General features: G+C 36.0%; 1 protein-coding gene across 4 annotated transcripts; it reads right to left on the reverse strand.

Moving 5' to 3' along the window:
• Positions 1 to 1400: 1400 nt before the first annotated feature.
• On the reverse strand, positions 1401 to 239825 carry LOC150100639 (uncharacterized). Of its 4 annotated transcripts, none has more exons than XM_090401516.1 (15): positions 239698 to 239825; positions 225838 to 225959; positions 203524 to 203751; positions 188988 to 189212; positions 153491 to 153679; positions 140876 to 140917; positions 119199 to 119406; positions 116318 to 116415; positions 90682 to 90826; positions 83418 to 83457; positions 77500 to 77706; positions 55718 to 55846; positions 31259 to 31376; positions 12840 to 12904; positions 1401 to 1751 (listed from the first exon to the last, which is right to left on the reverse strand). In XM_090401516.1, the coding sequence occupies exons 2-15, from the start codon at positions 225911 to 225913 to the stop codon at positions 1623 to 1625; spliced, it is 1899 nt and encodes a 632-aa protein (XP_090257642.1). In that variant the 5' UTR covers positions 225914 to 225959; positions 239698 to 239825; the 3' UTR covers positions 1401 to 1622. The 4 variants fall into 4 exon arrangements, with proteins under 4 accessions (XP_090257642.1, XP_090257641.1, XP_090257643.1 ...); XM_090401515.1 differs by having other exon boundaries at positions 239466 to 239819; XM_090401517.1 differs by having other exon boundaries at positions 140876 to 140914; positions 239367 to 239819.
• Positions 239826 to 288358: the final 48533 nt, after the last annotated feature.

Consider the following 288358-nt stretch of genomic DNA (forward strand, 5'->3'; position numbering starts at 1 on the left):
ACAACTAAATGATACATGATGCTACAGCTGCACTGTGAAGACATGCCAGTAGGAATGTGTGCATGTAGATAGCATAGGAATGGAATGATCTGGGTTGCAAGGCAAGTAGTAGAGTCCTGAGGAGATATATGGGATAAGCAGCGATAAAGATCAGCAGGCATGGGCAGGTATGGAGAAGTCAGCTAAAAGTTGGCAAGGGTAGGACTAATTATACACCCAAAAATCAATTGTTATTCTTATTTGCAAATGACTGGAGTACAATAGAGAAATGAAACTGTTGTGCTCATTGAGTTTGTGTGTCTGCAAATTATTGGAATGTGTGAAACATGGTTAGACAAGGATGATATCTTGAGAGGAATAGAAATCTAGAGTTACAATGCATTTTTTAGGATAAAAGGGCAAGAAGGAAGGAGGAGAAGTGCTGTTGATTATAGCAAGGGAATTATGTTTATGTAAGGTGGTAATGCCAGGAGAAAAAGTGGTAATGGTGTTGAGGCAGTATGATAATAAGGTAGAGGTTGATAGAATAACATTTTCTGGGTGTTGCTATATCTGGGTATAGGCTGGGAAAAGTGGAAGGTTGAGATAAAGAAATGTACAAGCAAACTGGCCTAGTGAACATGGGTGATCATTATGTCTTGTCTTAAACTTTCACAAACCATTAAGGTTCTTAGCTGTGGACTTCAAAACAGTGACCATCTCGAGGATAAGGTGGTTGGCCCTATGCCTTCTAGTGGGTCCTATGTCTGTAGCTGTAGATGCATGTATTCATGGGGCCAATTTGCCTTTTCTGGGAGATGAAAAACCCAAGTTTCCAGTTGAAAAAAACTCCCTATCTCCGTATGAGACCAGCTAACTCATATTAGCCAAAAGAAACCAGATAAAGGGTCGTCACGCTTGGATGGGAATCGAACCCAGGTCTTTCCAACCAAAGGGCTTCATCTATACTGACTGAGCTACGGAGGCTCAGGTGATCATTATGGATGATTTTAATCATGTTAATATAGATTAGAATGAAGAAATAATAATGCTGATGAGATTAGTAGACTGAAGTTTAGAGGGCATATTGCTAGTTGCAAAGGCTGCACATCATAGTGCTGCTATGATAAGAAGCACTCTAACATGTAGGGATAAGAAAGTGGTTGTGCCACTGTACAAGTACTAATCAGACCACACATAGACTATTGTGCTTAAATCTGGTCACCTGGTTTTCAATGTGATGTGGAGACAATGGAGAGGGTCCAGATGCAGTTGAATGAACCTCCCACGATGAGTCTGTCGGTTCCATGGAGGGTGTAATAATAATAATCATAATAATGAAGAGATTATGCATTAGAGACAACCACAAAATCACGCAGGCACAGAAGAATGTAAATCATGATCATGCTAAAGCCAGAGAATAAGTATTTCAGGAGTAAATTTTTATTGGTAAAACATTTTGAGATACAAAATATTTTATTTCACAACTTAAAGTTGTTAAGACGTCAAAAATCGAATCGGATGCTAATATTCAAGGCAATAACAAAATTCCATTCCATGAAAATTAAAACAAGCACAATTCTTTGAAGGCACATTATTCACTTCGATATTCCACAAAAACTGTATATCAAAATTTCATATTGCTATATTATACTCCGATGTTTTTGAAGTTGCTTGATGGCCTCTAACAATTTCTGCCGACTGCTTGTACTTTTAATTCCAATTTCTTGAAGATCTTCATCAGTCATATTTTTAAAGACATCTACATCAATCTTGAAAATAAAATAAAATACACAAAACTGAACAAAAAAATACAGTCAATCAACATAATTATATTTAGCAGCCAAATTATGAGGTACTTTTACAATAAGTGCACAAATTTATTTATACAAATGTACATTTATTACTTGTCCCTCCATTACTTCTACTGATGAGTTAAATGTAAATGAAAACAATTGTAAATTTCAATTCTTTGTTTCCTGAAATAAACTACTGTATTTTTTGATAGATAACACGCACCCCCAACATTTTCATCATGCCTTTTGATGTATAGATAACGCGCATGCGCCAAAAAATCCTACACAGCGCAGTTCAAGATAAGTGGTAGAAGTAGCAAAGGAAAAAGGGAATCATGAAGCTGGTAGATTGTTGAGTGTTGGAGAAAGTAGTGTTTGTGAATGGCGAAAGGCTGAAACAGTCCTGAAATGTTTACATATGAGGAAACGTGCTATGAGGTTTAGAAGGTGCTTGTGGCCAACCACAGAAAAAAAATTGTTTGATTGGGTTGTTAGTGAAAGAGCTAAGGGTATCAGAATATCTACTGTCCGTGCACTGCAGGAATCTAAAAGAATTGCACAAAACGATACTATAAAGGATTTCAAGGCCTACCCTTGAAATCCTTTATAGTATTGAAATCTTGGGTTTTTGAATTTATGAAGAGAAACAATTTAAGAAATGGTTTCATTAAAGCACAAAGGAATGCAGTGGTATCCGGTAACGATGATTATGCATGGATGATGTATCTTCCAAAATGGAAGCTGAAGAAATACCAAACAAAATTTTTAACGCAATTGATTCTTTCAATATTGAGTCTGATGAAGAATTTTTTGGATTTGAATAGTGTAATGTTCAATAAATATTAAGCAATACTTCTACCTTAGTTTTGTTATTACATTTAATTTACCTTTCATACCTTTCTAATGTATATCGCGTGTATTCATTTTTAACGAATTTAGACTTTTTTGTATAGATAACACGCACATTATCTATCGAAAAATATGGTAATGAAATTACCATATATGTATACATATTTGTTCATTTATTTCTTAATTTTTTTCTTTTAAAAATACAAGAAGAAAACAACTCCCATTTTATAATTAGCCTCCATAGCTCAGTTGGTGGTGATGATGATGATGATGGTGTTCAGTTTGAAAGACCTGAATTCAAATTTCATGAATTTAGAAGATTCTGAATTCATTTTGGAAAATTATGGAGACAACTACCTTGTTTGAGTAAAACTTTAGTTTAACATAAACCAAAATCAACACTCGACGTTTCGACTTTCATATCAAGGTCATCTTCTGGAGCATATACACTATATACAGAGAAACAAGCTGTACTACAATCTACATGGTTTGCTAAAGTTACTGACCAACCGTTACAACAATTATTGGCCAGACCTCTGGTGAAAAAAAAAAAAAAAAAAAAAAAAAAAAAACTCTTGACTACATCAATGCTAGATTCCTATTATTATCTATTGGTTACAAAATTACATTGGGCTGGAGAGCAACATGTTTATATATATACTAGGGGGGCTATGCCCTCCTGGTGCCTATGCCCCCCCACATGTTCTGGACTGGTAGGCCGGTTCTCCTTGAATGAATTCTGATGACTTGAATTTTGAAGCCTTGACACTCAGGGTAGCCCCTGAGTGTCAAGTCTTCAAAAAGGGGGGCTCTTCCCCCATGGCGACACCCCCCCCCCCGAGTTCCGGACTGGTAGGCCAGTTCTCCTTGAATTCTGATGACTCGACACTCAGGGTAGCCCCTGAGTTTCAAAACGTTTGAAAAAAACTTGACATACAAATGTGACCATGACATACAAACATGACATAACAAGGCTTATTATTTTATATATATAGGTTAGATGTTAATAACATGATTATACGTATAAATTTCAACCAATTGGTATGGAATAGCCTTGTTATGTCACGTTTGTATGTCACGTTCTTGGAATTCCAGATTCTTGGAATTTTCATGCCACCTTATTGTTGATATTAGGGTGGTTAATCAGAGTTTTGCAGGCTTCTTTAAATTTTCTTTCATAGCAGGTTTTTGTATGGCGTAAAGAGCGGGTACTTTTCCAATCAATTTGGTGTAAGGTGTTGAGAGCGTGACCTGAGAGGCCTGCTTCACCAAAATTGTTATATTTAATGTCTTTTGTATTTTATTTTCTTATAGGGATTGTACGTCCAGTTTCACCAATATAAGGTAAGTCACAGATGCAGTAGATGCAATAAACTCCAGGATGTGCCAATGGGAGGAGATCCTGAATTCAGATCTGAAGTAGATTCTGAATTCAGATCTTACAAATTAAGGGGTATTATCATCATTATGAAAATTGCATCATATAGAGTACACACACACACATACGAGGATCATCTGAAAAGTTCTCGACCTCGAACATAGATAGCAACACTATCAGCAAGATTTTTTTTTTCTAAGTTGGTACATCTGTCATAAGCATCCATGTGAAATTGCAAGTCATTCTATCAAGTAGTTTATTTTATACAGCTGTCTGAAGCAAAAGTGTTGTCTGTATCCCGTGAAATGGATAAAAGAAATTCAATCGAAGTTCATAAAGGTTTATGGGCACTCTTTTCCCTCATTTTTTGACAATTAAGAAATGGGCTGCCAAGTTTAAACATGGCCGAACCAGCCTTGCAGATGATCCACATGAAGGACGTCCAAAAAGTGTAACACCACCAGAAATCACTGATCGAGTGCACGATATGGTATTGGATGACTGGTGAGTCGAAGTGCGTGAAATTGCTGAGACTATAGGCATTTCAAAAGAACATGTAGGATATATTTTGCATGAAATTGCTCAAGTGCATGATATGGTATTGGATGGCTGGCGAGTCGAAGTGCGTGAAATTGCTGAGACTATAGGCATTTCAAAAGAACATGTATGATATATTTTGCATGAAATTGCTCAAGTGCATGATATGGTATTGGATGGCTGGCGAGTCGAAGTGCGTGAAATTGCTGAGACTATAGGCATTTCAAAAGAACATGTAGGATATATTTTGCATGAAATTGCAAATGAAAAAGCTTTGCACAAGATGGCTGCCCGCTTGCTCACAGCAGATCAAAAACGCACTCGCATGAAAATCTCTGAACAGTGCTTGGAGCATTTTAACAAGAATAAAACTGATTTTGTGTGTCGATTTATTACTAAGGATGAGACTTGGATTCACCATTACACACTAGAATCCAAACAGTAGTCAAAACAGTGAACAGAAGCCGGTTATTCAGTGCCAAAGAAGACAAAGTCGGTTCCATCAACAGGAAAGTTCATGGCATCGGTGTTTTGGGATGTTAAAGGCATTTTTTTTATTAATTATCTTGAAAAGGGTAAAACAATAACCAGGGAATATTATTCCAATCTTTTAACCAGACTAGAAAAAAATTCCTGAGAAAAGACCTGATTTGCAGAAAAAAAAAATCATTTTTCATCAGGACAATGCACCTGCCCACAAAGGTGTTTTGGCAATGGGAAAATTAAGGGATCTTCACTATGAATTGTTGGAACATCCACCCTATTCCCCAGATTTGGCTCCTTCCGACTTCTATCTCTTCCTCGCTGGTTAGCGTTTATCTTCAAATCAAGCGGTGATTGCAGCTGTAGAGGGATATTTTGCATATCTTACTGAAACCCACTACAGGGACAGGATAATGGCGCTGGAGCATCACTTAAATAAATGTACTAGTCTCAAGAGAGAGAGATTATGTCGAAAAATAAAATAAGTTTGAAATTATGACTGTTTCATTGTTTTTTCATTGTTAGGCCGAGAATGTTTCAGACTACCCTCATATATATATGGCTGTATAGATGGGTTAGCCAGTCTGGCATGAAGGCTTTTGTAGGACTTTTCTCATGCAAAATATCACAGAGAACATTGATAACACCTATACTAGATTGGACTGAAAAAAAAAGAAATAAAGATCAGGATTGCAAAGGGAAGAACAAATCTGAAGGCCATGGATAACATCTGGAAAAGTAAAGTGATCAGCCTGCAAACAAAACTAAGAGTATTGGAAACATGCATCTTCAGCGGTGTACTGTACGGATCTGAAACGTAGGTAATAAATAAGGAATCAACAAAAGAATTTTGGCATTTGAAAGAACTTGTTACAGGAAGATTCTAAGAATAGGATAGGTACAGAAAATCACCAATGAAGAGCTCTATCAGAAGATTCAACCAAAACAGAATCTAATGCAGAAGATTATAAAACGGAAGCTGCAATTATTTGGACACATCTGTAGAATGAGTGAGGACCGGAAGATAAAGACATTTATGTTTGGTATTTTGGATGGTTTAAACAGAAGAGGTAGACCATACAGAGAATGGATAGATGATATAAAAGACTGGTGTGGAACGGGTGTACAAAAACTGTGACACTGTGCACTGGACAAAGAAAGGTGGAAGAAGATAATGAACCAGGCATCAGACATCAACGGGTAGTGAGCCCATGTTTCGTGATGATGATACTAGATGCCACATGTTCCATGCTACAAATTGTCAAAAGCAGCTAGCAAAGTCTCTTTGTGATATAAAAACTACCCATTTCAAAACCTTGATTGAAAATCTAACTTTAAATAATATGGATATATTGGTAAGTTTTGACATTACCTCACTGTTTACCAATAATCCCTTGAATGACACCTTAACACTCTTTAAAAAAAGAGTTTTCAAGCTCCTTCTGATATCTTATGTTTCTTTTCCTTTGCCACCAATTACAGTTATTTTTCTTGGAGGAACAAAATTTATAAACATATAGAGGGAACTGTATGGATTCTCCCTCTCACCTCCACTTGTCAATTTTTAAATGGAAAATGGAAAACTATATAACTGTTTTAGTGAGTTTTAATACAATTTTTGCACTTCAGTTTCTAGTTATTGTATCTATTCAGCATGACAGCAAAACATACCAGTGCTCTTTAAAATAAAATAATCCTAATGAGATTATTTCTAGTATCTTCTTACTAGACATTTAATAGAGACATGTTTTAGACATAGTATAATATCTTCACAACTTCACACATGTAAAAGCAAACTATATAGAATTTATTGCTCCTATATATTTTGCTCAATATATCATGAGCTCCATTCAAGGAGAAGGCAGAAGAATTGGCTACATTTAAATTATGAACACAAGAATGAGTCATACAATAGGTTTCCACGTATCTCAGTCGCAGCTGTACAAGTAGGAGGAAAAACTATTACAGTTCTAGAGATGTAAGTATCGTTGTGTTAAAAAAAAAAAATAAAAATTACAAATAATTAATAGCAATAACTTACCAAAACTTAGAAATAGGCATACAATCTATTCGAATTGGGTTAGGATAGTGGTGTAAGGCTACACACAATTCAAAAAATAGCCGGTCAAATTTGAACCTGTAGTATAGCATCTTTATTTGGTTCCAATGAATTCTGTGTCTAGTGCTGATTGCATGAGAAGCAAGGCCTGAAGCTTCCAATTCCAGAAATCTTATATAATCTTCATGTTTTTTTGGATTCTAATCATAGCAGAATGGTCAGTCTGTCCAAAGCAGCAAAATAACAAGGTATCTGATAAACCAGCAAAGGATAGAGGTGATAATATATCTTTGATAGGAGGTAAGAAAGAAGACAACTCCCAGACTGGTTTGATGATGATATACAGATTATATCTGCAAAAGTCCTTGCTATTTGTTCAGAAGTTCCTTTAAGTAGGGTATGGATCTTTTTAACATCAGACTTCAATCTGGGAGAAGGACAATAATTATAAATTATTTTCTGTATGTATTGAGGTTTCACTGAATCCATTAAGTAATAGAGTGAGTTTTATTTTATTTAATTCTTCTAATAGAAGAGACTCAGAAGAACAAATTGTGCATGCTTGGTGCACAAGGCTTTTGATGATACCTATTTCTGTGAAGGATATGAAGATGTTTGATATATCTGCCTGTAAACTGAAAATTCAATATTACCAGCAGCATTGCAACATATTAGAGTATCCAAAAAGGGAAGAACTATTGGTTCTTCCCTTTTTGGATACTCTTTTGGATTGGAAAAACAGTTCTATGCCTTACATCGAGAATGACTACAGATACAGAACTTTAAAAGAAGCAGCTGTGGTATTACGCACAGGCAATAATTTAAATAGAAATCAGGGCATTGTTCTTAAAGACATATGGAAAAATCTCATCATCTCTCTCTCAGTTCAACAGAATTACAATATGCAAACAACTATAAAACACGTGGTCATGTACCGGTATCTGACTGAAGCTTTCGAACACATGCACGCCTTCCAACAGAATAATCAAATGTAACGGCCTAACAGTTACTAAAGTGTATGTTTTTTGAAATGTAACTCAATGCATTTGTTTTCACACCAGTTCAGCCTTGAAAATGCTAGACAGTGGCTAGTGAAACTTGTTGGCTCTTTGTATATATATTTTATCATTTATCTTCTGGTCTTTTAATAAAAAAAGTTGTTTATTAGATGAAGCTATTGTTCTCCTAAAAGTCCTGATGGTGCCGTCTAGTGGGCTAAGTAGGTGTTCTTGGCTGTTGGGCTGAAGTACCTTCAGCCCAACAGCCAAGAAAGTATTTGTTAAAGTATTATTTAATTTATATCCTTAACTCCATTGTTCAATTCCTTAAGTGTTTTAATAATGCATAACCAACGTATAAGCCTGTCTACGAGAATATACATAGGTATCTATCAAAAAAGCATATTTTCCCTAACAATTATTTTGGAGAAATTTATCAAGTGCACCCGGATGTCTACCTTTCTAGACTGCAACTGAACAAAATCAGCACAGTAGCTAATTCAGATGTGTGTTGGGAAGGATATGCAGTAGGGTGAGAATAACATAGAGATCAGCATTTGTGGCATTAGTTGTGTCAGCTTGGTTGGATTTTAGGTTAGTGAGAGGTTATTTATGCACAGAAGGAATGTAAGTCAGAATAGTCTTCTCCAGAACAGTCCTCAATTGGTAGGGAAGAACTGCCTTCATTACCTTCTTGCAGAAAGTAGCATCGTAATTCAGCAATAAATTTCATGGTTAGTCACTCATGTTCAGGTGTGTCATCCTCATTACTTTCCTTGTCTTCTGGGATCTTTAGGTTTTTTGTTGCAATTTGTTCAACAATTGCAGCCTCACAATCTTCATTTTCATTGTAACATTGAAGGCTATTGTCAATGCATAAAAACTCTTCGTAGTTTCTGACATGTTGCAGTTCCAAAATGATCTCATTTTCATTATAATGAAAATGAAATCAGATATGATTGATAATTATCAGTCATATCTGAGTGTCAACACCTCATTAACAACTACATCTTGTGAAGATATCACCAAATCCAAAACATTAAAGCCTCTAATCGCTTCAGTCACATGCTGAATAAGATATTTATCTCTCAGAAATTCAACAAACTCACTCTCCTTGTTCCCATACACTATCTCTTCCTTCCATTCTATATTTGTGTAATTAAAGTCTCCCATCAGGATCACCTTCTTTTATCATGCCCAACCAATTTGCAACATTTCACAATCAGTATTCTCTACATTCCCTGGCCTATAACAGTACCCTGTCAGATATACTAGCCTATCAAATTCAACTTCACACCACACAGATTCAAAATCTGTGTGTGGACTGACTTCCACACTTCATGGACCCAATTCCTCTGCATTATGAACAGCATTCCACCCCCCCCTTCTCTTTTCACATTCCTATCCTTTTGGAAAGCTACATATCCTTCCATTTCTATTCCTGATATCACATCCTCCTCAGACAACCAAGTTTCATTTATCCAATTATCTTTGGGCATACTGACTCAATCATAACATTCCCTGTGTCTTTGAGGCCATTCTACCAGCACCGACATTCTCTATTCTAGCTGCTATACCACACCCCTCTCTCTTCAGTCTCACCACTCCCATTTTCCTGATTCTGACTCTGATTTCCATTCATACCTGTGTTACGTCCTTACTTCTCCTTTTATTTCTTTTCTATATCTTATGCTGATAGTCTTTATCTTTAATTTCATCTAATATATTACTTTATTCTTACTTATTTATCTCTATTCGTCTAAGTCACTTGATATAACGCTCTTTCTCCCCTTTTCTCTACTATATACCCTTAAATAAAATATTTACTTATCAATATTTGCACAGCTATCTTAATTTTTTCACATGCAAATAAAATGTTTATTTCCTACCAAGTATTCTTTCCATTAGTTCTTTGCAGTCTCATTGGCCTCTTTATATCTTATGTTTTATCTAATCACACAACAATCTAATAGAGTTCACCCAATAAGTATTAACAAAATTTATTTTTTTCGCTGCGCCAGCTAATACCTTGGATAGACGGGATTCTTACCCAGGGCGACCCTCTCAGAGTGATACATGAAAATTAGATCGAATTTAATCCTGTCCCTCCATTTTTTTTATTCCTTTCTCACAGTCGTGGCTCGCTTTATGAGTTTATATACAAGGGTTTAACTCGCTTAGTTCGTTAGTATTTTATGAGCGGTTGTTTTGAATTCATAAGACAAAAGCAGATCAGGCAGGTACTTGAATGAAACATTTTAATAAGCTTGAGGAATTATGCAAATATACATTATAGACATATTATTAGGAATGCTCTCAAGGTAAATCAAGGGCTCAAATTTCAATACACTAGACATAACAAACTTGCATTGACCACTATTACAAGCATCTTTAGCATAAATCCATAAGCTAATATCAAACCATCCTAATACACGTGGTCATAAATTAACACAATAACACACTTCATACATTAAGTTTAGCTCATTCAGAGATATTCTCGGCCTTGTAGAGCAAACAAATCTCAACACAATCTTGGCCCGTACTAAGTCATAGGCTATTCTTACAGTTCCTTAATTTTAGTCCATTACAAAACACTTTCTTAGGGATCACACTCTTCTATAGCTGGAAATAGGAATTCAAAAGTCTACCTTACCGTCTCTGATCTAAATTTCTTTGACCTTCTTCCTGCCTTGTGTGGTCATCAAGGCCTTCTGTTTTTGTTTCTTATGAGGATATCTCCAGTCGGACTGTACGAGTGGAATCTCAGCGAGAAAGATTGGAGGTGGCATGGTAACGTCGCCTTGACCGGACGGCATCCATTTGGTTCCCTCTGTTGCACAACAACGCACAGCTATCCTAGTCCAAGGATATAGCTTGGCCCATTCCTAACACTGCGACAGATGAACCAAATGCCTTCCGCTACTAGCCAGGAACTTCTACGACGGCGAACTCGATCACTGTCCGCAAGATCTGGAACCAGGAATCCAAGAAAAAAAACCTGGAATGGTGCTTGCATGGCCTTTTTGTTTAATTTTCTCCTCTCGGTATTTCTCGATCTTCGCGATGCGCACCAATGTGGTCACGTGTGTTTACGTCAATCTCCTTAGCTCCCTCTATTTAGTCACAGGTGTACCTGATTTCTCTTCCTGGAAGGCGCTTTGGTTTTTCTTTCCAGCACTTCTTTCCCTCCCTTCTTATGCATAATACAGGACGGCAAAAGTGATCCTTGAACCCTGACTCACAGGCATAGCTATTTTAGTACAAGAGACGGGGTTCTTAAGTGGATTTGCCAGCTTACATTGATCTCTACATCTGGCCCTCATTTAATACAGATTATTTTTAACAGCTCTTTATACAATTTTATACTATTCCTAAATTTTTAATTGATTTGCATTTACAAACAGCTTACATTTTATTCTATTGCCAACATTCCACATTCCCTGCCTAAGTTGTATTAAAGTTGTGACCTGAATATTTTATGTTAAAACATTTCCTAGCTTATTCAGGACACAACAACTGTCTCATTCTCACCTTGTGCTGTTGTAACCACATCTTCAACCTTGTATCCATCTTCCTCCTGTCGTACAATCCATTTAGTTGTGCTATCCTGCTTCAGAAGTAGAGTCTGATCATTTACTACATTAACGTCTTGACTCTGTATCTTCTCATAAAACAATAGCCTTTCTAAATGCCCAACATCAAACCCATTCAAATGCAATCCATCAACTTTAAACCATTCAAACTTTCCTTCAAATTCACTCCATAGATTTACAAACTGAACCCCCTTTGCCTCACACAACTCAGACATCTTACTATTCATTATTTCTGTTCTCCTTCTCGATTCACTATTTCCATATTTGGGCAACACACTAATGACTTTTCCAACAACACTGACACAACAGCTTCCTGAAGCCTCTATCAACATTCTTTTTTCCCCAACCGTAATTTCTGCTCATGACTACCACTAATTTTGATGCCCACACTTTCCTTTTCTGCATGCATCAGTTATTTGTTTCATTGTTTCACCAGGAAAGCATGTTTTGGGCACTTTATTAATCATCACACCTCTAATGATTGAGTCCCAATACAATGATATACGACTATCCTTTGACTCTTTCTTCGTAATACTAACTTCCTTCTTCTCATCAGCCAATCTCTTCTTTATATCCTCTTCCAGATGTTTCATTTTACTTTTCATTTTCACTAATTTCTGCCTAAGGTCATCTACTATGGTACCGACTGTTGCTCGCATTTCTAATCGCTCTAATCTACCAAGACACTTTTCACTTATGTTAATGCTTTCCTTCTTTTTGTTTACCCCAACAGTCCACAAATCTTTCACATTTTTAAGTGCATAAATATAGCAAAATCTATGGCAGAACTCAATCTTCGTACCGAAGATTTCCATGCTGCCGACATGCGCTTCTTTATAGACACCATTTTCAGAAGCAGTAAGAACAAACAAAAAGCAAAACACAATATAAACAACAAAAATTCCAACAAACACTACTGAAGGAAACTTATATCCAGACTGAACAAAATGTAGCACAATTTGCAATAAAAAGCCACACAGTACACTAATTAAAAAACACTTTCTTGGCACAGCTCAAATCGACTGCTACGTTTACTCGTGACACTAGCACAACTAAGGAAGTGGTGCTAGTGTCACAAGTGATCATAGATTAAATATAACTGGATTAAAAACTAGAGATATAACTAGATTAAATATTATTTGATACTTTCTTCATAGAAATGCTTACCTCATGATCTTCAAATTTTGCTATGTATTTTTCTAGAGACATATTTTCAAGCAACAGTCGAAGATCTTAAAGAAATAAAAAAATACATTATTTTATATTTTCACATGATACTGTATTAATTTATAAAATAGCATATATTACATCAATTATATGTTAGTAATTACTACAACAGTCCTAACTGGCATGACAATACCTCTGGGAGTCAAGCTACATCATTAAATATTTTTGTTTAATTTTTTTTTAAATCAAAATTTTAGGTCATGGTTTCAGTAAAGAGTGAAACCATGACCTAATAACAATCCTAATACTGTTATTATGAAAGGCAATAATTATTAACATTTTGGGTCATACAACTAAAATGAAAAATTTATTTATGACTAAACAAACGCGCATAATAACCACAGTAATAAATTTTAATAAGTAAATATTTCATCCTAAGTATCTTAGGACATCGTCAGTACAGTTAATTCAAACAATACTAGGAATAACATACAGTTAGGGCGCATGATTACAATGGAATTCCAATATGTGTGCAGTAGCGTGTTATAGAATTAAATTAAAATATATCTGGAGGGGAAAAAAATATTACATTAAAATAAGATAACACATATAAAAAAATTACTTGACACAATTTTGTATGACAATTTCTCATACTTTAGGAATAGCAAGAATGTCATTACGGTTTAGATTTGGTCTGTGAAGTAGGGCTTCAGCACTTTCTTTATATAAACGTTCATGTTTATATAAAGATCTATGTAGAAGTTTAGTCTTTTCCCAATGGATCCTATGGTTTTCAATTCCTTGTTGTGCGAGGCCAGATTTCTGGGGTTTGATAAGACGGATATGGTCTTGATATGCTGAAATGCGTTTATGAACAGATCTACCTGGCTGTCCATAGCAAGACAATTTACAGGAGCATGGAACCTCGTACATGCCAGGTAGCATCAGAGGTGAGACTTTGTCTTTAGGAGACGGTAACAAGGTATGGATCTGGTTGACTGGTTTGTAGGTAGTAGCAAGTTTGTATTTCTTCATAATTTTTAAAAGATGTTTGGAGATGCCTTTGATAAGGTATGGGAATCCTATGGGCTTGTTCTTGTCTATGTTGATGTATGGGGAAGTGACTGATGATTTTTTGAGTTGTTTTAAGATTATATCCATTTAGTATGGCTGTATTTTTGATTATTTTCAATTCTTGGTTTAGAGATTCCTCAGAGGAGCAGAATCTGTGTGCTCTGGTTACAAATGATTTAATGATGACAAATTTTTGAGATGGATGATGAGCAGAAGAATTGTGAATGTAGCAACCTGAAAATGTCGGCTTGCAATAGAACCATCTTCTTTTCTTTGGATGTGTAAATCCAGAAAGGAGATACCCTATGGAGATTCTTTTTCGTAAATTTGATGCGAGGATGAAGAAGGTTTATTTTATCTAGAAACAGGTGTAGTTCTTGTTTGGAATGACCCCAGACAGCAAAGACGTCATCGACATATCGCAGCCAAATTTTTGGTTTGAGTTTAAACGTGAAAGTTTTTCTTCAAGGTATTCTAGAAACAGGTTTGCTAAGTTGGGTGATAAGGGAGACTCCAGTCAAAGGCATCTCCTAACATCTTTCAAAAATTATGAAGAAACACAAACTTGCTACTACCTACAAACCAGCCAACCAGATCTATAACTTGTTACCTTCTCCTAAAGACACACTCTCACCTCTGATGTTCCTGGCATGTACGAGGTTCCATGCTCCTGTAAATTGTCTTACTATGGACAGACAGGTAGATCTGTTCATAAACGCATTTCAGAATATCAAGACCATATCCGTCTTATCAAACCCCAGAAATCTGGCCTCGCACAACACGGAGTTGAAAACCATAGGATCCATTGGGAAAAGACTAAACTTCTACATAGATCTTTATATAAACATGAACGTTTATATAAAGAAAGTGCAGAAGCCCTACTTCATGGACCAAATCTAAACCATAATTACATTCTTGCTATTCCTAAAGTATGGGAAATTGTCATACAAAATTGTGTAAAATAATTTTTTATATGTGTTATCTTATTTTAATGTAATCTCCCCCCCCCCCTCCAGATATATTTTAATTTAATTCTATAACATGCTACTGCACGCATATTGGAATTCCACTGTAATTATGCACCCTAACTGTATGTAATTCCTAGTATTCTCGTTGACAAGCTTATACGTTGGTTATGCATTACTAAATCACTTAAGGAATTGACAACGTAGATACGAATATAAATTAAATTACATTTTAAGAAATATTTCCGATATTTCGGCAACGTCACGTTGCCATCTTCAAAAGGAACTTACAAAAAAAAGGCACGTGCACGTAGGCACTACAACACAGTAACTGAGAATGAAGTGATGAAGCTATTGTTCTCCTAAAAGTCCTGATGGTGCCTTCTAGCAGGCTAAGTAGGTGTTCTTGGCCGTTGGGCTGAAGGTCTGCTGATGTAAGCCTCCCAAATTTGGGACAGTCTCAATTCTCCAAACCTCAACCAAATTTGTTGAGGTTTGGAGAATTTCTTAGGGCTGAGGCTGATTCCATAAATAGCCTTTCGAATTTGTATTTGCTACGGTGCATTGCTGTAGCTTTCTTCCACCGTATTCTGTGGCGTGTATCCAGAGCATGGTCTGCAAGACCAGAATGGCTACACTTGTGAAAACGGATGTAGCCCTTGTGTTCAGAAATTCTGATATTTGCTGTCCTGCATGTTTGGCCAAAGTAAGACAGTTTACAACTGTAAGGGACTTGGTATACACCAGGTAGGTCTAGGGGAAGTGGTTGGTCTTTAGTGGAGTGGATAAGGAATGCCAATTTTCTGTATGGTCTGTAACAGGAGGTCAGGTCATGTTTTTTTAAGATTTTGGTAATTTTTCCTGAGATGCCTCGGATGTAGGGAATGGTGATGGATTTAGAGTAATCCTTGTTGTGGGGGGGGTGGAGAGGTTGTGGTCTGTAGGTTTCAATATTTTTTGGATTTTTTTTGGGGGGGGGGGTAGCCATTGGCTGAGAAAATGTTGAGGATGTGATTTAGTTCAGTGTTTAGGGCCATGTCGTTAGAACAGATTAGTTTAGCCCTGTTGTATAGTGTTTTCACCACTCCATATTGTTGTGTGTGTGTGGGGGGGGATTGTTGGTGAATATACCTACCTGTATGGGTGGGTTTTCTATAAACTGAGAAAACCAAGGTTCCATCAGGCTGGCGAATGACTAGTGTGTCTAGGAAAGGGAGGTTGTTGTTTTCCTCTTTTTCCAGGGTGAACTCGATTCTGGGGTGTTGGTTGTTTAAGTGTGTTAAAAAGGAGAGGAGTGTATCAGAGCCATGTGGCCAAATAGCAAACACATCATCAATGTAGCAAAGCCATATGGTTGGTTTTTGTGGGGCAGAGGCTAAGGCTTTTTCTTCAAAGATAATCAACCTTTCTTCAGTCACCCTGAAGCCTGAAGCACTCAACGCGCTATCACGTGGCCACAACTTTGCCATTGCTCCCAGAAAAATACCTAGTGAGGTTATTATGATTAAGATCAAACGCAGAATCCGCCACCTTCCAAATCAAATTGCCAAAAGTATAAGACTGGATGTAGCTTCTGTCCTCTCCAAAGCAAGACCACCAAAAACCAACATATCCAACAAGGAATACAAACCTCTGCAGGAAATGAGGAATAATAAAGAAATAGTTATCACCAAAGCAGATAAGGGAAATGCAACTATAGTACTTAACCAAAAGGACTACACAGGTAAGCTTAATGCTCTTCTATTAGATCGGGCTACTTACCTCCCTTTGAATACAATCCCACCAACTCAAAAATCAGAAAACTTCACAGGCTCCTTAAGAAAGACACTTCCTGGCCTGTAGAAGTTACCAACAGATTAAAGCCGTTTAACTGTATAACCCCCCCTCCCGTATTTATGGACTCCCAAAAATACATAAAGAAAATGTGCCATTACGTCCCATAGTGGATGGCATTGATTCCCCCACATACAAAATTAGCTAAACATTTGGCCAAAGCGCTCACACACTATACTGGCAACACACCATCACACATAAAAAACTCAGCCCACTTCAAAGCCAGTATAGAAAACCTTACTCTCCAACATACTGACATAATGGTCAGCTTTGACGTCTCCTCCTTATTCACAAATGTCCCACTCAAGGAAACTTTAGAGCTAATCCAAGCTAAATTTTCTCCCGATATCTCAGCCCTATTTCAGTTCACAATGAACTCGGGCTATTTCGTTTGGCAGGGAAAATTCTACAAACAAATAGAGGGGACAGCCATGGGTTCACCACTCTCCCCCACCCTTGGCCAATTTCTTTATGGAGACCTTTGAAGAAAAACCAACCATATGGTTTCGCTACGTTGATGATGTGTTCGCTATTTGGCCACATGGCTCTGATACACTCCTCTCCTTCTTAACACACTTAAACAACCAATACCCCAGAATCAAGTTCACCCTGGAGAAAGAGAAAACAACAGCCACCCTTTCCTAGACACAGTAGTCACTCACCAGCCTGATGGAACCTTCGGTTCTCAATTTATAGAAAACCCACCCATACAGGCAGGTATATTCACCAACAATCCCCCCCCCCACAACAATATGGAGTGGTGAAAACACTATACAACAGGGCTAAACTAATCTGTTCTAGCGACATGGCCCTAAACACTGAACTAAATCACATCCTCAACACTTTCTCAGCCAATGGCTACCCCCCCCCCCCAAATCCAAAAAATATTGAAACCTACAAACCACAATTCCCCCCCCCCCACACACACAACAAGGATTACTCTAAATCCATCACCATTCCCTACATCCGAGGCATCTCAGAAAAAATTACCAAAATCTTAAAAAACATTACCTGACCTCCTGTTACAGACCATACAGAAAATTGGCATTCCTTATCCACTCCACTAAAGACCAACCACTTCCCCTAGACCTACCTGGTGTATACCAAGTCCCTTACAGCTGTAAACTGTCTTACTTTGGCCAAACATGCAGGACAGCGAATATCAGAATTTCTGAACACAAGGACTACATCCGTTTTCACAAGTACAGCCATTCTGGTCTTGCAGACCATGCTCTGGATACACACCACAGAATACGGTGGAAGAAAGCTACAGTAATACACCGTAGCAAATAAAAATTCGAAAGACTATTTATGGAATCAGCCTCAGCCCTAAGAAACTCTCCAAACCTCAATAAATTTGGTTGTATGAGACTACCCCAAACTTGGGAGGCTTACATCAGCAGTTCTTGGCCGTTGGGCTAGAGGGCACCATCAGGACTTTTAGGAGAACAATAGCTTCATCACTTCATTCTCAGTTACTGTGTCGTAGTGTCTATATGCACGTGCCTTTTTTTGTAAGTTCCGTTTGAAGATGGCAACGTGATGTTGCCAAAATATCGGAAATATTTATTAAAGTGTAATTTAATTTATATTCGTATCTGCGTTGTCAATTTCTTAAGTGATTTAGTATTCCTAGTATTGTTTGAATCAACTCTACTGACGATGTCCTAAGATACTTAGGATGAAATATTTACTTATTAAAACTTATTACTGTGGTTATTACGTGTTTGTTCATTTAGGCATGAATTGTCCACAGGTTTCATTGTACAATAAAGAAAAATTTATTCATTAGACAGCAACCCAAAAAAATCAGATTATTAAAGAACAGTTATATCTGGTCATTGACTGGCTGCCAGATGTTAAAAAAAAAATGCAAACTATATATATCACTCACTCCCACTGATTTACAAACATCCAATACTGATAAAAATTCATAAAAACTGATCCCCTTTCCCCAGGTCAATAACTGCTGATACTGATTCCTCACATATAAATTAACATACATTGTGCTGTGAAGAATTTCAATATGATAGAGTAGCTCCAGGCTTGCTAGTGCTTTACAGCTGGCTTCTAAGGAACTTGTAAATGGTGACAATAATGTTCTTTAAAGTGAACTGAAAGTTTGTACACAAACAATCCAAAAAGAACTTCGTATTGTATTGTTTTAGAAATATCAGAACTGCAATTCTTCTACCTACCAAAGAAGAGTTTACAGTTTGAGTATACTTTTGAAACATCATTACAGAGAAACATAGAAGAAGAAACTGTTTTTTTGTATTTTATTCGAAGAAAACCAGATCACATATACTTTCATTATCAAGAGTGAATTCCTTTTTCATTGAAGTGATATTCTAATCATAGAACAGTTAAAGCAAGATGTTAATTTTCTTTTTTCTATCAGAAACAACAATTCACTTTTTCTTTTTTTATTTTATTTTAACATATAGTGAAATTTCTTTCTTTGTGGTATAAAGACATGTACTGATTTTAATTCATCAATTCCATAAATCTAAAAGTGTGAATTTTCATTACACACTTATTATAGCTTATTACAAGCTTTTGATATGGTGAAGTTGTAGATTACATCAATCCTATGCCATAGCCAGTCTTATAAAAACTGTAGTTTATTACCAAACTATGTAACAACTTTATCACCATATACTATGTAATTATGTAAATCTAACAACTGGGCTACTTGTATATAGAGGCTAATTCCACATCAACTGCCTTAGTATTCCCATAATGTTAAGCACATGCCCTTTCAGATGTGTATAATGTATTATGCGAAGGGCCACTATGCGAAGAGTTTTTACCAAGAAGATATAAACTTTGAAGAGCATTTTAACTCATAATATTACTTACAATAATGTGTAAATATAAACTGAAATGCATTGGCTTTCTTTCTTTCTTGCTATAAGCAAAAATTCATACATAAGAAAGAAAGATTATGAAGAACAATCTTTTCCATTAATAACAACTCTGTATGTGCTAGAATCTAGTAAAAAGTTTTTTCACTTGATTAAAATTTAAATAAAAATTGCCAAGAAATTATATTCTTATTTAATCCTTTATCCAAGTGTAAGCACAAATAGAGTTTGCACATGAAGTATCCTCACAACTGGGCTACTTCTAAATAAAGGCTAATGATTTCACATTAATTGTTTTAGTAATCCCGTAATATAAAGCACCCCACCCCCACAATTTTGAGGAAAGACCACTAACCACACTTGTTTCGAATTTTATTGAGGTCCTATGCATGGAAGTCAAACACAGAAGACTGGATAAAGGATTAAACAAGAATATAATTTCTCTGTAAGTGTTAATATCCACATGTATATGTGGATAGGCTTATGTGTTTATCAGACGTTGTAATCGATTTCATGGTATGATATGAACACAGATGGATAAGAAAATAACTATTTATTAACTTAGAAGCTAATATTTCGCTGGTATTATATCCAGCATCTTCAGAGCACACAACACAAAGTTTGTTACAAAAGCAAGACAACTACAATCCGGTGTAACAGTGGGGCTAGTATAAGTAATTGTGTTGTGTGCTCTGAAGATGCTGGATATAATACCAGCGAAATATTAGCTTCTAAATTAATAAATAGTTATTTTCTTATCCATCTGTGTTCATATCATACCGTGAAATCGATTACAACATGTCTGACGAACACATAAGCCTATTCACGCGTATAAATATTCTTCACGAAGATAATATCGTACGTAAGGCACGACAATACGGTAAGTGGAAAGTAAAATTGGCGCGGAAACTGAACAGGTTAGCCTTCTTAAAAAGGTGCTGAGATACCAATTTGATACCAAACTGTATAAAAATTAGGAACAAGTTTCACTCGGCCAAAGCCCAACGTATTTAGAAAAGAGCGAGTTTAGCACTATTACGAGAGCAGGTATATGCTACTCGCCAAGAAATTTCAAAATTAAATTCCTCCATCAGTGTATACTACGTGATATATTATCTTACATTTTGAACCCGGAGCTATGGGATATCTTGGATAAAATCTCTGACTCGATAGCCAATAAAGAATTTGCTAAAGTTAAAAACCGACACCGGAAAAAATTTGAAATCCTCCAGCAACGCAATGTTACGCAGCGGCCACAATTTCATCAAGATTGCGTTGTTATGAACCTATCATCGACAACTTTATCCAAAGAGGCCACGAGTGCATTAAGTCTTGGACACAATTTTGCCACTCCTAAAGATGTGCCTAAAACCAAAATAATGGCTTCCATTGAACGTGGGATTTACCACTTGCCTCCAGCTATAGCCAATAATATTAGGTTAGACGTGGCCAATATCCTTATCCATTCTAAGCCTCCCAAAAATAATATCCCACATAAAGAAATAATAGCTCTAAAAGAACTACGCAATAATAACCACATTACAATAACCAAGTCAGACAAAGGAAACGGCACTGTAGTAATGGATACAACAGAATATGAAAGCAAAATGCATGCACTGCTCCAAGACCAGTCTACATATCAAATCATAGATCGAGATCACACCAACTCACAAAAGAATAAGGTGTGCAAGTTAATGAACAAAGTCACTTCCTGGCCAAAAGAAATTCTCAAAAAACCCAAACCCTTGCACGTTAAAACACCCAGAATATATGGTGCTCCTAAAATACACAAACAAGGTACATCTTTGCGTCCTATTGTAGATAGTAAAAACAGTCCTACATATAAACTAGCTAAACATTTAGCCAAATTACTAACCACTTACACAAACAATTCTCCCTCTTTTGTTAAAAATTCTACCCACCTAAAAAGTATTTTAGAAAATCACACCTTAAATAGTTCAGACCTAATGGTGAGTTTTGATATCACCTCATTATTCACTAATGTACCACTGATTGAAACACTTACCTTACTAAATTCACAATTTCCCCCAGATATATTTCAGCTATTTAAATTCACAGTACAGGCAGGTTATTTTACATGGAAAGGGAAAATATACAAACAATTAGATGGGACAGCTATGGGTTCCCCCCCTTAGCCAACTTCTACATAGAACATCTGGAAAAATTACCTATCAACACAGCCACTCTCAAACCTAGTCTCTGGCTACGCTATTTGGCCACATGGCCCAGACACATTGAATACATTTTTAGTGTATCTAAATAGCCAGCACCCTAAAATCCACTTTACAATGGAACTAGAAGCCAATGACTGCCTGCCCTTCCTGGACACACTGATCACACGTCTTCCAGAAGGTTCCTTATCATTTTCAGTTTATAGAAAACCCACACATACAGGGAGATACTTACACAAACAATCACACCATCACCCTTCTCAACAATATGGTATCTTAAGAACACTAACCCATAGAGCTAGAGCAATCTGTTCCAATGACATTACTCTCACTGCTGAACTTTCTCACCGACGTCATACCTTCTTAACCAATGGTTATAATCCCCATAAGATAGATAACATACTAAATGCTACCCAGAAATCCCCTCTATCTACCACAGAAGACTACAGCAAAACTATCACCATCCCATACATTAAAGGCACATCTGAAAAGATATCTAGGGTGCTTAACAAATACCAACTATTCACAGTATTCAAACCTTAAGTAAAATTAGCAACTCTCATCCGTTCACCTAAGGACAAATGCACTCCATTATCACATCCAGGAGTCTATGAAGTGTCCTTCTTGCCATCAAGCCTACTACAGACAGACAGGAAGAACTGTGGACATCCGCCTCAGTGAACACAAAAAATATATCCGACACTTTAACTATGGCAAGTCGGGTCTGGCAGACCATGCTTTGGATACCCTTGCACACAGGATCAATTGGAAAGAAACAAAAGTAATGCACAGAAGCTTCTACAAGTCAGAGAGGTTGTTCCTGGAATCAACAGAAGCCTTAAAACATACTCCAAACCTTAACAAGTATGGCTGTATAAATCTACCAAAGATTTGGGAGACAGTCATCCTAAGATCAAATTAATATTTATTACTTTTATTTCTCTGGCACGGGCAAGCAGGTTTTTCCTCCCGGAAACTCGAGTTTTTCGTCCTGTAAACTCAAGAAAATCGACCGTAGAACCCACATTATTTCAGACATTAAATATATTGTGTTAGGGTTAGAGACCACGAGATGGCGGCACATTTGAGCCGTCTCTCTTCACTGCGTACCGCTTAATTAGTGATAGCCTTGGGCCATCTGTCTCTGATTGGGTACCAGTGGAGATTGAATTGCCCACTCAGTCTCCAAAAGTTAGATAGGGCTAAATGGCCTCGCCTACTCCCGTATATACGGGAATAAAAAGGCGTTAGCTGATTTTTTTTTTTTTTTTTACTTTTATTTTATTTTATTTATTTTTTATTTTATTTTATTTTTTAAACTTTAAAAACTTTTAAAACTTTTAAAGACTATCATTTGGACTACTATTTCAAAACTTTTTATTTTATTTTATTTTTAACCTAGATGGCGCCATATTAGGACTTTAGTCTTGTGTTGCACGCTGCAGTTACTTATACTAGCCCCACTGTTACACCGGATTGCGGTTGTCTTGCTTTTGTAACAAACTTTATGTTCTGTACTCTGAAGATGCTGGATATAATACCAGCGAAATATTAGCTTCTAAGTTAATAAACAGTTATTTTCTTATCCATCTGTGTTCATATCATATCATGAAATCGATTACAACAAGTTAATATCTAATTTATATCATTAAACTAAATATAGAATGAATTTTATAATTTTCTTCATATTTATTATTTTACTAATTTGTTTAGGTTCTGCATTAAGACATCAGGATAAAATATAAAGCATCATATTGTTAAATATAATGCAAGTTGTGTCAAGAGTGAAAAAATGAAGTGACAAATATCACGGATTAAGGCAGGATTGTGGAAGTGTTATGAAGAATATAACAGAAGTAGTGAATGATAGTGCACAAAATATGAATGAGCATTTGAAGGAAATGGTCGAAAGTAATAACGTGGATGATGAAATGCCAGCACGGAAAGAAATTGCATGTTTATGCAGACTCCTTCACAGGACAAAATATAAGCTCGAGTAACTGGAGAAACAACTGGCATGTGGTACAGAAGGACAGAGAACAGAAGAGTGAATGAGAAAAGCATAAAAGTGTGAGAAATTGGGAGTAAAGAGATAGTACTGAATGGGGAATCCATGATAAGAGGTATATATTTAATAAGAAAGTGACAAAAGTTCAGGGATTTTCAGAAACTTTAGTTTCCAAAAATCACTGCATATATCTTGCACCACGATTTTTTAGCTTTAATTTTTTTGGGGAAAAAAGTGTGAGTTATATTCAAGTAAATACAGTAATTTTTTTAGCTTTCAAATTCTTAAGTATTTATCATTGGTTAAAGACTGTATTTATAAAACACACAAAAGAGAGCAATATCAAAGATACAAAATACACAAAAGAGAGCAATATCCAGATACAATATCAAATTTCATTTGATATTGTATCTAGATCAAATGAAATTGATAAGGGTGTGTCGTCTGACATCTCTAGAGAACCAATGGGAAGATGATGAAAAATCTTCATAAGTATGACATGAATTACTTGAAATGTGGATTTTCATGGACGGGAAATGAAGAGGGACTTATTCCAAATTTTGTTCTATTAAAAATAAATCATATTTTTTGAAATTATTTAAATTAAGGGGATATTAAATCCCACATTGTTTTAAAACCGAATAAGAAACTCAAAGATTGGAATCAGAGAGTTTCATGCTGAATATAGTATAATAAACTATAAAAGTATCGGCGACCGCCAGCGTGAGCTAATGCAAGTAGTCCAAGTACGTAGTACAAACTCAGGCAACTCGCAGCAAAAGTGGTGAAGTTCTGATCGCTATTCTTGGTATTTTCCATAATGTAAAACACATTTCCTAAGAAATGAATGCTGTTATTACATTATGGTAGGAGATCACTAACCAGACCGGTTTCAGCCTTTATTGAGGCTTCATCAGTGAGTAGCTAGACTAAATTAATACCAAACGGGTATAGAGAAAAGAACTTATATACTCTGCTATATGAGTTGTCAAAAAGGTGCACCCATTAAGTTACTTAAATATAAAGAGCCAATAGGCTTCATTTCGGCGATATAAACATTATTTAAATTAAGTTAAATAATGTTTATATCGCCAAAATGAAGCCTATTGGCTCTTTATATTTAAGTATCATATTTTTTGTTTACATGAACACATAATTTCAAATAAAATAGACATTTACAATGAAATATATTTTATTTATTTATGAAAATTTAAGAAGTGGTATGCGGATATCTGAAGTTTGAGAAACACTGCCCTAGAGGATATATATCAGAACTAAATGATGATTATAACTGAATTAACAAAGCTAGTACGGTAAAGAGTCAGCAGAATAAACTTATGAGACAAGAGAAAGAAATTTTAGACAAACATCAAACTACACATACTAGCCACTGAATTAGAAAGTTTGATTTAATACTATGTTGGACATCCTTTAGCTGAAATTACAGCAAATGTGTGGTATGGCATGGATTCCACATGGATTCCATCAAATCTGAGCCTGTTAGATTATTCACCAGAAGTCTAACAGGCTCAGATTTGATGGAAGAGGACTTTGCTCCCAAATATGTTTTTCTAACATGTCCCATATATTCTCAGTGGGGTTCAGATCTGGACTTTGTGGTGCCCAAGAAAGTCGCTGTCATGCTTTCTAAACCACAGCTGAACAATTCTTGTGCAATGAACAGTAGCACTGTCATCCATGAAACAACCATCACCTGCTGGATGAAAAGTCAACATTACAGGATGGACTTGATTGGCAACAATGTTCAGATATTCCTTGGAAGGCACCTGACCTTCCAACAATATCAGGGAACCCATTTTGTACCAACAGAACATGCCTCCAAACCATGCAACATCTCCAGAACCTTGAGTTGTGTTTACAAGGCAAGCTGGGTTCACTGCTTCATGGGATTCCTGCCAAACTCTCTGCCTACCATCAGTACAGAACAAGGTGTACTGTGACTCCTCGGACCACATGACTTTTTTCCAGTCTTCCATTGTCCCATCTTTGTGTTCTTGACAACATGTACATGAACTTTCAGGTTCGCACAAATCTGTGGTTTTCATATAGGCATGTGACTGCCAATTCCAATCCTTTTCAATTCCCTGTGCATAGTTTGGTGAGATATAGGCCTGGAACAGCATTTATTAAATGCTTCGGTCAATGCACAGAGGAAGTTATGTTTGTCCCTACAAGCCTTTTCAGAGGATGACAATCTCATTCTTCACAGACTTTCTTAGGAACAGAGTTATGCCTCTCACACAAGCATAATGGATTATTTTTCTACTGATTAAACATCCAGGATATCTCAACTTTTGTGAAACCAGTCAGCTCTGCTGTTTTCAAAATTGTGGCTCCAACAAGATAAGTGGTGACAATAAGCCCTTTATTGAACTCTGAAAGATCGTTTGTTTTTCCCATTGTGATTAACACTTTTGGCGATTATTGACCAACAGCATTCTTAAATAATTGCCTGGAACACACAGTGACACATGTCACCATATATTTTACATATACATTACATAGTGATGTTTATGTACATCTGTATAAAGGTTTCTAATTCAGTAGCTGGTATGTATAGCAATATATAAAGATAATATTCAAACCTTAACTGATGAATCTGAAACTTGGGGTAAAAGAAAACTGATCAAAGATTTTATCACTGATTTAAGAATTATGAGAAAAATGACAAATGATGAACACAGATAGCAAGACACTCCTTCTCATTTGTACAAACAGTAATATACAGAAATTTCAAATCCACCTAATATTGGAATAGCACAATACTGCTCACACCTTTGGGATGGTGTAGAAAAATCCCACAAATGCATAAAATTCGATGGGGTGAAATTTTGTTAAAATTTTCCAACAACGATTTTGCAGAAGTCACAAATCATGTGAAAGGAATAAAATTGTACATTACTGATCTCAACAGTTAAATACTGATTGTAAACTTGTAAAGGTAACTGACTAAAAGAATGAATAGAATTGTTCATAAGTTACAAAGTATTGTAAATGTTCAAATTGTACATTACATTGATTCAATATTAAATTCTGATGCAAAATTGTAAGAGTAACAGAATGTTAATGTATTTCTGCCTCAAGTTAAGAGGATTAGACAAGGTTATGTTGGCGACTTGAAAGTGAACAAAGGTATTGAAGGTCATTCAGATGTGGATATTTTGCTGGAAAATCTGAAGATCAAGACAACGGTGATGCCAATATATTTACAGAAGATTCGGGATCTCCAACCCTAAAACAAGGAAGTTCGGAATCGTATAAAAGAGGCCTTGAGAACCTCAAAAAAGGAGAGTGCTGAGTTGTTCTTCTTGCTGCAGTTCAGTGGCCCACTCGGTCTTCCGAGATTTCGTTGGAAATTTAAGAGAATCAGGAGAGGCAGATTATTCTTCAGAGATGTATTTTTGGTAACGGAACGTGCCACGTGTGACCAGATACACGCCACCTACAGAAGACCTAGAACCGACAGTGAGCTATGCTACAATTCCCGGAAAAGGACTACAGCAGTACAATTGCCAGGAGCCATTTAGCAAAGACTAGTATATAGGACAGAGGAGAGCAGTCAACAGAACTGCCACAAAATCTTCAAAGCTGGTAGGACTGTATATGTTTCGGCGAATTTGTGAGTAGATTCTAATGTATTAATGCTGAGGTAATGATTAAGAATTGCATGTCCACTGGACGTAACCCTGTTAAAATAATTGTATAGTTGCTACAAGAGATAATTGAAGCTGAGAGTTAGCTAGTATATATTAAGAAGAATGTTAGCCAAAGATGTAAATTGAAACAGCCAGAAATTGCCTAGATTTGTAAAGCAAGTTATTTAAGCATTGTGAATAGCAGGTCTAATTTGTAAGGTTACGATTTGAACTTAAAATAGGCATCAGAGAGAGATTGTTCGATTGTATGTTAGATTGTATAGTTGCTTAAGGTAAAATAAACATGTTTTGTTTGCTTAAAATTATCGCCTGATCTTTGACCAATGCACTGTCTCATAAAAACAACCGAACCTGTGTGCTTAAAATTTATAGAAATTGCCATGACTGACTAATTAGGAATTCTTTTAGAAAGTGATCTATTCTATAAGTGTTATAACTAATTTTCTTGTGCTATAAAATTAATTTGGGATGGTGCAGTTGACAAACAATATAAATTTTTCCTGAGTTACATAGCGTGGAAGATAGTTAACTGCATCCGTGAATTAGCTATTTCAGAGGCCCTTTCACTAACAGTGCCAACACTTGTAAGAAGTATAAAGGATTGTAAGTGGGAACAAAGTTAATCAGGTTAGATTAAAATAAGGTAAAGAGTACTTAACAGTTTGAAGTTAAAGTAGACATAGGAAGGATAAAGACAAAAGAGTTAGAATAATACAAAGGCAAAGCCTACAACAGATATATAGACATTAGAGAAAATAATTAAATAATAACGTAACCCAAAATATTACAAAGGCACAACTGAAATTATTTTACAATGCTATCCAGAAACAGTATTATTATTATTAGCATCTGACATCTATGGAGTCCAAAGACTCATTGCAAGTGGTCTATCCTCTCTCATGCAAAATAATCATTGAACAGTGCCTTAAATCTATTTACAGTTTCCATACTCACCATACTTTCAGGCAATGCATTCCAATCACCAATCACTCTCTATGCAACTTGCTCACATCCTCCTTATAGAGCTTCCAAGAATGGCCTCTAGTTCCATCTTTGCCTTTCTTTACTATGAAAAATCTCCTCCACATTAATTTGGTAATAATCCCTGCCTAACACTGACTTAGTAAAACATTTCTAATTCCTCTCTAATGCATTCCCTTGTAAACCAGGTGATCAAATCTGTGCACAGTAGCCCATATGTGGCTTGATCAAAGCCTGACACAAGGGAACTATAACCACTTTGCTTCTGTATGTCAATGTCCTCCTCCTCATTATTACCATAATCCATTGTGATGTTCTTACAATTTTAGCAATATGATCCCTAAACTTCACATCTCTGTCCACCATCGCTCCCAGATCCTCATCTCGTTCACATCCTTCAAAAATTTCCTATTAATTGTATAATTCTCATCCCAACCCTGCCTACCAAATTTCAAGACCTTGCACTTTGTAACATTAAACTGACAGCCCACTCACATAGCCTAATGAGATCCTCCTGCAAGGCAACATCTGTTCTACTTCTCATAGTTCTTCAGTAAACAGCTGCACATCTCCAGTTAAGATGGTCACAATGCCATACAAGTTAAACAATAATGGTCCCAAAACAGTTCCCTATGGCATTTCAGTAGTGACCTTCCTCTTTTGGGATACCACTTCTTCATATACAATCTGCTGATACCTATCTAACAGCCAATCAGCTATCTAGCTCACTAGTATGTTATATAATGCTATTTGTTTCAATTTAGCTACTAGCTTGTCATGTGGCAGTCTATCAAAGTCCTTTCAAAAATTCAAGTACACCACTCTATATTCATCTTCTTAATCAACTAAATTTGTCACTTTGTTTTAATATGTAAGCATATTGCTAAAACATAATTTCATAATTATGATTTCATCATAAAGAATACTGGCTATTATCATGACACATTTCTGAATCCTAGTCTTCACCAAGTTCTCCAACACCTTAACAACAACTCCAGATAAACAGATTGGCTATAATTTGTAATCTCAGTGTTAACCCCTCCCCTCGTTGTATAGTGATACAATTTTTCTTACCTTCCATTCCTTTGGGACTTGCCTTGCTGCAAACTCACATGTACCAAAGGTGCCATTAATCCATAAAGTATTTCTTGAAGATGCATGGCAATTTATTGTAAAATCCTACTGCTGCTTCACTATACCCTCTACACTCCATCTTTACAGATGTTGCCTTTACAAGAATGAAATATCTGATAAACTGCTCATTGAATACTTCAACTATATCTGCTACATTGGTGACTAATCTGCCAGTGTCATCAACTAGCATTACCTTCCCATAGTAATTTTTTCTTCTACTTACCACATATTGAAAGAACTCTAGGATTAAAAACTTACTAGGATTTTTCTTAGCTTAATTTCTTCTTATACTATACTCATGTGCCCTCCATTAAATATTGCTTAAGATTGCTGTTGTCCCTTAACCTGGCATTAGTAAGGCGGGGCATCACAGACCCCAAACATATAGAAAGAAATAATGTGACACCGCCACCTTACTAACGGTGGGTTAAGAACTTGAGAAATTCATTCTCCTTATTCTGTGATGCTATCTCTACATTCAAATCAATATTGCCATAATTGAAATTACCAATAATGATCACTCTTTGCTTGCTCACTGAGCCAAGTTGTCCCTTAACCTGGCATTAGTAAGGCGGGGTGTCACAGACCCCAAACATATAGAAAGAAATAATGACACCGCCACCTTACTAACGGTGGGTTAAGAACTTGAGAAATTCATTCTCCTTATTCTGTGATGCTATCTCTTCATTCAAATCAATATTGCCATAATTGAAATTACCAATAATGATCACTCTTTGCTTGCTCACTGAGCCAAGTTGTCTATACACTTCTTTGTCTCCACCCTCCACATTCCCTAGCCTTTTTTGATCAATAACAATTAGCAACACTCCACCAAATATCTCATTCTAACATCCTCTGCTTTGCATCACGTTGCTTCAAAACCATTGCCACTTTTTTCCCTTTGTATCTCAACCTTATATGGACATAATTTCCCTGCTATCATCATCAACAACCCCCCCCCCCCCCAGCCTCACTTCTTGCCTTTCCTATCTTCATGAAAAACACCACATCCCTCCATGGCTATTCCTGTCAAGACTTCATTCTCATACAACCATGTTTTACCTATTCCAACTACTTTCAGTCAATAATCTCAAGGAATGCAGCACTATACTACAAACAGCATAGCTAACTGATGATTCCTTCCTCTCTCTCACAGATTTTCTCTAATCTCTCTCTATCAGACATGCTGGTTCTGTCTTCTCTATATGCATTTTCATGGGTAATGATTTGTGAACTAGCCAACATCATTTCTTCACTTTTTTGTAAGAACACAGGTGCTTTCAGTCAATATCCATTTACCGTCCGGCATCAAATCTGTTGAACCAACTTCTCATTCTCTCTCTCTCATTCAATCTACTTCTACTACAACAAGCTGTTCAAGAAAAATATCAAAAGATTCCTATTTTCATCTCTCCCCAGTGCTTAAATATAGTATAGATTAAGCAACCTTTTGTGAGTCGATATTTAAAAAACTGTAATATTAATAACATAAAAGTTATTTCACTTCAAATATGCTGACTGTTGTTAGAAAACAAAGTAAATTTTTAAAAACTGTCCTATTTTACTCCTGATCACGTTATATAGATTTTCAATCTGAAGAAAAGAATTACAGATAAGTGATTAACAATTATATACAAAACAGATTTCTTAATGCAAACATCATTTTAAAAGAAGAGAATAAAAATTACTTGAATTTTTGGCAGAGTATGCTGTTGAGTACACATGGCTAGCATTCAGATTTACACTATTACTGTTGTATTTCCATAGTAATTTGGTAGGACGAATGGAAACAACAGGAGAATTTTTCTGAAAACGAATAAAAATTCTAACACTCAATATTTATTATTATTTGATTAATAAATTATATACAAATTTTCTATTCTCTACTTACTTGATTTTTATCATATATAGTTATATACTTGACAGGTCATTAGTGATGGGAATGGAAGATAGAATACAGATACATATACCTTTAAAAGTTAACTATGATTTAACATAAAAGACTTCAAGAAATCCATGTAAACAAATCTGAACGCACATTACCTGAGTTTCTTTGAGATGAAGAAGTGATGGAAAGGATCCAGTGGTGAGCAATCAAAATATGGTGACAGGTCTGTGGATTATTTTTTTTAATTTATTTATTTTAATATCAATCTCACATACAAGAGGTTGAAAAACATATGCCACATCAGTGCCATGTGCAGACAAAATGACATACTGACTGTGGGTCACAAAATATAGTCAAAGACAGCAAAAGAGAAAAATATGTTTCTATCCCTCTTATACAAATGACTTATAAAGGAAACATAATAAATAATAATTTGATAACAATGATGTATAGAAAATGTTTCAATATATGACAAGAGAGCAAAGAACATAAGTGCACCCATAGAAATTGCATCAGCATGTGGTTAGTGAGGGTGTGAGGACTAGATTTTCTGCCTGGAGAGGGATGGATGAGTGGAATGAATTACCAGAGGCAGTCATGATTATTTTACCAGTGAATAAGTTTAAGGATAGATTAATTAAACACATGAATGGTTTAGTATGTGTAAAATGAAATTTACTGATATTTTGTTGCTTGTTATAAAGGCATCTTGGGAGAGAGCTAAACAATATTTAAAAGGTGACAGGCAACAACCATGTGTTCACAACTCAAGTCTTCTCAATCACAGGCAGTCACATATGCAAGAGAACAGCATGCAAAAAACAATTCAAATTGGGATGATAAAGCAACTGATGATAAAATTTTATCATCAGTTTAAATTTAAACTGACTTTTGTGAAGCAACTACACATTGTTCATGGAAGTTCTATGACTAGTGTTGATAGCGTTACACAAGGTGTGATTTATTAGATTACATTTTATTTATTAAATTAGATTCTAAATATTTAATCTAGTCTGTCTATGGTTTTTAATTCTGACCTGAGCTAATCAGCCAATTGTCCTAAATAAGATGAATGAGAGAGAGAGAGAGAGAGAGAGAGAGAGAGAGAGAGAGTAAGGACAGGGAAACAATCTATCCTTGGTTAGGCAGCAAGGATGACAGTTTTTGAAATGTTTTGTAGGTAGCTTGTAGATCATTTGTGAGAACTCATGCTGTCTACTCTGATGTCCATTTAAGATAGGTCATGACAACTCTTTTTAAAATCTGTGGTAGTTTTTATGTTTTTTAGCTCAACCAACAGGTTCAAATATGTAAAGCAGATGGAATGAACTTAGTTTATTGCTTCAGTGTTTTGATAACACCTATCTTCTGTGATGGATGATGATATGAGGTCAATTAGATATACCAGTCAATAAATATAGACTTCCAATGGACTAAAAACTGAAAGCACCAATAGAAATATATGTTATTAATATGTCCAAAAAAAAAAAGAAAAAGAAAAGAAAACAATTTTTAATTCTTGTTAAATGGTGAACTTGATGCAGTTATACATGGAAGTCTTGGCTTCCAAGTGCAAACAGATGGAAAAAATACCATCTATAAACTGAAGTCAAATATGGGACTATGGGAATAGGTAGAGTTGATGTTACATGTGTATCATGAAGTATATAGATGTACTAAGTCCCCCCCCCCTCAATTTTTTTTCAAATGGTTCGCTGACAATGGGGGAGGGCCCTTGTTTAACCAGACGATGCCACAGATGGCATGAAATTTTGTCATGTTGTACCATCATTTTACATCATGGTTTAAGCCAATAATAACACTATTTAGTGAGCTAAATCCTAAATTGCCAGCCCATCCATGTTCATTCAGTATCCAGGTTAAAGGCTATGTGGAGGTCTCCTCCCAGTTATACAGTTTTGACCCTTAAGCACTCCAGGCATTTTCATTGAGTCCAAAAACTCATCCCGTTCTAACATTACTTCCAATGTTCACATATGCCTCTCACACCTCTCCTTAAACTCATTCACTGACAAATCACAGCTACTTCTAGCAACCCATTCAACACTCTCCAAGCAAAAAATCTAATCCTCACACAAGTGCTACAACACATTCACACAATATCCCCAGACAGCCCTTTGTTCTTTCCATTACAGTTATGCATTTCTTTCTGTATCTACTCTATATATATCTTCTCTGTTCATCTCAGATTAGCTTTTTCCTTTTTAAACCACAAACTTTCAGTCTATCTTAATGGGTAACAGTGTTTTCTTTCTTAATTTCTTTTTGTTTTTGTTAAAAAAAAAAAAACAGTTCCCAGTAATCATTCTTTTTAATTTCTTACCTGTGGAAGGGGGGAAAATAAACTAATAATGCTTTTCTATTCTCTTATTTTATGGTTTAAGACAATTTTTTATGATTAATGAAAATGTAAAATGATTTATTTTACATGTTCATTGGGGATATGAACAAATTGTCTTGTATTGAACCTTAAGGCAGGACATGAAAATTTAACATGTTCTTCTTGTTTGTGTATCCAATATATATTGGTTGATTAGTACTGGAATGAAAATTACCCTACATAGCAAAAAACATCCAACCCCTACAAACACCATACTGTATACTATATTTAGTGTAATTAAAAACAACTGGAATGAAAATGACCCTATATAGTGAAAAACATCTTTCCCAGACAGACGCCATAATGCATAGTCATAAACCAAACAGAGCAATGTTTTACTGTAGTACTAAATACATCCTGGTGTGAGACACAACTCACATGAGATAAAGCCAGGCATGAATGTGTTAATATATAAACATGGAAATAAGTTAAAAGTCTAAAATAAGTTAAAAATTTTATATAGAAAATATCTTAACAATAGACGAGTGAAAAATGAAGATTTCATTACATAACTATGTTTATTTGAATAGTTGGTAAATGTGTAAAAATTAGAGAATATTTATAAACTTCTACATGTACCACATCAGTATGTCACATGTATCTATTAATAAAGATACCAGTGTGTACCATCTCCCACCCCAAAAAATGCAGTGATTAACATTCCACAGACTAATTACTATTTTGATCTAGCTCTGGATCCTCTCAACTCCATATACCCAAGAAACCCAGGCACAATAAATCCAGATGCAGTCATATCAAAGCTTTACAAAGAGGAATTAACTTCCAAGTGTTCCTTTCAACTATTTTGTCCACTTTTGCACTCTATCCTTCTATCCTCCAGAATCCCTAAATCTGCAGCCTCATGAATTTCTTGTAGTCTATTTCATCTATGTAATAAATATATATAGAAAAACCAAGCTATATATATATATATATATATATATATATAGCTTGGTTTTACATCTCAAAGTGCAAAACTTCACAATTTGATACAATGAACTGGCAACCATTTTCCATTGCCCAAACTACTAGTCTGTTTAAATCCTCCTGCAAGATCGTTACATTACTTTTATTAACTATTGCCCTTTAAAGTTTAGCATCATTAGCAAACAAATGAATATTCTCTCTCTAATCATTCCAATATCATTAATATACAACTTGTCTATTAACAGTAGCAGCTCAAGTACAGAGTCCTATAGCACACTGGCCTTGCCTTCTCTTTGGTACGTTTCCACCATATACTACTCTGTAGTGTTTGTCCATCAGCTACCCTCTTGTATATAACACCTGCTTCAAGTCCAAGTCCCATTTGTCCTTACATAATAAGGTTCTACATTAAATGATTTTCAAAGTCTAGCAATATCACAGTGTGACCATTTCAATTATCCACTTCCACTGCCACTTTACTGTAAAAAGTAAGTATGTTACTATGTTACTTCCCTTCCCAAAAGCCATGCTGTCCTCCATAGAGTATCATATTCCTATCCAACCATTCCTGAATTCTGTTCCTTGATCAATTTTTCAAATACCTTAACTTCCACTTCTGGGATACTAATTAATTTATTACTACCTCCACCTTGGAGTGTCCTTTATGTAATGGGATTATCTTTCCCTGTTTGGAAAGATAATTTAGTCCCCATTTACACTGAGATTTCTTAATATGTTAAACATCTCCCGTTCATCTACCACTATTTTTGTATCCCTTTCATATTAGTCGCTGCATTATCTCCATCCAGATGCTATGCACTTGCAAAGTGATCATTCAATAATTCAACTATCGTTTCTACTTCTGTTATTTTTCTGCCGCCACCACCAGTGTTTGTTATACTTATCCTTTTATAATCATTCTTTCTTTTAGCCACCCAATAAAAGAAGTCTGAGATTTTCTTTGGCCTGCCTAGCCAATTTCTTCCCATAATCTGATTTTGCCTTCTCACCATGCTGGTAATCCTTCTTGCTACTGATCATGAGTCTGCTAATCACCTTTCTCCTTATATATCCTCCACAACATTTTTACTTTTTTTTGCAGCTCCTGCTTAATAAGACACTACTCATCCATTAACACCCATTTGATTTATCAGATTGCACACTAGAGTTAGGTGTGCAATCTGATACTGCTTTCCTCAAATACCCATTGACAATTTCCCATGCATTACTAACATCTTTCTCTTGCAGTTTCTTAACCCAGCGTTAGTAAAGTGGGGTGTCACAGACCCCAAAGATACAGAAAGAAATAACTGTGACACTGCCACCTTACTAATGCCGGGTTAAACCACAGCACTGCTCTCCAAGCTGCCTTCTTTGTTAATGTTCATTTTGTCCTTTTAATTTTAATTTTTCACATCAGATTGGCAAAATGAATTGTTTATTTTGACTAAAAATAACATTCTCAGAAGGATAAGTAAATAATATGTATTTATCCATTTTAAACCAGATGTCAGCAGATGTCAATAATACAAGTATTACTGCTGACATCTGGTTTAATATGATCAGCAAAGATTATAAGCAGCAGAGAACATATGTCTGCTGAGGACATATTACTAAGGTAGCTCATAGATTACTTGGCTGCTGAAGAACACACTGACAAGTAGAGATAAGGAATTTGTTATTCCTTTTTAAAAGGCCTTGATACATCCATATCTGGACTAATGTGCTCAGGTCTGGTTTCCTGAATTTCTTTGGGAAGGAAGTGGTAGAGAGGATTCAAAAGCAAGCAACCAAGATGGTGAGTGGTCTGTAAAATATTCCCTATGAATATAGACTGAGGGTGTGTGAGCTGTAGAAGTTGGTTGATAGGTGAAAAAGAGGGAATATGATAGAAACATTTAAGTTACTTAAACAGTTATATAGGATTGATACAAAGGAAATGTTTCAGCACTTGGCTAAAGGGGGTAGAATAAGAGGTCATCCCTGAAAGTTGAGTAAAAGTGTGGTTAGTAGGGACACGAGGACTAGATTTTTTGCTTGAAGAGTTGTCAATGAATGAATGGAATGGGTTACCAGAGTTGTCAGTGGTCTGCCTATTAATGGGTTCAAGGAGAGGTATGGAAGATTGTTGGATTGTTTCGGTCTCCTGTGATGAGTCTTCAGACTCCAAGGTGCTCATACAATAACAATAGTATCAAACTATTTTTCCCTATACACTCTTCTATTCCAACTGCTTATTTGCCACTTAAGTATAAGATATGTATGACTCTGTATAAGGTTCCATTTAAACCATAAAAGTTTAGTATTCTGAACAGTCTTTTCCCTTGACACCTTAACATATGTCTTTTTCTGATCACCCGAACTTATAAACACTGAGATCATTGTTATACTGACATTATTTTTCAACTATATTTTTTAAAGTAAAAAGCTTGTTATGACAACCTATGTCTGGTCTAAACCGAATTTACTCTTCCTAGTTTGTTCTTAGATTGTTTTCAAGTATTCTCTTATAAAACTTGCCTGGGACACAATAAGGAAATTCCTGTAAATTTTTGCAGTCACTTTTATTTCCTTTTTTATAAATTGGTTTAATACAGGTTATACTTAAATTCATCTGGAATCCCAGCCATCTTCTGAATTATTACAGTATATCCACTGTATTTATAATTCTCTATTTAGTAAGTGTGCCAAGTTACATATCACCTACAACAATACCTTTCTACATTTCTCGTTTCCAATGGCTTTTTCTTTCTTCATTACTGAAATATATATACTAATGATTGCATTCCTGAAATGCAAACAAAAAAAAAAAACAGTTTTAACATGTGCAAAGAAAATTAGAATTTATTTACGACACCAATATATTTCACTCATTGTAACAAATCTTGTGTGCTCTGGATACTAAAGATTTCAGATGCCATATTTTTCAGATGGATGATGATGAGCTCATATATTATGGATATAATGGATGAAAAAGTTGTTTTTGGTAGACAGAAGTGAAAATGGATCCATCTTGTTTACACTGGATGTGTACATCAAGAAAGGAAATACCTTTTGATGATTCTTTTTCTAGTATGAACTTGATATGAGGACGCAGGGTCTTGATTTTTTGTAGAAATGAGAAGAGTTCTGGTTGTGTGTCACTCCAAAATGAAAAGATGTCATCAACGTAGTGTAGACAAATTGTTAGTTTGGGGTCAAGAGTGAAAATTCTATCTTCTAGGTGTTCAAGAAAAAAGTTGGCTAAAAGTTGCAATTTTTCCCAAATGTATTCTTTGTTCTTCTGAAGAATCTCTAAAACAAGAATTGGAAATTATCAAAGAAACAGCCTTACTAAATGGATATAATCGAATAACAACCCAAAAAATAATTAACCACTCTCCTAAAAATCAACAATTTGTAGGAGTGGTTAATTAAATAATTAACCACTCTCCTACAAATCAACCCAGCAAGAAGAAGCCCACAGGACTCCTATACTATATATTAAAGGCATCTCTGAACGTTTGGCAAAAATTATTAAAAAATATCAACTCATCACTACTTATAAACCCATCAACCAAATTCATAACTTGCTACCTTCTCCAAAAGATAAACTATCACCAATGATGCTACCTGGGGAATACAAAGTACCATGTTCGTGTAACTTGTCTTATTATGGACAAACAGGAACATCTATAAATAAAAGTATCTCTGAACATCAAGACCACATCTGTCTTATCAAACCTCACAAATCTGGCCTTGAACAACATGGAATTGAAAATACTAACCACAGGATCCAATGGCAAAATGCTAAGTTACTACACAGATCCGTATATAAACATGAACATTTATATAAAGAAAGTGCTGAAGCCTTACTTCATAGACCTAATCTTAATTGGAACAACTTATCTTAATTGTTCTTAATCCGAATTTAATCGGAATCGTCTCAGTATTCCAAAAGTTTGGACAATTGTTATCCTCAATTACTTTAAGTAATTTATCTGTTATATTTTAAATTAATTAAATTTAGTTTTCAGCCGAGTAGTTTTAAATTAATAGGATTATGCTGATGACACCTTTTATTTCCATTCTGCTTTGTTCATTTATGTTCTAAAATCTTTTTTAAGTGCTAAGTTGAATAGTGTAAGTGAGCAAGTATCGCACTGCAAAGTTCAGATTTTATTTCAAAACTTGATGAATATCTTCTTTACCCAAGTTAGTTGGTTGACTTAGTTGACAGATAGAGGCGAGGGACATGACAGCAATTTATAAGTTACTAAAGATATTCTATAAGACTGACACAAAAGAAATTTTTCAATATATGAAGAGTAAGGAGAGAACAAGGGGTCACCCTTGGAAGTTATGTAAGAGTGTGGCTAGTAAAGATGTGCAGACATGGTACTTGGTAGGTTTTTTGCTCGGAGAATGGTGAATGAGTGGAATGAAGTAGTTTTGAGTGCCTTGATAGTGAATGAATTTAAGGAAAGTATGACAGGTATTGTGTGAATGATGGTTAGCATGGGTATCCCGCAATGACCCTTTTGATTCCATGGAGATACCCTTATAATGATAATACTCCTGTAGGAAATTTATCTTGCAGAGGGTGTGGTGATTACATCATTGTCACATTTCAGTGTTTCAACATATACCATTATATGCCTGCTAATAGTCCACCAAATACTAGATGCAATTCTTTATCAAATTCATAATTTTTTTTGGCAATTGCTGGAGCATGAGAATATAACCAGATGACAACTTTCCCTTGCAGAAGCAACACTGATAGTCTTCTGATAGTCTCCGGAAAGTTTCCATAACAAGACCCACCACATCGTCCAAGCAACAATTATAACCAAGGATGAAGGTGCAGAGTCAAGCTATCCATGATGAAGCTTTGTTCAATTGACCGGAGTGACAATGTAAAAGAGCACTGTAAGTGAGCATGTTTTGTTGATGTTTAAGACAAGTATGATCGGAATTAGCATGTGTAACGAAAGTGTTTATGGGAAAGTGTTAGTGAAAAGTTAGACGTTGTTAAAAAACGTTTAATTTTCTTGACCATAAAAGCTCTGGAATGACTTCTAATGGGACTATATTGATCAAGTACATATAATAAACAACTATGTTATACCAACTAAAGCTGTTGGCATCTTCAGGGTGCATTTTAGTGCCTTACATCAGTTATGTACTCTGAAGATGCCAACAGCCTTAGTTGGTGAAACTAGTTGGTATAACATAGTTGTTTACTATATATACTTGATCAATATAGTCCCATTAGAAGTCATTGCAGAGTTAGACATTGTGTTATGGTTATGTGTGGGTGAAATGATTGTATAATCGTATATAAGATTGAAGTGTTTAGTTTAAGTTGTAATTCAGGGACAGCTGCCCATTTATTGTAGATAGTTTAGTGATGTGATGAGACTAAGTGAATGTTATATGTAAAATAGTCAATTGTGTATTATACATATTAAGTATAGATAGGCTAAGAGAAATATTTTCTCCTTTTGAATATGTGTATTGTAGCCTCTTATCAGTTAAAATAAAATGTTATGTTTGATAAATAACCTTGCCTGATCAACTGCCAATGCACTATCTCTAAAAAAATTTAGTGAATCTGTGTGCCAATTAGATAGGGAACTGCCACAATTAGCTGCATGAATATATGTATTTTACATATGATTTTTGCCTGTGTTCCTTCCCTAATTTCTCAGACTATTTAAAACTTAATTAGAATGGTGCAGTCGTAATATCAAATAAATTTTTTCTGATTGAGAAGTGTGAGAAATTAGGTGACCTGTTTTTCGTAGATACGCCAAAGGCTTAAGGTCTGTTTACTTGCAGTAGGAACAGAGGATAAGATTAAGAAGGATTAACTGAGAGATATTTGCTACGTACAATAAGGTTATATTAAAGGTAAAGTAAAACCGAGTTAAGTAAGGCCTAAAGAGCTGGACTAGTAACACATATAAAGTTAAGAAGGAGTAGTCGAGTATGAAAAATAATTAATAACAAAATTAATAATAAAAACAAAATTTGCACAAGGAGAAATAGAAACACACACACACATGGATATAATAAAAATATTAACTGGCTCTTCATTGAGAGTCTAGCTATGGGAAAGTGCCCAAGGAGCGTAAGATGTCACTGCATAAGGGTGGTGGTAGAAATGAGGTGTATCATGCTATAGACTACTTTGTATTTCTTCTTTATTTGTTCAGATTCTGGAGAAATAGTGAGAGATCATGTAGAGCACTGAGAAGATGAGAGTAATATTATCTATGAGGGTCAAAATAGATTTGGAAATATATACACGTTTGCACAAGAATAATGTTTAATGAATAATATTTCAGTCTGAATATTACAGACTATCTTCAGTGGCTACATAGGAATAGTTTTAAAAAAACAAAGTGGAATATGAACAATTGATCATTCACACATAGAACAAGCCGCGTGATGTCATATCGCTAAGTATTAGAAGAGTAAACATTTTTAAAGTCATAATTAAAGATATTAATTCAGAAATTAATATAATAATGTTAAATAACATTAGACTAATACAGGAAATTTACAAAAAAAAAAAAAATTAATGTGTTATCCTGATTAAATTTTCCCAAATTTTTGATATAGATATACAGTCATTACGATTCAAGTTAGGACATTGAAGTAAGGCCTCCACACTTTCTTTAAATAAATGTTCAGATTTGCAGCGACATCTGTCCTTTGGTCTTGGACCAAAGGATGTTGTGGCTTGTTTCTAATCCATGCTGAGCTAATCCAGATTTCTCAGGTTTGTTGTGTTGAACTGATGACTGATGCTCTTGAATTCTTTTTTCTATAGAACGTCCAGTTTGTCCAAAGTAGGAAAGATTACAATTACAAGGAGCTTGATACACACCAGGTAGAGACAAGGTTGAGTGTTTATCTTTAGATGAAGGAAAATGGGTGGATAATTTGTTAATAGGTGTATAAGTGGCTGTTAAATCATATTTCTTCAGAATTCTTGAAATTGGTTCAGAAATCCAGGAAATGTAAGGAATTGGAACTTGACGTATTGAATCTTTGCTGTTCTGTGTTGGATTGTAAGAATCGAAAATATGTTGTGTACTCTTTTCGGAGAAGCCATTTAGTTTCATGTGATATTTGATAGTCGAAAGTTTTTTCTGTAATAAATGAGAAGTTGAACAGTTAGTTTTGGCTCGTTGGATTAAACATTTTATGATTCCTGTTTTTTGACAAGGATGATGAGCAGATTCTTTGAGAATATAATGACCTGTGAAAGTTGGTTTTCTGTAAACTGTTGTAAGAATACCAGAAGGTGAACGGATGAGGACGTCTAAAAAAGATAACTTGTTGTCTTTTTAAATCTCCACGGTAAACTTTATACGAGGATGTAAGGAATTGATACTGCTTAAAAAGGAAGGTAAGGAGTCTCTGTTGTTAGGCCATACAGCAAGGATGTCATCTATATATCTAACCCAAAAGGATGGGTGAGGGAATATAGATGAGAACAGGACTTCTAGATGTTCTAAATAAAAGTTGGCAAGAGCAGGAGAGAGTGGACTTCCCATGGCTGTTCCTTCCACTTGGTTGTAAAATTTGTTTTGACATAAGAAATATCCAGAGTGCATTACGAAATCAAATAATTTTATAATATCTTGTGGGAAGATGTCAGCAAATAATTCTAAAGTCTCTTTGAGAGGTACATTCGTATATAAAGATTCTATATCAAAGATAACTATAAGATCTGTAGGTTGTAAAGTGATGTTTTTCAATTTATTTAAGAAATCAGAAGAGTTTTTCAAAAAAGAGCACAAGTTGCCAATGTATGATTTCAATAATTTAGATAGATATTTGGCTATGCGATAAGTAAGAGAATCAATACAATCCACTATAGGGTGAAGAGGAATATCTGTCTTGTGTATTTTTGGTAGACCATAAAACCTGGGAGGCCTTGCAAAATGAGTTTTTTGTCTTTCAATAGTGTCTACATCCAAACTTATGACCTCATCTAGCAGGGAATTTAATTTCTTCAGTTGTCTGTTGGTTGGATCGTAATTGAGTTCTTGGTATGTTGAGCGATCGCGAAGTAAAAGGGAAAGTTTTCTTCTATAGTTTGAAGTGTCTATAATTACTGTCGCTTTCCCCTTGTCAGTTTTCCCCCCTGGTCGTTATATTCTCAAAGAATCTGCTCACCATCCTTGTCAAAAAAACAGGAATCATAAAATGTTTAATCCAATGAGCCAAAACTAACTGTTCAACTTCTCATTTATTACAGAAAGAACTTTCAACTATCAAATATCACATGAAACTAAATGGCTTCTCCGAAAAGAGTACACAACATATTTTCGATTCTTACAATCCAACACAGAACAGCAAAGATTCAATACGTCAAGTTCCAATTCCTTACATTTCCGGGATTTCAGAACCAATTTCAAGAATTCTGAAGAAATATGATTTAACAGCCACTTATACACCTATTAACAAATTATCCACCCATTTTCCTTCATCTAAAGATAAACAAGCTAGAAACCTTGTTTCTACCTGGTGTGTATCAAGTTCCATGTAATTGTAATCTTTCCTACTTTGAACAAACTGGACGTTCTATAGAAAAAAGAATTCAAGAGCTTCAGTCATCAATTCAACACAACAAACCTGAGAAATCTGGATTAGCTCAGCATGGATTAGAAACAAGCTACAACATCCTTTGATCCAAGACTTTCCTCCTACACAGATGTCACTACAAATCTGAACGTTTATTTAAAGAAAGTGTGGAGGCCTTACTTCAACGTCCTAACTTGAATCGTAATGACTGTATATCTATATCAAAAATTTGGGAAAGTTTAATCAGGATAACACATTAATTTTTTTTTTTTTTTTTTTTTTGTAAATTTCCTGTATTAGTCTAATGTTATTTAAGATTATTGTATGAATTTCTGAATTAATATCTTTAATTATGACTTTAAAAATGTTTACTCTTCTAATACTTAGCGATATGACATCACGCGGCTCGTTCTATGTGCGAATGATCAATTGTTCGTATTACACTTTGTTTTTTTTTAAAACTATTCCTATGTAGCCACTGAAGATGGTCTGTAATATTCAGACCGAAATATTTGGCAAATTAAACATTATTCTTGTGCAAACATGTATATATTTCTAATCATTATGTTCCAAGTATAGTTAAAAAATCAACATAGATTTGTTAAGGGGTACTCTTGCTTCAGTAATTTGTTTGCCTTTTATAATAAAGTTTCAAGAGCTGTTGATGAGTATACTGCCTTTTTTTTTTTTTTTTTTTTACAAATACATATTTGACAGAGATTAGGTTTTAGATAACCTAGTATTTAAGTTACAAAAATATATTTTAGAAAAAATATATTTTTTTAGATGTCCATGCAGTTAACTTAGTAGCTACGTGCTTCACAGGCATTTATGCCTGGGAAAGGAGTGTCCTGAGTTCAATTCCCGTCGCCGACATGAGGAGCTTAAAGATCTTTCTCAGACATAGCCAAGTTACCATGGTATATTCCGGTAAATGGACCACATTTTTTAATAAGCTATATAAAACACAATGAATTAATAGAAGACCCGACAAGTTTCATAAGTTGTTTGACTTACATCTTCAGGGGTAAAAGGTAACTGAAAGTTAAAACAACAAAAAAGAGATTAACAGTTCATACTATACAGTTATAGCCATCTGACTATTCATAAAAATCAGAATGCAGATTCAAAGCAGTGCTGGGTTTAAACAATGCTGGATGATGCCATGTTCTGTTGTTCACGTTCATAATGTCCGAGGTCTGACTAAGGTATATTTTTTTATCCACTTACAATAACCAAGTTAACCAGTCTTGGGTGTGGACAGCAGGGTTTTTCCTCCTGCAAGTAGGCAAACTGGACCCCGTGAACATATGCAGCTACAGCCATAGAATATACGGGAAGCATAGGACTAGTCACCTTATCCTTGGGACCGGTACAACTTAGAAGGGCTGAAGATTGCTCTGTAACAGGCCAGTAGGCCTAACACGTAGAAGGGAGGAGAAGAAGAAGAAGACGACAATATATTTTAGATAAGCTGATATTTAAGTTACAAAAATATAGGTTTAGATATTAAGTTAGTGAACTGTAATAGAGACTAGCTCTCTGATAAATGCCACAGAGCTGTGTATGAGGGAGTGGTGTTAAGAAAGCAGAAAGTCATGGGTGGTGTATCACAGGGCTCAGTACTGGGACCTCTTCTGTTTAACTTTATATCAATAATATTGTTGGTGGAATGCGGAGGTTATTCAGTTGTTTGCAGATGATGTGAAGCCGAGAAGTTATTAATAATAGTGCCAGTATGGTGATCCTTCAGAAGGATATAAATAAGCTGAACAGATGAGCAAAAGAATGGGAATTTCAGTTTAATGCAAATAAATATGTCTTGAAATTTGGGATCCAATGATGGGGAGGCTACATACTCTCTAGTTGAGGAAGTGCAGAAGGCAAGGTTCCTGTGATGATGATTGATAAAAGTATAAGGGATATTGCAAAGGTGATCCAGAGGATGGATTGCTGCAATATTAAGAAAGACAATGACCAGTAGAGATAGAAGAGTAGTAACTCCATTACATAAAGTCTAGATAAGACCAATCTGAATTACACTATTCAAATCACATCACCAGTATTTGAAGTAATAAATTAACCTTGGAGATGGGTGTGGAGGTGGATAACAAAAATTAGAGCAAAACTGTACAACGTTAGTTATGCGTACGGATTTAGGGCAAGTGAATTGCAGAGTCTGATGGATAGAAGATAAAAGAGGGGGGTATGAGTGCAACATTTAAACTGGAGAAGTAGTTACAGGATTGACACCGAGGAAATCTCTCATATATAATAGAACAATAGGAATGAGGGCCATTTCTGAAAGTTACAAATGGAAGTGGTGAGGAAGAAGATGAGAAGTGACTTTTGCATGGAGAGTGGACAGGATGGGGAGAGCATAAATAGTGAACGAGTTTAAGGACTGGAATTATGATAGACTGTGTTGTCTGAAATGGGCCTCCCATGATTAGTTTGGCAACTCCATGGAGGTTCTAAGCAATAATAATAATCTTTCACATCTTGTGTCCTCTGATGTTAACAATGATGCAAATTGGACTGCCACAGTGGTTGCTTCTCTTCCTTTTCAAAGTCTGATTACAGTTTCTGTTTTCTGATCAAATTAGAAATATACATCTAACTGGGAGTTTGTGAAAGTTTTCATTACAAATTTCATTCTACATTCACACTTCTGAAAATAAAAAATATACATCAAGACAGTTAAAAAAATTATGCTAATCGTTGTTCATGAGATAAAAAATGGATTTGCAGAATGATGTAAATTCTGTCGAGTATATTTCTTCACTGGATGAAATATTTAAACATTCTGATTAGATCAATCTAAATCAAAAATATTTATATATAAAAATTATTATACTTTTTAACATTAAAATTAATTTATAACACTAAAAAATGTCTTTTGCATCTGTACCATAAGATTCCTTCTCTATGTATATGTTACTATCATATTGAGCCCAGATTACCAGATCTGCAAAAAATAGCTTAGATTTTCTTGGACATGTTTAAACAACGATAACATCTTTAGCAAATGTTATGGTAATTATTTGTATTATATGTATTTGTATTTATATGGCATTATTATTTGTATTAGAATATGTTCTCAGAATTTTAATCAGCTGTCTGTTGTCATACCTAGGTCCTTTACCACTCAAACACCCTGTTGTACATTCTTACCAATACAATGCACATTCTGCAATGTCTTCATTCCAAAATGTAAATATCTTTCTCTTGATAGCATTTAACTGGTCTCATTCTTTATAATTATTAATATATAAAGGCATCTCCATTCTGATTACCATGCTTACATGGTAATCAGAATACATTACGAAAAATTATGGATACCACTAAAACTTTAGTTTAATATAAACCAAAATATATACACTCGACATTTCGACCTTCACATTAAGGTCATCTTCTGGAGTATATGTATATATTCAAAGAAACAAGCTGCACTACAATCTACATGACATGCTAAAGTTACTAATCAACCGTTAAAACTATTTACCTGACATCTGGTGTTAAAAAAAAACTCACTACATCAAAGCTAAAGTCATTTTATTATTATTATCTATTAGGTTAGTTCCGAAGTTAATTAAGCTGGAGAGTAACATGTTCATGCATAAAATAATAGATAAATAAATAAATAGAAAATAAAATTACTTATATAAGTATACATATAAATTGCTTAGAGTCCTAAAGTCAGGGTTTGCTGGAAATTAAGTGGGCTGAATGTGTGCCATCCAAATTCTTGGGATTTTTTAAGCCCCCATTATTATTAAGATTAGAGTGGTTAATCAAAATTTCACAGGCTTCTTTAAATTTCCATTCATACCAAGTTTTTGTATGATGCCAAGAACAAGTACTTTTCCAATCATTTCAATGTAGGGTGTTAAGAGCGTGATATGAGAGGCCTGCTTCACCAAAATTATTATATTTAGTGTTTTGCTTGTGTCAGTTCTCTTTTTACGGATAGGGATTGTACATCCAGTTTCACCAATATAAGGTAAGTTACAGGTGCAACAGATGCAATAAATTCCAGGGTGTGCCAATGGGGGGGGGGGGGGGAGGATCCTTAGATGTGTTTAATATGTTTTTTAATTTTAAAGGTGGTTTAAAAATGGCATTAAGATTATAATGATGTAGGATTCTATTGATTTTTTTGATAACCCTTTAATGTATGGGAGTGTTATGGTTTTACTGTAATCTAGATTAGTTTTTGATGAAGTTTTATGAAGAATTTTATTAAGTGTATTTTTGCTATATCTGTTATTTATAAATGTATTGCTCATAATTTTTAATTCTTGTTTAAGAGCTTGTTCATTAGTGCAACTTGTTATAGCTCTGTTTTTGAGGGTGTTGATGACTCCAAATTTCTGTGAAGGGTGGTGATATGAGTTAGCATGTATATATTGGCCGGTGTGTGTGTGTGTGTGTGTGTGTGTGTGTGTGTGTGTGTGTGTGTGTGTGTGTGTGTGTGTGTGTGTGTGTGTAGCCTTACGGTAAACAGTGAAGGACAGACTGCCTGAGGGAAGATGTGCGACTAGTGTATCCAGGAACGGGAGCGAGTTTTGATTTTCAATTTCAATAGTAAATTGTATGTGCTCATATTGTTTGTTCAGGTGGCTAAGGAATGTGTTTAACGTTTGACTGTTGTGTGGCCAGATAACAAAAACATCGTCAACATATCTAAGCCAAACTGTAGGTTTTAGGGTAAAGGAATCAAGAGCACATAGTTCAAAAACTTCCATATAAAAATTAGCAATTGGGTGGATAGTGGTGAGCACATGGCCGTATCTTTGTTTTGTAGGTAAAATTTATTTTGCAACACGAAGTAACTGGAATGTAGTACATGGACAAAGAGAGCCATAATATTGGGCAGAAATTTGTTCTGTAGAAGAATTGTGTCATTGATTGGGACATTTGTGAAAAGGGCAGAAAAGACAGAACTGACTATCGGCCGAAGTGGAATGTTATGTTTGTGTACCTTGGGAACACCATATATTCTGAGAGAACGGGCATAATGTGGTATTAATTTTTTAACAGTGTCTGATGACCAAGAGGTGACAGACTTAAGTAATTTCACAGTTTTTTTCTTTATCCTGTTAGTCGGATTATAGTTCACAAGCTGATAGGTGCTGTTATCGGAGACTAGTTGATTCATCTGATGAATATAAGTTGATCTGTCAAGGATGACCTTGGCATTACCTTTGTCCGATTTCGTTATAATTATATCTTGATTAGCTTTTAATGACTTGATTGCTGCTAGTTCTGTTTTTGTCAAATTGCTACATATGGTTTCCTTTTTATTCAAAACCTTGCTGGTTTCTAAATGAATTTTATCAGCTACATTATTTGGAAGCGATTTCATGCCTCTTTCTATGTGGTATACAACATCCAGTTTATTAACAGTTCTAGGTGCTACTGCGAAGTTTAGGCCTTTATCAAGTAATGCAAGTTGACTGTTATTTAAGGTGTGGCTAGATAGGTTGATCACATGAACACTGCTTGCATGTGATTGGTCACTCCTCGTCTCACTTGTTTGTTGTTCACTGTTCGAGTTGTTTGTCGGGGAAGTGAGATCCTGATTGGTTAGATATGTATGACTGACATTCAAATTTTGCGGTTGTTTTAAAATATGAAATTTGGCCCTAAGTTTTTCTTTATTACTTTCCAGAATATATCAGTAACTTTAACATGCTATGTAGATTGTGGTGCAACTTGTTTCTTTGTAATATACAGATACTCCAGAAGATGACCTTAATGTGAAGGTCGAAACGTCGAGTATATATATTTTGGTTTATATTAAACTAAAGTTTTACTCTAACATGGTAGATGTATCCATAATTTTTCATAATGTATTCTGATCACCATGTAAGCATGAAAGAAAGGATTCTCATAATCCATGGAGATGTCACTCACAAGCATTGCAATCATTATGGTAAGCTAAAGATATGTGTTTCTCTTTTGATCAATCAGCTGACTTTTTTGAAGAGATGCAGAGACAGTAATCTTATTCCTAACTGCATCAAGCCGAAAAAGAAATTTACTTCCAGTAAAGCACTTTGCATCTATGCAGGTACAGAGAAAGCAATTCTTAGAGAACAAATTCAAGCAGCTCACAAAAATCTAGCAATGACCAAAAAACAAGTTTTAAATTTACAATCTGAACTCTCTAGTTATATGAATCCAGATATTTTAAATGTGTTTGAAAGAATCACTGATAATTCAGCTAAATATATTCTGGAAAGTAATAATGAAAAACGTAGGGCCAAATTTCATATTTTAAAACAATGGCAAAATTTGAATGTCGATCATTCAAATGTAACTAATCAGGATCTCACTTCCCCGACAAACAACTCCAATAGTGAACAACAAACAAGTGAGACGAGGGGCGACCAACCACATGCAAGCAATGTTTATGTGATCAACTCATCTAGCCATACCTTAAATAATGGTTCAACTTCCATTACTTGATAAAGGCCTAAATTTCGCAGTAGAACCTAGAACTGTTAATAAACTGGATGTTATATACCACATAGAAAGAGGCATTAAACCACTTCCAAATAATATAGCTGATAAAACTCGTTTAGAAACCAGCAATGTTTTGAATAAAAAGAAAACCATATGTAACAATATGACAAAAACAAAATTAGCAGCAATCAAATTGTTAAAAGCTATATCAAGATATAATTATAACGAAATCGGACAAAGGTAATGCCACAGTCATCCTTGACATATCAACTTATTGATCAGATGAATCAACTAGTCTCTGATAACAGAGACTAGTTGATTCATCTGATCAATAAAACACCTATCAGCTTGTGAACTATAATCCAACCAACAGGATAAAGAAAAAAACTGTGAAATTACTAAGTCTGTCACCTCTTGGTCGTCAGACACTGTTAAAAAATTAATACCCCATTATGCCCGTTCTCCCAGAATATATGGTGTTCCCAAGGTACACAAACATAATGTTCCACTTCGGCCAATAGTTGCGGGTACAGACAGCCCTAATTATCACCTAGCCAAGAAATTAGTTTCAACACTCAAGGAGTTGGTAGGTCATTCCTCCTCCTAAATAAAGAACACACAACACTTCATAAACAAAATTAAAAACATAACACTCAGCAAAGATGATTTATTAGTCAGTTTTGATGTTTCTTCCCTTTTCACAAATGTCCCAATCAATGACACAATTCTTCTACAGAACAAATTTCCACCTGATATTATGGCTCTTTTTGTCCACATACTGTGTTCTGGTTACTTCATGTGGCAAAATAAATCTTACCTACAAAAAAGAAGCTCATCACTATCCCCCCCCCCCTCCCCAATTGCTAATTTTTATATGGAAGCTTTTCAGCTATCTGCTCTTGATTCCTTTACCCTAAAACCTACAGTTTGGCTTAGATATGTTGACGATGTTTTTGTTATCTGGCCACACGGCAGCCAAATGTTAAACACATTCTTTAACCACCTGAACAAACAATATGAGCGCATATAATTTACTACTGAAATTGAAAATCAAAATTCGCTCCCATTCCTGGATACGCTAGTCACATGTCTTCCTTCAGGCAGTCTATCCTTCACTGTTTACTGTGAAGCTACACACACACACCAGCCAATATATACATGCTAACTCATATCACCACCCTTCGCAGAAATTTGGAGTCATCAACACCCTCAAAAACAGAGCTATAACAAGTTGCACTAATGAACAAGCTCTTAAACAAGAATTAAAAATTATGAGCAATACATTTATAAATAACAGATGTAGCAAAAATATAATTAATAAAATTCTTCATAAAACTTCATCAAAAAGTAATATAGATTACAGTAAAACCATAACATCCTATACATTAAAGGGTTATCAGAAAAAATCAATAGAATCCTACATCATTATAATCTTAATGCCACTTTTAAACCACCTTTAAAATTAAAAAACATATTGAACACATCTAAGGATCCCCCCCCCCCATTGGCACATCCTGGAGTTTATTGCATCTATTGCACCTGTAACTTACCTTATATTGGCGAAACTGGACATACAATCCCTATCCATAAAAAAGAACACAAGCAACACACTAAATATAATAATTTTGGTGAAGCAGGCCTCTCATATCACGCTCTTAACACCCTACATTGAATTGATTGGAAAAGTACTTGTTCTTGGCATCATACAAAAACTTGGTATGAACGGAAATTTAAAGAAGCCTGTGAAATTTTGATTAACCACTCTAATCTTAATAATAATGGGGGCTTAAAAACCCCAAGAATTTGGATGGCACACATTCAGCCCACTTAGTTTCCAGCAGATCCTGACTTCAGGACTCTAAGCAAATTTTCATCTTTATTGGCCACTATCCATGTTACTCCCCAGCTTAATTAACTTTGTAACCTAATAGATAATAATAATAATATGACTGTAGCTTTGATGTAGTGAGTTTTTTTTTTTTTTTTTAACACCAGATGTCAGGTAAATAGTTTTAATGGTTGATCAGTAATGTGAAGGTCGAAACGTCGAGTGTATATATTTTGGTTTATATTAAACTAAAATTTTACTCTAATACGGTAGTTGTATCCATAATTTTTCGTAATGCATCTCCAGGGAGTTGTGGACTCATCAAGTGAGGATGACCCTTGGCAGGTCATACAATGCCTAAATATTTATCAGCCCTCTCCTTAAAAGCATTTATTCAATTTGCACTTAGCATGCCCACTAAGAGCTTATTGTATTCACTCACCATATGAAGAATCAGGCATAACGTGATTCCTAACCACACTCTTAGTTACCTTCCAGGAATGACCCTGAGTTCCTTCCATCTGCCATGATACAATTTCCCCACACTGTAAGATCTCACCTCTCCTCCTATTTCCTTTGCAGATCACATTCCTTCAACCTGTATTCATATGCAAAATTACAGAGGCTATTTATCATCTTGGTTACCCACTACTAGCTGTTTTTAATTTTCTCATCTCTGTGGAACCTAGGCAATCTCTAAGTACAGTAGTCCAGTTACAGTTAAATCAAAAGCTTATAAAGGGGAAGAATAACTTCCTTACTCCTATAAGTTAATGTTCTCTTCAACACTGTGATATTTTTGTTGCAATGACTAACCCCTTTAGTACTGTATGTATGACCTTCCAAACTAATTTACTGTTCTCACATTGTTTTAAAACCGAATAAGAAACTCAAAGATCGGAATCAGAGAGTTTCATGCTGAATATAGTAAACTATAAAAGTATCGGCGATTACTAGCGTGAGCTAATGCAAGTAGTCCTAATACGTAGTACAAACTTGGGCAATATGCAGCAAAGGTGGTAAGTTCTGATCACTATTCTTGGTATTTTCCATAATGTAAAAACACATTTCCCAGGAAATGTATGCTGTTATTACATTATGGTGGGGGGGGTCACTACCCAGACCGGTTTCAGCCTTTATTGAGTCTTCATCAGTGAGAAGCTAGACCAAAATTAATACCAAAGGGTATAGTGAAAAGAACTTATATATTCTGCTATATGAGTTGTCGAAAAGGTGCAACCCATTAAGTTACTTAAATATAAAGAGCCAACAGGCTTCATTTCGGCAATATAAATTTGGTATTAATTTTGGTCTAGCTACTCACTAATGAAGCCTCAATAAAGGCTGAAACCGGTCTGGGTAGTGACCTCCCACCATAATGTAATAACAGCATACATTTCCTAGGAAATGCGTTTTTACATTATGGAAAATACCAAGAATAGCGATCAGAACTTTACCACCCTTGCCACGTGTTGCCCGAGTTTGTACTACGTACTAGGACTACTTGCATTAGCTCACGCTAGTAATCGGCAATACTTTTATAGTTTACTATATTCAGCATGAAACTCTCTGATTCCAATCTTTGAGTTTCTTATTCAGTTTTAAAACAATGTGGGATTTAATATCCCCTTAATTTAAATAATGTTTATATCGCCGAAATGAAGCCTGTTGGCTCTTTACATTTAAGTAATTTACTGTTCATTATTAACTACATGAATATTATATTGGGGAACAAATTTCTATTAATATAATAATCAGTATGCAGTGTCCTCAATCCAAAATGTATAACCATGCATTTAACAACAATTCACTAACATTTACCTTCAGAATCAGTCAGTTCAATTCATCCTGCAAGGATTTTGTAGTCAGATATGTCCCTTATCACCTGACTGCTGCATCATATAGCTGAATGTTTCTCTCCCAGATGATCCCCATATCATTAAAATAGAAGTCAAAAACAGCAGTGGTCAACACAGGCCCTGTGGTATCACACCAGTCACCTTCCTTTTCTTAGACTCAGCATCCCTCTCCAATATCTCTGAGTTATCCCTCCTATATGTGTTAAAGGCCTATCATTTTGCATACCTATCTCCATGAGTTTGTTAGTTATCATAATCAATTATCCTATAGGCTGCGCCATTGTTATTTATCATGTATTTTTATATACTTCCCTCTTTATGTATATTATTATTCTCTCTATATACTTATGAGATGAAATATTATATAAATTTCTTTTACTAACAATTATTTTTATTTTTGACTCCGAGTGTCCCTATATGTTATTATATTTGCACAAAGAGTTCACTCCAATTGGTGCAATGACTTTAACTCACTCTTTCAGAATCCAACTAATCATTGACTCAATACCAAGTACAAAATAAACACATTTAATAAAACTAAAACAATATATATATATACACTTCTAGTAATAATACATAACTATAACTACAGATTATATGGATCCAAGGCCTTATTTAAATATAAACTTACTCTTAAAGCTAAACACTTTTTCTTTCACAATCACAAAAAAATGTTCATAGTCTTTTTCTCTTTCTGTTAAGGCTCTTTTCCAGAAGTTATACAGCTCTGTACTTCATTTTCAGGATCCTTTTCATCAATCAATATAACACACATAAAGTCTTCTTGACTATATCCTGTTTTCTTTTAGTAGCAATACTCATCAGATCAGGCACCCTTAATACCTAAAAATCTTCTTAATCAATATATTTTCTAAACTTTTACTTTCAGGCATCCTTAATACCTATAGAACTTCCTTATCAATATTTTCTCTAAGAAAAACATTCACTTTAGAATGTAAGCAACAAGTTCTCCTTTCATTCACAATACTAAATTGACAGTCTTAACTTATTCCACCTTAAAAACTTACAGTTTCAAGATTTCCTTTTATTCATTACTTATTTCTAATTGAAACCTATATTTCCACTATTCCCTTTTCGGAATACACTATAAAATATCTTCCGACTGCCACACACAAAAAAATATCAAGTTCCTTCTAACTTGAATATTTACCGGCCAATTTATATAAAACTTATAGTTTCAAGACTTCCCTTTTATTTATTACTTATTCCTGCTTGAAACCTATTATTTTCACTATTCCCTTTTCGGAATACATTATGAAATTTCCTTCTGACTGCCGCACAAAAAAAATCAAGTTCCTTCCAACTTGAATATTCCTCGGCCAGTGTTCTAAAAAACTTCCGAACGCTCTCTTGTTTACAACTGTAACTTGGATACGCAACGCTTTCCTTGTCAGCTGTCAATCACACATCAAGTTCTCTCCAGGAGCATGCACACTCTACAAAAGTCAGAAACTACGCACTGCAATAAAATGGCTGACTCGCTGCATCCATTAGCATTAAGAGAAAGTCTTTCACAAAACACAAAATTCAACATTTTAAAATACAACAAACTTTCTTATAAGTAACACAAATAATCAGTTTAGTAAGTACTTCAATATTTTTACTTCTTTTCATGTTACTTCTAATATAACATTTTCATAACGAGCACATCACAAGTGCAGACACTGCGTGTATGAAAACAAAAACTAACAAGCATAATTAATACGTAAAAATATTCAGAATTTTTAATATGATTATTTTTACAAGTTTATATGATAATTTCATGTGTGGAATCCTGTGAAATTCCTTGACAAAATTCAGCAGCATCATTAGTAAAAAGATAAATTTCTCTTATATCACAGATATAAAAGAAAATTTTCAATTACAAGGGGGGGGGGATATTCCTGGAAGTTGATCATTAAGTGTGCTGAGCAAGGGAGTGTAATGTGTTCTATACTCAGTCTGTTATCACACAGATATGGCAAGTGAGGGTAACATGTTATTAACAGAAGTAATGCATGTATGGATGATAGATTTTAAGAAAAAGTATGACAAGCAAGTCCACACTGTGAGCCATGATAAGTCTTGCCACTCACTGAAGGTAACAAACAAAGTTTCTTACTGCTATCTCAAATAAAAATAGAAAATATAAAGAAAAGCTCAGCATTTTGAAACATCAAGTTAAAAACCTACCTTATCTTCATTATCAATTTTGTTACTCTGAACAACAGCTACCTCTTTTTCCAAATCACATATAGAATTAGGTAATAAAGGGGGAATTAGAACATCTAAGGTTTGCTTTCTTAAAGATGCAGCCTGGCACTAAAGAAAAACAACAAAATTAAGTTTAAAAAGAAAGAGTGACATCTAGTATTACATTAGAATTTATTTGAAATAAAATCTTGTTTAATTCACCAAATCCACATACAGAAGGGTGAAATGTACCATGTAGGGATCTGGGTCAAGTTTTTCCCCCTTTGAAAGATTAGGTGTTTTTTTTTTTTGGTGAATGTAGAAATCTATACAGGAGAAATGTGTGAAATACTGCAGCCTCTGACCCAAAAAAATTTATATGAATTTGCAAATGTTCAGGAAAAAAGTTATCACAGCAAGGTAAGACCAGTAAATTCACCTGAAAATAATTGAAAATACATACTATTAGCATAATATGCATCAATAAGGAGAAAAAAAAAATAGTAGAGTTAGAAGAGAAATACCATGTTAGCATACTAATGCAAATAAGACTAATAAAACAAGAACAAGAGTTACCCTTCAAAATATTAATTATAAAATGATTTGTTCAGATGTCAGAGATCAGAAAAGGGAGAAAGTAGCTATAATGAGAAGTGAAAAGAAAAATATGCATAGTGAGATGAAAGGTTTAATGAATAAGAATGAAAGAGTGTCAAAGTATGAAGGAAAGCAGGAAAATAGAAGTTACAAATGACTCAAGAATAGTGGAGATTCCATTATTAAAGTGTGGCAATGAGAGATTCCATAAGGTGTGTTTTCCAGGAGGGAGAATTAACAGAATAATTGATGCATTGGTTATAAGAAGTAGATAAGCAAGTGAGTTGGCAGCGGTGGTTGTTGAAACAAATGATTTGGTTGGAAATAAGAGAATGTGAGGATGGATATCAGAAGGTTGATGAGGAAAGTGAAAGATAATAGTGTTGTTGGAAAGGTAGTCAGCGAGTTATCATGGTATGATAGTGATGAGTTGAAAGGGAGCAGATTGTTTGTAAATATGTGGAATGCATTTGTATAAAAGTGATAGGTTGCATTTAAATGTATTTGGTGTGAGTCAGTTAAAGAGACTTGGTATATGGATGAGTGATGTGAGCAAGAGAGCATAAGAGATGAAGCAAAAGATCAGGAGAGAAGAATTGGTAAGAATGAAGTGGTTGTAAATGAGAATTGTAGTAGCATGAGAGATAATGATGAGAAAACAAGAATGCAAGATGGGCAAGGAAATGGGGTGAGTCAGAGTGGGCAAGTAAACTATGAGGAGAATGGATGTTGGAAGTATTAGTGAAGGTGGTTGTATGAGGGTGGTTGGCATAGGGATGGGATGGCCTGGGATGTAACAGGTCAGAGAGTAGTAGGGATATGATGACAGATTGAGGGAATGCAATTTGCAATGCCTTGTGAACAGAAGATGGAAAAGGTATATAACTGAAACATATAAGTTGGTGAGGGGTTGATATCAAAGTAATGTAGAGAAAAAGTTTCACAGAGTAGATGGAGACGAGTAGAATAAGGAAATCAGGGTAAGAAGGAAATGAGGAGTAGGGTCTCTGCATGGAGAAGTTGACAAGCAGAATGCAATGCCTGAGGTGGGGTTGTGAAAGCTGAGAATGCTTGAAGGCACTCAAAGATCATTTTGTATGATCACTGAGAATATTATCACAATGAGTCTTAACTCCATGGAGGTCAGATGCTAATAACAGAAAATTAAGAACTTCACAGTGGACAGAAGAAGTTAAAGAAAGATGACCAAATTTATAAAACAGAAAAATGGAACACCTCAGCAAATTGATGTAAATCAACTGTCATACTAGTTAAAACAATCCTCTTGTACTTGTTTCATGTCAACTAGTCATAAAGCTGTTTAGCTTGATGAAAATTAACATGGGCTACTTAGATATTTATCACTGTCTTCTTAGTCACATTAATACTGTCAAATTACACAAATCTTTATTGAGAAGATGGTCCAGACATACACTACTTAATATCTTTGTCATATTTTTTAGATGACTGAATTTCTTCCAAAAGCTTTGGCTGTTATTACTTTATGAAATTGTAAAAGACCATACAAGAAATGTCTATAAAATGTGTTTTTGTTATTAATATTGCCTGCACAGTCTCAATGGACAAGTGGTTCTTCCTTTCTTCAGTCCAAAATGTGTTAATTAAAGAAAACGCCCTCTCTAATGATTCATTTCTGCCTGGTATTCCTAACACAAAACTCACAATGTGTATTATGTTCTCAAAAGTAATGTCTTTATTTTACATCATTTGAATTGTCTCAGTCCACCTCTCGCTAGTTGTCACACTACATTTATCTCAGATGTTTCTCCTGTGAGATTTTAGAATTCCAATAATTTCATTTGTATTCTTTTTGTAGGTATAAAATATCTTACCAAAACTGAGACCAACTTCAGGCTTGAGTAATTTGATGAATCCACCACTTTGCATTTCATGAAGTGAAATGCAAAAGGAGCTAGTACATTCACAACTATACTTTTATATTAATATTAATTATATTAATATAATATGACAGGGGTCATAGCAGAAGCATTCACGTCGCGATCCCTGTCGGCTTGTTTACAAGCCGCAAATTCTGCTACCAGCGATCTACAGTATAGCATAGTGCAATACAGTCTTCTATAGTTTTCTACAGTTTTATAGTGCGACTAGCATCTTCTTTATCAGAGACAATGACTAAAACTCAACAGCCCTTATGGGAACCAACCCTGACAATCATCTCACACAATACAGAGGACCTCTCCTCTGTAAAAGAAGATCTTATTGCAAAAATGTGTAAAGAACAAAAATGTGATATTTTATGTCTGCAGGAGACACACAAAGGACCTCAACAAGTCAGACCTAAAACTGCTGAAATGAAGCTCATAAAATACCACATGAAATACCACATATGGTATTTTATGAGCTCAGAAATACCACATGAAAAGTATGGAAGTGCTATCTTCACTCGGCAGGAGCTCCAGGTTACAGGATGCCTAATCACAAACCAAAATAACATAGAAATCCTTGAAATAGATCTGGATAACATCAGTGTTTTCTCAGTATATAAACCACCTAGTATAATCTTTGCTTTTGAAATGTCCCAGTACTTGACACAAAGGAAATCTGCTATTATTATAGGTGACTTTAACAGTCATAGCACACAGGAGTTATAGTGAAACAAATGAGGATGGAGAGTTAGTTGAACAGTGAAAGTAATCAAATGAATCTTATATACGATCCTAAACAGCCATCAATCGTTTAACAGTGGAAGATGGAAAAAGTTATAACTCAGACCTTGGATTTGTTAGTAATAGAATAGCAAATCTGTGCACTAAGCAGGTACTTGCACCAATCCCAAGTTCACAACATAGACCAATAATGCTGTAAGTTTTCCAACCAGTCTGACTTAAGGAGATCCCACTTAGAAGATGCTTTAATTTTAAAACAGCTAATTGGGAACAGTTCTCAAGAGAGTTAGACATAAACCTGACCAACATTTCATCCAGACCAGAAAATTATGGAAAGTTCATCAAAGTTATTAGACGATCTGTTTCCAAGAGGTAGAGCATGCTACATTCCAGGTTTTACAGAGCACAACGTGGAAATATATGAAAGATATTGTGACCTATATGATAAAGATCCATTTTCATCAGAAACAATTGATGCAGGAGAGGAACTTATAGCAGCACTGTCTGAAAAAAGAAGTTAACAATGGGCAGAGAAAATTAAAAGCTTAGATATGAAGCACAGTAGCAGGAAAGCCTGGCGCTTACTCAAAAACTTATCTGGTGACCCAACAACAGCAGCAACCGAAGTTAATACAAATACAAACCAAATTGCAACTCAGCCATCTCTCAATGTTAAACCAAGTACCAAAGGAAAAATACCGAAAGATTATATTAAAAAAGTAAGGGATTCAGAAAATAATCTCTTTGAAGCACCATTTACTAAAAAGGAACTAGAAAATGCCCTAAAAGCCTTAAAACTAGGAAAAGCTGGCAGTATAGATGATATTAGAAACAAGATACTAAGAAATCTGGGAGAAAAGGCAACAGAGTGATTATTAGAATGTTTCAACTTTTGTTGAAAATTTGCTAAAATACCCAGCATATGGAGGCAAATGAAAGTCATACCTATCCCGAAACCCGGTAAACCTGCTGAGGATCCAAAGAGCTATAGGCCTATAGCTATCCTATGCACAACACTGAAACTGTATGAGAGGTTAATCTTGAACAGACTAAGTCCAGAAATAGAGAAAGTGCTGATAAAAAAACAGGCAGGATTTAGACCAGGAAGATCATGCACTGGACAAGTATTAAACTTAACAGAGTTTATTGAGGACAGCTTTGAAAGGAGGGTTAGCAACAGGAGCTGTATTTATAGATTTGACAGCAGCATATGACACACTAAATCTTATAGTCAAAATTTACAGCATGACAAACAGCTATCGGTTAGTGGAGATATTTAGCTGTTCACCAGGAGATTGTTTGTTGATTTTCAAGGAAAAAAGAGCAGATGGCATATCCAGAAAAATGGTCTACTTCAGGGAAGTGTGCTATCTTCCCTCCTCTTCAATATATATACTAATGACCAACCTATAAACCCACAGTCAAGAACCTTCTTATATGCAGATGACCAGACAATAGCTTATCAAGCAAAATCCTTTGATGACATTGAGAAGCAGCTCACACAAGAGCTAGAAACCCTTATAGTTTACTATAAGGAAAACCAACTGAAACCAAATCCCGGTAAAACTCAAAGGTGTCTTTTCAATCTCAATGATAAGTAGGCGAGGAGAGAGTTGAATATAGAATGGAATGGTGTGAAACTGGTCAATTATCCAAATCCAACTTACAGGTGTTGCACTAGATAGGACCCTAAATTATAAGTGACACATAGAGAAGACAGGAACTAAAACTCAAACATGTAATAATATTCTGCACCGATTAACATCATCTCAGTGGAGTACAAATCCACAAGTACTGCACACCTTTGCACTGACACTAGCAAGTTAAACTAAGACTCCAACAATTTCTCCTATTGTGAATATCAATGCTCAAATAATACATGTTTAATGCTTTCCCACTCATCAAAAGTCAAACTTAGTCTTTTGCCATTCAATTTAAGCTCTGCTAAAGCTTTTATTAAAATGTGACATTTCTGTTTGCTGTATTCTACAACAATTTTCTTTTTTTGGGATTTAGGTATTTCATTAAAGCCTTGCATAATTAATGCCATTCTAATATCATCCAAAGCACAAACATCTTGAATGCAAACACATTAAGGGCAATTGTTCAGACCAAATTTGCAGGCAAAGAGTCACTGTTGATACTGGAAATATAAGCAGTAATTTTAGCTTTTAGTGTTTTAGGTGAATATGTATTGGTAGAATCTGAACATGAGTTATCTTCTAATGATAAACAGAATATATTAATAAATAAATAAAATTAATTATTAAAGAAAAACTAAATTAATTAATTTCCTTTTTAAATAAATTAATTTTATGTGTTCTGAGATGTGTATGAAGGCCACTTGTTGATCCTCAAGCAATTTTAATAATTTCTGAACACGGCTTACATTTTCCTTTCCTACATAACAATAGCAGAGAAATAGTTCACAATAGCAGAGAAATAGTTCAGAGTAAAGAGTTCACCAGTTGCTATTCTATAAACTTTAAATATAATCCTATTCATTCTGGATTTGGAATAATATTAATCTCTGGAATATATACATTAATACAATAACTAAATATAAGTAAATTGATAAAAATAAATTATGTGTACTTTTATTACTTACTGTCAAATGTTAATATTATTTGGTGTATTAGAATAATCAATTATTCTAATACAATCATAAAGAAATTCTTCATTCTGAGAGGATACTTATAAGTATCCTTTCAGAATGATACAGATTTGGAGTATTACTTATGATAAGTATCACTTATCATAAGTAATACTCCATCACCCTATTCACCCTTCCTATTCTGCCAAAATATGCTATTTCTCTCCTTGTCAGGACATCTGTTTCTGTCAACCACAGTTCACCAATTCCAACAATCAATGCCACCAATTCATTCACTTTCTTCCTGATACACCTGGCATTTACATAGAGAAGAATCTGCATTATCACCGTTCCTATACTATTATTCTTTCCAGACTCCATTTGATCTGCAATACACCCTACATTCTCCCATCTCTGTCATTGTCCTCCCTAGCAACTCTAGTTTCCTTGCATTAAAGCTCTCACTTGGCCAGAGAGCAACAATCTCTCGAGACCGAATGCATACTTGCTTAGTTTTCTTCCATTTTCAAATGCATCCATATAGTTAAAGCCTCTCTTTTGATTCATTCTCAGTATCATGTCATTCATTACTGCTGTTCTTCTCCCTCTGCATTACCATATCTAGGTAATATGCTCTCTATCTTCCTTCTCACACTCTTCTACCACATAACCTGTAACATTAACCTCAGACCTTTTGTCACTCAATTCGCACTACCTCTCAAGTCATTTGAACTCACTATCACTATCATATGAGATGATAGTGATGAAGAGTACAAAAATATAACAAAAAAAAAATACAAAGAATATTTTTAAAATATTCATTTTACTTAATTGCCATAGTCACACTCTTTATCATTCCTCATTGTGCATTCTATGAATCAAATAAACTCCATACATAATAAGTCTCACTGAACTATTCATTCCTTACTCACCAGCATCCTCCTCGCTCTCCTAGTTCTCTCATTTACCTGCCTTCCTCTCATCTCTCCATCCCTTGAGCCTGCATTTTTACTTCCTATCTTTCTCTGGTTCTTCCCTTCTATCATTCCTTTAACTCTCTCTCTCTCTCTCTCCCCTACTCTTGTTTGTCTCACATCAATTAGCCTTCCAAGTATCCTAATTTTTCCTTTTACACTTCTCAATTCATTTTTCATACCTTCTATTTATCTCAGTTCCTCCCTCCCTCCCTCCCTCCCTCCCTCCCTCTCTCTCCCGCCCTCTCTCTCTCTCTCTCTCTCTCTCTCTCTCTCTCCGAGCATCTTATTTTCACTTGATATTCGCCTACCCAATCAACAACACCCTCAATTCTTAACATTATATCCATCTACACATCATACTTGCCTTCCTCACACTTGATTATACTACTTGTTTTTCTCTGCAGATGCTGATCCATTTCTGATGCCTCTACTGAAACCAGAATACTCATATCAATATCATCCAGCTCTTTTCTCTATTTACATTTTATGCAGATATGACTTTCCCTCTCCCATCTCTTACATGCCATATTTTTAACTGCTGGAATGCAAACATGCTGCAAGCACAGCATGCTAAAAATCTGGTAGGATACTATGCAGAAGGTAGTCCATAAATGGTGGTGGACTTGGCAATAATGTACAGAAGTTGCCATTATTGAAAGGCAGTACAATGTGCACAGACATGATAAAATTAAAAAATACATTGAAAACCTTGAAATATAAACTCTCCATGCTCAATAATGACCAATCTAGCAAGACTCACTCTTAAAAAAAAATCTAATAATTTATACTGAAACTCTTTGCCTTCAATCTCCCCCTAGCAGACCACTGTAGTTGTAACTAAAAGCATCGTATGAATGACCAATCTAGCAAGAGTCACTCTTGCTAGATTGGTCATTGATATGATGGTAGTCCATATCTCAGTTCCTTTGAATTCTTTGAATTTTATCTAAACAAAAAGAGCTAGGTCCTAAATTTGGTACTGCCTATCCTTATCATAACTGAAACCTCCATAAAGGTTGGGCTTTCTTCTCCCTCTACCCCTCCCCCATACATTTCAAACTTGAGGATTCAAACCAAACTATAATTTTTCTAACCGAAAAAGAACTAAGATTTCTAATTCTGATAAACTATCTACTCTTATCTTCTAAATAAAGGTGTAGTAACCTCCATTTCCATCCCCATCCCCTCAATCAGGGAACCCAATTTTGTGGATTTTATCTAAAAAATAAAATAAAAAAACTACATTCACCAGATTTGGTATACAGCTTCTAATATAGCTTTCACCATTAAATCAGTTCTGTTGTCTTTCCCCAAGACAAGGGTGCAAAACAAGCTCTTCCAGACTTTATCTGAGCAGAAAACAGTTGTACTAACTAATAATCTGATACATATTTCCTCTTATTCTAACCAAAAAGCATTATAATCCTATCCTACCTTATACATCTAGGAACCCAAACTAAAGTTTTGCAACATTCATAACAAGAAGAGCAATGATTGATGATAGCTGATGAGCTGCAGCCAAGGAGAACAGAAGTTGAATTGCAGGATACATAAAAGAGCACATCTCAGGTCATTTGGTGTGAGATTGTGGCTAGCAGAACAAAATATACAATTGGGTGCTGCTATAGACCAGGTGATGGAAAAGATGGTGGAGATAGTATGCACAAGCAAATAGAAGAAATTCGTGGAAGGAGGGTAATTATTATGGGAGATTTCAACTATGGTTGCATTGATTGGAGTGAAAAGAGGACACACAGGAGGAAGGAATTGGATTTTATGCAGTTATTAAGGGATAACTATCTGTGACAGCACGTAATGGAAAATACTAAGGGTTAGAGAGTGCTTGACCTAGTAATTGCATCTGAGGATTTGGCTGTAACAAATATGACCATGTTGCCACCAATTGGTGAGAGTGATCATAGGGTCTTGACTTGGGAGGTGGCTAAAGGTGTGGAATTTGCAATTAAGACAGGGTACATGTGGAATTATCGGGCTGGTAAGTATGACAAGCTTAGGAGTTTGATTGGTTCAGTGCCATGGCATGTACAACTGCAAGGGCTAGAAGTTGATAGTGCATGGGAGGCAGTTAAGAAGTGTTTGCATGAAGCAATGGCTGACTGTATACCTAGAGTCCGAATAATAAATCAAGTAGGGGTTAAATGGATGAATAACACCATTAAGCTTGAGCTGCAAAAAAAGAAACAACTATGGAGGGAATTTAAGGACAAAGGTGACCGGCAGGCACATGAACGGTATAAAGCGCAGGCCAGAAGGGCAACGAGTGTGGTAAGAAAAGCAAAAAAGGATTACGAAAGAACATTGGCCATGCAGGCTAAAGAGAATCCTAAACAGTTTTTTCTATATGTTGCAAGTAAAAGAAAAAATGTATATGGCAGAATGATTTTAAAGAATGCCGCTGGTAGGGAGGTAACTGAATCAGTTGATATAGTTGAGTTACCGAGTAAGCACTTTGCAAGAATATATCATCCAGGTGGTGACATCGCAGAAATGAATGAAGCAATAGATTATACGGGAATTGTGCTGAATGAAGTGGAGGTGAGTAGTCTATTGCATAACCTCAATTACACCAGCTCATGTCGTATGTGAAGTGGCTAAAGAATTGTCGGTACCCTTGATCATTTTGTTTAATTTGAGTCTCAGGTCTGGGTTAGTCCCGAGGGCATGGAAAGAGGGGAAAATAGTTCCACTGCATAAAGGAGGTTCCAAGACCACTGTTGTAAATTACTGACTGACTAGCATATCGGGAATCGTTGTCAAGGTCTTGGAGAAATTAGTCAAGAAAAGAATACAGGATTGGATAGATGAAAATGGGATATTGTATGGGGGACAACATGGTTTTGTGAAGGTTAGATCATACCTCAGTAACTTGTTCACGTTTTATAACACAGTGACGGCTGAACTGGATAAAGGTAATGGGTTTACAGTCATTCTACTGGACCTTGCCAAGGCCTTTGACAGGATACCACATTGAACTCTAATCAGTAAACTGGAGCAGATGGGGATGGATATAGGGTTGGTGAGATGGATAGGAGGGTGGTTGATGGAGAGATACAGAGAGTGGTTTATTCAGGAGTTGAGTCCAAAAGACGGCTTGTGACTAGTGGTGTGCTGCAGGGTTCTATTCTTGGACCACTACTTTTCAATTTGTTCATCAATGATATAGGAAAGTATCTGAGAGGAAGTGTTCACTTGTTTGCTGATGATGCAAAATTGGGTAGAGCAATTGTGAGTGCACAGGATGTCAAAATTTTACAGGATGATTTGGATAGTTTGGAAGACTGGGCTGAGGAAAATGGATGTCAATTTAATGTGGCAAAGTGTAAGGTTATGCATTTTGGGGTGAAAAGAATAGCAGCAGTATATCATATTGGTGGAACCGTACTCCAGGAGACTGATGAGGCCAGGGATTTGGGAGTGTTAGTGGATAGGGAATTGAAGTTTAGGGGACACATTGCAAAAGTGGCTAAATCAGCTCATCAAATCACTTGGCTTCTGAAAAATACTTTAACAAGCAGAGACAAACAAATTATTGTTCCTCTGTATCAAGCCTTGATAAGGTCCCATCTAGACTATGGTGCCCAGATATGGGTGCCAGGGTTTCTTCTTGATGGGGAGGAGGTGGAGAGGATCCAGAGATGAGTGACCAAGATGATAGCAGGCCTGTGGAATGAACCTTATGAGAACAGGTTGAAGATTTGTGGGTTGCAAAAATTGGCCGATAGGCAGATAAGGGGTGATATGATTGAGACACTCAAATTACTGAAGGGTTTCTATAAGATTAATCCAGATGATATTTTTGAGAATAGGACTGGTGGTGGGAGGACTAGGGGCCATACATGGAAGCTGGGCAAGAATGTGGTTAGCAGGGGTGTTAGAGCTAGGTTTTTTACTTGGAGAATGGTGAATGAGTGGAATAAGCTGCCAGAGTCTGTTGTGGGTGCTACGACCATGAATGAGTTCAAGGCGAGGTATGATGGATACTGTGTGAATGTGGAATAGTTTTCTTGACATGATGTTAGGGCCTCCGTTGATGAATCTGTCAACTCCTTGGAGTTGCACGGAATAATAATAATAATAATAACAATAATAATAATTATATACTACCCTTATCATAAGGAGTGGCGTTTCTTCTGCCCACACACACCTGATCTGGGAATCCAAACCAAACACTTGGCAGACTTTATTTATATAGCAACAGCTAAGATTACAAAATTTGGTATATGGCTTCCTCTTAGTGTAACTTAAAGGAAAGGAAGATTTTAAATTCCCCCTCCCAACTCTAAGAGCCCAAACAAAATGCTTGTAAACAAAAACAGCTACATTTATCAAATATGATAAATTATAATAATCTCATATCATAATCATAAAAGGTTATGATTCTCTTCTCCTCCCTTGCAGGACATGGAACTAAAACTAGTCTTGCAGAAACTGAAGTCACAAATAAAAGAGCTCTGATTTCAATATAGTGTACTCTTATGAAGAGGACTGGCAACACTTCTACCTACCTGAATACACACACACACACCTGACTTGGGAATCAAAACAAACCAAAAACTTGCAGACTGTATATACATTTGGTATGTAACTTCCTCATACTGTAACTTAAAACCCAGGAAGATTTTTATCATCCCCACCTTTGCCAACCTCAAAAAAAGCACTTCAATTTGTTGTATAGTCTATTCTAATTCTAACTGAAACTGCCATAAAGGTTCTGTTCTTCCTTCCAGGCATTTGCAGATTCTGCAAGCAGAAACTGCCACAATCACCAAATTTGGTCACATCTCCTGCACACACACTTAGAGTCTGAAACTAAAGGCTTGCAAATTTTATCTAAAAAAAAATATTTGCACTTGACAAATTTAGTATGCAGATAGATTCCTTTTATAGTAACTTAAGCAGTGTAAAGTTTCATTGCCCACTTGACCCAAACTAAACTCTTGCAGATTTTATCTCAAATATAAAGAGTCATTCATATGAATATCAAGATGTGAGCAGAATTCATTATAAAATATTAATACCAGAAACACTTAGGTTTAATATTTTTATTGTAAAATTTTCGGCTGTTTCATAGCCATTGTCAATACAGTTATAGGAAAACTCAAAAAACAACAAGTTAATTGAAAGCATGCGATATTATGTGCAATATCAGCTGCAGGAGAATAGCTCCATCTGCATTAATAGATATTTAAAATAAATTACAATAAATTCAAAGCAGGCAAAATAGCCGTAAAAATAACAATAAATTCATTTAGTTAATTATTTTTAAATTATAAACAATATTTAATTACAATTATGGAACACATGAATGGGGAGTATTGGTTAATATAACTTCCCAAAATTGAAAATTTTTAGGCAATCATTTTTGTTCAGATTCGGGTTGTGAATGTGTGCTTCAGTTTTCTTTGTAGAGTCTTTCTAGAAGGAAGTAACTTTTGTGTAACACTATGATTTGTTCCACTGAATTTTGTGTTTTGTAGATGAAGTGTGGTTTGCTACACCAGATTTGTTGGGCTCGTTAAGATAAATGCATTCTTGATGTTCCTGAACATACCAAATTTGGTATACAGTTTCCTCTTAATGTAACTCAGTAGTGCACCCAGGGAGGGGGGCCAAGGGGCCCTGGCCCCCCAAAAGAAAAAGTTAAAATACACTAAAACATTTTCCAAAGTACTTTTCCTAATTAAAATTCATTTTTTTTATTTATGTTGTGGCATGTCTTCTATTTCTATACTACTTATGAATTAGCGGTCACATAAGGTGAGAGTACCCTACAGCAGTGTTTCTCAACCTGTGGTCCGCGACGATGGGACATGTGGTCCACAGGCAGACTTAAATTAACCAAATAAATCTATATATTTTAATTATCCAAACAAAACAAATTAAAATTGAATAAGTAAAAATTATTGAAATAAAATGGGTACTTAAAATGAAGGGTTTCCTCCTTCAACCAAGGCTCGGACAAAGTGTGTTGTGAGTTAACCCCAGTATTTATATATTTTTCGGCAATCGCGCGACGGTAAGATAAAAGCAAGCTGCCAGTTGAGTTGAAATGCTAACTCTCTTCAACCGAATTCCATATGTGAAACTGCCATAACAACATTCGCTATATATATATATATTTCTAAGTTTTAACACGTTTACAAATTTTAACACCTTCGGTTGAACTTTATTGCTGCTTTGGGGTAGGCGAACTCACACACATCTAATTAAAAACAATAGTTATTAATTAGATATGTGTTTGCTGGTGCAACATCGGGTTTTGCTTGAGTCATAAATAGCATAGTTTTTATCCAGTTGTCTCTAATTGCACTATTTGTTGAGAAATATATTACACAGACTGCTGGTACCTTATTCACTGACATAATAAAAGTACTTGTTTTTCTTGCCTCTGCAATATAGTGGCTACTAGGGAGAGCGTGTTGTTTACTGCGGGAGCAAATTACTATTCCCCCGCTCTGAACGTGTTTCAGCTTTTTTTCATTTGCAAAGTATATGCAAAACTTTTTAATTTCTTTTTTTGAAAAGTAAAATCAGGGATACGAGTTATATGTGAGGACGAGTTATATTCGAGTAAGTACGGAATTTTAATTATGGATAAGTACATTGTTACCTTCTTTAAATGGAAAAATAACGTGGATGACAGTGATAATACAAAACGAGTTTGTAATGACAGTTTGTGTGTAGTTTCTGAAGAGAAAGAAGTCTGTAACTAATCCACAGAAACACAGAATTCCCATCATTTGCAATGCAATAATATTAATACGCTGCATGAAAGGAAAGATTTGCTGACTTGCTGGACACTCGACCAGTGGATCTCATTCAAAGGTAAATACAATCGGTTATTTTGTAGGAACATTTTTCTGTTTTGTGACTTTTCTCCCTTTACGGTAATTATACCTACATTATTGTGTTATTATTCAACAATTATTTACAGTTTAGAATGTGTGTATAAATCAATATCAACAGTAGCCTGATTACGAACGCATGATGAAAGGGATGGGAAGGTTTGGAGCTTCCCCAGATAGTATTCAAAAGGTAAATACAATTGGTTATTTTGTATAGGGCCCCGAAACTTATTAGTGAATTTAACCACTGGGAAAGCGTTTGTGTCCATCTCAAAACTCTGAAACAGAATTTGGAAACATATTTTCCGAATAACTTTTATAAGAAATTTCTGTGGGTTCACGATTCATTTCAGGCTTGTAGTCACGAGAACGACCTTTCATTATCGAAAAAAGAACAGCTAATTGAGCTTTCAAGTGACAGTGGGCTTAAAATGCAATTCCGTGATCGTGGTTTGTTTGGCTCGATTCTGGATCTTGCCTTCACTGAGAAGTGAATTTCCCAAATTATCTGAATAAGCATCGAAAATCGTCATGCAGTTTTCTACAACCTATCTTTGCGAGAAGGGATTTTCATTGCTCCTTCAAATAAAAACAAAACACAGAATTCGTCTTAGTGTGTGTGTGTGCCGATCTTCGACTGAAGTTGACCAATATTGATCCAGATATTCAGCAACTCTGCAAGGCGGAGAAGCTCATCCATCTCATTAAAAGTAAATAGTAAATAATTATATCATATTATTTATTTGTTTAATAAAAATTAAAACTTTGTTTGATGATGATACACTTTTACTCGTTTACTTCCAAGTTAATTATGTTTCCATATATATTCAAAACATGCTTTTAGATTTATTATGTTATAAATGGCACAGTTTTTCCCAAATGTTGGTAATCCCCACATACGCTTTTAAAAAAATTACATAACTTAGTGGTCCATAGAATTATTTTAAGCATTTTACTTGTCTTTGGGCTTAGAGAGGGTGAGAAACGCTGTCCTATAGCTGTCCGAGCCGGGCCAGAGAGGATCACGGGTATCATGTATTGGCGAATCATTGCAGATGCTTGGTCATAGGTCATGTGCGATACATTCGTATTCAGTTCTATTTTGCATTGAGATTGTTGAAAAGCATGTCTTGAATTTGAAACTTCTTTTCATCTCTGAAGAGAAGTAACCTTACCGTACGTAAATTCTTCAATAACATTGAAGTTAAGTTAAAGTTAAAATTTTAAAGTTAAATTTGTAAAAGATTTCATTTTGTTTTTTGGATTTTGTGCTTCAAATTATGGCTGAAAAATGTCAGCAGAGTATTTTATTGAACTATTTCAAAAAAAATCAAAAAAGGATGATTCAAATGTTAGTAATGCAATTAATCGGAAACGATTAGAGCCGATTATAAAAACAGTAATTTTATGTGGTTGGCAAAATATACCCTTGAGAGGACATCGTGATTATGGAGAATTTTCATTTGAATAGGAGCCAATCACCAATGAAGGCAATTTTCAAGCTTTGTTAAGAACGAGAATCGATGTGGGCGACAAAAATTTGGCTGAACATTTTAAACATTCTGCCAAAAATGCTATCTACATTAGCTGGAACATACAAAATCAAATTATAAATGCATGTAATGAAATCATTTTGAACCATTTGGTCGAAAAAATTAATTCGGCGAAATGTTTTTCAATTCTTGCCGATGAAACTTGTGACATTTCTACCACTGAACATTTTTCCTTGTGTGCCAGGTATATAGACGAAGAAAATGACAACAAAGTTTGTAAACAATTTTTAAAATTTGTTCCTGTAACAAGCACTACAGCAAAAAACTTATCCAACAAAATATTAGAAAGCTTAAATAATTATGGCATCGATTTGTCATATTTACGTGGGCAAGGTTACGACGGTGCCGCACATCAATGAGCGGAAAGTTTAATGGTGACCAATCTCACATATCAGCTATATATCCACAAGCTTTATATGTTCATTGTGCATCACATAGTTTGAATTTGGCAATTGGAAATGCTGTATCTGTGACTGAAATAAGAAATTGCATTGCCATAATTGAAAAGGTACACAATTTCTTCAATACCCCTAAGAGACAGGATGTCCTTGTTGACAACACTGATAAATATACACCGGATACTAAGAGACAGAAACTACGCCAAGTTTGCCCGACTAGTTGGGTGGAACACCACGAAGCCATCATGACCATGGTGGAATTATATGATGCAGTGATTAATAGTCTTGAAACAATCATTTCTTGGGAAGAGAGAGACTCATCCTCTAATGCAAAACTTTTGAATAATTCATTGTGTGAATTTGGTTTCATAATATCTTTATTTAGCTTGCAAAAAATATTTGTGTGCACCTTACCATTGTCTAAAATAATGCAAACATCTGACAGTGACCTCTTAATTGCCCTAAATTTTGTTGATGATGTTGTGGCTCAATTAAATACCATTCGTAAAACACAGAGTCTTCATTTAAAGATATTTACGATGAAGCATGTACAAAAGCCAATAATTTTAATATTGACATTAAAAAGCCAAGGACTACATCAAAACAAACATTAAGGTCCAATGTTCCAGACGACTCGGTAGAAGAGTATTTCAGAAGAGCTATTTTCATTCCATTTATTGATCAAATATTGACTCAACTTCAGGATCGTTTCACTCGGCACTGCAACATTTTGAAAAATTTTTTTCTCTTCTACCAAATGGAAAAGATGCTCCAACAGCAAGTGCAATGGAAGATTTTCGTCAGTTGTGTGAATTTTATGCCGGTGATTTCCCTTATACAAATCCATCAATTTTGAATGCCGAATTCAAGTTGTGGTATAAAAAATTTGAAAAACCATTTGCAATAGCTCCATGGAAAAATGCCGTTGATGCAGTTTCAAAGTGTGACAAAATGATATATCCTAATATCTATAACTTATTAAAAATATTTGCAATGCTTCCGGTAACAACATGCGTCAATGAAAGGTCATTTTCTAACTTACGCCTTTTAAAAACCAATTTAAGATCTACCATGACACAATCACGATTGAACGGACTGGCTTTGCTGAATATACACAGAGAGATTAATGTAACCACTACGGAAATAATTCAAGAGCTTTGTAAAAAGAAAAGAAAACTGGATTTTATTCTTTAAATAAATTTTTATAATCACCTAATGAATTTTATTTAATGAATGACATTTAACGAATTTTAGTTGATTGGATAAAAATATTTTTAATGCAAATTCATTGCATTAAAAATATTTTTATCCGTTCAACTCCCCCCCCCCCCCAAGATAAAATCCTGGGTGCAAATCGTCTACTCAACTTGCCCCCCCCCCCCCCCCCCCAAGGTTAAATCCTGAGTGCGCCACTGATGTAACTTAAAGCACTATAAGGTTTTTAGTTCCCTCACCTCATACCCTAATGTCCAACTGTTCATTTCTAAGCTTTTTCAATTACCATATGTATTACTATGACCGCGTCCTGATGCTGTATGATGTTTTTGCACCATAAAAAATCAATCAATTTATTATTAATATTATTATAATCATCACCAAACCTCCAAGGAAGAAAAAGACTCATCATGGAAGTTCCACTCGAAGCCCATCAAACCGTACTTTAAACTCATTTCATGTATCCACATACATCACACTGTAAAGCAATGCATTCTACTCACCAACTACTCTCCATGCAAAGAACCTTCTCTTTACGCTCTTGCTTATACCCTCCTTATACAGTTTCCACGGATGGACCATTGTTCTACTACTCATTCTGTGAAAAATTTCTTCCCCATTAACATATTTAACAACCCCTTATCAACTTAAATGTCTCAACTGTATCCTCCCCCTATTTATGAGGTTTTGCAAATTGCATTCCCTTTATTTGTGTTCATATTCCAAAGACCAGTTACCATGTTCATCAGTCTCTCTCTCTCTTTTTTTTTTTAAGTGGTCACCATGAAAGAGTGTATTTGTAAACCAATAGTACATTCATTCCATAAGCAAGCTAAAGAATTTTTTCTATTTTTTAATTTATTCTGGAAATCATGATCTGAGCCCTAACAGAACTTTTTTCTAAGCCGCTTCAAGCCTCCAATAAGTAAGGCAGTAGTCTGATAACAAGCAATGAAATTCATTTCCCAAAAACATCCATGCCCAGAGTGGGATTCAAACCTGCAGCCTGTTCACTGGAGACCAGATACGTTAACCACTCAGCCAAGCAGGCTGAACTCTGGACCATTTCTAATATATCCTCATTACATGAAAATCAGGGAACTAAATCTGTGCAAAATAATTCATATGAGGCTTGATCAAGGCCTTATAAAATGGAACCATAACCTATTTATTTCTGCATGTTAATGTCCTCCAAAACATTGCCATAATCTAATGTGATGACTTTACAAGTTGTGCAGTATGACCTGTGATCTTGATGATCCTAACTTCGTGATCTTGTCCACCATCACTCCCATGTCTCTTGTCCCCTCAACATGCTTCAAACTTTTCTGAACTTTGCATCCCATTGTTGCCTACCAAATTCAGAATCTTACACTTTGCAACACTGAATTGACAGTTCTACTTACTTGTCCACTGATACAATCTATTCAAATCCTCCTGTAAGGCCACATCTGCTTGATTCTCATTACTCTCCCCAGTTTTGCATCACCTGCAAACAGTTGCACATCTTCAGTAAAACCTGTCCCAATATCATTATACAACTTGAATAACTGTCCTACAGACCCCTGCAGCACACCACTAGTAACTTTCCTCTTTTGAGATACTGCATCCCCATATACAACTTTCTGATACCTATCTGACAGCCAGTCACTGATCCAACTCACTAGTTTGTTATCCAATCCCATCCATTTCAACTTATTTAACAGCTTGTCATATTCCAGTTTATCAAAAGCTTTTGCAAAATCTAAGTATATCACTGTAAACAACATCTCCATTGTCCAATATGCTCTTCACCTTGTTATAGTACATAAATTGGTGTAGTACATGATCTTCCTTTAACAAACCCATGTTGACAATCCCAGAGAATACTGCTGTTATCAACCCATTTCTATATCCTCATTCTCACTAATCTCTCCAATACCTTAACCACAGCCAGCTCCAGATATACAGATTGGCCTATAATTTGTAGCCATAGCCTTATCACCACTTTTATGCCATGGAACAATTTTACATTCTTTCCACTTCTTTGCGACATATAGAACCCAAGAAATTCATTTTCCTTACTCCCAAATGTCTCTTTATTCCAATGTATATTACTATAATTAAAATCGCCCATAATGATTATCCTTCACTAATCCAACTTATTCACAAATCCATGTTGCTAATACAATGCTTCATTACAACCCTCCACATTCCCTGGCCTAAAGAAGAATTCAACTAAATATCTGCTGCAGTTAACTTCCACCTAACAACATGCTGCCTCAAAACTGTTGCAACTATTTCTCACTTGTATGTCTACCTTATATGGAGATAATTACTCTACTATCATCAGCAGTACACCTTGTCTCTTCTTGTCCTTTCTATCCATGCCAAAAACATTATACCCTTCCATTTCTATTCCTGTCAAGATATCACCCTCAATCCAACAATGTTTCACTTATTCCTGCAACTTTTGGGCAAATAAACCAACCAGTGAAACAATTTCATCTCCCTTATTTCTGATGTTCCTAGCATGTGGAAATAAACACAGCAGCTCACTTTTATGTCTGTGACCAGTCCTACTCATGCCACTTGTTAGTTGCAATTTTCTCACCTTACCTACCCATGCTCAATCACCTTTATCACCATTTGCACCATATATCTTCTCAGATTCAACTATACCAATCAAACCCAGAGCATTCCATTCCTATGCTGATCATTGCCATACACACATTTACCACTACTTCCAACATCTACTCTTCCTATGCCATGTTTTCCTGTCCACCATAAACATTCCCCCTCCATTTCTCTCTCTCTCTATCTTGCATTCATATCTCTTCATCTCCCACACTACAATTATTTCCATTAGCAAGCACTTCAGTTTCATCCATTCCACTCTCCTGATCTTTCAATTCACCTCTTACTTCCTCTAATCTCTTGCTCGCATTGCACTTCCTTCCAGCAACAGTCTCTCCAGTTGACTTACACAAAAGCCATTCAAATGCAATCCATCACTTTTGTACAAATCCATTCTTCTCTCAAATACATGCGATACATCTATGTATATTCCTTTCTTTTCACACAGCCCTACCAGCAGCATACCATTCATGATTCTTGCTTTCCATTTGAATTTAACAGCTGACCTTGTCATTTTCAAACCCTGCCAATACACTCACAACCTTTCCTAGTACACTGTTATCTTTTACTCCTGTTATTCATGCTTACATTTTCTTAATGTCCAACCAAATCATTTGTTCCCACAACCCCAATTAACTCTTTTGATCATTCCTGCCCTTTTCCTAGAAAGTAGACTTTGTGGACACTCTCATTAACCATACCTCTAAGAATGGAATCTCCATACACTGCTTTTCTCGAGTCACCTCTGCTTCCTTCGTTCTCTTGTTTTGCATTCTTTCATTTCTCATTCTGAAAGTCATTCTCCAAATTTTGCATTTTCTATGCCTGAATGTATCGCAATTTCACTCTCTGTAATTCTTGCAGTCTTGTTCCTTCTCGTTCTGCCATTCCTGTTTTTTTTTCTTTTTCCTATTCCTGCTCACCTCCATTTCCTCATTCCTACTTCCTTTCACTTCCCTAAGAGTCACTTTTATTTTTTTCATTCATATGTTCTTTCACTCCTACAGTCTCGCTTGCTTTTGTTCCATTATTCACACAGTCTTTTGCACCCACATTTATGGTAGCTTTCATTCCTTCAATCTGTTTCAAATTTGCTGACAACTCATAGTCCAACAAAATATCACACTTTCTACAAATCCATCTCCTGTTCAGTCTCTCTAGAAACACTTTTACATTTTGTCTCATTTTCTACATTTTTTTTTCATTTAATAAAACATTGTTTTTAGAAGAACAAGGGGAAAGGAACAACTTATTGGAAATACGAATTTGCATATTCAAATTGTCAATGAATCCATTCATTGAACTTGCAATTATTTTATATACTAGTGCTGAATATTAGAGTTTACATCAATATGGTCTCAATTCTTAATTCCCTCCAGTAGTTTTTTTTAAAATCATTTTGGGGGACAAAAAAAACAACTTCAAATTCCTGTAACAGACCTTTCTCATACAGTTCAGTTTCAAATAATGAGCCTGATACTTCATCAGATTTGGAAAATCAGATTTTGCATGAAGCTTCACAATTCTTTATTTGACCTCTAGTGATTTAGAGAAACAATGTAAGCCTTGCTATATTTTAGGATTTGCCAGACTTCTCTCAGATTTCTTGAAAATAAATTTATAAAACTAAAAGAATAAAATGAACAGATGTGAGATTATCAAAAATTCTTAGAAAATATTCTCCTTATCCATTATTTTAAAATAGTTCAGAGTATTTTTAAGGTGCTGAGCATTGATGCAAATTGTTAAAGTAGTTTTTACCAATGAAATAAAAGCATAAGTCATTAATAAATTTCTTGAGTTCAATATGCAATTTGTATTCCAATGTTGTTATTTAAGTCATTAAATTACCCCAGATTGCTTTCTCAGCTGATAGCTGGAAGACAAATTTTGATGATGCAATCAAAAGAGCATTGATGCAAATTGTTAAAGTAGTCCTTACCGATGAAATAAAAGCATAAGTCATTAATAAATTTCTTGAGTTCAATATGCAATTTGTATTCCAATGTTGTTATTTAAGTCATTAAATTAGCCCAGATTGCTTTCTCAGCTGATAGCTGGAAGACAAATTTTGTGGTCTTTTTTGAACACTGATAACATGCAACATTTTGGGAACATGTGAACAAATAAAAAGCTAAATCTTGTCATGCACTATTGTTTGAAACAAAATTTGTTACTGCTCAAACCTCATGTCCTTCCATTGCATGTTGTCTCAGTTAATTATATCTTAGCAACTGTACAAATTTCATTTCCATGTTAAAAAAAAAATCAGATCATTCTTATTAATTAATAAAGACAAAGTCTGATAACTATTTATACCTGATGAGGTGACCGTAGAGAGGATAAACTGACCCTTGCTGCTTTTTGAGAATGATTTATTTCTGTTTCATTGGATAGAAGTGTGTCATCTGTTGAAGGGGACAGAACTAATGGAGAAGGAGATTTTGTAAATAATTTGGAAGTACCTCTAGAATGGTTTACTGTCATAAGTTGTTGAATACGCTGAGCCATTCCACTAATCCATGTCTATAAATATAAAAATAAAACACAGTATGATGAAGCTAAGAGTGATAAATGCTACAATGATGATTTCATGAATTTTTAACATTCAACTACATTTATTTATTTATTTTGTATCCAAACACAAGTGGTACAGTAGTAAGTAAGTGGTACAACATGATTTACAACAAATTAGGATACATTACAATGGGATCAGCTTAGATTTGGTAGGTGAATTATACAGGGAAATAATAATTAAATATGAAAAAAAAAAGGAAACTATACATAACTTATATACAATAAATATGGTTGGATGTTCCTCCAATATCTTGCACAATCAACTGCTCTTTCTGTGCAGGATATAAGGTCCTCTTTTGTGCATGGTGATGGAAGAAAGGGGCAAGAAAGAAGGTGTTCCATGAACTGGGTTGTCTCATACTCACAATTGTCTGGGCCAGTGAGGTAGTCCCCATTTGATGAGGTTTTGTATGTAGCATCCTGTCATTCACAGTCTGTTGAGGCTTTTCCAAGTATTCCAGTCCAAGTGGGCACCTCGTGGAAGATGTTCGGCTATTGGAATACTAGTATTATTTTCAGGATATAGTGCAAGCCATTGTTGAAGTCATGTCTCTTGGGAGGTTTTTAGGTGGTTCAACAGTTGCCAGGAAGCTATTCAACTATATCATTAATATATAACTAATTCCATTAAATACATTAATAAACAGCATCCATTAGCACAGAGGTGAATGATTGGCAAGTCAGTGTGAGTAGTCATAGATGGAAATAACATCTACTAGAAGAATTTAGGTGAGCCTACAAAGGCAAATGATCTGTAAAATAACTGACACAGGATTACAAAAAAAAAAAAACTGAAAAATTTAATATTACACTCCCCCCCTTAAAAAAAAAAAGAAAAAAAAAGGAATATACTGTTTTTGTTGCCAGTGCAATAGTTTCATTAGCAATTTGCAGATGGCATATTACTTGTCATGTATAATGCACTTATGCTGTTATTGGTTATTGTACTAAGCAATAAATTAGATAATTTGAAATACAAATCAACAGTGAAGTGCTGTTCCCTAATCGTATATTCCAGATCACAAATATTCTTTTAGATGCAGGTTGGGACTCTGTTGGCCAATGCAAGATAAAATCTCCTCACAGTATGATTCCTTTTTATACAACTGCTGCTTTGGAACATGTAAAATTAACATAGGAAGGTCTAGAATATTGATCTAGGAGCTAGCAGTCAGATAATTAACTACAAATCATTATACTTGCCTCCATCCAAACTTCATTAATGGGACAAACACCCTCAAGTAAAACTGTTTCTTCAGACTTACTTTTCATCCAAACATGTTCAACATACTTGAAGAGCTTATAGTGTGAATCATTGCTATAGGATTAATTTCTATTATTCCACAGTTCAAGTTCTGTATACTCTATTTGTGCCAACAGACACATTTTGAAAACTTTTGTTCTTTATTTTTGAAAAAAAAAGGGAAAAAAAAAAAGAGGTAGATACTGTTTGTGGAATTAAAACCTTTCTCTACATTTGTTATATCTTTAAAACTTAATTTATTCTAGAAAACAAAGAAATATATTTTCATTATGTTTTATAGTGATATTTAAGTTATAACACTCCTAAAATTTCTAAATATTAAATTTTGTGTAATACTGAGAAATGAGAAAGTCATTGATATAAAGAAAAGGAAATGTGGACCAAAGAACATAGCCCTGGGATACTCAAGAACTAATGGTTAAATCTGAAGAGAGAAAATCCATTCCACATGACATAAGTGACACCATAGAGGAAACTAGTGATCCAATTGCAAAAGGTAAACCATAAGATGGCAGTCTGATAAGGAGGTATCTATGATTCCATGATGAGGGGGGGGGGGGCTGGCTAAGAGATCTACTACACAAGAATGGTGGAATCCTTATCGGTGAGATTCCATATAATGAAGACACTGGCTGTCAATGACCTTCATTATTTTCAAGAGGGTGGTGAGGGCAATATGACAATATTTTGATAATTGACTTTTATTTCTCTGTCTTATAAGAGCCTCCATGGTTCAGCTGATGCTGATGATGTCCTTTGCTAGGAAAGACTTTGGTTAAAATCCCATCTATGAAAAGGACCTTTAGAAGAACTTTTGAAATGAAGGTGAGTTAGCCAGTCTCACACAGATGCAGCAGGGTTTTCCTCCCTGAAACTTGGGTTTATTTTATCCCCCCCCCAAAAAAGCAGCAAAATTGGCCAGAAGAATACACCCAATTAACAGCCATAATACACCCATCTCATAGCCTAGGCTACTTCAGCCATAACTTCAAACAACCAACCAACCAACCAACACTGTTTTAGAGATCTGCTGGATTCTATGCAGATGGATGATACCGTATACATATGAAAGCTATAGGTGATACAGTATGGATGTTAACTCTGGAGCACAAATGTTTTGCACTGCTGGGAAATGAAGGGATATATATATATATTCAAAGATTAGCATGCTACATCTATGACTGCCATGGATGCAGTACTGTTAAGGAAACTCGGCATTATTGGAAACTAGACAATGGGATGTGCAAAAAATCTGGATCATTTAAAGTGATCAAGGGTAGTAAGTGGGTTGGGATGATTGGAGTTATTATTAAGAGAGACCTCCAGAGAGTCAGGGACTCATCAAGAGAGGACACATACTACACACACTGGCTATCATACTTGTTCTTGAATTCATTCACAATGCTTGCACATACAACATCCAATGGCAATCCATTCCAATCACACACTGCTCTATGAGAGAAAAATCTAGATCTTGCTCCCTTCTTAGCGGTAATCATTCTCAGCTTCCAAGGATGCCTCTTGTCCTTTCTGCACCCTCCATAAAATAAAAAATTCCATCAACTGAAATCCTGTATGACCATTTCAAACATTCATAAGTCTCAATTATATCATCCCTCTTTCTCCTGTTTACTAGTCTTCGCAGTCTGCAAATTCTCAATCTGTCTTCATAATTAGTATTCCACAATCCTGATATCATTTTTAACACTCTCCTTTGCACTCTCTCCACTGTATCAGAATCACAATGGAAACCAGGAGACCAGACCTGTATACCATAATCCAAATGCGGTCTTATCAAGGCCTTGTAAAGAGGCAAAATGATATCCTTATCTTTACATTCAAAGTTCATTTCAGCACTGCAATTATCTTTTGAGTTGTATTTCTAATCTTTGCTACATGGCCCCTGAATTTAAACTTCCTATCAATTAACACTCCAAAATCTCTAAGCCTAATCAGTTTCTTCTAGCTTAATCCCATATAATATGACATTGGATATCTAATCAAACCAATGTGCATGACTTTACATTTACTGATATTCATTTTCCCATGCCCACAATTCTAGCCTATTCAAATCATTCTGCAAGTAATGCATATCAGTTACATTCCTGATTACCTTACCTATGTTGCCAGTAAAATCCTTCCCAGTGTCATTAATGTACATGTTGAATAACAGTAGATGAAGGACTGATCCTTGTGGTACACCACTAGTTACCTTCTATTTTGTAGACTCACATCCCCCGTATACCACTTTTTGATATCTCTTCAGTCAGCCATCCTCTTATGCAAATAAGAGAATGGCTGATATATAATCCAAACCCATATTCTCCAATTTATGCAGCAGTCTTCCATGCTGTATTCTGTCAAAAGCCTTAGAAAAATCCAAAAGTATCAAGGTATATCCATTCTCCTAGGTAAACCCATGCTGTTCATTGCAGAATACAGATTCTCTGTCAACCCATTTCTGAATGCAAGCCCTAACCAACTTTTCCAAAATTTTCATCACCACTCCTGAGATACTGATTGGTTAATAGTTGGATACATTGATCTTTGCACTACATTTGTGTAATGGGATTACCAATCATTATTTTCACTCCTGTGGAATCTTCCCTGTTCTGAGACTCAAATTATATAGCCTGGTCAAAGGAATAGCCAGTTCAGCTGAACACTTTTTTAGAATCAGTGCTGATATTCCATCAGCCCTTATGCTGAATTTTTATTCAGTTTGTGCAACAGCTCTAATACCTCCTCCTCATATACCTGAATTTTATCATCCAGTAAAGAGGTAGCAGTGAAGTCAATGTTGCATATACCAGGTTGATAACTTTTAGCAAAATGGGCACTCATTAGTTGAACAACCTCTTCTGCATCTGTCACCCTCATATCATCTTTATTCAGTACAGTTATTGTTTTACTTGCAGCATATCAACATAATTCTTTGAGGTTATATTCAGCTTGCAGAGCCAGCTTCTTTTTATACTCAGACTTAGCTTTCTGTAGAACAGTTGTGACTCTTCTGGTCTCCTTATGCACAGGGTATTCCTTCCACATCATCCTTTTTTTACTAATCTCTTGCTTGATAAGATTACACATCCACTTGACTCCTACTCTACTTATTCTTTGAACTCTCAGGACACATTCTGATATTGCATCATTTAAGTAATTTTTAAATGCTTCCCATCCAGCTATTGATACCATTGTGCTGAACTCAGTATACTCTTCAGTTGGTCATAATTTCCTGCTTTGCAGTTCAGCATGTAACCTTTCCTGAATGGTCATAACCACTTCTCAAGTTAGTAACACCCCCTGACACTGTAATCAAATCTAACACTCTTTGACCTCGAGTTCCCTCTGTCACATGCTGCTTGAGAAACTGTCTCACAACAGCTCAATAAATTCAGTTTCATTCTTCTCGTGAGATTTTCGTAGCAGATTTTGCTGCTACCCAATCAATGTTTGGATAATTATGATTACTCCTTATGCACCCATCATCTTTATTTGGTGATGCATTTCTTCATCACTACCAACTGATCCACCAGGTCTGTAACAACACCCCACTATATATTTGATCTTGTTAGATTCCACCTCACACCAGATGGCTTCAAACTCACTATTACTAGTATTACAATCATAGGTCTCAACACTAACTGTATATCATTAGCAGCATGTCCTTCCTCTCCTATCTTGTCTATCCTTCATAAAAATACTGTACCCTTTACACTCGATATCAGTTAACATGTCTGATTCTGATAGCCAGGTCTCATTAATGCCTCCAATCTGAGGTCCCAACATATTTACCAAGGCAACAAACTCTAACCATGATTTTAACACCACAGGCCAAAGCAATTTTTTGATTATTTCTACCATAAAAATTATGGTAGAAATAATCAAGGCTCTAAAATGTGCTATGAACTACATGTTTCTTGAATAGAAATGATAATCCAAGTCCCAGTGAACATTTACTGGCAATAATAAGACTAAAAAGCACTGGCATCCCACTGAATGCCAATACTTTCTTGAGTATTTATTCTTAAAAAATGGATGCCAGATGCTTTTTTTTTTCCTCCTCCAAAATTCACCAAAGAGCTTAATTTTTAAACAAATGAGGTTACTGTTCATGTGCTATGAAAGAATTCAATTACAGAAACTGAATGGATAGAGAAAACAGTAAGTGAAATTAATGAGGAGGATTAATGGATTATTTAGGGGATACCTATTACAGATAATGTGATGGATACTATAACATATTCCCTGCCCTATATTTTATTAGAATGATAAAATTACTGCAAAGATAGGCACATGTGGAGGTAAGGAGGGAAAAAAAGTTACATATAGTGTGAAGACAGTATAAAAGAAATGGTTTAATAAAATAAGAAATAGAAAACATGAGTATACCAACCTTGAAACCACTACCATGGATAGTGTCCTTTAATGGTGACCTAAAGGGATGAAAAAAATACAGCATCTACATCATTCAATAACATCTGCTGTTCACAACATTAATATTATAAAAGTAAAAATTTGCTGACTATTTACTTTTATAAGCTTATAAAATGATTATTAACTGAAAGTCAGCTTTTTTTTTTTTTTTTGCCATAAACGATTAAGGCAAGCTAGCTGCCAAAGCAATAATAAATCAGATATGCATGTATATATACACACGCATGTAAATACATATATCATTATCATTTTCTTATATCTAACCACCAGATTGTGCAGGATACCACCATGATAGCCCACGACAACAGTTCACTGCTTATGGATTATGAGATATCATTGAATGTGAGCAGTAGCGAGCAAAAGATCATGGATGTAGCTAGAGGAGTAAGCAGAGTTGACGGTAGGTTGAGTGCTTAAATGGTAATGGTAAGATAGCAGGTGAAAGTGATGGTTAGTTAGTAATGTTGAGTGGTAAGGCAATGTACATAGATGGTGGCAAGTTAGTGGCAGCGAGCAGTAAGAGAGCAAGTATAGCTGGCAGTGAGTTAGAGGCAGTAAGTGGATGTGCAAGGTAGTAAAAATGTGATTGGCATAAATGGCAGTGAGAAAGCAATTGAAGAACTGAAAGCAGAGTTGATCAAGATAAGGAAAGAGATTAAACATATGAGGAATGAACTGAGGAGAATTATGGATTTGCATGAAAATGTGAGGAAGAATGGGATGAAAGATTTGAAAGAAATATCGAACGAATTGAGAGTAGCGATGTACGGGGATTCGATGATTAGAGGCGTGGTGAGTGAAAAGGGGCACAAGGTTTGTTTTCTGGGCATTAGAAAACAAACAAGGTGATTGAAGCACTGGATAAGAGAAGCATGTGAGCAAAAGAGTTGGTAGTGGTAGTTGACATAAATGATTTGACTGGTAACAAGGAGAATGTAAAGATTGGTCAGGAGACTGTTAAGGAGAGTGAAAGATAACAGTGTGGTGGGTAAGGTAGTCAGTGTGTTGCCCAGGTATGATAATAATGAGTTGAGAAGACAAGCAAAGATTATGAATGGTGTGCTAGCAGAGTTGTGTGAGGAGAAAGGAGTTCATTTTATGGATGTGTGGGATGAATTGAAGGGATGGATAGAGCTGTATAAAAGAGATGGGCTACATTTAAATGGATTTGGTGTGTCAGTTGGATAAACTGTTGCTGCAAGAGAAAGTTATGAATGAAATGAATGGAAGACTTGAGAAAGAAGTGTTGTGGAAGAGAGGGAGAGTAATTTAGGAAAGTGAGTGGCATGAGCAAAGAGAATGAGAGAGAGAAGGAACACAAGATGGATAGGGAAACAAGGGTGGACAGTGAGACACTGTGAGAAGTGTAGATGATAGTTTCAAGAGTAGATGTGTGAGTGCACAAGAAAGAATTAAGATGGTCGAGGATGTGAGGATGACATTTAGGTGTAATATCAGTGACTGCATAAAAGAATGGATGGGGGTAGCGTGGAGGAGTGACATCTGAGAAGTGGAGTCAGTGGAATGTTATAGAAACAGAAATTGAACTAGTGTGTATGTTTGCAAATGCTAGAGGTATTCAAAAGAAAGGGAACAAATTTGTAGCATTGATGAAGTTCATTTGCCCAAAGATTTTTGGAATAAGTGAGATATGATTGATTGAGGATGATATTCTGACAGGAATAAGGTGTAGCTATAGATCTGGTAGTGTGGAAGGCAGTGAGAAGGAAATGTTTAGGCAAATTGGTCTGGATAATAAGAAAAGGATAATCACTATGGATGATTTCAATTAAAGTAATATATACTAGAATGAAGAGAGAGAGAGAGACAGCATCTGGAGCTAAAGAGAATGAAGAGAATTTACCTTAAGCAGTATGTAACAAAGGGCACATGTGGATTAAAGCTCTTGGATTTGATTATCTTCTCATCAGAAGATATTGTTGTAAATGAAGTGTTGCATCTCCCTTCAGTTGGAGAAAGTGATCACTTGGGTGGTGGCTAGGCATATCAGGACTTTTGTGAGCAATAGTTATATGTGGAACTATAAGGCAAATGATTACAGCAAACTCAGGAGGAAGCTTACTATGTCATGGAATGAGGAATTGAATGAGAAGGAAATCAATGCTACTTAGCATTTACTCAAGAACTATCTCGCAGAGGCAATGGCTGAGCATAGTGCAAAGGTCAGAAGATCAAATAATGGATGACTGAGGAGGTGAAGCATGAAATCTCGAAGAAAAAGGCATTGTGGAGGCAGTACAAGATGAGTGGCAATCATCACTTACATGAGGAGTATAAAGAGTAAGCAAGGGTGACAGGCTTGGTAAGGATAGCAAAAGTGTAGTATGAGCAGCAGTTAGCAAATAACGCTAAAAGAAATTCAGGGGAATTTCTCGATTTGTGACCAGTAGAAGGAAGAATGATTATGGGAGGATTTTTTTTTTACATTGCTCCCACCCAGGAAAGGCTATTTGGAAACTTATAGTATGTTCTGTACTGTGGTTAGGCTAAGGATATTATTTTCTATTTTTATCAATTTTTTTGTATATTTAATTGCATTTTTAATTCATTTTTTACATAGTCTTGAAATCCTGCTGTAGAGACCAAACATGGAACTTTTTTCAAGAAACTTCAGACCTCCAGTAAGTGGGGCAGTGGCTTCACACTGGGCAATGAAATTCATCTCCCACCTACAGACAATCACAAACATCCATGGCCATGGAAGGATTAGAACCTGCAGCTTGTTGGTTGGAGAGCAGGAATGCTAACTTGACCAACCAGGTCGGCCAAAATTATGTTGGTCAGTGATAAAATGATAAACACTGAGAAGGATACAGTAAAGGTGCTAAATGGGCAGTTCATTAAAGTATTCCATCCTTGTGATTGTAACATAATGCGGAACTTGAGAGCAGAAGAGATGGGGAAGAACCACTAATGATGAGTGAGTATGAGGTATATGAGGAATTGAGCAAACTTGATGGCAACAAGGCCATGGGACTTGACAGTATATCACTGTGTCATGAGGGAAAGGGAATGTTTCAGAGAGTTACAAACAGTTTTAACTTATTTTTAAAATTAGTCTTAGATATGCCCAAGTTTCAAAGGAGTGGAAAGAAGTCAAAATTGTTTTTAGCAAAACAATTTTGACTTCTTCTAAGTCTTATCACTCCATAAAGGGAGTGATAAGACTTTGAATTATAGGACAATCTGCTTGTCTGGAGCTGTGATCAAGGAGGTGGAGAAGCTAGTGAGGACAAGTATTCAGAACTGGGTTGACAGCAGTAGAATTCTCTTTAATGGACAGCATAAGTTTGTTAAAGGAAGATTGTGTTTAAAAATCCACTTACTTATTATAACAAGGTGACAAAGAGATTGGACAAGGGGGATGCATATACAGTAGTATATTTAGATTTTGCAAAGGCTTTCGATAAGCTGCCACACAACAAGCTAGTAGTTAAAATTGGAAGAGATGGGATTGGATGGTAGATTAGCATGCTTGGTTGGAAATTGGCTGTCCGATAGGTATCAGCAGGTTGTGTATGGGTGAGTGATATCCCAGAAGAAGAAAGTCACTAGCAGTGTGCCCCAGGGGATCTGTTTAGGGCAATTATTGTTTAATTTGTATGTAAATGACATTGGAAGGGACTTAAAATAGTGATATACAGTTGTTTACAGATAATGCAAAGTAGGGAAGAGTTATGAGAAGTAAAGCATATGTAGCCTTCAAGAAGACTTGAATAGACTGTCTGAATAAGTAAGTGTCAGTTTAATGTTGCAAAGTGTAAGGTTCAAAAATTTGGAAAGCAAAGATGGGATGCAGAGTATAGGATTGGTGGGGATATCTTAGAGGACATGAAAGATCTGGGATGATGGTAGATAGGAACTTGAAATTTCATTGATATTTTGCTGAAATTGTGAGGACAACACAGCAGATTATGTGAATGATGAGGAGAACACTGACGTATAGAAGTAAGGATGTTATGATTCCACTGTACAAGGCTTTGATCAGACTGCATATGGATTACTGTGCACAGATTTGGTTGCATGGTTTTCAAAAGGATGATGAATTGTTGGAGAGGATTCAGAGACAATTCACTAAGTTGGTTTCTTGTCTTTGGAATGTGGAGTATGAGGAAGGACAGATTGAGAGAATACAAATTGCAGCCTAGTGGATAGAAGGAAGTGGGGAGACATGATCATATAAGTTGGTAAGGTTTAATTACCAGATTAATGTGAATGAGATTTTTCATAGAATGTCTGGAGACAACAGGGAGAAAGAGAGGCCATCCCTGGAAATTGTATGAGGAGGATGTGAGATGTCGATTTTTTGCATGGAAAGTGGTGGGTGATTGGAATGCATTGCCTGAAAGTATAGCAAGTGCAGAGAGAATGAATGCATTTAATTCAAGGTATGATGAGCTGTGCATGTGAGAGTGGACCTCCTGCAATGAGTCTCTTGACTCTATGTAGGTCTGATAATAATAATAATTTCCTGTCAGCTACTTCTAAACTGATCTATTCTTAACAAGAATGTAATATTGTCAGTTCTTTTCTTCATAAATTTCCGTCTTCTAAGGTACTCCTAACTGCATTTCTTCCCTGAGATTTCATTCTTTTTCTGAATTTTTGATCCTGCCATTTTTTGCTTCAAACACCTCTTTTGCTATTCCATCATTTTCCATTCTCTTTGTCACCAAACCTCAAAACATTCTTCACTATTAATAATGATTAGTTATTTTTGCTGCTCGAATAAGAAACTGATATTTGTGTTATCCAAACCTTGATCAATGTTGTGTTTCTAACCAAACTTCAGCTCCATAGATTCAAATGTTAAAACTGCTTTGAACTCTTTGACTTTCTCTCTCTGTTTCATATAACTTTTATTTGCTTATTCTATTAGTTTCATCCCCCATTATGTGCAATCCACCTGTAAAAGGTTGCAAACCTACTGTATATTTCATATTGTGGGTTCTCCTGCTCTAGAGATCAAGCATGGTAATTTTTCAAGCCACTTTAGGTCTCCAATAACCAGGGTGGAAGTGCTCACATATCCTAGGCAATGAAAAATCATTTATCACCTAAGGACTTACACAAACATCATATTCCAATGGAATTTGAACCTCTTGGTTGGAGAGCAGAAACATTATCCAATCAGCAAACCAAGGCAGCAATCATTCCCACTGCAGGATCGTAAAAGATACTATTATAGCCAAACACAATTCAATTCCGTTTTCACTATTACTAGGTTCCGACAACAACTTTCTTCTGAAATGGTTCATTACCTATCAGTTCCCAGTATAATCAGCTCTTACATTCATATATTCCAAATCACTGCTATTTGCCTCAATTTATCTAGATCTTGATCTTCCTCTGGGTTTTCTTTCCTGCCATTTTTGCTTCAAATATCCATTTCACCAATCTTTTTTTCTTCTACATTGTTTAATGCTCATACTGCCTTAGATCAGCTCTGCTTTCACATTCTTGAAGGTTAATAATAAACATTCTTAAAAGGCATAATAATTGCACATTTTACAATAGTAATAAAAAGATATTTAATTTAGTTTAAGGATCCAGAAGATTGCAGTAAATCTACTGCAATCTTCTGTAGATTTACTTAAGAATATAATATTCCCTGAATAAAGTAAAGAATTTAATATTTTCAACTTTGAGATCAAGATTCAAATCACTTTACTTGATAATGTGATCCATATAGATCAGTGTTTTTAAACTTATGAGATTGTGGGAACCAACATAAAAATATTTCTTTTTTGTTTGGATAAGAAACTAGGATAAGAAGAATGGAAAACAATATTCCAACAAAGCTGAATTACTAAAAACAAAAATTCATCTTGGTTGAATTATCATTTTCAGTAATGAATCAGACAACATGTGGATCAGAGTGGCTGTGAAATATTATTATTATGTGAGTGTTGCTCCATGGGAGATAAAATCAACACTAAAGTTTGGTTTAAACTGCCTAGAGGAGACCAAATACCCACAGTATACTTAGAAGGGCCAATTGATAGTGAGTCAGATATTAGAGTTTTTTTTTTCTTCCCAGGAGGTATGTGAACAACTTGTGTGAGATCACTGATGACAGCAAATGCCTCAGCATCTCTGCCAGATCAATTCAGTTGAAAAGCCAATTAGAGTTGTTAACATTAAAATCCTTAAGGAAGATGACTTCACTATTAGCAAAGTGAACTGAGAGAAATCAAAATGTACAGAATGGTTGGTGGCATTAGGACAGCAAAAGTGATAGTAAATGAATTTGACAGAGCAAAGTCAAAAGATTTTTAATCAAGGAAGATCAAAAAGAGGAGATCTAAGTTGGAAAATCCTCCCTGAAATATTATTATTCAAGACCTCCATGTGTCACAACATGGAAAATCCATTTTAAACAACACAAAGTATATTATAAATTCATTCACTGTTTGTACCCTCACCACCCTATCAGGCAAATGTATACCATGGTCTCACCACTTTCTCCATGCAAAAATGCCACTTTTCATTCTCTTGCTCAACACTTCCCTTTTCAACATCCGGGATGGTCTATTGTCCTTGCTTCTTCCCCTTGTTCTATCATACAAAGGATCACCCCAGTATCAATCCTGTAACTACCGCTCAAGAGTTTAAATCTCAGTTACATCACCTCTTCATCTTCTATCCATTCAAACTGCAGTTCACATGCTCTCAGTCTATTCTCATAACATCAAACAAGACTGATATTTTTTGTTATCTGCCTATGCACATCTCCAAAGAGATAAATTAAACATTAATTTTTCTCCTACAAATTCTGGTGACAAGATCTGAGTACTTTAATCCAGATGTGGTCTGATCAGGGCTTTATACAATGGAATCACCACTCTTCTATTATAGTATTAATGCTGTGGCACCATACTTGTGACCAAATTCAATATTCTTGAACCTCGTGTTCCCTCTACTATATGTTGCCTACATGTTTGTGGTTTATTACACTTCAGTCTACACCTCACTGTTGGCAAAGAGGTGTAGACTGGTTTAAGATAATTATAACATGGGAGGAAAACTCAAGTAAAATACTTTATTATTAGCATAGAATTTTTGCCAAGGATCATAGGCATTGTCAGTACAAGATCACAAAATGGAAATTGAACATTAAAGACAAGTCAAAAAAGCTCCAGCAAAGTAGCTAATGTAAGATAACTAAAGAGATCAGTAATTTTTCTAAAACATATGCTTACTTTTCATGATGGCTGGAGAACTTCCGTAGTACTTTCAGTGTTTGATTTATTACAGATGAAGATGAAACAGATTTTTGTTCACAAAATTCTGCTAAGCATTCTATTTTTCCAGCAAGAAGCATCCTTAATTCACTGTCTGAACTTTCTACATTAACAGCAACAGAACAACAATTAATTTAAAAAGTTTATTTAAAAAAAGAACCTAAATACTTAGTATTTAGTTCTCAGCCTAACAATGAAAAAACAAATTTATAATTTCAAAATTATTTTTAGTTTTCAACATAATCTCCCTTAAGAGTAATACATTTATTCTAGCGATGCTCCAGCACCATTAGCCAGTCCCTGTAGTGGTTCTTAGTAAGATCTGTAAAATACACCTCTACAGCTGTAATCACCTCTTGATTCGAAGAAAAACACTGACCAGCGAGGAAGAATTTTAGTTGTGGAAGAGATAGACGTCAGAGGGAGCCAAATCTGGGGAACAGGGTGGATGTTCCAACAATTCATAGTGTGCAGATCCCTTAATTTTCCCATTTGCCAAAACACCTTTGCGGGCAGGTGCATTGTCCTGATGAAAGATGTTTTTGTCTTCTGCAAACCGGATCTTTTCTCATGAATTTTTTCATCTAGTCTGGTTAACGGATCGGAATAATATTCCCCAGTTACTATTTTACCCTTTTCAAGATAATTAATAAATAAAATGCCTTTAGCATCCCAAAACACTGATGCCATGACTTTTCCTGCTGATTGAACTGACTTTTGTCTTCTTTAGCACTGAACAATTGGCTTCTGTCCACTGTTTTGACTGCTGTTTGCATTCTGGTATGTAATGGTGAATCCAAGTCTCATCCTTAGTAATAAATAGATGCACAAAATCAGTTTTATTCTTGTAAAAATGCTCCAAGCACTGTTCAGAGATTTTCATGCAAGTGCGTTTTTGTTCTGCTGTGAGCAAGAACGGCACCCATCTTGCACAAAGCCTTTTCATATGCAATTCTTCATGCAAAATAGATCCTACACATTCTTTTGAAATGCCTATAGTCTCAGCAATTTCACGCACTTTGACTCGCCGGTCATCCAATACCATATTGTGCACTTGATCAATGATTTCTGGTGTTGCTACACTTTTTGGACGGCCTTCACGTGTATCATCTTCAAGGCTGGTACAGCGATGTTTAAATTCGGCAGCCCATTTCTTAATTGTCGAAAACGAAGGAGAAGAGTGCCCATAAACTTTTATGAACTTCGAATGAATTTCTTTTGGCATTAAACCTTCTTTTACAAAGAATTTTATAACTGCACAATACTTAATTTTATCCATTTCAAGGGATACCGACAACACTTTTGCTTCAGACAGCTGTATAAAAAAACTACTTGATAGAATGACTTGCAATTTCACATTGATGCTTATGACAGATGTACCAACTTAGAAAAAATCTTGCTGATAGTGTTGCCATCTATGGTTGAGGCCGAGAACTTTTCAGACCACCCTTGTATTTGCAAACATTCCATGCCAAAAGACTCACAGGAGGAGTGCTGTAAATGCCATAATATTTATCATATAATTTGGCACTGGAAAGGGAGCTAGAAAATCAGATTTAGATTTAAAAGATATATTTCGGTGATTACACCACATTTTTTTTATTATTCGGTTATATAAAATACTGAAATAATATTTCCCAACAAGTTTCGTAAATTGTAGGATTTACATCTTCAGGGGGTAAATAGTATAACTTAAAGTTTAAACAAGAGAATTAATAAATACAAATCTTAACCGTCTAGCTATTCATAAACTCAATAACAGAATGCAGATATAAAACGTTATTGACGTTGAACAATACTGGATGATGTCACGTGTTCTTGTTCTCGTTCATACAGTCCAAGCTCAGACTGAGGTAGATTTTTTATTAGAGCTGACCACACTTGATGGAGAATTAAACCTTAATTTTTATTGCATTGGGTTGGGTATGAACGAGAACAAGAACACGTGACATCGTCCAGTATTGTTCAACGTCAATAACGTTTTATATCTGCATTCTGTTATTTGAGTTCATGAATAGCCAGACGGTTAAGATTTGTATTTATTAATTCTCTTGTTTAAACTTTAAGTTATGCTATTTACTCCCTGAAGATGCAAATCCTATGATTTACGAAACTTGTCGGGAACTATTATTTCAGTATTTTATATAACTGAATAATAAAAAAATGTGGTATAATCACCGAAATATATCTTTTGAACCAATTAGCCACAGAAGTCTATGCCTGCAGATTTAGATTTATTAATGATTTTTTTTTTTGCAGCTGTTGCAGGCTTCAGTATATGCTGAGTGAAATGCCAAGGTTTTGATTTCAAGGTTTTGTTGTGGAACCATGGCTTGATAACAGAGAAAGGCTCAATAACAGAGATAAGAATTATTTCTGTTATTTGGCCTGTGTGGATCAGCATAATTTAAATTACACTTTAAAATCACTAGCCCTCACTGTTGACAGTATCAATGCAACAGATTCACAATAGTAAATCTGTAGGGAAGAAAGAAATGTTCAATACAAAACAAGTATAATAAATTTAGTTTAATCCTTTATCCTGCCTGAAGATACTTTTGGGTGCAAACTTTGTTTGCTCACACTTGGATAAAGGCTTAAACTAAATTTATTATATTCTAACCAAGTGAAAAATAAACTTTCAACATCTTCCTCTAAATCCAGAGTAATTTATTAAAAAGGTGGCACACCAATTGGCAACTCCTATAGGTAGAGATGACCTTGCTAATGCTTCTGACTGGTATCTCCACTTCGGCCTGGCTCCAACTGAAGAGACCTCAATAAAGGTCGAAACTAGTCTGGGTAGTGGCCCTTCCCTTAATGCATAACATTAGACATATCTGCAAGGAGATGTGTTTTGCATTATGGGAGATACTGAGTTGGTATCTTGCTCCACCTTTGCAAGGAGTCGTCCTGGTGTTGTACCACCTTACCCCAGTCCTGAAGATACTTTCAGGTGCAAACTTTGTTTGCTCACACTTGGATAAAGGATTAAACTAAATTTATTAATATTCTAACCAAGTGAAAAATAAACTTTCAACATTACAAAACAAGATTTGTTATAATAAATTTGGGGGAGAAAGTGTTTTCTTCTGGATTAGCTCTCATGGATAAATACAAAGAAATACCCTTAAAAACATTGAGGATAACTATGATATTTGTAAGGAGGATTATTTCTTAATATCTAAATAAAACATTAAATGACTCAGCGAGAGAAGTGCGAAATAAAACTGTCTGCAATTATATAAAGAAAAGAACTTTGTGGTGGTCTCAAGAAGTTAAAAAGACAGCCCAGGAAAACAAGAACACATTGAAGGTTCCTGTCATGTAAGTCAGCAAGTGCCCTGAGAGAATATGGAGAAAAATGCTAGAAAAGCTGTGTATAAAAAAGAGATAAGAAATAAGTAGCAACAGAAGTGGTGGAAAATATTCACGGGAAATAAAGTCATATGCATTTCAGTACTGGAATAGAAAAGCTATCTTCTTATTATTATTATGGTGCCATCTTCTATTGAAGGTCAGCAGCCATCTTAGCAAACAAACTACGTTCTTGCGTTGATCAGAGCAGTTGTACGTTGCTTTTTCCTTTTCACATCTTGATATTGTCAAACCAAGATATTATTTTTCTTCCTCTAGCTCCTTTGCCATCATTTCTTCCTACCAAAATGGTTTGTAGAAGCTGATTTGCCATTTCTCACAATGTGGTCAAGATATGATGCTTTTTTTCGGTTTCTTGATTGTTTGTATGAGATCTTTGGCTTTGCCAATGGATTTTAAGACATCTTCATTGGTTATTTTTTTCTATCCATGATATCTTTAGCATTTATCTATATAGCCACATCTCAAAGGCTTCAATTTTCTTGATGGTTGCCACCTTCAATGTCCATGTCTCAACTCCATAGAGCAAAACGGACCAGACATAACATTTCAGCATTCTGCAGCTGACTTCTATGTTTAGATCTTTATTGCAGAATAATGTTCTCATTTTCACGAAAGACTGCCATGCAACTTCAATCGTTGTTGAAGTTGCACGGCAGTGCAACTTCAACAATCCTGAAATAGATATTGTTTTTATATCTATTTCAGGATCCCACCTTTCATTAAGTCAGCAACCAAGATATTTATACCTTGACACTTGATCGATAGTTTTCCCATTGAGTGTCAGTTTCATTAATGATGTTGATGAGGTTGGATGCTTGCTGATGACCACGTATTTCATCTTGTTGATGTTTATATTTATTCCCATTCTTTGGCTTTCTATGTATACTTTGTCAATGAGTTTTTGGAGATCTGTGATGTTATCTGTAATTAGCATGGTGTCATCTGCATATCGTAGGTTGTTAACAATCTTTCCATTTATTGTGATTCCCTCTGGACATTCTTCTAATGCCTTTTAAAAGATTACCTATGAGTACATGTTGAACAAGAGTGGTGAGGGCACACATCCTCGTCTCACTCCTCTTTTGATGTTAATATCACTAGCGGTAATGCTGTCTAATTGTATGGTAGCTGATTGATTCCAATACAGATTTCTTATTAGTCTTATGTCTTTTTCGTTTAGCCCTATTTGTTGAAGGACTTCTATTCAGTTGGTGTGTCTGACTTTGTCGAAAGCTTTTTCAAAATCTATGAAACACATAAAGACAGTTTTCTGTTTTTCTATGCATTTTTGTATCAATATTTGGGCACAGAAACGGGCCTTCTAGTACCAAAACCATTCAGAAAGCCAAACTGCGTTTCACTCAGAGTTTCTTCACTTTTTCTATAGGTGTGATTCTGAATTACTTTCAAAAATATTTTTAATGCTTGGCTCATTAGACTAATAAGTCGGAAGTCACTACAAGACTTCATTTTGGGCTTCTTTGGGATAGTGATAAATGTAGATTTGAGCCAATCTTGTGGAAAGTTGCCACTTTCATATATTTTATTGAACAGTTTTTCAAGAAGTTCGATGTTATCTTGTTCTATTAATTTTAAAAATCTGTTTGCACACCATCTGGTTCACTGGCTTTTCCTGTTTTACCTGATCTTATAGCATTCTCTATTTCACATTTCAGAATTGCTGGTCCTTGAATGTTATCTTTTATATTTATGGGCTTCTGTCTAGTATCCCTGAAGAGTTCTGTTATATATTTTATCCAAATCTGTGCTTTATTCTCTTCCTCTAGAACTATCTTTCCATTTTCGTCTCTTAGAGACACTATTTGCTTTTTCCTCAGTTTTCTGGAAATTTTGTTGATTTTCTTATACAGATTGAAATTTCTTCTGAAGCAGTTCAATCTTGGTACATAAATTTTTCATCCAATTTTCCTTTGCTTATTATTTTCTTGATGATGTTATGTGTTTCTATATTTGGCTATTAGGTCTTTGTTTTTGTACATTCTTCATGTACATATCAATAATAGAAAGAATCTCATTTGTCATCCATTCCTAGTTTTACATTATTCACATAACCTACTTCTTTGATACCTGTTATTATGATGGCATTCTTTAAGCTTATGTTAAAGATACCAAGCAATTTTAAACCTGGTTTTACTCCATTTTTCCCAAGTAAGCAAACAGACAAAATGTCAAGTTTGTGCCTGCAATTTATGCAAGACTAGTTGATCCTACAGGTAGTGCAAGACCAGGGCAACTCGTGGTAAAGGTGGAGCAAAACCAGGTAAAAAAATGGAGTAAAACCAGGTTTAAAATTGCTTGGTATCTTTAACATAACTATACCCAAGTTAAAAATACTTTCTACATTCTTTAAGCTTTTCCAAAGAGATTCCACCAATCACTTTCTTCTATGTTAATCTATTGTAATCACAGGTTAAGTTGTGTCTTGGCTCTTTTATTTATCTTCGGGTCTTTAGTTTTTCTACATCAATTTTTTTTCCTTCTTTTGTGATTTTTTGGTTGATTTTAATCTAAGACATATTTCTGCAACTATGGGATTGTGGTCTGATGAGATATCTGCTCCAGGATAAGTCTTTGCACTCTTTGTACTACTGTGGAAGCTTTTATTTATCAGTATGTAGTTAATTTGATTTCTGACAATGTTATGACAGTTATCTTGAGGCGATTTCCAAGTGTACAGTCTTTCTGGATGGAATTTAAACCAGGTGTTTGTAACTGTTAGATCTTCTTCCTGAGAGAACTGGACAAGGTGGTCTCCTCGTTTATTTCTGGTGCCTAAGCCATGTTTTCCAACAATTTCTCCCCCCCCCCCACCTCTCTGCCCACCTTAGCGTTAAAGTCACCCACCACTATGTTTATCTCATGTTTCTTTGTTAGGTTTTTAATCTCTTTTAAGTGTTCATAAAACTCTTCAACTTCTTCAATTTTTTCAGCTGTGGGTGCATAAGCTTGAATGATATTTATATTAACAGGATTTCCCTTAAGTTGTAATAGCATTATCCTTTCAGAATATGGGATCCAATTTATTACTGATTTATTGATTTCTTCATCTACTATTGCAGCTACACCTTTTAAAAAAAGCTATCAGTACATGTAAAAAGATAACAGAAACAGAAGAAAAGCAGAAGCAAATAATATTCTATCAGAAATGCCCAAATATGCAAGTATAAATATTTTACAGTGGTTACACTGCATAATTCAACAGACCATATGAGAAAGTCAAATTCTAGAAAGATTTATGCAAGATTCCTATACTACATAAATCTTGCATAAATCTCTAGATTTATGCTCAAAAGAGAACAAGAAAAATTGTAGAAGATAAAATTAGGGAAGAACAAGCTGATCAGGAAAAGTAGGGGTTGTCAAGAAAAGTTTTTAATTATAGACAAAAGTTTGCACAGCTGTGTAAATAAATATTTTTATTTATTATTCATTTATTTAAGGTTATATTTTATTTATTTAAGTGACATGTGATATTTATTTAAGTGACATGTGATAACATGTCAAAGAAAACCTGTTCAATGTTATGGTAAGGTATACATGGGAAATAATGATGTAAGTTGGCAGAAAACAACAACAACAACAAAAACTGAACATTGGCGATCTGGATATTATCAAAGTAACAGGAAGTAATATGTGATCTGCCTTGTGAGAAATTATACAGGACTGTGCTTTGGTATCATTGCAGTTCACAAAGCTATCCTCATCCCACTGATGAATAGCAAGGAAGTTAATTTAGAACAAGGATTATGGAAAATCTTGAGGTGATTTTCCATAATCTTAACGATTAGGAACTATAAGGTTTGTCAAATGAGATAGAGGAATGGAGTTACTGTCATTGGCAAAGTTATGAATGAGATGTCAAGTTAGTAAGAGATCATTTCTCCTTCACTGTATATGAAGGAGAAAGAGAGTGGATGATCTAGAAAGTCATGGTAGATGGTTTCCTCTCCTCAACCATGTGCAACCTAATTTCAAATTTAGTAAGATAGTAGTGTTTTGAGCAGGCCTCCATGCCAAACCTGATCAAATGTCCTAGAAATACCAAAAACAACTGAGTTTCTCCAAACTTTTCCATGGTTTGTATGAAAAGGTGAATGTCAAAAAGATCAGCAGAAGATTGGGAATGGCAGAATCCATATTGCTGGTCACTAATTAGATGGGAGGGGAGGCTTCAGATGGTGAAATTGGCTGTTGATGAATACTGCCTCCCCCCATGATTTTTGAAATACCTGAAGTAAGAGTAAGTGAAGAGTAGTTTGTTGGCTGATTTTTATCACTTTTTTTTTTTTTGGCTGAATGCAGACTTGTATCTATGATGTAGATTAGGTGCCAGTGGAATAGGAATGATTGAAGAAACACTGTACTGACAATAGTCTTGGAATACACATTTTTAGCACAATAGGAGTGTACCATCAGAACCAGATGATTATTGTTGTCCAGGTTATTCAAGATTCTTCTGTTTTTCTCCTGATGAAAGAACAGCGGTGACATGGAGTGAAAAGTTTTTGATAAAGTGTGGGAGGAGGGTGGGTTGCTTTGCCTTGAGCATCTATGCAAGAATTGGAAAAGCCTGATTTACTGGCATCATCTAGTAAGTCAGGCTTTACAAAAGGTACATACCAAAAAACCATCCTAACATACATCGCACAAAAAATACACATAACTTTCCTCAAAAAATGTCTAAATCACAACATCACACCAAAATTCGTGGCAGTATGCGGCAACAGCACGATTCACGGAAACAAAAAAATTTGCTACCGGGTATCCCGTGCTCTCATAAAACAAGCCATAAACAACAGATTTAAAAAGAAGCAACAAGCATATTCATACATTTACAAAACAAAAAACAGATTGAAAACGCTACTGACCCCAAATGAATGGGCAGTCTTTCGGGATAATACCCAATCTCACATCAATGACTACACTATTAATAGAAGCTCAACATGCAAAGAAATGGTACGCATCAACAAACACCCAATACAACAATCGCACTGCTTCCAACCCCTTCAGATATTACCACCTTAAAACCCACACAAAACAATTCCATCATCAATCTATTGCATCACAACCTCACAACTGATGAAATCACCATCCTGAGCAAAGGACTAAACTTTGGCATATCTTCAAAATACACACAAAACAGACATCATTATCGAAATCCAAGCAAAATTAGAGAATGACCCTAACAAAGAAACAATATTCCACAAAATTAATTTATAAATTAATTTATAACAACATCATAAATAGTAAAATAATAATAAAACCAAACATCACCCCCAACTTACAAAAAGCCCTATTATCCCTAAAAAGGAACTCGAACATCATGATCAATAAAGCTGACAAAGGGGATACAGTAGTCATACAAACCAAACTGATTACCACAACAAAATAACAGCTATCTTAAACGACCAACACACCTACCAAGAAATCCAAATTAACCCCACCCCTGACCTCATTAAACAAATCAACAATACCCTACACACCCTAAAAAATGAAAACAAAATAGACAAAACCACAATGAAAAAAACACAACTCCCCGCACCACACGCACCCCTTGTATGTTCAGACAAATAAAAACCCACAAAGACGGGTACCCAATGAGGCCAATAGTCTTCTACAAAAACACCACCACAGCACTTTTATCAAAATTCATAGCGAAACTTCTCAAACCATTAATTACAATGTCTAACTTCATGATAAAAAACACGGACGACATTTTCAAAAAAATAAAAAACATAACCCTATTCCAGGAAGACATCCTCACTTCATTGGATGCGGCCTCTTTATACACCAACGTGGATGTCCCCAGAACTTTAGACATCGTACACACACACTACTCACAGAAGACCACACCCTACACTCTCGTACTAAACTAACGCTAATGACATTATAAACTTAATCAAACTAATAATCTCGGCAAACTTCTTCAAGTTCAACAACAACATGTATATTCAAATCTTCGGACTCCCTATGGGCCAAAACATCAGCGGACAACTAGCGGAATTATTCCTAGCACACTCCTACTCACCCCCCCTCGGCATCACCTTTTATGGCAGATACATGGACGATATTCTGTGCATTGGAAATCCTACACATATCATCACCTTAAAAACATCCCTAAACAGTTACAGCAACAGACTAAAATTCACCATAGAAACCGAACAGAACAAATCCATCAATTTCTTAAACTTGACATTAATCAGAACATACAACAAAATAGCCACGAAAATATACCACAACCCCTCGCATATTGGAAACTACCTCCATTTCCACTAATACCATCCATATTCCATTAAAAAATCGGTCATCTTATCACAATTCATAAATGCATACAAATTTTCAACCAATCATAGTAATCTAAACACAGAAATAAAAAAACTAACACAGATCTTCAAAAATCGCAACTATCCTACACAAGTAATAAATTATGCAAACAGGACGGCCAAAACCCACCAAAACAACCCAAGTACCAAAACAAATTTCCCAACACAAAAATTATCAAACTACCATACACCCAAAACACATATATACCATACACCCAAAAGCCTATAAATACATCTTCAAACATACTGACTACAAACTGGTATTCACCATAAACCAAAAATTGGCAAATCTCCTAAAGCTCACTAAATCTCACACACAAAAAGAAAGATTTGAACACCACAATGTGGTCTATAAATTTCCCTGCCAAAAAGACTGTGATATCACCTATGCAGGTTCCACCATTAGGTCTTTATGGGCAAGACTACAAGAACACTTCCACGATTGTAACATCCCTATTCCAGAACATTTAAACAATAAAAAAAGTCACAGGGAAAACAGAAATAGCTGTTCACACCCTTGAACAAAAGCATGCCTTGCAGATCTACAAGGCCATCATAGTAGACAGACAAGACAATGAAACAATGTTTAGAATATCGGAAACAATAGTCATAAAATGTGATGCGAACTCTATCAACATCCACAGGCTCTACATAATCTCCGAGGTTTGGAAGCTTCACAACGTAAAATTGAAGTCACAACCTCAACCAATACTTCAAAAGCAGAAACACCTAACCGACCTGACATAGCATCCACTTCCTCCATGTGGTGTTCAGACAACGACCAAGCATAGTTGAAATGGACCGCACCCCGTCAACCCCCTTTCCCATAACCCCCCTCAAAAAATCAGTTGCTGTTTTCAACCCCTTTCATCCTTTCCCATCCTATATAAAAAAAACACTCTCCCCATCCCTAATAATATAATATATATGTATATATATATATATATATATTATACAAAAAACCCGGGTTTTCCATTTTCTATTTTAATTCTCTCACATTGCCTACCCCCCCCCCCCACTGCCTTCCAAAACGCCCTAACTGCAGTAGTTTGCACATCACAGAAAGAAGAAAAGCCACAACACCCAGAAAAAGGTATGTGTAAATTTCTCTTCCTTTATGCTACATATATTTATTGGTAAATATACATCTACAATGCCCTAAGAATCTGTGAGTAAAAAGCCAATGACATTTAAACAGGGGCACTCCTAAACAGAAGCAGGCAAAATAGCCGTAAATATAATAGTTTGTTAAGAGGAGTAACATTGGAGTTTTCCCAGAAATAATATCCATAATTTCTTAACTGATATGTTTTCAGTATGTTTTCAGTATTTTATTGTCTTAATTATTTTTTGTAACTTGGAATACTTTTTTTTTTTCAGCACTTCTTTATATTGATCATATGACTTGGAATCACAGTGGTATCTTAAATTATATTATTCGAAAACTGACAGTCTCCTTACACATTAAACACACTGCTTTTCATTATATTCAATGATGAAATAGTTTTTAGTCCTTCTTCTTCAATTGTCATCCCTTAGAAGGTCATTGGCAACCATGTCAAGGGAATCTTTTTCTTTCTTTTGCTGCTCTGGAACATTTATGGTAATTCAGTCTGGTCTTTAATGTCTTCAAACTACATTCTCCTGGATCTACCTCTCCCTCTTTTTCCATCCAGTTTCCCTTCTAATATTAATTTCTGAATACCTTCTTGTCTAGTTAGATGTCCAAAATATTTAAGTTTATGTTCTTTAATTTTCATTAATGTTCTTTTCATTTTTGCTTTCTTTAAAACATCTTTGTTTTTCATTTTCTCTGTCCATGATATTTTCAACATTCTTCTGATGGTCCACATTTCGAAAGCTTCTGATTTTTTCTCTGCTTCTTTATTTAGAGTCCAAGTTTCACTGTTGTAGAGAAGGGTTGACCAGATATAGCATTTTATTAATCTTTTTCTTGTGTCTACGTTAATGTCTCTGGATGTTAGAACATGTTTCATATCAATAAAGGCTTTTCTTGCTATCTCTGTTCATCTTTTTATTTCTTTAAAAGAATTTCCTCCATCTGTAAACATTTGTCCCAAATATATAAAAGACTGAACGTGTTCAATTTTCCTTTGATTAACAGTTATATTTAGTTTCTTATTTATTAGTTCTTTTAATATAATCATACATTTTGGGTTTTTTTAAGTTAATAATTAATCTCATGTCTAAGCTTCTGTTGTAAATTTCTGTGACTAAGTTTTTAAGATCATCTTCAGATTCATTTATAAGGACCATGTCATCTGCATACCTGAAGTTGATGAAGTTCTTACCCCCTACTTTTACATCCTTCAATTCTACAATATCTTTAAAAACTTGCTCACTATATATATATATATTATACAGTAAGGGTGATAAGACACATCCTTGTCTTACTCCTTTTTTGATTTCAAAGTTGTCAGAATATGCAATTTTTGTATCTTATTGAGCCCATTTAATTCCAGTATATATTTGTAATTATATGTAGATCTTTTCTTTTTAACCCTTTATTCTGTAGGATATGTATTAATTTCTTGTGATCTATTCAATGAAATGCTTTGGTGTAATCAATAAAACAAAGATATATGCTTTTCTGGTTATTGAGGCTTCTTTTACATAATGTTTTCAAAATGAAAATTCCTTCTCTTGTACCTTTCTCTTTTTGAAAACCTGACTGAGTGTCTTCTATTTCTATTGACAAAGTGCCTTTTATTTTTTCTAGGATTATTCTCAGTAGTAATTATGTAACATGACTTGTTAAACTTATTAGTCTATATTTTGAACATTCAAAAGTTCTTGAAATTTTGAAATTAGTGACAAAGATGGATTTCCTTAGATCATCAGAGATGTATCCTGTATCATAGATATTATTAAAAATAACCTTTAGGTCATTAATTGTTTTCATTTGACTTAGAGCGTATTCTATTTCTTCATATGTAATTGGTTCACCATCAAGTGGCATACCCAGAGGGAGGGGGGGACCAAGGGGGCCCTGCCACCCCAAAGAAAAAGGAAAAATAACACTAGAAAATTTTCCAAAAATTTTTTCCTAATTAAAATTCTTTTTTTTTATTTATGTTGTGTCGTGTCTATTTCTATACTACTTATGAATTAGAGATCATTGCAGATGCTCAGTCATAGGTCGTATGTGATACACAGTGTGTATTCTCAAATTGTCTAATCAACTCCCCCCCCCCCCACCAAGATTAAATCCTGAGTGCACTACTGTCACCATCCATATATTGTATATCTGGCGCATCTGTGTAATCAGAGTCAAACAGTTTCCATATTCTTTCCATCTTCTTATGATATCTTGTGTCTTTTTCTTATGCAGTTCTTTACTATTGTGTTTGTTGTCCAATTCCTCTAGTTCTTTACATTTTTCATTTAGCCAGTTGTCTTAGCCTCCCTGCATTCATTTTTTTATAATTTACTGAGTATTCTATACTGTTGTGTATTTTTCTTTTTTCAGCTTTCATTCATAAGTTCTAATATTGATTCTATCATCCAGGGTTTTTTCTTATTGCATTTAATTTTTGGAATAATCTCATTGGCTGTCTCATATATTGCACTTATAAAATTTGACTATCTGTTTTCAATTTTCCCTGTGTTGATAAGTATATTGTCTTCTGTTTTATAACCTACATGATCTAATTTTTTCCTAATTTCTGAGTTAAACACCATTATGTTGTCAGGTATATTCAGAGCTATCAAGTCAAGTCTTTCATTATGACTGTTTTTAGAAATGTTTTTTTTAGTTTAATCTTTAGAGTAAACTAAAATCTAAACTAAACTAGATTAAACTAAATTGATATGAAGATAACTGCATTTAGCATACATATGACTACAGACTACATGTACATATTGCATAGAATACACCTTGATGCTTGCATGCATGTACATGCAGTGGCACAAAATAGACAAAACACAGATAAAAGAAACAGAATTCACAATGCCAACATGGCCTGAACCTATATCAGCACTTGGGTATGTTTTAATGTTAGTTATATTATTTTTGTATCTATTATTTATCATTATAAAATCTATCTGATTTCTTATAGAGTTATCTGAGTTTGTCCAAGTATATAGTCTGCACTTTGGATGTTGAAAGAAAGTATTCATTATGCATAGGTTGTTAGTTTTTACTCCACTTTTGATTAAAAACATGACACTCCAAATCAACTTTCCTCTTTTGGAGCATTTTTAAGGATGATTTTTTTAAATCAATATAAATTAATAATAATTCAATACCACAAACAAGTTATATCAAAATAGCAGAATGTCACAATGTGAAAAGACTGATATGAACGTAACTGTATTTAGCATACATATGACTACAGACTACATGTACATATTGCATACAGTACACCTTGATGCTTGCATGCCTGTATGTACAGTGGCACAAAATAGACAAAAGACAGATAAAAGAAACAGAATTCACAATGCCAACACATGCCTTCATAATTTCAATGCTAACATTTCACCTAAACAAGTGTCAGTCTTTTAAATTTGTTTATTTCCACTCATTTTAGTATGAAGTGTACATGGTTTTGAAATAATTAACAAATTTAAAATGCCATTTTAGTTCACTTTTAGGGCATAGGTTGGAAACTTCTCCCCCTAGATTTAAATAATAATTAGCTAAAGGTGGAGATAGAGTGCTCCCCCATGGCTGTACCCTCAATCTGTTTATAGATCTTATTTTTTCAGCTGAAACATCACACTTGTATTACAAATTCAAATATCTTTTTTTGATATCTACTGTGCATCCAATTCCACTAATGTATAGCAGGTTACACATCCATTTAATTTGGTATACACTTTGACATGAGAGGGAGAAAGAGTTCCTAGAAAGTGCAGAATAAATGTTTTAGTTTTATAGGAAGTTTAAAGGTAGTTTTGATGTACTTCCTTAAATTTCTATTTTTTTGGACAGATCATTAATAAAAGAGACATATAGCTTTGCTGAAAGGATAACACATGAAATTGTTTTTTTTTCATGTGTTATCCTTTTGTTCAGTATGCTGTAAATTTTTTTTATTATATTTATTTTTCACGATGGCGGATATAATCATTGTAGTTATTCTGGAGATCATTTTCACTGGTGCAAATCATATTTTTCAGGGTATTTATTACCCTTAGCTTTTGTGATGAGTGGTGACAGGAGTTCATATGTACAAATTAATAGGTAAAAACTAACTTTAAACTTCCTATAAAACTAAAACATTTATTTAACACATCAAAGGACCCTCCTTTCTCCCCCCCCCACAACATCCAGGAGTATACCAATCCTTTCTTTTAGTGAATGAAGGAGTATACCAAATTAAATGGATGTGTAACCTTCCACATATTAAGCTAGAGACTTGAGAGTACTAGTGGATAGGGAGTCAAAGTTTAGGGGGCACATAGCAAAAAGTCGCTAAAGCAGCTCATTAGATTACTTGGTTACTGAAGAATACTTTGATGAGCAGAGACAAACAGGTTATTGTTGCTCTTTATTGAGCCTCGATAAGACCCCATCTTGACTACTGCATGCAGATCTGGACACCAAGGTTTCTTGGTGGAGGAAATTTTTCAGAACAGGTCTGGTGGTGGGAGAACTAGGGGCCATCCATGGAAACTGAGTAAAAGTGTAGCTAGCAAGGGTGTTAAAACCAGGTTTCTTGCTTGGAGGGTAGTGAATGAGTGGAAGAATCTGTTGTGGGTGCCATGACTATGAATGAGTTCAAAGAAAAGTATGATGGATACTGTGCAAATGTTGGATAGTTCTTGACATGATGTTTAGGGCCTCCCTCGATGAGTCTAAGGACTCCTTGGAGTTGCCCATAATAATAATAATAATAATTATAATATTTGGTGATCTACCAAATACCTTTGGCAAAGTCAAAAAACACTACAGTAGTTACATTTCCCTTAACATATTTAATTAGAAAACATAATTACATTAGGAAAAATAAGATTAGGATTAAACTAAATTTATTATAATTAGATTAATCAAACAAGACTACTCCTTAGGAAATCCACGCTAGTCTTCAAAGAGAAATCTCCACTGACCTGAGTCAATATCATAGTCCTAATGATCTAATCCATAGCCCTAATCCATAGCCTTATTAACATCCAGTTCTATTTGAATGCCTTCAACTTGTTCCTTTCTTGCAATGCTATTTCACCAGTTTGAAATACACTAGCAAAATGATGACTGAATAATGTATATAACTATTTGGGAACATTGATCAAGTGTAAACGGATAAGTATTTTTAATACCGACTAGTTTCACCAAACTTAAGCTGTTGGCATCGTCAGGGTACAACCATGAGGTTAAAAAAAACATATGTTTTAATTTCAGTGCTTGTACCCTGACGATGCCAACAGTTTAAGTTTGGTGAAACTAGTCGGTATTAAAAATACTTATCCCGTTACACTTGATCAATGTTCCCAAATAGTTATTTATGTTAGTTCTGTGATCAAGAAAATACACACTCATTATGATGACTGAATACTTTTGCAATGCCCTTTCACTAGTCATTTATCAAGTATATAGTGTGTCAAGTAGAGGAAGTTATGATTATAGAAGATGATGCAATGCCCAAAATGTTTAAATTCCTTGAGTTTGCTTTTCAAGTCTAAGAGAACTTGTATCCTTATAAGGAGCATTCCAAAGAAAAGGCTAGCAAAACAAGTTTTTTTTTTTCTGCCAGAAGACAACAGAATTCTTAAATTAGATTCTTTCTATACCGATTTTACTTAAGAATTCAAATTAATTTAACATACTTGTAATTTTGGTTAATATTTAACTAATGACTTGCTGTACAACAACAAAGGACAAAGAAAAAATGTCTGAATGAATTGTAACAATAGGTTGTTAAGACAATATCCCAAATGGGATTAAGAATAAGTCGAGAATGTTATGGGGTATCCCACCTTAACGCAGCGACCTAAAAGGTGGGAGAAGACCTCTATGAATACCCAGGGGAATAAAAAAGTAGCAAGACCAAAGGTAGATTGAGCAGCATAAAAGGGGGAGACGAACACAGGAAGTCTTTTTAGTGAAGGTCAATCGTCAGGAAGAGGGTTCATTTTGGAGAAGGTGAGTCGAGTTAGCTAGAAGACCGCTTAGGAGGAGAGGTCGTTTTGAGAGTCATCGCTGGATAAGTTCATTTTCACCCAGTTTCTGTTCCGGCTCCTGGTTCGAGTATGTCCTGCCGATTCTAGGTTAAGGGACCCTGTTCCAGCCAACAGATGCCCAAAGATGCTAACTGGGTCGTTTATGCAGTGTAGAAAGTAAGTTCCAGATTGCTAGCCGCCAAGGTTCCTGATGATCTCTGCCTGTGGAAGTGCTCTCGTCAATATCGGAAAACGGTGCCTGTGTATGTAATCAATATCAGAAGAAAAAAGATGATAACGATCTCAAGGGTCTACTGATGTGGACTAGAAGACTAAATAGCAAGTAAGGTCTATTATATGTGATTTAACTAGAGGCAGAAATTGTAGCAAGGATTGCTATAGCTGTTTTTTTTAGGACTGAAGGCAATTGGCTAACCAATGAGAAATATCTTGCTTAGTTGTGTGAAATAAGATAGCGTTGTTACAAGGTGAAAGTTAATGTGCGTAATGTTATTTATTGTCTAAGCTTGCCTGTGGTATAGTATGTGTAGGTCTGTTATGTTGTATGACTTAAGTGTAAGCACAAATATCACCTTAGCCTGTTCACTTAAAAGAGAATTGTTGAACTAGATTGAATAATTTATGATCTAAGTTAATATTGCTGAGAAGTATAGAGTCAGGAAAAGGATTGTGTGCTTAGTGTTAATTTTATTGTACTCTAATTAGCATGAATAAGTTGTTTTGTTTGTCAAATAACTTGCCTGATTCCTATATACCAATGCACTTCTCATAAAAAGACCGAACTTGTGTGACCTAGGGAGACAAATAGCCACAACTGAAGAACAGAGTATTGCTTTGCTTGATATAGTGATAAGAGTAAGAGATATTTCCGTGCCTTGCTGAGTATTTTTTTATGGAAGGATATTTAAGTCTTATCTGCAATTTCTGATGACGCAGTAGTAATACATAAATAAATTTTTCAGAAATCAATATAGAAAAACGCTTACTGTTTAGACGAAGGAATTGACTCCAGCCAGAGGCAATTCCTGTTTTAGAATTTTGTGCACGTGATTAAGCATAGTTACGACATTGAGAATAAGGGGGATCTAATTGAAAGAAAGGATTAACTATAGTAGACTAAATCAAGCAATGGATTAAGAACGATGGGGTCACGACTGTTAAGTATAATAAGTTAAGTGAGTTAACATAGTCTTCCTTAACTTCTATTTTTGTTGGTTGGAGTTCTTCAGCTATCATTAATAATATCCCTCCTCCTGCCCTATTTCCTCTATGTTCTCTGAAAATACAATATCTGTTATATTCTATTATTACTATTACTATTACTATTATTACGGGCAACTCCAGGGAGTCATTAGACTCATCGAGGGAGGCCCCAAATCATATTCATCACAACTATTCGACATTCATACAGTATCTATCATACCTCGCCTTAAACTCATTCACTGTCACAGCATCCACCACAGACTCAGGGAGCGCATTCCACTCATTCACTACTCTAAAAGTAAAGAACCCAGCTCTAACACCTTTACTAACCACACTTTTGCCCAGTTTCCATGGATGTCCCCTAGTCCTCCCACAACCAGCCCTGTTCTCAAAAATATCTTCTGAATTAATTTTATAGAAACCCTTCAGTATTTTGAATGTCTCAATCATATCTCCCCTCCTCCGCCTATCAACCAATTTTTGCAACCCACAAATCCTCAACCTGTTCTCATACGGTTCATTCCACAGACCTGCTATCATCTTGGTCACTCGCCTCTGGATCCTCTCCACCTCCTCCCCATCAAGAAGAAACTTAGGTGACCAAATCTGAGCACAGTAGTCGAGATGGGATCTTATCAAGGCTCGATACAGAGGAACAATAACCTGTTTGTCTCTGCTTGTCAACGTATTCTTCAGCAACCAAGTGATTTGATGAGCTGATTTGGCCACTTTTGCAATGTGTCCCCTAAATTTCAATTTCTAATCCACCAACACTCCTAAATCTCGTGCCTCATCAATTTCCTGGAGCACGGTTCCACAAATGCAGTAAACTGCTGCCAATCTTTTCACCCCAAAATGCATAACCTTACATTTTGCCACATTAAATTGACATCCATTCTCCTTAGCCCAGACCTCCAATCTATCCAAATCATCCTGCAAAATTTTGACGTCATCTGCATTCACTATTGCCCTACCCAACTTCGCATCATCCGCAAACAAATGAACTGTTCCTCTCAGATCCTTTCCTATATCATTTATGAACAAATTAAACAGCAGTGGTCCAAGAACAGATCATTGTGGCACACCACTAGTCACAGGCCGTCTTGTGGACTCTACTCCTGAGTAAACCACTCTCTGATATCTCTCCGTCAACCACCCTCCTATCCATCTCACCAACCCTATGTCCATTCCCATATGCTGCAATTTACTGATTAGAATTCCATGTGGTATCCTGTCAAAGGCCTTAGCAAGGTCCAGTAGAATCACTGTAAACCCATTACCCTTATCCAGTTCAGCCATCACTGTGTTATAATACGTGAGCAAGTTACTGAGGCATGACCTACCCTTCACAAAACCATGCTGTCCCCGATACAGTATCCCATTTTCTTCTATCCAATCTTGTATTTTCCTCTTGACTATTTTCTCTAAGACCTTGATAATGATTACTGTTATGCTGATTGGCCGGTAATTTTCAACAGCAGCCTTGGAACCACCTTTGTGCAGTGGAACTATTTTTCCCTCTTTCCACCCCCTTGGGAGTGACCCAGTCCTGAGGCTCAAATTAAACAAAATGGTCAAGGGCACTGACAATTCTTTGGCCGCTTCACGTACGACACGAGCTGGTATACCATCCAATCCCACAGATGTATTGACATTGAGGTTCTGTAATAGACTAGTTACCTCTACTTCATTCATCACAATTCCAGTATAAGCTGTTGGTTCTTCCATTCCTGCAAAGTCACCACCTGGATGATATACTCTTGCAAAGTGCTCGCTCAGTAATTCCACAATATCGACTGATTCGGTTACCTCCCTACCCTCAGCATTTTTTAAGATCATTCTACCATGAGCATTTTTCCTTTTACTTGCAACATATTGAAAAAACTGTTTGGGATTCTCTTTAGCCTGCGTGGCCAATTTCCTTTCGTAATCTGCTTTTGCTTTTCTTACCACCCTTGTTACCATCCTGGCCTGAGCTTTATACTGTTCCTGCGCCTGATGGTCACCCTTCTCCTTAAATTCCCTCCACAATTGTTTCTTTTTTTGCAGCTCAAGCTTAATAGTGTTATTCATCCATTTAACCCCTACTTGATTTATTATTCGGACTCTTGGTATACAGTCAACCATTGCCTCCTGCAAACAGTTCTTAACCACTTCCCATGCACTATCAACATCCAGCCCTTGCAGTTTTACATGCCATGGCATTGAGCCAAGCACACACCTAAGCTTATCATACTTACCAGCCCGGTAATTCCACATGTACCCTGTCTTAATTGTAAATTCGACTCCTTTAGCCACCTCCCAAGTCATGACCTTATGGTCACTCTCACCAATTGGTGGCAACATGGTCATGTTCGTTACAGCCACATTCTCAGTTGCAATTACTAGGTCCAGCACTCTCTGCCCCCTGGTATTTTCCAATACATGTTGCCGTAGATAGTTGTCCCTTAATAACCGCATAAAATCCAATTCCTTCCTCCCATGTGCCCTCTCCTCTTTCCAGTCAATGTTACCATAATTGAAATCACCCATAATAATTACCCTCCTTCCACTCATTTCTTCTATTTGCTTATGCATACCATCCCCACCATCCACTCCATCACCCAGTCTATAGCAGCACCCAATTGTATATTTTGTTCTGTTAGATTCTATCTCACACCAAACAGCCTCAAATGTGCTTTTTTCCCCATCCTGCAGTTCAACTTCTATACTCCTTGGCTGAAGCTCATCAGCTATCATCAATAACACTCCTCCCCCCTTTTTATTCACCCTGTCACTCCTGAACATGCTATACCCGTCGCATTCAATCCCACTAGCTTTATCATCTTCTGTCAGCTATGTTTCACTAATACCGACAACCTGTGGCCTGGAAGTGCCAACCATAGCCAAAAACTCTTCCTTCTTGTTCCTAATACTCCTGGCATTAGTGTACATGAATCGCAGAAACCCATTTGTCCCATCCCTACTTTGATGCCTTATACTAACTATTCCATTCTGATTTGTTGTCCGTCGTACTTGCTCGGGCATAATATACTCATTCATACACTTAACTGCCCCCCTAAAGTCTGCATATCTACTCCCCCCCCCTCTTAATAAATCTAGTTTCCCTGAGTCTGTACATCCACTTCCACATCATTCATCAACACTCTTTCAAGTCTCCGTACACCAACTCCATTCAAATGTAACCCATCCATCTTATATAAGTCCTTTCGCCCATCGAACTCATTCCACACATCCACAAATTCCACACCACTCTCCATGCATAACCCACGCATAAAGTCATTGGCAATTATGGCCCTCCTTCTAAACACTTCGCTGTCATACCGCAGTAAGATACTCACCATCCTAACTCTCTCACTCTTCTCTTTTGCTACCTGAAACAACTCCCTCACATCCTCTATCATTTCCATTTTGCCCTCTTTCAAATCATTCATTCCTGCCACAATTATCATCTCTTTCACCCTCTGTTTTTGCAGTCGAATAGATTCGCTGACGTCCTTTATGTTCGCACCCGGCTGGTATGACTTCGTTAAACTCTCATGTAGCTACATCGTTCTCTGACAAAGAGGTCTTGCTAATGCCAATAATTTTTGGCCAAGTTGAGCTGACCAATGCCAAAAATTCCTCTCCTTTATTTCTGATACTTTGGGTATTTGTGTATACATGCACTTTAAGATCCCCTTGGGCTCACAGTTACATAATGTAATTACCTGCCCATTCAGATTCAAAAACTGAGAAACCACACCTAACTCTTCACAATCATTTCTGCACTCATCATACTTATCTATCCCGGGGGTGGCTATTTCCTCACAGTCATTCCTATTTTCACACTCATTTGTTGCAGAGTGACTAGACAGATGCTTGATTGGTTCCTCTCCAATATCTCTAGTTTCCCTGGTTTTACATTTCCAAACACTCACTGTACAACACTTTCTCCAAGCATCTGACTCCAAATCAAGTGCATATACAGGCATCAGGTCAGATCAGGCACATACAGGTCCTTCAGTTCAAATTCACTCCACACATCTATAAACTGCAAACCATTCCTCCTACAATCTTCTCATTTACAATCATTGCCTTTCTTCTCAAATCTGTCTCCTATCATATCAAGGTGGCAAACTCACAATTTTTACTTCCTTACTCTTCATTTTTGCTTGTTCCAACAACTTTTTCATATGCTCTCTCATATTTCTCACCTTTCAAATCAGTTGTGCCTGCCAAAATAATTAACTCGTTCACCTCTTTCTTCTGCAAACTTACAGCTTCACTAACATCCTTTACCTTCGCACCTGAGAAAAAGTGCTTTTGTTTTCACAATTGAAACACACTCGCTCATTAAGTATACCTCTTATCATCGAATCCCAATACAATTATTATTATTATTATTATTATTTTGGGCAACTCCAAGGAGTCAACAGACTCATCGAAGGAGGCCCTGACATCATGTCAAGAACAACTATTCAACATTCACACAGTATCTATCATACCTCACCTTGAACTCATTCACGGTCATAGCACCCACAACAGACTCTGGCAGCTTATTCCACTCATTCACCACTCTCCAAGTAAAAAACCTAGCTCTAACACCCTTGCTAACCACATTCTTGCCCAGCTTCCATGTATGGCCCCTAGTCCTCCCACCACCAGTCCTATTCTCAAAAATATCTTTTGAATTAATCTTATAGAAACCTTTCAGTAATTTGAATGTCTCAATCATATCACCCCTTTTCTGCCTATCAACCAATTTTTGCAACCCACAAATCTTCAACCTGTTCTCATAAGGTTCATTCCATAGACCTGCTATCATCTTGGTCACTCATCTCTGGATCCTCTCCAACAATACTTTCCCTTTTCTCCCAGTTTCTTGCACTTTTATGCTTTTCCCATTCCCTGGGAGTGTAACCTAACCTAACCAACCTATTCCATAGGTTTCGGTTCTGAATTCCTATATGGTAAAAAGTGTAGGTCTATGCATGAGCATAAAATCAGGAGGAAAATAAAACAAAAAAAAGTTATGTAGTCCCATACACTTATTTAAAGTTATAAAACTAGCCATAACTTGCCATGACAAAGTTTCCATTTTCTTTTAATGCCTTATAGAGACTTGCTGCTTTAGCTTGAATTATCATCATATTCATTAATTAGCATTAGTACTGATGACTCATTCATTCCTTTATCATGAGTTATTTTAGTATACAATACTCCTTCTTCATGACACTTTATAATTTCAAGTTTTTGTTCTTGTGTTTACCATTTATGTTTATCAGGTTCACAAGCTTAATTACATTTTTCCACTTATCAGTGCATATAAAAGGGTATTCAGAGGTAATAAAAAAAAATTGTAGAATTACCAAGTTTGCTGCACTAAAAAGTATGCATCAATACATCTGTCACTACAATATTCTAAATTACTATGGTCCTGTTTTAGTTAATGTTGGTAATGCAGTACAATACCATACCATACTACTCTTAGAATTATTTTAAATTATTAAAAATTATAAACCATGCTATAGTGAAACATGTGCTGTTCAAAAACTGTGCTATGCAAGGTATTGCTGTATTAGTATGATCTCTAATCATGTTGTTCAAATACTTTGAGAACATGCCCTCCTTTTGGTCCATGCCATATTTTGGTCTACCTTCCACTGTGTTTAATTGAGCAGCCAGTTTTCTGTATGGTCTATTACTGTATAACACAGTGGATGACTTTTTCTTCACTCCATCAATGCATAAGTGCCCATGGACTCTGTCCTATCACATATCCTCTTTCTCCAATCCATAAATGACCTTATTCTCACTCACCAATAAATCTATATACAGTTTTGCTGATGATAATACATTCTATTCTTCCTACTCATGTGATAAACATTGCAGCGCACAAACATCTCAAGCTCCAACATTCTATACAACCAGTATCTTAAGCACAGACCTTCACGTTTTTCTCTAATGAGACAAGAATAATCTATTCACTTTCAATGCAACCAAAACATAGTCCTGTCTTCTTTTCTCACAAGGAGGAGCTGAATTCACTTTCCCTTACCTTATCCTTTTCCAAATACAGAAATCATCAGACTAAATAAGATCTTTCACCTTGGACTGATGTTACCTCTAGCCTTTCCTGGCATAAACACATCACATCACATATCACATCAATACCATTCTCACTCCTAAAATCTTGACTTTTTTTCCACTAAAGATCTGACCTTTCTCCCATCCAACTAATAACTCTCTTCCTCCCAATTCATCAAAAGCAAGTTGAGGCCACCGTGAACAATAGATTTCCTGCCGAATCTATCTACAGCCAAGTTATTTAAATTTCTGTAAGAGTTCAGACCAAACTCTCCGTGTATTCATGGTTGTGATGATACACAAAAACATTCCTTAAAATTTTTTATGTTGTCTAGAAGAGGAAAGGGATTTGGCTAATCAATGAACTCTCTCTCATTGACTCACTTTAACTACTACTTCACAGATGGTCTGTTTCAGCTAATGTCTTTTCTACAGGTGCTTCCATGGATATACTGTTTCACTAAATTGGTATCCTCCATTCCTCTGCTTTCCACTAAGCCTGTTAAAACTTACAGGCCTTATTTTTGCAGTCCAACTGCAACAAACTCATTGAACAAAATCCACTGTTTGTTCACATAGTAAAATATGGATAAAACTGACCATCTGCATAAAACATTACTGGAAACATGTTACCAAGACACAGGGAAAACATCTATATTCTGATTAGGATAGATTATTGTTGCAAGAGTTCTATGAATCTATGCAGATTGACTTATCATGTGGTACCTTAAATCAGAACCAAGGGATCAAAGTACATGACATTCAGAAGGCCCTAATGAAACATTTCAAGCTAACAGATTTAAGCTAAAAAGCTCAATCATGAGGATCCTGTGAGTATTTTAACATATGAGAAAAAAAGGTCCATAATAATGGAGATTTAATTAAACCACATCTCACAAAAATCATAAATTACTCTAAGAATTAAACACTAACCAATTACTCTAAAAATTAAACACTAACCATGCAAGTATATGAGGTAAAAAAAAAAGGCAGAAAACAAGAAAAAGCTCAAGATCTATATCAATTGATGTGATTGCCTTAAGGGAGACAACAGAGGAAATTATGAAATTAGATACCACAAGAAACTGCATAATTTGGATGGTAATTAAAGAAATCTTGATTTAAGAATTTAAATTATGTTTAAATATGGTAATGAAATCTTTTGTGGATTTCCATAATATTTTGCACTTCCCAGAGGATGCATTAAAGGAAATGATAATGAATTAGTCAATAAAAATATCAGACTCACAGTTTAATCTGATTAATGCTTGAACATCAAAATTTTGTTGTAGAATAAAATCATTAAAAATATTTGAAATTAAAATTAAAATACATTTGAAATTATCAATTAAAATTCATCTGTTTTATCTGAAGATCATATTTCATGGCTGTCAAACTTTTAAAACCTTATTATAATGAATTCACAGAAATTCTGAATCTATAATATTACATACCCAATAAATAAGCTAAGTCCAATGCTGTGCATCCATTATGAGCTCGAGTGTTAACATTTGCTCCTGCCTCAACAAGGTAATGCGCTATAGATGTTTTCCTAATTAATGAAAAAAAAAAAGGCAAATGGCAGTTTGAATTAATAAAAAAAACAAAAATTTAGAAGATTTGTCATCTTCTAAATTATCTGTAGATTAGGTTTGGTATCTATAATTATGACAATGTTATCTGCATATTTTATGAGTGATATGTGGGTCACTTATCATTATTCTTTTCTTTTCTTCTACTGCATTATCAATAAGATTTCCTATAAAGTTAAACAGTATGGGTAAAAGTGGGCAACCTATCAGTGTTCTCTTCACATTGAATAGTTGAGTATTGATGTTACTATACTGCACCATTGTTTTGGTGTTCTGATAATATACAGGTAGTGTGTGAAGTACTTCATAATCTACATTTTTATTATATAGGATTTCTAGTTTTCTTCTTCTTCAGAGTCTTTCACTAAGTCTCAAAGGTTGTTTAATTTTTGTTTTCAAACTCTTTTACAATATAATATCCTATTTACATTATATAACTGTAGTATTCTGAACAGTTTTTTCTCTAGGCCCAGCAAAAAAAGAATTTTTTTTCTGACATTTCAAGTTCCTTAGTACTGAATGAGAGTTCTTGCTCTTAAGGTTTCTGCCTAGTCTCTGAAGAGAACCAAACAGTTTGAAACAGCTGTCAGGCCAGTGAAACCTTATCAAAAATGGACTAATAAAAGGCAAATATATAGATGCTTGGGCAGCGTTTATGTCTTTTAAGTAGTCCACACTAAGGTAACTTGGAGATGATGAGGAATGTATTCCTACAAGCTCTCTGGTCAACTTACAAAACTTTCCCAGTTTCTACATTCGGCTTTGAAATAATGTTGGATTCAATATCCACTTTGCTTATGTAATTTTGCATTGCCAAACTGAAGCCTTTTGGCTCTTTATTTTAGTAATTAACATATCTGTTTAAAAGTTTTGAAAGTAAAGATGGTGAAAACTTAACAAAAGACTTGATCAGAGCTGATTCTTTTGTCAGGTTTTCACCATCTTTATCTTATTATTATTATTTTTGGCATCTCCATGGAGTCTGGAGACTCATCGCAGGAGACCCAAATCAACCATCATACAAATTCTATCACATCTTTCCTTGAATTCATTCACCGTCAGGGGAACTCACAACCAATTCTGGCAATCCATTCCACTCACTCACCACTTTCCACACAAAAAATCTGGTCCACACACCCTTACTACTAACCATACTCTTATGCAACTTCCACAGATGGCCCCTAGTCCTCTGACTATTTGTCATATATTGAAAATTTTCACTTGCATCAATTTTATACAATCTCTTTAATATCTTAAAAGTTTCTATCATGTCCCCTCTTTTTTGCCTATCAACTAAACTTTATAACTCACAAACCTTAAACCTAACTTCATAGGGAGTATTCCACAGACCTGTCACCAACTTGGTCACTCATCTGAATCTTTTCGACCACCTTCTGGTCCCCAAGAAACCCAGGTGACCAAATCAGTGCACAGTAGTCAAAATGTGGGTAAATCATAGCCTTATAAAGAGGGATAATAACTTCCTTATCTTTACTTGTCATATGTTTTTCAACATCCAAGTAATTCGTTGAGCTATTTTACCAACTTTTGCAATATGTCCTCTGAACTTTAACTCTTTGTCCACCATTATCCCCTAGTCTAAGCCTCGTCAATTTCCTGCAAACCAATACCATCAATATGATACAACCTTTTCAACCTGAAGTGCATAACCTTATATTTTGCAAAATTAAATTGACAATCATTATCCTTTGTGAACAATGCAATTTATTTAAATCATCCTGCAAGATATCTACATCACCTTTATCAATTATTGCTTCCCCAAATTTTGCATCATCAGCAAACAACTAAATATCCCCTCTTAAATTTTTTCCTATGTCAATGATAAGTTTTAAAAGAGGTATACCGTGAGTAGATAATCTTTGTACGTGAGTTTTTTCCGTTATTAATTTTGTATCGATATGTCAATGATATACAAATTAAAAAGTAGTGGCCCCAGCACCGAACCCTGAGGTACTTCACTAGTCACCATCATTCTCCTAGACTCCACCATATACTAATCTCTGGTGTCTGTCCATCCCCCCCCCCTCATTCATACTACTAGCCTCATATCCATTCCCATCCTCTCCAGTTTTTGTAATAGTTTTCCATGTGGTATTCTGTCAAATGTCTTGGCAAAGTCAAGCAGTATCATGGTGTAGCCATTACCTTTATCCAATTCTGCTGTGACTATTATAAAATATGAATAAGTCATTAAGACAGGATCTACACTTTACAAAGCCATGCTGCCCACTATAGAGTATCGCATCCCCATCCACCCACTGTTGAATTTTACCTTTCACCAACTTTTCCAATACTTTAACAACCACACCTGATATATTATTTGGTCTGTAGTTTGCTCCCTCTTAGATTGAACAACCTCATCAGAGGCAGTGCCAATTCCCTTGCACATTTACATAGTACATGAGCTGATATGCTGCCATCCAGTCCCAATCTTGAAGACTTTTACACAGGTATGTTAATTAATATCCTTCAATTAAAACCATATTAAATTTAACTTTTAATCCTAGTCATCACAAAAGGATCTGCTCTATTGTCATAAATAAACAGAATATCTTTTTCTTTTCCACTGTAAACATTTTAGGAGCATCATGATTTTTTAGAAAATTTAGAGTATTAAGATTTTATATATTTTTCATATATACAGTATGTATATTTGTGGAGAGAAAACAGTGAAAAGTTCATTCAGGTAAAAAAAGCAATTTCATTAAAAAAAAAGTTTTACCTATGAAAAACAGCTTGCATTAATGCAGTCCAACCATTAATAAAATCCTGGGTATCAACTACTGCACCATTATCAACTAAGAGCTGAACAATATCCAAGTGTCCAAGCATAGCAGCATACATGAGTGGTGTGGCTCCATCATTTGGAGCTTGCCAATTACAACACGAGGGATCATTTTGTAGAAGTTTCTTGACGTGACTTGAATTTCCTACATGTATATGAATGCAATATACAAGATCTATGAAATATTTTTGTACCATCACCGTAAAGTTATAACTGTATAAAAATGATTTCATATAAATTCAAGCTCTGATTTTTATAAAAACTAATAAAATGAATAATTAATAACACAAATTATATAGTAATTAATATATCATTTTAAAATTAAATTATTATAATTTACTATATATTAATTACTATATTAACTCTGCCTTGTGGGAGGGAATCTTCCTCTGTGCTGGTCCCAAGCCTGGATTAAGGAGGAGGGTTGGTCAAGGGCTAATCACCATTTCCCATAAAAATTCTCCGATTATGGAAACTGAAAGCCCAAGAAAACCATTATACCAGGTGTCAAGTGTGTTGGCCTGCAGGATTCTTGATGACTACTATTAAAGTTGCCAAGGGCCTACAGGAACCTTTGAAACAGATGAGGTCACCACTTTCACCTAAACAGAAAATGTTAATTGCAGCATGTAATGTTAGAACATACTAGAAAGACACAAGAAGTTATACAGGAAATGGGAAAAAATGGTATGGAAAGGATATTTTAAGAATAAGTGAGCCGAGATGGACAAGCTTGGAAGAGTGAGAACTGTAGATAGATAAATATTGTACTCAAAATCAGATGAAAGTCGTGAAAGAGGTGTGACACTTATATTTAGTGCAGAGCCAAGTAAAATATTGATAAATTGGAAATGACTATAAGTGATCTGACAATAAAACTAGATTATAATCAATATGTTTTAAAATAACCATAATACAAGTTTATGCACACAAATAAGAAGGATCTTGAAGAAAAGGAGAATTTATGTGATAAGTTCCAGAGATGTATAGAACATATACTAAAGCATGACATGAATTCTAAAGTTGGCTAGAGAAATAATGAAGATGAAAGAGCAGGTAATGAAGCATGTAGTTAAAGAAATGAGAATGGTGACCTACTGGTGGCACTTTGTGAAATGAATAATTTCATGATAGGAGGAAGTTTATTTAAACATAAAGACATACATAAAATGACCTGGATGTCACCAGAATGGTAAAACTAAAATCCAAATCGAACATAGTGCAATCGAGAATAATTTTAGGAGTTCACTCTTAGATTAAAGTGAGGTAAGGAACTGATGTAGGATCTGATCATTACTTAGTAACAGCCAAAATTAAATTAAAACTACATGGGATTTTTAAAAAAAAAATAGAAATCAAAACTGAAGGATAATATATGACATGTCTAAATTAAAAATGAATAAAAGTAAGAAAAAATTTTCTATTATGATAAAAAATCAATTTCATATTTTGGAAAAGGAGAAGCTAGAAAATGAGAAAGTAGAAAGTCCAGAAGACGATTGAAAAGCTATGGAAAAATTATTAAATAGTAATAATGCAGGTTGTAAGATACTGTTTGGATGTTAAAAAAAGGAAAAAGAACAAGAATTGGTTATCGGACAAGACCTGAAAACCCACAGAAGACAGAAAGTTAAAAATGATGGCTGAAAATGCTGAATTCCAGAGAGCTATAGAAATTAATTTCAGCAATTATTGAGAGAAAAACAAGTTAGTTAAAAGAGAGAATAACAAGAATTATGTGGACAGTTTGGCAGAAAAAGCACAAAGGGCTGCAACACTGTCTTTTATAGCAAGTAAATGCTATAAGAAATAAAGATGGTTTCTACTAACTGAAGAGGATAAGACTGTTAGAAGATAGAAAGAACATTTTAATGAGATTTAAAATGTAGAAAACAATACAACTCACATAATTAGAAGTTCAATAATTGATGTAAGCATAGATTTAAATACATCAGAATCTATATCTAAAAATGGAATAATGAATATAATAGGGAAAATGAAAATTGGAAAAGCTTTGGGAAATGATCGGACAGCAATAGAGATGCTTATGACAACTAACTAAACTGTAACTGATCTTTAACAATGTGCTAGAGATTGAAAATATATCTAAACAGTGGAAAGAAGCAATGATAATTAGAATCCCAAAGAAAGAATATCTCATATCTAGTGATATCTCCTTTCTTAGGGATAAAATATTGATAAATAGGATTAAAAATGAAGGAGAGAAAATATTGAAGCATGAAAAAGCTAATTGGTGAAAAATTGTTCACTTGGTTACACTATAAATTAAAGATGCCAAAAAATTATATTATTGGTTTCCTTTATCCAAGTGTAAGGAAACAAAGTTTGCATGTGAAATCACTTCAGGACTGGGCTACTTATATATAGAGGCTAATGACTTCATATCAATTGCTTGGTACCCCATAATGCAATGCACATATCCTTACAGACATGTATAATGCTATGTAAGGATATAATTAAAGGATATAAGTAAGTAATTACTATACAGCAATCCCTCGATTAATGAGCCTAATGTGTTCTTTAAAACAGGCGCATTAATCGAAAACAAACTAATCGAATATAATAATCTATAGGAAAAAGTATAATTCATTCCTCAAGTTTCTTTTTTGACCCTTGATTTTTTTTTTATAAAAGAATTAGGGTATGTCTCAGGGCCTAGTTAAAGGAAAACCATGAAGCTGAAAGACAATAAAACATATTCAGAATATAAATTTATTATTCTACTTCTTAACAAAGAATTCAGCTAACGTAGTTTGGCGGGCATTCTGCTTCTTTTTTTCATATAACTGATGGTATGGCCTTATTGCCTTTTTCTTCTGAATTTTACTGCTTCTCTCTTCATCAGAGTCAGCCTCTAAGCATTGCTGTTTAAAAACTTCAGTTGCATGAAAAATATTTTCACTTTGTTTCTGTCAAATCTCTTTGGGCTTGTCAGTGATTAAATTTTGTTCATATTCCTCAGGATCTTCCTGCTGTGCATCTAAATTTAGCAGGTCAGGATCACTCAATTTCTCAGAATGAGATTTAATTATCTTAGATTCATTTGAAAAGCCTCTAAAATCATTTGCACAGTGTACAAGAATGTGCTTCCAAACGGCTCGCATATTGCTAGCAGTAATTTCATTCGAATTTGCGACTTTATAACTGGGCTGAGATTTCTCTGATTTGGTCAGAAAAAAAAAAAAAAGATCAGTTGCATCGACATTAAATATTTGTTGGTCACAATAGCCCCCTTCTTATACAATTTTCTTCAAAATCTCTGGATAATTTGCGACCACCTCCATATCTGCACTTGCAGCTTCACCTGTGATTAGAACATTATGTAGGCTATTTCCACCTAGCACTAACAAGGAATTCTTCTTTTCCATCATTAATAGCCCTTCAAGGTTATAAAGAGACAATGCTTTTGATTTAATAAGCTCAGTGCTTAGCGGGATCAGTGTTTTGGTTACAATCTTTGATCTGTGTAGAAGTCTCTAATTCAATCATTATAATACTTTGATTTCGACTGCATACATGATGAACTTAAAGCAGCCTTAACTTTCTCTTTGTATTCAGCAGCTTTGCTTAAAATTGCTTGTATAATTGATTCACCCATTTTTGTGTTCTTGTCCTATCTTTGCTCTGGACTTGCTTTGTTCATTTTTCTTTATTATTTTGACTTTTTCTTCCAATGAGATTACTTTTTGAATAATTTTCACACTTCCACTTATTTGCTCACTAATTCTTTTACTCATGATGAAAGGTTGGGAAAATACTTTAAAATAAAAAAAGTAAGGAAAACAGTTGCAGAGGAGGCACTAGATATGATCAGCAAAATGCTATGTAATTAGCAGATGACATAAATTTTTGCAGTAAATTTGGAACAGTATACATAGTATGCATAGTGTACATGGAAATAGTGTAGCATGCCATTAAAAAATAACTTTGTAAAATGTTTTAAATCGGTAACTAAATTATTTCATCCTGATTTTTTAAAATAGTTAGCCATAAAAAATGTATAGATAGAAAATTTTAAAAATCTGTAACATTTATTTTTAAGATGTACATAGGCGCACTATTCGAATTTCGGTATCGAAAAAAAAAAATGACGCACTGATCGGGAGCACATTAATTGAGGGATTCCTGTATTATATAGTTCTGTGTATTGGCCTTGAAAGAAGAATAGATATTTATTATCCTTTCTTACAATAATTTTTGATGCCAAAATAAGCCTTTATTGTTTCAAAGGCAAGCAAAACTGTTTGTAATTGGAAATTAAAAAGTTATTATTATTATTATTCTTGACACCTCCAAGGAGTCCGAAGACTCATCATGGGAGGGCACCTACAACTGTCTCAACTACTACACCGAACCTCTATTACGAATCATCTCCATCAACGCCATCTACCGCCCACCTCCACCACTACCACAACTAGTATTTTTTGTCTGTAAATTGTGTGTGTTCTGAAGAGCCGATTTGTCTGTATGTGGGATGAAAAATCCGAGTTTCTGGGAGAAAAAACCCTGCTACCTCTGTATGAGATCGGCTAACTCACCTTCAATTGAAATGGTCGAGATAAAGATTCCTCCCGTCGCGATGAGAATCGAACTTAGGCTATTCCAATCGAAGGGCGCAATGTACCGTCGTTCTTCCAATTGTGCTACGGAGGCTGAGGGAATGTGGACTGCAGAGTTTGGTACATAGAAGAAAGAGAGATGATATGATTGAGACTTTTAAACTGTTGAGAAGTAGTTACATAGTCGACACTGGGAAGTTTCAAAAGCTTTAGCACAGAAAGTGCTTTGGTGTTATACAACTTAAAAGATGTGCCTGAGAGAGAGAGTGTGTGTGTGTGTCTGTGTTACAGCAATTATTTATTTATAAAAAAATGCAACTCTGAAAAAACATGATATGCCATGGTAAGAGCACAGCAAGTAAAAACAGCTATTCAGGCTGGTAATAAAACTCTTCATCAAAAGCAATAATAAAATGTGAATAGTGAAATGACTTGGGCAGACTTCACTGTATTTTAAGTAGTGTAAAATACCAAGACAAGACAACTCCAATCTAGAGAATATGAGAATTCTCATAGAGAGAATAGATGCAACTTTCATATATAGAGAATATTACCTTCTGTAATGCCAAACATTGTATTATTTTAATCCCACAATTGCTTTTAACACTTTTTTTAAGTTGCAAAGACAACTTGTTACTCAACTCTGAAACAATAAGGGATACCATCCTTTCTTTCAGTATTAATTAATTCCTACCACACCAGGGACCACTGTTTGGATATATGCCACTCCTAGGCAAGCACTATTTTGCTGCTCCTAAATTCAAGAAAATACGTAAAATTGAAAACAAAAAATGGTGTTTTCATGACTGAGATATAATTTTGCCTGGTTCCGCAACCCTCCAAACTTACTGCTCATTACTTCATTTCTCTTTTGTGTAGATAGGTACTATGAGTGCTTTACTCCAATCATCTGGAATTTAATCATCTGTCCAAGCCTTCTGAATTATGCAGTGTAGCTGCTGTAAAACTTTTATACCTCCATATTTGAGCATTTCTTGTCAAATATTATCTACTCCAGATGCCTCTCCACATTTCTGGTTTTGATGTCTTTTTTTTTTTTTTTCAAGTATTGATATGTATTCCTGATTGCATTGACTGTTGTTTACCACTGTATTGTCACTGCTTGCTTCATTTAGCAATCCTTTGAAGTAATTACTCCAATTACATCAAGGATATCTTTATCGCCAATTTTCAATCCACTCTTACTGTCACTACTCTGATTCTTTTTACAGTAATCTTTCTTAAGATTTCTCATTACTTTTTTTAGCTAATTTTACATAGTACTTCACTTTCTTACATCTGTCTCTGTATTCTAAGAGCACAAGCTAACTTACCAGCCAGAAACTGTCAATATGCTTTCTTCTTTTCCTTCACTGCCTTTTTAAACTTCTGAGTCTGTCATGAAGTTCTGATTTTCCTATACTTGCAGACAATCTCACCACATACCTCTCTCGCTGAATCAATGTTTTCTTCAAGGTTTGCTACTAAATCTCCCAGATATGGTTATTGTTTTCAAATTCTTTCATTTTTTTTTCTTGAATAATGTTTCTGTATTTTAGATCTAAAATAGAGAAATCACATCTAAAAGCTGCTCAACTCTGATTCATTTTAAAACTTTCTTACACATTCTTCATTTCAATGAAGAATGCGTAAGAAAGTTTGTGAAATTCAAATTTATTTTGCTCAAAACTAAATGGTGATCACATCCAATTTCAAATCCTCTGTATAATCTCATGTCCTGAATCAGTGGGAAAACATTGCCCCTTATTTCTTGCATCTTTTTCTCATGTGAATTTGTGCACATTTTTATGTTAGAACATGGTGTCAGTAATAACTAGTCCACGTCATGAACAGAAATCCAGCATTACCATTTTATTACTTTTGCTCTTTTCTCCAAATTTTCCCAAAACATTCTGTATGTCTGGTAACCATTTCTTACTCTGCTGTTTAGATCTCTTGCTGTGTAAGTTTCCTTCTCTAATACCTCAAAAAAAATTCCTCCACTTCTTCCTTAGCAGAAACCTTCAGTGGGATCATAGGCACAAATAAGTCTCATTGTCCAGTTCCCAATTCTGATATTTGCCCACATCACTCTACTTGATATTGTCTGCCATTCAAGATTATCTTCATATTTAGTGGTGAATACCATAGCAACTACTACTTCTTTTTTTCTGATTGGTATTGCCTAAATATAACATTTTTTATTTGTTCACTTAGAAAGATCTCACCTGTTTTTGTCTTTTTTGTTCCAGTCATACCTATTATGTTGACCTGGTACTTATCCAATTCTTCTACTAGTTCCATTTCTTTTCCATTGATGTTGACAGTACCAATCTTGCACTCTGTTGTTGAGTTGGGATGTGTTACAAGATTTGTTTAAAAGGTGGCAAAGCATAAAGTTATGTACTTTAGAATGAAAAGACAAGCCACATATTACACTGCAGAAAATAGGTGAAGCTAGGGATTTGGAAGGGGAGATTGTGGACATATTGCAAAAATAGGTAAAATAACAGAGGATCACCTTGGTGTCGATGAACACACCAACCAGAAGAGATAAGGAGGTCATGATTTCTTTATAAGTTGTGTAAGAGCATGGTTAACAAAGATGTAAAAAGTAGATTTTTTTTTTTTTTTTTTGAGAGCAGTGAATGAGTGGAATAGATTACCAGAGGTAGTTATGAATGGTGAGTTGAAAGATTTCACTTTCCACATCATACATTTATTGTATCAATATCTCATATTATGCAAATATTCTTTTTCCTTTTTCCATGATATATTCACTTTATTAATAAACAAGAGATTACTGAAAAATGTGTGAAATGATTTATAATTTGGTAATTTAACATATCATTTAAAAATGTAGATATAATGGCAGAAAATTGAATTATGGTCATCATCATGCAGAATGGAATATTCCCAATCTGCTGCATTATAAATGCATGTAGTAGCACCACTGCAAAGTGCAGTTGGGTAGGTTGTGCATACAGGACTGTGTTGTAGTCATGGGAAAAGGTTGGTTGCTTGCAGCCCACAGTGGTTCAAGGAGTACACAAATTGATGTTATATGGGAAAAACATCTGTCAATAAAACAGGAAATAAACATTGAAAAATGGATACTTATGACAAGAGCAAAGAGCACCATGATTTGTATAAGATAATCAACAGATGATGCTGCTGCAGCTGTCATCATCATCATCATCTGAAGGTACTTCTTCATTCCTTGTGTTATATTATGATGGCAGCTGAGGTGACATCATCAGTTGATTATCTCATACAAAGCACTGCCTCTTTAATTATCATGCATATCTGTTTTTCAATGCTTATTTCCTGTGCCACTGTCAGAAGATGGTTTTTCTTTTATGGGACCAATTTTTGTACACCTTAACCACTGTGGGCTGCAAACAACCAAAATGTGCCATTGATGGTAGCATGGTAGCAACTGCTTGAGCTTTGACAACTTTGATCCTTTTTGAACTCTGTGATATATGTTTTCCCATGACTGCAACTTCAGTAGTCTTAGTATGCATAACCACATATCCAACTGCACTTAACTTGTCACGTACTGCATTATAAGACTACTACAGCCTTATAATGCAGTACAGGGGGGGGGGGGTTCCATTCAGTTTGACAGTGGTAATAATTCAATGTTCTGTCATTATACCTGCTTTTAAAATGACATGCTGAATTATTATAAATTATTTAACATGTTTTACAGTAGAGAGAGAGAGATCATTAGTGTTTTGAAGTCTTGTAGAGTGTGTACCACTAGACTTCAAAGCTAAAGACACCACAAGATACTCTCCACAGACACCAAAGGTAACCATTTGGATGCTGAACAAAGGTCATCATCCAAATGGCTACTGCGATGTTAAGACAATGCCAGTTGGACACTAGAGGAGTGGAAAAGTGTCTATCTAAGGGGTCACAGTTCCTATTGCACCATGCAGATGAATGCTATGCATATGGTGCAAACAACACAAGTTGATGAATCCCTTCTCCATAGTTTCCACTATCAGAAATGCAGAAATAGCATCAAATATAGATATTGATGAACATATGAATACCAACAGCTTATAGCAGACTACATGCTATAAGGAACTATTTCAAAGAATAGATATCCATCTCTTGAGTGGCTAGCAAACTCACTGAATCTAAACCAATTGAACAGTTGTGAAATACTGTGGAACATACCATGAAATGTATAGATAATGTAACTATTATTTTTTGGGAAATAACAACGTTTACTAAATATTAACTATAATAACTTTAATTAATAATTTCCTATATTTTGGCAATGTTACATTGCCATCATCAGGGATCACAAAACAATGATATGTGCATGCAGACACTAACAGTGGGCAAATAAGACTAAGAAAAGCAACCAAAATGTAAACAAAATGGTGCCCCCTAGTGGGTTAAATTCAATGGTCTTGGTTACTGGAATGAAATCTGAGGATGACTACTTTCCAAATTTGGGGAAGTTTCATGCACCAAAATTCACTGAGGTTGGGAAAAGTTTCTTAGGACTGAGGCAGATTCAAGGAATAGCCTCTCATATTTGTATTTTCTGCAGTGCAATAAAGTGGCCTTCTTCCATCATATCCTGTGGTGGGTGAGAGCCAAAGCATGTTCAGCAAGTCCAGAGTGGCTGTAGTGATGGAAAAGATGTAGTCCTTATGTACAGAAATGCTGATATTCGCTGTCCTGTCTGTTTAGCCATAGGAGGACAGTTTACAACTGCAAGGGACCTGGTAGATCTAGAGAATGTGGCTGGTCTTTGGTTGAGCAGACAAGAGATGCCAATTTTCTATGTGGTCTGTAGGTGATTGCAAAGTTGTATTTTGTTAGGATTTTTGTTAATTTTTTTGGATGTGCTCCAGATATATGAAAGAGTGATAGATTTCGTGTAATCTCTGTTCTGAAGGGGAAGAGGAGAGGGTTTACACTATAGGGTTTTAATAATTTTTGGATTTTGTGGGGGTTGTAGCCACTGGCTAAGAAAGTGTTGAGAATATGATCAAGTAGTTAGGGCACTGAACTGATTAATTTTGCCTTGTTATATAGGGCTTGTATGATCCCATATTGTGGTGGTGGTGGTGGGTGACTGCTGGTGAATGTATCTACCAGTATATGAGGATGGTCTCATATACTGGTAGATATGAGACCTCGACCAACCATAGATGGGAACACTATCGGCAAGATTTTTTTTTTCTAAGTTGGTACATCTGTCATAAGCATCCATGTGAAATTGTAAGTCATTCTATCAAGTAGTTTGTTTTATACAGCTGTCTAAAGCAAAAGTATTGTCTGTATCCCTTAAAAAGGATAAAATTGAGCATCGTGGTTATAAAATTCTTTGTAAAAGAAGGTTTAACGCCAAAAGAAATTCATTCGAAGTTCATAAGTTTATGGGCACTCTTCTCCTTCATTTTCAACAATTAAGAAATGGGCTGTCAAGCTTAAATGTGGCCATACCAGCTTTGAAGACGATCCATGTGAAGGACGTCCAAAAAGTGTAACAACACCAGAAATCATTGATCAAGTGCATGATATGGTATTGGATGACCGGCGAGTCAAAGTGCATGAAATTGCTAAGCCTATAGGCATTTCAAAAGAACGTGTAGGATATATTTTGCATGAAGAATTACAAATGAAAAAGCGTTGTGCAAGATGGGTGCCACACTTGCTTACAGCAGATCAAAAATGCACTCGCACGAAAATCCCTGAAAAGTGCTTGGAGCATTTTAACGAGAATAAAACTGATTTTGTGCATCGATTTATTACTATGGATGAGACTTGGATTCACTATTATACACCGGAATCCAAACAATAGTCAAAACAGTGGACAGAAGCCGGTTGTTCAAAGAAGACAAAATCAGTTCCATCAGCAGGAAAGGTCATGGCATCGGTGTTTTAGGCTAAATGCATTTTATTTATTAATTATCTTGAAAAGGGTAAAACAATAACCAGGAAATATTATTCCGATCTTTTAATCAGACTAGAAGAAAAAATTTGTGAGAAAAGACCCAGTTTGTAGAAGAAGAAAATCATCTTTCATCAGGACGATGCACCTGCCCACAAAGTTGTTTTGGCAATGGGAAAATTAAGGGATCTGCACTATGAATTGTTGGAACATCCACCCTATTCTCCAGATTTGGCTCGATCTGACTTCTATCTCTTCCCAAAACTAAAATTCTTCCTCACTAGTCAGCATTTTTCTTCGAATCAAGAGGTGATTGCAGCTGTAGAGGGGTAATTTGCAAATCTTACTGAGAACCACTACAGCGATGGGATAATGGTGCTGGAGCATCGCTGGAATAAATATTAGTCTTAAGGGAAATTATGTTGAAAAATAAAAATAATTTTGAAATTATAAATTCATTTTTTCATTGTTAGGCCGAGAACTTTTCAGGCCACCCTCATATGCGAGCATAAATGGAGAATATCAGGGATCCATCAGGTTTGCATCTAGAAATGGGAGACTGTTGTTGGTTTCCTTTTCTAAAGTAAACTGAATCCTAGGGTGTTGATTGTTTAGATGTGTTAAGAAAATGTTGAGTGTATCCAGGTCATGTGGCCAAATGGAGAACACATGATCTATGTAGCATAGCCAGAGAGTGGGTTTGCGTCGGGCACAGTTTAAGGCTTTTTCTTCAAAAGTCTCCACGAAGGTTGGCCAGGAGTGGAGAACCAATGGCTGTCTCCTTTATTTGTTTGTAGAATTTTCCTTTTTGTTGCCATACGAAATAGCATGAGTTCAAGGTGAACTGAAACAGGGCTGAGATATTGGGAAGAAGCTTAGATGAGGTCTAGGGTGTCTTTGAGTGGAACATTAGTGAATAGAGAGGAGACATCAAAACTGACCATTATGTCAGTGGTGGAATGTAACGTTTTCTATACTGGCTTTAAAGTGGACACAGTTTTCTTTTTATGTGCAAAGGCAACACACCTTTGCATATAAAAGTATTGCCAGTATACTGTGTGAACACTTTGGCTAATTTGTATGTGGATGAATCAATGCTATCCACAATGGGGCATAATGGCACATTACATCCTATTAATTAAAGTTATTATAATTAATATTTAGTATACGTTATTTCCTGAAAAATAATAGTTATGAATAGCCAACATATAAGCCTGTCTACACAAGTATAAATAATGTGACTGCAGATCCACACAAAAATCATAAGTGGAATCAATGCCACTGCAGGTCCAAGACATTACTGGTTATTGTTATTATTATTATTATTATGTGACACCTCCAGGGAGTCCAAAGACTCATCGAGGGAGGGCACCTACTCTACAACTCCCAACTACAACGAACTGCAACTACCATCATCGTCATCTACTGGCCACAGCAGGATTCGAACTTGCAGCCTTTTGGCTGGAGAGCAGACATGCTAACCGCTTGGCCAACCAGGCTGGCAAGTGTATGTAAGTCGTCTATTTGATAACTTCCTTTCAAATTACATTATGTATTTCATTGAATATAAAATATGATATTTAATTTATAATACAGGAATACCTCAATTATCGCAGTTATTGTCCATGAAAAATACCGCAATAATCGAATCTGCGATAATCGGGATAAATAATGCGTGTAAAATGGGTGATCATTGCCAAGTATTTTTCAAATCTATTAATTAAGTTTTATATATGAAGTTAAAAAGAAATGTGTTTCTTTTTAAATTTAAAAGGAATTTTTTACTTAACACATTAACACTTAAATGTGTTAAGTAAAAAATGAAGGTTCATTTAGAAAAACAAGATTATTCTTTAATCTTTATTTATATATAAGGAATACATACAGTACATACAATTATTTTTTCTTGGATAAAAATTGGTGTAGAGTTGTCTGGTGGAATTTTTCTTTCTTTTTCCTTCATATAAAACTGTAGTAACAGATGAAATTTTCAATTTCCTGACGAACTTTCACTGATCACTCGAAATTAGGATCGGCATTCAAGATTTTTTCTTTAAAATTTTCAGCAATTCTAAACATTTCGTCCATTTCTTTGAGGGTAAATTCCTTCGGTGCCACGTCAATTTGTTCGTCATTATCATCGATTTGAGCATCGTAAGCACGTTCTCTCTTGAGGTTAATTAGGTCTTCATCATCCAGCTTCTTATCATGTGACTGAAGCAGTCCTGAACATCACCTTTTTCAATTTCTTTTCCTAGATCAAAGCCAAGCTCAGTTATGTCATTGATAACACAGGTTACTTCATTTTCAAATCCTTTAAAATCATTTGCACAAAGGAATAATCTTCTACCACGCCGCTCTCAGGTTGCTAGACGTTACTTCACTCCATGCTTCCTTGACATTCTCAATGCAATTTTTGATATTGAATGCCTTCCAGAATTCTGTCAAAGTCATAGCTTCATCTCCTGTAGTCTTTTCTATTGCTTGTGAAAAAGTTCTTGGTAGGTAATATGCCTTAAAGGATGCGATTACACCTTGATCCATTGGCTGGATGATGGAAGTGGTATTAGGTAGTAAATAAATAACTTTTACATTTTCGCACAAATCATTCAGTGCTGTTGGATGACTAGGTGAATTATCTAATATCAACAAGATTTTAAAATCAAGATTTAATGCCTTGCAGTACCGTTCAGCTTCAGGACAAAAACATTGTTTAAACCAATCCTCAAAAATAGTTTTTGTCATCCAAGCTTTTCTATTGAATATCCAATGAACAGGGAGAAAATTTTTATCTAAACTTCTAAGTGGGCGAGGATTTTGTGAACGATAAATAAAGAGAGGCTTCATCTTGTAATCTCCAGAAGCATTACCACATAGTAAAAGTGTTACATGCTCCTTCGAAACCTTGTAGCCATGCTGTGATTTTTCATTTTTTGCTAAAAATGTTTTAGTGGGCATTTTTTTCCATAATAAGCCTGTTTCGTCAGCATTAAAAATCTGATCATCGGTATAATTTCCTTCTTCAATGATCTGTTGCAACTCACCAGGAAAACTAGCTGCTGTTTTTTCATTGGCACTTGCAATTTCACCTTGTATACGAACACTATGAATGCTCGATCACTTTTTGAACTGATCAAACCACCCTGAACTTGCAGAGAAAGTTTCTTCCACTAGTGACACCGAATCATTTTCGCTTTCTAATTGTTTTCTTTTTAAAGTTTCAAACAAATTCAATGCTTTTGTTTTTATAGTCATTTGACTAAGAGGAATTCTCTTTTGATTACAATCTTCTATCCACACTGACAATAGCGTTTCCATTTCAATCATAAGATGGCTTCTGTTTCTCGTAGTTTGGGACCCAGACAAGGTCGATGCACTTTGTCCTAGATGCTTATAGTTTGCAGCGTGGTCTAAAACATGGTGAACAGTTGATTCATTTAGACCATACTCTCTTGCAATTTTGGCTTTGGTTATGCCTGCTTCATACTTATTTATCATATGCAACTTATCTTCTATGCTGATCACTCTACGTTTCTTGATAGCTGTAGACTTGATATCATCCTTGTTTCTTTTAGCATTCATTGTAGGGGTAAATAAGAAGAGAAATAAATATCCACATGTACTTCAGGCAAAAGCGGAAAGTTACTGGTGCGTGGTGAGCAGGTGCTGTCGGATAAAAACGAAGCGCTACAAGAGAGCGAAACCTGGAGAGTGGCGACTTGAACTGGTTGCATATGTAGTGGGCTACATTTTGCGGCCGCAATAATTTGAATTTGGAGCATACTAATTGTAATTTTGGTATCAAATTATAACCACAATAAATCGAGAATCGCGATAATTGAAACTGCGATAATCGAGGTATTCCTGTATAATTCTAGTAGCAAGGCTTATACGTTGGTCAGACATAACTGGTGATTAGTTTACGTGATTAGTTTATTTGGGAGACTTACATTATGAGAACTTCAGCCCAACTGCCAAGACTACCAAATTAGCCCGCCAGAGGGCACCATTAGGACTTTAGGAACAATATTAGTTTCTTGCTTTCTTCCTCATTTGCTTTGTGTTAGTGCCTGCGTGCACATACCATATCTTTATGTTCCTGAAGATGGCAATGTGACGTTGCCGAAATATAGAAGTTATTCATTAAAGTTACCTTTAATTAATATACTTTATATGTGTTGTTAATTCCGTAAACTAATCACCAGTTCCTGTATAATATTTTATCACTTTTTTTAAAATCAGAGCATAATCTGTTATACTGGAATCGAATATAAATACTTACTTAAAGAATGATCAAAACACAAATAAAAATCTAATAAGAAATAAGAAATAGTGTAGCTAACATTCAAAAAGTGCAAGAGGTTGTCTTGAGAAATTAGCTTCTTATAAAATTAAATTAAGGGGATAAAAATCCCTTATAAAAATCGCCAGAAAAAATAGCCGTTTGGCTTTTTATCTTAGTTATAATATATGGGCACACCTTTCTGGCATTCGTATAGTGAAGGTATGTAAGTTCTTTTCACTTAAACTTTGATATAATCCAGGTCTACCTACTCACTGATGAGACCTCAAAAAAAGTTGAAACTGGTCTGGGTAGTGAACTCTCCTCATAATGTAAAGCAGTATTACATCTCCTAGGAGCTATGTTTTACATTATGAGAAAATATCAAGGATAGTGAGGGATCTTGCCCCACCTTTGCTTCGAGTTGCCTTGGTGTTGTACTACCAGGTGTTCACTTATGCTTGGATTCGCATAGTTCTTCGGCATGAAAACGCTTAGATCATAGTTTTCAGCCTAAGAGTTTCGCATACTGGCTGTAAAATTAAGGGATTTTTATCCCCTTAATTTAATTAACTTTGCCAGAAAAAATAGCCGTTTGGCTTTTAATCTTAGCTTCTTATACGTTTCAAAGAATAACAACGTGGACTTTTATATACTTAGAATTTAGAGAAGTATATTAACTTCTGTGACTGTTAAATTTGTGTTTCTGTATTCTAAGTAAAAACAATTAATTTTAATTTTTTATTACATGGGTGTCTCAATGAAGTCAGAAGACTCATCGTGAAAGATCCACACTAACCTTTATACACAAAGTACCATCATACTTCTCCTTAAACTTGTTCATTGTTAGGGTACTAAATACTTCTCACAATCCATTCTATTCACTCACCGCTCTCCAAGTAAAAAATGTAGTCTATACACCCTTACTAGCCACACTTTTGCACAACTTCCAAGGGCGAACGCTAGTTCTCTCTTTCTATTTGTATAGTACTGAAAAATTTCTGTTGTGTCAATCTTATACAGGACCCCCTTTAGTAACTTATTATAAGTTTCTATCATGTCCTATCATTTCTGTCTATTAACTTAACATTACAACACCACACCTTCAATGTATACTCACAGGGGAAGCAGTCCATGGACCAGTCATCAACTTAGTCACCCATCTCTCAATCCTCCCCACCACCTCCCAATCCCCCAAGAAACTCAGGTGACCAAATTTGTGCACAGTAGTCAAGATGAAGCTAAATTATAGTCTTATAAAGAGAGAGGGGGAGAGAGAGAAAGAATAACCTCCTTATCTTTACTTGTTAGTATGTTTTTCAACATCCAAGTAATACTTTGAGCAATTCTGTCAACTTTTGCAGTATGCTCTCTGAATTTCAACCCTATCCACCATTACTCCTAAATTTCCTAGCCTCATCAATTTCTTGCAATCCAGTACCATCAATGTGATATACAGTATATGATCTTATCATCCTAGCATAACCTTATATTGTGCAACATTAAATTGACAACCATAATCTTTCACCATAGTGCTAATTTATTTAAACTATTCTGAAGGCTACCTATATCATCTTTATCAATTATTGCCCTCCCCAGTTTTGCATAATGAACAAACTAATAACTTTCCATGGGTGGGAACCACATAAAAAAAAAAATTAATTCCATTGTTGAATTCTGTTGTGACCATTATAAAATATCAGTAAATCACTAAAACATGACCTACCTTTTATAAAGCTGTGCTTCCCCCCCCCCCCCCATAGAGTATCATATTCCTATTCACTCATTCCTTGATTTTACTATTAACCAACATTTCCAATACTTTAACCACCACTCCTGAGATATTAAATGTCTATAATTTGATACTTCTGTCTTAGAGCCAGAACCTTTACAGAGCTGAAACTTAGATTAAACAACTTCATCAGAAACACTGCCAGTTCTCTTGCACGTCCCTGTCCTATTTAGCCAATTTCCTCTCAATCTGATTTAGCTTTTCTTACCATACTAACTGTCCTTCTTGCTTGGGTTTTGTACTGCTCTTAAGTATACTAATCACTTTTTTCTTTATATTCTCACCACAGTGTTTTCTTTTCTTTTTTTCTTTTTTTTTTTTTGCAGCTCCTGCTTTATATCACTACTTATCTACTTAAACCTACTTGGTTTATCCTCCTGTTCCTGGGTATGAAGTCTAATATTTCTCTGAACAATCCCTGACTACTTCCCTGACTAGCTTCTTCAGCATGGCCCTGTTCCAAGCTGTCTTCTTAGTCTGTCATAATTACTAGTTTTCTAGTTCCACATAAATCCTTTTTTGTTTATCAATCTCCCAGAACAAGACTGCAGGTTACTTTTCCCAATCAAAAGCAAAGTGTCTATGGTTATGGATACATCTTCAGATGCTATTGCCAGATCAAGCACATGCAAACTGCTGCCCCACCCCCTCCATGGAATGCTGTTTCATGTAATCATACCTTAGTAACTAATTTATAATTAGTATTAAATTCCATTTCCATCTTGCCATGCACACTTCCCTCCCTGCAATTTATGCCACCCATAGTTGAAACGATTCGTGTCATTCATCTAATCACATATGTTTCTCTGTGTGCCCTGGTCTTCAGCAGCAACCAACAGCATATTTTGTCTTATTGGCCTCTGGCACTAGATAGCTTCAAATGATCCATTTCCCTCAAACCTAAAACCCTCCTTAACCTTTTATTTTTGTTGGTTGAAGTTCTTCAACTAACACGTTGCTAACATCAGCAATACCATTCCTCCTCTCTTATTTCCTGTATCCTCCCTGAAAATACAATAGTTCTTACATACTATCCCAGTAACTATATCATTTTCTGTCAACCAGGTCTCATTGATGCCAATAACTTCTGGCTGAGATGAATCAATAAATGCCAAAAACTCTTCTCCTTTATTTCTGATATTTGTGTACATGCATTTCAACATCCTCTTATGCCCACAGTTACCCTTGCACAATGTTATTACCATTTCATTCAGATTTGAAATCTGTAAACTGCATTCAGAGTTGCATAATCATTTCTGTACATACTCCTTTATCCCAGCAGTGGCTGACCCAACACTTGACTGCATCCCCTACATCTAATTTTCCTGATTTTGCACTTCCAACCCTTCACTGAACAACACTCTTTCTCCAGATACATAACTCCAAAACCATTCAAATGCAGTCCAATAAGCATATACAAGTCCTTTCATCCGGTAAATTCATTCCATACATAATTTCTCCTGTACAGTCTTCTCATTGACTCATTAGCACTCATGTTTTTTTGTTTTTTTTCAGTTCATTCCTATCACACCAAGGCAGCAGATTCATAATCTTGACATTCTTACTCTTCCTTTTTGTTTATATCAAGAACTTTTTCATATCTTCTCTCTCACTGTATACTTCCCACCTTTCCGATCATTCGTGCTTGCTAAAACAATCAACTTTTTCACTTTTCTCTACTAACTAACAGGATCACTAACATCTGTGATATTCCCCACCTGTAACACATGCTTTCATCACATTCTCATTAAGTACATTCCTTTTATCATCATATCTCCATATAATACATTCTCCTTACTCCCAATTTCTTGTTCTTTCATACTTTCCCATTCATTTTTTCTTTCATTCTTCATCATGTAGTGCCATTTCTCAAGTCATTGAGCTTATGTTTTGTCATATGAAGGATTCTGCATATGCACACTAGTTTTCTCTTCATAGTCACCTCGTCTTCCACATTAATTTCAGCCACTTCTTTCATACTCTCATTCATATTTCATCCACTAATGCTCGCCCCTTCCAATACATTCTCTACAACACTTCTGCCATCCTGCATTACATTGTTGGCATTTGTTACTTCAGTCTCGTGCTTTCAATATGATGCTCAATTCTTACACTTGCACATTAATCATTTCGTCATACCTCTCTCTCTCTCTCCACTCTCAATTTCACACCATAAACCATTGACTGTTGGCAATGAGTGCATTGGTTGTACACTACCAATATATAATCCCTTATATTAGAGCAAATAAGGAAATCTTGCCCATCATTTTTCCTACACACCACATAAAACGATTTTTAAACATTAGTGCATATTAAAATCACAAACATGCACATGCAACTACAAAGTCTAAAGCAAGTAAACGACTACCAACAATACTACCAATTTAGATATGGGAAAATTTTTTTTATTTACAGCATTTAAGGAATGAGGCATAAAAATATTTTTCAGAAACACTTTGTTAATTTTGCTGGTGAGAATGAATCCAGTTTTTTTATTCAGTTATGTGTTTCATTCTTTGCTATTCTGGGTACAGAATAAAAAAAAATAAAAAGAAAGGCTCAGAAAGAAAGGAAAGAAGGTAATTCAAAAGAGTTTTATCAATCAACACTGCTTGTTGAATGATATTAGAGTAACATCTAACAGTCATCGGATAAATCTATGACAGTCAGACTGAATGTACTTCTTAGTTATTGGAAGATATATTTTTTTTTAAATTTAATTGCTTCTCTGGTTGTTTAGGAATATGCAAAAGTTGAAAAGGCTGAGTACATCCACTTTGATAATTTCATGTATTTATTATTACTATTATTATTATTATCATTACTTGAGATCTCTAGAGAGAGTCAAAGACTTATTGGAGAACATGCATCACCCACACAAGCTGACATACTTTCTCTTAAACTCATTCACACTGGATGCACTCACTGCTTCAACAAGCAAACTGTTCCACAAACTCACTGCTCTTTGAGAGAAAAATCTAGCTCTCACCCTTTCTTAACCTCACAAAAACTCATCTTCATGGGATAGCCCCGCCATTCCTCTCTCACCACCTTCCATATAACACCTCTATTATATCATCCCCCTCTTTCTTCTGTTTAACAGTAGTCCACAAACTCTCGATCTGTCCTCATAATCTACATTGCAATCTTTGAATATCATCTTTGTTACTCTTCTTCTTTGCACCTTTTCCACAACATCTTTATTCCCTTTCCACAGGAAACCATATCTGTGTACAGTAGTCCAGGTGGAGTCATTTCAAAATCCTGTAATAAGCAAAATTATTTCTTTATCCTTATATTTTCTGGTATATCTTTTTTTGTGTGTGTGTGAAATAAAAGCGCCTACCAAAATCCACCATAAAAGACCAGGTAACACACTAAAAACTCCTTGAAATGCCTTGAAATGTCCCTCATATTCTTGACAGGAAACAAACACAGATCTTTCCAACCAAATTTTTGTACAACATTAGTTTCCTCTGATGAAATAGTCAAACAATACTTCTTCTGAGCATAGTCAAAATAGGTTCCTCTAATAAGCATGAACAAATATTTCTTGAAAAAAGAAGATAGTATAGAAGGGTGGTCTGAAAGGTTCTCGGCCTAACAACGAAAAAACAAATTTATTAATTTCAAAATTATTTTTATTTTTCAACATAATCTCCCTTAAGACATACATTTATTCCTGCGATGCTCCAGCACCATCTGCCGACCCCTGTAGTAGTTCTCAGTAAGATCTGCAAAATACTCCTCTACAGCTGCAATCACCTCTTGATTCGAAGAAAAACGCTGACCAGTGATGCTCCAGCACATTTTCCCATCCCTGTAGTAGTTCTCAGTAAGATCTGCAAAATACCCCTCTACAGCTGCGATCGCCTCTTGATTTGAAGAAAAACGCTGACCAGCGAGGAAGAATTTTAGTTTTGGGAAGAGATAGAAGTCAGAGGGAGCCAAATCTGGGGAATAGGGTGGATGTTCCAACAATTCATAGTGCAGATCCCTTAATTATCCCATTGCCAAAACACCTTTGTGGGCAGGTGCATTGTTCTGATGAAAGATGTTTTTTTCTTCTGCAAACCGAGTCCTTTGTGATGAATTTTTTCTTCTAGTCTGAATGAAAGATCGGAATAATATTCCCCGGTTATTGTTTTACCTTTTTCAAGATAATTAATAAATAAAATGCCTTTAGCATCGCAAAACACCGATGCCATGACCTTTCCTGCTGACGAAACTGACTTTGTCTTCTTTGTCGCTGAATAACCAGCTTCTGTCCACTGTTTTGACTGTTGTTTGGATTCTGGCGTGTAATGGTGAATCCAAGTCTCATCCATAGTAATAAATCGACGCACAAAAGCAGTTTTATTCTTGTTAAAAGCACTGTTCAGGGATTTTCATGCGAGTGCGTTTTTGATCTGCTGTGAGCAAGCGTGGCACTCATCTTGCACAAAGCCTTTTCATATGCAATTCTTCATGCAAAATATATCCTACACATTCTCGTGAAATGCCTATAGTCTCAGCAATTTCACGCACTTTGACTCGCTGGTCATCCAATACCATATCCTGCACTTGATCAATGATTTCTGGTGTTGTTACACCAGAATGTTTTGAACGTCCTTCACGTGGTTCATCTTCAAGGCTGGTGCGGCCACGTTTAAGCTCGACAGCCCATTTCTTAATTGTTGAAAATGAAAGAGAGAAGAGTGCCCATAAACTTTTATGAACTTTGAATGAATTTCTTTTGGTGTTAAACCTTCTTTTACAAAGAATTTTATAACCCCACGATACTTAATTTTATCCATTTCAAGGAATACAGACAACACTTTTGCTTCAGGAAGCTGTATAAAACAAACTACTTGCAATTTCACATAGATGCTTATGGCAGATGTACCAACTTAGAAAAAAAAAAAACTTGCCGATAGTGCTGCCATCTATGGTCGAGGCCGAGAACTTTTCAGACCACCCTGGTACTTTGATGTGTTTAAAGAATAATATCAGAGGATTTATTAATGCATAGATATATGAAACAAGAAAAATTCATACCTGTTTTTACAGCCTCAATTATTTCTGCCTCGCCAATTTCTACTTTGAAAAGAAAATACATGTTATTTCCACATACACACACACACACATATATATATATATATATTATAATATAATATATTATGTTATATTCAAAAAACATAAAAGAAACAATTGAAGATGGGACCAGCCAATGCATAAAACATAGCTCTAAAAGAGGCACAGATAACAGAGGAAAAAGACACCATATTAATATAACTAGGATTACCGAAATAAAGAAACAGAGATTATCTCTGCTTCAATTTTTACTTTGAAAACAACGTGTACATTCTGTTTCTGCACATTTTTTTTAAAAATTGTTTATTTTAATTAGCACATATGCATAGAGACACACCCACACACATCATGTGGCTACCTGTGTAGCCTTGTGGAAATGTCTGTTGTAGTAGAGTAATAGAATGCTAGAAGAAAGCCACTATAGATTTTGAATCTAATAGACATGACAAGTCTGGACTGGCAGACCATATGGAAGGAAACCAATGTCTATATATGTCTATATACAGGGTGTTCGGGATAAATTTGACAGTTTCGTAAGGAAAAAGAAAATCTTCTTTGTATCTATTAAATTTAATGAATTGACAAAAAAACATTACAGGCAGAGTTAATTACAATACTATCAACAAGATTTACTCAAAATAACCACCATTAGCATCGATCACAGCTTCAATTCTGCTTCGGAACCTCGAACAAGCTGATGCTACAGTCTCCCTGGGAAGGGCCGCAAAAACTGTTTTAATTTTATCCATTAACTGGGCTTTTGTATTACTGGAAGTGCGATTGTTGTCTTTTTCAACTGCGCCCCATACAAAATAATCCATGGGGTTAAGGTCTGGGGAGTTTGGAGGCCAAATATTTTGGACTGGTGAAGTCGTAGAAATTTTCAGACAACCATTTTTGACTTTTCCCAGAGGTGTGGCAAGGGGCCGAATCCTGCTGCCATACATACGGCCTACCATTGGCTACCCTTGTTATCCAGGGCTTGACTACAGTTAGCAACTCCACGAACAAAGCCCGAATTCCAATGCCAGGGTTCTTCAACACCTGTTCCTGCAGATTTGCGAGGAATTCTGCTGTACGAACGCAATCAGATCGTCTGCTAGGGATCTTTCTTCTTGCTACATCCTCGTAGTCACCATTGCAAGTCTCTAGTTCATGCCTGATTGTTTTTACTGTATTCAGGGAGCATTGGGCAGCAGTCGTAATATCCTTATTTTGATGGCGGGCACGAATCATCATGATACAAGTTATTCTCTTCCATGATTCAGGTGGGTTCCAGCTATCCATCCTTTCTGACATCTTGTATATGAATGAAGAAGGGTCCAAACTTTTAAATGAAGAGAAGTGTGTGTTAATACATGTAACTTACGGAAAAATATAATTAATTATAAATATGTCAAATTTATCTCGAACACCCTGTAGAAGTCATTACAAGTCAGAAAGATTATTTTTGGAGTCAGCCATGGCTATGAAGCATTCTCCTGATTTGAACAAGTATGGTTGCATTAATTTTTCAAAAATTCGGGAAACTTATCTTAAGATCAACTCATACAAAGCTGTAATACTTCTTTTTTACAACATTAGAGGGCACCAAATTAAGACTTGAGATCTTTTGTCCATTACAATTTGAACTGTTTCACTTACTCATTGTCGTGAGTAAACTGTAACATGTTGCAGTGCTCTAAAGATGCTGGTTTGAAATGCAGTGAAATATAAGACAGTTAATAAACATCTTTTTTATATATATATAATTTAGTTTGTTTGGTGTTGTAATACTGTTAAAATAAGTTATGACTATAGATTTTCAATTCTAGTCACTATAGGAATTTTTCCTAAGACTTTTCTTTGGCCAGCTCCCAGTTCGCCGATCCCTGGTATAGGAAGGTAGAGCTGTTACCTCCCAGAATCCGAGGTTAATTAGGGCTGAAAGAGTTTTGCTTACTCCCTTCATGGAATAAAAAGGCATTAGAGGATTTATTTATTTAATTTATTTTATATACAATATGTAAAACAACAGAAAAGAACTGAAGACTGGAATAATCAGTGTATGAAGTATTAATTAACAGAAAAGAGGCAGATGTAAGGTAACAGAGGAGTTACAAAAAAAACTATATTTGCTGTCAATGAAAGATAAAGAAGCCCCAAACAGCTGATATTCTTTAAAATAATAAATATGAAATGATTTATTCAGACCACATGACCAGAGAAGGGAAGAAGTAGATGCAATATTTAAGACTAAACACAAAGATCAACTTCTTGAATGGAAGACATTCAGAAAAGTGGCAAATTTCAAAATGGAAAACTGGATAATTTTACCTTATTTATGATTATGTTCCCTTGAAGGTTTGTGTAATGGACAAACAGGGAATTTTTACTGTAATTAGAAAGAGCAATTGAAATAAAAAAATAAAAAAGAAAACTTTTTTTGGAGGAGACCTAAACTGTAAAATAGGAAATGTATCTCAGCTGTACAGATCCCAGAAAAAGAGTTGGAGAAAGTGCAGAGGTTAACAACAAGTAAATACCTATTTACTAATTTACTAAGTAAATTTACCTATTTACTGAGTAAATAGCCTATTAATAGCAGCCTATTAGCCCATTCTCCTGCCACAGCTACATTTTCAAGCTGTCCATCAGCATCTATGAGAGATGTATCAGTGGCAATGTGTACAACAGATCAGGAATGACCTAGACACACACATACATACACCTGTGTAAGAGGAATGGAAGGAGCCTGGGAACGGCCACAAGAAGAGCAGCTGCAAAAATGGCCACATCACATTCCACTGTACGCACATCTGTCATCAGGAACAACTGCATCATTACCACATGCAACAAGTAGGTGCTCTTACCAGCAGATTTTTCCTCTAAAGTCAGCTTTGCTTCTGCTGTGGTATCAAATCTAGTTTTCTTGATGGTTTTCAATCTGCATGAAATCAGATGGTGCTGGCATCACTGAAGACTATCCCCACTGATCCATTGTTTTTGCCACTGACAATTAACAACTATCAGCATTTCAAAGAGAAGGAGAAATGCACTGTTGGAGAAACAATCCATTAGCAACACACCGGCACATGTGGTTCATGCAAGATGAAGTGGCAGTGAATTTTTGTTGAACTGTTAAAGGGTAAAAAAGGTGGTATAGATGAATGGCCACCACAATCTCCCAATATGAATCCTCTGATTTCTACATATGGGGGACAGTTGAAAGACCAATGTTTATGTTATACTAATGTCTAATGAGCAGGCTCTTCATCACAGGATCATGGATAGTTGTATTACGATATGTGTACAGCAATCACTCAGCCAATGCTGTGCAGGTATTACTTACAGCTCATGGCACTGATTTTGAACAGATGCTGTGATGTAGCTATAAGTAGTTCTTCTCCTTAATGATTTCCTATATAATATGCAATTTCACATATGCTATATCCATGTAGAAATCACTTCTGGTCCTACATTTATATGATCTTTTTTGTCATCAGTATCGGTGGTAGAACAAGTACCTAGAATTATAAATCAATTACATCAGATAAAGTAGATTTATTAAACTTTAATAAATAACCAAGTCTGCCTGGTGGACTTTTTTTACATTCATTAAAACTGAATGATTCCCTGACATGTTTTGCTATCTATATAGCTGACAACATCTTCAGGAAGATATTTAACACAAACAAAAAACAACAGAAAACTCAAATGTTTCCCAACAGCTGTTATTTTTATACACTGAAAAATACTGGATTGACAGTTTAATCATGTGTATCATTAGACACATCATACACAGTCTATACATTGTTGTGAAAACTCTGCACATGATTGCTGCCATGGGAGAGGTCATGAATGTTACATATACTAATTAATGACTTCCAGATGTCATGATGTACAAGTTCTTGGTTTCTGTTTAGTGTGCCATGTGAGCAAATTACCTTTGAAGACACTTCAAACAATCTGATGAAATTATCTTCTACTAATTAAGGCATGGAGGAAGCTTGCCAATTTACCATGTGATGTTCTGTGAGGATATATGCTGCAAGTCTGATTTTTTCTTCTTTCGCTCTCTCTTGTTTCCAACATTGCTTACAGGTTTTTTTTTTATTTATTTATTATTTTTTTACACATTTTGAAACTTCTCCCAATCTGACCTATTTACATCTTTCCACAAGAACAAGAAATTTTGTATATTCCAGAATGTTTGTCGAATGGAACATTGTCTTTAGTGAAACATAGGAAACTATGTTCAGTGTTAAGTGGCTTGAAGACTTCTGAATGCTGCCTAATTTTAACAATTGGGTTATTTTTCTTCATGTATTGCAACACATCATTTTCTAATGAACCTAGAAATTAATTACAAAGGCAGTGTTTCCTTACCATACACTTCTCACACTTTTTTTGTAAACAAACAGATCATAAACTTTGTCAATCATAACACACTTCAATGTCTCTTGTGTCTCCCTGCTGTGTGCTATAATCAACAGTTAAGAAGGCTACTGATTGATATTTTGGCTACTGATTATATAGTGAGCACAAGTAACTTCTTCACAAGTTGTTCTATTCAATATGATGAAATATATAATGCTTTACATTAGAGTGAAAGCTACTTCTAAGACAGGTTTTACATTTAGTAAAAACTCATTAGAAAGAAGCTAAACTTACAATGTAAACCTGCAGCCTTCTATGGCCTTTCTCGTTAAAAGTTGGTATATGATTTTTGATAACACGGTAAATGTTTTATTATATTTAAGTAATTAAATATTATATTCCTTCGAAAACAAACATTCCACAAATTTTTAGACTTTTTTAATAAATTATATGTCAGGTTTTACTTTTTTGTATTGGGAAAAAAGTTACATATCAATAAATTACATATCTTCAAGCATTTTAGAAACATCATGTGGTTGCACACACTACATTAAAAGTAACTAACACTGATTTTTTTTTTTTTTTAATCCTTAGATTGCTGTGGAGACTCAAGCAAATTTGAAAAGTAATACAATTTTCGCAACTTATATCATACTTGTTAACTACTTGTGGAAAAAAATTAATTTTATATTCAGTGCCATAGTACATGTTTCATTTCAGCATTGTTACAACAGTAGATAAGCACTATTTGTTACAGATCTACAGTAACTGTTTCTAAAGTGGATATTACTGATGTTCCTAACAAGTTTAGTGATCAGATTTTGAAGAAACATTAAAAATGGTGCTAGAAACAGAAAGTGAATTTAGTTTTCAATAATAATGGTTGCCAAATTCAAAATCAGATGATTCAGTGGTCAATATAGAGACTGATAAAAACCCTTATTAAGACAATATGAAATACAATGCAATACACATTTAGAAGGAATAAAATATAAAAATATATAAAATAAAACAAAATCAGTCCACTTCAGTATATATGCATTCTGGAGAATATACCATCACTTTTTGTGTACTATGAACATAGATAATGGAAATTACAGAGTAACTCTGACCTTCTATTGCAAATATTTTCCTACTTCTGAGCTAGGCTGAGATTAATGGAATTACGGCCCATAAGACAGTGTTTCATATCATTGCATTTGTTCTTCTAGCTGACTTGTTTGTCTACAGGATGAAAAACTCAAGTAGCTGGGAGGAAAATCTTACCATCTACATATGAGACCAGCTAACTCAGCTTTGCCTGAAAAACCCTTCTAACCTTAGAGTCAGACCACTGTTAGGTAACTAAATGACAACATGTTTTCGGTATACAAAAAAGCCAAATGGGAAAAATATAGTAATACATCATTTGGGATTTTGTATACAAAAAATGTTTTCCAAAAGAACACGAACACGAACACACACACACACACACACACACACACACACACACACACACACACACACACACACACACACACACACACACACCATCTATTCAGACAACGTGGTATTTCCTGTAGGGCAAAGAAACCTAGAAAATATTAACAGCACAGATATGATCCACAAAATATTCACACTATTTGTTAAGGCTAAAACTATCCATTTCAACTAATCTATATTACCTTCACACCAACAGATTCCCTCCGTTACTTCCCAACCCAGATTTACGAGGCATGTTCAAAAAAAGACCGAACTTTTTAATAGCACATTGACAGAAAGCGCACCTACTGGCAAGTTTTGACAACAAACTGGCATTTGACCCATTCTTCTATGAGCATTAGTCATAGAGTTACATCCACAGAGTCACTAATCCGACAAACAAGCTGTTTGTCGGATTAGTGACAAAGTGACAATGAAAGAGCTTGAAGAACAACATGTATGTGTGAAATTTTGCTGCAAACTTGATAAAAATTGAGACATGGGTTTATGACTATGATGTTGAAACCAAGATATAATCGCCTTAGTGGGTAGGGAAAGGGTCTCCTGGACCAAAAAAAGCATGGATGTGTCGGCCAAAGATCAAGGTCAGTTGATCTTTTACTAACTTTACTAACCAATGATGTTGGTTTTTGATTGAAAAAGCATTGTCCATTAAGAATTTGTGCCACATGGTCAGATGGTAAACAAAGAGTTCTAGAAGGAAGTTTTAGTGCATTTGAGGAATGCTGTTCAGGAAGAGGCCTGAATTGTGGAAAATCAGACTTGGATGTTGCACCACGACAATGTGAATGGCAAAACATCAGACATCCATTGTGCCCATCCACCCTATTCTCTGGACTTAGCCCCAGCAGACTCTTTCCTGTTTCTCAAACTTTAAAACCACTTTGAAAGGATGTCATTTCCAAACCATAGAAGAGATTCTGGAAAATGTGATAAGAGAACTGCATGCCATCGCAGAAAGCGTGTTCCAGGAAGCATTTCAACAATGGAAGAAATTGCGAATGGTGTATCGCCAGTAGAGAGGACTACAATCCTAGGCAATAAAGGTGACCATTTATGGTAAGGAAGACAAAATCAGATTATGAGAAGAAATTAGCCAATCTGTTTTGGCAAATTGGAATATTTTGGCCAACAGAGAGCTTAGCAAATAATGCAAAGAATACCAAAATTGCACTCAATTCAGCCAGTTAAGCAAGTTGGATCTAACAGATCATACACTGAACTTACTGCACAAAATGAAAACTAATGAGAAACATAATGAGGGAAAATTAATAACACACATACAAACAAATCTAAATTAAAAAGTCTCTTTCAGAAATCAGGCAAACATTTCTCCTACAGAACTATAAACAGTAGATGTGAGGCCCAAGTCTGAATATTACAACAGAAAGATATACTTTTTCACAAAGATTAACAGTGGTAGAGCATGCCAAAATAATGAATCATAAATCAAACATTTTTTTTTTAAAGTTTCATTTCTAGCTTCTGTATTTAGAAATAACTGAAAAACCAAAACTGAACTAATTTTAATAACTTCTGCAGTTACTGTTTGACATAGCTAATTTGTTTTAAAGTAAATATATATAACAATAAGTGGAAATAAAACTGCATGATAATGGAAGCCATTAAAGTTATCAACGGCATCCTTTACCATGCTAAATAACATCTGATTAAGGATAGCAGGACAGAAGAGAATATGGCATGAGACCAACAACAGAGTAAGAAGTACAACCCCTCCGTAAGCCATACTTACTGGATGTGCTGTCAGTAAGATTTTTGAGGAATGGCTGAAACCGTGTGGGTTGCAAAGTTTAGTTCATAGGTGGACTATGAAGTAGTCCACCTATGAACTATGGGTGAAATATGAAATTCTATCTCATTTACAGACTGAAGAATTTTGTGTGCAGATCAATGATTGTGCCATGTGTTACTATGAGCTTAAACCACGCAGAACTTGGCTAACTGAAAATCTGTCAAGCCGATAGGTAGGACAAAGATTTACCACTAGATTGCATCTTGGAAGGTGAAGATATTTGCTAATGCACATACTGGCCACTGAATTAGAAAACCTTTATGCAGATGTATGTCAACATTACTTACACAATGTATATGCAAAACTGGTCATGTGAGTCACCATGTGTTCTGGGCAACTATTTAAGAATGATGCTGGTCAATAATCATCAATAGCATAGATCACAATGGGACAAACAATGATCTTTCAAAGTTCAAAAAAAAAGGGATTATTGTGGATGGCCATCTAGCTGGAGCCACAATTTTGAAAATAGCAGGGCTGGCTGGCTGGTTTCTCAAGGGTGAGATATCCTAGGTGGAAAAAAATAACCCACATTGCTTGTCCAACAGGCATAACTGTGGTCCTAAGACAGCCTGTCAGGTATGTGATTGCCATTCAATGAGAAAGTTTGTATGGACAAACAGAACTTCCTTCATGCAGCAATTGATTGAAGCATTTAATGAAGGCTGTTCACGACCCATATCCCAGCAAAAAATGCACAAAGAATTGAAGAGGTCAGCATTGGCAGTTGCATGCCTATATAGAAACTACTGATTTCTGTAAAGAACCACAAAGTTCATCTACAGTATTGTCAGGAATATTGTGAATGGAACTGAAAGACTGGAAAAAAAGTCATGTGGTCCAAGAGTCATGGTACACTTTGTTTTGTACCAACAGTAGGCAGAGAGTTTTGGGGAGGGTCCCTTGAAGCAATGAACCCAGCTTACCTTATAAACAGAACTCAAGGTTCTGGAGGTGGTGTCACGGTGTGTGGCATGTTCTGTTGATATAGAACAGGTTCTCCTGTTCTATATCAACAGAACCATTTACCATTTACCATTATCCATACACCAGTCTATTTAAGTCATCCAGCAGGATCTTTATATCATTTTCATGGACTATCGCTCTTCCTAGTTTTGCACCATCAAAAAATAAATTTTTATTTCCTCTTAAATCATTGCTTATATAATTGATGTACAAATTAAACAACAAAGGACCAAATACTGAGCCCTACAGTATTCCACTAGACCTACCTTCTCCCAGATTCAACTCGCCATACTCCATTATCTGATATATGTCCATTGACCATCCTTTTAAGTAAATAAACTTAATGTAGATTTTACTTACATAATTTTTATTAGCACAGAATTTTTGTCCTAGTGTTGAGAGCATAATCAGTATGACTTTCAAATTAAACAACTATGACTCAACAATGAAAACACGAGAACCATACGTACATGACAGAGTGACAATGTCTAAATGCATTAAGGTACTAATTAAATAACTTTAAGTAACAAGAGATCGAATTAATTATTTCCCGAACATGTGAAGAAGTACTATTTCCCATAAATGGGACAATTTCAGTCCATCACTTCTGCTTAGGTTCAGATGATCTAGCAAGGTTTCAAAATTTCATGGAGACCTTCAATCTTCTTCCAAAGGATTCAAAGTTAGATGGAGACTTCACGTTCTGAAAGTTCCGACTGTTTAGAAAACCATCTTTATGGTACAGATATGTAATGTACTTCTGTCTCAGAGACTCCTTCATGCAGTGGAACTATTTTGTTCTCTTTCCATTTCCTTGTTACTCTCCAAGAACAGAGGCTTAAATTAAACAGCTTGGTCAGATAAAATGCCAATTCTCTTGCACATGCTCATAATAACACACAGGCTGATTATGCCATTTAATCCCATGGCCACATTCACATTAAAGTTTGGCAATATCAATAATACATCTGATTCATCTACCTCTATATCCCCATAAGTCAATATCACATCTGGCACTGGAATACCTCAACTTCGATGGTACATGCTTGTAAAATGATCACTCAGTAACTCAGCCATTTCATTTGCTTCTGTTATCTCCCTACATCAGCACTCATTAGCATCAACCTTCACACTGGGCTTAGTGATGACCTTTTTCTTTATATTCCCTCCACACCTTTTTCTTTTTCTGCAATTCCTGATTAAAGATGTTATTCATTGATGTAACTTGTACCTGATGTATTAACCTGACTCTGGGTGGTCTGATATAACTTTCTTCAAACATCCTTTGGCCATTTTCCATGCACTGCTAATATCTCACTCCTCCAATTTCTCATGATGAAATTTCACCTGCTTTGTAATTCCACATATCTCTTCTTAACAGAAAATTCTACATGTCTGGCAATCTTCCAGGTCAAGAGACTACATGATCACTTTCCCTAAGTGGATACAGTGTGGCTACATTAGTAACTGCTGAATTCTCTGAGCTATGACTAGATCTAGCATTCTTGAGCCTCAAGTCTCCTTCATTACATGTTGTCTCAGGTAGTTATCTCTTAGTAGCTGTATAAATTCAATTCCCTTCCCTCCCTCCCTGTGATCATTTCTCCTCCTACCAATCTATGCCCCCAGAGTTGAAGTCTCCCATAATACTTACTCAGTCTGCACTCACTGTGCTAATTTGCCAATGCATACCACATACCTTCTCCCTTATATCTCCTGGCTTATATATTCCATCTCACACCAGATAGCCTCATATGAATTGTACTCTGCATCTCTGTACTCCTGATGTATGTTTTCTGGTTTCAAATCTTCTGCTATCATTAGCAAAACCCCTCCTCCCATTCTGTTTCCTTTGTCCTCTCTAAAAATAATATACCCCTTGCATTCTCTCTCTCTATGACTCTATCATCCCTATGTCAACCAAGTCTCACTAATACCTATAACTTTTGGTCAAGTTGAATTAAATAATGTCAAAAAATTCCTCTCGTGATTCCAAATACTTTTGGCATTAGCATACCTAAACTGCAAAATCCCCTTCATCCTACAGCCTCTCTCTCTCACACTTTGTGTTGGCTATCAACACTAATGTTAAAAACTTGGTGAGCTACACTCAGCAACTTGTGACCGCTCTCCCACTTACTTACCTCTAGGCTGCCTACACCCACACTCACCTGCATCTCTTATAAACATTCTAGTTTCCCCTGACTCTACATTTCCTAACTCTCATTGAATAACACTTTCTCAAGAAACCTAACTTTGAATCTATTCATTTTATATAAGTCCTCCCATCCATAGAATTCATTCTACACATCCACAAACTTAACACAATTCCTTACATATAATCTGTACATTGACTCATTCACAATCATAGTTCTTCATCTCAGCTCACTTCTATCATAGTAGCAAACTTAGAATTTTTACTTTCTCACTCTTCTTATTCACTTACACCATTACACCAGCAACTCCTTCATATCTTCTTGCATACTGCACTTATCACCTGCTAGATCATTAGTGCTGGCTAAGATAATCATCTCTTTCACTTTCCCTCTCTGCATCCTTTTAGCATTGCTAACATTCTTAATCTTGCCCCCCCCAAGAAATGTGATTTCATCACACTCTAACAAAAGCACTATTCTTATCATGGAATTCCCCTAAAAAATTCAATCCTTATTCTCACTCTCTCTCTTCATTCTTTATATGAGGAAGATTGTAGGTAAAATACCAGATTCCTGAGGAATGCCTGCATCAATAGGAAAATCTGAAGTGAGAGCATCTGCCATCATTACACGTAGAGAAGAGAGAGAGACCAACCCTCTGCCATTAAACCTAGCCTACTGTGCAAGAATCTGGTTGCCTGGATTTCTTGGGATGCAGAAGTGGTGGGAACATTCAAATGTGAGTGACCAACATGGTGACTGGTTTATCTAGTGTTACCAATGAGGACAGACTAAAGGTTTATTGGTTTTCTGTATATCAGCTAAAAATAGGGATATGACAGAAACATATAAGTTACTAAAGATATTTTATAGAGCAGATGTTAAGGAAATCTTTCAATGTATGATTGGAGAGGAGAGAAGGAGGAGGGGATCCTTAGACGTCATGTAAAGTACAGTTAACAAGGGTATAAGAAATAGATTTTTTGCTTGGAGAGCGGTAGAGAAGTGGAGTATGTTGTAAAAACAATCCCAAGTGCTTTGTTAGTGAATATCTTTAAGCAGAGATATGAGAGACATTGTGCCAATAATAGCTGGTATGCGCCTTCAGTGATGAGTCTGAATCCATGGAGATGCCCATGTAATAATAATAATAATAATAATAATGTGTTCTAAACTAAATAGTTTCCCTTATATATTGCCAGCCTGGTTGGCCAAGTGATTAACAATATACCCTCTTCTCCGATTAATAGGCTAGAGGTTTGACTCCTACCATGAGCTTGAATGTTTGTGATTGTCCTTAAGTAGGAGGTGAATTTCAATGCCCAGTATGAGCCCACCACCACCACCAGTTTATTGGCAGCCTGAAGAAGCTTGAAAAAATTCGATGTTTGGTCTCTAATGCAGGTTTCCAGATTACATATAAAATAAATAAAATAAAATAAAATAAAAAAACGAAAAAGCACATCTACAGTACTAATATGCAGTTTATTATCTTTTAGTTACAGTAGTATTAATAATCAAACCTTTATCATATACAAATTTGTTTAAAGCTACAACTAAAATTATAAGAAATGATTTTCATTAATTGAAAATTAAACAGTGTTTAAATTTGTAATGAACAAATTAGTGAAAGAATTATGTCTTTAAAAAATACAAAAAAATGGATACAACTGAAAATGGAAATAGCAAATTATACTAAATGCAAACATAACAATGCAACAACATTAACTGGTTAACAATAATACAAAGCAATATGATTAAGCTGGTAAAATATAAAGGTCTTTAAGTTTAATATATAATTACCACATTCAACCCTTGTAACTGTCATCTCATCCAGATAAGCCTTAACTTCTCGTTTGCTCCTTGATGTTGCAATATCCAGAGCTGTTTTATTGCAAATATTAGTTAAATTTGCATCACTTCCCCATTCCATCAGAATCTGAACTGTTTGTTTATGACCACCAAAGGCTGCCATCATCAGCGGGGTAAGTTCTAACAAAAAAATAATAAAATAAATAATATATCTTGGTATCCTTAATATATATATATTAAGGATACCAAGTAATTTTATAAACTTGGTTTTTTTAACTTTTCACATATATATATATATATATATATATATATATAGATAATGAAGGAACATATCACAAATGACTGATCAAGAAATACTTCTATTTAATTTAACTGTATTCATTAAAAAAACACTGCAGCTTACCTACATTAAAAACTGTTGAAAAAGACTTAGTTTCAACAAAGCCTTTCTGAAATAGAATCCTGCAATTTTACAATCATAAGGCTACAGAAAAATAATTAAATGTAAAATAAATAAAATAAGTTCTCTAATATCTTTTATACTCCTTTTGCTCCCTCCCCAGGGAGTAAAAGGAGTAGATGGAGAACTCCTTGAGTCCTAACTTTTGGAATTGGTACATAGGAAGTCTTCATCCCTAGGTGTTATGAAAGTCGAGTTCAGAGCCACGAATGAATCAATGCATCCTGAAGGGTGAACCTTTAGAACAAGTAAAACATTTTAGCTATTTAGGCACAATTTTCTGTGAAAATAAGCAAATTATACATTGAAATAAACAAGTGAATAAGCAAACTTGGCATGACTGGGAGTCAAATGAATAAACTGATATGGAATAAGAGAGAAATTAGCTAAACCATTAAAGTGGCAGCAAGGAAGAGGAAGACAGAGTTCAAACCAATTTTAACTTATATGATCCAAGAATGGAGATCACACACACACATGAGAGTTCTGGCATGAATGGGATAATCATATCAAAATGAAGATATCAGGAAGGAACTTGGCATTGTAAGAATTCAAGAATGTGTGGACAGAGCTAATCTTAGGTGGTATGATCATTAAAGCAGAATAGGAAAGGTTAGCAAAACAATTTGATGCCATGGATGTCAGGGAACAGACTATGTAGAACAATAGGAGTTAAGTGGATTGATGCACTTCTGCCTTAGAAGACCAAAATATAGATACGACATTATATAACCAAAAGAGATTATTTAACTCCAGCATATTTCATCTTATGTTGCAAGGACATCATTGGGGAGAGAAGAGAAGGTTGGTTGACAACATCCAAAACATGAATCATAACTGCCACATGAATCATAACTCAAGATATGATTCATATGGCACGTGCTTACCTGCTCATGTCTCAGTCACAACTGAGTTTTAAGTTTGTCTATTTCTTGAAACTTCCTACTGGCTGAATCTTAACCACTCTGGTTGCATGTCTATCTCAAAGGTTTAGGAAGTAATCATGATTGTTTTTGTTTTTTTTGCAATAATGAATAAGTTAATAATTTATGCAACCTTCTATCTGAATTACAAAAGCTAACCATTGGTTATTGTGAACTCTAATAGTGCACTGTCCTGTTAACTCAGCTGTGAATGAGACATGAGCAAGTAAGCATATGTTATATGACTGATTTCTAGTAACTCACGTTTTCAATGTTGCCGAACTAATCTTTTCTTCTCTCCCTGGCAATGTTTTCATAAGATGGGAAGAAATATACCAGAGTGAAATAAATTATATTTTTTTTTGGTACATGTGTAGCTGTTATAAAAAATATAATATGCTTACTAGACATGTTCCGTTAAAACAACAAGATATAACAATAATGGAGTCCTGATGACAGACTGATATGGAGGAAAATTATTGATTGACAGAAAGTTAGCAATAATGTAAGCTTTTCATGCTATCCTCTCACAGTTTCCTGTACATTACTTGAGGGTACATATAGTATCAGATATTTAATGATGATTTTTGTACTGTGAAGAATGCCACATAAGCATGCTATTTCTACTTAGTCACTTCATCACCCACATTACTTTCAGCCACTTCTTTAATGCTCTCATTCTGTGCACTATCATTCACTACTTCCACATTCTTGCTATCTTTCCTTACATTGTTAATATTCATCACTTCATGTTCCAGCTTTCTACATGACTCACATTTCTTGCACTTGCATTTATGACAAGCTCTCTCTCGCTCTCTCCATTCTTGCTTTCATACCACAACTCATTCACTCTTGGAAATGAATACATAGAACATGCACAACATGGTACAAAATCCCCTCATACTAAATTCAGTGAACAAGAAAGCCTTGGCTGCCATTTTCCTTGTACACATTGGGGGCCATGAATAATAACACTTTCTATATGATATCCAGTGTTAAATTTCACAACTAAACACACACACTCAAACATTAGTCTAAAATAATATATAACCAAAAATAATTACTAATAGTATTAATATTCACTAAAATAAAAAAACATCTGTAGGGCACATGCAACATAGCATAATGTGGTCATCTCAGTTACAGACAAATCCCCTGATGCAATTACTAGATCTAGCACTCTCAAATCTCTGGTAAAATTCCATCACACACTGCCTCAGGTAATTATTCCTTAATAACTGCATAAATTCCACTTCCTTTCTCTCATATCCTTCCCTCCTTCCAATCTATGTTCCCATAGTTGAAGTTGTTCATAATATTACCCCTTTTTGTGAGTAGGATTTGCATAGACAAAATAAAATACACTGAAACTAGTATATATTTTAAACTGCAATGGTAAGAATGGTAAACATATTTTTATTGCTGTTTACCCAAAAAACAAACATTTATTATTATTATTAACATCTGACCTCCATGGAGTCAGAGACTCATTGTGGGAGGTACACACTATCATATACAAAGCTCATCCAAACATGCTTAAACTGATTCAGTGTGTCTACATTCACAACATATTCAAGCAACACATTTCACTCACAACCACTCTCCATCCAAAGAAGCTTTTCCTCACTCTTCTGCTCATACTCTCCTTATATAGTTTCCAGGGATGGCCTCTTGTTCTACCCCCCCCACACACTTCTCCCATTCTATAAAAAATTTCTTCCATGTCAACTTGATAACAATCCCCTGACTAACTTATATGTCTCAATCATATCTCCCTATCTCCTTCTATTCACGAGGCTTTGCAATTTACATAAATTTCTTCCATGTCAACTAGATAACAATTTCTTGACTAACTTATATGTCTCAATCATATTTCCCTATCTCCTTCTATTCACAAGGCTTTGCAATTTACATTCTTTCAATCTGTCTTCATATTCCACATTCCAAAAAACCACTAACCACTTTGGTGAATCTTCTCTGGACCCTTTATAAACATATCCTCATTACCATGAAAACCTGGTGACCAAATCTGTGCACAATAATCCAATAATAATACAACAGAATTATAACCTATTTATTTCTGCATGTCAGGGCCTTCTGCATCACTGCCATTATCCGATGTGATATCTTCACAACTTGTGCAATGTGGCCCTGAATTTCAGGCCCTTGTCCACCACCACCACTCCCAGATCTCTCATCTCTTCTATCTCCTATAAAGTTTCCCCATCAAGTGTATACTTTGCATCCCATTATTGCTTATCAAATTTCAAAACCTTACACTTTGCAACACTGAACTGATAGTTCCACTTAACTGACCATTCATACAATCTATTCGAGTCTTCCAGTAAGGCCATAACATCTGATTGACTCTACATTATTCTCCCCAATTTTGCATCATCTGCAAACAGCTGCACATCACCAGTTAAACCCATCCAAATATTATTAACATACAAATTAAACAACAATGGTCCCAATACAGACCCCTGGGGCACACCACTAGTGATCCTCCTCCTCCTTCAATACACTCCACACCCATATACAATTTTCTGATACTTATCTGACAGCTAGTTACTGATCCAACTCACTAGTCTGTTATCCAATCCCATTTCTTTCAGTTTATCTAATAGCTTGTCATGTGGCAGTCTATCAAAAGCTTTTGCAAAATGTAAGTATACCACTGTATATGCATCTCCCTTGTCTGCTAGACAGAGACCTTATTAAAGTTCTGTGAAGTTTTGTGAACTTATTAGAGCTAGTGGGAGTACATAGAGATTCCGCTATTTCTTTACTCTATAATTTTGCTTCTCTGGTATATATCTTAGACCACTTAATTTTTGTAATTTTTGCATCACAGAATTGAAGCCTTAGGCTCTTTATTTTAGTAAATATATCTTAGACTTTTATCTAATAGCTTTTCTGTATAAAGGAGTTCTTATTTTATCCTTTATCAGTTCAGAGAGAGAGAGAGAGAGAGAGAGAGAGAGAGAGAGAGAGATGGATGTGTGTGTACTGGGCCTCCATTTAAGAAATCAGTATAGTTCAGGATATTTGAATAGACCTTTTTTAGCAGCACATGAAATTACTCACATGCTATGAGAAATCACTGTGAATGCTAAGAACATGAGCAAGTTTTTTAAGGTTTAATATGACAGAAATGTTGCTTTGAGGGAGATCTCTTGTAATGAGTTTGTTGACTCCATGGAGATTTGTTAATTAGAATAATATTTAATATACCATTGCCTAACATGGAGACTTGAACTTGGTTACAACAACTGAATTTCACAATATGTCTTAGGGGAACCTCTCTGTGGCTTAATGAGTACTGGCAATACCTTGGGCTGGACAAAATATAGGTTGTTTAAATTCCACCTAGAATGCAGGAAAATGTATTAGCTTCTCAGTTGAAGATGAGTTAAGTGGTCTCAAACAGTGGTGGTAGGGTTTTTTTTATCCTGGAAAATTAGGTTTCCTATCTTGCAGAACAAGCACACTAGACAGAGACCACATACATAACAGCAAATAGGATTAACTGCCATACCATATAAACATTACATGAAGCCATGACAAGCCAGTCTGATGAAATTTTTTTGGAGACTCTTTGAGTAATGTAATTTCCCTTAAGTTGAAAGAAACGGTACTTATTTTTTTATAATTTGACAATACATACATTCAAAGGGGAAAATGGGTTGGTGGAAAAAAAAATGAACACGAAAGACTGGATGACTTAGATATTTTTCAGCAGTATGTACATGGTGCTCATATGGGCAAATATGACAGGAACTGATAAAAAAAAAAAAACTTAATTGAAAAATCGTTAAAACCTCGATGTTTCAAAAGCCTAAGGAAATTTTCTGTGGATTACACTACGAACACAAAAGACTGGATGACTTAGATATTTTTCAGCAGTATGTACATGAATGGAATAAGGAGCTATTTTAAAAGAAGAAAAATATTTTATTGTCATTTGATAACTGTCCTGCACACTCTCAGATTCAAAATTTGTCCAACATTAAACTAGTGTTTCTCCTCCTCCCAATGTGACGTCAGTTTTACAACCAATGGACATGGATGTAATCAAGAATTTTAAAGGATTTTATAAAAGATTTGTAGTTCTATATCCAATCAATCAAAGAGAACAGAAACTTAATGAGTTTATATTGATACTGGATGCTATATACATTTACTGAATGATGTTACTTTGACAACTATATCCAACTGGTTCAAGAAATCAAAATTAAATTCAAATAAAATTTCGATCATAGATGAAGATGATGGAAATGAAGAAAACAACTTACCATTATCCAAACATTTGTTGCTACTTATTTGTACAAGTCAATGAAAACTTGTTCATCAGTGGCCAGAGAGTAACACTGTAGATGCTGTGCTCAACAAAGACAATGATAAAGATGATGATGACAAATGACAAAAATGAATCTAAATCAGCGTGGTCAATCTCCCAAGCTCAAGATGTAAATGGACACATTAATTTTTTTTTTTGTAAGAACTGAGGTAAATAATCTCATTTTTAATGCATTGAGTGTTTTAAGGGGAAATTTGAGAAATATCAAAGTGAAATCTTTACAACAAGCATCAATTTAAAGATTCATAAATAAAAAGACTACTTGAAATCATGTTTATTATTAATTAGCATTGTTTTTAATTGCAGAGAAATAAACTATGTTTAATATTAAGTATATGGTTTAAAATTATGGACAAATAAATTGTGTTTAACATTAAGTGTATTGCAGTTTATAGAAGCATATTCATACAAATAATATCTAGGTATGTATGTAATTATTTTTTTCTCTTTAATACTTCTTTTGTTTGTTTTTTTAATCTATTTTTTATCAATTTATTGAGAATTAAAAAAAATAGATTTAAGATTTCACAAAAACCATGAAGTCCATCCTGTACTTTGGCAGAAAACAGAAATGCCATATATTGATCATAAATGTTTCATTAAGAAATTCAAAAATACTATGCATTCCTACTCAGTGCAATAAAATCTAAGGCATCATCCTGCACCAAGTCTGGTCATCAATTATCATAAACCTCATGTATACAGACCTGAAGGTATGATAATATGCATTCCGTGGTTAAATGCGATATTACAAGATAGTGCATATACCATCACATGTTTACCATTTAATTTTAATCTATTGTATTCTATTCCTTGTATTTTGACTAAATGTGAGTTAGCAGGTCACATACAGAGGTGGAGGATTTTTCACATACACTTTTATCTAATAGCTTTTCTGTATAAAGGAGTTCTTATTTTATCCTTTACCAGTTCAGAGAGAGAGAGAGAGTTTTTCGTCCCTCAGAAAACAGGCAAACCGGTCCAGTAAACACACACATAGATCTACAGTCATAAAAAATATATATACTTAATCCCTCATCAGGAGGATTCAACCCGTTCCCCCACCAAAAAAAGGGGTTGGGAAGAACCCCATACAAATATTATTATCCCTTTAACCTACAATACAGTTTCACTAACTCTGTGAATCCTTTCCTTCATGCTTACACGGTGATCAGAATACATCATGAAAATTATGAAAACACTACCGTTTTGGAGTAAAACTTTAGTTTAATATAAACCATAATAAACAGTCGACATTTCGATCTTCATACTAAGGTCATCATCAGGATTTTGTTGGCCACTATCCATACCAGTTGGTTGTAATTTATATGTATACTTATAACTTTTGACTAAAGTTATATATTTGACCAGCCCAGTAAACACACACAGATCTACAGTCATAAAAAATATATATACTTAATCCCTCATCAGGAGGGCTCAACCCATCCCCCCACCAAAAAAAAAAAAAAAAGGGACAGGGAGAATCCCATACAAATATTATTATTCCTTTAACCTATGATACAGTTTCACTAACTCTGTGAATCCTTTCCTTCATGCTTGCATGGTGATATTTGACTAAAGTTATATATAAAATTATATAAGTAATTTTTTTAATCTTTATTTATTATTTATTAATTTTTTTCCTTTTTGTAAACATGTTGCTCTCCAGCTTAATTTAATTTTGTAGCCTAATAGATAACAATAATAATAATAGGACTCTAGCTTTGATGTAGTAAGGGGTTTTTTTTCTCATCAGTGGTCAGGCCAATAGTTGTAATTTCTCTGTATATATGTGTATACTCTAGATGATGATCTTAATGTGAAGGTCGAAACGTCGAGTGTTATATATTAAACTAAAGTTTTAGTCTAACACGGTAGTTGTTTCCATAATTTTCATAATGTACTAACTCTGTGAGGTTTATTATTATTATTATTTTTTTTTTTTTAAATGCCTGGCAATGTGTACCTTTACTTGACACATGATGAGACTAGGCAGGTATTATATCAGCCTTAACAACTAGTTGAGTAGTGAAGGGCTAATAAAGATTTTTTACATTAATAATCAACATGATTATTATTATTATTGTTCCAGAAAACTCCAAGGAGTCGACAGACTCAGAGGGAGGCCCTAACATCATGTCAAGAACTATTCAACATTGACACAGTATCTATCATACCTTGCCTTGAACTCATTTACGGTCGTAGCACCCACAACAGACTCTGGAAGCTTATTCCACTCATTCACCACTCTCCAAGAAAAAAACCTAGCTCTAACTCCCTTGTCAACCACGTTCTTGCCCAGCTCCCATGCATGGCCCCTAGTCCTCCCACCACCAGTCATATTTTCAAAAATAGCTTCTGGATCAATCTTATAGAAACCCTTAAGTATTTTGAATGTCTCAATCATATCACCCCTCCTTCGCCTATCGTCCAATCTCTGCAACCCACAAATCTTCAACCTATTCTCATAAAGTTCATTCCACAGACCTTCTATCATCTTGGTCACTCGTCTCTGGATCCTCTCCACTTCCTCCCCATCACGAAGAAACCCTGGTACCCATAACTGGGCACAGTAGTCCAGATGGGGTCTTATCAAGGCTCGATACAGAGGAACAACAACTTGTTTGTCTCTGCATGTTAAAGTATTTTTCAATCATTTTTCAATCAATCTTATAGAAACCCTTCAGTATTTTGAATGTCTCAATCATATCACCCCTCCTTCGCCTATCGTCCAATCTCTGCAACCCACAAATCTTCAACCTATTCTCATAAAGTTCATTCCACAGACCTTCTATCATCTTGGTCACTCGTCTCTGGATCCTCTCCACTTCCTCCCCATCACGAAGAAACCCTGGTACCCATAACTGGGCACAGTAGTCCAGATGGGGTCTTATCAAGGCTCGATACACCCCTCCTTCGCCTATCGTCCAATCTCTGCAACCCACAAATCTTCAACCTATTCTCATAAAGTTCATTCCACAGACCTTCTATCATCTTGGTCACTCGTCTCTGGATCCTCTCCACTTCCTCCCCATCACGAAGAAACCCTGGTACCCATAACTGGGCACAGTAGTCCAGATGGGGTCTTATCAAGGCTCGATACAGAGGAACAACAACTTGTTTGTCTCTGCATGTTAAAGTATTTTTCAGAAGATTTGATGAGCTGATTTAGCCACTTTTGCAATGTGCCCCCTAAACTTCAATTCCCTATCCACCAACACTCCCAAATTCCTGGCCTCATCTATCTCCTGGAGTACGGTTCCACCAATGCGATATGCTGCTGCCTGTGCACTCACATATGCCTGTGCATTCACAATTGCTCTACCCAACTTTGCATCATCAGCAAACAAGTGAACACTTCCTCTCAAATCCTTTCCTATATCATTGATGAACAAATTGAAAAGCAGTGGTCCAAGAACAGAGCCCTGCGGCACACCACTAGTCACAAGCCGTCTTTTAGACTCCACTCCTGCATAAACCACTCTCTGGTATCTCTCCTTCAACCACCCTCCTATCCATCTCACCAACCCTATATCTATCCCCATCTGCTCCAGTTTACTGATTAGGGTTCCATGTGGTATCCTGTCAAAGGCCTTAGCAAGGTCCTGCAGTATCACTGTAAACCCATTATCCTTATCCAGTTGAGTTGTCACTGTATTATAAAACGTGAGCAAGTTACTGAGGCATGATCTACCCTTCACAAAACCATGTTGTCCCCCATACAATATCCCATTTTCATCTATCCAATCCTGTATTCTTTTCTTGATTAATTTCTCTAAGATCTTATCATGTTGTTTTTATATCAGAAGTTTTAAGATTTTCAGTACAACTACCAAAATCACAGATGTTCATAAAACAACTATATTTATAATTCATAAAACATAACAACATCATTATCTTCATCAAATTATTGATAAGTAACCTCAACAGGTATACAGAATACTATCTTAGTATTCTGTACTAGATAGTCCTGCATGAAAATTTACATCATTACTAACTTCCTAATCCATTAATTTATCCATAATAACATATGATTATAATAATGTAACACCTTTCTTCTGGTGTCTAATATATTTTGATTTACATAAAACTTCATTCCTTATAACCATTTAATGACATTCATCATCATTCTAATATTGAATGCTAATTCTGGATGTTTCAAGATTAATCTTGAATAAGACTGCAATCAATGGCCACTTGTGGCAACTTTTATCACTTATCATTAATGACAGCAACTGAAGAGTGCAGGAGAAAAACAACTTCAGTCCACGTTATTGACTTCCGAAAAAAATGTAATTAAATTTTCCTTATTGTCAAAATGCAAGTAAACATAGCATAACAAAATAAAAAAATAATAGATATGATACGTATATTAAGCATAATTAATTCAAATAGTACTTAAAAATTAAAAAAACAAATGGCAAATAATGGCCTTTTTGTCGAAATGGCCGGACTGAAGTGGTTTTTCTCCAGTAAATTCCGGCTAAGTTGGTGCCTATATAAAAAAATGGTTGTTATGCACATTTTTTTATTAATCGGATTGGTAATATCTGATTTTTTAATTAATGAATTATTTAATTTATAAATAATGATCAGATCACATCCCTTGTTTTAAAGATAATAGGTACCAAGGGAATTATTATACTAACAAAGGTTGGTAAGTGCTTCTTTATCAAGTAAGCAATAATACACAAAAAATGAAATATGGTAAAAAGTAATAAAAATTTAAGTAGTTAAAATATTGTAGTTTTAAAATAATCATTTATTTCAATCATCTATTGGATGGTCATCAATGTTGTCGTCATCGCCACCCTCTGGAGCATCATTATACAGCAAGTCTTCGTAAAATTTTTTTGAATTTGGCCGCTCTAAAAATTGAGACAGGTGGAGTAGGTCGTTATACTTCGCTAACTTTATGAGTATTTTGGCAGTGTATAAGCTCTGTAGTGCAGTTTTTCTGTTATTTATTTTTTTATTCTTCTGATTCTTTATAGTTTTCTTTACAATAGATGCACTTTCATACGCTCTGGAATAAGCCGACTTGTAAAATATCGCTGTAGGTTTTTTGTCCTTTAAAATTTGCAGCATACGAATTCGTCTCATGGGGAAAAGGGCATTTCGCTTTATACAAAGGTGATAAATGATCTGTCCAATTTTGGAAATCAAAATCCTTTCCGCAGTCAATCACTTCAAAAGGTATAGGTTTATGTCGACCGATATGTAAAACTTCTCTCCAGTCGTCCGGAGTTTCAGTGTAAGATTTTTGGTTTAACAATCCAATATTTCTATCACATTCTAAGTAAGAATGCCCTCTAATAGGAAATATTAGAGGGGCCCTCTAATAGGAAATATCATCTTTACAACATCAAATCTTTCTTTTTTTGTTATTAAAAAGTGGAGCATTCGGAAAACAGTAAAATTTTTATTTTGACCAGCACATGAGTCACAAAAGATTACAAGTTCTTTAACATCTAAGGGCAAAATGTTGTACACGAATTGAATAACATTGAACAAAAATCATCCAATCCTTTCTTTGCGACTGACTCATCGTAAGTATAAAATACAGATCGTGAATTTGAAAGAATATGGATGTTAAAGCTTATGAAGTTAAGTTGACGTTTGTAGTATACATCGTTAGTTGTAATATTCGGACAAGGCAAATTTTTTTGAAAATCCATCGCGACAGCTTCAAGAGCTGAATTTTTAAGTGAACATTTGCGATAAAGTCTCTTTAAGGAATAAAAACGTTCTGCTTTTGTCAAATGTACCTTATACTGTGTGTCTTTTTGCAAATTTAAAAAATATACCTGAAAAGGAAGATGTACATATTCTTTTTGAAACAACCATGGATGCATTCCTCATCACAAAGTGCATAATCTTACATTTAGCAACATTAAATTGATAACACTGTCTGTTGCCCACACTGCCAAATGATTAAAATCATCCTACAGGATATCTACATTACCTTTATCAACTATTGCCCTCTACAGTTTTGCATCATCAACAAACTAAATATCTCTCCTTAAATCATCATTACCTTATCATTATAATATACAATAAATATACTTTCTTAATTTCCTAATTTCTCAATAAATTAATATACTTTCCACCTCCTCGGGACTAACCCAAGGGGGTAGGAAAGAGGTGAAAATAGTTCCACTGCATAAAGGAAGTTCCAGGACTGCTGTTCCAAATTACCGACCGATCAGCATATCAGGAGGCGTTGTCAAGGTTTTGGAGAAAGTAGTCAAGAGAAAAATACAGGCATGGATAGATAATAATGGGATACTGTATGGGGAAAAGTTCCAGGACTGCTGTTCCAAATTACTGACCGATCAACATATCAGGAGGCGTTGTCAAGGTTTTGGAGAAAGTAGTCAAGAGAAAAATACAGGATTGGATAGAAGAAAATGGGATACTGTATCGGGGACAGCATGGTTTTGTGAAGGGTAGATCATGCCTCAGTAACTTGCTCATGTTTTATAACACAGTGACAACTGAACTGGATAAGGATAATGGGTTTACAGTGATACTGCAGGACCTTGCTAAGGCCTTTGACAGGATAACACATGGAATTCTAATCAGTAAACTGCAGCATATGGGGATGGATATAGGGTTGGTGAAATGGATAGGAGGGTGGTTGATGGAGAGATATCAGAGAGTAGTTTATTCAGGAGTGGTCCAAAAGATGGCCTCTGACTAGTGGTGTGCTGCAGGGTTCTGTTCTTGGACTACTACTATTTAATTTGTTCACTAACGATATAGGAAAGGATCTGAGAGGAACTGTTCATTTGTTTGCTGAGTTGGGTAGAGCAATAGTGAATGCACATGATGTCAAAATTTTGCAGAATTATTTGGATAGATTGGAGGACTGGGCTAAGGAAAATGGATGTCAATTTAATGTGGCAAAGTGTAAGGTTATGCATTTTGGGGAGAAAAGATTAGCAGCAGAATACCACATTGGTGGAACTGCACTTCAGGAGATTGATGAGGCAAGGGATTTGGGAGTGTTCGTGGATAGGGAGTTGAAGTTTAGGGGGCACATCACAAAAGTGTCTAAATAAGCTCATCAAATCACTTGGTTACTGAAGAATACTTTGACGAGCAGGGACAAGCAAGTTATTGTTCCTCTGTATCGAGACTTGATAAGACTCCATCTTGACTACTGTGCCCAGATCTGGGCTCCAGGGTTTCTTCTTGATGGGGAGGAGGTGGAGAGGATCCAGAGACGAGTGATCAAGATGATAGCAGGTCTATGGAATGAACCTTATGAGAACAGGTTGAAGATTTGTGGGTTACAGAATTTGGTTGATAGGAGGAAAAGGGATGATATCATTGAGACATTCAAATTACTGAAGGGGTTTCTATAAGATTAATTCAGAGGATATTTTTCAGAACAAGTGGTGGGAGGACTAGGGGCTATCCATGGAAACTGAGCAAGAGTGTGGTTAATAAGAGTGTTAGAACTAAGTTTTTTACTTGGAGAGTGGTGAATGAGTGGAATAAGCTGCTAGAGTCTGTTGTGGGTGCCATGACTGTGAATGAGTTCAAGGCAAAATATGATAGATACTGTGTGGATGTTGAATAGTTGACATGATGTTTAGCACCTCCCTCGATGAGTCTAAGGACTCCTTGGAGTTGCTCGTAATAATAATAATAATACAAATTAAAGAATAGTACCCCTAGTTCAGAGGCCTGAGGCACTCTGCTAGTCACTCTCTTTCTCCCAGATTCCATTCAACATCATATATTACTTTCTGATGCATCTTAAAGCCAGCTAAGAAAGCAAGAAAAGTGTAGTATGCAGGATTGCACATTTTAAACAGAGATGTTAGATAGACTAAATGTATACAATATATTTTTATATTATTAGTCCTTTTATCATGTAATTTCAGTTGGTTGTTAATGGCAGGACAAAATAAGAGAAACTTCCCTACTATTTTTTTTTTTTTTTTTTAAATCACAGAAAAAATGGCCATTGATGGGTAATGGCTGTAATCATTACTGCATATAAATATTATATCAGCCTAAAAAAGATATCAGGTTTGGTTAATTGGGCCTAATTATGCTTAGCTGACATAGTCTTTTTTCATTTGCAAAGAACTTGGAATAGATAATTACTTTCATGAAACAATTATTTTAAAAATTAATCATACACATTGGAACTTTAAAAAGTTTGCTGTTTGTCCTAAGTTAAGTTTTGTTTATTGTTAATTCATATTTAGAAAAAAATTCACAGAAAGCATACACTTTCTGCACTTGTATGATTTTATACAAATATTTACACATATTATGACATTTAAAATAATCTTATCTGCATTATTTTGAGCTGCTAATTAAGTTTAAGTGATAGCATCAATATGACATTAAATCTTAAGTGCTCTGAAATAAACACAACAATAAATAAAGAAAGAAAGAATCTGTTAATATAATGGTTAAGATAAGCTCTCACTATCTTATAAATAAACATTTCAATATTTCATCTAATTACAGCATTAGTTGCTTCCCCAGAGGGATTTTAATAGTTTAAGTAGTTCGTGACAAATAGCATTTAGCCAAAATTTCAAAGGGCGTCACCTAACTGCCAAGTTCATCACTGTTTATAATCACCATCTCCTTAACTGTATTCTGGTAGAAACCAGAATACCGTCTCCTTAACTGTATTCTGGTTTCCACTTTATTCGATGCTTTGCTCAAAAAATGAATTTTCCTTTTAGCTCATGAATCCTCTAGTTAACAGCATGTAAGTGAAGAAACTGCTTACACAAGAAACAATATACAAATTTCTTCAGCACATAGTATAGAAGCAGGTATGAGAACTTCGAGCTCAATTTTTCTAACACATGTTATTCCAAAAATCAGAACTATACCTCATAGAAAATCTACTTTTTTTTTGTTAAAATTCATGCACACTTAATGAAGATACATTCCTTCAACACTATCTGCTGCTATTTTTTAGATTGCAGTAAACTGCAATAAATCAAGAATTCACACAACAATTCCTTTCTTTTCTATTCTCTCTCTCTCTCTCTCTCTCTCTCTCTCTCTCTCTCTCTCTTTGTATGTATCTATGTGTGTGTGTGTTTGTGTGTGTAGTATTTCTGTTAATCTAAGTGACTGTTCCTTAGTTTTAACTACTGTGAATGCACATTATGATCCGTCATAAAAGACATCTGCATGCTACAAAATTATATACAATAGCAGCAAGCAGTTTATTTATATCCTGCCTTCATATGTTCATCTGTGCATGTGGTAGGTTCAATAAATAACAACAGAAGTATCTATGCATTAATTTAGAAAAGAATTAAATATAACATACTTATTAACAAGAATCACAATTATATTATTATTGTTATTATTATTAAGGAGACCTCCAGAGAGTCAGGGACTCATCGAGGGAGGACACATACTACATGCACCAGCTATCATACTTATTCTTGAATTCATTCACATTGCTTGCACACACATCCAATGGCAATCCATTCCAATCAAGCACCACCCTAAGAGAGAAAAATCTAGCCCTCATCTACTTCTTAGTGGAAGTGATTCTCAGCTTCCAAGGATGCCCTCTTGTCCTTTGCCCACCCTTCATAAAATGAAAAATTCCATCAAATGAAACCTGTATGATGCTTTCAAAAGTTTGTAAGTCTCAATCATATCACTCCCTCTTTCTCCTGTTTTCTAGTGTCTGCAGTCTACAAATTCTCAATCTGTGTGTAGAGGCTTAAGTGCTGTGAGATATCATGTTGGAGGCTTAATGGATTGTATACAGCACTCAGAAAGGATTAAAACAGAATTTAATACTTCCTATATTTTGTCTCAGTCACTGAGACATCTTCAGGGATTACAAAAAAACTAATGTAACATATACACAAATACCACACAATACTAAACCCAACCACATGCGGTGGAGCTTAAATGCCGTGTGTAGGTTATACTTTTTTAAAATCTTGGCTATTTTTTCAGATGTGCCATGGATGTAAGGTATGGTGATGGCATTTCTAAATTCTTTCTGAAGAGAAGACTGGGGAATGGGGGAGGAACTGATTATTTTTTTTTTCTTCCTGGCTCCCGGACATCACGAAAAAACTCGAACCTTTCTGTTCCCGTCCCTCCCAAATATACGGTTTACTAAAAATCCACAAACCCAATTCCCCACTAAGACCTATAGTAGATGCCACTAATGCACCTTGCAACAAACTGTCAAAACAGCTGGCCAACTCTCTGACCCCCCCCCCCTCACTGGACTTTCTACATCCTATATAAAAAACTCTACCCATTTTAAAACCCTCATTAAAACCCTCATAGAAAATTTAACCTTAAATAACACAGACATATTGGTAAGCTTTGACATCTCACTGTTTACCAATATTCCCTTAATTGATACCTTAACACTCTTAGAAAACGTTTTTCCTTCTGACATCTTAGATCTCTTTTCCTTTGCCATCAGTTCTGGTTATTTTTCTTGGAAGAACAAAATCCACAAGCAGATAGAGGGAAAAGCTATGGGTTCCTCCTCTCAACCCCTCTTGCCAATTTTTATATGGAAGATTTTGAAAAATGAGCCATAGACTCAGCCCCTCTCAAACCTTCTATCTAGCTAAGATATGTAGATGATGTGTTCTTTATTTGGCGTCATGGCCCAGAAACATTAGACTCCTTCCTCAGCCACCTCAACAGCCTACATCCAAGAATTAAGTTTACGATGGAGAAGGAAAAGAACAATAGTTTACCCTTCCTAGACACCTTAGTTACATGCCTTCCTAACAATACACTTTCCTTCACTGTATATAGAAAACCCACGCACACAGGCAGATACATTCACAAACTCTCCCACTACCACCCCACTCAACAATATGGCATTATTAAAACTCTAACCAAGAGAGCTCACAATCTTTGTTCCATTGGAACTGCCCTTACAACTGAGCTTGACCACATACACAACACTTTCCTCTCCAATGGCTACAGCGATCACAGTATTAAAAAAAAAATCAGTTCCTCCTCCATTCCCCGGCCTTCTCTTCAGAAAGAGTTTAGAAATGCCATCACCATACCCTACATCCATGGCACATCCGAAAAAATAGCCAAGATTTTAAAAAAGTATAACCTACACACAGCATTTAAGCCCCACTGCAAACTTGCTACCCTTATCTGTTCTACAAAAGATCAGCTCCCTCCTCACTCAGTGCCTGGAGTTTATAAAGTACCCTGTTCCTGTAAGTTAGCGTACTTTCGACAGACAGGCAGATCAGCAACCATCTGCCTGGAGGAACACAAATCATACATCTGCAACCACAACTATGGTCAGTCAGGCCTGGCTGACCATGTCTTGGATACAACCCACAGGTTCTCATGGAAAAAACATGCTCCACCACAGCAAATTCAAAAAAGAGAGACTATGTTTGGAATCAGCAGCAGCTCTCAGAAATCAACCAAATCTTAATAAATACGGTTGCATTAAGCTTCCTAAGATTTGGGAAACACTTATCATCAGAGATCGCACCTTACATTCCAGGCCACCTACAACCACCCTTAGAGGGCGCTCCACCTAGATAGAACTTTAGTTTCACCCATGTGGTTGGGTTTAGTATTATGTGGTATTTGTGTATATGTTACATTAGTTTTTTTTGTAACCCCTGAAGATGTCTCAGTGACTGAAACGAAATATAGGAAGTATTAAATTCTGTTTTAATCCTTTCTGAGTGCTGTATACAATCCATTAAGCCTCCAACATGAAATTCTCAATCTAATCTTCATAATCAGTATTCCACAATCCTGATATCATTTTTAACACTCTCCATTGCACTCTCTCCACTATCAGAATCACAACAGAAACCAGGAGACCAGAACTGCACACAATATCCAAGTGAGGTCTTATCAAGTCCTTCTAAACAAGCAAAACGACATCCTTATCTTTACATGTGAAAGTTTGTTTCAGTATTACAATTATCTTTTGAGTTGTATTTGCAACCTTTGCTACATGGCCCCTGAACTTCAACTTCCTATTTGCTAACACTCCAAGATTCCAAATATACAATACTGAATAATACATATTACTGATGACACTTTAAAAATCAAACATGAACATTTTATCATAAGTACACTAAATTTTTGTGAGACTTTTACAATTTCCATTACCATCTCCAAATTCAAAACCATGCTTACTCTTCCTAACAGAAACAACTATTAAATGATAGTAAAGACTGTTAGGAAACCTTGCCACCACTTCTCAATTTTCCCAATTACCACTTTGATGCAGTGTACAAATTCAATTACAGCACAGTTGTTTGCGGAAAGTTTTAGGAGGAAGATGACCATCATCATCATCACCAAATGTAAGACCACCATCTCTCAATAAAGCTCCCAAGTAACTTGAAAAAGGGGGCATATTTGATTTCTAGAGCATATTTCATGGATTATTTCACTTTAAACCAACCCATGGCACTCCTGTCATAATAATGATTATAATTTTTGAAAATATAATTATATCTTAAAGGCAGTATTTGTATAGATCTTTGTTCTGCTTCCATATTGAAGAGTGCCCTAATACAATTTCTCTTTTTGATCTCTTTAACTCAACCACTCTTCAACTCATTCTACAAAATCCATTTCTCGTCTCTTGTCCTCTTGAACAATCATCTTAAACTTTTTCATATCTTTAAATCTTAACTTTTTTTTTTATCTGATTTTTAAATGTGAACATATTGCCTACCAAAAATACCAAATAATCCTAACAGTTCACTAAACACTTTTCCTCCTATTCCTCACCAATAATCCGTTTTAAATATGATGTAGATGTTGGTTAGTCATGGGACATTTTAATTTATAACTTGTGTTAATTTCTTCTCCTAAAGAACTAATACATTACCTATCCTGATTTCATCCTATCTGGCATCATAAAGAATGCCAAGTAGGATGATGACTTGATTATTATTATTCTTTATTTCCTTGGACGGATTATTATTTTCAATCTGCTGATACAAACATCTGCAGTGATCAACTCCTGAAACAATTCTTATAAGTATGGAAACCTTGATTTCCTATCCAGCATCTTCTGTCTCTTTTCTAATCCTTAATACTCTAAGAAATATGACAAAGATATTCAAGATAAGAATATACTGTATCAATATCATAACTGGCTTTACCAGTTATATCCAACTTCCTTTTCTGCTTAAACTATAGCTCATTTTATCATGCCCAGATAGTGTTGTACACTGGAAAGCTCTTCGCTAACTTTTTCCAACTCTGCTTAGAGCCTTTCCTCTTTTTTTTTTTTTTTTTCTGGTACAGAGAAAATTAACCTTTTAGCTTTTTGCTCCCCCCCCCCACACTAACTGCTATATTGATAATCTAAACACATCTTCATATCATTCCAAATACATACTACTTCATGCTCTCACTGTTAACCAGAAAGGAATCAGAATAAGATTATTAATGTGGACACTAGAAAGTCTCTAGCTTCTGATGTCATTGCTTTAAAGGATTTTTCTCTAGATTTGAATTCTAATTTATGCTGCTTTTCCATATATTCCTATTCTAGTGGTATTTATCATGGAGCTTCTAAATTAAGTCATTATTATTATTATGTGGGCTCCTCCAAGGAAAGCACAGACTTATAGGCCCTTCTATGTCACCTGACGTCTATCATATCTCTTCTTGAACATATTCACTCAAGATGCATTCAATAACATCCAATGGTAGCTCATTTTACACACTATATGCAATGAGAAGAATGATTCAGATACTTCTTAGCCACATTTTTATTTAGCTTCTTATTTTAGGGTATTCTCTGAGTATTCCCTCTACTTGAATGAGCTGCAAATGTCACTTGTACTATACTATAAGATCCCTTATAGTATAGTACAAGTGACATTTGCAGCTCATTCAGGTAATTTTCAGAGCAAATGTGGTTTTCAGAGCAAACTCTGAAAACCACATTTCTTCAAACTGTCCTCACATGCACAATCCATATGGCATATATCATCTTCGTTACACTCTGCTTGGTCTTTTTAAATTTCTCTCCATAGAACCTAGGTGGCAATATCTGAGAACAACAATGCAGATGCGGCCTTATCAAGGTGTTGTAAAGTGGGAAACTTCCTTATTCTTACAAGTCCATGTTTTTTTCAACATTGCAGTTTATCTGATGTTATGACTTAGCCACCTTAGCAATGTAGCTCAAACTTAAAATCTTTGTCCATCATTATCTCAAGCTCTCTGTCTTCAATGATCACTTGCAGCAAATTATCACTAACATAATACTCTGTCTGCTATGTTGGTACTAATTATCACTTGCTCACAGAACCAGTCTGTTTGAATCAGCCTGCAGGAATATCCTACTCGAATTGCATCATCATTAGCAAATCATTGTATATTACCATCTAGACTAATATTATTAATAAATATATATATATATCATTAATATATAATGATATATATTCATGATTAATATATATTAATGGTACAGAACTCTGTGGTACACCATTAGTCATTCTTCTCTTAAAGAGTCAATATACATTACTTCCTGATACCTGTCAGTTATCCATGTAACAAGATTCCTTCCAATCCACATCCCCATAGTAGAAATAGTCCATAACAAAACAGCCACCTGAGCTTCTGTAGCTCATTCAAGTCAACAATGCCTTTGGTTGGAATGACCTGGGTTTGAATCCTATCTAGGATTCAAAGAACCTTATAAGGAATTTTCAGTTGAAGGTGAGTTAACCAGTCTAATACAGAAATGGTAGGGTTTTCTTCCCAGAAAATTATTCAGAGAATACATGCAAGCAATGGACATGGCACACAGGATTGAGCACACTTTCATAGAATCAATTAAACTTCTATAATGCTTGGATACCTGGCCATGAGAGACTAATGAGACTATCAGGAAAAGGAAGCTGATAGTAGTCTTCATTGTATTCAGGTGGTTTTATCTATCTATGAAGTTCTCTTTAAGACCCAAGTGTGCAGTAGCATCCAACTATGTATTTTGTCCTCTTAACCTCTATCTCACATCAAAGAGACCTGAATCAATTACTTGTATTACAGAGGGAGACTCAGGGTTTAAGAGTGTTTGATCTAGTTATAGGATCAGATGACCTGTACATAACTAAGGTGGCTACATTGCCTCCAACTGGAGAACATGATCATGTGGTCTTGACTTGAGAAATAGCAAAATTCCTGTATATAGGAGGTGCCTGAAGCAGTACCATGGCATGAAGATCTACAAGAGAAGGATGTTCACAGTGCATGGGGGGACAGTCAAGGGGTATCTAGAGAAAGCAATATCACACTGTATACCCAAGGTCAGTCAGATAAATTGGGAAGGAGTTAGATGGATGACTAATATCATTAAGTGAGAGCTTCAAAAAAATAAAATGCTGGAGGATATATAATGAGAAATGTGACCAGCTAACTCATCAACAGTACAAGAAACAGGCAAGAAAGGTGAACAGCATGGTAAGGAAGGCAAAATCAGATTACAAGAAGAAATTAGCCAAAGGTGAAAGGAAATCCAAAAGAGTTTTTTCATTATGTGGCAAGTAGGAGAAAGAATGGCCATGGACGGATAACTTTAATTAGTGTAGATGGTAGAGAGGTAAGAAGCAAATGAAATTGTTGACTTCAGAGTGACCATTGTTCAAGGGTATATCATCCAAGTGAAGATATTGTTATGGCAGAGGTCACAGGGGCTAGTGTGAGAATAGAGCTTGATGAATTGGAAGTACTTAGGATATTGCAGAATCTGAATGCAAATAAAGCTGTAGGTTTGGATGGGATATCAGCTCAGGTTTTAAGAGAATGTGCAGAGGAACTGGCAACGCCTTTGACTAGGCTATGTAATTTCAGTCTCAGTTCTGGCAAAAGTCCCAAGAGAGTGGAAGAAGGGCAAAATAATTCCTTCGCAAAAAGGAGGATCTAAGTCTGTGGCAGCAAATTATAGACTAATCACTATCTCAGGAGCAGTGGTAAAAGTAATATGGGAAACTTGGTTAAAAAGAGAATGCTGGAATGGATTGATAAGAATATCAAACTCTAAGAGGGGCAGCACAGCTTTTATAACAGAGTGACAACTGAGTTGGATAAAGGGAATAGTTACACAATGATACTTTTGGATTTTGCAAAGGCACCTGACAGGATACTACATGGAATTCTGCTATGCAAATTGCAACAAATTGGGATAGATAAGAAACTGGTGATATGGATAAAAGAGTGGCTGATGGATAGATATCAAAAAGTAGTATATGGAGGAGCAAAATCCAGAAGAAAATAGGTGATTAGTGATGTGCCACAGGGCTCTGTGCTTAGACAACTCCTGTTTCACTTGTACATAAATGAAATAGAAAATAATTTGAATGGAGATATTCAGTTGTTTGTTGATGATGCAAAGTTGAGTAGGTTACAGATAATCAAGGTGATGCAGAGAGTTTATAGGATAGTTTAAATAGACTGATAGTATGGACAAAACATAATGGATGTCAATTTAATGTGGAATAGTGCAAAGTTATGCATTCTGGGATATAAAGATGACAAGCTGTGTACCACATTGAGGGAACTGTACTCCATGAAGTCGATGGAGTCAGGGATTTGGGGGTAGTAGTAGACTGAAAGTTGAAGTTTAGAAGGCATACTACTAAAGTAGCCAAGGTAGCTTACAGGATTACTTGGTTATTGAAAAACATGCTAACAAGCAGAGATAAGGGAATTATCATCATTATTATTATTATGGGCTGCTCCAATGAGTCCTTAGACTCATCAAGGAAGGCCCTAAACATTTGCACAGTATCTATCATACTTTGCTATGAACTCATTCACAGTCTTGGCACCACAACAGACTATGGCACCCAATTCCACTCATTCACCACTCTCCAAGAAAAAAACCTGGTTCTAACACCCTTGCTAACTACATGCTTACTCAGTTATCATTCCTCTTTATAAAGCCTTGATATGACAGCATCTGGATTACTGTGCTCAGATCTGATTATCTGGATTTCAAGGGGGGGGATGAGGAGACAGTGGAGAGGATCCAGAGGGGATTGACCAAGATGGTTAGTACTCTGTAGGATGCTCCCTATGAGCATAGATTGAGTGGGTTGTGGATTGCAAAAGTTGGTTGATAGGCTAAAAAGGAGGGGATATGAGAGAAACATTTAAGTAACTTAAAGGATTTTATAAGATTGATGCAGGGGAAATGTTTCAGCACTTGGCTAGAGGTGGCAAAACAAGAGATCATCCCTGGAAATTGAGTAAGTGTGGTTAGCAAGGGCATGAGGACTAGATTTTTCGCATGAGTGGTGAATGAATGGAATGGGTTTCCTGAGTCAGCTGCGAGTGCTTTGTCTGTTAATGGTTTCAAGGAGAGGTACAATAGATATTATGTTGATAGTTTGGGTCTCCCATGATGAGTCATAGAACTCCATGGAGGTGCCCATGCAATAATAATAATTACTCATTTTACCACCATTTCATCATTTCTATTCTAGGTTGGATTTAATTCATCTTCAATCTCAGAAAAGTCTTGCTCTCCTCTCTTGTCTATCCTTCCTAATTACACTATACCCATCACATTCTGTTCCTGTAAGGATATCCTATTCTAACAACCAGATCATTAAAACCAATACTTTGCTTACCTGTTCCTTTATTCTAAATACATCAGGGACATTAGTGAAAATGCATGAAAGCCATGCATTAGGATAATGGGTATTCAAGTAAGCAGCCTGAGTTACTTTTTCAAACTGTTGCAGTCAACATTTTTCTTATCTTACAAAACCAATCCTGCTATTCTTTGGATCATCCCTACCATACTCTCCTTCTCTCTTTGTTCATGGTTTTTATTTCTGTAACTAAAACTTGAGAGAAAAAAATACTGAACTTTTCAATGAAGTTCTCACATTAATAAAGAACTGTAGAGTCTTGTTTACAGAACAAGCAAAGAATTTACTTTCGCCTTTGACACCATGCATTTTTCACAGTGCAAGCCAGTAGCGAGCTTGTGCAAGGTTTGTATTTCTGAAGAGGAAATTAATATAGAGGAGAGAAAAAAAAAAAAAAACACAGCTGTTGAATAGAACAGAATACGTTTGGAAGGTTGAAAGTTTAGGGAAGAAATAGTTTAAAGGAAAAGGACATTTATTAAGCCAAAAAAAGGGGAAAAGAGAATTATGAGGAAAACAAACATTTCAGTAATTCTGGGATAACAAACCGTTATTCCAGAATTAACGGATGAATTTCTTTTAAAAGGATGCTAAGTTGGGGTGTAGATAAAAGTGATAAGAATTATTATAATTTCTCCTGAAGCAATGGACAGTTTCTTTTGATAATTATTATTTTTGAGGAAATTATGATATACACTGAACATTAATTATCATTTAATTAATACTTCTGATATTTCAGCAACATTACACTGCCATCATCAGGGATCACAGAACAATGATATGTACACACACACTAACACTAGGTAAATGAGGTTGAAGAAAGGCAACCAAAGTACATGCCTAGAGTCCTAAATGGCATTTCCTAGTGGGCTGAAGCGGATGATGTTGGCTGCTGAACTGAAGATCTGAGGATGAGTGCTTCCCAAATTTGGGGCAGTTTCATGCAGATATCGGGATGAAATATAGCTTGGATAAGGTCTAAGTTGTCTTTAAGTAGGACATAAGTGAATAGAGAGGAGACATCAAAACTCATCGCTATGTCAGTGTGTTAGAGCGCGAGGTTTTCTATACTTAGTTTAGTTTTAAAGTAGGCTAAGGTTTTTTTTTTGTGTATAAAGGAGTGTTGCCAGTATATTATGATAGCACTATGCTAAATGTTTGTCTAATTTGTATATGGATGAATCAATGCCATCCACATTTTGTTTTTAATTTTTGGTAGCCCATATACCCGGGGGAAAGTTTACAGTTATATGATTTTAGTTTATTGATAACCTCCACAGGCCAAGAGATGACCTTTTTAAGAAGCCTGTGAAGTGTTATGATCTGTGCATTGGTGGGATCATAGTATAAAAGGAAGGTATGGTATGTAGAGTGATCTCTAAGAAGAGAGGCAATCTTATCTGTGTAATCTTTCTGGTTTAAAACTACACTGACATTCCACTTATATGATTTGGTAATTAATGTTCTCTTGTTTTTTTTTTCCTGTAGAGCTTCATATTTTTTCCTTGAGAGGTTGCGTTTCAGTGGTTTTGCATTTGTAAGTATACTGGCTACATCCACTCTGATGCTGTTGGCAATATGAGTAGGAAGGCTGAGGATACCTCATTCTACTCGTATCATAATTTCTTCTGCAGGAATTTTTATAGGTATAAGCACATAGCTGCATCCACGAGTGAGTGCCTAATTGCTTCAGGCTTCAGAGTGAAGGATGATAGGTTAAAACAGTGTTTTTCTGAGGTTACCGAGGCTTGAAAGCTGAGTTTTTTAAACAGACTATCGTACTTCTTGATGTACTAACATCTTATTTTTTGAAACTTTTTATCTGCTGAAGCATTTGAGATGTCGTAAAGGATTTTCCAAAGGCCAGCGTTCAACATAGTGGCCAGCTTCTCTTCTAGCACACAGAGAATGCAAAGTGGCACCAATCTGTTCTCATAAAAGAGTGAAACTAGTGCCCCTGTACATGTTGCAAGCCTCTCTGGTGAATTAAACCTGTGTTTTAATTTAACACAGTTCAGAATAATGTTATTATCCTGGTAGCATTTTAAAAAGGCTAGTCTGTTCAGTTGTCTAGATAAATTTGGCTTCAACTTACCATATACTAACTGGGACTTGCATGCAATGAAATCTCAGAGTTTTTATAATTAAAGTTATTATAATTAATATTATAATAATATCATCATCAAATTGCCGAAATGTACCCTCAGATTGTGGAATATTGATTATGAAGACAGATTGGGAGTTTGTAGACTGCAGACACTAGCAAACAGCAGAAAGAGAGGTGATATGATTGAGACTTATGACAGTTGATGGGATTTTTCATTTTATGGAGGGTGGTGAAAGGACAAGAGGGCATCCTTGGAAGCTGAGAATGAATTCCACTAAGAAGGAGGTGAGGGCAAGATTTTTCTCTCTTAGGGTGGTGCATGGTTGGAATGGATTGCCACTGATGTGGTCTGTGCAAGCAGTGTGAAAGAATTCAAGAATAAGTATGATAGCTGGTGCATGTAGTATGTGGCCTCCCTCGATGAGTCCTTGACTCCCTTGAAGTCTCTCTTAATAATAATAATAATAATAATGCAGATTTATATATGGTGCTTTCAAAACAACATTTTATACACATATTGTACACCCATGCAGTGCTTACATTTACACTAGTATCATCATCAAATTCCCGATATGTATTCATTTTACATTCATTTTACTGATACCTGATATGTATCCTGATAGGGAGTGTACAGAATAATTACGATAGTACTACATGGAAAAGTTATACAATTAATAACTTCCAACCAATAATTTTCCTCCAAATTAATCGGTTATGACTCCAATATTATCAGATCTTACATTTCTGCCTTTTAAGGCATTTTTTACTGTATCAACCCATCTACATCTTGGTCTTCCTCTGGGTCTTTTCTCTCCAATTTTGCAAAGAACACTTATTTATCTAATCTTTACTCTCCTATTCTGTTTAAGTGGCCATACCATAGCACCTGAAATTAGCTCTACGAACACATTCCTAAATGTTAACAATGGAAAGTTCTTTCATAATATCCTCATTTTTGATGTGATACTGCCATTGATGCCATCTGATCACTCCACTAATCAGAGATCTCTAGTCTTTGATCAAGTATTTTATTTCTAACCCAGTTCTCCAATCAATAAGTTAAAACTGGTTTGAACACTGTCTTGTATAGGGTGTCCCAAAATTCACGTAAGAAGTAATTTTGATAGAAAACACAGGTTTTTAATTAAAAATTGTAATTTCTTATTGATTCATAAAGTATACAGTATAGGGTTATGCATGGAATAGCATATCAGGTAAATGGCCTCCACGGCTTTGCTGGCACATAGGCACTCTTTTGTCGAAATTTTCCATGGATGAATTTTGTTGATACAGCGCTCCATTTCCTCCTTCAAGGCGTGAGTGGTCGTGGACTTGTTGGCATAAGCCTTAGACTTCAAAAAACCCCAAACGGCGTTAAGTCACATGATCTGGGCGGCCAATTCTGATCACCGAAACGGGAAATTACACGACCAGGAAATGACTCATGCAGTAATTGAATTGTTTCTCGGGCTGTATGACATGTGGCACCGTCTTGTTGAAACCACATGTCGTCCACATCCATATCTTGCAATTTAGGCACAAAAAACTGGATTATCATGTCGCGATAGCGAGCACCATTAACTGTTATTGCCTTACCAGCCGCATTTTCGAAGAAGAATGGACCGATGATGCCTCCAGCCCAAAATCCACACCAAACAGTGACACGTTGTGGATGCATTTGTTTCTCAACAATCACTCGTGGATTTTCTGAACCCCAAATGCGACAATTTTGTCGATTAACGAAGCCATCAAGATGAAAATGAGCCTCATCGCTGAAGATGATTTTGTTCGAAAAATAAGCATCCACTTGTTGTTGTTCCATAATCCATTCAATGAACTCTCTTCGTTGTGTGTGTGGTCAGTTTTTAATAACCCTGAACTGTCAGCTGTCACGGTGTCTTTTTTTTCTCGTTGGCAACACTTTACCGCACAAATGGCGCTAAATTTAAATCTTGCGTGAATTTTGGGACACCCTGTATACAGCAAATTTAGTGTGTTTTGACTAATTTCTTTCTTATTCCATATAAATTTATTCAACTGACTTCCTACTATACCGGCTTTATTAATTCTGTTGTTTATTTCCATATTTAATTTACCATCTGCACTAAATAGCTCAAATGTTTTACTTGTTCTATAGGTTCACCATTCAGGATACACTTGATGTTTTCAATGTTTCTATCTATTTTCATTGTATTTGTCTTTTTATTGCTGATTTTCATACCAAACCTCTTACAACAGTTATTTAGTCAGAGAATCTCGCAGATTTGAAGTATAACATCATCTGCATAAAGTAAAGATGCCAAGATTAACATCAGCAATTTTGATATCAGATTTACCACTCCCCTGTCACATACCTGATTTTACTGCAAGCCATCTTCCTGTACCTGCTTCAGTTCTAACTGCTGACTTACAGCTTAATTCCAGACTATGTACTGCTTGATATAATGTCCCATTTACACCATATAACTGTAGTGTCTTGAAGAGCTTTCCTCTTGGCACCTTGTCATATGCCTTTTCTAAATCAACAAAACTTAAATACAAATCCTTGTTATATTCCCAAGATTTCTCAACTATTTATTTTAAAGTAAAAATGTAATCTATTTGGCCTGAATCCAGCTTGTTCTTTACCAAGCTTCCCTTCCACAATCCTTCTCAACCGTTTCTCAGGTATACTTGCATAAATCTCACCAGGAACATTCAGTTGGGAAATACCTCTATAATTCTCATATTCAGTTTTATTTCCGGGGTGCTTAAGGGTCAAAGCTATATAACTGAGAGGAGACCTCCACATAGCCTTCAAAGGAATGGGGAGAACCGACCAGGGCTTCTGACCTAATGTCCAATCCTCACCTTCTCGTAGTGCACCCTGTTGGGTATCTATCTGGATACTGAACGAACGAGGATGGGCTGGCAATTTGGGATTTAGTCGACCAAATTGTATTCTTATTGGTTTAAACCAACACACAAAATGATGGTACAGCATGACAAAATTTCATGCCGAACTGGGGCATCGTCCGGTTAAACAAGGCCCTAAAAGGTTAAAAAAATAGGGGTGACTGAAACAAAAAAGACAAAAACTGGTGAGATCTTTCTGAGCAATAAATATAAAATGTTATATTCAGGCAATGACAATCAAGGAAAAGAAGGAGTAGCCATAGTATTCAACACAAAATACGAGGCTCATCTTCTTGAATGGCAGGCAGTGTCAAGTAGAGTGATTTGGGCAAATATCAGAATGGGGAACTGGACAACGAGACTTATTGGTGCCTATGGTCCCACAGAAGGCTCTACTAAGGTAGAAGTGGAGGAATTTTTTGAGGCTCTAGAGAAAGCTACTGACACAATGAAAAAGGAAAAATGTCCTTGCTGGGGATCTAAATAGCAGAGTAGGAAGTGATTGTCAGACATACAAAAATGTTTTGGGAAAATTTGGAGAAAAGACCAAAGCTAATAATAATGGCAAACACTTGTTGAATTTCTGCTCAGGAGATGGACTGGTTATTACTAACACCATGTTCCAACATAAAAATGTAGACAAATTCACATGGAGAGAAGATGCAAGGAATAAGAAAAGTCTCATTGACTGTTATTCTTGATAGTGATGCTTTCTCCCTGGTGCAGGACACCAGAGTGTACAGAGGATTTGAAATTGGAAGTGATCACTATTTAGTCTTGAGCAGGATAAAATTGAATTTCATATTGAAAAGAATGACATATAAGAAAGTTTTAAAGCAAATAAAAGTGGAGCAGCTCTCAGGTGTGAAGTGTAGACTAAAATACACAAAGATTATTGAAGAAAAAATGAAAGAGTTTCAGAACAGGAACCAAAACTTGGAGATTCAGTGGCAAGCCTTGAAGAAAACCCTGATTGATTCAGCTAGAGAGGCATGTGGTGAAGTTGTCTGCAAGGATAGAAAAATTAGAACTCCATGGTGGACACAGGAAGTTAAAGAGGCAGTGAAGGGAAAGAAGAAAACATATCAAAAGTTCCTGGCAAATAAGTCAGTTTGTGCTCTTAGAGAATATAGAGACAAATGTAAGAAAGCTAAACAGTGTGTAAAACTAGCTAAACAAAAGTCATGGGAGGATTTTGGCAAGAACATAGAAAATAAATATCAAGAAGGTGGCATAATATATTGGAGGTTGTTGAAGAAGCTTAGGAATGGAGGAAAGAGTGCTGTAAAAGGAGTTAGAGATGATAAAGGTGATATGAAAACGGGAGAAAAAGATATCCTTGAAGTATGGAGTAATTACTTTTAAAATTTGCTAAATGAAACAAGCAGTGCTGACAGCAAAGTGATAAAAAACACAGACCAGGCATGCAGTCAGGAATACATATCCATACTTGAAGTAGAAAAAGCCATCAAAGGCTTAAAATGTGGAAAGGCAGCAGGAGTAGATGATATTCGACCAGAAATGCTGAAGTATGGTGGTATAAAAGTCTTACAGTGGCTGCACTGCATAGTTCAGAATGCCTGGACAGAGGGACGAATTTCCGATGATTGGAGTAGAGCTCTCATAGTACCCATATATAAAAAGGGAAATAAAACTGAATGTGAGAATTACAGAGGTAATATCCCTACTGAGTGTTCCTGGTAAGATATATGCAAGTATACTTGAGAAACGGTTGAGAAGAATTGTGGAAGAAAAGTTTGCTTGGTGAAGAATAAGCTGGATTTAGGTCAAATAGAGGCTGTCAGGATCAGATCTTCACTTTACGACAAATAGTGGAGAAATCATGGGAATATAACAAAGATCTGTATTTAAGTTTTGTCGATTTGGAAAAGGCATATGACAAGGTGCCAAGAGAGAGAGAAGCTATTCAATACGCTACAGTTATATGGTGTCAATGGGGCATTATATCAAGCAATACTTAGTCTTTATTTGAGTTGTAAGTCAGCAGTTAGAATTGAAGGAAGTACAGGAAGATGGTTTAATGTTAAATCTGGTGTGAGGCAAGGATGTACATTATCCCCTCTGTTATTCATTATCTATATGGATCACATTATGAAGGAAAGTAGTATTAAACTTGATATCAAAATTGGAGATGTTAATGTCAGCTCTTTGCTTTATGCAGACGATGTTATACTTCTAAATAAATCCGCTACAAGTCTGCAAGATTCTCTGACTAAATTGAATAACTGTTGTAATAGATATGGTATGAAAGTCAGCAATAAAAAGACAAAGACAATGAAAATAGGTAGAATCTTTGAAAATGTCAACTGTGTTGTGAATGGAGAACCTGTGGAACAAGTAAAACATTTCACCTACTTAGGCACGATTTTTAGTGAAGATGGTAAATTAAATATATGGAAATAGACAACAGAATCAACAAAGCTGGTATGGTAGGAAGTCAATTGAATAAATTCATATGGAATAAGAGAGAAATTAGTCGCAACACTAAATTAGCTGTATACATGACAGTGTTCAAACCAGTTTCAACTTATGGATCTGAGAGCTGGGTCAGAAGTAAAACACTTGACCAAAGACTAGAGACCGCAGATATGAGAGTCCTGAGAAAGATTAGAGGCATGAATAGATGGCATCAATGGCAATATCATATTAAAAACGAGGATATTAGGAAAGAACTTGACATTGTCGGCATCCAGGAATGCATTAGCAGAGCTAATCTCAGATGGTATGGTCACTTAAACAGAATGGGCAAGGAAAGATTAGCAAAACGAGTGTTCTCTGCCAGGTTGGAAGGAAAACGACCCAGAGGAAGACCAAGATATAGGTGGATTGATATGGTACAATGTGCCTTAGACGATAGAAATATAAGATCTGATAATGATAATATTGGAGTCTTGACAAGTAACAGACTGATTTGGAGGAAAATTGTAGATAGGAAGTTAGTAATGATGTAAATATTTCATGTAGTACTATCATATCCTGTAAACCCCTTGAGGATACATGTCAGGAATTTGATGATGATGAGTTTTATTTCCATTTTTATAGATGGGTACTATGAGAGCAAAAGTGGGTAAAAAAAAAAAAGAATGAGGCATCACTGGAAAATTTGGTTTAGGACTGAGCAATGAAGCAGGAGAAAGGATGTTGGATTTTTGTGTTGAGAACAGTTGATTTATCACAAACACTTGCTTCCAACAACATAAAAGAAGATTGTACACATGGACTTCACCTAATAGAGAATACAGAAATCAGATAGATTATACTGTTGCCAGGAGAAGGTAGAGGAGTGCTATCCAAGCAGCAAAAACAATACCTGGTACAGACTGTGGGACAGATCATGAATTATTGATAGCTGAAGTTAAACTGAAATTAAAGACTAAGAAGAAACAAAAGGACAGTATCAAATTTGATTTAGATCCTATGAATGAAGCATTTAAAGTAAAAGTTGGAAAGAAATTAAAAAGTTTGGAGAAGACATGAAGAGAATTAGAAGAAATGTGGGAAGAAACAAAATGTACAGTCATAGAAACAGCATAGAAGATTAATAAAGCAACAAGAAAAAAAAGATTGTAAATGGTTGTCGAAAGAAGCTATTCAAATAGCAGAGGAAAGAAGAAAAATGAAACTTCAGAGAAACAAAGAATAGGTTAGAAAACTAATTGCAGATTTCCAAAGACAGGCTAAGAAAGATAAGGAAAAACATCTAAACAAAAACTAATTCTCAAAGAAATTGAAGAAAGCAATGTTATGGATAGAACAAGAGATTAGTTTAGAAAAATAAATGATGATACAGGTCAGCTTATCCCTAGATTAGGAGTTGTAGAAAGGATTTCAGATAAATGTCTGATGGAAGAAGAAACAGTAAAAAAAAAGATGGAAAGAGTATGTAGAGGATTTGTACAAGAAAGATAATAATATTGAAGGAGAATGTGAAAAGAAAGAATTGGTTGAGGAAACGATGATAATGAAAAGTGAAGTGATATCATCAATTCAACAGCTGCCAAAAGGAAAAGCTCCTGATGGTGTGTCAGTGGAATTATTGGGTGCAGCTGGTGATGAAGTAGTGAATATACTGACTGAAATTTGTCAACAGATTTGGAAGAAAATACACTGGCCTAGAGATTGGAAAATATCAGTATTTATCCCAATCCCAAAAAAATCAAATGCCAGAGATTATGAAAATTATAGAACCATCGCTTTAATTTCACATGCAAGTAAAGTTATGCTGAAAGTGATTCAATAAAGGTTGGAGCCATATGTGAATAGAGAAATGCCACAAGAACAGGCCAGCTTTAGGAGAGGTAGAGGAACTAGAGACCAAATAGCAAACATGAGATGGATTATGGAAAGAACAAAAGAATTTCAGAAGGAAGTATTCATCTGTTTAATTGATAATAAGAAAGCTTTTGATTGTGTGGATCACATCAGACTGTGGATTGCAATGAGATCAATAGGAATACATGAACATCTAATTCTCTTGATAAGATAATTAGATGTATGACAACCAAGAAACTTCACAGTAAAAACAGTCTTTGGAGAAACAGTGTTTGAGTGGAAAAAGGGTATGGCTGGGTTGTATACTGTCACCCTACCTTTTTAATATTTATAGTGAATATGTTATGAGAATGTATGATTTAGACAAAGATCCAACTGGAATTAAGATTGGTGGCAGAAAAATAAATATTTAAGATATGCAGATGATACAACCCTCATAGCAGAAGTAATTACTCCAGACATCTAGAATATCATTATCTTCAGTTTTCATGTCACCTTTATCATCTCTGATTTCTTTTACAGTACTTTTTCCTCCATTTCTGTTGAAAGTTTATTTTTCACTTGGTTAGAGTATAATAATTTTAGTTTAATCCTTTATCCAAGTGTGAGCAAACAAAGTTTGCGCCTGAAAGTATCTTCAGGACTGGGGTAAGGTGGTGTTGTACCACCTTACCCCAGTCCTGAAGATACTTTCAGGCGCACACTTTGTTTGCTCACACTTGGATAAAGGATTAAACTAAATTTATTATCCTCCATTTCTGAGCTTTTTCAATAGCCTCTAGAATATTTTGTATACCTTCCTTATATTTATTTTCTATTCTTACCAGTCTTCTCATGACTTTTATTTAGCTTATTTTACACAGTGCTTTGCTTTCTTACATTTTTCTCTGTATTCTCTAAGAGCACAAACTGACTTACTTGCAAACTTTTGATATGCTTTCTTCTTTTCCTTTGCTGCCTCTTTTAACTTCCTGAGTCCACCATGGAGTTCTGATTTTTCTATCCTTACAGACAACCTCACCATATGCCTCTCTCTGGCTGAATTAATCGATGTTTTCTTTAGGATATGCCACCGAATCTCCACGGACTGGTTCTTGTTTTCAAATTCTTTAATTTTTTCTTAAATGATGTTTGTGTATTTGAGTGTACAGTCCACTTCTGAAAGCTGAATTTTGATTCATTTTAAAACTTTCTTATATGCTCTTCTTTTCAATATGAAATTCAATTTTATCCTGCTGTAAACTAAACAGTGATCACTTTCTATTTCAAGTCCTCTGTATACTCTTGTCTACAACTATAACACAGTCAATAAGACTTTTCTTATTTCTTGCATCCTCTCTCCATGTGAATTTGTTCACATTTTTATGTTGAGACATGGTGTTAGTAATAATTCACTCATGTCCTGAACAGCAAGCATTTACCATTATTACTAGCTTTGCACTTTTCTCCAAATTTTCCCAAAAACTTTCTGTCTTGTAATCATTTCTCACACTCTATTTCCAACGAAGACCAACTTTTCCTTTTTCATTGAGCCAGTTGCCTTCTCTAATGCCTCAAAAAATTCCTCCATTTCTTCCTTGGTAGAACTGTCTGGAACCATAAGCACAAATAAGTCTTATTGTCCAGTTCCCCATTCTGATATTTGTCCACATCACTACTTGATATTGCCTGCCATTCAAAAAGACTATCCTCGTATTTAGTGTTGAATACTATAGCTATTCCCTCTTTTCCCTGATTGTCATTGCCTGAATATAACATTTTGTATTTGTCACTTTAAAAGATCTTACCTATTTTTGTCTTTTTTGTTTCAGTCATGGCTATTATGTCGATCTGGTACTTATCCAATTTTTCTGCTAGTTTCATTTCCTTTCCATTGATGTTTCTTATGCCGATAGTACCAATCTTGAACTCTGTTAATTTTGAGTTGAGACATGTTCTGGGATTTGATCCAGTAGCTGACTTTTCACTGTTCATCCTGGTTCCCTGACAAAAACAATGGGGCCTTTGTTAACCAGGTGACGCCCCAGCTGCCATGAAATTCTGTCATGTTGTACCATCATTTTATATTGTGGTTTAAACAATAAGAATACAATTTGGTCAGCTAAATCCTAAACTGCCAAGGTGAGGATTGAACATTAGGTCAAAAGCCCCAATCAGTTCTCTGCATTCCTTAAAAGGCTACATTTAGGTCTCCTCCCAGTTATTCAGCTTTGATCCTGAGGCACCCCACTACTATTATTTGTTTGTAAATAAAGATATTAATTTTGAATTTACTTTGTCTCTTACTTAATCTCTTTAATTATTAAGTTAACTTATTTTTATATTAATATCCTGAATCTGTATTAACTGAAAATGAAAAGTTAATAAACCTCTCAGGTATACTATGGATGAATTCAGTAATGTTATTTGGTAATTAGTTCAGAAATTTTTTGATTACACCTTGTATGTACACCCTGTATATATATATGCATTTCCTTAAAAGTGAAATCAACATCTATTCAAGTCTAATGTTAATGAGCTCGATCTTTCTGCTTAATCTGTTATGGTACTAGTGTTTAGGTCAAACAACTTCTTATGTTTGGAAACCTTATACAAAAATGTTCAGAATATAGAGCATGCAATACCTAAGATATCATAATATAATAGTAACAAAGTCAACATAATCAATTATATAATATAACATAATTGAATATCATAATATCCTGTATATCCCCTGATGATAAATATCAGAAATCTGATTATGAGTTGAGATAGCTAAGACAACAATTCCCTATATTATAGAGAAAAATTACTAACTTGTAGCAGCAGAAGCTTGATTAACACATACTCCCCTTTCCAGCAGAAGTCTAACAATATGATTATGACCATACAAGGATGCAGCCATCAATGATGTAAGGTCACATTCTGAGGTATTAACCCCATTTATGAAAGATGGAAATTCAGGTATTGCTCCAGCCTCAAGTAAGAGTTTCACAATGGAAAGATGCCCATTCCATGCTGCCGCAACTAGTGGCCTCATGCCTGAAAATGTAATCATATGAAATTATGAAGAATTAAAATTTAGTTAGATATAACAGTGGGATAATATAATTATGAATATTGCAACTTAAGAACTGAACTAAAAAACAGGCAATAAAATATGCACAGGTTTAGTTTTTAGTCACAATGCTTATGAATAATGTGATAATCATCCCAATTATTTCTAATATCTAAAATAAAATTTTAATGCACTAATTTTGAAGTATACTTGACAAGAAATTATATGAACAGACCCCTACTTTATGTAAGAAGTTCATTTTGCAAACTTTTACATAGCACATATTTTATGTAAGTTGGATTTAACCCATATCAATAGAGACAGACAGGACAAAATATACTGTTGGTCACTACCATAAACCTAGTAGTTCAGAGGAAGATGTGAATGCCATGTATCAAAAACCTTAAAAGTGTCCACTACCATCTTCAGTTCACCAAACCCCTCCTACTCTTTTAAGCAGAAATTCCAATCTCACCTACCCCCTAGCTTATACTTTTCATCAGTTAAAGAGAGTTGAAGTGGGGAATCATAAAACTGTGAAACAGGAACACACATATCTAGAATGATGTCACATCACAAAATCAAAGCAATTCCTTAGAATATTCTGAATTTTTCAGATTATCAACACAACATTTAAAAATCCTTACGAAGAGTTCAGAAATTGTATCTTCAGTATCTTCAGGACTGGGGCAACTCATGGCAAATGTGAACTAAGTTCTCATCACTTTCCTAAAGGGTCACTATCCAGACCAGTTTCGACCTTTATTGGGGTCTCTTCAGTGGGAGCCAGACCCAGAGGTGATACCAAGGTTGAAAACGATGCAGAACCCATATTTCCGTATGCCAGTTACCAAAAGGTGTCACACCTTATTATTAAATTACTCTGGATTAGAGAAAGATGTTGGAAGTTTTTTTCAGTTGGGCTAGACCATGAATTATATATTTAGTTTAATCCTTTATCCAAGTGTAAGCAAACAAAGTTTGCACATGAAGTATTTTCAGGACTGGGGCAACTCTTGGTAAAAGTGGACTAAGTTCTCATCACTTTCCTTAGTATCCCATAATGCAAAGCACATCTCCTTGTAGACATATATAATATTATGCATTATGGGAAGGGTCACTACCAAGATACTTCAGGTGCAAACTTTGTTTGCTTACACTTGGATAAAGGATTAAACTGAATATATAATTTATAATCTAACCAAGTGAAAAAAACTTCCAACATCTTTCTTTAATCCAGAGTAATTTAATAATAAGGTGTGACACCTTTTGGCAACTGGCATATGGAAATATGAGTTCTTCATTGCTTCAACCTTGATATCACCTCTGGGTCTGGCTCCCACTAATGAGATCTCAATAAAGGTTGAAACTGGTTGGAAGCTTGGGTGATAAATGGCAATGCTGTAGCCCATGAAGTTTTAACTGAGGCTCGGCAATTGCTGTCACTCAGGTCCTGCAGGAGGGTAATGAATGGCAGTGCTGTAGCCCATGAAGTTAACTGAGGCACAACTGTTGCTGTTATCCCCAGATGAAATATGAGCGACTCAGCTCAGTGGTGGGGTGAGCCTGCCACAGGGTAGAGCCAATGCTGAGAGTTCTTCTCAGTGGCAGGATGAGCATGTTACTGAGGGGGAACAACGCTGAGTTTTTGATCCTGTGGGTCACTCACTGTTGGGTGATCCGGGGGGATCTCACGAGTTTTTGGAGAGGTAACCCCTGACTTAAACAGGGAAACCGGTCTGGGTAGTGATCCTTCCCATAATGCATAGCATTATACATGTCCGCAAGGAGATGTGCTTTGCATTATGGGATACTAAGGAAAGTGATGCGAACTTAGTCCACTTTTACCAAGAGTTGCCCCAGTCCTGAAGATACTTCAGGTGCAAACTTTGTTTGCTTACACTTGGATAAAAGATATATATATATAATTTATAGTCTAACCAAGTGAAAAAACTTCCAACATCTTTCTCTAATCCAGAGAAATTTAATAATAAGGTGTGACACCTTTTGACAACTGGCATATGGAAATATGAGTTCTGCATTGCTTCAACCTTGGTATCACCTCTGGATCTGGTTCCCACTGATGTGCTTTTGCACAGAAGTGGTCCCTTTCCTTGAGGTACGAGAGGCTCTGCTTGGGGTAGGTTTTTGCCACTGCTGAGATTATGGCTCTGTCTGGTGGTGGGGTGAGCCTGCCACTGGGTAGAGCCAACATTGAGAAGTTCTTCTCAGTGATGGGGTGAGCCCGTCATTGAGTGGAACAACACTGAGTTTTAGTGTCCTTCAGTCACTTGTAGGGAGTGGTTTGGGGGACCGCCTAATTTTTAGAGAGGTCTTTACTTAAACAGCACCTCAATAAAGGTTGAAACCGGTCTGGGTAGTGACCCTTCCCATAATGCATAGCATTATGCATGTCCGCATTTCCTTAGTATCCATTATGGGATACTAAGGAAAGTGATGAGAACTTAGTCCCCCTTTGCCACAAGTTGCCCCAGTCCTGAAGATAGTTCAGGTGCAAACTTTGTTTGCTTATACTTGGATCAAGGATTAAACTAAATATATAATTAATAAATATTGATATTTTAAGTGAAAGATTACTGATTATTTTTTGTAAAAACACCACAAAAATATTTATTTATGTGACCATAATGAAGATATTACAACAAAAGAAAAATCATCTGAATGAGGTCTTCCATTTTTCAAATGGAAGTGATATATATTGCTTCTCATTTCTTCATTAATGCATAACAAGGAAACATGCTTCATGTTCTTGAAAAAAAAAAAAAAAAAAAAAGCAACTAAGCAGAAACTCTTATTCTTGATATAACAGCAAAAAAGAGAATAACTGTAAAAATAAAGTGAAAAAAAAAAAGCCTACAGATGAAGCAGTAATTGAATTTAAGCGATTAGCAGCTTACATTTTCAAAACAGTAGCTACTCTTTATGCTGGAGAGAGCTGATTGTATTCTACTTTGTTGACAGTGTTTTCACTACTAAAACAGATAAACTGATAATAAGTAAAAACTTCCAATGCAGTTACAGAATGCTAAGGCATGTCTCTCTTAGCAATCTATAACTTTACTGTAAAGTAATTTAATGAAATTCACCATTTTAATGAAAAATTGTCATTTTGGTAGATTGCTCATTCAGTAGAGGTTTACACTCTTCTTCTTAAGGGAGATGGATCTGAATCTCTTAGAACTGTGCATATGCAAGTAGCCTATTGTATGCCAGTATTTCAAGGAAAACACAAAGAAAATAATAAATTTAGAATACATCTAGAAAAGATGTATTATTACAGAAAGAAAAAAAAAACTTGGAATTTTATTTTGACTGTTCCATAAAAAACTAGAATAAAAACATTATAATGAATTAAAAAATGCTAGAACAAATATATTTATTAAAATATATATTATGACATACTGATATAAACAAAGCAAAAATAAAATAGACACTCTGCAGAAACAAAATCTAAAAAAGAAAAATATGAGTATTATTAAGATTCTACAGTCAGCCAGCTAGTTATAAATAAGCATCTAATTCACACACGGCCCAGATAATGAAATTATCAATTAAGTGTTAAGTGAGTGCTACAAAAGCAGTCCAGCATGAATTTGCTCATTGTAAGCAACTTAAAACTGAGGGAGTGAAGTACATGTTTTCTCCTCCTCCTCATATAAGTGAAAAGCAACACAGAAAACAGAATGACAGCTGAAGCAACTAAGACATGAAACCAGTGTATTATGTCTGTAAACTGTGTGCAATCTTCTGCCCGGCAGGTTTTCATCCTATAATACATTTTCCTGTTACATGATGAAAATTCAGTTGGGGGGGGGGGGGGGAAGAAACCACAATGACAAATAGTTTACATAGACTTCATACAAAATCCCACAAGCAGAAGATAAAAAGAAAATCACATTCTTGACACTTATTCTTTGCAGTATAACATGACAAAAACACTTTTAATTCAGTAATTTAATTCAGTAAAACATTAATCAATATATTATATATAAAGTGTTAAAATGAATATCTGGTTTTACAGAATAAAATGGGGGGATTGAGACAGCCTTCCCATGCCCCCCCCTGCCAGTAGTGTTGCCTTGTGGTACATTGTTGGTGCTTCAGAAAAAAAGAAGCCCCAGAGATGAAGATGAATCACAGGCAACATGAAGCTAATGTCTCAAACAAGGCATCCAAAGGTTTCCAAGCCTCCTGCATTACTTACAATTTTGATGAATACAAAACTTAAAAAGTTCCATGCCGGCTCAATCGTCGTCCGGAAAAACAAGGATCGTGTAGCTTGTTTAGGCGGAGGACAAACTTCGAAAAATATGTTACAGTCCCCTAATCAACACTACCTCAAGATATGTTCCCTAAACATAGAAGGGATATCTAAATCCAAAGCCGAAGTCATCGGCAAAATAGCCAAAGATAAAGCAATTGATGTCTTGACTCTCCAGGAAACCCATGTGCCTTACACCTCCCTCAGTAGACTAAATATCCCAGGACTCATTCTCTTGTCTTATAACTGCCACCTCAGGCATTGCCTAGCAACCTATATCCGGCCTGGTCTCAAGGATATAACCCAAAGTGTCCTGATACAGAATACTCCATAGGTATTAAAGTTCAAAATATCACCATCTATAATGTCCACAAACCTCCATCGCAATCCTGGCCTGATCAGATGGACCGACCTCCTCCTCACCATGCTATCTATGTTGGTGACTTCAATTCCCATCACACCATGTGGGGCTATTCCTCTAACAACCTCTAGCAAACTGGATGGATACATATAATTTGTATTTGAATTATGATGCCAAGCAGGACGGCACTCTTTACTCAGCCAGATGGAACAGAACCTACACCCCAGATCAGTGCATAGTCACTAAAGACTCTGAAGACCACCCTCTTCCATCAATCAGAACCATCCTTAACAGATTCCCTAATAGTCAACATCATCCTACATTAATAGAGATAGGAACATCAATCCCAGTCATCAGCGGAACACCAATCGTTAGATGGAATCTCCGCAGGTCCAACTGGTTTGCATTTCAGAAACTAATCGAGCAAACCATTAGAGCAATTCCACCCACTCCTAATTGCTATCCTAGATTTGTTAAACTACTCAAATCTGCAGCAAAAACTTCTATCCCTAGAGGCTACAGAAAACAATATATCCCATGTTGGAGTAGAGAAAGTGAGGAACTCCTAGCCAAATATGAGGAAACTGAAGATCCAGCTATTGCTAAGGAGCTCATATCAACCCTGGATAAAAACAGAAAGGAAAGATGGATCTCAACCATCAATGAACTCGATTTCATCACATCTAGTTGGAGAAGCTGGTCACTTTTGAGAAAATTAGGTGGAGCAGAGCCAACGACACATAAAACAACAGAGATAACTTCTGATCAAATGGCTAACCATTTATTGAAAACCTCCAAGATTCATCCCAGCTCTACCAGGAAAATTGCTGTACAAGCTTCCATCAGATAAATCCTGAAGATGGAACCCGAGTTTCCTGAACTCGTACACCCAATATCTCGGGAAGAGGTACAAATAGCCTTAAAACTTACCAAGAATGGCAAAGTTACAGGAGTGGATGGTATACTCCCTGAATTCCTAAAACATCTTGGTCAACATGGCCAAACATGGCTGGCTTCCCTTTTCTCAGAAATCATCATGTCTGGAAAATTACCAAAGCTGTGGCGGGAAGCCAAAATAATTGCCGTGCCCAAACCAGAGAAAGATCCAAATGAAGTGAAAAACCTACGACCTATCTCCTTGCTTTGCACTACCTTTAAGCTCTTTGAAAGAATTCTCCTTAAAAGAATTTCACCACTCATCGAAAGAGTACTCCCGACTGAACAAGCTGGCTTCAGGCCAGGTCCTGACAACTCAAATTGAAGCAGGCTTCCAGAAGAAACTTAAATCTGGAGCCACTTTCATTAACCTAACATCTGCTTATGACACTGTCTGGATCAGGGGCCTCCTCCTAAAACTAGGAAATATTATAACGTGTAAAAAAACTCTACAACTTTTTGAATCTATTCTCTCGAACAGAAAGATCCGGGTTCATATTGGCGGAAAAAAGAGCAGGTCCAGATTCCTTCACAACGGTCTTCCCCAGGGATCTGTGTTATCCCCTATACTTTTTAACATCTATGTGTATGATCTACCTCATACCAGATCAGGCAAGTATATGTATGCCAATGACCTAGCGATCTTACATCAATCCACCTCCTTTACCAACCTAAATCAACGTTGAATACAGACCTGAACACCCTGGAAGAGTACTTCAAGCAGTGGTACTTGAAGCCATTTCTAACGAAAACAGTGTCCTCAGTATTTCACCTGTACAATGCAGAGGCGAATTGACAACTCAACCGTTCTTTCTGCGGAAAAATGATAGAACATGAGCCTCACCCAAAATACCTTGGAGTGAGCCTGGACAGAAGCCTAATCTATAAAAGGCACATCATCAGACTCTCCAATAAAATTAAAATCAGAAATAACATCATTTCAAGGCTTGCTGGAACAACCTGGGGTTGTGATGCAGAAGTCCTAAGGTCGTCTGCACTAGCCCTCACATTCTCTGCAGCAGAATATTGCGCCCCTGTACACACACTAACATGATAGACACCCAGCTGACAATTAGTGGGACATTGAGAAGCAACCCTCTCTCTCCTGGCTGCCTATTCTATCCAACATTGCTCCACCACACACATATACGGAGAAGACAAGCCTCTATTAAGGAATTTTAATAAAGCAATGAGCAACCCACTCCTACCCCTACACCAGACTCTCATAAACCCACCTAGTCTTCGCCTCAAATCTAGAAAGCCTCTCTGGTCCATGGACGAACTCTCTCTTCAGCTGCGCTGCCATCAATATCTGACATATGGAGAGAATATTGGTCCAACAATCTCCCAACAAACAGCTTCCTGGTAGAAGATCCCTGTGCTCTGCAGCCTGGTTTTGATCTTCCTAGGGAGATTTGGTCATCCATAAACAGGATCAGAACTAGTCAGGGCAGATGTGGCTATCTTCTACATAAATGGGGGCTGTCAGATCACCCTTATTGTGATTGTTCTCCTCTGGTTCAGACGATTACTCATATTGTGTACGACTGCCCAAGGCGCCAATTTCACGGTGGTGGCCTACAAGACATCCACAAGGTGACGGATGAGGCCTTGAATTGGCTTTCCAGCTTGGACCTTGACCTGTAGTTGGTATGATGGTGGCGGTGGTTATGGAGGAAACAGAAGATCACGATCCTGTCTCACCACGAAGACGTTATTCTCGTAGTTACTCTCATAGTCCTCGTCATAGTATCAGCAGAACTCCTCATGTTAGAAGATGATGATACAGTGTGCAATGGGCCTCCTCTAATGGATCAAGTTTTCTCACACAAGACACAACTACTCTCTACTTAAACCTCGGATACAGCTACTTTTATGTTGTGAAGTGTTGTGAGAACATGCAGCCTTGTCATACTTGGTGCAGCAGGACGATAATTGTCCCTGGCTTAATTATGACAAGTTACTTTTGATTTATATTTAAAAAAAAAAAAAGGAAAGACTTAGAAAGCAGGTTGTGCCTTTTATGTAATGAACTTTTATATGTTAAGATTTGCATCATTTGTTTCTGGAAATTGTGATTGTACTTTTCACTTACCAGTTTTCATGTAGCCATTAGCATAAATAAATAAATAAATAGAATAAAATTATAAATACAGGTCTAACAAGAGACAATAAAAGAAGCAAAGGAAGAACAATGAGAACAACAGTAATAAAATTAAAACCTGCTTTAATAATAGTTTACTGACAAGTTCCTTCTTTAATTACCAATCATTAACTAATCTGAAACTTTTTTTTTTCTGATGATCAAATCAAATCACTAATCTGAAGAATTTGAATCCAGGTCTTTTCAATGGAAAAACCAATACCACTTCATCAACTGTGCTATGAAAATGCAGCATAAGAAGATAATGTTAGTGTAAAGGAAACATCATAACAAGTGTAAAAACATCAATGGTATCTGAAGCATGCTATACATACCCATAAACAAACCTCAGACATGCTAGCTTGAACCTAAATGAGATGCAACATAAGGGTTCCAAACAACTGATGTGGCTCACCACAAATGTGTTGATGAAATGTTCAGAGAATCACTGTTTTGCAACATACACTGGCAAATGAAATGACCATTTCACATGAATGGATGCAGGGAATAACTGCTTATCTTTATATCAAACGTTGTGTGTGTGTGTGTGTGTGTGTGTGTGTGTGTGTGTGTGTGTGTGTGTGTGTGTGTGTGCGTGCGCGCGCAAAGGATTTGAAGGTCAACGAGGAACTGAGAAGAAACTGGATGACTGTCAACAATGGAAAGGGGATGTCTGCAATAATGACATCGCCATGGACAAAAACTGAGTATATCAACTTGGAAGTAAAGTTTACAAGCATCAATACATTCGGAATTTGGGTATCCTGGCACCATCAAATTTCAATGCTCGTTGGAACACTGAGGAAAGTGACGGCATGGATTCAGAAGCCCATCATAATATGAAACAGTTCTTCTTCCATTATAACAATACATAAGCACATAATAAATGCTAAGATTCACCACCATATTTTCAATATCATGGCTTATTAGGTAACCCTTCAGACTTTACTCCATCCAACTTTATCCATTCTTGAAACTGAAAGAACATTTAAGAGGAAATCATTAAACGTGTGGACAGACTTATGTGTTCGTCGAACATGTTGTTTATTTTTTTACGGTATATATTAGAACACAGAAACTAAGTAAATAATTAATTTATTAACTTATTGCTGATATTTCGCTGGTGTTATAACCAGCATCTTCAGAGCACAAAAACACAGTTTGTTACAATACGCGAGACTATGACAACATGGTGTAATCAGCAGACTGGTTAAACAAAATTGTAGCAGCAACACAAAGACTAGAGTCTTGATTTTTTTTTTGGCACCCTCTATCTGGGAAAAAAAAAAAAAACTATCGCATAAGTCTAGAGTCCTAAAAAAAAAAAAAAAAAAAAAAAAAAAAAAAAAAAAGGCATACTAGTTTTTTCTTAGGATGACTGTCTCCCAGATCTTAGGCAAGTTGATACAGCCATATTTGTTGAGATTTGGAGCGTGTTTCAAGTCTTCTGTCGCCTCTAAGAACAATCTCTCCGACTTATAAGAGTTTCTGTGTAGTACTTTTGTATTTTTCCAGTTGATCCTGTGTGCAGGGGTATCCAGAGCATGGTCTGTTAGGCCCGACTTGCCATAATGATAATTCCGGACGTATCTTTTGTGTTCGTTGATGCGAATGTTCACAGTTCTTCCTGTTTGACCGTAGTAGGCTTGATTACATGAGCAGGGTACTTGGTAGACTCCTGGATGTGATAAAGGGGGAATGCTGTCCTTGGGTGAGCGGATCAGGGTAGCTAATTTGCTACATGGTCTGAATGTAGTGATTAGTTTATGTTTATTGAGAATTCTTGAAATCTTTTCGGATGTGCCTTTGATGTATGGGATGGTGATTGTTTTGTTGTAGTTTTCTGTGGTGGATGGTGGGAGGGGTTTCTTAGGAGCGTTTAGTATTTTGTTTATCTTGTGTTGATTATAGCAATTGGCCAAGAAGGTGTGGCGTAAGTGAGCCAGTTCAGCAGCAAGAGCATTGTCATTGGAACAGATTGCTCTCGCTCTATGGGTGAGCGTTTTTAAAATGCCATATTGTTGAGAAGGATGATGGTGTGATTGTTTGTGTAAGTATCTCCCTGTATGTGTGGGTTTTCTAAAAACTGAAAATGATAAGGAACCATCTGGAAGACGTGTGATAAGTGTATCCAGGAAGGGCAGATAGTTATTAGCGTCCAGTTCCATAGTAAAGTGGATTTTTGGATGTTGGCTATTTAAATGCGCTAAAAATGTTTCCAATGTCTCTGGGCCATGTGGCCAAATAGCCAGTACATCGTCAACATAGCGTAGCCAAAGTGTTGTTTGAGAGTGGCTGTATTGATTGCTAGTTTTTCCAGGTGTTCTATGTAAAAGTTGGCTAAGGGGGGAGCCCATGGCTATCCCATCTATTTGTTTGTATATTTTCCCTTTCCATGTGAAATATCCTGCATGTATTGAATTTGAATAATTCAAATATATCAGGGGGGAAGTGGGACTTCAGTAGATTGAGGGTTTCTGTAAGTGGTACATTTGTGTATAGTGAGGTGATATCAAAGCTTACTATTAAGTCTGAGCTTTTTAGGGTCAGGTGTTGTAAGATGCTTTTTAGGTGGGCCGAATTTTTGACAAAGGAGAGAGAATTGTTTGTGAGAGTGGCTAGTAGCTTCGCTAAATGTCTAGCCAATTTGTATGTGGGACTATTTATACTGTCCACAATTGGGCGTAAGGGTGTGCCTTGTTTGTGAATTTTTGGTGCTCCATAGATCCTAGGTGTTTGAACATGGAAGGGCTTGAGTTTGTTTACTGTGTCTTTGGGCCAGGAGGTGACTTTTTTCAATAATTTTCGTGCCTTATTCTTTTGTGTGTTGGTGGGATTGCGATCTATAATTTTGTATGTTGACTGATCTTGTAATAGTGTGTGCATTTTGTTATCATATTCTGTTGTGTCCATCACTATGGTTGGATTTCCTTTGTCTGCTTTTGTTATGATAATCTGGTTGTTGTTCTGTAGCTCTTTTATAGCAATGAATTCTTTATGTGGGATGTTATTTTTGGGAGGCTTGGACTTGATTAAGATGGAAGTTAAAATTGGCGCGGCAACTGAACAGGTTAGCCTTCTTGAAGAGGTGCCGAGACACCAATTTAATACCAAACTGTTTTAAAATCAAAAACAAGTTCCACTCGGCCAAAGCCCAATGTATCTATAAACGAGCGAGTGTAGCGCTATTACGTGAATAGATTAACGCCACTCGTCTGGAACTAGCAAAATCAAATTCAACCATCAACACGCTATGTGAATCACTTTATAATATTCTAAATACTGAACTTTGAGAGATCCTAGATAACATCACCGACACAACGGCTAAAAAAGAATTCGACAGAGTCAAAAACCAGCACCAAAATAAGTTTGAAAATCTCCAACAACGGAACACCAGACAACGACCGCAATTACAACAAGACCTTGTCGTCGTGAATCTATCGTCGCTCACTTTAAGCAAAGAAGCCACTAGTGCTTTAAGTCGAGGGCACAATTTTGCCGTGACTCCCAAACAAGTTCCAAAAGCCGAAATAATGGCGGGCATCCATCGAACGAGGAATATACAACCTGCCTCCAACAATAGCTAACAACATACGTTTAGATGTGGCCAACATCTTAATCAAGTCCAAGCCTCCCAAAAATAACATCCCACATAAAGAATTCATTGCTATAAAAGAGCTACAGAACAACAACCAGATTATCATAACAAAAGCAGACAAAGGAAATGCAACCATAGTGATGGACACAACAGAATATGATAACAAAATGCACACACTATTACAAGATCAATCAACATACAAAATTATAGATCGCAATCATACCAACACACAAAAGAATAAGGCACGAAAATTATTGAAAAAAGTCACCTCCTGGCCCAAAGACACAGTAAACAAACTCAAGCCCTTCCATGTTCAAACACCTAGGATCTATGGAGCACCAAAAATTCACAAACAAGGCACACCCTTACGCCCAATTGTGGACAGTATAAATAGTCCCACATACAAATTGGCTAGACATTTAGCGAAGCTACTAGCCACTCTCACAAACAATTCTCCCTCCTTTGTCAAAAATTCGGCCCACCTAAAAAGCATCTTACAACACCTGACCCTAAAAAGCTCAGACTTAATAGTAAGCTTTGATATCACCTCACTATACACAAATGTACCACTTACAGAAACCCTCAATCTACTGAAGTCCCACTTCCCCCCTGATATATTTGAACTATTCAAATTCACAATACATGCAGGATATTTCACATGGAAAGGGAAAATATACAAACAAATAGATGGGACAGCCATGGGCTCCCCCCTTCCCCCACCTTAGCCAACTTTTACATAGAACACCTGGAAAAACTAGCAATCAATACAGCCACTCTCAAACCAACACTCTGGCTACGCTATGTTGATGATGTACTGGCTATTTGGCCACATGGCCCAGAGACATTGGAAACATTTTTAGCGCATTTAAATAGTCAACATCCAAAAATCCACTTCACTATGGAACTGGAAGCTAATAACTGTCTGCCCTTCCTGGATACACTTATCACACGTCTTCCAGATGGTTCCTTATCATTTTCAGTTTTTAGAAAACCCACACATACAGGGAGATACTTACACAAACAATCACACCATCATCCTTCTCAACAATATGGCATTTTAAAAACGCTCACCCATAGAGCGAGAGCAATCTGTTCCAATGACAATGCTCTTGCTGCTGAACTGGCTCACTTACGCCACACCTTCTTGGCCAATTGCTATAATCAACACAAGATAAACAAAATACTAAACGCTCTAAGAAACCCCTCCTACCATCCGCCACAGAGAACTACAACAAAACAATCACCATCCCATACATCAAAGGCACATCCGAAAAGATTTCAAGAATTCTCAATAAACATAAACTACGCACTACATTCAGACCATGTAGCAAATTAGCTACCCTGATCCACTCACCCAAGGACAGCATTCCCCCTTTATCACATCCAGGAGTCTACCAAGTACCCTGCTCATGTAATCAAGCCTACTACGGTCAAACAGGAAGAACTGTGAACATCCGCATCAACGAACACAAAAGATATGTCCGGAATTATCATTATCGCAAGTCGGGCCTAACAGACCATGCTCTGGATACCCCTGCACACAGAATCAACTGGAAAAATACAAAAGTACTACACAGAAACTCTTATAAGTCGGAGAGATTGTTCTTAGAGGTGACAGAAGCCCTGAAACACACTCCAAATCTCAACAAATATGGCTGTATCAACTTGCCTAAGATCTGGGAGACAGTCATCCTAAGAAAAAACTAGTATGCCTTTTTTTTTTTTTTTTTTTTTTTTCTCCAGATAGAGGGTGCCAAAAAAAAAATCAAGACTCTAGTCTTTGTGTTGCTGCTACAATTTTGTTTAACCAGTCTGCTGATTACACCATGTTGTCATAGTCTCGCGTATTGTAACAAACTGTGTTTTTGTGCTCTGAAGATGCTGGTTATAACACCAGCGAAATATCAGCAATAAGTTAATAAATTAATTATTTACTTAGTTTCTGTGTTCTAATATATACCATAAAAAAAATAAACAACAATAAGAGGAAATCACTTTATGTCAGATGATGAAGTCAAGACAGTGAGTTCTAGCAACAAGATTCTCAGTTCTATCATGATAGATTCATGAAGCCACCTAAATGTCGGTGCATAAACTGCAGAGATTGTTATGAGAAATAACTGAATAAAATTGCAGAATAAAGTTCAAAGAAGGTACTTGTTTTTGTTTCAATGAAATATCTACTCCCATTATGGAAATGGATTATTTTTTTCAGCATGCCTATTATTATGTTTTCAAATTCATACCCAATGATAAAATATTTATTGTAACTAAAATGGGCATAAAATTTCTGGCTTGTCTTGTACATTATTATGGCATTTTCTATGGTTCATAAATAATTTTTCCAAGGCATTTGACAGAATTTCATGTTAGAGACTGTTCATACAAACGGCAAATAAACTTGTGACAATGGAGAGTGGCTGACCAAAAAGTGATGTATGGTGGTGTTGAGTCTATGAAGAGAAAGAGAATGACAAGTGATGTATCAGAGAGGTCTTTACTTGGGGTTAATTGTTGTTTAATTTGCATATTATGATGCTGGTGATGGCCTAACGGGTAATATCCAGTTACTTGCTGATAATGCTAAGTTAGGGAGAGTGGAAAGGAATGTACCTGATATAAGAATCCCTGCAGGCTAATTTGAACAGATTGGTTATATGGGTAAATGATAATGAATATCAGTTCAATCTTATCAAGTGTAATGTTATGCATTTTGGATGAAAGACATTATGGACATTATACTAATAGAAATTTGTTGGGAGTAGTCAATGACGCTAGAGAGTTACTGTTGGAAAGTAAGTTAACGTTTAGGACTGTTGCATTAGATAACAGTGCTATTATCTGATGCAACAATCCTAAAGAATACCATGATAGATATACAAATCATAACTAATATTATCTGTGTATTCTCTAATGTTCTGGCAGAACTTTGTGCATATATGTGATAACAAGAAAGTTTTCTAAAATGTACATACCTAATTTATTTATAGAATTTACCCTAGCTCTTTTCTGCAGAAGTGCATGAACAACAGTGGCATGGCCATACCTAGCAGCATGCATAAGTGGTGTCCATCCATAATTGTTGGGCAGATCAACACTGGCATCAAATGAAAGCAATATCTGAACTACTTGTTCATGACCACAAGCAGCAGCAGCCTGAAGAGCTGTTATCCCTTCTGAGTCTTGGCTATTTACAGGGACACCTTCAAAAAAATTATAAAATGCAATTTTAAAATTGCAGTACATACATATAGTGTTTGTTGCCAAAAATTCATACCTATAGATCCTATTTGCATATCCTTGAAAATTTTAAGACAAAAATATTCACTGTTGAAATTTCATTTAATGTATTAATTCTGTGGAAAATACAATTAAACACGGTGCGGAAAAGAGAAGCTGTTGAAAATGAAATATGATGAAATGATACTTTATTGGTTTATTGCTACTGTCCTCAAGTCAAACCATGAATGGAATATACAGATGCTTTCTCATTTACTTTCAGGAAACATGGATTATGGTTTATATCCAGTGAACACATGGATATGTACATGATTTTTGGAGTATGTTGCAGCTTTGCAAGCAGTGCAACATGATTGTATGCAGAACATATTTCTTGCCAATGTGGCAACCTAACCACAAGTAATTTTTATAGTTGAACCAACAACGTCAAAAAAAAACTGGAAAACTGACAAACTTTCCATGGAGTTTAAAGCCTGAAATTCATCTCCATAGAGAAAAATTCGGTAATTTGATTCTATACTGATATAAAAAAGGAACACCTTCAAAAGTATGTTGCCTATCTACCACACAATGATGAGACATTCTGTCCTTTCTTCCAATCCATATCCTATAGCTGAAATTCCCCTATTAACTATTCACCCTGTGCCACTGTGCTAATTTGCTGATGCATACCATCCACATTCTTTCATGGACCACCCCTGGCCTGTAGCAGCAACTGACAATACAACAATAAACAAATTAATCCAAGCATTGACATTTCAAAGAAAAATTTTAATTCTGCAAGAAAATAAGTATAAAAATTAAACCCCAACTTCACCTAATAATTTATATGTGCTCTTCTGTTTTCCTAATAAGTTCATTAATTCGCTTAGGCATGGACTCTACCAATGTGGAACACATTTTTCTTATTTCTGCATCTCAAAACCATACTTTTATAATGGATTGTATTAAGTTATCCTTTGAATCACAATTTATTTTTCCAAGTCTCTTTTTCACTATGGCCTACAAATTTTCTATTGGGTTAATGTAAGGAGAGTTAGCTGGCCATTGAAGCAATTGGATGTTGTGATTTTTGAGGAATTCTTTCACTTTTTTTGAAGTGTGGCATGGAGCAAGATCCTGTTGGAAGTTGAGTTCTTTGTTTTTCTGGATCTGTGGGACCACTCTTTTCTCCAATATTTTGATGTATTGGTCACTTTTCATCATACTCATACCATCAACATGCACAAAGAATCCTGGACTGTCATGTGTAAAACACCCCTAGAACATACTTTTAGCTGGGTGTTCAGGAACTTGTTGAAGGTGTGTGGGAGAAGTCTTCTCAGCTGCTGATTTTTGAACATAGGGTACTCACTCTCCTTGGAAAAAGAAATGGCTCTCATCTGAGAATATAACCTTCTTCCACTTCTCAACAGTCCAATCTTTGTACACTTTTGCCCACTGGAGCCTCTTTTTCTGCATAGTCTTTATCAACAGTTGTTTCTTTTTTTGGTATGTGGACAGTCCTCCCTGCTTCCAACAATCTTCGATGGACTGTCATGTCAGAAACATTAATCCCACTAGCTACCAAGTCTATATTTAAGTCTACAGCACACAATCTTGGATTCATTTTGCTTTACTAACTAGTAAATGATCTTAAGTGTAGTTTTCCTTTTTCACCCACAGTTTCCTTTTCTGTCAGGAGAAAAGATACCTGTTTCTCTAAACCTCTTTAAATTCACATTAACAGTACCCAAACCAACACCACACTCATTGGTAATTTGTCTTTGAGTCATGGATGTGTACTGAGAAAGAGTACATATTTCTGAATGCTTTCTTGGAGATGTATCCATTTTATAGCTACACAAAATGAATAAAATACTATGAATGTCAACTTGTTTACACTATTAATAATAAATAATAAACCAAAACCAAAATTATCATGAAGTGAAAAAAAAACAAAAAAACTTGACGAAAATTCAGCTTGTTCGGATTAATTTGTTCACTAATGTATATTTAACTCTACTTCAAAAACACTGCCCACTGCATCTCTATCTTGATATGCTACTACCCTCTGTTAGCTTTGATTTTTCAGCTATCATTAGCAACCAAACCTATCCTATTCCCTTTGTCTCCTCTCTGAAAATACTATATCCATTACATTCTATCCCTAGGACTATATCACCTTCCATCAACCAAGTTTTTCTAATACCTATAACCCTTGGCCAAGTTGAACTAGCCAATGCCAAAAACTTCTTCCTTTTGTTCTGGATGCTTCTAGCACTATTATACATAATTATTGATATTGAGAAGGTCGTGAAAGAAGTAGCAGTGTGTAACGAGGGCTCCCATTTCAAATAAGTTTTTTTGAAATAATTAATATTATATAAGTGAGTGTTCATGAGCAAGAGTTGCTATAAAGGTTGTGCACTTGTAGTGTTATTAGCATGTGGGATATTTTGTTTAAATTTATTTACAAATTCGTTGATATTAGAGCTTAATGTAGACCAGCAAAGGAAAGATAGTGGCAGCTTTGTCCATGCAGGAATTTAACTTCGACTTTAGTCATTTCATGAAATGTGAGGTGTGCTATATATACTCGTTTGATTACATAGATAAATTGTGGATATTTAAGGCAGATGGAAGGAGGGTGTGCTAAGTGTGAGCTGAATGAGGACTTGATGAATCCTAATATGCTGATGACTGAAAGTGTTAGTAGTGAGAATGCCATGAGGAGGATGAGTGCTTGTCTGATAGAGAAGGACAGTGTAAGAGAGCAGAGAAAAAATGTTAAAAAAGTTTTGAAAAAGAGAACAAGCGATCTGAGAGACATAACTGATGGTTAGAAAGACAAAAGTTATGCGAATGTGGCAAAAGGCAACGAAATTGAGAGAATGAATGAAAGTGGAAGTGTGATACAAGGTTCGAAAGCTCGAAAATTTGAAAGAATAAATGAGACTGAAAGTTTGAAGTAGGGTTTGAAAGTATGAAAATACGAAAGAGTGAATGACAGCAAAAGTGTGACGCAGGGTTCAAAAGTCCAAAAATTGAAAGAAAGAATAACAGTGAAAATGTGCTGCAAGATTCGAAAGTTCAGTTGGTTAGAATGAAGCAAGGGATGAAATGAATGCAGAATGAAGTTAAGAAAATTCGAGAAGTGTATGGGAGAGTGAAAATGATGAAAACAAATAATGTTGGCATAAAAGAGGTAACCAAAGACCCACGAGTGGCGTTGTATGGTAATTCAATTATTAAATTGAATATATATTCAATGAAGAACTATGTATATGAATGAAGGTGTGCTGGAAGAAAGGATGCACAAGGTATGTTTTACTGGAGGTAGAATGAGTAGAGTGATTGATGTATTGGATATGAGAAGTAAGCTAGCAAAAGAGTTCATAGTTCTGATAGGTACAAATGACTTGGCTGCAAACAAAGAAACACATCAGATTGGATATCAGGAGGTTGCTTAGATGGATAAAAGAGAATAGTATGATAGGAAAGGTAGTAAGCAAGTTGCCCAGGTATGACAGTAATGAGATGACGCAGAGAGCAAGGATTATGAATGATATGTCAGCAGAAATGTGTGAGGAGAAAGGAGTGCAGGTTTTTAATGTATGGAATGAGTTTGAAGGACGAAGTCAACTGTATAAGACTGCATTTGAGTAGTTTTAGTGTGAGTAGTTTGGAGAGACTGCTGCTGGAAGGTAGAGAAGTGAGTGCAGAGAATAAATCTGATCAAGTGGGAAGTGATGTGGGAGAGTAAGACAGGAGAGAGATTGAAGAGGTGGTTATGAATGAAGAAGTGAGTGGCATGAGTATAGAGAATGAGAGAACTGGTGTGCAAGACAGATAGGGAAACAGGGAGGCTCATGGTGGACAGGGGAACACGGCGTGAGAAAGTTAATGGATGCTCCTAAAGGATGTGAATGCATGTGTAGACAAGAAAAGGGGATGACCTGGGATCAAGAGGAAACAGTTGGATTTGAAGAGGGTTCTAAGATGAATAAGGAGAAAGGGAAATGGCTTGGGTCGAATATGGAGAAATCATATCAAATGAGTGGTATCAGTGGAACTAGCTAAAGATCCAGGAATGAGCTGCTGTGTTTGTATATATAAATGCTAAAAGTGTAACAAACAAAGGAAATTACATGGTTGTATTAATTGAATCTGTTCACCCAAAAATTGTTGGAATAAGTGAGACATGGCTGGATGAGGACGACATCCTGACAGGAATAGAGGTGGAAGGATATGATGTGTTTTGTGAGGATAGAAAGGTTAAAAAGGGAGGGGTGGGAGTGCAATTGATGATGGAGAAAGAGTTATGTCCATACAAAGTAGAGATGCAAGAGGGAAATAGTGCCAGTGGTTTTGAGGCAGTATGGTGTGAGATATAGGTGAATAGAATGAAATACTTGGTTGGATGTTGTTATAGACCCAGTAATGTGAATGGTAGCGACTATGAAATGCATAATCAAATTAGCCAAGCAAATAAGAAAAGGGTGATCATTATAAGTGATTTTAATTATGGCAATATAGATTGGGATGATGAGATAGCAACCGGAAGTGGGGAAAAAAAATGAGTTTCTTGAGTTTTTGAGGGACAACTGCCTCAGACAATATGTAAAAGAGGGCACATGGGGATTGAGGGTCTTGAATTTGATCATCTGATCTATCTATCTATATCTATATGTTCACTGGGCATCTGCAGATGCCGTATGGTCACTCCGATGCTCGGTGATGTGCCACACCAGGCCTCGTCATGTAGTCCTGTTGTTTGCTTTTCTGGTGGCCTCAACTCTCTGAAGATCAGTCACTCCACACACACCATCCATCCATCTCATTGATGGTCTACCCCTTCCTCTTTTTCCAGGAACTTTACCTTCTATTACTGTTCTGAGAAGTCCCCCTTCCATCCTTTCTATGTGTCTAAAATATTTTAACTTTCTTCTGTCAATATCCTTAAGGAGCCTTAAAGTTCTACTGATCTTTTCTAACACCCATTCATTTGTACGCCTTTCAGTATATGATATCCTCCACAGCCTTCATCACAACACATCTCAAAAGCAGATATCAGTTTCTTATCTGACTTCTTTAGGTTCAAAGTCTCACATCCATAAGTCGCTGTTGGAAAAACAACTGCATCCAAAATCCTCAGCTTTGTTCCCGTGGAGATAGATCCATCCTTCCAGATTTTAGACAAGTCTCTGACTGTTGTTTTAGCCATTCATAACCTTCTTCTAACATCTTCTGAACAGCAATTCTTCACATTAATAATGGATCCCAGGTACTCAAACTTGCTGACTTCTTCAATTCTTTCTCCATTAAGGGACACTTGTTTTTCAAGAGCTTCTCTGTTTGTATTTCCTTTGAGAATCATAATCTTTGTCTTGGTAGGATTGAGTTGAAGTTCTCTGTTATCTTGTTAACTTTGTCAAGAATTAGTCCTAGTTCTTCCATGTCATTACAAACGAGTACTGTATCATCAGCATACCCCAGATTACTGATCAATCTACCTCCTATCTTGAGCTGATCCAATGCTTCACGCATGATGTCCTCCGCATATATACTAAACAAGTGAAGAGAAAGTAAACATCCTTGCCCAACTCCTTTTCCAACTTGAAGCCAGTCAGTCAATCCAACGCCTGTTCTTACAATGGCTTCTTGTTCCCTGTACAAGTTGGCTATCAATCTGATAGTGTGTTGAGGAAAACCCATTCTTTTCATTACTTCCCACAGTTTCACATGCTCAACACAGTCAAAAGCTTTAGAGTAGTCTAAGAAACACATTACCAGAGGAAGTCTGAATTCTTTATATTTTTCTATAATCTATCATCTGATCAGAGAATGTAATTATAAATGAAGTGTTCAATCACCCTCCAATTGGTGAGAATGACCACAAAGTGATTACCTGGATGGTTGCCAGCAGTGTCAGGACCTCTGTAAGAAAAGGGTATATGTGGAATTACAAGGGTGGTGATTATGAAAAGCTCAGGAGACAGCTTGAAGGAGTAGCATGAAATGAGGAGTTAGCTGGAAAAGAGATCAATGCAGGTTGGGGGATATTCAAGAACTATCTAGTAGAAGCAATGTCTAAATATATTCCAAGGGTCAGAAGGTTAAATAAGGTAGGTGTGAAATGGATGAATGAAGAGATTAAGCATGTGATACAGAGAAAAAGGGTATTATGGAGGCAGCATAAGAGAAGAAGTAATAACCAATTCCATGAGGATTACAAAGACCAGGCAAGGTGGGTGACTTGGTTGGTAAGGGTAGCAAAAGTGAGGTATCAGCAGCAGTTAGCTAATGAGGCCATAAAGAATCCTAGGGAGTTCTTTCAGTATGTAGCCAGCAAAAAAAATGAATGATTACGGAAGGATGACATTGATTGGAGAAAATGGTATAAGGACAACTGTTGCAAAAGATATAGTGGAGATACTTAATGAGCAGTTCATAAGGGTCTTTCAGTCTTGCGAATGTGACTTCATGGAGAGATTGAGAGCAGTTGATGGAGAAGAGAGACTGACTGTGTGAGTGAGCAAAAGAGGTGTATGGGGAGTTGAGCAAACTTGATGTTAATAAGGCTGTGGAACTTGATAACATATCACCACATATTCTGAAGGAATGTGCCAGGGAGTTGACATCTGCCTTGAAATATCTTTTTAATGCACTGGGTCAAGTTACAAAGGAGTGGAAGGAGGGCAAGATTGTGCTGCTTCATAAGGGAGGTGATAGGACTCAAGCATCCAATTATAGGCCTATCTGTGTGTCAGGTGTTATATTTAAGTTGTTGGAGAGGCTTGTGAGAACTAAGATGCAGAAATGGGTTTTCAATAAGGTGAAAACTTCCTTGGAAGAGGAGAAGGATACACAGTAATATACTTAGATTTCGCAAAGGCTTTTGATAGATTACTGCATGATAAGTTGATAGTCAAACTAGAGCGGATAGGATCAGATATTAGATTAGTGAATTGGATCAGAGATTGGCTCTGATAGGTATCAGCAAGTTGTGTATGGGGGAGCAATATCCCAGAAGAGGAAAGTCACTAGCGGTGTACCTCAGGGGTCAGTTTAGGGCCATTACTGTTTAACTTGTATGTTAATGATATTGGCGAAGATTTGGATGAAGATATTCAGTTGTTTGCAGATGATGCAAAGTTGGGATGAACTATGAAGAGCAGATATTGTGGCCTTACAAGAAGACTTGAATAAATTGAGTAAATGGGCATCGGAATGCGAGTTCAATGTTGCAAAATGTAGGGTTTTAAAATTTGGGAAACAAAGATGGGATGTAGAATTTATGCTTGGTGAGGATATATTGTTGGAGGCAGAGGAAATAAGAGATCTTGGGGTGATAGTATATAAGGATCTGAAATTTAAGGGACACATTGCCAAAATTGTGAGGAAAACACATAGACTTCTGGGAATGATGCAGAGGACACTGGCTTGTAGAAGTAGGGAGATTCTTGTTCCATTGTATAAGGCTTTGATTATGCCACACATGGACTACTGTGCACATATTTAGTCACCTGGTTTTCAAAAGGACGAAGAGATGTTGGAAAGGGTCCAGAGGAGACTGACCAAGGTAGTTTCTGATTGCTGGAAAACTGAATATGAGGAAAGGTTGAAAAGATACAATTTACAGAGTCTAGTGGATAGGAGGAAGAGGGGAGATATGATAGAGACCTACAAGTTAGTAAGGGGTTGTTATAGGATCAATGTTGGAGAGGTTCTACAGGAAACAATGGAGATCAGTGGAGAACCAGAGGTCATCCTGGAAGTTGTATAAGGAGGGTGTGAGAAGCAGGTTTTTTGCATGCAGAGTTGTGAATAATTGAAATGCCTTGCCTGAGAGTGTGATGTCTGCAGAGAATTTGAGTGTGTTTAAAGCACTCAAAGCTCATCATACACACAGTATGATGAGCTGTGTGTATGATAAAAGGACTTCCTAGATGAGTCTTTGACTCCATGGGGTCTTGAGGTAATAATAATAATTATGGTGGTCCTTTACCCCCCCCACCAAAAAAAAAAAAAAATCTTGCGTTGTTTATTCTAATCAATTTCAAGACTTGAGATGCTGTATTCAGCATCACTTGATATTCTTCTGCTCTGCTCTCTTGCCTCAAGGCTGTCTGCACATACATTCTTCTAGGTCTCCCTGTTCCCCCCCGTCTCCAAAAAAAAAAAAAAAAAAAAGCTCACTATAATTTCCCTGACTCTGCGCTTCTGATCCCTCATTGAACAACACTTTCTCAAAATACCTAACTCCAATTCAAATACAAACCATCAACCTTATTTAAGTCCTTTCATTTGGCAAACTCATTCACACATCCATGAACTCCACACCATTCCTCCTGGATAATATACATATTAACTCATTTGAAATTATGGCCCTCCTTCTCAACTTAGCTCTATCATACCATGGCAGGAAACTCATAATCTTTACTCTTTCACTATTCTTCTGTGCCAGCAACTTATTAATATCTTCCTGTATACCAAATTTGTACCTGCATATAATCACCTCTTTCACTTTCACTGTCTGCATTCCAAAACATAGTTAACATCCTTAATCTTTGTCCCAGAGAAACACAATTCCATCACAATCACCTCAGGCAATCCTCTTATCACAGAGTCCCCATACAAGACTTGCACCTCTCTAATCTTGAGCTTCTATGCCATACCACTCTGAGCATGTCTTCAACCATTCTATATCATTTTTTTTGTCTTGTATAGAACTCTGCATAGCATGCTATCTCTTTTATTACATCTGATCATTCTTCTACCTTTTCCTTCATGCTATCATTCATATCCTGTTCATCCTTACTCATTTTCACCACCATACTTTCAACAACAATTTCACTGACATTCTCACATGCATTTCCCACCTTTTGTAATTTTGACCTTTTACTGTCATACTTATTCTCTCCACACTTCTGACACTTGTTCTCAAAACATTTTCTACTACACACTAGCTCACTCTCTTTACATGAATTCTTCCGTTCAAAGCAAATGCATTTCACACACATACTGCAGTGAACAAAATCTTGCATACTGAATTCACTTGTTACTGCCATAACAAGCAACACATATATAATAAATAATACAATTAAATGGGGGGGGGGGGGGGTCCCTGATAACTACATAAGCAAACAAGCAAATCCTCATAAAAGTTAGTAAAGTATTGCTGAAACACCAATGCTCATAAAAATCATAAGCAACTAAAATATGACTTTCTTCTTTGTTGTATTTTTTGTATGTTCATTTCATGTGAATTTATGCATATATTTTTTGTTGAAACATAGTATTAGCAATGACCAGCCCATGTCTTAAACAGAAATCCAGTAGGTACTTATCATTATTATTAGCTTTGCTTGCTTCTCTAGATTTTTCCAAAACATTTATGTGTCTAACATTCATTTCCTGCTCTACTGTTTATATCTCTAATATGAACTAGCTTTTCCTTTTTTTAATGTTTTTTGCTCTCACTAATGACTCAAAAAAACTTCTCTACTTCTTCCTTAGTAGAATCTTCTATCACTTGTAACTGCAGTCATTCAAGGAGTTAATCTTCATACTTAGTGTTGAATATTATAATTACTGCTTCTTTCTTTGATTGCTATTGCCTGAATAATATCTTATAGTTATTTAGCAGTATCATACCTATTTTTATCTTCGTCTCAGTAATGCCCACAATTTCAACGTGGTAACCACCAATTTGCCATGTCATTAAACATGACAAATTAGTGTGTAAGCTGGAATAATAAAATAAATAGTGACTAAATAAGAATTTAATACTTACATGAGACTATTTGGCATAGAAAGTTCACCATAATGTCTAGAATAGTGGTTCTTAAACTGTGTTCCATGGAACCTTAGGGTTCCACAAAAACTTATAAGAGTTCCCAGAAGCAGAGACATAACTTGTATTAAATGTAGTTTCTGAAAAAGCCTTCAGTGAATGGGAAAAATACTAACTGTTATTAAATTGACTTATTTCAAAACAATTTTGTTACTTTATTTGTGATATTATGTATCACGTTTTTTTTTTTTTATTAAAATATTTCGCATACAACAGTTCATTGTCATTTTTTAAGAAAATTTTCATAGGGCTCCCAAAAAATAAATATTTTTATGTAGGATTCCACAGCCTCAAAAAGTTTAAGAAACAAAGAGAGCATCTTCAATATGACTTTCAAAATTAAACAAGCAGAAGAGAAAACCAGAAGACCCAACAAAGATAACATGTGAGTTACTCATACTTGATATAGAATAGCATGGTCTAAAATACATCAATGTCCTAACTGTATAAATTTAAATATGAGATAAAATATTAATTAATTAAAAAAAAACTATTGATTATAGAATGTGTGGAGAACTATTTCCAATAAGAATAATTTCAGCCCATCATTTCTTTCACATTTGGACAGTGAAGCAAGATTTTACAATTCTTGGGTCATGCATTTTCATTGTTCAATCATGTGATTTTCTCTTCTACTTGTTTAATTTGAAAGTCATACTGAAGATGTTCCAGACACCAGGGTGAAAATTCTATTCTAAATATAAAGAGAAATTAGTACTACACTCCAAGAAAATCCTAAGGAATTGTTTCATCAGGAGGAGAAATGGTTATGAATGGTTGACCAGTAGGAGGAGAAATGACCGTGGATGATTGACTTTATTAGATGGAAAAGATAATTAAGTGAACAATGCAGATGATATAGTAGAGCTGTTTAGTGATAACTTTGAGACATTCCATCCTGGAACAACAGTTTTGGTTCCTGGAAGGATGGGAAGGGTTGAAAAACTTAGAAATGCATGAAGAGAATGTGTTTCAAATACAAAGTACTTAAGTCAATAAGAAAGTGGGAATGAATGGGATTTCACTGCATGTCTTAAGAGAATGTGCTAAGGACCTGACAGCTTCATTGAAAGTCTAGTTAGAAGTGTCCGGTGAGTGGAAGGAAGGTAAGATAGTGCCAGTGCACTTCTTCTTCTTCTTCTTCTGCAGCTTCTCCCACTTAAGTGGGGTCACTGTTGATGATGAGTCTCCTCCACATCCTCCTGTCTTGGGCTGTCACCACATCCAAGTTCTTAATCCTCAAGTCCTCTTCTACCAGCTCCCTCCATCTCTTCTTAGGCCGCCCACGCTTCCTCCTTCCTTGGCACACATCCATCTGCATGACCCTTCTTCCCACATATTCGTCCTCCCTCCTCATCACATGACCAAACCATCTCAACCTTGCCACCTGTATCTTTGCTCCTAAGTTCGTAACTTTCACTGTTCTCCTCACATAGTCATTTCTCAGACGATCCTTTCTGGTCACACCATACATCCACCTAAGCATTCTCATCTCTGCTACTTCCATCCTGCTGATGTTATTTTTCCTCAGGGCCACAGTTTCTATAGCATACGTCATAGCTGGCCTCCCTACTGTCCTATAGATTTTGCCTTTCAGATTGATCAGCACCCTCTTATCGCATAACACTCCAGCCATCTCCCTCCAGTTCCTCCAACCCGCTTGTATCCTGCATCCCACTTCCTTCTCAGCTCCTCCATCTTCTTCCACTGTTGAACCTAAGTATCTAAAGTCCCTCTCCTTCCTGATGACATTTCCTTACAGTTCCAGATCTGTCTCCTGACCGCCGCCCACTGTGCAACACATACAGGGTGTTCGGGATAAATTTGACAGTTTCGTAAGGAAAAAGAAAATCTTCTTTGTATCTATTAAATTTAATGAATTGACAAAAAAACATTACAGGCAGAGTTAATTACAATACTATCAACAAGATTTACTCAAAATAACCACCATTAGCATCGATCACAGCTTCAATTCTGCTTCAGAACCTCGAACAAGCTGATGCTACAGTCTCCCTGGGAAGGGCCGCAAAAACTGTTTTAATTTTATCCATTAACTGGGCTTTTGTATTACTGGAAGTGCGATTGGTGTCTTTTTCAACTGCGCCCCATACAAAATAATCCATGGGGTTAAGGTCTGGGGAGTTTGGAGGCCAAACATTTGGACTGGTGAAGTCGTAGAAATTTTCAGACAACCATTTTTGACTTTTCCCAGAGGTGTGGCAAGGGGCCGAATCCTGCTGCCATACATACGGCCTACCATTGGCTACCCTTGTTATCCAGGGCTTGACTACAGTTAGCAACTCCACGAACAAAGCCCGAATTCCAATGCCAGGGTTCTTCAACACCTGTTCCTGCAGATTTGCGAGGAATTCTGCTGTACGAACGCAATCAGATCGTCTGCTAGGGATCTTTCTTCTTGCTACATCCTCGTAGTCACCATTGCAAGTCTAGTTCATGCCTGATTGTTTTTACTGTATTCAGGGAGCATTGGGCAGCAGTCGTAATATCCTTATTTTGATGGTGGGCACGAATCATCATGATACAAGTTATTCTCTTCCGTGATTCAGGTGGGTTCCAGCTATCCATCCTTTCTGACATCTTGTATATGAATGAAGAAGGGTCCAAACTTTTAAATGAAGAGAAGTGTGTGTTAATACATGTAACTTACGGAAAAATATAATTAATTATAAATATGTCAAATTTATCCCGAACACCCTGTATACTCTGTCTTACTTCTGCTCAGTCTCATACCTCTCTCTTCCAGTACTTTTCTCCATCTTTCCAGTTTAGTTCCCGTTTCTTCTCGTAAATCTGCACACAGCAAGATGTCATCTACATACAACATTGTCCAAGGTGCATCTTCTCTCACCTCCTCTGTCACCACCTCCATCACAATGTTAAACAGAAACGGACTTAATGCTGACCCTTGATGCAAGCCAACTGTTACTTGAAAACTTTCTGTCTGTCCCAGACAGGTCCGAACACTTGTCTTCACATTTCTGTACATCTCCCGCACCAACCTGACATCAGACACCTCCAGACTTCTTGCCTTGGCACTTTATCACATGCTTTCTCCAGATCAATAAATGCCAGATGTAGCTCCCATTGTTTCTCTCTCTAAACTTTTCCATCATCTGCCGTAACCCAAAGATAGCATGTGTTGTTGATCTACCAGGCATGAAGCCAAATTGTTCCTTTGCAATCTCCACCTCCTTCCTCAATCTTCCATCAAGAACCCTTTCTAGGATTTTCATTGTGTGGGACATCAACTTTATTCCTCTATAATTTTTACAGTCTTTGTGCATCCCCTTTACCCTTGTAGATGGGAACAAGAGTACTCTCCCTCCATTCCTCCGGTATATTTTCCTGTTGGCAAACTTTCATGAACAGGTCCCACAGCAGGTCAATTCCCTCTTCCCCCAGTGCCTTCCATGCCTCCACTAGAATCCTGTTAGGGCCACCGATTTTCCATTCCTCATCCTCTTCATGGCCTCCATCACTTCCACTCTACTGATGTTCTGCACCATCCCCTCAGAAGGCTGCCCATCTTCTCTGTGAGTCCTTGCATTTTCCTCATTCAAAAGTTCCTCAAAGTATATTCTCCACCTGTTTCTTATGTCCACATCCCTCCATAATACTCTTCCTTCAGCGTCTTTGATCTGCCTCACATGTAAGATGTCCTTTGCTGCTTTATTTCTACATTTCACTAGTTGGTAAATTTTTCTCTGTCCTTCCTTTGTTTCTAATTGATCATACAGATCTTGATATGCCATGGCCTTTGCCTGTGCCACAACTCTCTTGGCTTCTTGCTTTCTCTCTCTGTACATCTCTCTGTCCCCTTCCACTCTTGACTCATCTCACTTCTGCTTTGCCTTCCTCTTAGCTGTCACTGCCACTTGTACATTATTATTCCACCACCAACCCTCCTTCTGCTCTCTAATCTTTCCAGATGTCTCAATTACTTTTGAATTATGTTTCCACAAATCTTGTACACTTTCCAGTCCATCCGAAATCCTCTCTAACACTCTCTCCCTAAAACAATTCTTCACACTCTCTTCTTTTAAGTGAAACCACTTAATCTTCATCCCATGGCTTCCAGAGGTTCTTATCTTCGATCTTATTTTAAAGTCTGCGCACAGCAGTCGGTGTTGCTGTGCCACTTGATCTGTTGGAATTACTTTACAATTTGTCACAACCTTAAGATGTTTTCTTCTAGTCAAAATGTAGTCAATTTGTGAACTGTTGTTACCACTCCTAAATGTTATCAAATGTTCTTCCCTTTTTGTAGAAAAACCGAGTTCACAATTGCCAGATCAAACGCTACTGCAAAAGTCCACAACCCTCTCTCCTTCCTGGTTCATCATTCCCACTCCATGGCCACCATGCACCGTGGTGATTAGATTACCCTAGTGCACTAGAATAGTCTAATCAAGGGTAGAATTCAGGCATCAAAACTATAGACAAGTTATTTCTTCTGTAGTCGTCATCTTGAAGACTTTAGAGTTTGAAGAAATTAGTGAGAGATCATATATACAATTAAGTAGATTAAGGTAATATTATCTGTGAGGTCAGCATGGATTTGCTAAAGAGTGGTCATGTTTCAGTAATTTGCTTGCCTTGTATAAAAAAAGTGACAAGAGCGTTGATGTGGGGAGGGCATATATCACTATTTTTATGGATTTTATAAAGGCATTTGATAGTGTGCTACATTATGAGTTCATATTTAAGTTGGAATACATGGAGTTGGAAACCAGATTAGAATATTGGAATGGAAATTGGCTGTGTAATATACACAGAGAGTTTTGTATGAGGAAGCAGTATCAAGTAAGAGGAAGGTCATAAGTGTGGGGGGGGGGGGCAGAGGGATCAGTAGTGAGGCTTCTACTTTTTAATCTTTATGTGAATAATAGTGCCACTGGGTTACAGGGGGATATTCAATTATTTTCAGATGATGTTTGGATGGATGATTAGTAATAGTGCCAATGTGGTAGCTCTCCAGTATGATTTAAATAAGTTGGACAGATGGACAAATGAATGCTTGTGTCAGTTTAATGCGACTAAATGTAAAGTTTCGAAATTTGGGATATACCAATGCAAAGACATACTTGGTGGAGCTATGGCAGGAGAAGTAGACAAGGGAGGGATCTTGGGATGATAGTATATAAAAATTTGAAGTTTAGATACATATTGCAAAGGTGGTTATTGTAGAGGTTGTGATTGTTAATGTAGTGAAAAGGCTAAATAAGGTAGGAGTAAAATGGATGAATGAAGAAATTAAGTGTGAAACCTGGAAGAAGGCACTGTGTAGGCAACAGAAGATGAATGTTGATAATAATCAGTTGCATAAAGAGTAAAAAGAGCAGGGCAGGAAAGTGACTTGGATGGTAAAAACAGAAAAAGTGCAGTATAGAAAAAATTGGCCAATCAAGCTAAGAAAATTCATAATGAGTTCTTTAGATGTGTGGCAAGTAGAAGAAAAATTACTATGGAAGAATGATGTTAAAGTTTCAGAGAAATTGGTGAGGAGTAAGATGCAGAAATACGTTGATAATAGAAGGATTTTTTATGATGGTCAGAATGGGTTTGTTGGGGGGGAGGAGGTCATGCTTTCATGCATAAGCAGAAATTTGAAGCTTATGCCTTATTAAAATCATAAGCCTTATTGTAATACATAAGCAAAAATCTGCTTATGCATTACAATAAGGTGAAACGTTCACTCGATAAGGGAGATACATATACAGTGGTACAATTAGATTTTTCAAAGGCCTTTAAGAGATTGCCACATGACAAGCCATAGCTAAATTGAAACAAATAGCATTATATAACAAACTAGTGAGCTGGATAGCTGATTGGCTGTAAGATATTATTATTATTATTGTTAAAATTATTTTTTTTATGGCATCTCCATGGAGTCCGGAGACCCATCAGAGACCCAAATTAACCATTATACACACAAATCCTATCATACCTCTCCTTGAATCCATTCACCATCAAGAAACTCACAACCACTTCTGGCAATCCATTCGACTCACTCACCACTCTCCATGCAAAAAATCTGGTCCACACACCCTTACTACTAACCACACTCTTATACAACTTCCACAGATGGCTCCTAGTTCTCTATTTGTCAAATATTGAAAAATTTCACTTGCATCAATTTTATAAAACCCCTTTATAAAATTGATGCAAGTGAATATCTTAATATCTTAAGATATTAATATCTTAATACCTTAATATCTTAATCGTTTCTATCATGTCTCCTTTTTTCTGCCTATCAACTAAACTTTGTAACCCACAAACCTTCAACCTAACCTCATAGGGAGTATTCCACAGACCTGTCACCATTTTGTTCACTCATCTCTGAATCCACCTCCTAGTCCTCCAAGAAATCCAGGTGACCAAATGTGTGCACAGTAGTCAACATGCGACTGAATCATAGCCTTATAAAGAGAGATAATAACTTCCTTATCCTTACTTGTTAGCATGTTTTTCAACATCCAAGTAATCCTTTGAGCTAATTTTACCAACTTTTGCAATATGCCCTCTGAACTTTAACTCTTTGTCCACCATTATCCCCAATCTCATCAATTTCCTGCAATCCAATACAATCATATGATACATCATATACAACCTTTTCAACCTGAAGTGCATAACCTTACATTTTGCAACATTAAATTGACAATTATTATCCTTTGCCCACAATGCCAATTTATTTAAATCATCCTGCAGGATACCTACATCACTTTTATCAACTATTGCTCTACTCGGTTTTGCATTATCAGCAAACAACTGAATATCCCCTCTTAAATCTTTCCCTATGTCACTGATATACAAATTAAAGAGTAGTGGCCCTAGTACCAAATCCTGAGGAACTCCACTAATCACCATCATTCTATATTCCATCCACCATATACTACTCTCTCTCTCTCTCTCTCTCTCTCTCTCTCTGGTGTCTGTCCATCAGCTACCCCCTTATCCATGCTACTAGCCTCATATCCATTATAATAGTTTTTGTAATAATTTTCCATGTGGTATTCTGTCAAATGCCTTGGAAAAGTCAAGCAGTATTATGGTGTAGCCATTACTTTTATCTAATTCTGCCGTCATCTTTATTATAAAATGTGAATAAGTTACTAAGACAGGACCTACCCTTTACAAAGCCATGCTGCCCACTAGAGTACTGCATCCCTATCCATCCACTGTTGTATTTTACCTTTCACTAACTTTTCCAATACTTTAATAACCACACCTGATATATTACTTGGTCTGTAGTTTGCTACCTCTGTTTTGGAGCCACCTTTATGCAATAGTACTGTCTTGCCCTCTTTCCACTCCCTTGGAACCCTGCTAGAGCTGAGACTTAGATTGAACAACTTCATCAGAGGCAATTATTATTATTATTATTATGTGACACCTCCAAGGAGTCCAAAGACTCATTGTGGGAGGGCACCTACTCTGCAATTCTCTGTCTCCACAACTCAATCCGCCAATGCTATCTACCACCCACCACCACTAGTATTTCACAGACAATTACAAACATCCATGGCAAGATTAGAACCTGCAGCCTTTTGGCTGGACAGCGGATGTGCTAACCACTCGGCCAACCAGGCTGGCAATATTCGGGAAAAGTTTTTTATATGCATAAAAAGAATTTTATATTCAGGACAGTTCACATGTAGGTAACATACTTCACTTTGGAAAGGTATTATTTCTGCTATACTGAGCAGCAATGAAGAACAGTGTTTTGAAAACCATCCAATACTTGAAACCTTACTTAAATGTATTCACCATCCTTGAAAGAACTGTGGCATAAATTGTATAAATGGAATTGTGTAATCCACAATTACAGATTAGAATCAGTAATATGAGAGTGAAATTATTGTTGTGAATAGAAGAGGGTGGAATAGAGGATGATAATAATAATATGTGCAAAAAAAAGGTGTGGCAATATAAGTAATTATTATTATTATTATTATATTCAGGCCTCCATGGAGTCAAAAGACTCATCGTGGGAGGTCCTTCCTAAGAAACACAAAGTCTATCAAGACACATCGAAGGGGAGGCCCCCCCCCCAAGAAACACAAAGTCTATCATACCACTCCTTGAACTCATTGACCATTCTCGCTCTCACCACCACTCCATCAGGCAATGCATTCCATGGTTCAACCACCCTCCATGCAAAGAAACCACTCCTCACCCTCTTGCTCACAGTTTCCTTTCGTAACTTCCAGGGATGGCCTCTTGTCATCACTCCTTCCCGCTGTTCAACCAATCAAAAGAATTCCCCAGTGTCAACCCTGTAACCACCTCTCAACAGTTTAAAAGTCTCAATCATATCACCTCTCCTTCTATCCACCAAACTTTGCAATCCACATTCCCTCAGCCAATCCTCATAACTATCATTGTACAGTCCTGAAACCATCTTTGTTATCCGTCTTTGTATCCTTTCCACAGTTAATTTATCCCCTTCAAATCCTGGGGACCAAATCTGAGAACAATAGTCCAAGTGTGGTCTGATCAGGATCTTATACAATGGGATGATAACTGTTTTATCTCTGCAGGTCAGTGTCCTTCTCATTATTGCAGCAATCCTCTGTGTTACCTTCACCACCTTTGCAATATGTTCCTTAAATTTCAGGTTTCTATCAATCATCAACCCCAGATCTCTTGTCTTCCCTACTTTCTCCAGTATAACTCCTCCCATAGAGTACGCAGTGTCCCATCAATGTTTCCCAAACCTCAAGACCTTACATTTTGCTGCAATAAACCGACACCCCCATTCATTTGCCCATCTATCTAGCTTATTCAAATCCTCTTGCAGGGCTGCCGCATCTGCACTATTACTAATAATCCTTCCCAGCTTTGCATCATCTGCAAACAACTGAATATCCTCCTGCAATCCACTGACAATGTCATTGATATAAAGGTTAAACAATATAGGTCCCAGCACTGAGCCTGTGGGACACCACTTGTAACCTCTGCTTCCTTGAAACTGCCCCACCATACACAACTCTCTGATACCTATCGGACAGCCAATCCTGAATTCAGTTGACGAATCTGACATCCAGACTCATTTGCTGCAACTTATATATCAGCTTATCATGTGGCACCCTGTCAAATGCCTTCGCTAAGTCTAAGAAAACGACAATATATGCCTTTCCCTCATCTAATGCTCTTGTAACTTTATTATAAAAGGCATTGCTAAAACAAGAGCGTCCCTTCACAAATCCATGTTGACTCTCACAGATAACATTACCCTCATCTGCCCAATGCTGTATACGGTCCTTCACTACTTTTCTCCAAGATCTTACAAACTACTGATGACACACAAACTGGTCTATAATTGGACACTTCCGGTCTGCTACTGCCCTTATGCAATGGCACTATCTTACCTTTCTTCCATTCCATTGGCACCTTTCCAGTAGCCAGACTTTCATTGAAAAGCCAGGTCAAAGGCACTGTCAGTTCCCTAGCACATTCTCTCAAAACTCGTGGTGAAATACCATCCAGTCCCACAGCTTTACTGACATCCAGAGTACTCAGTATTTGCCAATGCCAATTCTCTTGCACATTCAAGTAGTACATGGGCTGATATGCCATCCAGTCCCATTGTGGTGTTCACATTTATATTTTTTAATATGCTGAACACCTCCTGTTCATCCACCTTAACATCGTTATGCATCTTTGTAACATCAGCAACTGCAAAATCACCACTTGGATGCCCATCATCTTTGCAAAATGGTCACTCAGCAACTCAACTATTTCTTTTGGTTCAGTAACCTGCCTACTATGAACATTGTTTAAAGTCATTCTACCATAGTCGTTTTTCCTCTTACTTGCTACATAACAAAAAAACTCTTTTGGGTTTACTTTGGCCTGCTTGGCTAATTCTCTCTCAAAACCTGATTTGGCTTTCCTTACCATAGCACTTTGTATTGCTCATGACTATGCTGATCACTTATTTCTTTATATTTCCTCCACAATATGAATAGTTTCATTTTTTGCAGCTCTTGCTTTATATCTCTACCCATCTACTTAATTCCAACTTGGTTTATACTCCTGATCTTGGGTATGCAATCTGATACTGCTACTCTCAGGCAATCTCTGACCACCTGCCATTCTTTCCTTGTAGATTCTCAAGTCATAGAACTTTTCCAAGATGACTCCTGAGTCTCTCATAATAATAATTATTATTATTATTATTATTATTATTGTTCCGGGAAACTCCAAGGAGTCGACAGACTCATCGAAGGAGGCCCTAACATCATGTCAAGAACAACTATTCAACATTCACACAGTATCTATCATACCTTGCCTTGAACTCATTCACGGTCGTAGCACCCACAACAGACTCTGGAAGCTTATTCCACTCATTTACCACTCTCCAAGTAAAGAACCTAGCTCTAACACCCTTGTCAACCACGCTCTTACCCAGCTTCCATGCATGGCCCCTAGTGCTCCCACCACCAGTCATATTTTCAAAAATAGCTTCTGGATCAATCTTATAAAAACCCTTCAGTAATTTGAATGTCTCAATCATATCACCCCTCCTTCGCCTATCGTCCAATTTATGCAACCCACAAATCTTCAACCTATTCTCATAAGGTTCATTCCACAGACCTGCTATCATCTTGGTCACTTGTCTCTGGACCCTCTCCACTCCCTCCCCATCATGAAGAAACCCTGGTGCCCATAGCTGGGCACAGAAGTCCAGATAGGGTCTTATCAAGGCTCGATACAGAGGAACAACAACTTGTTCGTCTCTGCATGTTAAAGTATTTTTCAGAAGCCAAGTGATTTGGTGAGCTGTTTTAGTTACTTTTGCAATGTGCCCCCTAAACTTCAACTCCCTATCCACCAACACTCCCAAATCCCTGGCCTCATCAATCTCCTGGAGTATGGTTCCACCAATGCGATATACTGCTGCTATTCTTTTCACCCCAAAGTGCATAACCTTACACTTTGTCACATTAAATTGACATCCATTTTTCCTAGCCCAGTCCTCCAAACTATCCAAATCATCCTGTAAAATTTTGACATCCTGTGCACTCACAATTGCTCTACCCAACTTTGCATCATCAGCAAACAAGTGAACACTTCCTCTCTGATCCTTTCCAATATCATTGATGAACAAATTGAAAAGCAGTGGTCCAAGAACAGAGCCCTGTGGCACTCCACTAGTCACAAGACGTCTTTTAGACTCCACTCCTGAATAAACCACTCTTTGATATCTCTCCTTCAACCAACCGCTTATCCATCTCACCAACCCTATATATATATACCCATTCCAGTTTACTGATTAGGGTTCCATGTGGTATCCTATCAAAGGCCTTGGCAAGGTCCAGTAGTATCACTGTAAACCCATTACCCCTATCCAGTTCAGCCGTCACTGTGTTATAAAACGTGAGCAAGTTACTGAGGCATGATCTATCCTTCACAAAACCATGTTGTCCCCCATACAATATCCCATTTTCATCTATCCAATCCTGTATTCTTTTCTTGACTAATTTCTCTAAGACCTTGACAATGATTCCTGATATGCTAATCAGTCGGTAATTTACAACAGCAGTCTTGGAACCACCTTTATGCAGTGGAACTATTTTCCCCTCTTTCCACCCGCTCGGGACTAACCCAGATCCGAGACTCAAATTAAACAAAATGGTCAAGGGTACTGACAATTCTTTAGCTGCTTCTCGTACAACACGAGCTGGTATACCATCCAATCCCACAGATGTATTGACATTGAGGTTATGCAATAGACCACTCACCTCCACTTCATTAACCACAATTCCCGTATAATCTACTGGTTTATTCGTTTCTGCAATGTCACCACCTGGATGATATACTTTTGCAAAGTGCTCACTCAGTAACTCAACTATCTCAACTGATTCAGTTAAAATCACAATTCAGTTAAAATAATCACCAGCCTTATAGCTGAACATAAAAAAGAGAAGTATGACAGGCATTGTGTAAGTATTAAGATTTCCATGATGAATCTTACTTAGCACTCCATCAAGGTACTGGAATAATATTGTTATTCAATAAATCAGTAGCAAAGTTTCTTAATATGTGCAACCTTTCAATAACATTTAAGATTACAAGAAAACATATTTGTTGTGCTATAAGATGCTTAAGTGTAAAACAAACTTTGTAATCTTCAAAAATGTAATCAAATTATACAGCACATATAAATATGCAAATAGTACAACACCTTTGTCTAAAAGTTCTTGTACTAAGGTAACATTTCCTTCTTCACTAGCTCTTATAAGCTGCTGCACATTTTCCATAAGTATCTATTCTTTTAAAGATACTGGTGCACTTAGGAATTTAAACCTACATAAATAAAAATAAAAATAAATCAACTTAAGTATTTCAACTTAAATATCAGCAATAAATAACTATAATTAAGAAAAAGAATCCCAACAATTGATTTTAATGGTAAATGACCCAGAATAAATTTCAGAGCTTATAATTATATCCTATAAAAACACCTCATGTAAAAAAAGTCAAGTTAAATGCACTATGAGAAGTGTTGGGAAAGACATTTCAAAAAAGAAGTATTATATGTTGATGTATTCTAATTATGTCTGTAGTAATCTGAAACTAAATAAAGGCCAACATCTTAATATATTTTGAAAAACACTTTATAACACATGTAAAGGATATTAGAATTTATTTATAACTCCTACATATTTCGCTCACTGTAGCATGAGTGTCATTCGGTGGGGGGAGGGGGGCAAAAGAACTGGTTACAATATTCAAAATATTAATGAGCAGGAGACAACATTATTGAAGTTCCAAGGAACCACATTAGGTATAGTTTTGTAAGACAATGATATATTTTAAAAAATGGTTTAACTCCTGTAAAGGAAATTAGAATTTATTTACAACTCCTATATATTTTGCTCACTGTAACATGAGAATCATTCAAGGAGAAAGCAAAAGAATTGGAACTTTTAACAGTGTTATCTCGTGCTCACTCAGCTACAACCAAGACACAAAAGTATGACTAATGCTGTTTAACTCATTCTTGTGTTAATATTTTGAATGTTGTAATCAATTCTTTTGCTCTCCCTGAATGATGCTAATGTTATAGTGAGCAAATATATAGGAATCGAAATAAATTCTAATTTCCTTTATGCGCATTAAACTGTTTTTTGTGATATATTAAAAAATTTCATCCATTTTTTAATATATCATTAAGTCTACCATAGATGTTTCTATAAAACATCTAGTAAAAGGATATCAGTTTTTATTTCTCCTATTACAGTATGTATGGAATAAATATATAAATACACCAAAAAATCTGTTATGGAGCACTTTCATTATCTAGTCTTGCTACTCCTGCTTTTGATTAAGAGTTTCACTGGCATGATAGCTATTTCAAACAGTTAGTTTGGAGATATCCTGCCAAAATATTCTGAATAAAAAAACCTGTGTAAAGGCTTAAGTGGTGGGAGAAACTCATGTTATAGGCTTAATGGAATAAAACACCACTGAGAAAGGAATAAAATAATATTTAATTCTTCCAATATTTTGTATCAGTCACAGAGACATTGTCAGGGAGTACAATATGAGACTTGTAACACACACACACACACACAACAGCAATACAAAATGATATCTCATTGACAGAAATGAAATACTGAGAGAATTAAATATTATGCTAATCCTTTCACAGAGCTGTTTTACTCCATTAAGCCTCTAACATGAGCCTCTCTTAATACCATGGAATCTCATACAACTGTCAGATGAATTTTATTCATCTAAGAAAACGTAAAAATTTCATCCATTAAAACATCTTTTAATAGTTTTTGATGCAAGAAGAAAAACCTTTTAGACTTTTTTTTCACTATTATTATAGTAACAAACTAGTATTGCCAAGATCATGAGAAGAGACTGAACAAATTATAACCAGATTTGAATCTTAACAATACTGCACAAAGAGCACATAGAACATTGTGCCCTTCAATTTGAAAAGACCTAGGTTCGATTCTCGTTGTGACGAGGGGAATCCTTAATTGTTAAGATTTGAATCTTAACAACACTGCACATAGAATAGGAAACCAGATACACCTATTAATAACAAGTTCACCTCTTCCTGCAAATAAGTCCTAAAAAAAAAGCCTTGTTAGAGCATAAACAAAAGAACTGCTGAGGGTGTTTTACAATGATGCTGCCAATGCTTACACATTGTAGTTCCCTGAAATTAGACTGCAATGCAACATTTTCTGTAATGAACAGCAACTTCATCTCAACACAAAGATGCTCAGTTGTGATGAGACAGGGATTGGAATGCTTCACACTGTTGAAGCATTCCAATCCCTGTGTCCTGTCTCTGTTTTTGTAATATGGTGTGTTATTATTGTATAATTGCTACAACATATGCAAAATGGCGATACAGGTATTTAAAAAAAGAAGAGATGCTTGAAAAATCTAGGCATTATGCTTCATAATGGATAAAAACAGGAAAGACGGCATCAGAAAAGAACTAAATGCTATTGAATTAAAATTAACAAAACAAAACAGAATCATCCACAGGATAGAAAAGTATATATTTCAATACCCTGCAATTTGCATCCTGTCAACATTTCTTCAGACTCAACATTCCAGAGCCCAGAAATTACAATCATACTCAACTGCCTCTAGACTCTTTCCAATATCCCTTCATCCTTTTGAAAACCAGGTGACTAAATCTGTGCACAGTAGTCAATATGCAGTCTAATCAAGGACTTATCTTATACAATGAAATGAAACCAGAATCTCCTTACTTCTACAAGTGAACATCATTGCCAGAATTCATTGTGTTATCTTCACAATTTTGGCAATGTGTCCTCTAAATTTTAGATCCTTCTCTACCATCACTCCAAGATCTCTGATTTCCTCCACCTCCAACAATATATCCCAACAAAAACTTCTAAATTTAGTCTTTGTTTTCCAAAATTTAAAAACCTTAGTAACACTGAACTGGCATCCCAACTGCCCTGCCCATTCACTAAGTCTACTCAAGTCTTCATGCAAGACTACAACATCTGCTCTACTGCTCATTGTTTGCCCAACTTTGCATCATCTGCAAACAACTGAATATTTACATTCAAATCTTTTACAATATCATTAATATACAGGTTAAACACCCTAAAACATGGCCCTAAAACAGACCCCTGAGGCACACCACTGATGACTTTCCTCTTCTGGGATATTGCTCCTCCATACACAACTTGCTGATACCTATCATATAGCTAATCCCAATCCAATTCGCTAGTCTACTATCCAACTCCATCTGCTGTAGTTTGACTATCAACTTATCGTAGTAATCTATTAAAAGCCTTTGCAAAATACAGGTATCCCTTGCTTAACGCAGTTTTGCTTAACGCAGCGAAATTAATTGTGGCAATGCCTTGATATACGCAGCAAGAGTTTTGATTAATGCCTTTAACTCTGCGGAGCTCGCAGCTGATCTGACAGATACAAAATGTTTAATATAAATATTCTTCCACAATTCAGTGAATAGCTTGGAGGTCATGAGTAGCTGTGCATTCATATGTTACGAGTGATATTCCGCACTGTTTTTTTGCTGTCAGTTTGGTTTAATACATGTTATATAAAGGTTTATGATATTTGACAGTAAATTGGATCTGAGATATACTGCGACCTCCGATGTCAGTATAGTATGGTTTAGTTGTTGTTTTTTTATTCTTTGTTCAATAATTTCTAGATTGTAACTGAAAATAAATAAACCATCATGTATTACTGAAATAGAGAGCCAAAGGCTTATTTATCATACATGTCCTCTAGGAGATGTGTTTTACATTATGGAAAATATTAAGGAAAGTGATCTTCAGCTTACTCCACCTTTACTACGAGTTGCCCATAAGGTTGCTTATGCTTGCATCCACCGAAACTTTTAGTTTCTATACATTCGGCATGAAACTCTCGTAGTTTCTGTATTCGGCTATGAAATAATGTTGGATTCAATATGCTTATTTTATTTTGTACCATCTTAATTTGTACCATCATGTATAATATTTGCAGTGTTCTTTTTTTTTTTTATGTTTTATTGCTTGTTTGCCAAGGTCTGGAGAGTTATTTTGCTTGTTATCGTAGAATTTATGTCGATAAGAAAAAACTAAAACTGTTCAAACGACTCTTGATAACTTCTTTTGATAAAAAAATTGCAGTAAATAATGTAGGTAAAAGTATTTATTAAACATTTACTTTACGTTCATTTTTTATCATTCCTATAAGAGTACCGGGGGTGCTTAAGGGTCAAAGCTGTATAACTGAGAGGAGACCTCCACATAGCCTTTAAAGGAATGCGGAGAACCGACCAGGGTTTCTGACCTAATGTCCAATCCTCACCTTCTCGTGGTGCACCCTGTTGGGTATCTACTTTGATACTGAACGAACGAGGATGGGCTGGCAATTTGGGATTTAGCCGACCAAATTGTATTCTTATTGGTTAAACCAAAATAAAAAATGATGGTACAACATGACAAAATTTCATGCCGGCTGGGGCGTCGCCCGGTTAAACAAGGCCCCCGTTGTTTTCGCCAGGGAACCAGGGCGAACAGCGAAAAGTCAGCTACTGGAACAAATCTGAAAACAAACCCCAACTCAACATCACCAGAGTTAAAGATCGGTACTATCAACGTAAGAAGCCTGAATGGCAAAGAAATGGAGCTAGCTGAGGAATTAGATAAGTACCAGATCGACATAATAGGGGTGACTGAAACAAAAAAGACCAAAACTGGTGAGATCTTTCTGAGCAATAAATACAAAATGTTATATTCAGGCAATAACAATCAAGGAAAAGAAGGAGTAGCCATAGTATTCAACACAAAATACGAGGCTAATCTTCTTGAATGGCAGTCAGTCTCAAGTAGAGTAATGTGGGCAAATATGAGAATGGGGAACTGGACAATGAGACTTATTTGTGCCTATGGTCCCACAGAAGGTTCTACTAAGGTAGAAGTGGAGGAATTTTTTGAGGCTTTAGAAAAAGCAACTGACACAATGAAAAAGGAAAAGTTGGTCCTTGTTGGGGATCTAAATAGTAGAGTAGGAAATGATTGTGAGACATACAAAAATATTTTGGGAAAATTTGGAGAAAAGGGCAAAGCTAATAATAATGGCAAATATCTGTTGGATTTCTGCTCAGGACATGGACTGGTTATTACTAACACCATGTTCCAACATAAAAATGTGCACAAATTCACATGGAGAGAAGAGGCTAGGAATAAGAAAAGCCTCATTGACTATGTTATTGTTGATAGTGATGTTTTCTCCCTGGTGCAGGACACCAGAGTGTACAGAGGATTTGAAATTGGAAGTGATCACTATTTAGTCTTGAGCAGGATAAAATTGAATTTCATATTGAAAAGAATAACATGTAAGAAAGTTTTAAAGCGAATAAAAGTTGAGCAGCTCTCAGATGTAAACTGTAGACTAAAATACAGAAATATTATTGAAAAGAAAATGAAAGAGTTTGAGAACAGGAATCAAACCTTGGAGATTCAGTGGCAAACTCTGAAGGAAACATTGATTGATTCTGCCAGAGAGGCATGTGGTGAGGTTGTGTGCAAAGATAAAAAAATCAGAACTCCCTGGTGGACACAGGAAGTTAAAGAGGCAGTGAAGGAAAAGAAGAAAGCATATCAAAAGTTCCTGGCAAATAAGTCAGCTTTTACTCTTACAGAATACAGAGACAAATGTAAGAAAGCTAAACAGTGTGTAAAACTAGCTAAACAAAAGTCATGGGAGGACTTTGGCAAGAATATAGAAAATAAATATCAAGAAGGTGGCAAAATATTCTGGAGGTTGTTGAAGAAGCTTAGGAATGGGGGAAAGAGTGCTGTAAAAGGAATTAGAGATGATAAAGGTGAAATGAAAACAGGAGAAAAAGATATCCTTGAAGTATGGAGTAATTACTTTGAAAAACTGCTAAATGAAACAAGCAGTGATGACAGCACAGTGATAAAAAACACTGACCAGGCATGCAGTCAGGAATACATATCCATACTTGAAGTAGAAAAAGCCATCAAAGGCTTGAAATGTGGAAAGGCAGCAGGAGTAGATGATATTCGACCAGAAATGCTGAAGTATGGTGGTATAAGAGTCTTACAGTGGCTGCACTGCATAGTTCAGAAAGCCTGGACAGAGGGACGAATTCCCGATGATTGGAGTAGAGCTCTCATAGTACCCATATATAAAAAGGGAAATAAAACTGAATGCGAGAATTACAGAGGTATTTCCCTACTGAGTGTTCCTGGCAAGATCTATGCAAGTATACTTGAGAAACGGTTGAGAAGAATTGTGGAAGAAAAGCTTGGTGAAGAACAAGCTGGATTCAGGCCAAATAGAGGCTGTCAGGATCAGATCTTCACTTTACGACAAATAGTCGAGAAAGCATGGGAATATAACAAAGATCTGTATTTAAGTTTTGTCGATTTGGAAAAGGCATATGACAAGGTGCCAAGAGAGAAGCTATTCAATACGCTGCAGTTATATGGTGTCAATGGGGCATTATATCAAGCAATACTTAGTCTTTATTTGAGTTGTGAGTCAGCAGTTAGAATTGAAGGAAGTACAGGAAGATGGTTTAATGTTAAATCTGGTGTGAGACAAGGATGTACATTATCCCCTCTGTTATTCATTATCTATATGGATCACATTATGAAGGAATGTGGTATTAAACCTGATATCAAAATTGGAAATGTTAATGTCAGCTCTTTGCTTTATGCGGATGATGTTATACTTCTAAATAAATCCGCTACAAGTCTGCAAGATTCTCTGACTAAATTGAATAGCTGTTGTAATAGATATGGTATGAAGGTCAGCAATAAAAAGATAAAGACAATGAAAATAGGCAGAATCATTGAAAATGTCAACTGTGTTGTGAATGGAGAACCTGTGGAACAAGTAAAACATTTCAGCTACTTAGGCACAATTTTTACTGAAGATGGTAAACTAAATATAGAAATAGACAACAGAATCAACAAAGCTGGTATCGTGGGAAGTCAATTGAATAAATTCATATGGAATAAGAAAGAAATTAGTCGGAACACTAAATTAGCTGTATACAAGACTGTGTTCAAACCAATTTTAACTTATGGATCTGAGAGCTGGGTCAGAAGTAAAACACTTGACCAAAGACTAGAGACCGCAGATATGAGAGTCCTGAGAAAGATTAGAGGCATGAACAGATGGCATCAATGGCAATATCATATTAAAAATGAGGATATTAGGAAAGAACTTGACATTGTCAGCATCCAGGAATGCGTTAGCAGAGCTAATCTCAGATGGTATGGTCACTTAAATAGAATGGGAGAGGAAAGATTAGCAAAACAAGTGTTCTCTGCCAGGTTGGCAGGAAAACGACCCAGAGGAAGACCAAGATATAGGTGGATTGATACGGTACAAAGTGCCTTAGACGGTAGAAATATAAGATCTGATAATGTTGGAGTCTTGACAAGTAACAGACTGATTTGGAGGAAAATTGTAGATAGGAAGTTAGTAATGATTTAATTTTTTCATGTAGTACTGTCATATCCTGTACACCCCTTGAGGGTACATGGCAGGAATTTGATGATGATGATGATGATGATGATAAGAGTACCGTATAAAAAGAATTATTAATACAGTAATCGATCATAGACGAATTGTAATTTTTACCATTGATTGGTAACATCGAGGGATTAATTAACCACATTAATCGAGGGATACCTGTATAAGTATACCACTGTATATCTGTCCCCCCCTCATCTAATGTAGCTGTCACCTTACTGTAATAAGCAAGCAGATTACTAAAACATGACCTCCATTTAGCAAATTCATGCTGCCCATCAAAGATAATACCACTATTGTCAACAGAATTCTGAATCCTGGTTCTCTCTAGCCTGTCGAACACTTTAAGCACAACACCTGACACATAGACTGGCCTATAATTTGATGCTTGAGTTCTGTCACCTCCTTTATGAAGCAGTACACTCTTCTCTTTATTCCACTCCTTTGGGACGATACAATGTAAGACTCATATTAAACAAATATGCCAAGGCAGATGTCGACTCCCTGTCATATTCCTTAAAAATATGAGGCTGGTCTGAAAAGTTGCCAGCCTCGACCATAGATGGCAACACTATTGGCAAGATTTTTTTTTCCAAGTTGGTTCATCTGTCATAAGCATCCATGTGAAATTGCAAATCATTCTTTCAAGTAGTTTGTTTTATATAGCTGTCTGAAGCAAAAGTGTTGTCTATATTCCTTGAAATTGATAAAATCGAGTATCGTGCAGTTATAAAATTCTTTGTAAAAGAAGGTTTAACGCCAACAGAAATTCATTCGAAGTTCATAAAATTTACGGACACTCTTCTCCTTCGTTTTTGACAATTAAGAAATGGGCTGCCAAGTTTAAACATGGCCGTACCAGCCTTCAAGATGATCCACATGAAGGACGTATAAAAAGTGTGACAACACTTTTTATACGTCCTACTTTTTATAATTTACATTGATCAAGTGCATGATATGGTACTGGATGACCAGCGAGTCAAAGTGCGTGAAATTGCTGAGACTATAGGCATTTCAAAAGAACGTGTAGGATATATTTTGTATGAAGAATTGCAAATGAAAAGACTTTGCACAAGATGGGTGCCGCGCTTGCTCGCAGTAGATCAAAAACACACTCGCATGAAAATCTCTGAACAGTGCTTGTAGCGTTTTAACAAGAATAAAACCGATTTTGTGCAACAATTTATTACTATGGATGAGACTTGGATTCACCATTACACACCAGAATCCAAACAGCAGTCAAAACAGTGGACAGAAGCGAGTTGTTCAGCACCAAAGAATACAAAGTCAGTTTCATCAGCAGGAAAGGTTATGGCATCAGTGTTTTGGGATGCTAAAGGCATTTTGTTTATTAATTATCTTGAAAAGGGTAAAACAGTAACCGGGGAATATTATTCCAATCTTTTAACCAGATTAGATGAAAAAATTCATGAGAAAAGACCCAGTTTGCAAAACAAAAAATCATCTTTCATCAGAACAATGCACCTGCCCCGAAAGGTGTTTTGGCAATGGGAAAATTAAGGGATCTGCACTATGAATTGTTGGAACATCCATCCTATTCCCCAGATTTGGCTCCCTATGACTTCTATCTCTTCCCAAAACTAAAACTCTTCCTCGCTGGTCAGCATTTTTCTTAGAATCTAGATGTGATTGCAGCTGTAGAGGGGTATTTTGCAGTTCTTACTGAGAACCGCTACAGGGAAGGGATAATGGCATGGAGCATCGCTGGAATAAATGTATTAATCTTAAGGAAGATTATGTTGAAAAATAAAAATAATTTTGAAATTATATTATTTTTATGGTTATTTTGCCTGCTTTTGTTTAGGAGTGCCCCTATTTAATGCCATTGGCTTTTTACTAAAGAATTCTTAGGACACTGCAGATGTATTTTAGAGATAATATGTAGCACAATAGAAGAAAATTCACACATACCTTTTCTTGGATGTTGTTGCCTGTCTTCTTTCTGAGGTGTGCATACTTCTGCTGTTATGGTGTTGAAAGGGGAGTGGTGGTGGTGGGGGGGGGGGTAGGCAATGTGGCAGAATTAATTTTAAAAAACCCAGGTTTTTTTTATATAATATATCTGAATTTATATTTAAGGGTGGGTGGGTGGAGCGCTTTTTTTGTTGGGTGGGAAAAGATGAAAAAGGGAGCTGAAATTAGAAAACAGTTTCTAATTTCAGTTCCCTTTTTCTTAGAGGAAGGGAACTGTTTTTTAGAGGAAGGGGAAGGGTTTATGGGGAAGGGGGGCTGGGGAGAGGGTTGACGGAGTGCAAGCCATTTCGACCATGTGGGTCGCCGTCTGAACTCATGGAGGAAGTGGATGCTATGTCATGTCGGCTTGCTGTTTCTGCCTTGGAAGTGTTCATGTTATCACCTATTGGTCGGAATTGTGACCTAATCGCACCCTATCAACCCTCTCCCCAGTCCCCTTTTCCCATAAACCCTTCCCCTTCCTCTAAAAAACAGTTTCTAATTTCAACCCCTTTTTTCATCTTTTCCCACCCTAGAAAAAAAGCATTCTGTCAACCCCTAAATATAATATATGTATATATTATATAAAAATACCCGGGTGTTTTCAAATTAATTCTCCCACATTGCCTACCCCCCCCCTTCTCCCCTTTCAACACCATAACAACAGAAGTAAGCAAGCACACCGCAGAAAGAAGACAGGCAATAACATCCAAGAAAAGGTATGTGCATTTCTTCTATTATGCTACAAATATTTGTCTCTAAAATACATCTGCAATGTCCTAAGAATTCTTGAGTAAAAAACCAATGACATTAAAAAAGGGCACTCCTAAACAAAAGCAGGCAAAATAGCTGTAAAAATAATAGTTTTTAAGAGGAGTAACATGGGAGTTTCCCCAGAAAAAATACCTATACCTATATTTTGAAATTATAAATTTGTTTTTTCATTTTCATTGTTAGGCCGAGAACTTTTCAGACCAGCCTCGTACATAGTGATATATCATCAAGTCTCAGAGCCTTATTCACATTGCAATCTTCACGCACCGTTCATTAAACATCTCAACTATATCCTCTGCAGCATTTGTTCTTATACCATTTTCTCCAGTCAATGTCATCCTACCACAATCTTTTTTTTTTTTTCTGCTACATATCAAAAGAACTCCCTACTTTTTTTTTTTTTTTTGCTTCTTTGGCTAACTGCTGCTAATACTGCCCTTATCAACTGAGTCACCCTCAGCTGATAAAAAGAATAGATTAAAAAGAGATTATAAAAATTGTAAAAGGCAAGAGGGGAAGAACAATAGCCCATCCCTAGAAGTGGTGTAAGAGTGTGAAGAGTAGATTTTTTATGTGGAGAATTGTCAGTGAATGGAATGCATTACCAGAGTATGTTGTTAATGTAAAGTGTTAAGGATTTTAAGATTCAGAATGATAAATATGTTGTCAGTTAAATAAACCTCCCACGATGAATCTGCTGACTCCATGGAGGGTGTAATAATAATAATAAGTAACAAGTTTAAAATGAAATAAATAGATGACAATAAGACACTTATACAGTATATCTACTTGAAACAGTGTTGAATTATAGCCAGTAATTACACAAGCAGTGGTGGTGGTGTGGCTTGTTTGTGTCATGTTACCAATTCCATTCATCTCTCCATAAAATATGGTCAATGTATGAAATATATGCAATCTAGCCACAATCAATACAATCTTGGAAACTTACACAAAAAAGTAGTGAAATGAGAATCAACAGTATCAGAATTGAATTACATCAGACCGCTACAACATGAATCACAACACTAGTACATCACAGATGTTTACCAATCACATCCTTTAAGGAGACTGTAGAAACATGTTTGAAAGGCTAAAATTACCCATAATTTAGATCAGAAATTTAGATTTATGGATTCTGCAAATCTGAAGTCATTTGCAGAATGCTATGACAATCCTAAGTTAAACATCAATGATTCAACACAAATCAAATGGAATAAGTGACCAGCATATCTTATTCATAACACGTGAGATGACTGCTCAATTTATCATTTTTTGCAATATAGCCTAAATAATGTGATTTATTTCATATATAGCTGTAGAAATTTTTGTGTGTAACCTGAGAATGTCAGTAAACCAACAATGAGATTAGTTGGTCTATTAAATATAATTTAGTGAACTAGTATGTTTTCTTTCCATAAATCAATGTGAATGCAATGATGACTAGGTAGATTACCAACAGTTTAGTTAATGGGCCATGTACTGGAGTCTTTTCCAACTGTTGCATGCATGCTTATGAAATTCTCTAGGTGTCATATTACTTTTCCTCACCTGTGTGAGTTTGTTTAATTGCATGAACACATGATATATTCAAAGTTCTAAATAGACTATTATTATATAACACCTCTATGGAGTCCAAGGGCTAATTGCCAACAGGCACATTACATACCATCCACACACTACCCCATCTACCAACCCACTAATGCTATTTTTGTCTGCTAACTGCAGATAAAAATAACATTTTGTTCTCTGGATGATTTGCCTGTACACAGGATGAAAAACTACCATTCTAGGAGAAAAACCCTGCTACTTTCATGTGAGACTGGATAAACTCACCTTTGACTGAAAAATCCCTTATCAGGATAAGAACTGAATTCAGGTCTTTAAAAAGTTGTGGAATATAATTTCTAATCAAGTACATGCTTCCTAGCCCAGATTTAAAAAAAAAAAATAAAAAAAAAAATTGCTGCAGTAAATATGTGTTGCAGCACTTATGCAAAAATTTCTTCGCCACTGCGATATACTTAATATCGATGAAATATCTGATTTATATTGGCATGTGTGTTTACAGTAGATGAAGAGTCAGCAGGTTGACAAGAGATTAGTAGTTTGAACAGTATCATCACACTGTGCAGAGAAGACCAAAGGGAAACTTCCCAGAAAAGGAAGCTAAAGAATGGTTCTGCAATGGTGAAGACATGTTCCTTAAAACAGGGGAAGCAGGAATGAATGAAGAGAGATGCATAAATGGATTGTGATTAGTTGGTACTTGGGTTTTTAAAGGAATATTTTCTAAGAAACACATAGCAATACAAATGATAAATAAGGCAGACAATGATGATAGAAATATCTGTGGAAATGAGCAGTCTTGGGACTTATTATGAAAGCCACAGATATAAAACATTTGGAGGTATTTTTTTTTCCATACTTTAACTAACATAAATTGTGTTTCTAAACATTTTAACATTTCTAATAAATAACTTTAAGCAGTTAATTAAGTTACAGATAGCAACATTAATAAATAACCAATCTATATGATAATATTTATATATCTATATAAAAAAAGATAATACATTGGTATATCAATAATTTTTTTTTAACTGGGGAGGAGAAAGAGATCAGTAGAGTGATTAAAAAAAAAAAAAAAGAAACAAAGCAGACAAGGGAGGGTTCTGTCTTTAAATTAACTTTCTCTACAGTTATCTGCCAATATATATGGTATTTTGCAAAACAATACAAAAATAAAAAAAGGCTAAATCAAGTAATTTGCCAATACAGTTGTAAATCAACAGTCTGGTGTAATGATTTTTCGCCACAAATTTCATATCCTTCTGTAGGTAAGAGAAGTAGTGTCAAGTCCAGTTATACAGCGCTAGAAGCTGGATAATGTCCCATTTCTTAAAGAATACTTTAAACAGTTCATCAACCTTATTATAATTGCCGTTCACGAGAATTTATAACAGGATGGTTTACATCGGTGTTTTTTCATTTTATTAAATATTTGTTAGACCAAACAAATCCTACAGATTTGGGTACTGCTTATAAATAAATTTAAATGATAACATAAAAGTGTGGATAATACGAGAAATAAACCAGGCAATAAAGAATCTACGATATGGTGCTTTCCTTATCACGAATGAACCATATTGTGGTATAGAATGGTGTGTGGGGGGGATGAAGTGGGGTAAGAATGCATGTTATGACACTCACTGTTTATTATTATTAACATCCGAACTCCATGGAATTAGAGACTCATCATGAGGTGAGTCTGAGTTTTATTTAACACAAATTGAAGAATATCAGAACGTGCAGTTTTAAATTTCACGATCCTACATTACTTAACACTAGTCATTCACATTTACTACAAATATACAATATCCCTTAAAAACATTGAAAATAAGTTCAGTACCAATATATAAAATAATGTATTACCCAGTCGCAATATTGGCATATACCATGCTGTGTATTTTGTTAAGATGATAAAAATTTATGAAAGGAAATAAATTGTAATGATGTGTAACTGCAACGTACGTGAAATGTCTTAGGTAATTTTCACTTATGCAAAAACTTCTTCGCCTCTGCGATATACTAATTATCAATGAAATGTTTAACTTATATTGGCATATGTGTTCACAGTGTATGAAAAGTCAGCAGGTTAATAAGAGATTAGTAGTTTGAACGGTATCATCACAATGTGCAGCGAGGACAAAAGGGAAACTTCCCAGAAAAAGAAGCTAAAGAATGGTTCTGCAATTTTTCATACTTGAACATCTACGGTTCATCCAATTTCATAATGATATTTCATGCGGACGGACTGATAGTGGATAATTTGTTGTTTACTGATGATGAAAGGTTATTGTTTTTATTATTACGTGACACCTCCAAGTACTCGTCGCGGGAGGGCACTCTAATCCGTTACACATATCTCACCGTCTCCCATACTAGTTAATTCTCCAAATACAAACAACTACACTATCACCAACAAAGTACAGGAAAATTAAGGGGATAAAAAAAAAAATCAGCTAACGCCTTTTTTTTTTTTTATTCCCGTATACAGGGAGTAGGCGAAAAAATCCTTTATTATTTTATAGACAGTATGCGAAACTTTGAGATCGAAAACTACGATCTAAGAGTTTCATGCCGAGAATTCTGCCGTGAGAAAACGCAGAACAAAGAACAGACACAAAAGAAAAGCAACGACGCACATCAAATTATTATTATTATTATTTTGACACCTCCAGGGAGTCCAAAGACTCATCGAGGGAGAGTGTGCCGACCGCATCGAACGATTGGTCCCCTTCCAACTACTAACCGCGCTCAAACTTACTTAACTGAGCCATTAGTAGCAGAGGCTCTACCAATCGACCAACCCTTTTAAGTCCCTTTCTGATCCTAAAATACAGACAACTTAGATTCATTCAAACTTATGGTTAAAGATTTGCTAAATACACACATGGAACAAATTAACAAAAAATTCGAGGAATATGAACATTACATAGAGTACAATAAAATGACTGTTGAAGAAATGTTAGGAACCGTATGAGAAATAAAGATAAAATTAACGGTAGCGATAGAAACACAAGAAACACTCAAGCTCGAAAATGAAGATTGTGCCACTTGAGTGTAAACACACTCAAGTGGCAAGTGCAGCACATGCTACAACACGAAAGAAAAAAGAACATAAAATTGCCAGAATACCAAAAGAAAAGACAGATGATTTAAGCAACATAGTGCAGCAAAATTGGCATTCAAGTCGCAACCACAGACATTGCCTCTATTAACCGAGGCCCACAAAAAAAAGAAAGAGACCGCCACCAAATCATCACTCGTTTTACCAGCAGAAGTCTGAGAGACTCCATTCTTGCAACAAGCAAGAAAACAAGGCCGACAACATCGATCCTAAATAACAAGAAACTCCCAACACCAATCTATATATCTGAACACTGGACTCCATACTTTAAGAATATTTTATACTAAGCAAGGAAGACAAAAACTACAAGTTCCTGAGGACTAAGGATTCACAGATATTTATGAGAAAGAATGAAAACACTCGAGTTTATATAATTGCAAGAGAATCCGACCTACACAGCCTACCAATATAAAACACTAACTCTTCACATCCTTAAGAACAAGATTAGAAATTACCTAAAAACTATATAATGGAGATCTCAAACATAGGCGAACATACACAAAAAGTTTAGCAAGTTTGAGCGTGGTTAGTAGTTGGAAAGAGATCAATCGTTCGATGCTGTTCGCACACTCTCCCTCAATGAGTCTTTGGACTCCCTGGAGGTGTCACATAATAATAATAATAGTATCCAGTCAAACATATAAACTTCAAGGTCTTTGACTCTTTAAGAAATAGTCAGAAAACATTTCCACCAATACCGACTTCACTAGCATGTACACAAACATAAGAAGTATAAACAAATACTGGCTTACATTGAATAAACACTGCTAAACTACACGTTGACAAACATAGATGCGCTAATACTGACCGAAGTTGCAAATAAACGACACAAAAATTTACGCACACAACGTTAATAATTACCAAACCTACAACTTGTGTAGACCAAACAAAAGAGGAGGTGGCATCGTGGCATTTATCAAATAAAAATACAATGTGACTGAAAAACAAACTCATTTCGAACAAACGTAAACACTAATTTTGGAAATCACAAATAGCGACAAACATAGTATCAAATACACAATAAACATAATATGCAGACTCCCAGATAATAATCCACTCAGCTTTCTGCATGAGTTAGAAGCATGCCTAAGCAGCATCGAACCCCGTACAACCGTACAAACGGCCATTTTTTTCTGGCGAAGTTAATTAAATTAAGAGGATAAAAATCCCTTATTATTTTACAGCCAGTATGCGAAACTCTCAGATCGAAAACTACGATCTAAGAGTTTCATGCCGACGAACTATCGGCGAATCCAAGCGTAAGTGACCACCTGGTATTAGCACCACACCAAGGCAACTCGAAGCAAAGGTGGAGCAAGCTTCCTCATTATCCTTGATATTTTCTCATAATGTAAAAACACACAGCTCCTAGGAGATGTAATACTGCTTTACATTATTAGGAGAGGTCAGTACCTAGACCGGTTTCAACCTTTTTTGAGGTTTCATCAATGAGTAGCTAGACCTGGATGATATCAATGTTTAAGTGAAAAGAACTTACCTACCTTCACTATAGTTCGTCGGCATGAAACTCTTAGATCGTAGTTTTCGATCTTAGAGTTTCGCATACTGGCTGTAAAATAATAAGGGATTTTCATCCCCTTAATTTAATTAACTTCGCCAGAAAAAGATAGCCGTTTGGCTTTTTATCTTGGTTATAATATATGGGAACACCTTTCTGGCATTCGTATAGTGAAGGTATGTAAGTTCTTTTCACTTAAACTTTGATATCATCCAGGTCTACCTACTCACTGATGAGACCTCAAAAAAGGTTGAAACCGGTCTGGGTAGTGACCTCTCCTCATAATGTAAAGCAGTATTACATCTCCTAGGGGCTGTGTTCTACATTATGAGAAAATATCAAGGATAGTGAGGGAGCTTGCTCCACCCTTGCTTCGAGTTGCCTTGGTGTTGTACTACCAGGTGTTCACTTACGCTTGGATTCGCCGATAGTTCGTCGGCATGAAACTCTTAGATCGTAATTTACGATCTTAGAGTTTCGCATACTGGCTGTAAAATAATAAGGGATTTTTATCCCCTTAATTTAGGAGACATTAATATAAATACTCTTAACCACGCTTCTTCAACCACTAACACATACCCTGATATACAAGAGAGCTATTGGGGGGGGGGGATATGCAGACCACGGTGAGGCAGTTGTGTTTAAGAATGTGTATAATATGCCCGAGCTAGTACGAAGGACAACAAATCAGAATTGGATAGTTAGTATAAGGCATCAAGAGAGGGGGTGGAACTAACAGGCTTCTGCACTTCATGTATACCACCAGGAGTATTAGAAACAAGAAGGAAGAATTTTTGACCTTGGTTGGCTCTTCCTGGCCACAGGTTATTAGCATTAGTGAGACATGACCGACAGAAGATGATATAGCTAGTGGGATAGAATGTGAAGGGTATAGTGTGTTCAGGAGGGACAGAGAGGAACAAAATGGGGAAGTAGTTTTATTGATGATAGCTGATGAACTGCAGCCAAGGAGAACAGAAGTTGTAATGCAGGATAGTGAAAAGACCACATTTGAGGCTATTTGGTGTGAGATTGAGACTAGCAGAACAGTCTCAATACAGTTGGGTTCTGCTATAGACCAGGTGATGGAATAGATGGTCGAAATAGTGTGCATAAGCAAATAGACACAATTAATGGAAGGAGGGTAATTATTATTGGGAATTTCAACTATGGTAACAATGATTGGAAGGAGGAGAGGACATATGGGAGGAAGGAATTGGATTTTATGCAGTTATTAAGGGATAACTACCTGAGACAGCATGTAATGGAATATACTAGGGGTCAGAGAGTATTTGACCTATTAATTCCATCTGAGAATTTGACTATTGAATATAAGTACACTGTCACCAATTGGTGAGAGTTATCATAAGGTCTTGACCTGGGAGGTGGCTAAATGCGTGGAATTTTCAATTAAGACAGGGTACATGTGGAATTACCAGACTGGTAAGTATGACAAGCTAAGCAGATTGCTTAGTTCAGTGCCATGGCATGTAAAACTGCAAGGGCTGGAGGTTGATAGTGCATGGGAAGCGGTAAAGGAGCATTTGAAGGAGGTAATGGCTGACTGTATACCTAGAGTCGGATAGTGAATCCAGTAGGGATCAAATGGATGAATAACACCAATAAGCTTAAGCTGCAAATAGAGAAACAACTGTGGAGGGAATTTAAGGAGAAAGATAACCTGCAGGCACACGAACAGTATAAAGCACAGGGCAGAACGAGTGTGGTAAGAAAAGCAAAAGCGGATTATGAAAGGAAATTAGCCACGCAAGCTAAAGGGAATCCCAAACAGTTTTTTCGATATGCTGCAAGTAAAAGGAAAAATGTATAGGGCAGAATGATTTTAAGGAATGCCGATAATAGGGAGGTAACTGAATCAGTTGATATAGTAGAATAACTGAGTGAGCACTTTGCAGGAGTATATCAACCAGGTGGTCATATTGCAGGAATGAAGGAACCAATAACTTATACGGAAATTGAGGTGAATGAAATGGAGATGAATAGTATATTACAAAAAACCTTAATGTGAATACATTTGTGGGATAGGATTGTATACCACCTCGGGTCTAACGTGAAGCAGCTAAAGAATTGTCAGTGCCCTTGACCATTTTGTTTAATTTGAGTTTCTGGTGTGGGTTAGTCCCGAGGGGATGAAAAGGGGGGAAAATAGTTCCACTGCATAAAGGAGGTTCCAAGACTGCTGTTGCAAATTACCGACTGATCATCGTATCAGGAGTTGTTGTCAAGGTTTTGGAGAAAGTAGTCAAGAAAAAAAATACAGAAATGGATAGATGATAACGGGATACCGTATGGGAGACAGCATGGTTTTGTGAAGGGTAGATCATGCCTCAGTAACTTGCTCACGTTTTATAACACAGTGACGGCTGAACTGGATAAGGGTAATGGGTTTACAGTGATACTGCTGGACCTTGTTAAGGCCTTTGACAGGATCCCACATGGAATTCTAATCAGTAAACTACAGAATATGGGGATGGATATAGAGTTTGTGAGATGGATAGGTGGGTGGTTGATGGAGAGATATCAAAGAGTAGTTTATTCAGGAATAGAGTCCAAAAGACGGAATAGAGTCCCTGTGGCTAGTGGTGTGCCGCAGGGTTCTGTTCTTGGACCACTACTTTTCAATTTGTTCATCAATGATATAGGAAAGGATCTGAGAGGAAGTGTTCACTTGTTTGCTGATGATGCAAAGCTCGGTAAAGCAATAGTGAATGCACATGATGTCAAAATTTTGCAAGATGATTTGGATAGATTGGAGGACTGGGCTAAGGATAATGGATTCAATTTAATGTGGTAAGTGTAAGGTTATGCATTTTGGGGTGAAAACATTAGCAGAAGTATACCTCATTGGTGGAACTGTACTCCCAGAGATTGATGACGCCAGGGATTTGGGAGTGTTGGTGGACAGGGAGTTGAAGTTTAGGGGACACGTTGCAAAAGTGGCTAAATCAGCTCATCAAATCACTTGGTTACTGAAAAATACTTTAACGAGCAGAGACAAGCAAGTTATCGTTCCTCTGTATCGAGCCTTAATAAGGCCCCATCTTGACTATTGTGCCCGGATCTGGCTGCCAGGGTTTCTTCTTGATTGGGAGGAAGCGGAGACAATCCAGAGGCGAGTGACCAAGATGATAGCAGGCCTATGGAATGACCTTATGAGAACAGGTTAAAGGTTTCTGGGTTGCAGAAATTAGTTGATAGGCAGAAAAAGGGTGATATGATTGAGACATTCAAAATACTGAAGGGTTTCTATAAGATTAATTCAGGGGATATTTTCAGAAAACAGGACTGGTGGTGGAAGGACTAGGGCCATACATGGAAACTGGGCAAGAGTGTGGTTAACAGGGGTGTTAGAACAAGGTTTTATACTTGGAGAGTGGTGGACGAGTGGAATAAGCTGCCAGAGTCTGTTGTGGGTGCCATGACTATGAATCAGTTCAAGGCAAAGTATGATAGATACTGTGAGGATATTGAATAGTTGTTCTTGACATGATGTTTAGGGTCTCCCTCGATGAGTCTAAGGACTCCTTGGAGTTTCCCGTAATAATAATAATAATAAAATAATAAATACTAATTCAGTACAACAAAAACCCTCCATGAACTCCCCAACAAGAGAGGAAATACTCAACAATTCACCAACACAGTCACGTTGATCATATCAACATACGGGCTCTCATCCATACATATACATCATCAGTAATTAATCAAAATTGCCGATCACTACTTTGTCTTAACTTCGTTTTATTTCGTTACCTACCCCCCCTCCCACCACCACCACCACGAAAGTCGACAAAATTCGATCATATTAAAGAACATTGTCGGCAACCTTTTAAAAAATACAGACTGGAATTGCCTACTTAAAATAAATAATTCTCTAACATTATATGAGAATTTCCAACTAAAGTTCACAGAAATATACAAAAAAGCAACAAAGCCTACATAAACTGGGCGATAAACAAATCTTTCGATAAAAACAAGTACGCGTCCTTATACTGCTTGACTTAACCAAAGCATTTGATACACTTCAACATGACATACTACTCACCAAACTATACTCAATATGTATAAGAGGCACACTGCATACCTGGTTCAGGAACTATCTTTCAAACAAAACACAAGTAACAAAAATAGGTACATGTCACAGCCGGGTATACAAATACAACATGGTGTCCCTGAATACGCCAAATTATCACCCAGTCTATTCAACGTATACATTAATGATGTTCATAACCTGGCCATAAGAAGTCAAATATTTCAGTAAGCAGATGACACCGCACTGCTAGCAATCCATACAGACATCAACAGGGCTCTCGTCGATCATATAAAACCCCCTTTAATAACTTGCATGTCTCTATGATGAATCCTCTCTCTCACCTCTCAGCTAATTTTTGAAACCCAGATGAAGCTTGGATCTTTTCATCCAAGTTTCATCATCCACAAGAACTGAATAGTTCCAATGAGACAATTTCTCATATCATTGGTGTACAAATTAAACAGCCGAAGACCAAGTATTCAGCCCTCTCATACACCAGTAGTCACTTGCCTTCTTCTGGACTCAACACTCCATAAAGCACTCTTATCTCTCCATCAGCTACCCTCTAATCCAAATCACTAGATTTATTTCTATCTATATTTCTCAAATGCCTTTTCAGCAAGTGTAAAGTGTTGAACAAAAGGTATAACAACAAAAGTTCAAAGTGGTGCACTTTAGAATGTAGATGTATAAGGAAGGATGTGCATTGTCTACAAAGAAATATGTTTCAGGAAAAGGATAAGATCTGCGATTTTGGAGCATGTTCGTCAGAGGTCTGAAGCGTTGAAAGGGTATAATGCGCACCTTGGAAAGACCATACTTCATAACTGGTTGTGCCAAGCCACAAGGCATTGATGAATTTATCAGACAACATACATTTGGCCACCACGTTTCTATTGCGATGAGAAAATTCTGGGGTGATGGTAAGGCAATATCATGACTTTCTAATGTTGGTTGTAGAAAGACGTTGAAGAAATATATTTCGTCGGGGTTTGGACTGGATATCAGCTTATGTATGGGAATGTGCTAGGGAATTGGTAATGTCTATGACTGGATTATTTAATATAAGTCCCAGCTCTGGTAGTCACAAGGAAATGGAACAAAGGAAAAATGGTTCCACTGCATTAATAAGGTATTGGCTTACTAAGTTAAAGAAAGAAAATTCAGCAATAGGTGAATAGAAATGGAATACCGCATGGAGGAAGCATAGTTTTGTGAAAGACAGATCATGCTTCAGTAACTTACTCGCTCGCTTTTTTATAATAAAATGACAGCTGAGTTAGATAAAGGTAATAGCTATTATGATACTATTGAACTTAGGAAAGGCTTTTGACAGGATACCACATGAATATTGATATATAAATTACAACAAATGTGTATGGACATTAAGCTGATAATGTTGATAAGAGGGTAGTTGTTGAAGAGATACCAGACAATCGTTTATTCAAGAACAGAATACTGTAGAATACCTGTGACTAGTGGCAAAGCAGGGCTCTGTACATGGTCATTGCTAGTTAATTTTTACATTATTGATACAGGAGGATATCTGAGGGGAAATGTCCAGTTCGCAGATGATGAAAAATTAGGTTGAACAATAGTCAATAAAAATGATGTTGATATTTTATAGGATGATTTAAATAGACTCGCACAATGAGCAAAGGAGAACATATGTCAATTTAATGTTTCCAAGTCTAAGATTATGCATTTTGGAATGAAAAGATTACTAGACACCTATCATATTAACGGAATTGTACTTCAAAAAATTGATGAAGCCAGCGGTCTGGGAATATTGATGGATAGGGAGTTGAAGTTCACAGTCCATATTGCAAAAGTGGCTAAAACATCACATACAAGGGGAGGGGTTCTGGAAGGTTGTGATAAATACCTAGAATGAAAATTATAAAAGCATCTGATATAATCTCAATAAAGAACGTATCTTAAAACCCTTTAACCCACATGCTTCGTCAAATTGTAATAATTTGTCCTTTCTCTTGTAGGATATATAGGAAAACAAAATTACTAAAAGTTTTGTTTTAGGTGTTTATCATTACTTTCCAAACAGCCCCCTTGTGTAATTATCTGCTTATTGAAGAACACCTTCTGACATGCAGAGATAAGCAAGGTCTTCTTTATACGGCTTTGATAAGCCTCATCTGGATTGTTACACACATATCTGGTCTTATGTGTTTCTTGGAGATGTAGATGAGATGAGATGAGTGACCAAGATGGTTGAAGATCAGTAATACTCAATATGTGGAGAGATCGAAGATTTGTAGGTAAAAGAGGTTGACTGATTGATCGGCTGATAAAAGGGGAGATATAAAGGGACACATAAGTTGCTTAGATGGGTTTATAGGATTGATGTGGAATAATTATTTCAGTATATGAATAATGCATGGAAACTAGGAGTCATCCATAAAAATTGAGTAAAAGTGTGGTTGCCAGGAATGTGGTGACTACATTTTTTGGTTAGAGAGTAGTGATAAATGATCGTAAGTCAGTGATCTGTGTGTGTGTTTTGTCAGTGAATGATTTCAAGGCAAAATATGATAAGGTATTGAGAGATAATATTCGTGTAATGAACCTCTGCGATGAGTCTGCCGGTTGCATGAAAGTGCCCATATGACGAAAAAGAGATGATATGAATTTGGCGTTTAACATGGTCAGTGGATGTTAAAACGTATTTTCTTGACCATGAAAACTATGGAAATGACTTCTATTGGGATTAATTGATCAAGTATATTTTGGAAACAAATATGTTATACCAACTATTTTCACCAACTGAGGCTGTTGGCATCTTGGCATCAAAAAGATGCCAACAGCCTCGGTTGGTGAAACTAGTTGGTATAACATATTTGTTTCCAAAATATACTTGATCAAATCCCAATAGAAGTCATTTCCTATGGTCAGTGGATTTTTGAATTAAGACGGGAGGGATTATACATAAAGTGTAGAGGAAAAGGATACTAGACGGAATACTAGAGGACGACGCTTAAGAATTTTTTTATAGCATTCCCATATACGAAAGAGTCCCCAGCCTATAGCACATTCGCACAACAGATACAAAACAGAAACTTGAGAAAAAACAAGAAACTTATCAACCATGGATTTGATTACATGCAGATGTGCTCATGGAAATATATACGAGAGGAACTATTTCAAAAAAGTGAAATAAAAAGCAGTAAAAGGGATGAATAGGAATAAACATTTCTTCTGTGAGATTGGATCGTTGAATAGTTCTCACTTAAGAATTTTAGTAGACAGAAAAAAAATATGATGTAACTATGGATGCCAATTCTCATGTTTTCAAAAAACAGTTTATACTCCAATATAAACTGTGTAGCCCAGTGGATGTGGCGCTTGGCCGCACGAAGAAAGACGTGGTTTCAAGTCTAGTCAGCGACAAGAGAAAATTTTTCTAAGCCTTTTTTCGACCGGTTCCCGAGTTAGTCGATCTCTGGCACAGGCTAGCGTGTTTTTTCTCCCGGAAACTCGAGTTTTTCGTCCTGTAAACTCAAGAAAATCGACTGTAGAAGCCACATTATTTCAGACATTAAATACGAGTGTTAGGGTTAGGGACCACGAGATGGCGGCACCTTTAGAGCCCTCTCTCTTCACTGCATGCTGCTTAATTAGTGGTAGCCTTGGATCAGCTATCTCTGATTGGGTACCATTGGAGATTGAACTTCCCCCACTCAGTCTCCAAAAAGTTAGATAGGGCTAAAAACGGACTCGCCTACTACCTGTATATACGGGAATAAAAAGGCGTTAGCTGATTTTTTTTTGCTCTAATATGTGGTTTATTTTGATTACTTGTCAAGTGGCGCTTGCGTTCTCTGCGCTTGGTCACTTCAAGTGTGACTTAAGTTCGTCTAGTCGCCGACTGGAGGAACTTTTTCTAAGCCTTTCTTCGACCGATTCCCGAGTTAGTCGATCTCTGGCATGGGAAAGCGGGTTTTTCCTCCTGGAAACTCGGGTTTTTTATCCCGTAAACTCAAGAAAATCGATTGTAGTACCCACATTATTTCAGACAGTAACATATCTTGTTAGGATTAGTACCAAGAGATGGCAGCACTTTTTTGCCAGCCTCTTCATCGGTGGCTGCTATAATTAGTGATAGACATGGGCCAGCTATCTCTGATTGGCTACCGGTGGAGATTGAACTGCCCACTCAGTCTCCAAAAGCTAGATAGGGTATAAAGGCCTCGCCTGCTCCCTATAAGGGAATAAAAGGCGTTAGCTGATTTTTTTTATGTTCTTTCAATTGCCTTTATTCATCGGCTGGCTGGATGTCATCTTAAGAGTTTAAAATACCCGACTTACGGGGAGAAAAAAAATCCTTTCATCTGTATATGAGACTGGCTAACTCACCTTTACATGAAAATCCCTTGAAAAGATGTTAACGTTCCAGGTATTTTGACCCACGTCTTTGGAATGAAAGTCGTCGTCCTCGCCGAATTAGCCAAAGGGGAAATCTTATAACTCGTTTTGAGAGATGCTCTGACATTTTCTAAATCTAATTTCTTTAAAATAGGTAGGCAAGTGGATATCCTATTTCATTCACTTTAACTCAGTGTATGTCTCCCGACAGATGAGTTGCAATGTTTCTAATTCTAAACAGTATTATTTATCTATACTTGTGGGAATATAGAGCCTCCATAGCTCAGCAGGTGTAGACGAAGCCCTTTGTTCGGAAATGGCTGGGTTCGATTCCCGTCTAAGACGTGAGGAACCTTTATCTGGTCTCTTTCGACTAAATACGGAAGTAGGGTTTTTTTTCACTCGGAAACTCGGATTTTTCTTCCCATAGAACAGATAAGCCAACCTCGTGAACACACGCATCTACAGATATAGGACACACCAGGAGGCATAGGAACAACCACCGTATTCTCGAGACGCTCGCGGTTGTCAAGTCCAAGGTAAAGAACCTCAATGGTTCTTAACGTGAAAAGCTTAAGACAACAAGGCAACTTGTGGGAGGGTGTTTGCAGAATATTGTGTTGTTGTGAATTCATGGCCAAAGCAAATAAGGCTATTAGCATACTATATGATTCTATGGAAATAGCTACCACAAACTATACAAGCACTAAATAAATAATAAATATACCACACACACAAACACACACACACACCACAAAATCTCTCATATTATTTATGTACAATGTTTTCCTCTTTTAGTATATGTGAAAAGATGGGTACGGTATGCATTTAACCGAGCCTATAGAAGATCGGTAATAGTTAATCCTTGTCGACAGTGTAACCATATTGAGCTATGTCCTTGACATGATTAAACAATAAATTAGCTTAATCATGCTAAGGTAAGTTTGATTTTAATAATATGGCTTTGCAGCAGCAATGTTGTACTATCAGAAACGTTAGCAATACTGTACTGTATTCTGAAAATCGTCGCAACACAGGTTTGATAAGCAAATAGACATTTCGACGGCATCAATACTGATAATGAAAGCAGAAAGTGGATCCGAATAAAAACGCAGATTGCGGGTCGGTAGATTTCCTGAGCTGAAGACAACTGCGTCTTTGTAAAAAAGTAGTATATAAAAAGTAGTATATAATGCTTCCAAAATTTCGAGTACAAAAATGAGACTTATAACACACATAAAGGTAGCACGAAACTAACTAAAATCCGTGGACGAAAGACTAGTCCTAACTTGGTGGGGTGCCCTCTATGGACACGTGTTGGCAGCCTAGGATGTAAACTGGGATCTCAAGGTATTAATGTTTCCCATGTTTTCTGAAGTTTTATGCAACCATATTTATTTAAATTAGCTGATTTTTAAGAATAGCACCAGATTCTAAAATTGTTTTTCTCTTCTGAATTTACTATAATAGAGCATTTTTTTTTTCCAGTTGTGAGCTGTATCCAAAGCATTATTATTATTATTATTATTCCGGGCAACTCCAAGGAGTCGATAGACTCATCGAGAGAAGCCCTATCATCATGTCAAGAACAACGATTCGACATTCACACAGTATCTATCATACCTCGCCTTAAACTCATTCAAGGTCATAGCACCCACAACAGACTCTGGCAGCTTATTCCACTCATTCACCACTCTCGAAGTAAAAAACCTATCTCTAACACTACTGCTAACCACATTCTTGCCCAGCTTCCATATATGGCCCCTAATCCTCCCACCACCAGTCCTGATCTCAAATATATCCTCTGAATTAATCTTACAGAAACCCTTCAGTAATTTGAATGTCTCAATCATATCACCCCTTTTCCGCCTATCGACCAATTTTTGCAACCCACAAATCTTCAACCTGTTCTCATAAGGTTCATTCCACAGACCTGCTATCATCTTGGTCACTTGTCTCTGGATCCTCTCCACCTCCTTCCCATCAAGAAGAAACCCTAGCGCCCATATCTGGACACAGTAGTCTAGATGGGGTCTTATCAAGGGTCGATACAGAGAAACAATAACTTGTTTGTCTCTGCTTGTTAAAGTATTTTTCAGAAGCCAAGTGATTTGATGAGCTGATTTAGCCACTTTTGTGATGTGACCCGTAAACTTCAACTCCCTATCCACCAACACTCCCAAATCCCTGGCTTCATCAATCTCTTGGAGTACGGTTCCACCAATGTGATATACTGCTGCTAATCTTTTCACCCCAAAATGCATAACCTTACACTTTGCCACATTAATTTGACATCCATTTTCCCTAGCCCAGTCCTCCAAACTATCCAAATCATCCTGTAAAATTTTCACATCCTGTGAACTCACAATTGCTCTACCCAACTCTGCATCATCAGCAAACAAGTGAACACTTCCTCTCAGATACATTCCTATATCATTGATGAACAAATTGAAAAGTAGTGGTCCAAGAACAGAACCCTGCAGCACACCACTAGTCACAAGCCATCTTTTGGACTCAACTCCTGAATAAACCACTCTCTGGTATCTCTCCTTCAACCACCCTCCTATCCATCTCACCAACCCTATATCCATCCCCATCTGCTCCAGTTTACTGATTAGAGTTCCATGTGGTATCTTGTCAAAGGCCTTGGCAAGGTCCAGTAGATTCACTGTAAATCCATTACTCTTATCCAGTTCAACCGTCTCTGTTTTATAAAACGTGAGCAAGTTACTGAGGCATGATCTACCCTTCACAAAGCCATGTTGTCCCCCATACAATATCCCATTTTCATCTATCCAATCATGTGTTCCTTTCTTGACTAATTTCTCCAAGACCTTAACAACGATTCCTGATATGCTAATCGGTCGGTAATTTACAACAGGAGCCTTGGAACCTCCTTTATGCAGTGGAACTATTTTCCCCTCTTTCCATCCCCCTCGGGACTAACCGAGACCCGAGATTCGAATTAAACAAAATGGTCAAGGGTACTGAAAATTCTTTAGCCGCTTCATGTACGACACCAGCTGGTATACCATCCAATCCCACAGATGTATTGACATTGAGGTTTGTAATAGACTACTCACCTCCACTTCATTCACCACAATTCCCGTATAATCTATTGGTTCATTCATTTCTACAATGTCACCACCTGGATGATATATTCTTGCAAAGTGACCGCTCAGTAACTGAACTATATCAACTGATTCGGTTTCCTCCCTATCATCGGCATTCTTTAAAATCATTCTGCCATATACATTTTTTCTTTTACTTGAAACATATCTAAAAAACTGTTTAGGATTCTCTTTAGCCTGCATGGCCAATGTTCTTTCATAATCCTTTTTTGCTTTTCTTACCACACTCGTTACCCTTCTGGCCTCCACTTTATACCTTTCATGTGCCTGCCACTCACCTTTCTCCTTAAATTCCCTCCATAGTTGTTTCTTTTTTTTGCAGCTCAAGCTTAATGGTGTTATTCTTCTATTTAACCCCTACTTGATTTCTTATTCGGACTCTAGGTATACAGTCAGCCATTGCTTCATGCAAACACTTCTTAATCGCCTCCCATGCACTATCAACTTCTAGCCCTTGCAGTTGTACCTGCCATGGCACTGAACCAATCACACTCCTAAGCTTGTCATACTTACTAGCCCCATAATTCCACATGTACCCTGTCTTAATTGTAAATTCCACACCTTTAGCCACCCCCCCCAAGTCAAGACCCTATGATCACTCTCACCAATTGGTGACAATATGGTCATGTTAGTTACAGCCAAATCCTCAGATGCAATTACTAGGTCAAGCACTCTCTGACCCTAGAATTTTCCATTACAGGCTGTCGCAGATAGTTATCCTTAATAACCGCATAAAATTCAATTCCTTCCTACCGTGTGTCCTCTCCTCATTCCAATCAATGCTACCATAGTTGAAATCTCCCATAATAATTATCCTCCTTCCACTCATTTCTTCTATTTGCTTGTGCATACTATCTCCACCATCTTTTCCCTCACCTGGTCTATAGCAGCACCCAATTGTATATTGTATTCTGCTAGCCACAATCTCACAGCAAATGGTCTCAAATGTGCTCTTTTCTCTATCCTGCAATTTAACCTCTATTCTCCTTGTCTGCAGCTCATCAGCTATCATCAACAATACTCCTCACCCCATTTTATTCTCTCTGTCATTCCTGAACACACTATACCCATCACATTCAATCCCACTTGCTATATCAGCTAGAGTCAGCCACGTTTCACTAATGCCAACCAAGGACAAAAATTCTTCCTTCTTGTTCCTAATACTCCTAGCATTAGTGTACATGAATTGCAGACCCCCGTTATCCCCATCCCTACCTTGATGCCTGATACTCCTATCCCATTCTGATTTGTTGTCCTTATTCGCTCAGGCATATTATACTGATTCATACACTCAACTGCCTCCCTAAAGTCTGCATGTCTACTCCCTCCCCCCCTAATAAATCAAGTTTCCCTGATTTTGCACATCCATTTCATTCAACAACACTTTTCAAGTCTCCATACACCGAATCCATTCAAATGCAAATTATCCATCTTATATAGATCCTTTCGCCCATCGAACTCAATCCACAAGTCCACGAATTCCACACCACTCGTCATGCATAACCCATGCATAAAGTTATTTGCAATTATGGCCCACCTTCTAAACACTTCACTGTCATACCGCGGCAAAAGACTAATCATCCTAACTCTCTCATTTTTTTCTTTTGCTACCTCAAACAATTCATTCAGGTCCTCTATCATTTCTATTTTATCTCCTTTCAAATCATTCGTACCTCCCACAACTATCATTTCTTTCACCCTTTACTTTTGCTCTCTAATATACTCACTTACGTCCTTGATGGGCGCACCTGGTTGGTACGATTTTGTCAAATTCTCTACTAACACACCTCGTACTAACGATTCTCCATACAGCATTCGCTCCTTCATTTTGTTTACGTTCTCAATTATACTCTTATTTTTCCTATCATACTTTTTATTATTGGTTGGTGCACTCAGTAGACATTTGTGGATATGCTCTAGCTGCTGCTTTGCTCTACGTATCGCTCCGCTCAACAATGCGATCTCACTCATTGTATCTATCTCATATTTTTTATCATCTGTTAAGTCATTAATTTGCTCTGTATTAATACCATCATTCACACTTTCTACATTCACGCCCTCACAGTTCTCTGGTACAACCTCGCAATATCTTATCATATCGATATTTTCTTCATTCTGATATTTGACAAAAATATCACACGCACAACTTGAAATACACTTTAATTCCTCATTTTCCTTACATTTTCTACACATACATTCACTCCATTATCATCATCTAACCATACTCCAACCTCTCCGCAAAGCGTACATTTCGCAGATTGTACCCTGGATAATCTCCTTTATATTACAGTTATTGAACAAAGATGGCTAACCATTATTACTGGCCGCCATTTTCTTCTTACGGGGCCATGTGCTCATTTCTATCGTATTTTATCATTTTAATAATTGAAACACCAAAAACTCACAAACAGACACACTAAGATACGCAAACCAAACAAAACTACGTAATATTCAAGCAAAATTGTCAATGATAACTTAAAATAACACTTATCTTATCAGGAGCTCTCAACAAACACTACAGACCACCCATGCATGGTCGCTAGATTGACCATAGTCATAACTGCAGATGTAATTTTTATGTTCTTCCATTCGGATGGTAGCTGATCTTCCTGTCTGTCCACAGTAGGTCAACACGCAGGAACAAGGAACTCTTTAACCTAGAACTGTGAGGAGAGCGAGTTTGTCTTTAGTGGAGCAGATAAGAGTAGCTAGTTTGAAGTGGGGTTTGAAAGTGGTGCAAAGATTATATTTCTTTAAGATTCTCACTCGGTTAAACTTTTATCATTTCCCCCCAGCACTTAAGTATTAACCCAGAGATATTGATCATTCATTTTGAAGATATAGCACATAGGGCAAAACAATACGGTAAGCTGAAATTACGATTGGCTACACAATTAAACCCTCTGGCCTTTCTTAAAAGATGTCGGAATACTGGAATTTTACCCACTTGCGCTAAATTAGAAGTTAAGTTTAAGTCCTGAAAAGCCCTCTGTATCTACAGACGTTCCAATTTTGCTCTGCTTCGAGAACAGATCGCAACTACATGCACTGTTTTCTTGCTACTGTCAACGCGTTACAGTTCTCTTTAATATTTTAGAAGCTTCAGCTCGTAAAGAATTTCTGAAAATAAAAATTGACCACATCAATAGGTACAACAGACTTGTGAATTATAAACCCGTTCCTCAAGTACGACCACATCATACTATATTTAACTTGTCAAAAAAGATTAACGAAGCTGCCGCTAGTGCACTAAGTCTCGGCCACAATTTTTCCGTTACACCTCGACATGTACTGCTACTAGTGTAGGGTTACCAGATTTTGGGAAACCAAATACGGGACAATTTTGGTGAGTTGGTTTTACAAAGTAAAAAATTAATCTAGTATTTGGTTTTACAAAATAAGTATCAATAATTTTGGAAATGGAACTCGAAATGCTCAATTCGCGTTTCTGAGTGTTAATGTCTACAGATTTTGCATTCAATTTTGTCGTTATGTTTTCCTTTTGCAATAAAAGTCCATGCTTTCGATAATCATCGTTAAAAAGCACTTTTGTTTTGGCATTTTTAAGGGCTTAAGGAAAGAAACAAAATTTAATTTACCTTTGTATAATTAATAAAGAAAATTAATTTACCTTTGATTATATATTTTATGTATTAAATAAATATCGCACATTCGGAAAAGGGCGAGATATTATTTTTTAATAATTATTGAAATAACATCCACATACTGTACCGACACCGCACAATGTCCAAATAAGAACTGTTTGAAAATAAGCAAATGCAAAACATCTCTGTACATCATCTGAGACCTGCTGACAATCCTAAATTCAAAGGATAGCAACTCTACAGGAATGACAGGCTGGATTACAGAGGTGGTGGCACAGCCATCCTCATCAAAATTCACATCAACCATCATGCTGTAGCCATTCCTACAACCGCTAATCTCGAAGTCACAAGTATCAATGTCATCACAAACTCTGTCGGAAACATAAAAATCTATGCTGCTTATAACCCACCATCAAAAACATTGCTGACCACAGATCTGGATGCTATCCTCGGCGTTAAACTGCCGGTTATTATTGCCGGAGATTTTAACGCAAAACATCACGCCTGGAGCAGTAGGTATATAAATAGGAATTGCCGCATCCTCTTTAACTACACAAGCTCAAATTGCGCAACTGTGGCTGGTCCCTCAATGCCAACTCACCACAGTCCTACCGGCTCATCCGATGTCTTGTATATAGCTGTCCTTCAGAATGTCAACCTACAGTACACCCTGGAATCATTTAATGAATTTTCATCAGACCACAATCCTATTCTGCTCCAAACGGGTTATCTGAGGTGACTTCCCCCTTCGCCTCACATCTTCATTCCCTGGGCAAAACTATCCAAAATGCTTCCAAATTACACTGATCCCATCCCTCATATTAATTCCAAGGAAGAAATTGATTCTGCAGTCAATAAACTCACTGATCAAATCAACAAAGCCATAGCATCTATCACCTCAAATTCAATTGCTTTCAAGCCTAAACGACTACCAGATGACATAATGAACTTAATCAGGGAAAAAAATAAAGCAAGAAAAAGATACCACAACACTAGAGCACCCCAATACAAAAAAATATCTCAACAAAATGAACAGTGCAGTGAGAGATGCACTTAAAGTCCATTTGATCAAACCGTTTGGAAGTTCCTGAGAAACATCAAAAACAAAAACAAATCTCTTCCTCCTCTCAAATCTGACCTGAACATTGTTTACACAGATGCAGAAAAAGCCGAAACTATAGCTAAAAATTTAGAAAAACAGTGTAGCCCTTCATACAATAATCTAAATTTCAATCATATTTACAAAGTCCACCGCCACGTCTGACACGTGTTAAAACGGCGTGATACCTGTACCAGCCAACTCACACCTACTTCCCCAGCTGCAATTTATGACATTATTATTATTATTATTATTATTATTATTATTATTATTCCTGATACCTCCAAGGAGTCCGAAGACTCATCGCGGGAGGACATCTTCAACTGTCTCTACACCTTACCTCTACTACGAATCAACGCCATCTACCGCCCACCTCCAACACCACCACAACTAGTAATTTTTGTCTGTAAATTGCGTGTGTTCTGAAGGGCGGATTTTTATGTATACGGGATGAAAAACCCGAGTTTCCGGGAGAAAAAACCCTGCTACCTCCGTATGAGATCGGCTAACTCACCATAGATTGAAATCGATCAGATAAAGATTCCTCCCGTCGCGACGAGAATCGAACTTAGGCCTTTTCCAATCGAAGGGCGCAATGTACCGTCGTTCTTCCAATTGCGCTACGGAGGCGCTATATTATAAAGAACTTAAAGAATAAAAAACCTCCAGGGCCTGACGGCATATCCAACAAAGTTATTAAACTGCTACCCCGAAAGGCCATCGTATATCTTACAACAATAATAAATGCTATGTTCAGGTTTAAGTACTTCCCCTCTGCATAGAAGTTGGCAGATATAGTCCCCTATATACATGCCTGGCAAGGATCCTCAGCAGCCTCAAAGTTATCGTCCCATAAGTCTGATTTCTAATTTGGACAAAATAGCAGAAAAAGCTATCCTTTCCAGAATTCAACTTTCAGTAAAAAAAAAATATACATCCTTCCTTCAGAACAGTTTGGTTTTCGCCAATTTCACAGTACCACCCAACAAATACATAGACTAATCGAATTCATTATCACAAGTTTCAATTGGCACCAATACACCGGAGCAGTTTTTCTTGACTTAGAAAAAGCGTTCGACAAATTATGGCACTTTGGACTACTATACAAGTTGATTTTAGCTGGCATTCCATTAGATCTAGTCCAAATTATAAAGTCATTTCTTAGTGACAGACGAATGCAAGTCAAACTAAATGATATATTATCTACCCAGCGACGCATCTTGGCAGGAGTTTCTCAAGGGTCCCTACTGGCACCGATACTTTTCACGATTTACATGGCGGACATTCCGCAAAATCCAATGTCATCCATCATTGCCCTATACGCAGACGACATAGCTATACTAGCCAGATCTATTAAATCGCATCTTGTCACCAAGAAACTGCAAGAAAACCTGCAGAGATTAGAGCACTGGTTCTCGGAATGAAGATTACAAGTAAACTCTCAGAAGAGTATCGCCATGCTCTTCACTAAAAATTCAATATCTCCCAAAGATGACAGCTTCCTATTTAATACCAAGATTCCCTGGAAAGCAGAAGCCAAATATCTGGGTGTACTGCTGGACAGAAAACTAACCTTCATTTCACGTATAAGAGCCTCATGTACAAAAGCATAAAGAGTCATTGCACAGCTTTACCCTCTTATCAATAGGAATAGCAAGCTGGATACTAAAATAAAACTGCTCCTTTATCAGTTGATGATTCGACCCATTATTACCTATGCATCCCCAGGCTGGAGCCACACCTCAAGTACAAATATCCTCACACTACAGAGAGTGCAAAACAATTGTCTCCTCATGATCTTAAATGCACCATGGTATGTCAGAAATGTCCAACTCCACCGGGATACAAATATCCCCTACATCTACTCTCTCCTGCAGTCTTCAGCAGTAAAGTTCTTCTCAGCATCCTCTTCACATCCAAATGAATTAGTGCAACAAGCAGCAAATTATGATGAAACAGACTTCTCCAAATACAGGAAACCTAAGGCCATCCAACTTAGGCAGAGCACTTAGCTCATAAACTTTTCCTCACACAGCAATCCTTACCAGATAGCAGGGATTATAAAAGCATTTTGCTTCACCCTTATAGTAAGCAATGTCTTGCGTCTTGCATCTCTGTACAGGCAGCTAGACCTATGAAGTGCTTGAATTAGCGGATCAGAATTGATTATAATGGTGAATTAGATTACTATTGAATAGTTAAGATGAAATGATATGTAGAGGTAAACGTTCTATGCTGTATATAATGGTTGGGACTTCCGATTGATATATTTAGAGGTAAGCTTTCTTCCTTTTGTCTATTTTTGTGATTACAGATTGCTTAGCTGGTAGACTCGCGTGAGTCTGAGGGATTTGTCAATAGACCACCTTCTTATATCGTCAGGAATAAGACATCGGAATCATCCCTCATTGTACACAAGGATGGAGAATGTAAAAGATATCAAGGACACCATTCAACAGTTAAACAAAGATATGTCACTTGTCATTCTCAAATTCATCCTAAAGAAATATGAAACGAATTATCCTGGTTGCTTGAATCTGTTCACTCAAGTAAATGACATTGAAGATGATGATTTGGACATCGAAGAGGACATTACACGTGTTCCACCTACAAAGACTCCACGACAGTTCGATTGTTCACAGGAGGAACAATCTGATAAAAGACGCAGAACATCGGAAGGTGGAATGGAAGATGATGTAACAACTCACCAAAATCAGATCACACAAGATAGAAAAGGAAAGGTCCCTCCAGTTATCCTTCGAGCTAAAGATACACCTCACTCTCAAGATCCCTAGGAGAACAAAATATCAATTTCTCCTGGGCAAGAAATACTGAAGAGGGTGTAAAGATTCACCCTACCACTGTCACAGATTATCGCATGATGACGAAAATGTTGGACAACTCTAAATTGCTCCTCCACACTTTTGTGCTAGCAAGCGAGAACTTAAAAGTAGTTCTAAGAGGAGTGTCTGAGGGCCTCTCAATTGATGAGATCACAGCTCACCTCATCATTCAAGGATTGATCCCAATCAAAGTCAGTAGAATGTTGAGGTAAGACCAAACGCCCATGCCACTGGTGTTGGTCGAAATCTCCAACACAAAAAATAATCTATGAAGTTACCGACATTTGTAAGCTTAAAATTACAACGAAACCTGTAAGGAATAAGGCATCAGCAGGGCAGTGCCACAAATGCCAGAGGTCTGGGCATGCCGAAAAACTATGCAGAGCTGCCTACAGATGCCTAAAATGCGGTGAAGGTAACCAAACTCACTCTTGCACCAAGCCCAGATCCACACCTGCCTGCTGTGCCAATTGTAGAGGACCACATACCTCTAATTACAAGGGATGCCTTTTTCATCCAGAAAACCGTGGATCAACAAGAACGAACCACGCTCCTCCAAGCAGTAACACAATACACAACCAAGCAGGTCGCCCTCCAGATCATAATACCTCACATTCGGCAACACAGGAAGGTTCTCGACCTTCATCCATGTACAAATCATATGCGGAAGCGTTAAGAACCCAGTGAATTCGAACCCAGTCATTTGTAAAAAAGAAGAAATAGACCAAGCTGTAAGCAATTTAACTAGGCAAATCAACACAGCAATAGCATCAGTCACTCAAACCACTGTCTTCCACGCTCCCAACTGGATCCCAGAAGAGATAATGGACCTGCTTAGGACCAAAAATAAAGCCAGAAAGCGATATCACAACAGATTGGAAAATCACGGACATTATACCTCTGAAAAAGCCTGGTAATAACCCACAACTTTCCCAAAGCTACAGGCCCATCAGTCTTCTTTCCTGTCTTGGCAAAGTAATAGAAAAGGTCATCCTATCAAGACTACAATCAGCAGTGGACAAACAGAAAATAATCCCAAATGAGCAATTTGGATTTCGCAAAGCTCACAACATGGTGGAACAAATTCACCGACTAACAGAACATATCACTCATGGTTTTAACTGGCACCTTCACACTGTTGCTGTATTTTTGGATGTTGCCAAGGCCTTTGATAAGGTCTGGCATCATGGCCTTATCTTCAAACTAATTGAAAACAACATCCCAATTAAACTAGTGAAACTCATATATTCATATATTAATGAAAGATACATGCAAGTAAAACTCAACGGAATTGTGTCATCAAGGCGCAAAATTCTTGCAGGAGTACCTCAGGGTTCTCTTCTGGCCCCAATATTTTTCACAACTTACATGGCAGATATTCCTCTCAATTCAAGAACAACTACTACGGCCCTTTATGCCGACGACACCGCTATTCTAGCTAGATCGCTCAACCCTCACCTAGCAATCACTAGACTCCAAGGAAGTATCAATGAGCTAGCAAACTGGTTCACCAACCGGAGGATTCAAGTGAACTCCCTTTAAAGCTCAGCCATGTTGTTAAGAAGAAAGGTCTGCAACAAAGAAGACATCCTGCTCTCTGGTCATAAAATCCAATGGCAATCAGAGAATCAGAGACCAAATATCTTGGGGTATTAATGGATAAGAAACTCCTTTTTAACAAGGCATCAATCTCATTGACTCCAAATCTTCCAAAGTAATAGCACAGCTCTACCCATTGATCAACCGCAAGAGCAAATTGAAACCTACATAATAAATTGCTTCTTTACCGGATGGTAATACGTCCAGTCATTACCTATGCCTCACCAGCATGGAGTCACACTTCAAGACCAAACATTTCGAAATTGCAGAGAATCCAAAACAAATGCCTTAGGATGATCCTGGATGCACCGTAGTTCATCAGAAATTCACAGATTCACCGAAAAACCGGCATTCCATTCATTTCGTCCTTTCTTCGGAATCTGGCAGAAAAATTCTTCGTGAAGTCAAGTTCACATTCAAACCCACTTATTGTACAAGCTGTCAATTACAATGAGACTGATTACTGCAAACACAAAAGACCGAAGGCTATTCTCTCAACTGATCATAGCTAACACAACTGCCCTCAGAGGGCGAGCTTAACTGCTCACAAACCTCCCATTCCCAAACAACTCTCATTACAGATAAAGAGGAATATGAAAAGCACTAGTGCTTCACCTATCCTGTCAGTAATGTTAATGGTAAATATCTCTGTACAGAATTATAAATTAAATGCTTATACTAAACAAAAAGCGACCAATGAAAGGGACCGCCGCTGCCAGGCCGCCACCGTAAACTGTAAACACAATTAATTTCCTTGAATTGTCAGTTTTTATGGCTTACAAATCAATTTAAAGTTGGATTATTCGAAAAGATTATCGATAATTATAATTGCTTAACATAATATTTATAATTTTATCTTTTCATTAAAATATACGGCACATTAGGCTGTCCCTACAAATACAATACGAGACAGTCCCGTATATACGGGACGTCTGGCAAACTTCTACTAGACCTAATGTTCAACATCGTATCCGTAACTTAGCTCTGGCGATAGCTAATAACATTAGGCTTGACGTAGCCAGTTCACTTTCTAGATCTTTGCCCCCAAAAAGAAATCTATCGCCTTGCCAGCTCACCGCCCTTAATAAACTATGTAAAGATAACAGCATTGTCATTGCTAGATCTGACAAGGGAAGTGCTACCGTTATCCTCGACGCCAGTGACTACAATATAAGAAAAATTAATATCATTCGTAGAGACCGCTGTACCTACAGACCTTTAGATTATGATCCCACAAAATCGCAAAATCAAAACAAAAATAATTAAAATAAAAATAAAAATCAGCTAATTCCTTTTTATTCCCGTATATAGGGAGTAGGCCAGGCCTTTTAGCCCTATCTGAATTTTGGAGACTGAGTGAGCACTTTAATCTCCACTGGTACCCTATCAGAGATAGCTGGCCCAAGGCTATCACTAAATAAGCAGCACGCAGTGAAGAGAGAAGGCTCAACAAGTGCCGTCATCGCGTGATCCCTAACCCTAACAGTCGTATTTTTAATGTCTGAAATAATGTAGGTTCTACGGTCGATTTTCCTGAGTTTACGGGACAAAAAACTTAGTTTCCGGGAGAAAAAACCTGCTTGCCGGTGCCAGAGATAGGCTAACTCGGGAACCGGTCGAAAAAAGGCTTAGAAAATTTCTTCTGGTCGCCGACTAGATTCGAAACCAAGATGTCTTCCTTCATGCGGTCAAGTGCTGTGGTATGCAAATGCCACATGCACTGAGCTACAGAGGCTAATTAAGAAATTGAAAAGTCTACTCAAAAAAGTTTCTTTCTAGTTTCCTGATACCACAAAAAATTCAAACGCTTCAGTTGCCATCCCTCCCAGATATATATGGCTTACCTAGGATTCATAAATCCAACCCCCCCCCCCACGAACCATAGTAGATACTACTGATTCTCCATTCTATAAATTACCCAAACAATTAGCAAAATCTCTTCCCCCCATTACTGGTCATTTTTCATACGTGAAAAATTCTTCCCATTGAAAATATAATTTTGAATGATACTGATATCTTATTGAGTTTTGACATCAAACTCATTGTTTACTAAAATTCTTTTAAATGCTATCCATTTCGGTTCTTCCTCTTCGAAAAACAAAATTTACAAACAGATAGAGGGTACCTCTATGGGCTCTCCCCTCTCACCCTCTTTTCAATTTTTTATGGAAGATTTTGAAAAAACAAGTTCTTGACTAAGCCCATCTCAAACCTTCTATCTGGTTAAGATATGTAGTTGACTTTTTTTATTTGGTCTCATGGCCCATACTCATTAGATACTTTTCTATGTCACCTCAATAGTCTTTACCTTAGAATCTAATTTACTACGGAAAAGGAAATTAAAATGTCTATAAATGACAGACTAATAATAGTCTGGCCTTTATAGGCAACTTGGTCGCCTGCCTACCTAATAGTAACCTGTCCTTTTTAATATATACGAAATCCACTCACACAGGCAGATACATTCACAAACTTTCCCATCATCCCCTCTCAACAGTATGGTGTAATAAAAGCACTAACCCATAGAGCTTATAACCTTTGTTTCAGTGAGGCCTCTCTTGCAACAGAACCTATCATATACACCATCAATCTAATGGTTGCATTTCTCACAATATTATCAAATAATAATAATCAATCATTCCTCCAATCCACTACCTTTTTTTCAGAAAGATGTCAGTAACCGTATCACCATCCCCTATGACTGAGGCACATTAGAAAAAATATGGACAGACAGGAAGATCAGCTACCAGCCACTACCTGTCAAATGGAAGAACATAAAAAAATACATCTGCAGTCAGGGCTATGGTCAATCCGTCCTTGCAGATCATGTTTTGGATACAGCTCACAGAATAAGTTGTAAAGACCACCATGCTCCATTGCGATAAATTTAGAAGAGAGAATACTGTTTTTAGAATCTGCTGCTGCTCTTAAAAATCAGCCTAATTTAAATAAATATGGTTGCATAAAACTTTCCAAAATATGGGAAACACTAATTCATTGAGATCCCAGTTTACATTCTAGGCTATCAACAGGCACCCATATACAGTAGTTAGTTAGTTAGTTAGTTAGTTAGTAGGACTCTAGTCTTTTTTTCCACGTGTTTCACTTAGTTTTGTGTTGCCTTTGTGTATGTGTGTTACAGGTTTCATATTGTACTCCCCGATGATGTCTCAGTGACTGAGAAGAAATATTGGAAGAATTAAATATTATTTTTAATCATTTTTCATTGTTATTTCACTCCGTTAAGCATCTAACATGAGTTTTTCCTGGCACTTAAGGCTTAACACATAAACAGTTAAAAAAAAACCTGTCTGTTACATTGTTGATGTTTTAAATTTGAGTGCTTATTTCCAAGAGAGTGCTGAAGCACAATTATGTTGCCCCAACTTAAATTTGAATGTTGTTTCCTTGTATTAAATTTTAGAGGGTTTGATTCTTATTAATGGTGAACAGTAACTTGTTGTATATATGTTATCAACCTTATATCAACAGCACTATACAACTTAAGTTCACTGAGGGTGATTTGTAAGTTTCGGATGAGAATATCTGATTTTTCAATTTATTAATAAACTTTCTTGTGCTTACAAATATCTTTTAGTTATGTCAGTCAGGCTTCGGTCGGGATACGAACCAAGAGGAACTAGTAGATTCATTCAACTACACCTTCACCAACAATATCACACAACTCACAAAAGATAATCTACCAATGATCAACAAAAAATTACCAACACAAAGTCAACAACAAACCATATATTTTCTACACCTAACAACATAGGAATTGAAGGAAGCTCTTTTACAGCTAAAACCAAAGACCACTCCAGGAATAGAGAAAATGAGCCTCACAGACCTTTTAACACGCTTTGAACAAATAAAATCATTAATTCTGAGTCTCGTGAACATAATATTCGATACTGGTATTATTCCACAAGAACTAAAAACTGCGGTAATTATACTAGTTTACAAACACAGCAAAAGAAATTATGTATAAATACGAAAGAAACATATATTTAATACACTGAACGACAGACCAATAGGTAACCTACCAGCATCTCCAAAATTCTTGAAAAAATAACACACACTAGAATTATTACAGAACTATTTACAGAATTACAGCATTATTTTATAAAACCAATACAGCGTCCAGAAAACAAAAAACACCATCCATTATTAGAAGATACATTCGACTCCATAAACAAAGCCTCGATAAAAACAAGTACATTGTCCTTATACTACTTGACTTACCAAAGCTTTTGACACACTTGGCTTGGATATACTGCTGACCAAACTATGCTCACTCGGAATAAGAAGGACACTACCTTCTTGGTTCAGGAACTATTCTCGAAAAGAACACAGGTAACAAAAATAGGCACACATTACAGCCTGGGTATACAGATAAAACACAGAGTCCCGCAAGGTGCAATATTGCCACCTGTTCTGTTCAACATGTATATAAACAGTGTTCACAACCTGGCCACACGAAGTCAAATATATCGATACGCAGACGACACCGCGCTACTAGAAGTTCACATGGACATCAAAACCACTCTGTCCCAAGAAGAATAAGATCTAAACGAAATCATAGCTTACTTCTACCAAAATTCCATTATAATGACAAAAACTCATATGTTAATTATACAGAAACCGAAAATCATGCGTCCAGCACCACTCGTGCTGCATTGTAACACATACGCTGCATTAACAACAAAAACAGGTGCCAGTGTCAGAAATCACGCCTATAACACGTACAAAATACCTTGGCCATTACACAGATTACCACCTTAAATGGACAAAACAGTACCTACATACTGAACTCCGCATCATCGCAGCAAAACTCTTCCACGTAAAAGACATAATTTCTATATAACGTTAAAAAAAAACATACATCACGGTATTTGAGAATCATTCACTACTCAGGTATAACAGTTTACGCAAACACATCAAACAATTATTTAACGAAATTAGAAACATGACATAGGTTATAACGACAGTGATTTGGAGGCCTTATATACAACAGCCAGTGACCAATCGCTTATGGCGATACATAAAATTCTAAGCATTAAAAATCTGAAACACTACATAATTATTTCAACAACACCTATTGTAACAACAGAGACACATCTCGCATAACACGATCCACCAAAGTACAACTCTTTACACCGCTATACTCTCAACAGCTCATGAGGTTCTGCAGTGAGATCACATCTTATACCCACGCTATTCAACAACTTACCATAAAACTTAAAACACATAGACATTTACAAAGCATTAAAACATGGACTGTGGAAGCTATACGCAAGAAATTAAAGATATGTTTACAGATTAGTTTAAAGATGTTAAGGCTCAGGGCCGCATTTATAGTTTTGGAGGCCTGAGGTGCAACATCATTATGAGGCCCTCAAAAATAAGCTTTTTTTTAGTTTATTGAAAATAAAAGTCAAAATTTCCATAATAACTCATTTTAATAACACAATACAACATTGGTATATACATATATTTGCATTTTAAAAAAAGTATAAAAATAAATCAGTTCTAATTTAAATAAAAGTTTTTTTCTGGCTTTGGTTTTAGCAAATATATCTATAATGTCATCATAATTAATTGAGTCAATTCCATCTGATTCAATTCATAATAACAACAGGTCACTTGTTTTTATTTTGGTGCAAGTTGCTTCTTAAATACTTTTTTATTCGTTTCAACATTGAAAATGAGCATTCAGCACTTGCATTTGAAATAGGCATCATCCAAAATATTTTTAAAATTGATTCTACGTTCGGAAAAGTAGACTTTAACCCATCGTTTATAAATTTGTACATATTTTTAATTGAAGAATTTTCTTCCTCTATCATTATTAAAAATTGTTTAACTTCATCAGTAAATTTTTCTGGATCAATATCAGTTCCATAACTTTTTAAAATTTTATCAATACTAGTCTTGTACTTGTCTTGATCTATATCTTCCTTCAAAAAAATGTCAAACATATCTAATGTGTCGAAATAGCTTTTTGTTCTTTCATTAATTTTTAAAATTAGCTTATCGTAAATTTAAATTAAAATTAAAATTGTTCACAGCGAAATTTTCAGTCTATGGTCTTGCACAAAAAGTTCTAAGGCAATTCTCTCATCTCAGATCTTGAGCTTCCTTCAAGAAATCTGGCTTCAGAAATATCTCATCGGAAAAATAGCAGACTGTGAACTGCGCCCTGCGGTACTCATATACAGCTCCAGCAAAAAGTTATTCTCCCACGGCGAAAAGAAAAACTTCCGATCGAAGGTGCTTCGGGTAATTTGTCTCGCCTTTTCTCCTCTGCTTGGGCTCGCCAAAAATGCCTGGACGACTGCCTCCTCCACTAACTCGAATTGCCGCCAACTGTCAACCGGGATTCTTCTCTGACCTGGAAGCTTTTCCCCGGCAATTGGAACATTGCCTTTCAGCAACTCGAAGCATTCTCTTAAGACTGGAACCGGCAAGCTCCTCTCTGGCAATGTCTAGAAATGGGAAGCCCTCTCTCTATAATGGATCCCGGAAGCATTATATGCTTGGCTCTGTCCCCTTTTATTATGCCTTCTCTGAGACCTCGCATGAAGTATGTAACCGCCCGAAGAATTTGGCTTGATTCTTTCATCTTATGTTTTTCAAGTTCGGTCTGCTATTTGTTTTCTTCTGTGCCTGCTTTTGATTGTAAGTTGCTGACCATCGGAAAGTTGTTTGAACCTTTCTGACTGACTTCGGAGGTGTTTACGTGCAGAGCTTGTAAGCCTTTCCCATACACACAAAATTTAATTTAACAACCTTTCTAATGCCGCCATGTAGATCTATTACATACAACTCCGGCAAAAAACATTGCCTTTGTTTTTAACAAAGGCAATGTTTAGACACTCTAACTGTCTAACATATTCTTATTAAAGAAGTATATACAGTTAATTTCCAAAGGGCTATTTACCAAATTATCTAATACAAAATATACAGAGACAAACAAGGTTATTTTTTACAACATTCTTATGGGACTTGACCTAAGTAAAAAATCGATGTAATGTGCTTTGGGATATTTAAGCTGCAATCGAGATTTTACAATATTGATAAGAACAATAGTCTAAAAGTCCATCCAGGCAGTCCAGCGAAAACCATCTGTGACAAAATGAAACTAGTTTATTTATTTAAAAACACAAAAATACAAATTTATTAAGTATATCTTTATAGAGTTCATAATTAAAAGGACTCTAATAATAATAATAATAATAATAATAATAATAGATTTCTACAGATATGTCTCATCTTGTTTTGGTATTATCAAAATTATCAAGTTATTCTGAAGCATTATGAATTTTGCTATTTTATTATTATGCCGCTAATATTTCTTCAAATGCGGCACTTTTTACAGCAAAACTGGCTAAGTTATGTTGAATTTATCTGTTCGCAAATGTACTCAAAATCCCTTTGACCTAATAAAAAAAGGCAGAATACTGATGAAACTACATCAGCATTCTATCTGTTAAAATGCAATTACCCCCCCCCCCCCGCCGCCGTTAACCGATTATTGTAGTTATGTGCACTGTATTTCTTGGATTGACCCTTTTTTGCTGCACAATTTACTTATTGTGTCTCTTCCTAAATAAAAACGAATTTCACATGTGCGAAAATAAATAATCAAAATGTTTGTTTGCATTGGAAATATTATGTCAAATATTTATATTTTTTAAATAATATTTATTGAAATAAATATGACATTTTGCTTCCTTTCCTTGCAAAATAAGATTATATGGATCGCACATTTCAATTTTTGGAGCGATATTTTTATTTTTATTTTATGTTTTTTTTATGAATAACAAATGTGTTAAACTGCATTACTCGGGGTTTCCGATTGTGAGTCTTTTAAATTTATATCCAATGGTATTTTATCAGAGATTCTACGCCTTTGTCTTTTGCTTAAAACTGCAACAGTACAATTACTTTGGAAAAATAACGAATTCAAACAAAAAGAAAGTGCGCACATGTTATCTAGCAGAATTTTTGTGTGTGTGTGTGTGTGTGTGTGTGTGTGTGTGTGTGTGTGTGTGTGTGTGTGTGTGTGTGTGTGTGTGTGTGTGTGTGTGTGTGTGTGTGTGTGTGTGTGTGTGTGTGTGTGTGTGTGTGTGATACTTTTGGGAAGTGGGGGGGGGGAATTAGCCAATGAAGGCGAATTAATACTGTTATGAAAATTTTGGAAATAAAGTTTCATTTTGACGCATGCACCTACACGTTTCAGAAGATAAACTGTAGGGAAAATATCGCTACTTCAAAACTGCCGCATAATATCGAAATTAGCCGAAAATATGTATATAACACTTGACTTCATAACTGCTGTTTATTTTGATTTGTAGTGAGTGATTAGGGGGAAACCAAGAAAGTTGAAATGCAAAAACCTATATATTACGTTATAAAAATTATGCATTACATGATATGATTCCAGATTTACGTATGATAACTAACCTTCGAACTAAGATTATGAATAAAATAGGAAACTTAATTTGAAACAGATGGAGGCTGTATTCATTTTTAGATTCGGATTTTCATGAATTTATAAAATAATTGTTTGACAAAAATAATTATCTTCAATCAAGTTCTTGGAAAATTTTAAAATGTATTGGCGATTAAAATAATTAGTAAAAAAAAAACTGATAGTGACATTGATCTTCCAAAGTGATACAATATGAAGTGAGGAAAGTATGAAAGGATTTCTTATTTTACGCTGGCATTAAAAACTATAATTATACCATAAAAACAAGCAGCAAAATGAATATAACTCATAGGTATTTAGTCCGATATAACTTAGATTCCGGTTACCGAGCAAATGGCAAGAAACTGTGTTTCTTGCTATAGGCTACAGAACATAGCTACTAAGTACGCCGGGTAATGTAGTTAAGTGTTCTTTTCAGCGGGAAGGATTATCGTACTTCTAATGGACATGACGGTCAAACTACACTTCTTATCCATGCTCTTTCAGCAGGTGGACAGAATATTATACACGTCCAGATTTGCTGGACGTGTATATACGTCCAGCAAAGAAATGGTACGCTTACATACATGAATTTTATGGAATACAGGAGTTCTTGTTAGTTTTATATTCTAAGGAAAGAACAATGTATTTCAAATGGAAGCGGGAAGCCTCGCAAATTTTTCAGCAGCCTCTAGTTTTTTTATTATGAATTTAATATTTAAAAATAAGTGTTTTATTTTGCAACTATAACTACGCTGTTTTTTTTATTGTTCTTTGTGGGAAGTAAGGTTTTAAAATGCGGCCCCCCCCCTATAGAGTGAGATCCCCATCTTGCGCCTCATGCGCCTAATGGTAAATGCGGCCCTGTCAAGGTTATACCAACACAATTAATATAGTTTACATCTTTATGCACTTCACAAATCATTAGCATCCAACGTCTACATTCTATACATGAAAAGTACCAAACAACATAAATAGTGTATGGTAATCCAACTCTCTTCATAAAAGTTAACCCTGACTTCGAAGTCGGTGGGATTAGCCCACCTCAGCACGACTGATCCGGATTTTCCCTTTCAGTAGTTTCCGACCATAGGTGACTTTGTAGGCATTGCCCACAAAGTATTCCTGGTGAGATTTTTACACAGCTTTCCCCAATTCCCCAATTTTATCCGGTCAGGGGACCAGCATATGACTGGGACGTATTCATGTTCATGGGGTCGGTTTGCCTATTCTGGGTGACGAAAAACCTTTCCGTATGAGACTGGCTAACTCACCTTTAGTCAAAAGAGACCAGACAAAGGTTCCTCACGTCACTGACGGGAATCGAACCCAGGTCTTTCAGCACGACTTAATCAACTAATTCATATAATTACCGTTATCATAGTTCTTAATATTGCTATTATTTCACTTAACACCGAACTCCTCGATCAGAGACTGCAATGTGTTAACCCTATAACTGTAAACAGTCCGAATGATAATAATAATCTCTCTGTGAAATGTAAATTTATAATAAAAAAAAAAAAAAAATTAAACACTCAGATTTGTGCACTTAATCTCTTTAGTGACGAAAGAATGTAACAACTATATCGCATAAAACATACAGTGTATGCAAGAAAATAATAAAGATGATAGCTTTTAAATAGCAATATAAATATAACAAGTATTTGTTTGTGCAACGTATAAATTGTAATAATACGTGTAAATTCCGAAGATTGAACAACTATTTTTTTAATAAATTGTTATTAATATTATTAATAATAATTGCATATATTAATTTTACTTACTGTAACAAAAACGAAATACTTAGCAATGAAATCTTTCTATCGTGGTGCTAAAAAAAAAAGTGTAACTATTCTAGAAGATCAATAAGAGTATTATTGTTATTATTTTTAAAAAAAAAAACTTATTAAAATATTACCGATTTTAAAAAATGTTTGTGAAAAAGTGGAATAAACGCATTCAGCATTCCCCTACTGCTAACAAAAAAAAAAAAAAGCTCCAAATGTAAATTTTGAATTAAAATAAACTACGAATTGAAATATATATAAAAAATTATTATTATTATTATTATTATTATTATTATTATTATTATTATTATTATTGTCAATTTAAAAAAAATGAAATGTGAAAAATTGCGGTATGAAAAAGTGAAATGAATCTATTCAGTATTCCCTGCTGCTAACAAAAAATTGTAAATATAATTTGTGAAATAAAATGAACATGAAAATAAAATATATATATATATATATATTGCGGATAGGATTAACTGTCCTATCATAGCTTTAATTAGGAATCTATAAAGCCAAATTATCCAAGAGGTAGGAGAGGATATAACATCACTGGAAAAAAAAAAAAAAAAAAAAACCAGAGAATTTTTATTCATTATATATTTTAGCCAACATTCGTTAAAGTAAAATTTCGCTTTCCAGTAAACTATCATAAACCGTTTTTGACTTCACGAGGTACTGGAAGGAACAATAATAAATGCAGACAGCACTCAACAGGCTACGCGATACCACGTGAACAATGAAATCGAATTTTATGAGTGATGAACTGTTCGATTGTTTGAAACTAAACGGTTAGTTAGAGCACAAAAGTCGAATACCTGAGAGGCAAGATTAGCATTTTTGTAAAACGGTTTATTTTTTTCAGTCATGGCCGAAGTTAGAGCTCTTAGTCCTCCTCCTTCACACTCCTGTAACTCTCCTAGGATCAGTTCTACTTCCTCGAGTAGTTGTGGTTCTCCATCAACTAGAATCCAACCTAATCTCCCAAATATGGTGATCACAGCTATAACAACATTAAGCGATGGCGGAGGTTCCAAACTCAAAAAAATCAAAGGATTTATGGCATCGAAATACAACATTGATGCCGATAGCATAACTGCTGAGATCCAGAAATTCCTGAGGACCGCTAAAGCACAAGGAAAAATTTCTTATACGAAGGAAGGTTACAAGATCGAAGCCAATCCTGTACCAAAGAAGGCAAAAACAAAGCGTGCACCTAAAAAGGAAGCAGAAAGCAAGCAGGCAAACATCTCAGTGAAAAAAGTTACTACAGTAGCCAAGAAAGGAAAAATAGATTCGGATGAAAAGAAAACTGCAAAAAAGAAGGTTACAGTGACAAAGAAGACTGCAGCTAAAAAGACGACAGTGGCAAAGAAGATTGCCGTTAAGAAGACTGCAGCAAAGAAGAAACCTAAAAAAGATAACAAGAAAGTTTCAAAAAAGAAGCCAGCGAAAAAAGGGAAGAAACCGGCAAAGAAAGGTAGAAAATCTTAAACTGTGGTGTTCTTGTTTTCAAAATTTTATTTGATGGGTTGTGCCTTTAAAGACTCTTTTTTTTTTTTTTTAAGAATTTGGACTTTTGAAGCAGTGGAAAATTTCTTGTATTAAATTTTGTGAACGTAATATTCAATGTATGGAATAATTTTAAACAGTAATAAATCGTGTTAATAAAAATATTATTATTATCATTATTATTAGATTTCATTTACTGTTTTAAATATTTCCCGAGAGACAATACTCACTTAGAAATGGTATTTCAGCAACGGTCGAATTTTAGTCCTAATGTTCTTGTAAAAAGAGAGGTCAGTGACTCCAGCAGTAGTTCGCTACAGGCTAACTGCTGTGGCGTTTGATGTAATAATCTAACTTTGACTTTAATATTTCACGTAAGAATTTAATATTTCATGAAACACACTTAAAAAATATAAAAAATATAAATAAATAAAAATAAAACTCGTGATCTATATAGAAGTTCCTAATGAACCTACATGACTCTAGGAAAATTGTGACAATTTTCCTAGAGTCAGAGTTTCCGATTGTGAGTCTTTTAAATTTATATCATCGCATGAGAAGTTACAACATTAAATTATAACGACATCAAACTGCCATCAATATACAAATTGATGATTGTTTCTTGTCATCATAATTTGTTATATAGTTGAGAAAGACATCATCATTTTGCAGTTTTCTATAATACATATATATATATATATATATATATATATATATATATATATATATATATATATATATATATATATATATATATATTAGGATAACCAAGCAATTTTATATGCTTGGTTATTTTAGCTCCTAATCCCAAGTATGCAAACAATTAAGTTTGCGCCTGAAACAAAGTTCAAGTCTAAAGATGGTACAACACCAGGGCAGCTCATTGTAAAGGTGGTTAAAGCTTTGATCACTATTCTTAGTATTTTCCCATAATGTAAAGCACATCTCACTAGAAGATGTATACTGCAATGCATTATGGGTGGGGTCACTACCCAAAATAACCAAGCATATAAAATTGCTTGGTTATCCTAATATACAATATACCCAAGTTAAAAATTTATTCCCATATATATATATATATATATATATATATATATATATATATATATATATATATATATATATATATATATATATATATATATATATATATATATATTAATGTTGATTAGTGTGTTAATTTATTGCTTTCCTTACACGCTGCTTCACATTAGGTTACTAACAGCTGTGTTATATTTGGGAAAGAAGAGGGCATGAAACAGTCTAGATCACTGGAAAGATGCGTAATCAGGTATAAAATAAGCTTATTTTGTAAGCATACTGATTCGCCAATTAGTTGTAAAATATACTCCATATATGTTTCTTAATTGCTGCCGTTTCAGTCCTTACCTAGTTTTTGCTTCCTTAAGGTTTTAATTAACCTATTTATTTTATTTTATTTTTTTATTATGTTCCATTTCAAGCAGAAGTCTTTGAAGGTAAACGACCCTGATATTTAAATCTCTGCGTACTTTTTAATAATAAATATTTTTTTGTAGAAATAAAATGTACTTTTATAACACATATTGAGGATGGGGGAACTCTTGAAACCATGATGAAATGACATGTTATTCATTCTGTTTTGTGATTTCAGAGTATAAGCCAGTAAGGAATCTTGGTTCTCGATGCAGTTTGGAAATTCTGTTTGCACGTTGTTAAAAAAAAGCAGCATTTTCACTGTGTGTCAAATAAAACTATACTGCATTTTTTAAGAAAGTGTTATGTCTGCGCTGTGTCACAATAAATTGCAAATGATAAAAAAAAAATGATTGTATAACAATAAAATGGCAACCGTAACTGATAATCCTTTTCGTGTATTCAGTTATTAATCATTGTGGACTTTATATCTAAGCCAATTGACTTAATGTTTGCTAAGACAGAGTGGATCATTTGGACAAGCCTATTTTAACCTTCCGCGTATTTCAATTAAGTATATTTATTTGAAGGAGGGAAAAACTCCCTTTACAGACTAGATATGAACAGACCTCCCCCATTTACTCATTTTCTTTTTTCTTTTTCTTACTCTCTCTCTCTCTCTCTCTCTCTCCTCGTTACACATCATGAAGCCATCAATTTTATCCAAATAATAATAATAATAATAATTTAATAATTATTATTATTAAATAACATAATTAAACTGAAATTCTCACACTTCTAGTCATCCTCAGAAATTACCAACGTGATTGTTTGAAAATAGAGATTAACGACATGCAATTTGACGTCTGTAAAATGTACGTATCCTTCTAGCCAGTTTGCCTGTTTTATGGGATAAGAAAACTCTCAAACTTCCGTAGAGAATGGCTATCTCACGTTCAGTAGAAAAGCTCATATGAAAGTACTTCGAGTCCTAGAAGAAATTCGAACGTAGGTGTCCCCAATCAGTTGACATTGTCGATACCAATTGAGCTATGGATGCTGTTACGGCCGAAGTAACTAAGACTAAGAGATCTGTATCTTGTATTCTTCTGGCGTGTTTGCATATTTTGCGGAATGAAAAATCAGAGTTTCTAGAAAGAAAATTCTTCCACCCGCATATGAAACCAGCTAACTCACCTTCATTTGAAAAAAGTATTTATGAATTTCTGTCCTAAACGAAATTCAACTCAAATCTCTCCAACCAAAGGGCATCATTGCTGACCGAGTTAAGAAACTTGGTTCTGCAGTTTAGATATGCTTCTGTCGAAGTAATAGGAAGAAACAGGATTAATTGGGAAACGTACTTCTCTCAGAAGTACCTTTACCAATGGTATTCCAGTATGATGACATCATTTACATTATTGAAGAGAATGAACTTACAAGAATTTTGTCCGCTTATTTGTATATTAACGTAAGTGTTTCTGGGAAATCTGGCTGGATAGAATTCAATGAAATTTGTCGTTTGGGATGCGTATCGAAATTATAGAGCGATTCCAATTTCTATTTTAATCAGATCATTTGAAGCAGCACAAAGAGACAGAATGCTTAACTATTAGATAGCTAAACATTTTATATGTAAATACATTGATCTTGTTGGATGGAATTTCATAAAATTCGGTATTTATGATATACATTAAAAGACGTCCACAAGAATAAATTGTTTCGAACCGGTAATAATAATAATAATAATAATAATAATAAGGTGTATTGAATTTAACGAAATGTTTTTAATGCAAATCCCATCAAGGAAGGTTAATAACTCATAGTACATTTAATTCTGTGGATGGGGTCAGGGTTAGATAATCCATTTCCCCGCCTCTAGAGATCAAATATGGAGAGTATTTCAAGTATTTCGTACTTCTTCAGATTTGCAATCCCATATACCCGTTGCTGAAACTTCTCCATCAGCCACCCACTTATCCATGCCAGTAGCTTATATTCCAATCATACGTTCTCCGGTTTACAAAACAGCCTTTCATGTGGTATCCTATCAAATGCCTTAGCATTTGAAAGGATACCAAATGTCTAACAGTATTACATTGTATCCGTTTCCTTTATCCACCTCACCCGTAATATCAGTAAACAGAGCGACGTTCTTACACTGGGCAACGAAAACTGTGAACAAAATCGAAAATCGTACATCCATAGTACAATAAGAACCAGAGACGAACTGGATAAGAAGTAGAGAGCAGAGACGGTATCATCCCGTTGGCATTTAAGCCCTGTATTAAAGATTTAGTAGAGATTAAATTGAATTCTATATTAAAACAGTTAAATAGAGATTGATATGCCTTCCTGGAGTTTATTTATTTATTCGTGTGGGGTTCCCTTTTCCTCAAGCGCCCTTTACGACTGGTTGAGCCTTACTAATGAGGGATTAAGTATGTATTTTATGACTATAGATCCGTGTGTGTGTGTGTGTGTGTGTGTGTGCGCGTGCGTGCGTGTGCGTTCAAGGTGCCGGTTTGCCTGTATTAAGGGATGAAAAACCGGAGTTTCCGAGTGAAAAAAACCCCTTCCGCGTTATATGGAACCCAGGTCTTTCCGACCAAGGCTCGACTATACCGATTGAGCTACGGAGGCTCTCCCTTCCTGCATTGTTAAACCAGTCCTTGGTTTAAGATGAAAAAAATTTTTTATTTTTTTCGTGATAATTTCATTTTTGTTGTCAAAGCAATTTGAAATCATAACTGATATCTTTTTTCGCTGTTAACTGCACCGTTTTATTGGAAAAACAATTCGAAATGATAATGAAAAAAAAAAAAAAAACCCACTAATTCCCAGTATTAAAATTTACAAAAGTTCTTTCAGTAAATTCTAATATTTTTACTAGTAATCTATCAATTAGGCAGTTAGACTGGAACTGGTTGTTGAATGTCTGTATGAGTATGGAAACTCGAATAAACAATAATTAAGCATATTTGTCATAACGGCAATTTTTTAATCGTTTATAACTTGGTTTTCTGTATCGACGGCTCATATGCCATTATTATATCTACTCTGTACAATAAAATGATAAGCTGAAATTGGAAACGGATGTGACGTCGGCTTGAAACGGATGTAGGCTGTAACATTTTTGTGTAACGTTTTTGTCAAGTTATTTGAAACGTTTTGAAACTCAGGGGCTACCCTGAGTGTCGAGTCTTCAAAATTCGAGTCATCGGAATTCAAGGAGAACCGGCCTACCAGTTCGGGGGGGGGGGAGCGCAGTAGCCGTCAGGGGGAAGAGCCCCTTAGTATGTATATATATATATATATATATATATATATATATTTTTTTTTTTTTTTTTTTTTCTCTGATGAATGGTAATTTTTTTTAAAGAGTTTCGTCTAAATTTTCCACTTTTGGAAAATTGAGTTAACTGAAAAATAAGTTTGTTTTACACCAAATAGATAACTTTTTTGTAGAAATTCGGCAACCAAATTTCCCTTATATTTGGTGCAGTCAGTTAATTATTTCATATCGTATCATTCTGTATGATTTCGAAATACTTTTTTTTTCTTTTTTCTTTTTTTTTTTTTAATTTTGGCTGTTTGTGTGTCCCTAAAAGTGGTCTAATTTAATCCAAAATGAAAATGCAGCAAATAAAATAAAATAAAATAAAATAAAATATTATTTAAATTAAATGGATATTTAATTTCAATTATTTCTTAGCCGAATAAGAAACTCTAAGATAGAAATCAAAGAGTTTCATGCCGAATATAGCAAGCTATAAAAGTTCGGCGAGTCCAAGCGTAAGCAAACACCTGGGTAGTACAATACCGGGCAACTCGTAGTAAAGGTGGATAGAGCTAGGATCACTATTCTTAGTATTAACCCTAATGTAAAACTCATTCCCTAGGAGATGTGTGTTGTTTTACATTAAGGGAGATAGGTCACTACCCAGACAGATTTCAATCTTTTTTGAGGTCTCATCAGTGAGTAGGTAGACCAATAAATACCAAGATGAAACTCTTTGATTTCTATCTTAGAGTTTCTTATTCGGCTTTGAAATAATGTGGGATTAAATATCCCCTTAATTTAAATAATTTTTACATCGCCGAATTGAAGCCTTTTGGCTCTTTATTTCATTAATTTATTGGTGCACCTCTTTAACAACTCGCACTGTAAAGTATTAAAGCTATTATCACTACAATATTGGTATTAGAGGATAGAAAAACGGAGGTCTCTGAAAGTCCTTTTTAGGACTTCCAGTGCAATGCTGTAGCCAATGAAGTTTTAACTGAGGCTCTGCTATTGCCGTTACCTAGCCATGACTAGAGCTTTTTAGCTCAATAACACTCCATCCACACAGATTTACTTCATTCAGATGACGGGATAAAGAGTCAAGGACTCAGTCCATTTCCCAGTTCTTTTAAGAACTTAAGAACTATTGGTATTAGAGCAGAGTGAAATCGACCGTGAGATGCGGTGATTAATACCCTTGGAGGGTAACGGATGGCAATGCTGTAGCTAATGAAGTTCTAACTGAGGCTCGGCTATTGCTGTTACCCTCCTGCCATGATCAGAGCTTTATTATATAGCTCAATAACACCTTATCCTTACACTGTCCTCTACAGATAACGGGGAATATGAAAGGCATTCTTGCTTCGCCCCTTTAAGCCAGTCCTTTTAAGGACTTTAAGGATCTTGGTATTATTTGGTCTACCTACTCACTGATGAGACCTCAATAAAGGTTGAAACCGGTCTGGGTAGTGACCTATCTCCCTTAATGTAAATCAACATACATCTCCTAGGGAATGAGTTTTACATTAGGGTTAATACTAAGAATAGTGATCCTAGCTTTATCCACCTTTACTACGAGTTGCCCGCTATTGTACTACCCAGGTGTTTGCTTACGCTTGGACTCGCCGAACTTTTATAGCTTGCTGTTCAATCTTACAGTTTATTATTCTGCTTTGATATAATGTGGGATTAAATATCCCCTTAATTTAAATAATTTTTACATCGCCGAATTGAAGCCTTTTGGCTATTAATTTCATTAAAATAAAATACATAATAAAATAAAATAAAAATAGTTTATTAGATATTCTAAATGGCATGACTTCATGAAATGCCATTCATCTATCACTGTGTATAATTTTGAAGCCTTTTACTCCTACAAATGATTCAGTTTAAACCAAAATTGAGTTAACTTGACAAGTTTATGCAAAATTCCAAATAACAAATTTTGAAGCCAATCCATCCAGCCAGCGGAAATGTTCATATTGATATATGATAGTATGAGCAAATAGGTTTTTTTTTCGTTGTAGATAACGAACTTTTAGAACATCTAGTCTGAAGAATTTGATGTTACAAAAGTTTCCTACATAAGAAATGTGGGGAAAAAGTTTCTTGGTTTCCCCCTATCTGCTAAAATTATTCCTGTATTTATTTGAAATAGCGATGAGGTAATTCCTCTCAAACAGTTTCCATGACTTTAAGGAATTGTTGCATTTCGATGGCTTCAGAAGAATTCTCTGAAACATGCTACTAACGATCTTTAATGCCATCACACTAGAGTAAAATTATGTATTTCGGAAATATTTCCTGCTCTCTTCTACTCTGTAAATTAAATGGAAATGGAACATCAGTAAATGCTAAATGGAGGAAAAACATTTACCTGTAGCTAGCTTAATTTTAATGAATCCCGAAGTTTTCCTACACTCAGCAAGGTGATTTCGAAAATAACCTTGACAGTGGTGATATTGGGCTAATGAGAGCTCATATCCGAGTAAAATTAGTCCTCTGAAATCATACTGAACGAAATATTTTTATACATATGAATCAATATTGGACGGCGAAGCTTACGTCATATCGAAGTACATCTGCTAGTATAAATAACAACGACCAGAGCATCTTTTCTGCAGACTTAAGAAAAGCACAGAGAGAAGCAGCTCAAGATCTACAAACCTCAATCACGTAAGTTTGCAAACTAGATATCTTTATTGAGAATATATTTATTTAGGTGAATACATCAGTTAGAGTAGCGTTTCCAATCAGTAGAATAGGGAGCGTATGAAGTTTATTTATTTATACTAATACTTTTAAAGTAAATTTGATATAGGATATACCATTTTAAATATAATTTTTATGATATTTTCTGATTTGCGCGTCATATTATAAAATAATATTTTATTATGAACATAACAATATATCACAATAAATGAATTTTCAAAATTAATATTTAATGGCGTCATATTTATACAAATTTAAATTCACTTTTATAAACGGCACCAGATGAGTGTATTATGCGTGATAACTGCATATTACCGATGCATTGGTGGGTTCTGATGTAGAAGGAAGGTAAAGGGAAACCAAGTAAGAACCAGAGTTTCCACAAGAAATATTCTATCTCTATCCATATGAGAGAAAATAATAAAACAAGTTGTTTAATGCCTTTTATTCGCCAAATAAAGTAGATGAGATTCTTTTCACTCTCACTAACTTTTTGATATTGATAGGCAGCTGGTCTACACCTTGAGACATCACCGACAGTTGAGTTCATGGCTATCGATGATTTTGAAGACTTCGGAAGAGTACGCAGCAAATGCTGTCAACTGTACCGCTTGCATTGTTATCTGATATAGTGTACGAGTTCTGCTGTCGCTTTTTCTGAGTTATAGGGTTTTTATTACAAAAATTCGGTTATGCGAGAAAAACCTACTTGCCTAAAGAAAAACCTACAGATCGACTAATTCGAGAACCGGTTTGAAAAACCCTGGAAAAACTCCTTCACTTGGCTGATACGAGTATAATCGAATACAGAACGATTTGTCTTCTGGAATCTACCTTACGAAAACCAGAAAAATTACCACAAAGTTACACTGGCATGTATTAGAGTTGAAGTTGAAAATTCCTTATAAGACCCCTGAAGTCGAATTCTGTTTTAAACAGGATTGGAACCCAGGTCCTCTAAACAAAGGACTTTTTTTTTGAATTCATAGAAGTAGAATTTATCATACTGCCATTGTTTGATCAGTGTAAATAGTGGTGGCGTAGATTTTTCTTTCGGAATGACACTTGTCTTTCTGTTCTGTTAGAGAGAGAGAGAGAGAGAGAGAGAGAGATTAGTTTTTGAAACACGAGATATTGGAAGTCATCAAGATGTTTGATACACGAATCTTGTAGCGATAAAACGGATGGCACGTGCAAAATCCTTTTATGAAGACTGTGAAATAACTATATTTAGAGTCGAATTTTTGGTTTAAGCTAGAGACATAAATATAGATCTATAGTAATGCTTCTCCCCCCCCCTCCCTTTTTTAGAAGTATTATAATATTCATCCAAGCTTGATTTGCTTCCTCAGTTAAGAAAAGGATGGTTATATTCCACTAATTTGAGCCTTACCTAAGGGCCTTTGAGTTGTGAAAATACTTTCTGAATATGAAAGCTGTGCCGAACAAAGAGGCCTTTTGCAGCTGCCCAATTTTTAACCCATCTAAATCGAGTGCTTCTAGATGTTTTTTCAATGTTTTAGGGATGGCGCCTAAAGCACCTATTATTATGGGAACAACTTTTGTTTTCTTTTGCCAGATTCGTTCAACTTCGACTTACAACTCGCGATACTTTGTAATTTTTTGTTTCTTTCTCATCAATCCGACTATCTCCTGGTACTGATAATTCGATAAACTGAACACCCTTGTTTTCACTTTTTTCGACCACTGTTATATCGGATGTATTACATTCCAAGCTTTTGTCAGTCTGGATTTTGAAATGCCAGAGTATTTTAGCTTTTTCATTCTCAATCACTTTCTGGTGAACTTTATGTTTCCAATAGTATTTAGATACTTTAAACCCGTACTTTTTTGCATACTCAATTTGTGCGATTTTGCTGCACCCACTTATAATGTGGTCTACTGTTTCTTCCTTTTCTTTGCACAATCTGCATTCACTGTCTTCTTAAATGTTTTGTATTTTTGCCTTCATAACATTGGTTTTAATAGCCTGTTCTTGTGCTGCAAAAATTACCGATTCTATTTCTTTCTTTAGTGCTCCATTTCTCAACCATTTACCAGATCAAGTTACTGTCAGCATTGTCCTCTATGCTGTGAAGGTATTTTCCGTGCAATGCCTTACTTTTCTATATCTTTCAGTTCTCACTTTTACTTGGTTAGTTTTGTATTCCAATTTTGTCTCCATGGGTTTAAATAAACCCCCTTTCCTTACCTCAATTACAAATTTTTCAGTTGTTTGCTACAGATAATCATTCAGATTTCGTTTTTCTTCTTCAGTAGTTTGTCTTACTTGCAATAATCCTCTGCCTCCTTTTTTGTGTGACATATAGAGCCTGTCAATGTCACTGCAAGGATTGAGGGCATGGCGCAGTTTTTCGGTCTAAATCCCCCATCTCTAGCTGGGTCCATTCAACAATGCCTGCTGAATATCTCAGAACAGATATGGCCCAGGTATTAATTGCTTTTATCAAATTTCCAGCATTAAGCAGTAAATTAAGGAGTTTCCTTAAGTCGCCTTATGTATTCTGCTCTAGTTTTTTCTTTGATCTTATTGTGCAGAATTTCTGATGCTTCTAAAATTCCAAAATATTTGTAACTGTCTTCGAATTTTATTGCCTTGATTTTTTCACCATTTGAGCAGCTCGATTTCGTTCAGAACTTCAAACTTTCCTCTTGTTATTTCAGCAATTGCGATATACCATTGATATATCTTGACTGAATATGCGCACAGTATTAAGCAATGATCCGAGTTCATTCTCTTATTTTGCACACAACTTCAGATCGTCCATGTATAAAAAGTGAGATATCTTTGCACTTTTTAGCACAGTTTGATAACCATGAGCAGTTTAATTTAAAATTCTAGTTAAGGGGATTAATGACAAGATGCTACCCCCCCTCCATTTTTAAGGGAGGGGGAGCATCTAACTTTTTTATTATTATTAAACTTTGAAGGGGGGGGGGTAGATAACATCAAAATTAACCATATTCACATAGGAAAGCATAACCGGAAACGCCACCCGAAAGTGATAGGTGGCGCTGTTCGCCAGCTCCAGGTGAGCAATTGTGGCTTCTTCATTCAAGTTTTTGACGTCATAAGAAGAACGTGCGTCGTTTTACGAACGCTGAGATAGCAGACATGCACCTTGTTTACGATATTATGTATCCAGCTACTATTTGAACTGTTCAGTTACGCCTAATAAAGTTTTTTACACTACTTACTGCCTTGTGTTATTTCTGTATCTCTACCTCCCCCTCAGTTTGTAGGTGGAATTTTGAACCACCCTGTATATAACAAACGATACGAATAGGTGATGCTTCGCCATCTTGACGGTCTGCACGACAAAACGGACGGACCAATTTTGATGAAACTGTAAGGAAAATTTTTCGAACAACAGCACTTTTTTATTATTATTAAAATCGAGCAATAATAGCCATTACTTTACATGAAGACCAAGACACATATTTAATTGCGTGAGAGACATGCCTAATTTCACTGTACAAGAAATTAACGCGGCTGTAGTGTTGCGTAGTACATTTCGTATTTTTCGTGAATTCTATATAAATCTTTAAGAAAGCATTTGCTTTTTTTTTTTTTTTCAGGAAGCTCTGACTATCAGGAAAATCACTTACCTGTAGCTTATATATCTACAGTTTAATATCATAAATAAAAATTATCATTATCCTCAGAGTCGAGTGCCTTTTCTTGAGAAATGTTAGATTAAAGCCAATATCGTTCATTCTAAGCATTATTTATTTGCATGTATACTCTCTCTCTCTCTCTCTCTCTCTCTCTCTCTCTCTCTCTCTCTCTCTCTCTCTCATGACTGATTATCACATGCGTATGAAGTTTATTCCACTCCATGGTTAAAAGATCCCTTAATTCTCAAATTTGCATTGCTGTTTCGTCTTTATGACCCTTTCATGTCCCAGATATTATAATAACATTTAGACTGGGTGAATTGGCCGACCAATTAAGATATGGAACGTCTTTCTGGTGTTCTACAAACCAATGGAGCAAAATTCTAGCTCGATGGACACGAGAATTATCATCTTGAAACTAAGGATCCACTATATGTCTTTTTTTGTTCCAAAAACTGAAAAAATGACCTCATTATTTAAAAGTGTCGGATAATTCATGAATTTCATGCAATTGGACACCTCGACGAATGGCCAACTCCAGCACTTGAAATACAGCCCCAAAACACGACGCTGCCATCTCTTTATACACACTTCTTTGGACACATTCGGGGTTAAATGCTTCTGCAGCCTTCTGCATGCTCTGAAGCTGCTTTCATTGGAATACAAACAGAATCTGGATTCGTCTGGCTATGCTATTCATCTCCACTGGTCAGTGGTCCAGCGACGATGCTGTTTTGCCCAAGCAAGGCGATTTTTTTTTTGAACAGTTGCTAACTTAGGGCGTATTTGGGCACGACTGAAAATGCCTAACCCATACTATTCATTCCGTAGTGTTCATTCTGAAACTGGTTTACTGCATCCAGCATTGTACTGTTGAAGCAGATCTTGACGAGTCTGAAAACGTCCAGCTGTTGCTTGTCGTCCTAAATGCCTGCGATCCCGATTTGTCATATAGAGCTTCTACACAGTTGCTCTGGTTAAGGTGACAGTTTCCATACTTCTTCCACTATAAATAAACACTACTGACGGTGAATTCATACATCCTAACAAACTTCGCAACCTCTTAAAGGAATGTTCATGTTCTCTGCCATAAAAAATGGCATCATATTTGCCACTCGGTAACGTCACCTTTACGACCCATAGTTTTATACTTGCAACAGAGAATACAGGATGCTACAGATGCATTAAACTAAACACACACACACACACACACACACACACACACACACACACACACACACACACACACACACACACACACACACACACACACACACACACACACACACACACACACACACACACACACACACACACACACACACACACACACACACACACCTCTAACGTCCACAATCATATTCCAGCAATTTTACTCCACCTATATGTACGATTAACCAATTTCGTAACCAATAGGGTTACGAATTTCGTAACCCTATTGGTTACGAAACAAGCACCACAAAAGCTTCAGAATTTCGGACGTCTTTGCGACTATGATTATTAATCGTTTTGGGACCTGGAATATACGTAGTTTGGTGAGAGAAGGAGCTCTTTTTAATGTGACGAATGTATTACGACAGTATAAAATTGGACTTTGTGCTGTACAAGAAGCGCGTTGGCCGGGACAGGGCTCGACCCGCAATCAGGGGGAACACGCTATACTATAGTGGTGACGACAGAGGACGAAGAGTCCTCGGAACTGCGTTTTTAGTTAGTGATAATTTTTGTGTAATATTTAAAATTTTAAGCCTATGAACAATCGGCTGTGTACTATTAGAGTTAAGGGACGTTTTCAAAATGTGTCTATTGTGAACTGTTATGCGTACTTGTAATAATCTACCGTCCTATGACGACAAGCTAGTGGTGGGAGATTTCAACACGAAGCGGGGGAAAGAGCGCGTGCGGCGCCCTTTCGTGGGTAGTGAGAGCCTACATGAGGAGTGCAATAATAATAGGATCCGACTTGCGAGTTTTGCCGCCGCTACGGGATGCTTTGTAAAGAGCACTATGTTTGCGCATAAAGACGTCCGCAAACAGACCTGGAGAGCGCCGGACGGTAGAACAGCTAACCAAATAGACCATGTACTAATGTATCGACGTCACCACAGCTCCATCTCGGATGTGAGAAGTTTCAGAGGAGCAGATGGAGATAGCGACCACTATTCTGGTAGCCTACGATTTCAGGCATAGAATTGCAGTTCAGAAGCCCGCGTGTCCTACCATACGATCGGCATGGGACCTGGACAAGTTGAAAACAGCGGAAGGCAAGCGGGCTTTCCAGTTAGAGTTGCAGAATCGTTTTGGGGAGTTACAGGAGGAAGAGGATGATCCGGATGGGATGTGGGACACCATCAAAAATATGGTCGCGTTAGCTGCCTCGAGAACTGTGGGAAAGAGAAAGAGGAGGAGAAAAGCATGGTTTAATAGACAGTGTGAAGAAGCTGTAGCGAAACGAAGGGAAGCATTATTGAACTACCTAGTGGATAGCAGGAAGAATGCTGCATATGAGAGGGTGAGAGGAGTGGTGAATACATCTCTACGCAGGGAAAAGCGGAAGTATCTTAATGAGAAAGTACCTAGCATAGAGAGAAATAGGGTGACGAATAATGGATGGGAGATGTACTGGACGATCAAAGCCATGCGAGGTGCCCAGACACAAGCGGCAACCATAAGAGATGAGAGTGGAAATCTATTAACAAACTC

This window comes from Typopeltis vanoorti, chromosome 12 (assembly GCF_054136105.1).
Source record: "Typopeltis vanoorti isolate ZY-2024b chromosome 12, IOZ_Tvanoo_1.0, whole genome shotgun sequence".
Taxonomy (NCBI): Eukaryota; Metazoa; Arthropoda; class Arachnida; order Uropygi; family Thelyphonidae; genus Typopeltis; species Typopeltis vanoorti.

Bases quoted from the DNA above. Each gene is read 5' to 3' on its own strand.
- LOC150100639 (XM_090401516.1), bottom strand. From the start codon at position 225,913: ATGGAAAATGTGCAGCAGCTTATAAGAGCTAGTGAAGAAGGAAATGTT. The intron at 153,680-188,987 runs GTTAGTAATTTT...TTTTTTTGTTAG, and splicing joins TCAAGCTTCTGCTGCTACAA to AACTTACCCCGCTGATGATG. The intron at 116,416-119,198 runs GTAAAACTTTTT...TTCATTAATTAG, and splicing joins ATGCAAGCTGTTTTTCATAG to GAAAACATCTATAGCGCATT.